General features: G+C 45.8%; 3 protein-coding genes and 1 pseudogene across 12 annotated transcripts; 2 read left to right on the top strand and 2 right to left on the bottom strand.

Moving 5' to 3' along the window:
* Window positions 1–66,918: 66,918 nt before the first annotated feature.
* Window positions 66,919–193,767, bottom strand: WNK2 (WNK lysine deficient protein kinase 2). 7 transcript variants are annotated; one of them, XM_054588023.1, is made up of 30 exons: window positions 193,556–193,767; window positions 192,474–193,141; window positions 159,520–159,692; window positions 159,095–159,315; window positions 157,215–157,372; window positions 154,662–154,750; window positions 152,876–153,095; window positions 147,440–147,722; window positions 143,979–144,181; window positions 141,472–141,603; window positions 140,896–141,084; window positions 138,641–139,192; window positions 136,351–136,644; window positions 135,819–135,868; window positions 134,812–134,992; window positions 134,620–134,736; window positions 134,126–134,296; window positions 133,818–133,863; window positions 133,202–133,321; window positions 112,017–112,834; window positions 111,576–111,645; window positions 110,607–110,689; window positions 109,810–110,501; window positions 106,978–107,192; window positions 105,840–106,028; window positions 105,035–105,133; window positions 98,949–98,993; window positions 97,254–97,513; window positions 70,058–70,169; window positions 66,919–67,117 (listed from the first exon to the last, which is right to left on the bottom strand). In XM_054588023.1, exons 2-30 carry the CDS (start codon window positions 193,137–193,139, stop codon window positions 67,092–67,094), a joined length of 6,474 nt encoding a protein of 2,157 aa, XP_054443998.1. In that variant the 5' UTR covers window positions 193,140–193,141; window positions 193,556–193,767; the 3' UTR covers window positions 66,919–67,091. The 7 variants fall into 7 exon arrangements, with proteins under 7 accessions (XP_054443998.1, XP_054443999.1, XP_054444000.1 ...); XM_054588024.1 differs by having other exon boundaries at window positions 110,607–110,686; XM_054588025.1 differs by having other exon boundaries at window positions 134,824–134,992.
* LOC129082344 (60S ribosomal protein L21-like) lies at window positions 93,837–94,317 on the top strand (annotated as a pseudogene).
* Window positions 193,768–251,504: 57,737 nt separating the features above from the next.
* Window positions 251,505–268,662, top strand: NINJ1 (ninjurin 1). Of its 2 annotated transcripts, none has more exons than XM_054588022.1 (4): window positions 251,505–251,645; window positions 259,036–259,261; window positions 260,024–260,185; window positions 268,475–268,662. In XM_054588022.1, exons 1-3 carry the CDS (start codon window positions 251,571–251,573, stop codon window positions 260,176–260,178), a joined length of 456 nt encoding a protein of 151 aa, XP_054443997.1. In that variant the 5' UTR covers window positions 251,505–251,570; the 3' UTR covers window positions 260,179–260,185; window positions 268,475–268,662. The 2 variants fall into 2 exon arrangements, with proteins under 2 accessions (XP_054443997.1, XP_054443996.1); XM_054588021.1 differs by lacking the exon at window positions 268,475–268,662 and adding an exon at window positions 261,139–261,643.
* Window positions 268,663–273,976: 5,314 nt separating this feature from the next.
* CARD19 (caspase recruitment domain family member 19) lies at window positions 273,977–287,395 on the bottom strand. Of its 3 annotated transcripts, XM_054588019.1 has the most exons (7): window positions 287,303–287,375; window positions 279,870–279,924; window positions 278,938–279,080; window positions 277,035–277,188; window positions 275,838–275,897; window positions 275,520–275,591; window positions 273,978–274,903 (listed from the first exon to the last, which is right to left on the bottom strand). In XM_054588019.1, the coding sequence occupies exons 3-7, from the start codon at window positions 279,034–279,036 to the stop codon at window positions 274,788–274,790; spliced, it is 501 nt and encodes a 166-aa protein (XP_054443994.1). In that variant the 5' UTR covers window positions 279,037–279,080; window positions 279,870–279,924; window positions 287,303–287,375; the 3' UTR covers window positions 273,978–274,787. The 3 variants fall into 3 exon arrangements, with proteins under 3 accessions (XP_054443995.1, XP_054443994.1, XP_054443993.1); XM_054588018.1 differs by lacking the exon at window positions 279,870–279,924 and having other exon boundaries at window positions 273,979–274,903; window positions 287,303–287,395; XM_054588020.1 differs by lacking the exons at window positions 275,838–275,897; window positions 279,870–279,924 and having other exon boundaries at window positions 273,977–274,903; window positions 287,303–287,395.
* Between the last annotated feature and the right edge of the window lie 963 nt (window positions 287,396–288,358).

The following is a 288,358-nucleotide window of genomic DNA, read 5'->3' as shown; positions in this document are numbered from 1 at the left end:
AGACCAGTACTTGGAAAATTATAAGACACTGAAAAAAGAAATTGAAGAAGATACAAATGAATGGAAGCAGATAACATGCTCCTGGATAGTTAGAATTAACATTGTTAAAATGGCCATACTAACCAAAGCAATCTATAGATTCAACACAAGTCCTATCAACATAACAATGGGTATTTCACAGAACAGGAACAAATAATCCAAAAATTTGTATGCACCATAAATGACCCTGAATAGCTACAGCAACCTTGAGAGAGAAGAACAAAGGTGAAGGTATCATGCTACCTGATATCACACTATACTGTTAGGCCATTGTAATCAAAACAGGATGGTACTGATATAAAAACAGACACATAGATCAATGGAACAGAACATGTAGAGAACTCAGACAGAAATTCACATCAGGGGAGACTGAAGATGGCAGCCAAGTAGGTGGCTGCTGAGTTCACTTGTTCCTGCCCCCAACCGAGACTTTCAGGTGATCTTTTGACAATCAACCTAAAAAATCAATTGAACTTCAGTTGATATGAAGTTTTGAAGCAAAAGAGTACAGAAGATGTTTCATACCATCTGGTAAGCAGATTTTATAAGTTGAAGGGAAAATATCCTGTGTGTGGCTTGGGTAACAGCTGGGATACCAGGCAGAAATTGCACCTTTGGAGCTCTTTCTCTTTCCAGAGCAGGGGCCTTTAGTCCCAGCAGAGATCCCTAACCCTAACTGGGGTGAACTGGAGGGTTTTACTGAGTCTGCAAGAACCAGAGTACACATACACACACAGAGAGAACATGCAGTGCTTATATAGCTTATGTACCAATCATCAGAGCACCAGACAGGGACTCAGGCTGTTACAGTGATCAGGTATTATACCTGGTTGGGTCAGAGGCACCTGAGGCTGCAGCCTGCCATGACTTTGGAAGACATTTTGCTCTTTAGGGAAATCTGCATGGGCAGAAATTTAGACAGTGATTTTGCACTGCTGTGCAGGTACCACAGAGAGACTTTTTAAAAGGAACTGAAATGTGACTGGGCAAGGATCCCCTAGTTAGCTGCTCTGCCAACAAAGAGACCAGATTGAAATTGCAGCGATGGGGAGCCCTCCTCTTTGAACTGTGGGACCATAAAAATACAGAAATAGAGAGGGAAGAGGAGACTGGGGGTCTCTGGTGGCAGGATGAAGTGAGATTCCTCCACACCTGTGAAAATTAGAGATATTAATTCAGAGTAAAGTGCTTCTATGAGCTCAAACTAAGAGAAAAAGCTCACTGAGGAGCTTTCCTCAGTGATAAAGGGAATCACTGATCTAGAGGGAGACACAGGGGCAAGAGAAAAACAGAGCTTGCTGAGTGGATTAGGGGAAAAAACAGTCTTTCCACTCACTAGCCTGCAGATGACGCCTTTACCCACAGTGCAAGGTATACTTGCCAGGGCTTTTGCTACAGGAAGAGAAAGAAACTTAGCAGAACAGAATTGTTTTTTGACCCATTCTGAATTTCTCTCACCCACGCCAAGCCATACTGGACAGGTCCTTTCCCACTGAGACTGGTAGGGCAGAAAGTTCAGAAATTCACATAATGTTGGAGTGAGACCAAAACAGAAAACTTGTTGCATGGACAAGGAAGAAAAAAATGGTTTTTCCATTATCAAGTCTGTGAACACTGCTCCACCCCCAGCTTGAGCTGGTGCTGTGGCTGCAGAAAGGAACCTAGCAGAACAGTAAAACTCTGTTCTGACCCATTCTGAACTCTTCCCAGCCACACCAAGCCAGCCTGGATCATTGGGTTCTTTACCACTGAGAACAGCTGCACAGAGATCAGAAATTTGCACAATGAGGGGTTTCCTGGGCCCTGCCCAGCCCAGCTTGCAAACAAACCAGGGGCTTCATGAAACAGAGTTCTGGTCTGTGTCACCTGCAAAGGCTGTAGGTTGGAAGATAAGCCGATGGGAGTTGAGCAGCTAGAAAACTTTACAGGGAAGCAGAACCCCTCACAGTCTATAAACCCTTTGGAAGGGAAGGGAGTGCCCACTCCCCTACTGAAGGGTTACAGGCACCTCCTCCAACAAGGAAACTGTGTTCTGACCCATTCTGAACTGGGTCAGAATGGTCCTGCTAGGTCTGAGATTCCTCTGCTGGGTGTAGTTCCACAGGGGGGAAGAAAGTGTGAGAATTTTGGAGAATCGCACCGGGGAACAGGGCAGAGAACTTAGCCTCCTACTGAGGTGTGGGAAAGAAAGAGATTTTAGTCCCCACCTGTGGTCTCGTCCTACCCCAACACCAATGGGAGGCTCCCTTGATCTATCCCCTGAAGTCCAGAGCTGCTGAGCTCACTCCTGCATTAGGGTAAGTTGAATATACCCATTCTGAACCAGCTGTGAGCCCTCCTGAGGAAGCAGGTTCCCAAATCTCTGGCAAAGACCTAAGGGGTAGCTCAGAGTATGGGCTACTCTGTTCTCACTGAGTACACTGTAGACTGCTAGCTCCATTTCAACAGACCATGTCTTAGCTTTCAGACCCTCATCAAAAAGCTGTAGAGGGAAACCAGGCAATCTCAGGAAAAGACAAAGAGGTTGAAAGGAGGAGGCTGTCCCCAGGGAGTTTTGGCTCTTACACAGAGTGGCCATCAGCTCCAAGCATGAAATAGCTGACCCTCCTACACAGATTAGCACCTCACATGAAATGGGCAGCTAACTGTTCAGAAACTGTTCACTACTGAAAATAATCTGGGATAGATCAAGATATATGGTGCAGGGGTCGGGGAACACACCGAATGTCTTCTCTGAAGTCTGAAGAGCACCTCCCAGGGAGATCCAGGGGTCCCATCCTCCCAATTGCACCAGAAGATCTCTAAGAAACAGTTGAGTCTTTGGCGAAGCTAAGACTAATGGCAGGACTGCATATAGAGGCAGTTGGAGGTGGTACCTGTGGTACCTTTGGACATTAGGTGACCCAACGCTGGGCCTTGGGCTGATAAAATGCCACCAGTACAGAACAGCAAGGTCTATCCCAGACACAGCCAAGCCTGAAGGAAACAGCCACAGACTGTGCATTACTTGTAGCCTAAGCAGGCTGCCAAGAGATAGACATCTGACAAGAGACAGCATCTGACATTACCAGAGACACAGCCAGAAGAAGAGGCTAGCAAGCAAGCACTAAACTCTCCTGAGATGAATTCCACCTTGTTCTCTCTCATTATCTGTATTATTTTTTTTCTTTCATATAGTTTTTTAACATTTTTTTCTTCTTCTTCAATTTTATTCCTATTTTTTCATTATTTTTATATTAAATCTGATATTGTACTCTTCCTTTTTCTTGCTTTGTTTTGCCTTCTTCCTTCACCTTCTTATTTTCATTTCATGAAGAAATATTGTATTTCTTCCCTTTCTTTGCTTTGTTTCTATTCCTTACTCTTATTATGTCTCCTCCCTCTATCCTCTCAAAATCAATTTTATTTCCTTTTCTCATCTTATATTCTTTTTATCTTTCTAATATTCTTTTTCTCTTTCCACCTTTATTAATCTTTGCTCATTTTTGTTGATATCATTGTTGTTTTTTCTTCAATTTTGTTCCTAATTTTTTGTTATTTTTTATTTCAAATCTTGTATTTTATGCTTCCTTTGTCTTACTCCAATTTTCCTTCTTTCTTCCATTTCTTATTTTTGTTTTAAATTTTACTTGTTCTCTTTCTTTGCATCATTTTTATTCCCTACTCTTATTACTTCATCTCCTTACATTTTCTCAAAATCATTTTCCTTTCTTTATCATTTCATATTCTTTTTTATTTCTTATAATATTCTTATTCTCTTTCCACAAATATTAGTCTTTGCTCATTTATTGTTGATATTGTTTTTTTCTTCAAATTTGATCTTATATTTTTACTATTTTTTTAATTTCAGAACTCATGCTTTGTTCTCCCCTTTTTTTACTCCATTTTGACTTCTTCCTTCTCTTTCTCAGTAATGTTTTGGATCTTACTTTTTTGCTTTTCCTTGACTTCATTCTGTTCCTTACTCTGATTGTTTCCCCTCCTTCTTCCCTCAAAATCATTTTCATTTCCCTTAGCCACCTCATACTCTTTTTTTCTTTCTTATAATATTCTTATTCTCTTTCTACCTTTGTTGATCTTTGCTCATTTGTCATTGATATTGCTGTTGCCATTGGGGGGTTAATCTTGCTGGTGTGGGTTTTGGTTTCTGTGTTGTTTTGTTTTGTTCTGTCAGCTCCTGTACCACAGTATACAAGATATGGTAAGGGTCGAGATATTCAGTCAGCCAGCTGGAGGGGAGAACCCACCAAAGAATGAGCCAACAATAATCAAAAGCCAAATAAAACAGGAGAGCCCACATAAACTACATAAAGGGCATCCCTAGAGTATCCAGCTCAGAAGATCAAGGAGAATGCACCACTGAGTCCCACAGGACTCTTACCAGAAAAGACAAAACCATGAAGACAAGGAGTCAAAGCGGATCAACGAGATATGTAGAAACAAACAAAAAGTCACCTAAAATGGAAAACAATGAAACTGGGGAAAGAATGGGAAGGGACAAACAAAGGAACATGAATAGAGGACTCATGGGCATGGACAATCGGGGGACTAACTGTGGGAGTGGGGGAGGATGGGCTAGGGGTGAGCAATAGGGAAAAAGGTGGGACAACTGTAACAGAACAACAATAAATTTTAAAAATGAAATAAATAAAAAACCAATCAAAAAGAAAGGAAAAATCCCCAGCAAAAAGAGATAAATGAAATTGAGGCAAGCAATTTATCAGAGATAGAGTTCAAAGTAATGGTTATAAAGATGCTCAAGAAACTTAGTAAGAACTATAAGGAACTTTATGGGAGCTACAAAAAACTTAGTAGGAACTACATCAGCATTATAAAGGACATAGAAACTATGAATGTGAACCATGTGGAAATGAAGAATACAAGATCTAAAATAAAGAATACACCAAAAGGAATTAAAATCAGGTTAGATGAAGCAGAAAATTGAGTCAGCAAATTGGAAGAAAAGGTAAAAAAAAATACCCAGCCAGAGAAACAAATTGAAAAAAGATTTAAAAAGAACAAGGATAGTCTAAGGGAGCTTTGAGACAACATGCAATGCAGCAATATTTGCATCATAGGGATACAATAAGGGGGGAAAAAAGGATCAAGGGATAGAATATTTGTTTGAAAAAGTAATGGCAGAAAAGTTTCCTAATTTGGTGAAGGAAAAAGTCACAAGTTCAGGAAGCACAGAGAGTCCCAACCAAAATATACCCTCAGACCCCCACTCCAAGACACATCACAATTAAAATGGCTGAAGTTGAATATGAACAGAGAATCTTAAAGGAAGCAATTAAAGAACAGCTAGTGACATACAAGAAACCTCCAAAAAGACTATCACCTGATTTCTCAAAAGAAACACAACAAGCCAGAAGGAGTAGCTCAAAATATTCCAAGTAATGAAAAGAAAGGACCTGCGACCAAGACTACTCTATCCAGCAAGGCTCTCACTTAAAATTAAAGGTGAAATAAAGATCTCCTGAGTTATAAAATAGGCAAGAGGGTACATCTCCAACAAATCAGCATTGCAAAAGATGCTAAAGGGACTGCTTTAAGAAGAAGTAGAAATAGAGAAAGGAACACATGTACAAAGGAAAGATGGCAATAAGTACACTCACAGTTATCAATAATAACTGTAAGTGTAAATGGATTAAATGCTCCAATCAAAAGACATAGTGTTGCTGTATGAATAAGAAAACATGACCCAAATATAAGCTGTCTACAAAAGACCCACCTCAGAACAAAAGATATACACAGGCTGAAAGTAAAAGGACAGAAAAAAAAATATTCCATGCAAATGGGCATGGAAAAAAAAGCTGGGGAAGTAATAGACAAAATAGACCTCAAAACAAAGGCCATAAAGGTCACTACATAATACTTAAAGGAGTAGTCAAACAAGAGGGTATAACCCTGGTAAACATATACACACCCAATATAGGAGCATCTAAATATATAAAGAAAATCTTAAAGGACTTTAAGAAAGACATTGAGAGCAATACAGTTACCGTAAGTGATTTTAACACCCCACTCTCAACAATGGACAGATCTTCTAAACAAAAATCAGCAAGGATATAGAGGCATTAAATGACACTCTAGATCAAATGGATTTAATTGATACTTATATTTCACCCCAAAGAAGCAAAATATACACTCTTTTCAAATGCACATGAATCATTTTCAAAGATAGACCTCATGATAGGAGACAAAAACATGCCTCAACCAATTCAAGAAAATTGAAATTATATCAAGCATCTTCCTGATCACAATGGCTGGAAAGTAGAAAAAATAAAAAACATTCAAATACATGAAGGCTGAATAACATGTATTTAAATAATGAATGGGTTAACAATGAGATCAAGGAAGAAATCAAAAAGTGTCTGGAAACAAATGAAAATGAACACACAACAACCCAAAAGCTATGAGACACAGAGAAAGCAGTCCTGAGAATGACAGTCATAGCATTACAGGTCTACCTCAAAAACACTGAAAGATCTCAAATAAACAATCTAACCCTACATCTACAAGAACTAGAGGAACAACAATAAAGCCCAGAGTGACTAGAAGGAAAGTAATAACCAAGAGCAGAGCAGAATTAAATGACATAGAGACTAAAAATAATAATAATAATTCAAAGGATCAAAGAATCCAAGAGCTGGCTCTTTATAAAGATAAGCAAAGTTGACAAACCTTTAACCAGACTCATCAAGAAAAAGACAGGGCACAAATAAATAAAATCTGAAATAAAAGGGGAGAAGTAACAACTGATACAATAGAAATAAAAAGGACTGTAAAAATTACTATGAACAACTACACACCAAGAAATTGGACAACGTGGGTGAAATTAACAAATTCCTAGAAACATACAATCTTCTAACATTGAATCAGGAAGAAGCTGAGTAGACTGATAACAACTAGTGAAATTGAAGCAGCAATCAAAAGCTCCCCACACACAAAATCCCTGGACCAGATGGCTTCACAGGCAAATTTTACCAAATATTCAAAGAAGAACTAACACCTATACTTCTTAAACTATTTCAAAAAATTGAAGAAGATAGAAAACTCCCAAACTATTTTTATGATGTCAGTATTATCCTATTTCCAAAGTCATGTAGAGTCAACAAAAATAAAAAGAAAATTAGAGGAAAACATCTCTGATGAACATAGGTCCTCAACAAAATATTAGCAAACTGGGTCCAGCAATACATCAAAAAGGTCATACAGCATGATCAAGTGGGATTTATTCCAGGGATGCAAGGATGGTACAATATTCAAAAATCATTAAATGTAAATGAAAGACAAAAATCACATGGTCATATAAATAGATGCAGAAAAAGCACTTAATAAAATACAGCACCCATTTATGATAAAAACTCTCAGCAAAGTGGAAATAGAGAGAGAATACCTCAACATAATAAAGGCCATATAAGAAAAACCTACTGCCAACATCATACTCAATGGGCAAAAATTAAAAGTGTTACTCTTAAGATCAGGAACAAGACAAGGATGTTCACTTTGACCACTATTAGTCAACATAGTACTAGAATTCCTAGCTACAGAAAAGAAGAAATAAAAGGGATCTACATTGGAAAGGAGGAAGTAAAACTGTCATTACTTGCAAACACCATGATAGTGGACATAGAAAACACTATAGGCTCCAAAAAAAATCTGCTTGACCTAATAAGTGAATTTTGGAAAGTAGCTGGATACAAGGTCAATATTCAGAAATTGATGGTATTTTTCGTACACCAACAATGAACTATCAGAAAGAGAAACTGGAAAAATAATCCCATTTACTATAGTAACAAAAAGATAGTAAAGTACCTAAGAATAAATTTAACCAAGGATATAAAAGACCTGTACTGAGAAAACTATGAAACACTGAATAAAAAATTGGGGGAAATACAAATAATGGAAACATATACTGGGCTCATGAGTTGGAAGAATTAATATCATATAAATATACATACTACCCAAAGCACTGTATAGATTTAATGCAATTCCTATTAAAACACCAACGGCATATATCACAGAGCTAGATCAGATAGTACAAAAATTTATGCAAAACCATAAATGACCCCAAATAGCCACAGCAATCTTGAGATTGAAAAACAAAGTTGAAAGGATCACAATACCTGATATCAAACTATATTATGGGGTCACTGTAATCAAAAGAGTGTGATACTGGCATAAGAACAGACATATTGATCAGAGGAACAGAACAGAGAGCCCAGAAATAAACACATGTCTTTATAGTCAGTTAATATTTGGATAAGGGGGAAAGAGCATATAATGTAATAAAGACAGTCTCTTCAATAAATGATGTTGGATGAACTGGACTGGTACATGCAAAAAAAAAAAAAAAGAAACTAGACCACCAATTTACACCATACACCTGAATAAACACAAAATGTATTTTAAAAACTTCAATACAAGTCATGCTACCATAAAAATCCAAGCAGAAAACATACACAGTAAAATTTCATATATCTCATGTGACAATATTTTTCTGATATATCTCTAAGGCAAGGGAAATAAAGGAAAAAATAGATACATGAGACTATAGCAAACAAAAAAAAGCTTCTACATGGCTAAAGAAACCATCATCAAAATGATAAGGAGAGAGAATCAATATGGCAGAGGAGCGAGTGGAAGTCACACTGACCTCCTCCCAGGACCAATATGGAATTACAACTAAATCGTGGAGAAATCACCTGGAACAAACAACAGAACAATAGCAAGAGAGGAGCCTTATAACCTTGGACAGGCAGAAGAATCAGCTTTAGCACAACCTAACTGGTAAGGAGTATGGTATAGACTCAAGAAGGCTGGTGGGGTGCACACAGCCAGCAGCAGCAGATGGATATTGAAATGTCCAGTTGGATCCCCCTGAGAAGAGTGGAGTCTAAACCATAAGTGGGATGTCCAGCCTGCAGAACCAGAGCCCAAAAAGTACAGAGATAACAGCCAGCTGCAAAAAGTGGCAGGGTTGCTCCCTGCCAGAGACAGGTAGTTGAAGACAAAAAGAACCATTTAAAGGGCCAATGCATAAAGTTTTATTTGCAGCCACTTACCCAGAGCTTCAGTGGAGGCAGGGACAGAGTGGGCTGGAGATGCCTGGGGAAAGACTGGAGAGGGAGGTTTTGAGGGGGGGACTGAGAAAGTAGCCAGCATGATCCCGGTGCTGACTCCTCCCCCATACAGCAGCAGCCATCTTGCTCAGGTAGACCATGCCCCTGAGTAGCAACAGCATGAGAGGACCCAATAACTCGGCCCCCAGGAGGGCCTCAGCCGCATTCTGTGATGTCTCTAAGCCAGCCTGCTGAGTGCAGAGTGACTAGATTAACAGCCGAAGGAGACAGCCACAGACAATAGATTCCTGGAAGTCTCCAACGGACTGCGTAAGGTCAGACAGGTCAACATCTGACAACATCAGACGCAGACCCTGAAAGAAAAAATCAGTGATCTCCTACTATAGAAGTTTACACCACAAAGTAACAAAATCAAGACAGATCAATTTAAGAAGAAGAAGCAAAAAAAGAAGAGCCTCACAAATAATAAGAAAACAAAGAAACACCACCCAGTCTAACAGAAAGGAGGAATCCGCAGAAAGAGGAGTAGAGGAAATAGAGGCAAGTAAACTATCAGATATTGAGTTCAAAACAACAGTTCAAAGGAAGCTCAATGAGCTCAGTGAGCTCAGAGAGAATTACCAAAAACTACAGGGAAAGTATGAAGAACTTACCGCAACTATATCAGCATGAAAAAGGACATAGAAACTATCAGTAAGAGGCAAGAGGAAATGAGGAATTACAATACAATGTCTGAATTGAAGAACACAATAGAAGGAATCAAAAGCAGGCTAGATGAAGCAGAGGATCAAATCAGTGAGCTAGAGGATAAGGTAGAAAAAAGCTCACAGAAAGAACAAGAAAATGGAAAAAGACTCAAAAAGAATGAAGAGGCATTTAGGGAAATGCAGGACAACCTGAAACGTAATAATATCCATGTAACAGGGATACCAGAAGGAGAAGAGGATGAGAAAGGGATAGAGAACCTGTTTAAAAAAGTAATGATGGAAAACTTCCCTAACTGGAGGAGAGAAAAAGTCACACAAGTCCAGGAAGCACAGAGGGTTCCATTCAAGAGGAACCCAATGAGGTCCACTCAAAGACACATCATCCTTAAAATGGCAAATATCAAAGAGAAAGAGAGTATCCTAAAGGCAGCAAGGGAGAAACAGGTAGTAACATATAAGGGAGACCCAGTATGGCTAGCAACTGACTTTTCAGAAAAACACTACAAGCCAGAAGGAAATGGCAAGAAATGTTCCAAGTCATGAAAAGCAAAGGCATGCAATCAAACGTACTCTACCCAGCAAGGCTCTCAATTAAAATGGAAGGCAAAATAAGGAGTTTCCTTAACAAAAGACAGCTAAAAGAATACATTCCCACCAAGCCAGCATTGCAAGATATGCTAAAGGGACTGCTTTAAGAAGATGAAATAAAAGAGTCCATGAATATCCAGTTCCTTTCACAGTCACCAATACCTGACATTACCAATATTTTTAATACTTATTAATCTGATTGTGACAATGATGTGTCATTTTAATTGTTACTTTATTATTTGTTGAAACTAAACCTGTTTTTGTATAATAAAAGAAAAGTACTCCTACAACTCAACACCCAATAAAATCCAATTTAAAAATTGGCAGAGTATCTGAATAGACAGTTTTAAAAAGGATGTACAGATGGCCAAGAGACCCATGAAAAAAATGCTCAATACCAATCCATGAACATGGTATATGCTTCCATTTATTGTGTCTCTCTTAGTTTCTTTCTTCAGTGTGGAGTAGTTTTATGAGTAGAGGTTTTTTACCTTCTTGTTTAGGTTTATTCTTAGGTATCTTATTTTTCTTGCTGCTATGGTAAATGGGATTTTTCCCCTAATTTCTGTTTCTGTTATTTCATTGTTTGTGGACAAAAATGCCATCAACTTCTGAATACTGACTTTGTAGCCCACTGTTTTGCCAAATTCGTCTTTTAGGTCAAGCATTTTTTTGGTGGAGTATAGGGTTTTTCATGTATACTATCATGCTGCCTGCAAACAATGATACTTTTGCTTCCTCTTTTCCAATTTGGGCGCCTTTTATATCTTTTTCTTGTCTGATTGCTGTGACTAGAACTTCCAATACTATGTCCCTACTACTCAAAGCAATTTACAGGTTCAATGCAATCCCTATTAAAATACCAATGACATATTTCACAGATATAGAACAAATATTTCAAAATGTATATGGAATCATACATGAGTCCAAATAGCCTCAGCAATTTTGAGAAAGAACAAAGTAGGAGGGATTGCAATACCTGACATCAAACAATACTACAAGTCCACTGTAATCAAAACAGTCTGTTGCTGGCATAAGAACAGACACATAGATCAATAGAACAGAATAGAGAGCCCAGAAATAGAACCAAGTTTCTATGATCAATTAATATTTGATATAGAGTGTTAGGAGCATAAAAAGTATTAAAAATAGACACTTCAATAAATGGTGTTGGGAGAACTGGGCAGATATATGCAAAAAAATGAAACTAGACCAAAAACTTACACAATACAAAATAAAGGCAAAATGATAAGAGGCTTAAATATAAATTGTGACACCATAAAAGTTCTAGAGAAGAACATAGGCAGGAAAATTTCAGATACCCCATGCAGCAATATCTTCACTGATACATCCCCTAGGGCAAGGAATACAAAGGAAAAAAATTAACAAATGGAACTACATCAAATAAAAAGGCTTCTGCACCGCTAAAGAAAACATCAGCAAAATGAAAAGGGAACCAACCTTATGGGAATCGTAAGGTTGCCAATGATACCTCAGACAAAAGTTTCATCACATGACTCCACATCAGGAAGACAAACAATCCAATTAAAAAATGGGCAAAGGACCTGAACAGACTCTTCTCCAAGGAGGACATACACAGGGCCCAGAGACATATGAAAGGGTGCTCAGCATCACTAGCCATCAGAGAGATGCAAATTAAAACCACAATGAGATACCAACCACTTCACACCAGTCAGAATGGCCATCATAAACAAATCAACAAACAAAGGGTCCTGACAAGGTTGTGGAGAAAAGGGAACCCTAGTACACTGTTAATGGGACTATATACTGATGCATCCACTGTGGAAAACAGTTTAGAATTTCCTCAAAAAGCTAAAAATGGAACTTCCTTTTGATCCAGTGATTCCACAGCTGGGATTATACTCTAAGAATCCCAAAACGCCAATTCAAAAGAACCTATGCACTCCAATGTTCATAGAAGCACAATTGACAATAGCCAAGTGCTGGAAGCAACCTAAATGCCCATCAGCAGATGAGTGGATCAGAAAACTATGGTACATTTACACAATGGAATAGTATGCAGCAGAAAGAAAAAAAGAACTACTACACTTCACAACAGCATGGATGGAACTGGAGAGCATTATACTAAGCGAAATAAGCCAGGAGGCGAAAGACAAATACCATATGATCTCACCTATAAGTGGAACCTAACCAACAAAACAAAGATGCAAGGAAAATATGATCAGCAACATTGAAATAAAAAAGAAACCAACAGAGTCAAGCGGGAAGGAGGGAGGGGTGGGTGGGGAAAGGGAAAGGAAGGGAAGGGAAGGGTCAAGTCAATGAACATATATCAAGGACTCATGGACAAAGCCAAAGTGGGGAAGGATTGAGGAAGGGAGGTGGGGATGGGGGGCAGGGGAAAGTGGTGGTGGGAAGGTGGAGACAAGTGTATTTTAATGAATAAATAAATAAATAAATCATAAAACTATGGTACATTTACACAATGGAATACTACACTGCAGAAAGAAGAAAGGAAATCCTACTTTTTGCGACAGCATGGATAGAACTGGAGAGCATTATACTAAGTGAAATAAGCCAGGAGGTGAAAGACAAATACCATATGATCTCACCTATAAGTGGAACCTAATCAGCAAAGCAAGAAATCAAGGAAAATATGACCAGCAACATTGACAGAAAGAAGAAACCAACAGGGACAGAGGGAGGGAGGGAGGGAGGTATTGGGAAATGCCCTGCCTGGTTTCAAGAACTGTAACCCTGACAACAAGTTGGGGGGCCCCAGTGTGGGAAATATTCAGGAGGCCTTGGGAAAGCAGTCTCCTGAGGAGACTTGGCCTGCTCCCCCCAACGCCACCCCCCCACCCTGCCCCTGGCAGGGGCATAGCCGCTGCCCCTCTGCTTTGCCATGGAGGGCCAATAGCCAATGACGGGTAAGTTACCTGGCACTGAGGTAAACAACCTAAGACAGGTATTGGCCAGTATTGGCAGTAGACAAGAAATTGGGGGACACAGAGAAGGGGCAAAAAGGCCCCTGTACCTCTCAGCTTGGCTTGGACATGGCCAGAGTCTTCATTGCAGCTGAGAAGCAGTCTCCTTATCCCTTGGTGGCTGCCTCCCCCCACCTGGCTCAGGCTTGAAACAGTGCAGGGAAAACAGCCCTAAATCAGATCTGGCAGGTCCCGGGGTAATCAGGCCTAAAAGTAAATTCTTTAGAGTGTGTTCTGTTCTTCCCTCAGATCTCTGGTCAGCTCATGCTGCAAAGGACCTTTATTTACACCCCTTACCTTGTTAAGACATTTACTTTATTTACACCTCTTACCCTATATCTTTCAGGCGCCTTCAAGTCTACTTTCCCCTTACCTATAGTCTCTATTGTTGATTCTAGTCTCCTCTTGGACCCATGTAAATAATTGTATTCCTGTCACTTGTCTTCTTAAAAGCATCATATATTCACTGAGAAACTTACCATACTGATGTAATGAGATAATGTATGCATTCCTGGTACATATCCCACTGATAAAATTTTCAATAAAAGCCTTGGAACAAAGTACAATGGGTCTTTCCCACTAGAGGGATGTGCCACGGCCTTCTCCAGTGAAAGGGAAGTGCCCCCGTCTGCTCCCCCAGCAAAAAGAGAAGTGTTTGCGATGTTTTGTGTTTGTCCCCCTCATCCATAACAACCCCAGGACGGGCTCTGTGGGTTTCAGAGCCCTGCTCCCACCTCAGCTGGCCCCAGCCAATTTCCCTCAGGTTCAGGGAGTGCTTCACTCTCTGCAGCACTCCCCAATGGCAGCGTGCCCCCTATAGCCGCTGTGCAGTGCAACAGGGAGGACGGTGGGGGGGAGCTGGGAGGAGAAGGGGAAGAGTCAAATCATGAACCAGTTGTGAAGGAGACATGGACGAAACCAAAGTAGGGAAGGATTGAGGGGGAGAGGAGGGCCTGGGTGGGGCAGGGGAAAGTGGTGGCAGTAAATGTAGACAAGTGTATTTGAAAAATTCAAAATAAATAAATGAATGAATTAATTAAAAAATAAAATTTAAAATAAAAAAAAAATCACAGTGAGATATCACTTTACACCAGTCAGAATGGCCATCACTAACAAATCAAGACAAGAGTTGGCAAGGTTGTGGAGAAAAGTGAACCCTAGTACACTGTTGGTGGGAATGCAGACTTATGAAGCTACTATGGAAAACAGTACGGAATTTCCTCAAAAGACTAAAGATAGAACTGCCTTTTGATCCAGTGATTCCACTGTTGGGATTATATCCTAAGAATCCCGAAACTCCAATTCAAAAGAACCTATGCACCCCTATGTTCATAGCAGCCCAAGTTACAATAGCCAAGTATTGGAAGCAACTTATGTGTCCATCAATAAATGAGTGGATAAAAAACCTGTGGTACATTTACACAATGAAATACTACACAGCAGAAAGAAAAAAAGAACTACTACACTTCACAACAACATGGATGGAACTGGAGAGCATTATGCTAAGTGAAATAAATCAGGCAATGAAAGACAATTAGCATTTGATCTCACCTATAAGTGGAACCTAATTAACAAAACAAACAAATGAGGAAAAAAGAACCAGAGACATGGAAATAAAGATCAAACTGACAGTGACCAGAGGGAAGGCAGGAGGAGAGTAACGGATGAAAGAAGGAGAAGGGTTGAGCCAAAGAACATGTACAAAGGATGCAGGGACAAGGACATCAGGTAGGGATTGTCTTTGGGAGCAGGGGTTGAACAGGGCAGGGGAGAGAAATGGGGGTAAAAATGGGGACAACTGTAACTGAACAATAAAAAAAGGAAAAGGTAAAAATCCTCAATGTAATTAATCATCAGAGAAGTGTGAATTAAACCACAATGAGAGATTACCTCACATCTGTCAGAATGGCTATCATCAATAAATCCACAAACAATGAGTGTTGGCAAGGATATGGAAAAAAAAGAACCCTCATGCACTGTTGGTGGGAATACAGATTGGTGCAGCTATTATGAAAAACAGTATGGATGTTTCTCAGAAAGTTAAAATATGAACTGTCTTATGACCCAGCAATTCTACTTCTAGATATATATCAAACAAACCCAAAACACTAATTTGAAATGATATATATACCACTTTATTCATTGCAGCATTATTTACAATAGCTGAGATACAGAAGCAACTCTGGTGCCCATCAGTAAACAAATTAATTTTGAAGAGGTGGTACATATATACAATGGAATATTACTCAGCCATAAAAAAAGAATGAAATCTTAGGACTTGAGACAACCTGTATGGACCTAGCAGATATTGTGCTAGGTAAAATAAGTCAGTCATAGAAAGACAAATAATTCATAATTTCACCTATGTGTGGAATCTAAAGAACAAAATAAATGAGCAAACAAAATAAAAACAAAGTCATAGATACAGAGAACACACTGATAGTTGCCAGAGGGGAAAGGGTTTGGGGACTGTGTGAAAAACGTGAAGGGATTAAGAAGTACAAATTGGTAGTTATGAAATAGTCACGAGGATGTCAAGTACTGAATACAGTGAATAATATTGTAATACCAATTCATGGTGCCAAGTGGTATTGGAATTATCAGGGTGAACACTTGGTAAAGTTTGTGATCATCTAATTATTATGCTGTATACAAGAAACTAATACAAAATAACATCGAATATAAAGTATAATTTAAAAATATATATTGATGGAGGATTCCAAGATGGCCATGTAAAGATGCTAAACTCACATACTAAATTCAAAGCTACAGATGGATCATTTATTGCCTCTGAAAATAATCTGAAAACTAGACAAACCACTCTCCACAACCAATGAAAAAGGATCACATCAAGAGGAGTAGGGGAGGCAGAGACACAGATCTCACTTGTGAGGTGCTTCCCCTGGAAAATCAAGGGTTTTGAACCCCACATTTGGCACCACAGTCCCTGGCAAATTTCTTGTTAAAGGGCTTGCAAGTGGTCTCACTCACTCCAAGATCCAGAAAAGAAATCAGACATTTTAAAAGTGCCTAGACTGTATGTGAAGAAAATTTATTAGCTAATCTAAAAGCATCAGTTGTAGGGGCAGCAAAGAGATGAAACACTCCCTGAAAATAAAGACACTGGAAAATGTCATATTGCACTCTCTATCTAGCCTGCTAGAGTTAGTTGGAGAGTTCAGACATGGCACCCTCCTACAGACCTGCTAAAACATTTGGGGTTAAGTGTTCACAGCACTACCTTACTGCCTTGCTTAAACTGGTTAGGGTGCATAGTTGCAACACTCTCCTGTTCTTTGGCTGTGGCAGATGAACATGAAAAGTCAAAAAATTCTCCTGCTTCAGAGCTAAAGTCTGTGAGCACAAGTGGTTGCAAACCCCACACTCGGCTGGGCCTGGCAAGTGCAAGAGGGCATGACACTTTTCTGCACCCAGCCTAAAGCTGGTGTGCATGCAGACAATGTACTCTCACTGCACTGTTGGAGCCAGGAAGCATACACATTCAAGGGTATTCTTGCTTCTTTTCTGAAGCCAGCAAGGAAGACTTACCCCCTACATTGAATAGCTGCCTTGCTGAAGTCAGTAGGTATATCCAGTCCACACAGGGACATCCCTTGATTGCCCAATACTGGTGGCCAAGGGAAATGGTGTAAATGAGCTCCATGAGACTGTAACAATCCAAAACACAGTTTTTATCATGCAACTACCCTGAGGGCACTGCACAAACAGCAGAATGAAGTACTACCCCAGCTTTCCTATAAAAAGAACTTACTTATTCTAGAACTTCAGCCTGAGGGACAGGCTTTAAGATCTTTACATACCTCAAGGCTAAGAAAGCACTTCCAGGGAATCAAGGTAGGGAGATACCATCCTTGTGCACCACATTGGCCTTGTTATAGCTTGGCAAAACTTATATAATTGTGCAGAGTGCCAATATAGGAAAACGTCATAAACGTGAAACCTCCAGATCTCTTCATCAGAAGGCGAGCAGGAATAATGCCTGTGGCCACAGAGTGCTGTATAAACTTCCATACTATAAAAGTTGTGCCAAACAGCCTGAAACTAAGTGTTAAATGAGATTGCTACCTTTGGACCACTGACAAGTATTGGCACACCCTCGACCACAGAGGCATATCAAGAAAAGCTCAGGTAGACCAGATACTCACACAGATTCAAGAGACAAGCAAGAGCTAGGGCAATGATGATGAAAGATCATCACCCACACAAGACAACTGCTTCAAAACTTACAAAGGTAACTATTTGGTCTACTACATTGAAACAAACACAGAGTCAGGCAAAATAAAAAGATATATGAATATGTTCCAAAACAAATAACAAAACAAAGCTCCAGAAATAGCTTTAAGAGTACAGAGATAAGTAATCCTGATAAACAATTCAACATAGTAGCCATAAATACGCTCACAAGACTCAGGAGAAGAATGGATGAACGCAGTGAGAACTTCAACCAAGAGATAGAAAATATAAGAAAGTACAAAATAAAAGTTATAACTGCAACGAAAAAGGACTTGTGGCGTAGGTAAACATGACTCACCTCCTTGCACTACCACATCAAAATTACAATTAAATTATAGACTTCCTGTTAAGATGGAGGCATAGATAAACATGCTTCACCTCCTTGCATAACTACAGCAAGAAATACAACTACACTACAAAACAAGTATCACCCAGATTTGTCAGAAAATTGAGCTGTATGAAAGTACAACAAACTAGGATTTAAAGAAGTTACATTCAGCCCTGGCTAGTGTGGCTGAGTGTATTGAGTGCCAGACTGCAAAGCAAAGGGTCATCAGTTCAATTCCTAGTCAGGGCACATGCCTGGGTTGTGGGCCAGATCCACCATAGCGGGCACAAGAGGCAACCACACATTGATGTTTCTCTCCTTCTCTTTCTCCTTCTCTTCTCCTGTCTTTAAATAAATAAAATCTTTTTTTTTTTAAAGCCACTTTCATCCAGATGGGTTGGGGGGTGAAGACACAGAGAGGCGCAGAGTGATGGAGAGCCGCAGAGAGGCATAGAGACATGGAGTGTCTTGGAGAGGCATGTAGAAGTAGGATGGGGAGTCCCACAATCACATGTGGTGGATAAAATTAAGGAGGGATACCGTGGGAGTGAAAGATCCCAGTCCCAGACCAGACCATCCAGCCCAGGGTTTCAGCTCCAGGAAGATAAATTCCCATAATTTCTGGCTGTAAAAACAGTGAGGGTTGGTGCAGTAGAAGAAACTGCAGGATTCTCAAAAGACTCCTCTTAAAGAGCCAGCAACAGACTTATCGCTTCTTGGATTCAGACCCAGCTCTTCTTTGATTCAGCACCAGGGCAACAGCTGGAAGGGCACCAGTGGCATTTGGAGAGAAAGTGAAGTGACTGGGAATAGGACAAGCACCAGGGCAGAGGTTCCTCCTGCGTAAACCTCCAGAGGCCAGCCAGTGGCATTGTAGAATCTCTGAGCCCTACCTGACACAGAATTGTGTCCCATGACACAGGTTGCCCTGCCTTGGTGATTACCTAAGGCTCAACACCACACAACTTACAGGTGTACTTTTCTACAATAGGCCATGCTACTAAGACAGGGAGTCAAAGCAGCTATACCTAGAACACAGAAACAAACACAAGGAGGCTGCCAAATTTAGAAGACAAAAAAAATATGGCCCAAATGAAAGAACAGAACAAAATTTCAGAAAAATAACTAAATGAGATGGGTATAAGTAACCTATCAGATGCAGAGCTCTAAACACTGGTTATCAGGATGCTCAAAGAAATCATTGGGTGTTGCAACAGCATTAAAAAAGGCCCAGGCAGAAATGAAGTTTACATTAGGTGAACTAAAGAAAAATCTACAGGGAACGAGCAGCAGAAGGAATGAAGCTGAGAATCAAATCAATGATTTGGAACATAAGGAAAAAGCATTCCCTCAGAAGAGCAAAAAGACAAAAGAATTTTAAAAAGTGAGGATAGACTAAAGAGCCTCTGGGACATCTCCAAATGTACCAACATCCAAATCATATGGGCGCCAGAAGAAGAGAAAGAGCAAGAAATTGAAAACTTATTTGAAAAAATAATGAAAGAAAACTTCCCTAATTTGGTGAAGGAAACAGACCTACAAGTCCAGGAAGCACAGAGAATCCCAAACAAGTTGTGTCCAAACAAGACCACACCAAGACACATCATAATTAAAATGCCAAAGGTTAAAGATAGAGAGTCTTAAAAGCAGCAAAAGAAAAGCAGATCGTTACCTACAAAGAGGTTCCCATAAGAATATCAGATGATTTCTCCAGAGAAACTTTGCAGGCTAGAAGGGACTGGCAAGAAGTATTCAAAGTGATGAAAACAGGACCTACAACCTAGATTACTCTATACAGAAAAGCTATCCTTTAGACTTAAAGGGCAGATAAAGTGCTTCCCAGACAAGATAAAGATAAAGGAGTTCAACATCACCAAGTCATTATTATATGAAATACTAAAGGGAATTATATAAGGGAAAAAAGATCAAAACTATGAACACTAAAATGGCAACAAATTCACAACTATCAACAACTGAATCTAAAAAACAAGCTAAGCAAACAAGAGAACAAGAATAGAATAACGGATATGGAAATCACTTGGAAGGTTATCTGCTGGGAGGTGAAGAGGGAGAATGGGAGAAAAGGTTCAGGGATTTAAGAAGTACAAATTGTAGGTTAAAAAATGGACAGGGGGATGTGAAGAAGAGTATAGGGAAAGGAATAGCCAAAGAACTTATGTGCACGCCCCATGGACATGAACTGAGTTGGAGGGCTTGCTGGAGGGAATGGGGGTACTGTGTAGAGGGATGCAAAGGTGGAAAACTTGGGACAACTATGATAGCATAATCACTAAAATAAGTTTCTTAAAAATTACAGCTAAATTATAGAGCAACCACCACTCAGAACCAGCAGAAATCAACTTGAATGGAAGTCTGACAACTACATGGAATTAAAGAAACCAAATCCATCCAGACTGGTAGAAGTGTAGATACATGAAACAGGCTGGTCCCACATACACATGTGGTGGATAAAGATTTGGGAAGGATATCTTAGGAGCGTGGAGTCCTAGTCTCACACCAGGACCCCCAGCTTAGGGTATCAGGGCCAGGAAGATAAGTCCCCATAACTTCTGGCTGCATAAACAAACAGGGATTGAGTCCATAGAAGAAATTTCTGGAGGCACAAGCAGTTCCTCCTAAAGAACCAACACAAACTTACCACGACTCATTCCCTCTGAGCTCCAGTACCAGAGTAGCAGCTTGAAAGGCATACTGAGAGGAACTGCCATGGCTGGCATCAAGGTGAGAGCTGAGGGGCAGCTTTCTCCCAGACAGAAAAGCAGGCAGAGCCACAGAGCTGGCGGGTCTGCCTATCTGAGACTCCATCAACCTGCCTAACACTGTTTGTCTTGCACTGGAGATCCCCTGAGGCTCCATCCCATCCAACCTACAGCTGTTAACAAATTTTCCATATGAATGGCTGTCTTGGCTGAAGCTTCACAACTTCCTAAATCCTTTCAAATAAGCAACAACTGGCCTCAATGAGCCCCCAGGCCCTGTACCTCTTGCTAAGTGGCCCTAGGCATGATACTAACAGCAGCCAGCCTAGGTTCACAGCTTGATTCATTTGGGAATCTCCAATAGCAGCACAAGTAGAAGCCTTCTCAGACAGCTCTATATCTAGGCAGGCTGGCCCTGAGAAACCACAAGTGGTGGCTGAACTTGGTCGGCACCAACTGGGAAATCCTAGGGCCTGTGCACCCAGTGGACAGCTACAGACCACATCAGAGTACCACCACCCTGCCCCTGTGCAGCTGATCCTCCAGAGAGGGCAAAGGTTGATGGTCAGTGGTGACAGCCAATCTTGCAACTGATTGGCCTGGGTAAGTCCTTCCATTGACCTGACAACAGCAACTAAATTTCAGCTATAGAAGGAGTATAACAGCCTAGATGAAGGCTTGGGTGATATGGAGAGGCTGTGCCACTGGACCCCACAGGACACCGACTACATTAGATCACAACACCAAGACAGGGAATCATGGCAGCTCTACCTAAATACATAGAAACAAATACAGGGGGGCTGCCAATTGAGGAGACAAAGAAACATGGCCCAAATGAAAGAACAGATCAAAACTCCAGAAAGAGAACTAAACAAAATGGAGATAAGCTGTCTATCAGATTTGGAGTTCAAAACACTGGTTATAGGGATGCTCAAAGACCTTAGTGAGAAAAAAAGATCCAGTCATAAACGAAGGATACACTAATTGAAATAAAGAACAATTTACAGGGAAACAAGAGTGGAGTAAATAAAGCCAAGAATCAGATTAACGATTTGGAACATAAAGAAGCAAAAACCAAACAACAGAACAGCAAGAAGAAAAAAGAATCCAAAAAACAAGGATAGTGTAAGCAGACTCTGGGCAACTTCAAGCATTGCAACATTCACATCATAGTGTCACAGGTGGGCACAGGTAACCAGGTTGTTGGTGATCACGGACAAAGAATTGAACTAAACACACAGAGAGTTTATAGCAGAAAGAGAAAATGCAGATTTACTAAGTGATAATACACTCCACAAAACATGAGAGTGGGCCAACTCTGAGCAGAGATTGACCTCAGGGGCTAGCAGGCTTTTACTCTTATAGGGTGGATATTTCCTGGTTAGTTTTCATGGGGTTTAATTGTGGGTGTAAAAGTAATTATTTTACTTTAAAGCTACTGCACATGTAATCTCCTATGATTATCCTTGTTTGGCCACCAGGGAAGGAGGTCCAACAATGCTAATTTATTATAATGCTATTATAATGAAGCAGGAGTCATGTAGCATCTTCTGTGCAGGTGCCTTCTGTGCAGGATTCAGTGCTTTTCCAAAAAGTAGGAAAAACCCATCTTAGAACAGGGTTTCTGTTGTGTATTGATGTTCTTTATCTTAGCCATGGAACACCTCTGGAATTTCCTCCTTCCAGACTATCACCTACCTCAACTTTCCCCCTAAGACACATGGTTCTCAAAAATCTTTTTGGGGTTGTTGAAGGACGAAGATCATTCTTCTGTAACTTCTTCCAGCTTAGATGGGGAAGTAGTCCCTGCCTATCGAAACTCTCACTCTATTCTGTCTAGAGGTTGAAGAGGAATCCCAAGACCATCACCAACACTGTAAGTTGGTCAGCTTCAACATCACTCTCAGGGATTGGTTGGAAACCCTGGAGCATCATCGGTTTGATGTGGAACTGCTTAAGACTGGAAGATACAAATTTAACAAGCAAATTAAACAAACAAGGTCCTAAAAGTAATAAGAGCAGCAATGTTATTAAAGGACCTAGGAGGGGTAGCAGCCCACTCTGTTCATAAATTTTCCTTATGTTAGTTTCAACCATTCCAGAGTTATGTACATAGGTACAGCAGATTTTATTGATAGCAGTGCACACCCCACCTTCTTCTGCTGAAGATAGTCAAGGATGAGGTGGTTATCCATGACTACATTTGCCAGTGAGTCTACTGATCTTGATAGTCCAGCTAGAGTATAAGTGGTATCTTTGAAGGCTTCTTCTAAAATCTTAGTGAGTTCCCTTAGAGTGTCCTCATGGTAAGCAAAGCCTCCCCAGGGGGCTGCAGTGGCTGTAGTGGCAGCAGGTCCAGCCACTACTAGACCAAAAGCTAATTTTTTACTGCTGAGAGATGGACTTCCCGGATCCTGGGTTATGTTTATAATGGTAAAGTCTTGGGATGCCAAGGTCCCTAAGGTACAGTCACTGCCATATTTAGAGTCACTGAGATGTGTATAAGCAATAGCTTCTTGAAGTTCTAAATGATCTGTTAGCCAGCTATTGGGAGTCTCACATAGCCAGACAAGGCCAAGGGGTGCTGCAGTGACTGTGGCATTGGTAGAGTTATATTTGTTAAGGAGGGCATTTGGCAGCAGAGGAAGGCAATCATTAAGGGGGCCTAAATTGTTTGCCTGATCTCCCCTGTCTGCAGGAGGGGGTAGAAATTTTGCTAATACCCCTTGAAATGGTTGATTCAACTTCCAACTAACACATCTTGAAGTATCATTGGTATCTGCATTATGAGTTTTGTCAAAACAGCAATGGATACTAATAGAAATGCAGTGAGAATCATAATTCAGGTAGCATACTATATGTGACCAATTCAAAGGTTTGAAAATTTCTCCCTCAGAAAGATTCTCTAGAAAGCTAGAACTTGAAAGAGAGACCAGGGCTTCAAATGGGTTAATGGGCCCAATATGAGTATTATTATTACATGGGGTGCGCTCTATAGTACTGTCACATTTAAGAGAGGTACTGGAGTAATTATATGACTTTAATTCTAGTGGGGTCATATGGAAATACAAAGAAATGTTTCACTCCCATCAGTGAACCATTGGTCATCAGGTTTTTCTAAGGGTTAGTCTAGCAAGTCAGTCCTGCTGGAGTGAGTAAAATTAATAATGTCTGAGCACGGATGGGTCAAATCTGGGGATGATTCTGTAGGCATTAAAGAGGCTGGATGTAAGGTATTACAGGTCTTTACAGTTAATTCAGGATTGTCCAGAAGAAGGACCTAATAATTAGTCAAGCTAGTTCCTGTTAGCCAGAGGTGCCCTTTCATTGCTAAAACTCCTTGTACCTGATGTGGGATTAAGACCTGTAATTTCTGCCCAAGATTTAGTTTAGCAGCTTCCTTGGTTAGTATGGCTGTGGATGCAACTGCTCTTAGACACAGAGAACACCAGGTTTCTACAGTGTCCAGTTTTTTAGAGAAATATGTAACCAGTTGAGTTTCATCCCCTAGTCATTGGACTAAGACCCCTATGGTTATTCCTTGCCTTTCTGCTATGTGTAGAGAGAAAGGCTTGTTTAAGTTAAGGATACCTAAGCCTGGGGCATTGACTGGGGCCTGCTTGATTTTATTAAAAGCCTGATCACATTCCTTTTCCCATACAACAGGTTCAGTGTCTGGCCCCTAGGTAGCTTTGTACAAAGGTTTAGCAATTAGCCCAAAGCTGGGGATCCAAATCCTACAGAATCCTACCATTCCTAAAAAGGAGAGAAGCTGCTATTTAGTAGCAGGTGGAGTTAACTCAGTAATGGCTTTAATTCTTTCCTGTGATAATTGCCTAGACCCAGGAGTCAAAATACACCCCAAATAATTTAATTTTTGTTTGGTAATCTGAGCCTTCTTCTTTGGTACCCAATATCCTCTTTCAGCTAAGAAGTTCAAAGTCTAGATGATATTTTGATCCTTGGAGGGGCTGCAAGTTAGTATGTCATCTACATATTGTAAAATGGCTCCTCCTTGTATCTGTAGCTCTCTAAGATCCTTTCCTAATACCCTAGGAAAGATGTGGGGACTGTCCCTGAACCCTGGCGGCAATACAGTACAAGTGTATTACTGGTATAGCATCATCTTTGGATAGGTCCACTCAAAAGCAAATACTGAGACTCAGGATGCAAAGGGATACAGAATAAGGCATCTTTCAAATCTAACACTGAATACCACTGAGCATAATCAGGTACCTGTGAAAGCAAGGTATAAGGGTTAGCTATTATTGGATGTAAAGAAACTACTGCTTCATTGACTAACCTTAAATCCTGGACTAGTCTATACTCTCTGGTGGGTTTTATCACCGGTAAGATGGGAGCTGTTGCAAGGAGATTGACTAGGAACCATGAGCCTATGTTGGAAAAATTTAATTTAGGCTGTAACCCCTTCAAAACCTCTCATTTAATAGGATACTGCTTCCTGTGAGGATAACATGACCTAGGCTTTAACTGGATTTTAACCAGTAATGCAGTCTTTGCTCTTCCCTGAATCCGTGACTCCCAAGCTAGCAGGTTTACTGTGTCCAGAGCTGAACTTGGGATTTCCTCCTGGTTTCAGCTCCTACTGATTATCATGACCTTGCTGAATTCAAGTGACTCTTCAGGAAGCAACAGGATGGTTTCCATTTAGGCTAAACGGTCCCAGCTTAACGGAGAAATAAGGCACTGAGGAACAATCAAAAAAGAGCAATAGAATATTTGAGTCTCAAATAGGCAAGTGATAAGGACTGTATAGAAATAGGCCTTAAGTTTTCCTTCGACTCCCGTTATCTTAGCTCATTTGGAGGAAAGAGGTCCAGAGTAAGAGTTAAGGACAGAGTAAGTGGCCCCAGTGTCAACAAGAAATTTGATTTTCCTACCTGCCACATCCAGAGTTACCCAGGGCTTCTTGGTAGAGATGGGAAAGAGTATTCCCTGGGGCCAACCTATTCCCCTGGCACCCTCAGTCCTCAAGAGTAGCTATGGCCTTGGGTGATAATCCCTTTCCACTCTGGGAACGGGAGCAGTCTCCTTTCCAGTGCCAGGGGTCAGAACTGATATTCTTGCATAGAGGACAGGGTCCCAGAGGTGCTTGAGTGCAGTTCTTTGCCCAGTGTCCAGGATGCTTGCACTTATACTAGGTCTGATCCTTTCACTCCTGATTCTTTTGAGGCTTCCCCAAGGGCCTTGTTTCCACCAATAGCACTACTAAAGGCTAGAGCAAGGAGCTCAGCTCTCTTCTCCCTTTCCTTCTTTCCCCCAAATCTCTATTGTTAAAGGCCAAAAAGGTCACATCCATGAGCTGCTCTAAGGTATCTGTGGGCCCATTTGTAATTTCTGAAGCTTCTTGCAAATATCTGGGTGGACTGACTTATAAAATGCTGTTCTATCAAAATTCAACCCTCCAGGGAGACAGATCCAAGTTCATATATTTCTGGAAGGCTTCTACTAGTCTGTTTCTGAAGAGAGCTGGGTTCTCTTCATTGCCCTGGGTGTTTTCCTTAATCTGTTCATAATTTACAAGTTTCTCGATAGATTGCCCAGTGGCAGTTTCTCGTTTCTGCCAGTAGGCAATGTATCACTGCATCCCTACTCTGGATTCCTGCCTGAGTGTTGTATCCCCAGTCAGGATCCTGGTCTGGGATGGCTTGGGCAGCAGGCTGGTTAATGCCAGGGTACTGGGTATGCAACTGGTCTGCATGTTTATGGGCCTCCTCCCAGATCCACTGTTTCTCATATGGGAAATATCAAGTGGTCAGAATTATGTGCAAAGCCCTCCATGACATACTAAAGGCTAAAGTAAGAGTCTGCAAATTACTAGTGAAATGCATGGGGTCCTCCAAAAAACTCCCTAGCCTAGCTTTACATTGTTGTAAATTGGTTATAGAAAAAGGTACTTGTACCCTTATAGCACCTTCAGCTCCTGCTACCTTCCTCAAGGGTAGGAGAGGTAGGGAAATGAGAAGCACCACTCCTAGTAAGTCCTGCTGGGCTGAGTTTGTCCTCAGCTGGTGGCTTTAGGTTGTCGAAAGCATAAAGTGGTAGAAAGGTTGATCCCTCTAAGATAGGGCCAGAGACTCCTGAACCCTGGGGTTCCCTTAATCTCCCTTGAGAGACAGGTGAAGAACTAAGGAGGGTATCTTCTAATTAATCAACACTTGGGCCCATAGGTTCTTCAGAGTGGGGCTGGACCAAAATGAGAGATCTTGGTACAGAGCCATAAATGCCTGAACATAAGGAATTTCAGACCATTTGCCTTCCCTCCAACAGAATAGATCTAACTGTAATATAATATTATAATTCCTGCTCCCATTTTCAGGCAATAGCTCTCTATCCTCTAATTTACACGGAAGACAAACAGTGTTTAAAAATAAAACTAATCTCTTCCTTTTTAAATTTTGAGGGTCAAATTTATCCCAATTGCTAAGAATGCAACCCAACAGTAATTTGGAAGGGATGAAAGGTGTGGTTACCATCTCAACTGGGGTGGTCCTAAAGAGAAGGAAAAACCCACAAAGATGCTCCACTGCAATCTAGAGGCATCCCTCTTTGTTTGCCTCAGGAGCTTTCCTAGTGGGCCACAGGGCATTCCCCAGGATCCTACTGACCTACCAAAAGTCTCTGGTGAAAAAAATCCTAGGGAGTGTCAGCCAGCAGAAATCTAAAAGACTGGAGAGGATTGCCACAGTCTAGTTTTATTTCTTTTTCTGTGTTTAATTCAGAGGTTTTAAGTTCCCTGCACACTATTTGCATAATTCATGGTCCTACTGAGTGTCCAGGCTGCAAAGAACTGGTGGGAGGGAATCACTTCAGCATCCTTGAGTAATTGCATATAATCCTGATGACCCCAGACACACTGCTCTACCCAGGTAGGCTAAATATATTTCCATTCCTGTATTCTCCATTGATGGATATCCTCGTCTTCCTGTAAGACTTCAGGTCTGGGGCAAAGGAGGTGTCTTACTAGCAAAATAGTTTCTGGCCCCATAAACCACCAAGAGGGGTACCAAGATGACTTTATTATAAAATTACTCTTTTATAAACCACAAAGAAGACACTTGGGTATTCCATCTAATTTTTTCAGAGCTTTAAGAAATTGCACCTGAGTCTGAAATTTCCCCAGAAGGGACCTCAAGACGTGTCTAAAGGTACCCCCTTCATACTGGAGGTGGATCTCATAGTGGGATGACGGACCGAGAGGGGAAATTAAAATACTCCTACAGAGGCAAGTAAACCACCTTAGAATGTCAAATTCAACTAATTGGGTAAGACTTGCACCATGTGGCCACTTCTGGTAACAAATGACCAATATGTACCTGTTAAGTGACTCTGGCCAATGTTATTGCTTACAATTATAGTATATGCACGCCAAAGATGGGAGTAGCTCATTCTTCCAACTATATTTAGCAATGGGGCTATTAGTGACCCTGAAGGAGATATTGTGGGTACAAATACAGCAATAATCCTTCCTACACAAAAGGCAAGTGGGGTACAGGCACAGGTACAAAGGCCAAAAGTCAGCCAGGGAGGACAAGCATAAAAGACTATCTGTGGGTCTGACAAGGAGACTGCAAAAGGAAGTCATAATATAGACAAAATGGTGACTGATATCCCATATGGAAGGTCAAACTATGCCTGTGAGCGAGCAGCCATGGGGTGGGGCAGTGTCTTGTGTTTTTCACAGTGTGCTTGACAGGTGTGTGGATATTTTCTACCTGGCAGGGGCTAATGCTAACCCTATTTTACACCCAGGTTATTCCATCACTAGTGTCTTCAAGCGGCAGGTGCCCTTGTGGCTTTTAACTGCCTGACCTGTACCTGAAATTTAGCGGCTGACCTTCCATCAGGGAACATCAGACTCACCAAAACGGAATAGATGGCAATGGAAAGGGACATCCCTGGGTGCTAGGGCAGCAAAGGGAGCTTACTGCTCCAATGTCTACTTCTGGGTGGCTCACCAAAAACTGTCACCGGTGGGCACAGGTAACCAGGTTCTTAGTGATTGCAGACAAAGTACTGAACCAAACACACAGAGAGTTTATAGCAGAAAGAGAAAATGCAGATATTATTAAGTGATAGTACACTCCACAAAACATGAGAGTGGGCCAACTCTGAGCAGAGATTGACCTCAGGGGCTAGAAGGCTTTTACTCTTATAGGGTGGATATTTCCTGGTTAGTTTTCATGGGGTTTAATTGTGCATGTACAAGTAATTATTTTACTTTAAAGCTACTGCACATGTAGTCTCCCATGATTATCCTTGATTGGCTACAAGGAATGAGGGTCCCACAATGCTAATTTATTATAATGCTATTATAATGAAGCAGGAGTCACATAGCATCTTCTGTGTGGGTGCATTCATGATTCGCCAGGACTCAGTGCTTTTCCAGAAAGTGAGAAATACCAGTCTTAGAACAGGATATCTGTCCTGTATCGATGTCCTTTATCTTAGCCCTGGGGCACCTCTGGAGTTTCTTCATTCCTGACTATCTCCTGCCTCAACAGGTGCACCAGAAGGAGAAGAGAAAGAGCAAGAAATTGGAAATCTATTTGAACAAATAATGAAAGAAAACGTGCCTAATTTGGTGAAGGAATAAACATGCAAATCCAGGAAGCACAAAGAGTCTCAAACATAGATGCAAAGAAGCCCACTCCAAGAAACATCAAAATTAAAATGCCAAAGTTTGAAGATAAAGAGAGGATCTTAAAAGCAGCAAGAAAAAAGCAGTTAGTTACCTACAGGGGAGTTTCCATAAGACTGTCAGCTGATTTCTCAAAAGAAAGTTTGCTGGCTGGAAGGAACTGGCAAGAAATATTCAAAGACATGAAAAGCTGGGACCTATAGCCAAGGTTGTTCCACCAGCAAAGATATCATTTGGAATTGAAGGGCAGATAAAGAGCTTCCGAAGCAAGGCAAAACTAAGGGAGCTCATAATCCCCAAACCGTTATTATATGAAATTGTAAATGGACTTATTTAAGAAAAGAAGATCAAAACTATAAACAATAAAGTGGCAATAAATACATACTTGTCAACAATTGAATCTAAAAAAAAACTATGCAAACAAGAAATACAGAGACTCGATCATGGATACAGAGAGTATTTTGGTGGTTACCAGATGTGAGGGGGCCATAGAGGAATGGGTGAAGGAGTGAGGGGTTTAAGAAGTCCAATAGGTAGTTACAGAATAGCCATGATGATGTAAAGTACAGTATAGGAAATAGAGTATGTAAAGAACTTATACACATGACCTATGGACATGAACAATGGTATGGGGATTGCCTGAGGGAATGGGGGTGCTGGGTGGAAGAGAGAAAAGAGGAGAAAACTGGAACAACTGTAATAGCATAATCAATAAAATATAATAGAAAATAACTGCATTGATGTATACTACATCAGTTCAACAGCAGAATGGAGGGGGGAAAATGAATCAGCAAACAGGAGAAAAAGCAATGAGGTTGACCACAGAAAGCAGGAAAAATTTTTTTTAAAGAATTTAAAAGGTAAAAACACATTAAGTGGCTTATGGGACAGTATCAAGTGGAATAATATTTAAATGACAGTGTCCCAGAAAGAGAAGAGAGAGAAGGTCCATAAAAAATATTTGAAGAAATAATGGCTGAAACTTCCCTAATATAGGAAAGAAAAACAGACATCCAGGTTTAAGAAGACCAGAGAGTTCCAAATAAGATAAACCCACAGATCCTGACTGGTAAACATGATAATTAAAATGGTAAAAGTTAAGGATAAATAGAGCACACGCATCAAGATAAAAGTAACTTGTCATGTACAAAGGAAACTCCACAGGTTATTAGCAGAATTGTTTCTGAAACTTTATTGGACACAATCAAGTGGCATAACATATAGAAGGACTGAAAGAAAAAAAAGGAAAATGGCAGCCAAGTGTGTGGAAGCTGAGCCTACTATCTTGTGCCCCCAGAATAGATTTTCAGCTGATCTTCTGACAAGTGACCTTAACAATCAACAGAATCTTAGCTGATATTAATTTTTGAAGCCAAGGAGTACAGAGGATACTTTGCACCATCTGGTAAGATATTTTATTAGTTGAAGGGAAAATACCAAGTGTGAGGTGTTTGCAGGTGAGGAGAGATCAGTCAGAAAATGCAGCTTAGTGGCTTCCTCCCCTCCCAGAGTGGAGGCCTGGTCCTCTACAGGGAAACTACCAACCCTAATCAAGAGATACTTGGAAGGATATACAATGTCTGGGAGACTAAGGCAACACACACACAATGAGCAACACATCCATATCTGCAGCGCCACCTGGGAGAGTTCCAGAGAGAAACTATCTAAAAACTGTCAGAGGCACTGGCAGGCTGTAGTCAGCCGTGACTGAGAGAAACTTTGTGCTTTTGGGGAGGGAGAACATGCAGAGAACCAGCCCAGGGCTCAGTGTTGCAGTGAGAAGGCCACATAGAGACTCTTTTAAAAGAGGAGCTTTTAAAAAGTAAAACTAAAGACCCAGGAGGGACCCTGTGGTCATGTGTGCATGTGCACAGCAGCTCTGCCAACAAAAAAGCTATGGTAAAAGTGCAGCTTGATCACTGAGTCCTGCTGCAAAGGAAGAGCAGAAAATGTCACACTGAAGGGACTGTGGAACCAGACCTATCAGGGCTAGTGAGCAAAAGACAGTGCAGAGTGGATAGCTCAGGCCTGAGTCTGAACTACAAGTGTTGGGAGGCTGGAGACTGGATGGCCAGGAGCTGAACTCATCAGATTCATTGCAACCAGGAAGGTCCACTCACAGACAGGCATGTTCAACCCCCACCTGCAGGAGTGCAGACTCCGCAGATCAATGAGGCCAGGCTTAGGAACCCCTTGCTCAGTGCATATCCTCAGGGAAAAGAAAGAGAGGCTCTGAAAGGGTCCTTTCTGACCAGCATTTAGACACTATGAGCTATACTGGTTCCTTGGGCTCTGATCCATGGAAACCAGGAGAGCAGAGTGATTAGAGACAAGCAAACAAGGGATGCTCAGCATCCTGCCCAGCCTCGGCTCTTACATAGGACTGCTATCAGCATCAAGCAGGAAAGAGCTGCTTCTTTTACACAAATTGGCCCCTCACAGGAAATGGACAGCTAATCCACCAGAACCATACATTATTGGAAATAATCTGGGACAGATCAAGGCATGTGATGAATGGGCAGGGAAACACTCCCACCATCTTCCCTGAAGACTGAACAGCTCTTCTTGGGGGTGACCCAAGGATTTTAATTGCACCAGAGGCCCCCTCTGGAGGAAGGTGGAGGTGGTACTTGCAGTTTCCTCAGACAACAGATGAACCACTCCTGGGCCTTGTGCTAATGCAAAGCCAGCAGAATGGCCAATCTTGAATGGTCACGACCAGCCAATCTTGAAGGAGACAGCCACGGACTGTGGAATGCTTGTAGTCTTGAACAGACTGCAACAGGCTAGACTAGGACACCATCTTACATTACCAGGCGTGGGTCCGAAAGAGAAAATAGTGGCAAACACTAGACTCTGCTGAAATGAATTCTACCACAATCTTCTTTATTATTTGCATTATTTTTTTCTCCTGCATAGCTCTTTAACATATTTACTTTTTCTTCAAGTTTATTCCTATTATTTCACTATTTTTTATTTTAGTTTATTTCAAACCTCATGTATTACTCTTCTTTTCTTTTACTCCATTTTGCTTTCTTCCTTCCTCTTCTTATTTTGTTTTAAATTCTAATTTTTCTCTAAGTCTTGTTGCTATTCTGCACTCTTACTATTTCTCTTCCCTCCAGCCTCTCAAAACCATTTTTCTTGTCATTAGTTATCTCACATTCTTTTTCCCATTCTTATAATATCTTTATTCTCTCTCCACCTTTATTAATCTTTGCTCATTGGTTGTTGATATGGTGGTTGTTTTTGCATTTATTTGATTTTATTCCTAGATGTTCACCATTTTTTATATCAAATCTCAAATTTTACTGTTTTCCTCTCCTACTCCATTTTGCCTTCCTCCTGCCCTTTTTTTTTAACTTTACTTTTCACCTCTCTTAGCCAGCCTTTCATTCCTTGCTTTTATTACTTCTCCTTTTATCCTCTCAAAATCACTTTTCCTTCCTTTACATATTTCATGAGCTTTTTTCTTTCTTTTTTTCCTTCTTCCACTTGCATTAATCTTTGCTCATTTGTTGTTGATATTGCTGTGGTGGGTGTTTTTCTTCAATTTTGTCTTTATTTTTTAATTTTTTTAAAACCTCATACTATACTCTTCCCTTTTCTTACTCCCTTTTGCTCTTTCCATTCCTTTTTTGTTTACAAAGTGAATTTTCTTTTCTTTCTTTGCCTTGTTTTTATTTCCTACCCTTATTATTTCTCTACCCTCTACCCTCTCAAAATCATTTTTCTTTCCATTAGTCATCTCATATTTGTTTTTCCTTTCTTATAATAGTCTATCTCTTTCTGCCTTTATTAATATTTGCTCATTTATTTTTTGAAAGTGTGCTTGTGGGTGGGGGTTACTTTATGGTGTGGGTTTTGTTTCCTGGGTTGTTTCATTTTTTTTCTTCTTTAAAAAATTTTTAATGTTTAAATCATGTTTATTCTATTACAGCTGTCTCAATTTTTCTCCCTTTGTCCCTCTCTACCCATCCTTCACAACCCCTGCTCCTACAGTCAATTCCCACTCTGTTGTCCATGGCTCATTCATACATGTTCTTTGTCTAGTCCTTTCCCCTTCTATCCACCGTTGTCCTCCTTCACCCATCCCCTCTGGTCACTTTCAGTCTGCTCCATGTTTCCATGCCTGTGGTTTATTCTGTTCATTAGTTTATTTTGTTGAATAGAGTCCACTTATAGATGAGATCATATGATATTTGTCTTTCATCAACTGGCTTATTTCACTTAGCATAATATTCTCCAGTTCCATCTATGTTGTCGCAAAAGGTAGGAGTTTGTTCTTTCTTTCTATCTGTTTTTAAAATGCAGATTGATTTTATTAATTTACTTTTTAAATGTCAAAATCAATGATAAAATATTAAAAATTTTAAATCCATTATAAAATCTCAGCCATCAAAACATGACACCAGCACAGAAATAATCATGTAGATAAATGAAATAAAATGAGCATTCTACAAACAAATGTATATATCTGTGTAACAATGGAATATATGATTCAATTGATATTTCAGATCAATGGAGAAAATAAGGCTTATTCAACAAATAAGGTGCATGGACCACTATTATTTGGAATAAAACCAATATAGAGCCATATTTCACACATTATACAAAAAATATTCAGGTGAGTTAAAAATCAATATGAAAAATCTAAGGGGTTTTCAGAGAAAATACCAAATAATATTTTTCTTACCCTGAAGTAACATATTCAAACACAGTAAATATTCTGCTTCTTAAATTGATCTGTCTTGATTTCCTGACTTTGTGGTGTGAACTTCTATGGTAGGAGACTGCTGTTTTTTCTTTCTGGATCGACTTCTGATGATGTCAGCTGTTGACCCTGTCTGATCTTAAGCAGTCTGTTGGAGACTTTCAGGAATCTCCTGTCTGTGTCTGTCTCCTTCAGCTGTTAATCTAGTCACTCTGCACTCAGCAGTCTGGCTTAGACAGCACAGGACAGGACAGAGTCCCTCTTGGGGGCAAGGTTATTGTGTCCTCTCATGCTGTTGCTGCTCAGGGGAGTGGTTTGCCTGAGCAAGATGGCTGCTGCCATATGGAGGATGGGTCAGTACCAGGATCCTGCCAGCTACTCTCTAAATTATCTCCCCAATACCTCCTCCCCGAGTCTCTCCTCAGGTGTCTTTAGTGCACTCTGCCCCCGCCTTTGCCAGAGACCGAGGTAAGTGGCAGTTAGGTTGTGCTAAAGCTGATTTTTCTGTCTGTTTCAGGTTATAAGGCTCCTCTCTCACTATTGTTCAGTTGTTTTCCAGGTGATTTCTCCACAATATCATTGTAATTCTAAATTGGTCCTGGGGGGATGTCAGTGTGATTTCCACTCACTCCTCCACCACCTTGATTCTCCTTGGGTTGTTTTGTGTTGTTCTGGCAGTGCCTGTACAACAGCATACAAGACATGGTGGGAGGTGTGACTCTCAGTAAGACAGCTGGAGGGGAGAAACCACAAAAGAATGAACCAATAAAAACCAAAACCGATTTACAACAGGGGAGCCCATATAAAAGGCATAAAGAACATCCTAACAACATCCATACTAGGAGATTAATGAGGTTTAACCCTGAGTCACATAGGACTCGTACCACAAAAGGCCATGCCACAAAGAGATGGAGTGAGAGCAGATCAATCTAGGAGAAGGAACAAATAGGGAGAATCACCTAAAATGGGGACACAGGGCAACAAACCCCAATCAAAAAGAAAGAAGGAACCGCCAGGAATAGCGCTAAATGAAACTGAGACAGACAATCTATGAGACAGAGTTCAAAAGAATGATTATAAGGATGCTCAAGGAGCTCAGTGAGAACTATAGGGAACTCTATGGAAGCTACATGGAACTTACTGGAAAGTGCATCAACATGGAAAAAGGCATAGAAAACATGAATAAGAGCCAGGAGGAAATGAACAATCCAATATCTGAAATGAAGAATACACTAGAAGGAATTAAAAGCAGGCTAGATGAAGCAGAGGACTTAATCAGCAAGTTAGAGGACAGGTAGAAAAAACCCCTAAGACAGAGCAACAAAACAAATCAAAAGACTCAAAAAGAATGAAGATACTGTAAGGGAGCTGCAGGACAACATGAAATAGAATAACGTTCATATCATAGGGCTACCAGAAGGAGAAGAAGAGGAACAAAAGATAGAAAACCTGTTTGAAAACATAAAGACAGAAAACTTCCATAACATGGTGAGGGAAAAAGTCACACAACTCCAAGAAGTACAGAGGGTCCCAACCAAGACAAACCCAAAGTGGCCCACTCCAAGATGCATCATAATTAAAATGGCAAAAGTTGAAGACAAAGACAGAATCTTAAAGGCAGCAAGGAAGAAACAGCTAGTAATATGCAAGGGAGCTCTAATAAAGATAGCAGCCAATTTCTCAGCAGAAACACTACCAGCCAGAAGGGAATGGCAAGAAATATTCCAAGCCATGAAAAGCAAAGGCCTGCAACCAAGACCACTCTACCCAGCAAGGCTCTCAGTTAAAATGGAAAGTGAAAGAAAGAGCTTCCCGGACAAAAAAAAAAACCAAAAAACATAAAAACACCTAAAAGAGTACATGTCCACCAACCAGCACTGCAAGAGATACTGAAAGGACTGTTTTAAGAAGATGAAGAAAAAGAGAGGTGAGGAGGGACAGGTAAAAAGGGAAAAATGACAATGAACAAGTACCTATCAATAATAACCTTAAATGTAAGTGGATTAAATCCTCCAGTCAAAAACATAGAGTAGCTGAATGGATAAGAAAACAACCTGCATATACACTGTCTTCAAGGGACCCACCCTAGAATAAAAGATCTACATGGGCTAAAGTAAAAGTATGGAAAATAAATATTCCAAACAAACAGACATTTAAAAAAGCAGGGCTAGAAATACTTACATCAGACAAAATAGGCTTCAAAACAAAGACCATAACAAGAGACAAACAAGGTCACTATATAATACTTATGGGAGTAGCTCAACAAAAGGATACAACCCTTGGAAACCTATATGTACCCAACACAGGAGCCCCCAAATACATAAAGAAAATCTTAGAGGACTTGAAGGAAGATATTGACAGCAGCACAGTCATTGTAGGGAATTTTAACACCCCCCTGTCAACAATGGAGAGATCTTCCCAACAAAGCATCAACAAGATTATTGCAGCACTGAATGGACTTAATTGATATATACACAGAACTTTCACCCCAAATAAGCAAAATACACATCCTTTTCACACACATAGAACATTTTCAAAGATATACCACATGGTAGAACACAAAACAAGCCCTAACAAATTCAAGAAAAATGAAATCACATTAAGCATCTTCTCAGATGACAAATGGCTTGAAACTAGATACAGTCCACAAGAGAAAAAAAAAACTGAAAAACATCCATATACATGGAGACTGAATAACATGCTATTAAATAATGAATTGGTTAACAATGAGATCAAAAAATAAATCAAAACACATCTGGAAACAAATGAAAATGACCATACCACAACCCAAAACCTATGAGACACAACAAAGGCAGTCCTGAGAGGGAAGTTCATAGCAATACGGGCATACTTTAAGAAGATAGAAAAATCTCAGTAAACAATCTAATCCTACATCTACAAGAACTAGAGGAACAACAACAAACAAAGCCCACAGCAAGTGAAAGGAAGGAAATAATCAAGATCAGAGTGAAATTAAATGACATAGAGACTAAAAACACAATTCAAAGGATCAAAGAATCCAGGAGCTGGTACTTGGGAAAGATAAATAAAATTTACAAACTTTCAACCATAGTCATAAAGGAAAAAAAGAGAAGAAACAAATAAATAAAATCAAAAACTAAAGAGAAGAAGTTACAACCAATACCAAAGAAATACAAAGGACTGTAAGAAATTACTATGAATAACTATATGCCAAGAAATTGGACAACCTGGGCAGATAGACAAAATTCCAGAAACATGCAATCTTGCAAAACTGAATCAAGAAGAAGCAGGAAGTCTGAATAGACCAATAACAACTATAAAAATTGAAGCAGTTATTAAAAAATGCCTGGCATGCAAAGCTCTGGACCGGATGGCTTTACAGGTGAATTTTATCAAACATTTAAAGAAGCACTAACTCCTATCCTTCTCAAACTATTCCAAAAATGCAAGAAGAGGGAAGACTCCAAAACTCTTTTTATGAGGCTACTATTACTCTAATTCCAAAACAAGGTAAAGACACAATAAAGAAAGAAAACTATGAGCCAATATCTCTGATGAACAAAGATGCTAAAATCCTTAACAAAATGTTGGCAAGCTGGGTCCAGCAATACATTAAAAAGATCATACACCATGACCAAGTGGGATTTATCCCAGGGATGCAAGGATGGTACAGTATTCGCAAATCAATAAATGCAATACACCACGTAAACAAAATGAAGGACAAAATCACATGATCATATCAATACATGCTGAAAAAGCATTTGATAAATCCAGCACCCATTTATAATAAAAACACTCAGCAAAGTGGGAATAGAGAGAGTATACTTCAACACAATAAAGGCCATATACAAGAAACCTACAGCCAAAATTATACTCAATGGGGAGGGGGCTGGAAATCTTCCCCCTTAAGATTAAGAACAAGACAAAAGTGTCCATTTTCACAACTCTTATTCAATATAGTACTGGAAGTTCTAGTCTCAGAGATCTGACATGAAAAAGAAATAAGAGGCACCTAAATGGAAAAGAGGAAGTTAAGTGTTATTATGTGAAGATGACATAATAGTGGACATAGAAAACTCTATAGTCTCCACCAAAAATCTACTCAGACTACTAAGTAAATCTGGCAAAATAGTGGGATACAAAGACAATATTTTTAAATCTAAGATATTTCTGTACACCAACAATGAAATATCAGAAAGAGAAACTAGTAAAAAAAAAAAAAAACCCAAAAACAAAAACCATTTACTATAGCAACAAGAAAAATAAAGTACCTAGGAATAAATTAACCAAGGAGGTGAAAGACCTGTACTCAGAAAACTATAGAACACTGAAGAAAGAAATTAAGGAAGACACAAATAAATGGAAACATATACCATGTTCATGGATGGGAAGAATAAGGTCATTAAAATGTTCACACTGCCCAAAGCAATTTATAGATTCAACACAATTCCTATTAAAATACCAAAGGATTGTTTCACAGAGTTAGAACAAATACTCCAAAAATTTATATGGAACAAAAAAAAAAGACCCCAAATAGCCTGAGCATTCTTAAGAAAGACCAAAGTTGGAGGGAATCACAGTACCTGATATCAAAATGCACTACAAGGCCACTGTAATCAAAACAGTCTGGTACTGGCATAAGAACAGACACATAGATCAATGGAACTGAATAGAAAGCCCAGAAATAAACCTATGTCTCTATGGTCAATCAATATTTGGCAAAGGGGGCATGAGCATACAATGGAATAAAAATAGCCTCTTCAATAAATGGTGATGGGAGAACTGGACTGGTATGTGCAAACAAATGAAACTGGACCACCAACTTATACAATACACCAGAATAAACTCAAAATGGACAAGAAAACTTAAATATAAGTATGACACCATAAATATTCTCATGGAAAACATAGACAGTAAAATTTAAGATATCCCATGTAGCAATATTTTTTCCATTATATCTCCTAGGGCACAGGAAAGAAAGGAAAAATAAACAAATGGGACTACATCAAATTAAAAGGCTTGTGCATAGCTAAAGAAGCCATCATCAAAATGAAAAGCAAACTGTATGGGAGAACATATTTGCCAATGATACCTCAAACAAGGGTTTGATATTCAAAATATAAAAAGAACTCATTTACCTTGACACCAGGAAGACTATCAATCCAATTAAAAAATGGGAAAGGACCTGAATAGACAGTTCTCCAAGGAGAACACACAGATGGCCCAAAGACATATGAGAAGATGCTCAACATCACTAGCCATCAGAAAGATGCAAATTAAAACCACAATAAGATATCACCTCACACCAGTCAGAATGGCCATCATTAATAAAGCAACAAACTATGAGGGCTGGAGAGGATGTAGAGGAAAGAGAATTCTAGTGCACTGTTGGTGGGAATGCAGACTAGTACAGCCTCTGGGGTAAACACTATGGAATTTCCTCAAAAAGCTAAAAGTGAAACTGCCTTTTGATCCAGTGATTTCACAGCTAGGAATATACCCTAAGAATCCCAAAACACCAATTCAAAAGAACATATGCACCTCTATGTCCATAGCGGCACTATTTAAATAGCCAAGTGCTAGAAACAGCCTAAGTACCCATCAGTGAATAAGAGAACCAAAAAAACTGGTACATTTACACAATGGAATACTACGCAGCAGAAATAAGGGAGGAACTCCTACCTTTCACAACTGTGTGGATAAAACTGGCGACTATTATGCCAAGTGAAATAAGCCAGTTTCTGAAAGACAAATACCATATGAAATCACCCCATAAATGGAATTAAACAAACAAAATGCTAATGAACAAAACAGAACTGCCTATATGAAAACATGGAACAGACTGACAGTGACCAGAGTGGATGGGATAGGGGAACAATGGTGGAAAGAAGGGGAAGGACTAGTCTAAGAACATGTATAAATGACCCATGGACATGGAGAACAGCATGCAGAATGACTTTGTGAGTGGGGCATGGGTGGAGGAGGGCAAAAGGGAAAATGAGACAACAGTAATACAATAACAATTTAAAAATTAAGAAAAATGAAAAATATAAATAAAATACCTTACAACCAAGGCTTCTCTTCCCAGTAAGATATCATTCAAAACAAGAGAGATTAAGAGTTTTCCAAGTAAGCAAAAGTCAAGGAGTTCAGCACCACTAAACCAGTTTTACAAGAAATGTTAAAGGAGCTTCTTTATGGTGAAAAGAAATGACAGTGTTTATTAAGAAAACATAGAATAGTAAAAATCTCACTGAAAAAAGGTAAATATATAGTAAAGGTAGTAGAACAATCACTTATAAAGCAAAAATAATATATTTGATAAGGGATTAATATCCAAAATATATAAGAAATGTATATAATTAACACTAAAAGAAAAAAGTCCAATTTAAAAATGGGGAGACAACCCAAATACAAATTTTTTAGAGAACATACAGATGGCTAACAAACACATGAAAAAATGTTCAACATCACTAATCATCTGGGAAACAAAAATTAAAACCACAGTGAGTTTTCATATCAAACCTCTCAGATTGGTTATTATTAAAATTGAACAAAGTGTTGAAGAGGATGTAGAGAAAAAGGAGCCTTCATGCACTCTTGGTGGAATTTGAAACTAATATGGAGACTATTGAAAACAGTATGGAGATACCTAAAAAATTAAAAATAGAATTACCATATAAGCCAACACTTCCTATCCTGAGTATTTAGCTGGAGAAATTTAAAAAACAATAATTTAGGAGAAAGATGGCGGAGGAGTGAATGGGAGTCACACTGACCTCCTCGTCCCAAGACCAAAATGTAATTGCGACTAAATAATGGAGTAATCACCTGGAAAACAATGGAACTACAGTGGGAGAGGAGCCTTGGAGCCGTGGACAGACAGTAGATTCAACTCTCACACATCCCAACAGGTGAGAAGTGCGGTGGAGGCTCGAGAGGGTGGGCTGGGTGCCCACGGGTACTGGCACCAGAGGGACATTGAAACGGCCAGTTAGCTTCCCCCGAGAAGAATGGGGTCTGAATCATAACCAGGGACCCCTAAACTACAGCAGCCAAAACCAGGAAAATACAGACAAAACACAACCCTGAAAAGCTTAGGGGCGCTCTCAGCCAGAGACAGGTGGCTGGGGATGCAAAGAGACATTTAAAGGGCAAACGCAAAAATTGCAGTGGCAGCCACCCTCCTTGATCTCTGGGTAGAGGCGGCAGCAGGGTGGGCTGGTGCCTGGGAAAAGACTGGTGAGGAAAACTTTGTAAAGAGAACTGACACAGAGGCCGGTGGAGCCCCGGTGATAATGCACCTCCCACTCTGCAGCTACCATCTCACTCAGGCATAAGGGAATCAATTAACCTGTCTTTTGAGCGCTCCACACACAGCTTGTGGGCGCGTGAGCTGGGGGGCTAAGTGCAGACTGGCTGGGAGAGCCCTGAGGAAAGACTGGAGATGGAGGCTTTGGGGAAAGAACGGGAGGAGGAACCGGGGAGTCCCGACTCCCTCCCCGTTCAGTAGTCTCCATTCTGGGCAGGCAAGGTGCGCCCCCAAAGAGGCAGAAGCGGGGCGCGCATGAACCAGAGTGCCCTGATTGAAAGGCAGTCTGCACAGGTAGTGGATCCTTGGCTGAAGGGGTCACAGAACTGCCCAGAGACCCCTGAGGAGATACTGGAAACAGAGGCATTGGGGAAAGAACGGGAGGAGGAACCGGGGAGTCCCGACTCCTTCTCCTTTCCCTAGTCTCCGTTGTGCGGGAAAAGGACTCACCCCCAAAGAGCCAAAAGCTGAAAAGCACACAACAGAGAGCCCAAAATTACCCAGTGCAGGTGCGCACACTTGTGCCGAGTGGCCGGCAAGGGTTGGCGATTGTGTGTGTGGACCCGCACGGGGCTGACAAGGCCTCCCACAGGTTGGCACCGATGGGGCCTGTGAGGGAATGCACAGATTGGTGAGCACAGGTGTAAATCGACCCGCACGGGCCGCAAGTGCAGAGCAGGCCGCAGAAATAGTGGATCCCAGGCTGAAGGGGTCACAGAGCTGCCCAGAGTCCCTGGAGGAGAGACTGGAGACAGGATTAACCAGAGAGTCCTGGAGCACACTTTTCCCATTTCCGTAATCTCCATTTGGCGAGGGCAAGCAATGCATCCAAAGACCCAAAAGCGGGGAAAGCACACAATAGAAGACCCTAAACAGACCAGTGCCGGGGTGCCCGCCAGCCTGGCAGGCCAGACGAGTACACGAGGTCGCGAATAAGCCCCCTGGGCTGGGGCAAGCACTCCCGGGCCGAGGCTGGTGAGGGATCCTGTCAGGCCGGAGAGCGGGATCGAGGAGCCGGCAGGAGAGTGCAGAGTGATCCACAGATATAGTGGGTCCCTGGCAGAAGGGGTCACACAGCTGCCCAAAACAGGAGGCAGACACAGACAGTAGACACCTGGCATGCTCAAACAAACGACCCAAGGTCATATAGGGTCAACAACTGACATCATCAGAGGCAGGACCAGAAAGAAAGGTAAAGGAAAATAAATAAATAAATAAAGAGCCCCGCCTGCTACCACAGAAGTTTAAACCACCAAGTCAGGAAATCTAGACGGCCCAATTGAAGCAGAAGCAAATATAAATAAATAAATAAATAAATAAATAAATAAATAAATAAATAAATAACTTAACAGACTCTCACAAAAATGGGAAGAAAAAGAAGTTCCCCCCAAATGAGTGGAAAAGGGGACTCCCCACAGAGAGAGCTAAATGAGATAGAGGCAAGGGAACTATCAGATATGGAATTCAAAACAATGGTTCTAAGGAAGCTCCATGAGCTCAGCCAGCTCAAAGATAACTAAGAAACTGCAGAGAAACTATCAGGATCTTACAGCAAACTATATCAGCCTGCAAAAGGACATAGAAACTATCAAGAAGACACAAGAGGATATGAAGAATACCATGTCTGAATTGACGAACACAGTAGAAGGAATCCAAAGCAGGCTGGATGAAGCTGAGGATCGAATCCGTGAGATGGAGGATAAGGTAGAAAGAAGCTCCCAGAAAGAACAAGAAATGGAGAAAAGACTCAAAATGAAGAGGCATTTAGGGAAATGCAAGACAACCTGAAACGCAATAATATCCGTATAATAGGAATACCAGAAGGAGAAAAAAAGGAGCAAGGGATAGAGAACCTCCTCGAAAAAGTAATGATGGAAAATTTCCTTAATTTGAGAAGAGAAAGGGTCTCATGGATCCAAGAGACACAGAGGACCCCACTCAAGAGGAACCCAACGAGGTCCACTCCAAGATACATCATCATTAAAATGGCAACTATCAAAGACACAGAGAGAATCCTCAAGGCAGCAAGGGAGAAGGAGAAAGTAACATACAAGGGGACCCCGATATGCCTACAAGCTGACTTCTCAACAGAAACACTACAAGCCAGAAGGCAATGGCAACAAATATTCCAAGTCATGAAAAGCAAGGGCCTACAACCAAGGCTGCTCTACCCAGCAAGGCTCTCAATTAAAATAGAAGGGGAAATACAGAGTTTCCCTGACAAAAGAAGACTAAAAGAATACATCTCTACCAAACCAGCACTCCAAGATATGCTAAAGGGACTGGTTTAAGAAGATGAAGAAGAAGAGTGAGAAAGACAAAAACACAGGTACAAAGAGAATAAATGAATAGGTTTCTATCAGTAATTACTCTCAATGTAAATGGACTAAATGCCCCATGCAAGAGACACAGCATAGCTGAATGGGTAAGAAAACATGACCCACACATAGGCTGCCTACAAGAGACCCACCTCAGAGCAAGAGACCTACACAGATTGAAAGTAAAGGCATGGAACAAAATATTCCAAGCAAATGGACAAGAAAAAGGCTGAGGTTGCCATAGTTGTATCAGACAAAGTAGATTTCAAAACAAAGGCCATAAAAAGAGACCCAGAGGGGCACTTTATAATACGTAAAGGAAGAATCTATCAAGACGACATAAACATTGTGAACTTATATGCTCCCAATATAGGAGCCCCCAAGTATATAAGGAAATTGTTGGAAGACTTCAAAAAAGATATAGACAACAGCACACTGAGAGTAGGGGATTTCAACACCCCACTGTCAAAAATGGACAGATCTTCCAAACAAAACATTAATAAAGATATTGTGCAGCTGAATGACACACTGAATCAAATAGACTTAACTGACATATATAGAACCATACATCCCAAAGTAGAAAAATACACATTCTTTTCAAATGCTCATGACAGTTTTTCAAAGATAGACCACATGACAGGACACAAAGCAAACCTCAGCAAATTCAGGAAAATTGAAATAATACCAACCTTTTTCTCTGACCACAAGGGCTTGAAACTGGAAATCAACCTCAAAGAGAAACTTCAAAAACTTGCAAACTCATGGAGACTGAACAGTAGACTATTAAACAATGAATGGGTCAATAATGAGATGAGAGAAGAAATCAAAAAATTTCCAGAAACAAATGAAAATGAACAGATAACAGTCCAAAACCTATTAGACACAGCAAAGGCAGTCCTGAGAAGGAAGTTCATAGCAATACAAGCTTACCTAAAAAAGATTTCAAACATTATAAATGAAAGACCTAACACTACAACTACAAGAACTGGAGAAACAGCAACAAATAAATCCCAGAGCAAGTAGAAGGAAGGAAATAGGCAAGATTACAGCAGAACTGAATGACATAGAAACGAAAAGAACAATTCAAAAGATTAACCAATCCAGGAGCTGGTTTTTTGAAAAGATAAATAAAATTGACAAGTCTTTCAGCAGATCATCAAGACAAAAAGGGATAGGACCCAAATTAATAATATCAGAAATGAAAGAGGAGAAATAACAACTGATACCACAGAAATACAAATGATCATCAGAAACTACTATCAACAATTATATGCCAAGAAATTTGAAAATCTTGATGAAATGGACAAATTTTTAAAAAAGTATAATCTTCCAACACTGAAGGAAGAAGAAACAGAAAGCTTGAACAGATCGATAAGAGTGGGGAAATTGAAGCAGTAATCAAGAAACTCCCAGCACACAAAAGCCCAAGGCCAGACAGTTTCACAGGAGAATTTTACAAAACATTTAAGGAAGAGCTAACCCCTGTCCTTCTCACACTATTCCAAAAAATCCAAGAGGAGGGAAGACTCCCAGACTCTTTCTATGAGGCCAGCATCACCCTGATCCCAAAACCAGATAAAGACCCTACAAAGAAAGAAAACTACAGGCCAATTTCGCTGATGAACATACATGCTAAAACCCTCAACAAAATAGTGGCAAACCGCATCCAGTTATACATTAAAAAGATTATGCACCAGGATCAAGTGGGATTCCTCCCAGGCATGCAGGGATAGTTCAATATACGTAAATCAGTAAACGTGATACATCACATAAATAAAAGAAAAAACAAAAACCACATGATCATCTCGATAGACGCAGAAAAAGCATTCGATAAGGTACAGCACCCATTTATGATCCAAACACTCAGCTAAATGGGAATAAATGGGGCATTCCTCAACATAATAAAGGCCATATATGAAAAACCTACAGCCAATATCATACTCAACGGGCAAACACTGAAAGCTTTCCCACTAAGATCAGGAACACGACAAGGATGTCCACACTCACCGCTTCTTTTCAACATCGTATTGGAAGTCCTAGCCACAGCGGTCAGACAAGAGAAAAAGATAAAAGGCATCCAAATAGGAAAGGAGGAAGTAAAGCTATCATTGTTTGCAGATGACATGATAGTGTACATAGAGAACCCTGTAGACTACCAAAAAGCTCCTCAACCTAATAAGTGAATTTGGCAAAACAGCAGGATACAAAGTCAACATTCAGAAATCAAAGGCATCTTTGCACACCAGCAATGAAATAGAAGAAGAAATAATCAGGAAAAAAAATACCATTCGATACAGCAAGAAGAAAAATAAAGTACCTTGGAATAAATTTAACCAAAGACACAAAAGACCTGTATGCAGAAAACTATACAACATTGAAGAAAGAAATTAAGGAAGACACAAATAAATGGAAGCATATACCGTGCTCATGGATTGGAAGAATTAATATCATCAAAATGTCCATACTACCCAAAGCCATTTATAGATTCAACGCAATCCCTATTAAGATACCAATGACATATTTCACAGAAATAGAACAGACATTTCAAAAATTTATATGGAACCATAAACGACCCCGAATAGCTGCAACAATTTTGAGAAAGAAACACAAAGTAGGAGGGATCACAATACTGGACATCAAACTCTACTACAAAACCACCATACTCAAAACAATATGGTACTGGCACAAGAACAGACCCGTAGACCAGTGGAACAGAATAGAAAGCCCAGAAATAAGCCCAGGTCTATATGGGCATCTAATACTTGACAAAGGGGGCAGAAGCCTAAAATGGAGCAATAACAGCCTCCTCAACAAATGGTGTTGGGAGAGCTGGACGGCTACATGCAAAAAATTGAAATTGGATCATCAGTTGACACCATGCACAAAAATAAACTCAAGATGGATAAAAGACTTAAATATAAGTCGCAACACCATAAAGGTCCTAGAGGAGAACATTGGCAGGAAACTCTCAGATATCCCACGGAGCAAGTTTTTCACTGATATGTCTCCTGAAGCAAGGGACATAAAGGAAAGAATAAACAAGTGGGACCTCATCAAAATAAGAAGCTTCTGCACAGCTAAAGAAAACATCAGCAAAATGAAAAGGTAGCCAACTCTATGGGAAAATCTATTTGTTAATGATACATCAGATAGAGGTTTGATCTCCAAAATATATATAAAGAACTCACTCGACTCCACTCCAAGAAGACAAATGATCCAATCAAAAAATGGGCAAAAGACCTGGGCAGATACTTTTCCAAGGAGGAGATACAGAGGGCCCAGAGACACTTGAAAGGATGCTCAGCATCACTAGCCATCAGAGAAATGCAGATCAAAACCACCATGAGGTACCTCCCACCTCACACCGATCAGAATGGCCATCATAAACAGGTCAACAAACAACAGGTGCTGGCAAGGCTGTGGAGAAAAGGGAACCCTAGTACACTGTTGGTGGGAATGCAGACTGGTGCAGCCACTGTGGAAAGCAGTGTGGAATTTCCTCAAAAAGCTGATGGAACTGCCTTTTGATCCAGTGATTCCCCTGCTGGGACTATACCCTAAGAATCCCAAAACGCCAATTCAAAAGAACCTATGCACCCCAATGTTCATAGCAGCACAATTTACTATAGCCAAGTGCTGGAAGCAACCTAAATGCCCATCAGTAGATGACTGGATCAAAAAAATTATGGTACATTTACACAATGGAATACTACACAGTAGAAAGAAAAAAAGAACTACTAAATTTCGCGACAGCGTGGATGGAACTGGAGAGCATTATGCTAAGCTAAATAAGCCAGGGGGCGAAAGACAAATACCATATGATCTCACCTACAGCAGAACCTAACCAACAATACAAAGATGTAAGGAAAATAAGAGCAGCAACACTGAAAGGAAAAGAAATCAACAGAGACAAGAGGGAAGGAGAGGGGGTGGGCGGCAGAAAAGGATAGGAAGGGGAAAGTCAAGGAACATATAGCAAGGACTCATGGACAAAACTAAAGGGGAAGAGTTGAGGGAGGGAGGGAGGACGGGGGCAAGGGAAAGTGGTGGGAGGTTGGCAGAGACAAATGTATTTGAAAAAATAAATTAATTAATTTTTAAAAACAAAGAAAAAAATAATTTATAAAGAGATGTACTTTTATGTTCAATGAAGCATTATTTACAATAATCATGTTTTAGAAACTACATAGGTAGTTTTATTTATTTAAATTATATTTTATTGATTATGCTATTACACTTGTCCCAATTTTTCCCTCTTTGCCCCTCTCCATTCAGAACTGTCATTCCCTCAGGCAATCCCCACATTTTGTTCTTGTCCATGGGTCATGAGTATAAGTTCTTTTGCTACTCCATTTCCTATACTGTACTTTACATTCCCATGGCTATTCTGTAACTACCAGTTTGTACTTCTTAATCCCTTCACCTCTTTATCCATTTCCCCAAACCCCCCTCTTTTCTGGAACCATCATAATGCTCCCTGTAGCCCGGATTCTGTCTCTGTTTTTCTTATTTGCTTATTGTGTTGTTTAGATTCAGTTGTTGATAGATGTGTATTTACTGCCATTTTATTGTTCATAGCTGTGATCTTCTTTTTCTTAAATAAGTCCCTTTAGCATTTCATATAATAATGGTTTGGTGATGGTGAACTCCTTTAGTTTTATCTTGTCTGGGAAGCTCCTTATCTGCCCTTCGTTTCTAAATTATAGGTTTTCTGGGTAGAGCAGTCTTGGCTAGGTCCTTGCTTTTCTTGATTTTGAATATTTCTTGGCAATACCTTCTACGCTCCAGTGTTTCTTTGGAGAAATCAGCTGACAGCCTTATGGGAACTCTCCTGTATGTAACTAACTGCATTTCTTTTGCTGCTTTTAAGATTCTCTCTTTTAACCTCTGGCATTTTAATTATGATGTGCTTTGGTGTAGGCCTCTTTGCATCTATCATGTATGGGAGACTCTGTGCTTCCTGGACTTGCATGTCCCTTTCTTCACCAAATTAAAGAAGTTCTTTTCCCTTTTTTTAAAAAATAGATTTCCAATTTCTTGCTCTTTCTCTTCTCCTCCTTGTAACCCTACAATGTGAATGTTGGAATCTTGAAGCTGTTCCAGAGGCTGCTTATACTATCCTCATTTTTCTTTAATTCTTTTATTTTCTTGTTTTTCTGATTGGTTGTTTTCTGCTTCCTTATGTTCCAAATCACCAATTTGATTCTCAGCTTCATCGACTCTACTGTTTATTACTTGTAAATTGTTCTTTATTTCAATTAGTGTATCCTTGACTCTCACTGAATCTTTTTTATATTGTTGAGTTGCTTGAATAGCATTATAACCAGTGTTTTGAACTCTGCATCTGAGAGTTGCTTATCTCCATTTTGTTTAGTTCTTTTTCTAGAGTTTTGATCTGTTCTTTCACTTGGGTCATATTTCTTTGTCTCCTCAATTGGCAGCCCCCCTGTGTTTGTTTCTATGTACTAGGTAGAGCTGCTATGATTCCCTGTCTTGGTAGCATGACCTAAGGTAGTAAGTGTCCTGTGGGGTCCAGTGGCACAGCCTCCCCTATCACCCAAGCTGGGTACTTGAGATGTACCCTCCATGTGGACTGAGTGCTCCCCTCTTCTTATTGATCCTTGATTGTGGTTGGCAGGTCAACAGGAGGGCTTTACCTAGGCCTGTCAGCTGCAAGAACTGGCTGTGACCTCTGACCACCAACCTCTGCTCTCTGTGGAGTATCAGCTGTGCAGGGGTAGGGTAGTGGTGCTCTAGTGTGGTCTGTAGCTGTTCACTTGGTGCACTGGTCCTGGGATTTCCTGGGTGGTGCTGACCAAGCTCAACTACCACCTGCATTCTGTCCTGGGTAACCCAGCATAAACTACAAAGTTATCTGCAGATGGCTGCTGTTTGTACTGTTGCTGGAGACTTCCAGGTGAAGCCAAGCTTTGAAACTTGGCTGGCTGCTGCTAGTGCTGGGTCTGGGGCCAGTTAGCAAGAGGTATGGGGCCTGAGGGCTCACTGAGGCAGGCTATTGCTTGTTTGAGAGGATTTAGGTGATGTGCAGCAAGAGCCAAGGCAAGCCATTCATATGGAAAAACCATTGTTAACAGCTTGGCTGGGCCCATTTGTTGGGTGAGGTGGAGCCTCAGGGAAGGGAGAGGAAGAAGTGAGAGCCAGGTTGATGGAGTCTCAGATATGTCACCTGCCTGCTGGCTCTGTGGCTCTGTGGTGGGAGGGTTCAGAAAATGGACAATGGCCTCCGCCTACTATTCTGTCTGGGAGAAAACTGTGCCCCAGCTCTTGCCTGGATGGCAGACACTTCAGTTCCTCCCCATATGACACTGGTGACTTTAATGCTGCTACCCCAGTGCTGGAGCTCATAGGGAGTGAGTCTGAGTAAGTCCATGTGTGGGTCCTTTGAGAGGAACTGCTTAGGAATCTAACAGTTTCTCCCACCAACTCAATCCTCACTGGTTTTTACAGCCAGAAATATGGGGACTTATCTTCTTGGCACTGGAACCCTGGGCTGGGGGACCTGCTGTGGGGCTGGGACCCCTTTCTCCTGAGATACCTCTCCCAGATATTTATCTACCACAATTGGGTATGGTACCATCCTGTTCCATATCTTCTCATCTCCGCCCCTCCTACCAGTCTGGATGGATGTGGTTTCTTTTTTTCTGTAGTTGTCAGACTTCCATTCAACTTGATTTCAGATGGTTCTAAATAATGGTTGTTCCATAGTTTAGTTGTAATTTTGATGTGGTCGTGTAAGGAAGCAAGCCATGTTTACCTCGTAACGTGGGTGTTCACTGATAGACAAATAGATAAAGCAGATGTGATACATACATACAATGGAACATTACCATGAAAAGAATGAAATCTCGCCATTTGTGGCAACATAGATGGATCTAGAAGGTATTATGCTAAGAAAAAAATAAGTCAGAAAAGCAAATGCTGTAGGACTTCACTTATATGTGGAATCTTAAAAAAGCAAACAAACAAAGTAAAACAAAGACAGACTTAGAGAAACAGAGAACAAGTTCATGATTGCCAGAAGGGAGGGCAGGAAGAAGACTTTGAATAAGATGAAGGGGAAAATAGCCAATATATTCTGATAACTTTACACAGTGACTAATGGTTACTTGACATTGTGGTAATCATATCATAAGGTACAGAAATGTCAAATCATTATGTTGCACACCTGAGGCTAATATAATATTGTATGCCAACAACATTTTAATATAAAAGTTAAAAAAATAGTAAAATCAACTAAAATTAAAATAATGAGTTATGAGATGCATATAACAAACAATAAATTAAAAAGTAAACAGACCTAACTGGGTGGCTAAGTAAGCTGAAGTGTTGTCCCTTACACCAAAAGACTGCAGGTTCGATTTCTAGTCAGGGCACATAGGAGTTACAGGCTTGATCCTTGGTCAGAGCAGGTATGGGAGGCAGCTGATCAATGTTTCTCTCACATCAGTGTTTATCTCTCTCTCTCACCCTTTCTCTCCCTTCCCCCTTCTTCACTCACTCCCTTCCTCTCTCTAAAAGCAATGGAAAAAAATGTCCTCAAGTGAGGATAAAAAAAGGAGACAGAGTTTCTGTATGGCCATGTAGGTTTATTCTTCACTAAAATAATCAGTCTTTAGGGTCAGAATTTATTTTTAAAAAACATTCTCACTCTGTGAAATTTTGGGAAGGAGTTTTTCTGAATCTAGAGAGTATCTGACAACACCCAGTGTCCTCTTTCTCTGTCACAGACATGCATGGCTTCATCATGCCTTTTGACGATTCTTTTATTTTTTTCTATTTTTTTTTTATTTTTCAAATACATTTGTCTCCATTCTACAGCCATCACTTTCCCTTGCCCCACCCACCCCCACCTTCCACCCTCAATCATAACCCACTTTGGCTTTGTCCATGGGTCCTTCATACATATTCCTTGACTTGACCCATCCCCTTCTTTTCCCTGTTACCCGCCTCCTGCCAACCCTCTCATTACTGTTGGTTTGTTTTTTCTTTCAATGTTGCCGGTGCTATGACCCACGCAGAGTGGTGGTCTCTGAGTGGGGGCGATGGGAAGTTGAGAAAGGACAACACAACACAAAAACACAACACAAGACAGTTTAGAGAAAAGCAGGGACCAGGTGGGGCATTGTCCTCTGATGGAGAGACAATGGCAATGACCACAGTCCCCATGTTCAAGTGAAGTATAGGGATTGGTTAGATAAAACTCAAGGGAATTTTGCAGACTTAAGGGAATGCTGTGGGCACAGATTGTTCCCTTCCCAGGCTATCTACACAATAAAACTTTCATCTGCAAAGGTAGCAGTAGTCTTCAGCTGAAGCTTGCGGTTATCTACTCCCTTCTCAACCCCTGCCCCGGGCTCAGGCTGTTGCCAGTTTCCAGCTTGCTCTGCCTTGCAGATACAAGCAGACAAACGTGGCCCTACCAAGCACTTAACCTGGCTTTTGACGTCAGCCTTCACCGCCCCCCTACAACTGGTTATATTTTTCTTGCTTGTTTGTTTTGTTGATTAGGTTCCACTTATAGGTGAAGTCATATGGTATTTGTCTTTCACCACTTGGCTTATTTCACCTAGCCTAATGTTCTCCAGTTATTCCATGCTGTCGCAAAGGGTAGTAGCTCTTTCTTTCTGCTGCATAGTATTCCATTGTGTAAATGTACCATAGTTTTTTGATCCACTCATTTACTGATGGGCACTTAAGTTGCTCCCAGCATTTGGCTATTGTAAATTGTGCTGCTATGAACACTGGGGTACCTAGGTTATTTTGAATTTGTGTTTCAGGATTCTTAGGGTATAATCCAATAGTGGAATTGCTAGGTTAAAAGGCAGTTCCAAGAAAACTTCAAGATGGTGGAGGAGTGACTGGAAGTCGCACTGACATCCTCCCAGGACCAAACTGGAATTGTACTAAATTGTGGAGAAATCACCTGGAAAACAACAGAACAATAGCAGGAGAGGAGCCTTAAAACTTTGAACAGACAGAGGAATTGGCTTCAGCACAACATAACTGGTAGGAGTGTGGTACAGGCTCGAGAAAGCAGGCTGGGTGCCCACAGGTGGCAATTCCAGAGGGATATTAAAATGTCCAGTTGGATCCCCTGACAAGGGTAGGGTCTAAACCATAGGTGGGAATGTCCAGCCTACAACACCAGAGCCCAAAAACCACACAGACAACAGCCATCTGCAAAAAGCAGCAGGGTTGCTCTCTGCCAGAGACAGGTGGCTGGAGATACAAAGAGCTGTTTAAAGGGCCAACCCAAAAATTTGTAATGGCAGCCACTTACTCTGGGCTCTGGTAAAGGAGAGGGCAGAGTGCTATAGAGAGGCTTGAGGAGAGACTAGAGACAGAGGTGTTGGGGAGAGAACTGAGGGAGTATCTGGGGGGGATCCCGGTGCTGACTCCTCCCCCATATGGCAGCAGCTATCTTGCTCAGGCAGACTACTTCCCCAGAGCGGCAGCAGTGTGAAAGGACACAATAACCCCACCCATGGGAGGGACTCTACCTCATCCTGTGGTGCCTAAGCCTGACTGCTGAGGGAAGAGTGACTAGATTAACAACAGGAGGAGACAGACACAGACAGTAGATTCCTGGAAGTCTCCTAAGGACTGCCTAGGTGAGACAGGGTCAACAGTTGACATCATCAGAGGCAGATCCAGAAATAAAAAATTAAAAAGCAGTCTCCTGCCATAGAAGTTCACTCCACAAAGTCAGGAAATCAAGACAGGTCAATTTAAAAAGCAGAAGCAACAAAGAAGAGTCTCGCAAATAATGAGAAAACAAAGAAAAATCCCCCAGTTGAAGGGAAAGAGGGAATCCCCACGAAGAGAAGTAAATGAAACAGAGGCAAGAAAACTATCAGATATTAAGTTCAAAACAATGGTTCTAACAAAGCTCAGTGACCTCAGTGAACTCAAAAAGAATTACAAAAACTACAAGGAAACTATGAGGAACTTACTGCAAATGATATCAGTATGAAAAAGGACATAGAAACTATCAATAAGAGACAAGAGGAAATGAAGAATATAATTTCTGAATTGAAGAACACAGTAGAAGGAATCAAAAGCAGGCTAGATGAAGCAGAGGATCGCATCAGCGAGCTAGAGGATAAGGTAGAAAAAAGCTCCCAGAGAGCACAAGAAAATGAAAAAAAGACTCAAAAAGAATGAAGAGGAGTTGAGGGATATGCAGGACAATCTGAAACTCAGCAATATCCATATAATAGGGATACTAGGAGAAGAAAAGAATCAAGGGATACAGAACCTGCTGGAAAAAGTAATGATGGAAAACTTCCCTAATTGGAGGAGAGAAAAAGTCACACAAGTCCAGAAAGCACAGAGGGTCCCATTCAAGAGGAACCCAATGAGGCCCACTCCAAGACCCATCATCCTTAAAATGGCAAATATCAAAGACAGAGAATCCTAAAGGCAGCAAGGGAGAGACAGGCTGCCTTGTACATTACTACCTGTTTCTCCCTCGCTGCCTTTAGGATTCTTTCTTTGTCTTTGATATTTGCCATTTTAAGGATGATGGGTCTTAGAGTGTCTTCTCAGCAGAAACACTACAAGCCAGAAAGGAATGGCAACAAATGTTCCAAGTCATGAAAAGCAAAGGCCTGCAACCAAGACTGCTCTACCCAGCAAGGCTCTCAATTAAAACGGAAGGCGAAATAAGGAGCTTCCCAGACAAAAGAAGGCTAAAAGAATACACTTCCACCAAACCAACATTGCAAGAAGTGCTGAAGGGACTGCTTTAAGAAGATGAAGAAAAGAGTCTATGAATTCCCAGTTCCTTTCACAGTCACCAATACTTGATATTACCAATATTTTTAATACTTATTCATCTGACTGTAACAATGATGTGTTGTTACTTTATTATTTGTTGAAACTAATCCTGTTTTTGTATATTTCTTGCCCATTTCTATTATTTTTAAAAAGCTTTAAATGACTTTTTGGTATTCTTTATCCATTTTCTGATTAAATGTTTGTAGAACTTTTTCCCTTAAAAAATTATTAACCATTTTTTAGATGCATTGTAAATACTTCCTATTCTATTATTTGTCCTTTAACTTTTTATATGTATTTTACTGTATAGTCTTAAATGTTTAATATAGTCATATTGTCAATATTTTACTTTATAGCTTTTGGCTTGAATATTTTACTTCAGGGTAAGAAAAATATTAGTTTGTATTTTCTCTTAAAACTCCTTATATTTTACATATTGATTTTTAATTCACCTGAATATTTTTTTGTATAATCTGTGAAATAGGGCTCTATATCTGTTTTATTTCAAGTAATAGTGCTTTGTGCATTTTATTTGTTGAATAAGCCTTATTTTCCCCACTGATTTGAAATATCAATTTAATCATATATTACATTGTTAGATATATGCCTTTGCTTCTAGAATGCTTGATTATATTTCATTGATCTACTTGATTATTCTGTGCTGCTGTTGTGTTGTTTTAATTGCTGAGACTTTAAAATGGATTTAAATTTTTTAATATTTTATCATGAATTTTGTCACTTAAAAAAATAAAATCAATCTGCATTTAACAAAAAGAGAAAGAAGGAACTCCTACCTTTTGCGACAATATGGATGGAACTTGAGAATATTATGCTAAGTGAAATGAGTCAGTCGGCTAAAGACAAATACCATATGATCTCACCTATAAGTGGAATCTATTTAAAAAAATGAACTAATGAACAAAACAAACAAAAACAAAAATACATTCAATTTCTGAATATTGACTTGTATCACACTGTTTTGCCAAATTCACTTACTAGGTCGAGTAGTTTTTTTGGTGGAATCTCTAGGGTGTTCTATGTACACTATCATGTCATCTGCAAACAATGACAGTTGTACTTCCTCCTCTCTCCTCTTCTTGCAAGTTGTTATCCTTAAATGCATGGTGACATTTTCCCATGTGTTCAGACTTGCGGTTGGGATTCCCCATCTGACACCTGTCACCCCTTTGGACAGCCTGCTTGGTGATGGGTAGGATCTGCTGCCCTCAGCCTCACTGTTCTCAGAGAGAGTGAGAAAAGTAGGACTATCCCATGGGGCAGCATCTTCCACAGCCTGCTTTCTGGGATAACTGCTCCTTATGCTGCTTATTCATTGACTACTCTCTCCCCATGCCCTTACCCCATTGCCTGCCATGGGGCGGTAGACATCCCTGCATTGTCACTCGGCCTGAAGGAAACAGGAGATGGGAAGGGATCATCCCTCGGGTCACTCCTGTGGTCCCTTTACCCCAGCTAATCTCCAGGCCCCTCCACTTCTAAGAAATGGACAATTTGGTAATGAGCCCACCTCCTTCAGTATCTATTGGGGGACAAAGTTTACTCCCCACCTTTCAGGAGCTCCTCACAACCCACAGTTTTCACACACTTGCTTTGCCTCAGAATGTGACTTTATTATAATTATTACACTTGATGCTTTGCATGAATTTGGAGATAGGTGAGGGACTGCAGCATGTGCTCAGCCTGCTGTCTAGAAACAGTTTTGCACCAAAGTTAACATATGCTGTAGAAAACATTTAGTAAAGATGTTCCCTTTATGGACCTTCTGAAGGATGGAAGCCAAGTAAGTCAGATTTATTCAGGTGCATGCTTCTAGCCCAACAAGACTTCACAGGAGTGCTCAGTTACTACATGCTCCCTGTATGAAACTTAGAAACCTGGTCTATGCTTGCCATCCTCCATGACACTCTTCCTGCTGACTTGAAACATTGTGCCCAGACCTGTTGGTAAGTGGCCAGTCCCTGCTCTGCTCCATGGCTGAGTCTGTACCAAACTCAGAATCCACTCAGGCCTCACCAGCATCTCCCTAATGTGAGTTTACACAAAAACACTTCTCCCTTTGAAAGCTACATTCTAAATGCGGTGTTGTGGGGTCTGGAGGCCTCAGCCTTTGAGCTCAGATAAAAGGAAAAATCTCTGCAGGTGCTCCTGGTGGCTACCATGCCGCCATTCTTACCATCCATCTCCTGGGCCCAATGACAGAAGCAGAACCTGTCTACTGGCCACTCAGTCTTCCAGTCCCTCTCTCTGGGATCCTGGTCATCATTCCAAACTTCAGGTGTCAGCTGTGGCTTAATTAATTAAACAGCACTGTCAGCTTAGCATAGAGGAGAAGACTATAGTGCAGAACACTATGTGAACAAAAATTTAGCCCGTCCAACCAGGACTTATGTGTCAAATGCAGTCATTTGGAGACAAAGAGTTGGCCCCAGAAAACCAGTTGCCCTAGCACCAAAGAGGCCCAGCAGGGTGTTCACCTGCCCACATACAGAGTGGGTTTGCCTATGCACTCATCACTCTACCCCTGCCATGCTGTCCTTCCTGGGTTGGGGCAGCTCACCTGACCCTTTCCACCAGGCCATTGGTCAGCTTCATCTCAGCCCCTCAGCTCTGCTCCTTTCTGTAAGACTTGAACTCACCAAAGACAAACCCCAACTAAGTGAGGGGCATGTTAGGTTGTTGAAGCAGAGCGAGTAGACAGGTTACAGGCAGGTGACTACAGGTGGTTGATTTTCAGGTAGCTGATGTACACATGGCTGACTTACAGGTAATTGATTTACAGGTGGGGTGATTGACAGGTGGAGGGATTAAGAAGTGAAGTGACTGACGGATGGTTTTCACTCTAGGGAAGTCTCAGTTCAAAAAACAGGAAACATTTTTCTCTGCGGTTAGCTGGTTTCAGTGGGCACAGAGCTCTAAGCTCAGCTAACTAACCATGAGAAGAGGAAGGAGACAGGAGTCCATGTCTATCCTTAGAGGAGGAAGAAAAGAGAAGGTCTGTATGTGTCCTGAGAGGAATGTGAAAATGATTAAAAACCTCATTTAAAATTGAGTCAGGAAGCTCTGAAGGGGGAGTTCTCACATACTACCACTCACTGCACCTTGCACACTCCAACAGGAAAAATTACCATTAAATTTCTCAATTGCCTACTTTTCTACTGCAGCTGGAGGAAGATCTTCTCTTTGCTCAGCAAAAGACTCAGCCAGTGAAAATATGCCATAGCTTAAGAGGAAGCCACTACACTTGGAACTCCCAGTTTCCTCCAAAGGACATTTTGTTTACAACAGCCACTCTGAACTCTCCCCTTTTCTCTAAAAAGTAATGTTCCTTTCCTTTGTTCTCCTAGGAAAACAAGGACTTGGGCTATGGTTTGTCATAGCTTGTATGTTCTGAATTGTAAGTCCTCTGCCATTCACAAATAAACTCATTTTTTGCTGGTAAAATAACGATGTTTTATTTTTAAGATTGGCAGGAGGAAGGGGGAGGTCTATGTATGTCCTGAGAAGGAGGGATGATGGGGCGCGGGGGTCCATGTCTTCTCAGCAGGTTCAGACAAACAGGTGTGGCTTTGTCCCAGGTACACAGGTGTTACCAGGAATCTTTTGGCCTGGACATCAAGCCTCACCTTTGGCAAGGGGCAGGGTGGTACATAGTGAGGGACAAGATTTATAACCATTGTCAATTCTGGGAGCCCAGAGCTCACGTAAAGTTAATAGTCAAGGTGGTAGATGTGCCTGGCCTCAGAGGAGGTGCCTGGATTGAATGGAGTGGTCACCTCCCTGCTTCCCTGGGAGCTATTGCAGCCTCCTGGGATTCGTCACTTCCCTTTGCCCAGCTGATTAGAGGCGTAGAAAGAGAACGTTGGCTATAGAGACTTCAAGCCAGCCCTGATTTCATTTTTGCTGGTTCATACCATGTGCCTACCACAGCTATTGAGGCTTCTCCTAATGGCAGTACTGGTCTACTGGGAGTGGTGTTCCCCTGCTGGAGCTTAGGGAGATACCGGGGCACAGACACTTGACACTGCCTTACCATGACCTACCATGACCCTGGGCAGTGGGTGGCCAAAATACTGTAATTTGCTAGGCATATGTGAGATAAATGCTTCGAAAACTTAACTCTGATGCAGACCAAGAAATGAGGCGGCTATGCAGCAGGGGGTCAGGGCTCAAATCTCCATGCCATCCCTTGCAACATGTTACATGCCATGCCATAGTTCCCCCATATAATGGAGACTGAGCAACATATGCTGAGTGCAGTAGCCATCACCAAGCAGATGGCAACCTCTGTGACCCTCACCCCTCTGCCAGGGTGTGGTCTCCTTCCTGACCTCTGAATAGGGCTGGAATAGCCACTACCCAGGGCCACAGAACACTGCGGGGGCCTCTCCCCACTCTAGCAAGCTCATTCTTCTGTCCAGCAACAACCTGAATGGTTCATTCGCCCAATGAACCATAGGAGCCACTGAGCAACCCCAAAGGGCTCAGAACAGGCCCGTTGTGATGAGATTGCAATCTATTGTGGAGAGATAGGAAACAAGGGAAGAAACAAAATGACAGCAGAGTAACTAATGCTCTAGGAAGAACTGACATGGTGACAAAGGAGGAGAGGCCAGTTGGGCTTTGCTCCAGAGTAAGGGTCTGGGCTCCGCTGAAAGGGGCATACAGGCAGGGTGGGGAGCAGCTTATTATACCATACCTATTAAAAGTGTACAGTGTGATAAGTCTTCAGATACAGTTGACCCTTGGACAACATGGGTTTGAATTGCATGGGTCCACTTAAATGCAATTGTTTGCAATAAAAATTTACAGTACTATAAATGTATTTTCTTTGCCTTATGATTTTCATAACATTTTCTATTCTCTATTATAAAAATACAGAATATAATATATATAGCATACAAAATGTGTATTAATCAACTGTTCAAGTTATGGTAAGGCTTCCAGTCAACATTAGGTTATTGGTAGTTAAACTTTGGGGGAGTCAAAAGTTATACACAGAATGTTGACTTTGAGGAGTGAGCGTCTCCTAACCCCCATGTTGTTCAAGAGTTAACTCTGCAGGTACACTGGTGACATTATCACTAGGAGAGCAGACTCATCGCTCACCTCCAGGGGTTCCCTTCTGTTCCTCTGCAGTCTCCCATCCCCTCCCTAGGCAACTTCTAGTTGCCTTCCCAGCACTGTTTACACTATACAGCAGTTCGCAATTTCTATAATCATATACGATCATATCAGGTCTGTCCAGAAGGTATCCAGCCATGTACTATGAAAAATAGACATTTATTGGAGAAGATACAAGAAACACTGCACATAGGACAATGATGCCTCAATTCCCTTCAAAGTAGGCACCCTGGGACCTTACACAGTTCTCCCAATCGCCATCAGCTGCCCTGTCATATTTTCCTGAATCTCATCAACAGTGAAATCTCTTCCCTTTCAAAGGTGATTTTAGCATTGGGAAAAGCCAGAAGTCACAGGACACCAAATCCGGGCTGTAGGGGGCCTGAGTCACTTGGGTGATTTGATGTTTTGCAGGAAAACTCTTCACAAGAAGTGACTCATTATTGAGCGTGTCATCGTGATGAAGCTGCCGATCACCAGTTGCTCATAGCTGCGGCCTTCCAAATCATACCAAGTTCCACGGAGGAATGTTCAAGCTTAACGCAGAACTTGACACAGATTCGTTGCTCCACTTGCTCAGTCATTTTGAATGTGACAGCCACACAGTACGCATCCTCACTCAACAGCATCTACCACCCCTACTGACTAGTACAGTGAAGTCGTCATTATTCACACATATGCATTCCAGTCCAGTCCACTTTCCTCGGCTGCCAAGTTACATCAATGTCACACAAACTGTTCTCTTTATATTAATCAATGGTTGGACATTTTCTGGATAGACCTCACATACACAGTTGGGTACTCCTTTTTGGTTGAGATTTATCCATGTTGTTGGCATACATGGATACATAAATGGTTGATTCGTACATGGTTGATTCTTCCCTGTTGCTGAGTATCAAATGTAAAGACAGAGTATGTGTCTACCTACTCACCTGCAGATGGACAGTGTAGTGTTCCAGTTCATGACTATTCTAAAGCTGGTGTGAACATTCATATGCAAGCCTCTGTGTGGACTTCAACTTTCATTTTTTTAGGTGAACACTCTGGAGTGGAACACGGGGTCATAGTGTAAATACACACTTAACTCTTCAAGAAACTGCCAAATGGTTTCCCAAAGGACTGGAACCGTTTTGCATTCCCACCAGCAGTGTGAGTCCTGGTTCCTCCATATCCTTCCTAGCACTTGGTGTGCCTGGTGTTTTCAATTTCAGTCTTTTCAGAAAGTATGTCACGGTATCTCACTGGTTTAAATCTATGTTTTTGAAATGACTAATGATATTGAGAATGTATCCATGTGTTACTTTGCCATCCATATCTTTTCTTTGGTGAAATATATCTCTTTAATCTTTTGCTCATTTTTGAAAATTGTTTTATGTTCTTGTTATTGCAGTTTTTAGAACTGTTTATGTCTGGATACAAGTTCTTTATGAGTCTGTGGGTTCTCTTCTTATTCTGAGTATCTTTTTAAGAGAAATTTTTAATTTTGATGAACTCTAATTCATGAGCTTTTTAAAATGTATTGCGCTTTTGGTGTATATCTAGATCTTCATCTAGCTCAAGATCACAAAGATGTTTTCTTGATTTTTTCCAAAATTTTTACACTTTCAGGTTTTGTATTTGAGTCTATGGTTCATTTTGACTTGGTTTTTGTAGATGGAGAAGTAGGGATCAAAGTTTTATTTCTTTACACATGGTCCAATTGTTCCAACACCACATGTTGAAAAGATTATTCCTTCTTCACTGAATTGCCTTCGTGCTTTTTTTGAAAACAGGTGTCCATATGTATTTCTGAACTCTTTATTGTACCCATTGATTTACTAATCTATCTTAATGCCATCAGCACACAATCCGGATCACTGAAGTTTCATGATACATTTTAAAATCAGGTAGTGTTAGTCCTCAAAATTTGCTTTTTCAAAGATGCTTTGGCTGTTCTAGGTCTTCTGCATTCTCACATGAATTTTACAATCAGCTTGTGAGTCTTCCAACCTGTGAACGGTCTCTCCCCTTACTAGAATCTTCTTTAATATCTTTCTGCAATGTTACATAGGCCTTCCACATCTTTTGTCAGATTTATCCCTAAGTATTTCATACTTTTTGGTGTTATTATAACCGATAACCTATACTGATTAATTTTTGAAAATTGAGCCATTCATGGATTCCTAAAACAAATCCTAGTCATAATGTATTACCCTTTTCATGTATTTCTGCATTCAATTTGCTAATGTTTTATTTAGAATATTTCCTTTGCTCATGAAAGGTACTGGTCTCTAAGTTTGTGGGGTTTTAAATTTTAATGTTTTTTTTTTTTTTCATAGAATTGGGGCAGCAGAAATACCTGGAAGAGTGCAAAGAATATGCATTATTTCTCCCTCAAATATCTAAAGGAACTCACCAGTGAAGTCACCTGACCCTAGGTTTTCTTTGTGAGAAGAGTTTTAACTACAAAATAAACTTACTTCATAGATAAAGGGCTATCTATTTTTTTTCTTAAATCAGGTTTGGTAATTTGTATTTTTCAACTAATTTGTTCATTTCACCAAAATGGGTCAGTTATTGGCATAAGATTCTCACAAGTCTATTAATAATCCTTTTAATATCTATGGAGCCAATCTTGATGTCAGCTCTCTCATTTGTAATATTGGAAATAAGTGTTTTTTCTTCTTTCCTGATCAGTCTAGCTAGTGGTTTTGCAGTCTTATTGAGTTTCTGAAGTATCAGCATTTGATTATATTGATATTCTCTCATTTTCTCATTTTCTATTCTATTGATTTATATTATTTTCTTAAGCTTACTTTGGATTTAAATTCTCCTTTTGCTGGTTTCTTAAGGTTGACAATGAAGTCATTGGTTTGATCTTTTCTAATACGCTTGGTGTTAACAAGTTTCTCCTAAGTACTTCTTTAGCTGTATCCCACCAATTTTGCTGTGTTTTCATTTTCAGTTAAATTTTTTTGATTTGTCCTTTGATTTATGGATTATTTAGACAAGTAATTTCATTTCCAAAATATATGGGTATTTTCCAGAGATCATTCTTGATTTCTAATTTAATTCCATTGTGGTCAGAGAACATTATTTGTATGACTTGAATCTTTTAGAATTTGTCACTTATATTTATGGTCCAGCAAATGGCCTATCTTGGAGCATGGACCAGGTACACATGAAAAGAAAGTGTGTTCTGCTGTGGGTGTAATGTTTGAGAAATGTCAATCAGATCACGTTGGTTGATAGTGTTATTAAAGTCTCATATGTTCTTAGTGATTACTGCTGTCACTCCACAGAAAGAGTAGCGACCTCAACCCAAAATTTGGTTCTGATATTGAGGTTGATGAGGCCATCACACATACACATCAGGAGAGGATGAAAAGGTTTGTGACTCACATATTGAGGCTTTCAGGTCCAAAATGGGTTGAGGGCGGAGGGAAATGAGACTGGCTTACGGTTTTTATGGTGGTTAGTGGGTAGGGTGAGAATGAGGGCTTCCACTCATGGCATGAATTTCCATGGTGGCCAGTGAGGAAGCATCAGGGCTTCTTATGTTTTCCAGATGTGGAATGGAGGGAAAAGGGAAGATGAGGCTTAAATGCTGTCAAGATTTTTTAAATAATGGAGTCAGACTCTATTATGATGGTTTTCGTTTTTTGCTTTTTGGGCTTTTTTTTTTTTTTTTTGTCTACTTGTTCTGTCAGTTATTGAGAATATTGAACTATCTGACCATAATTGTGGATTTGTCTATTTCCCTTTACAGTTCTTTCCTTTTTCCCCATGTATTTTTAAACTCTGTTATGGGTGGCATAAATGTTTAGAATTATGTTTCCTTGATGAGCTAACCCCTTTTCTTCATGAAAGGATATCTTTGCCCTCAAAATAAGCTGTGCTCTGAAATTTGTATTGTTTGATAGTAATCGTCACTCTGGCTTCCTTTCGATTAATGTTAGGATGGTATATCTTGGTCCACCCTTTTACCTTACCTATTTGTCTTTATAATTAAAATGTGCACTGTATGCAACATACAATTGGGTCCTTTTTTTAAATCCAACCTGAAAGTTTCTTTTAATGAAAGCGATCAAACCATTTACATATCATAACAAATTTGGTTATTGACACAGGATTCAGTCTGTGATCTTGTGATTTGATTTTTATTTATGTCATCTGTTCATTGTTCCTCCTTTTCGCTTTTCTGAAGTTCTGTGCACTTGAGTTCTAAACCAAGAGCTCCGTGGCCCTCAGTGTCAGTGTACTGATCAACCCTGTGTAGCTGGCCTAGTGTGCTCACCACTGGTCATTGTCCTCCAGTCCTTGGTTCTAATACTTTAAGGTTGGAAAAGATGAGCTCATGTGGGGCCCAACGAAGACAGCATGGGTAATTTCTTGCAGTTTTCTGCCACAGTAGCCTTGACTCCCCTCCCTTCTGTGTGTGTCTGTATGTGTGTATATATTTGGTATTCATTTAGTTTGAAAATATGTGTGCAGGTAAAGACAAGTATAGTTTCCATCTTACAAATGGACTGTGTACCAAAATTATTTATTAAGCCACGTCTGATGAACTGAATGTTTGTGTTCCCCCAAATTCATATGTTGAAGCCCTAACCCCCAGTGTGACTCTCTGGAGACAGGGCCTTGTGGACGTAATTAAGATTAAATGAGATCATAAGGGTGGGCCCCTGATCTGAAAGGATTAGCGTCCTCATAAGAAGAGAAACAAAGAGGAGAGCTTATTCAGTCTCCAACCACAGGTGCACAAAGTAGAAGGCATGAAAGCACACAGAGATGATAGCCACCTGCATGCCTCTAACCTATCTGCCTGCACCTTGATCCTGGACTTCCAACCTCCAGAACTGTGAGAAATAAATACCTGTTGTTTAAGCCACCCAGTAGCTGTTATTACTATGGTGGCCCAAGACACCATGTGCTTTTGTTTCCCAAAGCTACAACATAGTAAGTCAAGGCTGGGCTTCCTGTCTAGCGTACTGAAGCCAGAACGTAACACTAAACATGTTTAGGTGTTAGACCTTAAAGTCCAGATATGTAGGTATAGGCTGTAACTATGTTTTCATTGCTTTGGCTGTTACATAGCTTATAATCAAAGATTAAGATATGTTAGTCATTTATAGTCAAAAATCATGAAGTATGTTAGTCATATCCTGAAGGCCTGCCTATAAAGCAAGTTCCAAAAAAAAAGTTTAAAGGTACACTTTGCTTGAGATAATAGAAAATGTAGCTAGTTACACACAAAGCAATGATGGCTTAAACAATAACAATGGTAACAAGATATTTCATTTCTGCCTGTGCTTTCAAGATAACATCAGTGATGCACAGCTATGAGATCTTATGCAGAATCTTGGTTCTTCAACCTGGTTAGATCACCTAACCCCAGTGACAAAGACACCAGACAGGATGATATCAGAAACTAAACTGACTAGACTAAGGGAAACCGCTGAGGCTTGCACAAAAACTAACTAATCAGCTTCGCCCGTGACACTCAAACCCTAACCCTCAATCTCTGCCTTGAGAAATCCTTGATTAAAAACCATCAGGGATTGGGGCTTACCCTGGGGACTTTGGATGCTATGCATGAAGGATCCACCGCGCCCCTGGGGTGGTGGCTTGACCATCACCATCATTAGCCTGTCCCTCCACCTGTGCTGATCACCACTGCAATAGAGAGCTTCCAGAGGACTGTGTCTGTTTGCAGGGGGGACCCAAGCTGATGCTCCCAGAGTGGGGTGAGGCAGACTCTGCTACTCGGAGTCACAGGACGGAAGGAGTGCAGATTGGCTCTGCTCTGAGGGCCTGCTGGGAGTACGCTCTCAGTTGTGGTATGATGTGAAGAGGGGTTCCTCTGCCCACACAATTTTTACCATTAGCTCCTGTACTATTCTTACCATTTACCAGTAATTATCTTACCAGTGTTTGCCATTAGCACCTGTACTATTACTTGCTTAAAAGGAATGATTTAAATATATCTGTTGTCCAAAAAGTTTGACTGTGAGAACCTAGTAACAGGAGCTGCAAACTGGAAGTAACAAACCCAGCAGAGTGAACACATAGGCCAGCATCCCGTCTGGCTGCACACTTGCTCCTCTGATAGATCACAGAGTGGAGCAAGGCCTGAGGCCCAAGGCCCGAGGCCCAGGCACACATGGGACATGTCCACTGGTGAGAGACCGTGTGGGCAGCCACCACACACACCACACTAGGCCTGCATGTCCCCACACTGTACCTGTAAGCCCCCTGGGAAACTGTGGGAGACAGGAAATCCATACCACTCTGCTTTCATCAGCCAGTTGGACAGGAGTGAATCACAGGGGCTGGCTTTTTTGATGGAGGTAAATGACATCTGGGGATACCTGTAACAACTGCAATATCATAGTAGCATTTGTGGGCTCCAGCAGTGATTTGCCCCAGGTGCTGCCATCCCCACCTCACATTCACTAACTAGGAAGCACTCAGTTGCCACTGGAAATCAATGAAAACAAAAATGCAGTTCCTACCCCAATGTGGGGGCCCCTGAGTTCTACCCCAGGCCCTGGCCCCAGCATAAGCAGGTCCCACAGACAAGGCTGTGATTCCACCACTCATGTCTCTCTGTGGGGCCACTCGGAGGTTTCCCACTTTTCACATGGTGCTCCAGAACCCCACCATGGGGGACAGCCTATCTGCCCACAAGGGCCAGCAAGCCAGTCCTGACACCTTCCGTAGCAAGCAGTCTCAGACCCAGGTTAGCCCCTCTTGACAGTGCATGTGTGTTCTGGAGAAAGAGCCATTCCAGGCTAGTGGGATGCCCTGTGCCATGGAGTGTCTTGCAGGGAGGGGTGACACACTTCCAAGTGCCATGGAGCAGGACAGCCAGAGGGTCAGCAGAATGAATGGAGCCGTGTGTGCAAAGGCCCAACTCTGTGCAGGCCAGGGGCCATCACCTGAGGTGAGCATTGCTGCTCAGCCTGCAGGACCCTGCAAAGAATGGGCGTTGTCCCGAGCCCAAAGAGGGAAATACCCAGAAACGGGCCAGACCACCTGCCATCCAGGGCCTAGGCTGCTTCTCCATGAGGTGTAACTCTGTCGCCCATCTGATATGTCCTGGCTGCCATCAGATGCAAGGACCCTGAACTATGAGGGGCACTGTGATACCCTGTAAACATCATCACAACCAGGACTCTTGGCTAAGGGTACCCCAGATCATCCTGCTCTGGGGTCCCCAGCATTGCTTCAGCACCAGCACCTACTCACTGCCATCTCAGGCCAACGACCTGTCTGGTACCACTGAAAAGGAGAGTTTGAAAAACGAAAGGTCTTTTTCCCCCAAAATACTTTTATTGTTGTGTTACATTTGTGTTTCCAATTGTGAATTTAAAAAATGCTTAGAAAGTGGTTACAAAACAGTGTGAACTGACACGAGGCGCAGACTCGCCTTCTCTGCATGACGACACAGGGCCTGGCGTCTGGGTCAGGTCACCCAGCCGGGGCTCAGTTGGGCTTCTCACTCTCAGAATCTAGAAAACAAAACCACCATAACTCATTATAGGCCCGACGTGGTCGCATCAGACCCTGCAAGGTGGAGCAGTGACCCCAAAGCAGACGCATTGCTTAGTGGGCTGGAAGGGCTGACTATCCCTGTGCAGACAGACTCCCGCTGCCTCATCCCGCTGGCCGTCTCCACACTGGGAACTGCCCTGTGCAGATGGACCCGGCTGCCTCAGCCCCCTGGCCACCTCCACACTGATAACTGTCCCAAACCAGGCAGTGTCTCCCAGCACACATCCATGCCCAGGTTGTCAGGGAGCAAGCTACCCCTGGATCCTTGGGCACAGCAACCCCAAGATGTACCACCTCTGCTCCAGGACAGCACTGAGATGAAGCACCAAATGTAGGTGGACGTTTCCTACCTTCTGTGAGCAGAGGCATAAAGCCTGACTGCATCTCAGTGGGAGTGCAGGACTTGTAGACCAGGGCAGCCACCCTTGCTGGGTGAAACAGGAGGCACTGTGACCCCCACCTTGAGTGAATGCAGGGATACTGGTCCCTGAGCATGAAGCCATCAAGGGCAAATGGCCAGGAACACACACAGAGAGCTCCATGTGGCGCAGGAGTGGTAGAGAAGAGGGTCAGGAGGGGAACCCTCCCCAAACCACACCTGTACCATGGCCCTGTGCCTACAGTACAGTCTGTTCCATGACCCAGCCCCAAATCCTCCTCTCACAAGGCCTTGAGTCTGACACCTCTCTCTGCACTTCATCCAGAGTCATGGAAACCCAGCTTTCTTGGAAACAGCCAACATGGGCAGGTGTCAGGGACACTGTTTAGCTGACCATAAGGTTTACTTTGTCCACAGAGCAGAGCCCACCCCACGTCTATATGCAGCTCAGGTTCAAAGTGGTTGATAGCAGGGTGAACAGACCAACCCAGGTCCGGAGCCTGCAGAGGCTGGCCATCGTTGGGGCCCAGGGCACACCTGGTAGGTGCTGTGTGCAGAAGACTGAGTCCCACCTGACACCCCACTCTCATCCCCCGAGCCTGACAGTTCGGACTCCATCATACCTGGCTCCCACCAGGGAGAGGCGCCCACTGCCTGCCCACCCAGCCAACTGCCCTCCCCTGTCCTCCCTAGGAAACTAGCTGGTTTGGCTTTAATGTGGACAGAGAGAAAGACAAAGAGGTTGTTCCACATTATTTTCAAACAAAAATGTTTATTTTTATTTTTCTCCTTCATATATACAATCTCTTGGGGATTCTGCGCCACTGACCATTTGTGTACAAGGCCAGGACGCCAAGACTCACGCTGGTGCACTGCGGGTAGGGTGAGTACTGAAGGGGTGGGCTTCCACTGCCCTCGGGAACCAGGCACACTAAACTCAACAAAGAACCAAGGGGCACATCACAGAGAAAGCAGTCTCTGAGTACAGAATCATGCCCTGGCAATAGATAATCACCCAGAATATTCAATTCTAACGGAATTGATGGAATAATAAATTTAAACCAAAGTAAGTTAGCCAGTTCTGGTGAGGTTCCAAAGTACAGCAGAATTCTACAGTTCACAGCTGGTCAGCCCAGCCAGCTGTCTCCCTGAGGGGGAGTGAACAACATACTGGTCAGTGAGGAGCAGGACCTTCAGTTCCCTCTGGGGGCTATTTGGTGCCAGTCTAGGAAGAGTCTGCTAACATCCTGAGGGGAGGAACACTGCGCCCTTAGCTGGGTAGGAATGGTGTCTGGAGAGCAGTCAGAGGGCCAGAGGTGGCTTGAGCAGCCTGCAAGTGTGCCATGGAGTGAGGCACAGGTGGCCACAGGCCTCAGGGCAGATAACGGAAAAAGAAGGGCCAGCACCAGGGTGTGCGGGATCCCAGAGCCAAAGGGGTGGTGCTGCCTCTGGAGAATAGCGGCCAGCCTGTGCTCCTGAGATATAGACACACACACCCTTAACTTCTCCACCTCACAGCAGCCCTGCCTGGTTTTAGGTCCTAGGGCGTGTCTGCTCACCTAGCACTTTCCAGCAGGCTCCACACAGCCAAACACAGCTGCTGCTGTTCCTTGCTAAGAGACCAAATGCCCCCAGCAATGCAAGGTCCCAGGAACCATGCAGCCCTAAGAGTCCTGCTGACAGTGCCCACAGTGCTATAGTTGAGGGTGTATGTCCATCTATTGGCCACCAGTGACGCAGAAGCCCAGAAAGGACTCCTTTTATGAAGCAGAGCTCCCCTGCCATTTGCAACTCTGCAATACTCAAGGTTACTAGTTCAGTGTTGTTTTTTTTAAGAGTACCACTTACAGCAGAAAACTAGTGATCAGACTGTAGCTTCTGATTTGTAAACCATTTATATCTCTCTGCAACTTCAAATGGGAAATAAAGATATCAACACACAAGCCAATTGTAAATTAAATACACGTTTTCCAAAATATGGATTTTTAAACATTTTTTTGCATCAGGAAACAGACAAGCTGAAATTCAAGGCACTGTTATTCTAGAGGGTTATTACAATGTCCTAAACATTGATTCAAGTACAGGAAGTAGAGGCAAAGACTGAGTGTAGGCCATGGGAACCTAAGAGGAAATGGGATCTTCAGCATTAAAGGAAGCAAGGGCAGCCCTCATGCAGGCCCCTGTGCTGTGCACTCTCAGGCAGGTGGGGCAGGAGTAGGAGGCCAAACCACAACCTGGCTCCTCTGGGCTATTCAATTCAGCACACATTCCATCTGACAAGTGGTTAGACAGAGCTACACAATCCACAGCCTGGGGTCTGGCACGCTGACCACAGATGGCCATAAGAACTCAAGGAGGACAGGCCCACCAGGTGTGTCCAAGTGTGGTCTCCAGGCAGGGCTTCAGCTGCCTGCCTGGGCTGTCCAGGAACCCCAGGAAACTGGAGCTGAAAGCAGGTTTCTGTATTGACCCAGAGGCAGTGCACAAGGTGTGGATGAGAGGCCAAAGAGGGCAGTACCTGGTGTGTGCACAGGCAGGGCCAGGGCAGTTCCAGGAATGACCGTGGTCGGTAGAGGGCCGGACGCCAGAGCCAGACATGGTGTCCCCACTGCTGCTCGAGGTGTGTTCATCTACAAGACAAGAAGGGGAGGGCACATATGGCTGCAATCACCTGGCCTCCCCCAATGGCCCCGAGGGTCTCTGAAGTTTCTCCATCCTCAAGAGTGTCCCAAGATCTGCCATGGGACACCTTCTAACAGCTGACACCAGTGTGGGACCGGAAAGCAGAGGCCCACCTTTCCTCACTCTCCAAATCTGCAGCCCATCCAACTCTGAGGCTCAAGGTCCCAGCTGTCCACAGGCCAGAGATGGCTCTGTCGGGGCCTGACCACTGAGGGCATCATGAGAGACCACACAGTCCAATCCAAAGGCCTCCTGCCTGACTGGTCAGTGCCCTTATAGGAGGACCAGAGCAGCAGAGAGCTGTGACAGGCATGTGCCCAGGGCCTATGAGTCAATGGCAGGGTAGCTCCTCTGTTCTCCACAATCCAGAGAAGCAGCACAAAGGTGGGGTAGTGAAGAGAGATAGCTGGTCAGACCAGCATGCCCATGATGCAGAAACCTGAGTAGGCTACTGCAAGAAAGGAGACCAACAAACTTCAAATCCCCTACATAGAATGTTGACGGATCTAATTCAGCAACTAAAAATGATAAAACATCACAGCCTGGTGGGGTTTGCCCCAGGAATGCAATCCCGCTGTCCCAGTGGAAATCACTGCACTTCCCCCAGCTGTACCCCAAGGGAGAACCCCATGTGATGCTCTCCACAGATGCAGGGAGGGCATCTAAGGAATCCCACATTCCTTCAAGGAGAGCACAGCAGCTGAGTTCCCATGAAGGAACTCTGCAGAACCTGCAGCCCACCCTGTGCTAATGTGAAGTATTAAATGCACTTCCCCCAAAGGCCCTCCTGCTCCCAGTCAAAATGCACGGGAAGTTCAAGTGAAGGCAATAAAAGGAATAGAGGCACAGACTGAGAAAAAAAGTAAAACCATCTTTATTTACAGATGACAAGATTGTATATGGAGAAAACCCAAAGGCGTGAACAAATCAATTTCAAGAACTAAGAAGCAAATTTAGCAAGATTGCAGGAAACAAGGTACAGAACTCAATTGTATTTCTATACACTAACATACAACTGGAGAATAAAATTTTTAAACAGTATAATTTACAACTGCATTCCAAAACATCCACTACCTAGGGATACATTTAATGAAATATGTATAACACCTTTACTCTGAACACTACAAAACTTTGCTGAGAAAAAAAAAACAAAACACATAAACAGAAATAACAAGTTCATAGGAGCATTCAATACTGTTAATACGTCAAATCTCAACCAGTTGATCAAAAACCCCAATACAATCCCAATCAAAATGCCAGCAGGCTATTCTGTAGAAATTAACAAGTTGTTTCTAAAATGCATATGGAAATATTAAGAACATAGAAAAATCCAGAAATCTTGAAGAAGATCAATGTTGGAGGTCTTACACAACCAGATATTAAACTTTCTATAAAGCCACAGTAAATAAGAGGGTATTGTACTATCATAAGGATAAAAGAATGGCTCAGTGGAAGAAAACAGTGACTTCAGAAATGGACCTACACATGTATATAGCCACTTGATGAATGTCTGTGGAAAGGAACGTGCTGGTAACAACCAGAGGGAGAAAAAAAACCCCAAAAGTACCCCTACATCAAACCATTCACAAAAGTTCATTTGAGGTGGCTTACAGGTCTGACCACAATATCCCTGGTCTTGAAAGAGGCAGAGATCCTTAAATAGAACTAAAATATTACTGAACAAACCAAATATGATAAACCAGACCTCAACAAAATAAAAATTTCTGCCATTTCACTTTCACCATTAAGAAAATAAAAAGACATGCCACAGACTGATAAGAAAAATCTACATAGCAGTGGACCTGAGCAACTCAAACCCATGTTGTTAAGGGTCAACTGTGGTTTCAATCTGCAGCTGGGAAGACACAAGTGCAGAGGGCTGACTTGATGTGGATTTTCAAGTGCATAAGGGGTCAGCACCCCTGACCCTGGACTTGTTCAAGGGTCAACTGTATATAGTGAAGAATATATAGAGAGAGTCAATAAATCAATAATAAAAAGATATTTCAACTTTTAAACAGTAAAGATCCCTGACCAGAAACTTTACACAAAATGGCCAAAAAGAGTACATAAAGTGCCCAAAAGCAAACAAAAACAGCAAGAAACCTAGGTTTTAAATTCTCTTTACATTTTCAAATTCCATTTCCCACATACACTTTGTTCAAAAGTTACCAGAAAAAACAAGGTAATACTAGGTGAAACAGAAAATGGAAACTATAAAATACTATGAGATGGAGAAGTAAGATTGAGAATCTGAGCAGAGAGCTGAAAACTATAAAAAAAGGATGTAGCAAATGTGTGTGTGTGTGGGTGAGGGAATAACAAATATGAAATCTTCAACTGAAAAATACAATACCTGAAATTAAAATTTAAAGCATAGAGTTAATAGCAGTTTAGACAAAAAGGAAAAGTTCTGTGAAATAAGATTTAAAGAAAATATCTGGAATAAAGTATCAAGAGGCAAAAGATGAGAAAAATAAGTAAGAGACCAAGGACAAGGTGAAAAACTGAAGTCTCAAGAGGAGGGGAGGGGAGGAGAGTGAAGCAGGAGCAGTATGGGAAGAGATAATGAAAAAGAAAATATCCAAATTTGATTTAAAAAAAAAATCAACCCAGGAGTCATGAAGCTCTATGAAGTATAAGCAAATAAACATTTATTTATATTCTTAGGTACCATGTAATAAATCTTCTTAAAAGTGAAACTATTAGAAGCCAGAAGAAAAAAGGATGTGTTATGTTTAAAGAAGCAACTAACAGATTTGCAGCATACTTCTAGCAAAAACAAGGGTCGCTAAATAACAATGTAATGAAAATGTCACATGCTGAAATAACTGCTAACCTCCAATCCTACACCAATTGAAAATATCCTCCAAGAATGGTGATAAAATAAAGATACTTTTAGACCAAATCTGAAAAAGGAGGTACACAATTAAAGGATATTTTGAATGATTCCAGATGGAAGATTAGCGATAAGAAGGAATGAAATGACATAACTGGTAAATACACAAATGAATGAACATTGACCATATAAAAAATGTGTTGTGGGATTGGAAGTCCATGTATAATTTAAAAAATAAGTGTCATGAGGAAAGTAAATCCAGGTGAAGCATTTTATGGTCTTTGTAGTGTCTCAACAATGGGTAAGAAAAAAATAGTCTTTAATAATTTACATTAAATGTAAGTGAACAAAATCATTTAAAAAACAGAAAAAATGAAACAGGCAAATTATGTGCTGTTTACAGGAGATATATCTAAAACAGAAGGATATAGAAAGGGTGAGAGTAAAGAATGGGAAACCATACACCATGCAAATAATAATCCAATATAACCTACTATAGTTATAGCAACTTTAGACAAAGCGGATTTAAGGAAAAAAATTTATAACAGAGATACCCGGTATTGTTAAAAGTTCAACTCGCAAGTCTGACATGGTTAATCTAAATTTGAATACACTAGTAATATAGATTCAAAATATATAAGGCAAAAATCAACAGAACTACAATAAGAATTACACAAATCCACAACCATAATGTAATGGGGCACAGCCAGGGCCCCCCCCCCAAAGTGTATTTGTAACGGGGTCCAGAGATTGGGGTGTCCAAGAAAAATATTTTCTCCCACCCCAGGGCAGTCCGCCATGGGGGATGAGAGCCTTGAGCAGGGCCACTGAGAGTCATTTTGCATGTCAATAACAGGATAGCTCTTTCCTCATAGGCAAAGAGGGTTATTTTGCATATCACCAAAGCTAATCAGAAAGGTTTCAAAGACATTATACAGTAGGTAACTGGGAGAAAAAGAGGAGAGACAGGGGCCTGCAGGAGAGACAAAGGGACACAGAGTCTGGGGAACAGTGTGAAGACCGCATGGAAAGTAAGGGGAGAAAGGACTCTTGCTAGTGGGTCAGGAGAAGGTGCCACAGGTTGTGAATTAAGAGCTGGAGATCGCGGCGATGTAGCGGATGGTGCTGAGCCCCAGACTTCTGTTCTTTTTCTTCCGAAGGACAGTACCCCTGACTGGCCCAACTGGGCAAAGCGGGGAAGGCAGGACTGTGTGTGTGCTGGTGACTGTTTTGAAGGGATTTTGACGTAAGGGTGACATTTAGCCATTAATCAAACCTGTAAAACTTTTGAATAAATAGTTTCTTCCCTTTCACCAAACTCTGCCATTCAGAGCCATAATACCAAGGGTGGCGGGCAAAAGACCCACAACCGAGGGGTCCTGGGGAAGGAGGGTGTGTTTGTTTCAGTAATAGCATCTGGGCACCCTTCCCCCATGGGTCCTTTTGTTCGGTAACAATAATGGTAAGTTTAAAAATTCCTCTTTATAACTGACAAAATATGCACAAACACAGAAAAACCCATTAAGAAAAGGAAAAAAACAACTACAAACCATCAGAACTGAATTTATCAGAACTCTAGAAAACAGCTAATGCTTTATAGCAATCAAGTAGAAGCCAAAGGCAAATAAAAAGGCAAATTTTAAAAAGCACTGTGGTATTTTTACTGGCCATTGGCCCACCCCTCCCCTGCCTTTACAAATGTCTTGAAGAAAGCAGCCTACATTCCCAGTGTGGTACCCTGGCCCGTGGTTCTTAAGGGAGCAGAGATCTTATTCACAAATTACTCTGTATGTCTATCCTAACCTGTCTGGAAGCCACCTGAAGGACTGACAAGAGTTCACAAATTTGGACCGCCTGACCAAATTTGGAACTCTCTCAGGGCAGAAAAGTGGCTTGCATTGCTCAAACACTTTGTAAGGCAATCAAAAAATCCACACTTGCCCAGGGCCAAAGATTACGGTTGAAACACATATAAACTGCCTAAAGCCAATATAGATAGAAAAGCATGCAAAAACAGTTTTCTTTTTACTATTAGGGCACTCAAAAGTGCTATGTACTGGGGGATTTAACTTAGAAAGCCATGTGCATGCCCAGAGCAGGATACATGTTCAGAAGAGACCTGAGAAGACCCTAAGTATTCACTACTAGTCTCAATGTAAGCAAGAAATATAGGCTTAGGCAAAAGAAGCTCCTGGTATTCAAGAAAATCTCAGTCAAAACAATGGCTGAACACAAGCTAAATCTTCAAAAGACAAAGCCATCAAATACTAAGGAAAAAGAGAATCTGATTTACAAAGTTATTTATAATATTCAACTGTTCAGTTTCCAGAAACAAGTCACGAATCACACAAACAATAAGGAAAGCATGGCCCCACAAAGGAAAACAATAATGAACAGAAACCATCCCTGAGGGAGTCTAGACTTTACTAAATAAAGACTTTAAATCAGCTGTCTTAAAATATACTCAAAGAGCAAAAGGAGACAATGCACAAACAGGAACCCTGGAAAATGATAGATGAACAATATGAGAATATCAATAAAGACACAAGAAATTATAAAAGGAACTAAATGGAAACATTAGAGCTAAAATATAGAAACTGAAATTTAAAACTCCCCTACAAGGGATCAACAGCAGATATGAGCAGGCAGAGTAAATAATCAGCAAACTTGAAATCATACAACTGAAATTACCAAGTCTGGGAAGCAGGAAAAAAAGAATGAAAAATGTGTACAGAGCCTTAGGGATCTATGGGACACTGTTAAGTGGTCCAATTTATGTGTTATGGACATCTAAGAGGGAGAGAAGAGAGATTGGTCAGAAGAAATACCTGAAGTACAGAAGAAAAAGACTGTCAATCAAAACTTCTACATCTAATGATATAATCATTCAAAAATGAAGATCCAAGATGACAGCAGCATAGGTGGAAGCTGGGATTGCAACTAAATTACAGAAAAATCATCCTGAATAACCAAGTGAACACTAGCTACAGCAAAGCCTTATCACCAAGGACTTAACAGAAGAAACCACGGTACCACAATGAGACTAGTAGAAAGTGCAGAGGCATGAGAGAGCCGGCTGGCCTCCCACAGAAAGCAGCTGAAGTTCCAGGGGGACACTTCAGTGGCTCGGGGGATTCCTTCCCTCTGAGAAGGGTGGGGTCTAAACCCCAAGCACGGCTCCTCATCCAGGAACACCAGAACTGGAAAAAGGAAGCCAAATAACATCAGCTGTGAAAAGCAGTGGAGTTTCTGTTCATCAGGGAGAGATGGCTAGTAGTGCAGAAAGCCTCTTAAAGGGCCAACGCACAAATCTTGTTTGCAGCCACTTACCCTGGGTTCCTGCAAAGGGAGGTCTAAGCAGGACAGAGCCACAAGAGGAAAGTCTAGGGATGGCACTGTGGAGAGAGCTGAGGGTCAGCCATCAGGATCCCTGTGCTTATTCATTCTCCATACTGCATAAGCCATCTTTCTCACACAAAGCAATTCCTTCCATGCGGCATCAAGCGGGGAAAGCAATAGCCCCCCACAAAAGAATCCCTCTTGGCCCCACCCTGTGGTGTTTAACTGGCCTGCTGAGGAGCATAGCTGGAAGCTATTTCAGTGACTAAGCCTAACAAAGAGCCTGTAGAGGGAGGCGGATCCCTGGGATCTTTGACACTTTAGCTGACCCTCTTCCAGGCCTGGTGCTGGTAAAAGCCGGCCTTGGTGAGCAACTTGGTTCTTTCTGCACACACCAAAACCCAGGAGAGGGAGCCACAAGCTGTATCTCACTTAATAGCTCCAAACATGTTGCACCCAGGGCCAATCACTGGCAGCATCAACATAGGGCTGCACCAGAGTCTTTCCAGACCTAACTAACACATAGAAACAGACACAAAGAGGCTGCCAACATGGGAAGGCAAAAGAAAGGGAAGGCAAAAAGGAAGGCAAAAGGAAGGGGAGTGGAGGGGAGGGGAGGGGAAAGAAGGGGAGGGGAGGGAAGGGGGAAGGACGGGAGGAGGAAAGGAGGGAGGGGAAGGGGAGAAGAGGGGAGGGAAAGAAGAAAGGAAGGGCCCCAAATGAAAGACCAAGAGAATCCTCCAGGAGAGGAACTAAATGAAACAGAGGCAGATAACTTATCAGCTATAGAGCTTAGAGTAATGATTATAAGGATGTACAACAGCATGAAAAAAAGAGAACCCAGAAGAAAGAACCAGTCAGAAATAAAGAATGCAACAACTGAAATAAATAATACACAGCAAGGAATAAGCAGTAGGTTAGATGAAACACAGGACTGAATCAGAGATTCAGATGACAAGGGAGAAAAAAAGCATCCAAGCAGAGCAGCAAAAAGAAAAAAGAATTTTAAAAAAATGAGGAGAGTTTAAGAACCTTTGGGACAACATGAAGCGTAACAACATGCACATCAAGGAAATACCAGAAGGAGAGGAGAGTGAGGAAGGGATTGAGAACCTATCTGAAGAAATAATGACTGAAAACTTCCCTGACTTGGTGAAGAAAAAAGACATAAAATTCCAGGAAGCTCAGAGAGTCCCAAACAAGTAGGACTCAAAGAGGCCCACACCAAAACACATCATAATAAAAACAGCAAAGCTTCAAGACAAGGAGAGAATCTTAAAAGCTGCAAGAAAAAAGCAATTAGTTACCTACAAGGGAGCTCCCATTAGACTGTCATCTGATTTCTCAACAGAAACATTTCAAGCCAGAAGGGACTTGCATGAAATATTGAAGGTGATAAAACCCAAAAAACTACAACCAATGCTATCATTTAAAATCAAGGAGAAATAAAAAGCTTCCCAGACCAAACACACACACACACACACACACACACACACACACACACACACACGTATATGTATATGTATATGTATATGTATATGTATATGTATATAAAGGAGTCTGTTAACTCCAAACCAGTATTGCAAAAAAGTTTAACATTCTTGCTTTAAGAAGAAGAAAACAAAACAGAGGGAAATAGTTAAAAAATAAAATGTCAATAAATACATACCTATGAATAACCACTTTAAATATAAATGGCTTAAATGCTCCAATTAAAAGTGGCTAGCTCAATGGGTAAGAAAACAAGACCCATATATATGCTGTCTCCAAGAGATCAACCTCAGAAGAAAAAATACACAAAGTCCTAAAGTACAGGGATGGAAAGAGATATTTCATGCCAATGGAAAGAGGAAAAAAAGCTGGTGTAGCAATACTTATATCTGACAAAACAGACTTTAAAACCAAAGCTACAGTAAGTGACAAAGAAAGACACTACATAATGATAAAGGAAACAATCCAACAAGAGGATATTACCCTAATAAACATGTACAAAACCAACACAGGAGTACCTAAACATGTAAAGCAAATCTTGAGGGACATATAAGGAGAGACGGACAGAAATAAAGTCACAGTAGGGAATTTTAACACCCCACTGACTTCAATGGATAGATCTTCCAGACAAAAACATCAACAGGGGACAGTGGCCTTAAATGACACAGTAGATCAAATAAATTTAATTGATATCTACAGAGCATTTCATTCCAAAGCAGCAGAATACACATTCATTTCAAGTGCACATGGAACATTTTCTAGGATGGACCTCATGTTAGGACAAAAGACAAATCTTAATAAATTTTAAACAACTGAAATCATATCCAGCATCCTCTCTGACCATAATGTTATGAAACTAGAAGTGAATCACAACCAGAAAAGTGAAAAATACACAATGACGTGTAAGCTAAATAATATGTTATTAAACACTGAATTGGTTAATGACAATATCAAGGAAGAAATTAAAGATACCTTGCAACAAAGAAAATAAGAACACAACAACCCAAAACCTATGGGACACAGAGAAAGCAGTCTTAAGAGGGCAATTACAGACTACATCAAGAAAGAAGTAAAATCTCAGATAAACAATCTAACATTACACTTAAAAAATCTGGGAAAGAAAAACAAACAACTCAGAAGTGAATAGAAGAAAGGAAATAATAAGATCAGAGCAGAAATAAATGCAATAGAGTCTTAAAAAAACAATACAAAGGAACAATGAAACCAAGATCTGGTTCTTTGAAAAGTGAAACAAGACTCACAAACCTTTAACAAGGCTCATAAAGGAAAAAAAAGAGAGAGGACCCAAATAAATAAAATTTGAAATGAAAGAGGAAGTATAATAGCTGACACCAAAAAGTACCAAGGCTTGTAAGAAGATATTATGAACTACTGTATTACAACAAATTGGACATGCTGGATGAAATGGATAAATTCCTACAAACATACAATCTTCTAAAACTAAATCAGGACAAATCAGAGAATCTGAATAGAGAGATTATACCTAATGAAATTGAAGCAGAAATCAAAGAACTCCCAAGAAACCAAGGCCCTGGATCAGATGGCTTCACAGGTGAATTTTACCAAACATTCTGAAGAGAACTAACACCTATCCTTGTCAAACAAGTCCAAAAAATTCAAAAGGAAGGAAAACACACAAACTCATTTTACAAGGCCAATTATCCTAATTCCAAAACTAGATAATGACAAAAAAAGGAAATCATAGGCCAATATACCTAATGAACATAGATGCTAAAACCCTCAACAAAATATTGGTTAAAAAAATACAGCAATACAGCAAAAAGATCATACACCATGAGCAAGTGGGATTTATTCCAGGGATGCAAGGTTGGTACAAGATTCACAAATCAATAAATGTGATACACCACATAAACAAAATGAAGAAAAAAACAAAGAAACACATGATCATATCAATAGATGCAGAAGGCATTTGATAAAACCCAGCATCCATTACTGATAAAAACTCTCCATAATGTGGGAATAGAGAGAATACACCTAAACATAACAAAGGCTATGTGACAAACCCACAGCCAGTATCATACTCAATAAGCAAACTACAAGTGTTCTCGCTTTTGCTCTCTTATTCAACATAGTACTGGAGGTCCCAGCCACAGCAATCAGACAAGAAGAAAAAAAAGGACTTCCAGCCCAGATGAAGGTATAGATAGAGACACTTTGCCTCCTCACACAACCAAAAGAATGACAACAAATTTAAAAACAAAAAACAACCAGAACTGCCAGAAAACTGAACTGTATGGAAGTCTGACAGCCAAGAAGTTAAAGAAGAAACATTCATCCAGACTGGTAGGAGGGGTAGAGATGGGAAGCCGGGACAGAGAGGATGTGTGGCAAGCTGGTGGCTGGTGTACCAGGCAGTCACACATTTGTGTGCACTGGGAGGAACAACTGGGAAGCGAGTCATACCACACAACCCAGGGGTCCAGCACGGGAAAAGAAAGCATCAAAACCTTCAGCTGTAAAAACCTGTGGGCGTTGCGGAAGCAGGAGAAACTCCCAGTCTCGCAGGAGAGTTCGTTGGAGAGACCCACAGGGTCCTAGAACGTAAACAAAACCACCCACCTTGGAATCAGCACCAGAAGGGCTCAGTTTGCTTGTGTGTAGTGGGAGAAGTGACTGGAAACCAGCAGAGAGCCAAGGAAATGGCATTGTTCCCTCTCTGACCCCTCCCCTAATACTGTGCCACAATGCAGAGATGTGGGTTGCCCTGCCCTGGTGAATACCTAAGGCCGCACCTCTTACAATATAACAGGAGCACTGAAAAACAGAAATATGGCCCAAATGAAAGAACAGATCAAAATTCCAGAACAACTAAGAGATGAAGAGAGAGCCAACCTATCAGATGCAGAGTTCAAAACGCTGGTACTCGGGATACTCACAAAAATGGTTCATTACGGTTGCAAAATAGAGGAAAAAAGTGAAGGCTATGCAAAGTGAAATAAAGCAAAATATACATGGAACCAACAGTGAAGGGAAGGAAACGAACTCTAATCACCAATTTGGAGCAAAAGGAAGAAATAAAATTTCAACCAGAAGAGAATGAAGAAAAAAGAATTCATAAAAATGAGGAGAGAACTCAAAAAAGGCTTAGGAAGCTCCAGGACAACTTTAAATATTCCAACATCCAAATCATAGGGGTACCAGAAGGATAAGAGGAATAGCAAGACACTGAAAACTTAGTTGAAAAAATAATGAAGGAGAACTTCCCTAATCTGGCAAAGGAAATAGACTTCCAGGAAGTCCAGGAAGCTCAGAGAGTCCCAAAGAAGTTGGGCCCAAGGAAGCACACACCAAGGCACATCATAATTACATTACCCAAGATTAAGGATAAGGAGAGAATCTTAAAAGTAGCAAGAGAAAAGGAGAGAGTTACCTACAAAGGAGTTCCCATAAGACTATCAGCTGATTTCTCAAAAGAAACCTTACAGGCAAGAAGGAGCTGGAAAGAAGTATTCAAAGTCATGAAAGGCAAAGACCTACAACATAAATGACTCTATCCAGCAAAGCTATCATTTAGAATGGAAGGGCAGATATAGTACTTCCCAGATAAGGCAAAGTTAAAGGAGTTCATCATCACCAAGCCCTTATTATATGAAATGTTAAAGGGGCTTATCTAAGAAAAAAAAGACCAAAACTATGAACAGTAAAATGAAAACAAATTCACAAATATCAACAACTAAACCTAAAACAAAAACAAAACCAAAAACAAACTAAGCAAACAACTAGAACAGGAACAGAATCACAGAAATGGAGATCACATGAAGGGTTATCAGCAGGGAGGGGGAGGAGGGAGAATGGGGAAAAGGTACAGGGAATAAGAAGCATAAATGTTAGGTACTAAATAGACGGGGGGAGGTTAAAATAGCATAGGAAATGGAGAAGCCAAAGAACTTATATGTACGACCCATGACATGCAGTTAAGGGGTGGGGGAATGCTGGTAGGAAGGATGGCACAGGGTGGAGGGGAATAAAGGGGAGAAAGAAAATGGGACAACTGTAATAGCATAATCAATAAAATATACTTAAAAATAAAAATAAGGAACAAAAAGGCATCTAAATTGGAAAAGAGAAACACAACTGTCTTACTTGAAGATAACATGATACTATACATACAGAACCCCAAATTTTCCATCAAGAAACTACCAGAACTGATAAATGAATTCAGCAACGTAGCAGGATACAAAATTAATACCCAGAAATCAGTTGCATTTTTATATGCCAATAATGAACTATCAGAAGGGGAAATTAAGAAAACTATCCCATTCACAATTGCTCCAAAAAGAATAAAATACCTAGGAATAAATCTAACAAAGGATGTAAAAGATCTGTACTTAGAAAATTATAAGACACTGAAGAAATAAATTGAAGAAGATACAGATAAGTGGAAGCATACACTATGCTCATGGATAGGAAGAATTAACATCATTAAAATGGCCATACTACCCAAAGCAATCTATAGATTCAATGCAATTCCTATCAAGATATTAATGACGTATTTCACAGGACTAGACCAATATTTCAAAAAGTTAGATGGAACCACGAAAGACTCTAACTAGCAACAGGGACTTTGAAAAAGAAGAATGAAGAGGAATCACGATACCTAACATCAAAGTATACTATAAGGCCACAGTAATTAAAAACAGTAATCAAATCTGAGCTTCCTAGACTTCTTTGGCCCTAAAAATCACATCATCGTATCTTACCCTGGCTGGTGTGGCTCAGTGGATTGAGTGCCAGTTGCAAACTAACGGGTCACCGGTTCAATTCCCAGTCAGGGCACATGCCTGGGTTGCAGGCCAGGTCTCTGGTGGGGGGCAAGCGAGAGGCAACCACACATTGATGTTTCTCTCCCTCTCTAAAAATAAATAAAATCTTAAAAAAAAAAAAAACAAAACAAAACCCAGCATGGTAATGGCATGAAACAGACACATATATCAATGGAACAGATCATACAACCCAGAAATAAACCCACACATTTACAGTCAATATTTGACAGAAGCAGCAAGCACATGCAATGGGCTAAAGATAGTTCATTCAAAAAATGGTGTTGGGAAATTGGATAGATTCATGCAGGAAAATGAAACAAGATGCCTTCTTACGCCACACACGAGAATAAGTTAAAAATGGATTCAAAACTTAAATGTTAAACCTGCAACCATTAAAACCCTAGGAGAAAACATAGGTAGTAAAATCTCCAACACTACTTGTAGCACTATTTTTTCTGATATATCTCCTCAGGAAACCACAATGAGATATCATCTCACACCTGTCAGAATGGCTATCATCAATAAATCAACAAAAAACAAGAGCTGGCGAGGATGTGGAGAAAGGAGAACCCTTTTGCAATGTTGGTGGGAATGTAGACTGGTGCAGCCACTGTGGAAAACAGTAGGGAGTTTCCTCCAAAAATTAAAAGTGGAACTGCCTTATGACTGAGTGATTCCACTTCTAGAATTTTTTTGAAGTAACCTGAAACACTAATTTGAAAGAATATAAGCACTCATATGGTCATTGCAGCATTATTTGTAATAGCCAAGATTTGGAAGCAGCCCAAGTGTCCTCAGTAGAGGAGTGGATAAAACAACTATGGTACATTTTTACACAACAGAATACTACTCAGCCATAAAAAAGAAGAAAATGTTACCCCTTTGCAACAGTATGGATGAACCTGGAGAACATTATGCTGAGTGAAATAAGCCAGTCAGAGAAAGATAATTACCATATGATTTCACTCATATGTGGTATCTAATGAATGAACTGAACTAACAGCAAAATAGAGACAGACTCATCAATAGAGAACAGGATGACAGCTCTGGGTGGGACATGGTTAGAAGGTGGAGGGATGACGTAAAAAGGAAAAAGACTCTTGGACATGGACAACAGTGCAGTGATTGCAGGGGGAGGGGCGTGGGTGGAGGTAGAATAGGGTATAAGGGGAATAAATGATAATTGAAAAAATATAATAAAAATAAATTTAGAAAAGAATGAAAGGGAAATTAAGACTCCTGGATAAACAAAAACTAAGAGAGGTTGTTACTAAAAGATATGCCCTCAAGAAATGCTACAGGGAGTCCTTCAGACTAAAATGAAAAGATGATAGGCAGTAACTCAGAGCCAGATGAAGATTTAAAGAAGATAACTACATAGATAAATATATTGTACTTTTGGTTTTAATTCTTTGTTTCCCATATATAATTTAAAAGGCAAATACAATTAACAAAAATTATTAATCTATGTTAATGAGCATATATTCAAAAATTCAATCTGTGATAAAAACAATACAAAGGGGGCAGGATAGTGATGAACAGGAGCAGAGTATTTACATACTATTGAAAACAGGCGTTATTATTCAAACTAGGTAGTTACAAATTTAAGATGTTAATTCAAATCCCCAAGGTAACCCATATATATGTATATATACACAGAATAATCAAGAGAAATGAATCTCTTTCTCAAAATTATATACTATAAAAAAACTATAAAATATTTTTAAAAACATAACGGAGAATTGAGGAATAAAAACCTATAACATATTAAAAAACAAATAGATGGCAGAAGTCCTCTCCTACCTATAATTACTTCAAATGTAAGTGGATTAAATTCTCCAATTAATAAACAGAGATTGGCAGAATGAATAAAAAGTTTGGTCAATCTATATACTTATCTGGAAGAGACTCCTTTTAGATACAAAGACACAAACAAGTTGAAAGTAAAAGGATGGAAAAAGAGAACTGGGTGGATATTTTATTATCAGACAAAAAAAGTTTTGAGTAAAAAAACAGAAGGTCACAAGGGACAAAGAAGAACATTATATATTGATAAAAGGTTTGATCCATTAAGATATATAAATTTATATGCAGCTAACAACAGAGCTCCAACTCATGTGATACAGGGAGAGAACTAAAGAGGAAAATACTCAATTCTACATTAACAGTTGCAGACTTCAATACTTCATTCTCAATTAAGAATAGAACAACCAGACAGATCAATAAGGAAAGACAGGACCTGAACCCCACCATAAGCCAATTAACCTTAACAAACATTTACAGAATATTCCACCCAACAACAGCAGAATTTACCTTCTTTAAAGAGCACATGGAACATTCTCCAGAATAGCGCATATGTTAGGCCATAAAAGAAGTCTTAGTACATTTTAAAGGATTAAAATCATACAAAGTATCTTTTCTAACACAATGAATGAAATTAGAATCTGTAACAAAAAAAAACTAGAAGATTGACATAAACACAGAAATAAAATAACACTCTGAACCACAGGGTCAAAGAAGTAATCTTGTGGAAATTAGAAAATACTTTGGGACAAATGAAAAGGAAAAGACAACACATCTATATTTATAAGATAAAAAAAGGGAGTTCTCAGAGGGAAATTTATACCTGTAACTGCCTATATTTAAAAAGAGGACATATCTTAAATCAATAACGTAACTGTATACCATAACAAAAGTAAACAAAATAAAGGATAGGAAAAAAAAAAATCAATGAAACCAAATTAGTTCTTTGAAAAGAAGAACAAATTGACAATATTTTAGCCACCAAACTGGAAAACTTACATGAAATAGAAAATTTCTTGAAACATACACACTACCAGAACTGACTCAAGAAGAAACCAAATCTGAATAGACTTATAACAATAGTGAGATTGAATCAGTAATCAAAAACCTCTCAACAAAGAAAAACCCAGAACTAAATTACTTCGCTAGTGAATTTTATCACCATTTAAAAAAGAAAGAACACCAATTTTCTCAAACTCTTCCATAGAGTTGAAGAGGTGGAAACACTTCCTAACTCACTCTATATAGCCAGCATTATCCTGATACCAACACATCGTAAGAAAATTATAGGAGGACTTCAAGATGGTGGAGGAGTGAGTGGAAGTCACACTGACCTCCTCCAGGACCAATCTTGAATTACAACTAAATTGTGGAGAAATCACCTGGAAAACAACTGAACAATAGTGAAAAAGGAGCCTTAAAACCTCGGACAGACAGAGGAATCGGCTTTAGCACAACCTAACTGGTAAGGAGTGTAGTAGAAGCTTGAGAAGGTGGGCTAAGGTGCCCACAGCGGGTAGAACCAGAGGGATATTGAAAGGGCTGTTGGATCCTCCTGAGAAGAGCAGGGTCTAAACCGTAAGCGGGGGTCCCAGCCTGCAGCACCAGAGCCCAAAAAGCACATAGACAACAGCCAGCTGTGAAAAGCGGCAGTGTGCTCTCTGCCAGAGACAGATGGCTGGAGAGGCAAAGAGCCATTTAAAGGGCCAAAGCAAAAATTTGTACTGGCAGACACTTACCCTGGGCTCTGGCGGAGATGCGGGCAGAGTAGGCGGGAGCCGCCTCAGAGACTGGAGAAAGACGCTTGGGAAAAGAACTGAAAAAGTGGATGGCGGGGTCCCAGTGGAAACTTACGCACCCCATTCTGCACCTGCAATCTTGCTCAGGCAGACCACTCCCCCAAGCAGCAGCAGCGTGAAAGGACACAAAAGCCATGCCACCAGCAGGCTCAGCCCCAGCCAGGTGGTGCACAGGCCTAGCTGCTGAGTACAGAGCAGCAGTCACAGATAGTAGATCCCTGGCTAAAAAGGACACAGAGTGGTGTAGAGATGCTTGAGGCAAGTCTGGCAACAGAGGCATTGGGGAGAGAACTGAGGGAGTAGCCGGGGGGATCCCGGTGCTGACTCCTCCCCCATATGGCAGCAGCCATCTTGCTCAGGCAGACCACTCCCATGAGGGGCAGCAGTGTGAAAGGACACAATAGCCCCACCCCCAAGGAGGGATTCTGCCCTACCCTAACTGCGGAGGGCATAGTAACTAGATTAACAAATGGAGGAGACAGACACAGACAATAGATTCCTGGAAGTCTATTAAAGACTGCCTAAGGTCAGACGGGGTCAACAGCTAACATCATCAGAGCCAGATCAAGAAAGTGAGAAAAAAAAAAGCATTCTCCTACCACAGAAGTTCACACCACACAAGCCAAGACAGATCAATTTAAGAAGCAGAAGCAAAAAAGAGCCTCACAAATAATGGGAAGAAAAAGAAGCACTCTCAAATTGAAGGGAAAGGAGGTCTCCCCACAAAGAGAACTAAGGAAATAGAGACAAGTAAACTATCAGATATTGAGTTCAAAACAACGGTTCTAAGGAAGCTCAATGAGCTCAGAGCCCAAAGATAATTACCAAAAACTACAGGGGAACTATGAGGAACTTATTGCAAACAATATCACCATGAAAACAGACACGGAAACTATCAATAAGAGGCAAGAGGAAATGAAGAATACAATTTCTGAATTGAAGAACGCATTAGAAGGAATCAAAAGCAGGCTAGATGAAGCAGAGGATCGAATCGGGGAGCTGGAGAACAAGGTAGAAAAAAACTCCCAAGAAAGCAAGAAAATGAAAAAAGGATAAAAAATAATGAAGAGGTGTTGAGGGAAGTGCAGGACAACGTAAAACGTGATAACACCTGTATAATAGGGCAGTAGAAAGAGAAGAGGAACAAGGGATAGAGAGCCTGTTTGAAAAAGCAATGATGGAAAACTTCCCTAATTGGAGGAGAGAAAAAGTCACACAAGTCCAGGAAGCACAGAGGGTCCAATTCAAGAGAAACCTAATGAGACCCACTGCAAGACACATAATTAAAATGGCAACAGGACCTACACAGACTGAAAGTAAAGGGATGGAAAAAATGTTCCAAGCAAGTGGACAGGGAAAAAAAGCAGAGGTAGCAATACTTATATCAGATAAAATAGATTTCAAAACAAAGGCCATAAAAAGAGACCCAGAAGACTCTTCATAATACTCAAAGGAAGAATCCATCAAGAAGACAGAAACATTGTAAACCTATGCACCCAACATAAGAGCACCATAATATATAAGGAAAGTCTTGGAGGACTTCAAGAAAGATATAGACAGTAACACACTGATATAGGGGATTTTAACTCCCCAATGTCAACAATGGATAGACCTTCCAAACAAAACATCAACAAGGATATTGTGGAACTGAATGACGCATTAGATCAACCAGACTTAACTGACATATATAGAACCTTTCATCCCAAAGAAGCAAAATACATATTCTTTTCAAGTGCACATGAAAAAATTTCAAAGACAGACAACATGATAGGACACAAAACAAGCCTCAACAAATTCAGGAAAACTGAAATCATAACAAGCATTTTCTCGGACAACAAGGGCTTGAAACTAGAAACCAACCTCAAGGAAAAAACTCAAAAATATTCAACTCATGGAGACTAAATAGCATGCTATTAAACAATGAATGCATCAATAATGAGAACAAGGAAGAAATGAGAAAGTTTCTGGAAAAAAATGAAAACGAACACACAACAGTCCAAAACCTATGGGACACAGCAAAGGCAGTCCTGAGAGGAAACTTCATAGCAACACAGTCCTACCAAAAAAGGTAGAAACATTTCAGATAAACAACCTAACCCTCCAGCATCAAGAACTGGAGAAAACTACAACAAACAAAGCCCAGAGCGAGTAGAAGAAAGGAAATAAATCAAGATCAGAGCAGAATGGAATGACATAAAGACTAAAAGAACAATTCAAAGGATCAACCAATCGAGGGGCTTCTTCTTAGAAAAAAAAACAAAACAAAAAAAACCCAAAATCCACAAGCCTTTAAGCAGATTCATCAAGAAAAAGAGAGAGAGGACCCAAATAAATAATATCAGAAATGAAAGATATAACAATTGATACCACAGGAATACAAAGGATTGTAAGGAATTACTGTGAACAATTATATGCCAAAAAATTTGAAAACCTCGATGAAATGAACAAATTTCTAGAAAAATATCACCTTCCAACACTGAATTAAGAACAAGCAAAAAGCCTGAACAGATCAATAATAGCTGGTGAAACTGGAGCAGTAATAAAAAAAAAAACTCCCTGCATGCAAAAACCCTGGACCAGATGGTTCACAGCAGAATTCTAAAAAAGATTTAAGGAAGAGCTAACCTCTGTCCTTCTCAGGCTATTCCAAAAAATCCAAGAAGAGTAAAGACTCCCAAAATCTTTTTATGAGGCCAGCATTATCCTAACCCCAAAACAAAGCATCAAGGAAAGAAAACTACAGGCCAATATTGCTGATGAACATAGACTCTAAAATCCTCAACAAAATACTGGCAAACCACATCCAGCAATACATTAAAAAGATCATCCACCATGATCAAGTGGGATTCATCCCAGGGATGCAAGGATGGTTCAATATTCACAAATCAATAAAAGTAATACATCACATAAACAAAAAGGAAGACAAAAACCACAGGATCATATCAATAGATGCAGAAAAAGCATTTGATAAGGTACAGCACCTATTTATGATAAAAACACTCAGCAAAATGGGGATAAAGGGGGAATACTTCAACATAATAAAGGCCATATATGTAAAATCTACAGCCAACCTCTTTCTCAATGGACAAAAGCTATAAGCCTTCCCACTAAGATCGAGAACAAGACAAGAATGTCCGCTTTCCCCACTTCTATTCAACATAGTATTGGAAGTCCTAGCTACAACTATCAGACAAGAAAAAAATAAATAAAAGGCATCCAAATTGGAAAGGAGGGAGTAAAACTACCATTGCTTGTAGATGACATGATAGTGTACACGGAAAACCCCTTAGACTCCACCAAAAAACTACTGGACCTAGTAAGTAAATTTGGCAAAGCAGCAGTTTACGAAGTCAACATTCAGAAATCGAAGGCATTTTTGTATACCACAAATGAAATATCAGAATCAGAAATAAGGGGAAGAATCCCCTTTGCTCTAGCAACAAGAAAAATAAAGTACCTAGGAATAAACTTAAACCAAAGAGGTAAAAGACCTGTATGCAGAACACCACACAACACTTAAGAAAGAAATTAAGGAGGACATAAATAAATGGAAGCATATACCATGTTCATGGATTGGAAGAATTAACATCATCAAAATGTCCATACTACCCAAAACAATTTATACATTCAATGCAATCCCTATTAAAATACCAATGATGTGTTTCACAGACATAGAGGAAACATTTAAAAAAAATTATATGGAACTATAAACGATCCCAAATAACCGCAGCAATTTTGAGAAAGAAGAACAAAGCAGGAGGGATCACAACACCTGACATCAAACTGTATTACAAGGCCAGTGTAATAAAAACAGTCTGGTACTGGCATAAGAACAGAACCATACATCAATGGAACAGAATTGAGAACCCAAAAATAAACCCATGTCTCTATGGTGCAGAAACATAAAATGGAGAAAAAATCGCCTCTTCAACAAATGTGTTGGGAGAGCTGGACAACTACATGCAAAAAATTGAAATTCGACCATCAAGTGGCAGCATACACAAAAATAAACTCAAGATGGATAAAAGACTTCAATGTAAGTCGTGATACGACAAAAGTGCTAGAGGAGAACACAGGCTGGAGACTTTCAGATATCCCATGCAGCAATATTTTCACTGATATGTCCCCTAGAGCAAGAGACGTAAAGGAAAGAAGAAACAATTGGGACTACATCAAAATAAGAAGCTTCTCGAAGGCTAAAGAAAACATCAGCAAAATGAAAAGCCAACTGTATGGGAAAATATATTTGCCAATGATACCTTGGAGAGGGGTTTGATCTCCAAAATATATATATAAGAACTCACATGTCTCCACTCCAGGAAGACAAACAATCCAATAAAAAAAATGGGCAAAGGACTTGAACAGACATTTTTCCAAGAAGGACATAAACAGGGCTCAGAGACATATGAAAGGATGCTCAGTATCACTAGCCATCAGAGAAATGCAAATTGAAACCACAGTGAGATACCACTTCACACCGGTCAGAATGGCCATTATAAACAGATCAACAAACAACGGGTGCTGGCGAGGTTGTGGAGAAAAGGGAACCCTAGTCCACTGTTGTTGGAAATGTGGACTGGTGCAGCCCCTGTGGAAAAGTTTGGAATTTCCTCAAAAAGCTAAAAATGGAACTGCCTTTTGACCCAGCGATTCCACTGCTGGGATTATACCCTAAGAATCACAAAACACCAATTCAAAAGAACCTATGCACCCCAATGTTCATAGCGGCACAATTTACAATAGCCAAGGGCTGGAAGCAACCTAAGTGCACATCAGTAAATGAGTGGATCAAAAAGCTATTACTACACAGCAGAAAGAAAGAAAGAGCTAATACCCTTTGCCACAGCATGGATGGAACCAGAGAGCATCATACTAAGTGAAAAAACCCAGGTGGTGAAAGACAAATACCATATGATCTCACCTCTAAGTGGAGCCTAATCAGCAAAGAAAGCAGGAAAGGAAAATATGACCAGCAACATTGAAAGAAAGAAGAAACCGACAGGGATGGGAGGGAGGGAGAAGGGTAGTGGGGCAGGGTAGGGGAAAGGTCAGTTCAAAGAACAAGTGTCAAGGACACGTGGACAAATTAAGGTGCAGAAGGACTGAGGGGGAGAGACGGGGTTGGTGTGGCAGGGGAAATTGGTGGTAGGTAAATGGAGACAAGTGTATTTTGAAAAATTAAAAAATAAATTAAAAAACATGCACAAAAAATAAAGAAAATCTTGAAAAATTTAAAAAAATTACAGACTAATAACTTTGATGAATACTGATGCAAAAATCCTCAATAAAATATTAGCAGAACTAATTCAATAATGTATTAGAAGGCATATACACCATAACTAGGTGGAATTTATCCAAGGAATGCAAGAATGGTTTAACATATGATAATCAATGTGATATACGGTTAATAACTAATGCAAAAAAAGTATTTGTGAAAATCCAACATTTTTTCATGATGAAAGCACTCAACAAACTAAAAATGGAATGGAACTTCCTCAATACTATAAAGGCCCAATTGGTGTTAAGTAAGGGTTCAACTTCCTTCTTTTGTGTGTATATCCTGTTTCCCTAGCAGTATTTGTTGAAAAGACTGTACCCCCATTGATGGACTGGACACCCGAATTGAAAATCATTTGAACGTATGTGCAATGGTTTATTTCTGTAGTCTCTATTCTATTCCACTGCTCTATATGTCTGTCCTTTTGCCTTTTGCCAAATTGGCCTTTGTAATATTGAGGAAGTTCCATTCCATTTTTAGTTTGTTGAATGCTTTTATCATGAAAGATTGTAGGATTTTGTCAAATGCTTTTTCTGCATTAATATATCCAAAATAAAGAACTCCTACATATATATATACATGCACACACACACACACACACACACATTTATATTCATATACATAGAAAAACCCATAATGAACATCATACTCAATAGTAAAAGACTGATAACTTTTCCTCTAAAATCAGGAACAAGATAATAAGAATCCATGCTTTTGTCACTTCTATTCAATATAGTATTGGAAGTTCTAGCTAGAGAAATTAGGCAAGAAAAAAATAATAAAAGGCAATCATATTGGAGAGGAAAAAGTAAAATTATCTCTGTTCAGAGATGACACAATCTCATATGTAGGTAACCTTAAAAAAAACTACCAACAAACAAATAAAAACCTGTTAAGAGTTAATTCATAAATTCAGCCAAGTTGCAGGGTACAAAATAAGTTGCATTTCCTTACATTAATGATGAATGATCTAAAAAGGAAATTAACAATTGCATTTACAATAATATGCAAAAGAATAAAATACTTAGGAATAAACTTTAAAAGTTGAAAGACTAATACAACAAAAACTACAAAACATTGCTAGAAGAAATTAAGGAAGAGATAAATAAATGCAAAGGCATTCCATGTTCATGAATTGAAAGACTCAATATTGTTAACATGCTAATACTACCCAAAGTGATAGAGCTTCAATGCAATCACTATTAAAGTCTCAATGGCATTTTTTTTCAAGAAATAAAATACCCATCCAAAAAAACCCCACAAAACTATCATTAGAAGTCTCAAGGGATGGCCAAAAATCAAAGCTATCTTGAAAAAGAAAAACAAAGTTGGGGAACTTACACTTCCTGGTTTCAAAACTTACCACAAAGCTACAGAAATTAAAATAATATGATACTAGTAGGAGAACAGACATATGGAGCAGTGGAATAGAATAGAGAATACAGAACTAAACCTTTGCACATATGGTGAAATGATTTTCAATTTAGGTGCCAAATCCATTCAATGCGGAAAAGACAAGACAGGCTTTTCAACAAATACTGCTAGGGAAACTGGATATTCACACAAACGAAGGAAGCTGAAGCCTTACTTAACACCATATAGAAAAATTAATTCAAAATGGATTAAGGAATGAACGTAAGAGCTAAAGTTACTAAACTCTTAGAAGAAATCATAGAGGAAACTTCATGACTTTGGATTTGGCAATGATTTCTTCGATACAACACCAGGGACAGGCGACAGAAGGAAAAAAAATAGATAAATTGGTCTTCATGAAAATTAAAAACTTTTGTGCCTCAAAAGGCACTTTCTACAGAGTAAAAGGCAACCTACAGAATAACCCAAAATATTTGCAAAGCATGTATCTGATAAGGCATTAATATATCAAGAATAAAGAACTCTTAAAACTCAATAACAAAAAACAATGCTATTTAGCCCTGGCTTGGTGGCTCAGTTGGCTGGGGCATTATCCTGTGCACAAAAAGGTTGCAGGTTCAGTCTCTGGTCAGGGCAAATACCTAGGCTGCAGGTCCAATCCCCAGCTGGGGTGCATGCAGAAGGCAACCACTGTTTCTCTCTCATATCAACGTTCCTCTTTCTCTCTCTTTCTCTCCTTGCCACCCTTCCTAACTCTCTAAAATCAATAAACATATCCTCAAGTGAGGATTAAAAAAACCGTTGTAAAAAAACCCCACAACACTATTTAAAAATGGGTAAAGGGTTTCTTTTCAGCCAGGACTACCATCTTCCAGTAGTTGGCCAAAATGACTAACACAAAGGGAAAGAGGAGAGGCGCCCACTATGAGTTCTCTAGGCTTTTAGAAAACAGGGAAGTGTTCCTTTGGCCACCTATATGCTAATCTACAAGAAAGGTGATATTGTGGACATCCAGGGAAGGGCACTGTTCAAAAAGGAATGCCCCACAAATGTTCCCATGGCAAAACTGGAGGAGTCTACATCACCCAGCACGCAGTGGGCATTGTTGTGAACAAACAAGTTAAGGGCAAGATTCCTGCTAAGAGAATTAAAGTATGTTTTGAGCACATTAAGCACTCTAAGAACTGAGACAGCTTCCTGAAACATGTGAAGGAAAATGATCAGAAAAACAAGGAAGCCAAAAAGAAAGGTATCTGGGTTCAACTAAAGCATCAGCCTGCTCCACCCAGAGAAGCACACTTTGTGAGAACCAAGTGAAAGGACCCTGAGCTGCTAGAACCTGTTCTCTATGAATTCATGGCACAGTAAGTGTAAAAAACATAAAAGACCTCTGTATTAATAAAATAAATTAATAAATAAATATAAAAATGGGTAAAGGACTTAAATTGTTATTTTTCCAAAGAAGATATACAAATAGCCAATAAACACATGAAATATGTCAGCATCACTAATCATTATGGAAATGCAAATTGAAGCTACAATGAAATATCACACCTCATACCCGTTAGGATGGCTCCTCTTAAAAAAATCACAAAATAGAAATTTTGGCAAAAATGAGGAGAAACTGGAAACTCTGTGTATTGTTGGTAGGAATGTAAAAATGCTCAAGTGCCATGGAAAACAGTTTGGCAATTTCTCAAAAAATTAAAAATAGAATTAACATATGATACAGTGATTTCACTGCTGGGTATGTACCCCAAAAAAGTGAAAGCATGACCCCCAAAAGATATCTGTACATCCATGTTTGTAGTAGCATTATTCACAGTAGCTAAAAGGTAGAAGCAACCCAAGTGTCCATGGATGAATGAATAAACTAAATGAGGCATATACACATGGAATACTATTCAGCCTTGAAAAGAAAGGATGTTGTAACACATGATACAACATAGATGAACCTTAATGACACTATGCTAGATATAACAAGCCAGTTGTAAAAAGACAATTACTGCATGATTCCATATATATGAGGAACTAGAGTAGTCAGATTCATAAAGACAGAAGGTAAAATGATGGTTGCCGGGGGCAGTGGGGTACTGGCCTAGGGCGGGGGGAGGTGTGTAAATGGGGAGTTGTTTTCAGTGAGTACAGGGTTTCAGTTTCGCAACATAAAAAATTCTGGAAATGGATGGTGGTGATGGTTGAATAACAATATTAACATACTTAATGCACCAAACTGGTACTTAAAAATGATTAAGGTAGCAAATTTTATGTTATGTGTATTGTATCACAATAAAAAAAGAAGAAAACCTGGGGAAAAAAAGAATGAAGTTCTAAAACATGCTACAACATGAATGTACCCTGAAAACATTAAGTGAAGATAGCCAAACAGGAAAGGACAAATACTGTATGATTCCACTTAAAAGAAGTAACTACGAGTTGAAAGATTCATAGAAACAGAAAGTAGAATAAAAGTTAATAGGGACTGGGTAACCAGAGGTGCCAAGAGGAGGACACCAAAGAGTTATTTCTTTGGAGTAGTTTCTCTTTTGGATGATGAAAATGTTCTAGACATGGATAGCAGTGATGGCTGTATAACATTGTGAATATACTTAATGTTATTGAATTATACACTTAAAAATGATTAAAATGGTAAATTTTATGTTCTTTAGATTTACTACAAAAATAGTAAAGAAATAAAAACAAACAAATGAAAAATCTTAGTAAGGATCCCGACCGTCTGAACAACAGGATTAGCAGGACTGACAGAGAGGGGAGGGCACAGGCTCCGAAAGCCAGTGTTGGGGGTCCAGATGGCAGTGTTGACACAAGCTTGCCCAGGGCTCAGGGTAAGACCCTGCAGGGCTTTGGGGCCATGTTAAGGGTTCTCGACTTTGCAGAATACTGGAAAATAAACTTGAGGAGTCAGATTGGTGGAGATGTGGCTGTCAGGAGGGTGCTGCCATCATTCAGAAGGGAAATAAATAAGGGAGGTTCTGACTAGGAATGCGGATGTGAGAGGAAATGAAAGAGGCTGGCCTCACTCATCCTTAGAGCAGCGAAGATTGGCATCTTGGGTCAAAAAGCCAGTCCCAACAAATTTTAACAAACTGAAAACACAATTAGTCTAAAAAACGGTAAATAAAAAGATCACAAGGAGATTAATAACTACAGCATTTAAAATCATAGTGAAAATTGCAAAACATTTGGAACTGAAGGTCAAAGAAAATGCTATATAATAAAACCTTTGGGCTGCAGCTAAACCCATTCAGAGGGAATTTTGTAGCCTGAAGTCTGTATTACAAAAGAATGGCTGGAAATTAGTAACTGCTCATCTCAACAAACTTTCTAGAACAAAAAATGTAAGATGGAATAAAATAATAAAGACATTAATGAAACACACAATAAAGAATACCATCAAAGCAAAAAAGAATTCTTCGAAAAGTCTAATAAAATTTATAAACCCCTCAAGAAACAGAAAGTGTGCACATATTCAGAAATCACCAATATCAGGAATGAAAAATACATCAGTGCAAATCTTGCTAATGGTGAAGATACTATGAATTTTAATGCCAATTAATTTGAAAACAAATAAATTTAGAAGTGTACTAATTGCTAGAAAAGTAGAGCTTAACAGAAAGGAAGAGAAGCTCTACATGGTACTTAAACTATAAAAGAAATTGAATCCATAACAGAAACCTTACCCTCAAGGGATGGTAAAAACAGTAAAATGTCACTCACAGCATGCAGATAGGAGGTACACAAGAGTTCCCTGTGGATTTTTCAACTCTTCTGTGTGTTTGAAATTTTTCAAAATAAAAGGCCACAGAGGATCCTTCCCACACTCAAAAAAGAACCATCAGCCGAGACAGTCCCATCAGTGAATTTTGCTAAACACTTCACAAAGAAATAACACAATCTTGCACAAACTCCCCCAGAATACTGAAAAAGAGGGAATACTCCTTCAAGTAGGTTTGAAGTCAGCAAAGTCCTCACACAGGAACACATCACATGACAAAATCTAAGACAGCTGGTCCTGGCTTCTGCCCACCTGGTCCAGGCACATCTAAGCCCAACAAGGGGTGGCCCTGGGTGCAGTGTGCAGAGCCCACCTACATCTTCAGCCCAAAGGTCACAGCGAGGACGGGTGGAGCTGGGCCTGTGACAATGAGGCTGCACCCACCAGATCTGGGACAGCCCCACCTAGATGCCACCTGAAGCCCAGCTGAGAGCTGCTGCTCTGCTGTTACTTGGGGTCACAGCCCCACTCCCACCCTGTCCCCTTGACCCAGCCACACCCCACTTACAGCCTGCACCTCGCCAGAGGTCAGGGGCCAGCCAGCCACCGCCTCCATGTCATGCAGCTTCTGTGTCTGCTTCAGCTGGTTGAGCGATGGCTTCAGCTGCGAAGCCCCCACTGTCTTGTTGGTCCATTCGTCCACCAGCTTGTGCAGGTCATCCGTGAAAGTGCCCTTCTTGTTGTTGCTGTTGTTCACCTGAGCCTGGACATGCAGGGCAGGTGGAGGGCCTGGCTCGGGGCCTGGGACCAGGCTGCTGGTGGAGGACCCTGGGGAGGCACACACAGGCCAGGGTTGGTGACACCATCCGCCAGTAACAGGGGCCGGCTGCAGTCATTCATACAATGGTCCCGCATAGGCTAGGCAACATCTTGCTTCAGGAGATGGTCTGCATTTGGGAACCATGTGCCAGTTTTAGACATGGTGAAGCATTTCCACAGGCCACAGGGGGACTGGGATATGTCACCCATCTCATCAGCCAGGCCAGGGAATAGGACCCCAGCTGCTGACAGCCTTACTCCACATTCACTCTGTGCATAAGTGCCTTGATCCTGCCAGACCCCAAAGTGAGAGAGCTCTGGAGACTCCTGGCAAACTGGGGGCAAACCATTCAGGCCTCTGAACTCTTAGCTCTAACCTTAGGACTCAGAGAGGATGCTTTTGGCACATAGCAGCTGCTGTTGTACTTCTAGCAAAGGGAAAATACCTGGGATAGGCTAGGTCATTGGCATTCCTGTGAATTTACATGGCCTGGTGGTTTCAAATTTAAGACACAGAAATTGTACCTCTCCTCAACAGAGCACTGGGGCAGGTACTAATAAAGGGCACAAACCTAGAGCCTTCCATCCATAATGGGCCTGCAATCTGGGCACCAGCAGAGGGGTGGTTGGAGGAGGGGAGGCCAGGGCTGCCGGGGAGGCCTGGGCCATGTGCTCCAGGAGAGGGAGGCAAAGTCACTTGCCACTTCACTCAAAGATTTGTTTTAAATGACCAAATCAGGACTTTACTTTTTTAAAAAAATTGTGTCCCTTCCCTTCCTCCTACACATAATTTCTGGTTGGCAATTCTGAATAAGACGCTTTTTAAAAGTTCTGCATTTAAAATTAAAAAAATAACCTAATGACCATCTCTTCAAACAAGCCATTGCAAAATGTAGTCTACTTTAGTGGCTAGCAACAAAAAGCACAGACACAAACAGTTAGACATTAGTAAAGAGATTCTACACACACAGAGCTACATCTACATGAACATTTCAGCCAGGAAAGAAGAAAGGAAAAAAAAAGGCACGAGATGAGAGCAGTGGGTGGCCCAGGTAGCCTGATACCCATTTTGTCCCAGGAACTCTCCTTTCACTCATCTTTAGCACTTCAAAGAAATACTCATTCCTACAATTTTGGAAAAGGAGCCAATTAACAAACGAGAATGTGTGCATGTTCCAGTGCAGAACAGCCTATTAGATGTGAACTGGCGAGAATACACAAAGTCTAAGAGCCATGGAGATGCAATGGGGCACCACAGATGGCTGTCCCGCCAGGTGGAGGTAGAGCAGTGTCCATGGAGGGTGGGCACAGAGCAGGTCCACGCCTGCTTGTCCTCCAGCTCCATGGTTCCAGGCCCAGCCATGGAAACCCTGATGCGAACTAGCCACAATAAAGCTCATGCAATGGAGAGCGGACAAGGGATGAAAAAAACCCCGATAATTACGACTGCTGTGCTCTTTGCCTAGACAGAGACGCTTCAAGGCAGACCCTGCAAGGGAGAAAGAAACGACACAAGACCACAGAATTAGGCAGGACAGTACACACGGGGTCAAGCCACCACACTTTAAGCAAAAGTAATCAGTGCAAGGAGTAGCAAAGGCCAGCAGTTCAGAGAAAAAAGACCAGCTTCCTGGGCTCACTGGGTGTCCCTGAATCAGTGTGCAGTTCACACGCGCTTCGCCGAAGGGCGGAGGTGCAGGGCCAAGCCCCAAGCTTCAGATAGAAGAGTGTGTATCTCTGGAAACATATTCAAAAAAAAAAAAAAAAAGAAGAAGAAGAAGAAAACAAAACAAACCAAAAAAAGGCAAGGCACACCACTTGGCTTTTTAACTTAGGGCTTTCAGGCCCTTTTTCCACTGATTAAGGCAGGAATCCCCGCTAATGTCAGCCAGGAGAGCACTTGCTCACTAGAGCCTGGCCACAAGGCCCATGGGAGGTTTTCCAAGTGCAAAAAAGGTACATTGTTTTGCAGGTTTGAGGCCAATCCTGGGTCTCACATAGCTGCCCTGACCAGGCCAGCAGTGGGCATTAAAGAAATACAGGGAGTCGTACAGAAAGGTGGGAGGCAGAGCTGACCCTGATTCTCTGCTACACTTGGCAGCCTTACCTGGTGTTCCCTATTCACCAGAGCAGGGCAAGGCCTCCTTGCCATGGGACCACCACTAAGGGCTGCTGGACCCTGTGATCCACAGAGCCTGTCTGTGCTGACAGACATGCTGACGTTAGTGTCTGGCATGCCTCAACAGTTGGCCCAGCTGGAAAGCAGATGAGCTGGCCAGGAAGGACTGCTGCATCCAGCTTATCCGGCCTTCCAGAGAGTCAGGCAGGCAGAGATGGGACAGGCAAGGATGGCTCAGGCATCCCCAAGGTCACTCAGCAAGGCTGCACTAATGTAGAGGGTCTTTCTGTGTTCCCGCCTATGCCCCTCACCAGGAGCAGGACGTCCTGTACACAACCATGCTGCTCCCTGGAGGGCGTTGACAGCAGCAGCACCAGTCCCAACACTCTAGCCATGGAAGACAAACCGCTGCCTCCTGTGTTTGAGGACAGAGGGCAGAGGTCAACCAGGCAATGTAGCACACAGCTGTGTACACTGGACTCAAATTCAGTTGTTTTTATTTTAGTTCATCCTATGTATTCTGAGGCTGACTTGAGGAAAGGCCGGTGATGTCCTGCTGGGATCTTTAATGTGCAAATAGAAAGGAAAGAGACAGGCAGAAGCAGTCCAGCCCAACTGAATCTTGGTCGGAGTGTTGAAAGGCCTTTGTTGGTCTGTGTTCCAGATGGAGCCCTATTGGGAACATAGGGTCCTTTGGGAACTGCATGGGGCAGGTAGGAGGGTCCCAGCTTGGTGACTGTGGGGCACCAGGGAATGCACATTTCCCTGTTGGGTTTGGGTGGTGGTAGCCTTAGCTTCTGGACCACAGCAGGCTCCTACTGATGACCGAGGACATGGGACTAAATACCCAGATGGGCCCCACAGCCTAATAGCAGCAGGTTCTTTCAAAAGGCTGCTCTTGGTCTGCCATGCTAGACCTCTAAGTTCAGGGCTGATTCCCATCAGCCTGTGGGAGGACCATCCATATCCAGATGCCTGCTCAAAACCACCAGAGGGAGCCAGGGCCTCAGACAGACCTCACTGGGAACAGAGGGTCGGTGCCATGGCCACCAGAACACTGTGCTTGGAGCTGGAAAGCCACACCAGTCCATGGAGGCCTCCATGCCCATGCCCAAGGTGACCAGAGCACTAACAGCTTCTGGCCCTCCCAGCTGAACTGTAAACACAAGTCAAACAGATTCAGAGCCCTAAACACTGAAATCATGCTGTTTGGCTGCATGCAGAACTACAGCAGAGTAGCCACCATGGGGTTGGTGACCAGCCTCGCTCCAGCAGAGCCCTGCCCGCTTCAGCCTTTCCACAGTATCTGTGTCCTGGCCTGGAGCCTGCACTTTATGCTCTCCAAACATACGGCATTGGACAGACAAGCCACACCCTGCCATGTTTTCCTTATACCACACTGGGGTATAGAACCCCTGGTTCCTGCCCATAAAACTATCAGGCAGTAAAGCAAAGGTGCCAGGACCCACAGAGAACTCACAGGAGGTCCACATGGGGTCCACACAGGGCATGATGGTTTAAACCAGCCCCACCCCTGGTTTCCCATGAAAAGTGGAGGTCTCCCCTGAAGGACTTTGTGGTTGGCCAAGGCCCTGGGAAAAGAAGAGCCAGCTTCCATGCCTCAGAGCTACTCAGGGAAGTGTCCACGTGGGGCAAGAAGACTCTTCCTCTTAGACTGCAAAAGGGAAGCACTCAGGGATGACCTGGCGCCCTGCCCTTGTGCAGCACATGTCTGTAGGAGTGTTCTTGAAAGCAACCAGCCTTCTGCCCTCACAGCCAGACTGGGGGTCTCAGGCAGCACTCAAGACCGCAGTGAGGCAAGGCCCCATGCCACTTGCCCCCACATTCACTCTGGCACAGGAACAAAGGCTGTTCCTAGCATGGACAACCCCCACCCTCGGAACGCTGGCTGGCTGCCAGCAGAATGCCTCACATTTGAGGGTGTCTGATGGGGACAGATTGCTTTAAAAATGGCCCAGACCCTATAGCCATCCCCACATTTGCCATTTATCTTGGTGTTCAAATACTGACAAGGCACATGGAAGTGCAGGGCCATAGTCTCACTGCAGACCAGCCAGGGTCCCCAACCCCTGTGACAAGAGGCACATCTCTGACAGGTCGGGCTTATCCCAACAGTGGCAGTAGGCACTTGGTTCTGGCACAGAGAAGAAAATGGATGGAGAGCACCAGAGTGTTGCTCAGTGTCTATGTACTGGGCCACCAACTTCTAAAGCTATGAAAAGTGCCAAAACTTGTCCCTGAAGCAGGAACTGGGAAGTGGGTGCCTATCAGCTCTGCCCTAGGGTGACTTCACCCTGAGTGTCACTGCCTGGGTTGCACAGGCCTCGAAGCATAGGGCCCAGCCCCTTAGACTGCTCTCAAACTTGGCCTGGGTGGCCTAAGCTGTGGCAGAGGATGCATGTGAGATTTTCCTCCCTGGGTACCCTCCCCTGCCCCTGGGTCCTCTCCCAAACCCACTCCAGTGGGTCCCCACAGGGACAGAAGGAAGGAGAGAACACACACCCCAGTCAAGGGTGGGGCCTGGGGGAGCTACACAGTGGCAGCAGGGGTCCCAGAGACAAACATGCTGCAGCATGAACACCAGGCATGTTGTCAAAGACACAGGAGGAAAACACAAGGGCTCCGTGTGTAGAGAGGTCCTGGAGGATATGGGCCCTGCCTCGGTCAGGAGGAGCCAGAGGCAGGGGAAGGATGAGTCTGACAACAACTTCAGACCAACAGGACACCAGGATACAATCACTTCTGCAACCTAAGCCAAGCTGGAGGGGTCCTGTAGGATAGGCAGCAGCCTCTGAGACTGTATCCAGGGTCTGCCCTGCTTCGGGGTCCAGCCTTCCCCTGGGGCCTGCCCGCCAAACAGCAGGCCTGATCCAATGCCCACCCCAAAGAGGTGCTGAGGCTATGACCTCCCATGTTCTAAGTCTCAGGCCTGGCTTCCTCTCCCACATGGGGTTACCTCCTGGCCCTCCTGAGGCTGTAGGAGCTCATTTCTGATCTCTCTCATATTCTGAGTTTCAGAGAAGCTGGGACTTCCTGTACTTCCAAACTTTATGCAGATTTCACTTTGCCAGAGCCTCATCTCCTGTTCCTTTCAGGATAGGGAACAGAAAACCTTTCTCAATTTTATCTTCAGCTTGGGCTGGGCCAGCTACCCTGTACCTCAAGCTCCAGCTTTCTTCTCCCCTTGTGGCCAATCGTTCAGCCCTCCCAGACCAGCTCTGAACTTCCCTCCAGTCTCTCACCCAGGAAGCAATACACAGTGGCTCTAGGAGGAGCCCAGAGGGCTGGCGAGGTGGATACCAGGACCAAAGGGGTGGTGGTGTCCTGGCTTCTCTGGCCCCATTAGTAGAGGAGCAGGGAAGCTCAAGTCTTCACAACCCCCAGGCCTCATTGCCATGGGCAAGAGGGCCCAGAGCAGGCCAAGCACTTTCCTCTCCAGCAACCTCAAGCATGTGGGAGCCACATCATGGCCTGAAAAGACTGGGAACTCAACCAAGACATGCCTAAATATAGCTGGGCTATGCAAACAGCAATATCCTCATATTCACAACATCAGAGGAAACAAGGACTACCAGGCCAGTACGAGCCACTACCTAAAATCAACTTGCCTGGGCCAGGCCCCACCTTTTGCCACCAAGCTGTGCTTTACACATTCCTTTCCTCTGGGCCAGGACAGAAGCAAAACCTAACCTCTTTGTCCCTGCAATGGCATAAATTTTACTCTTATGTTGGAACAATAAGTAATAGTGAAGAAAAAGAAAACCCTTAAAAACAAGCAGGACCAAGTACATATAAAGGGAAAGTGGTGATGACCTGAAAGGCACACATGGTACTGCTTACTCACAGGTATTTTACTCCAAGTGCCCTGGGAAAACCACCACCTGTTCTAATGTGCTTCCCACATATGGCCAATGACCCTCCCAGCAGGGACACTGTTGCCCATCTGAGCATGAGAGACACACGTGGATCCAGATGTTCTCACACCATAGCCTCCAGGGCAACAGCCATGTACATATGGGCAGAAGGGGAACACCAAGTGAACAGGGAGCTGGCATGCACTCAGGGCTCCCCTCTTCCCATGCCCCCCAATCCAACTCAGCACCTAACTGGCAGCCCAGTGACCCACAAGCTGAACCAGGCTTCTGTCAGTGGGTGAGGGTCACGGGGCAGTCCCTGGGCATGTTCTACCTGATCTCGGGCTTCCAACCTGGCCTGCCCACCCAGGGAGGATGCCGTGGGCCCCCTGAAGGGGCTAGATGTTTACTGTGGAAGTGGCCTCAGGTTCCAACAAGCACAATGTATCTTTATTGTACAAGCCAAAAACCACATGCCCCAAATCAGCATGTCCAATCCAACTGGTAAAAAGCTTAATTTTTCTGTTAAAAAAAAAAACAAAAACCTGAAAAGCCCACAGCTTTTTATTCATTTGCCAATCCATCTGAGGGATAAAAACAATTTTGGATGGCCCCGAGCAGGTAGGCCGTTCCTGGACATGAGTCCTGGGTACTAGGAGGGCATTCCAGGGACGCTGAGGACAACTGGGACTGAGGTTTGGTTTCACAGGGTTTTGTGGACCTGCATAATTGACTTCATCTCTAAGGTCCTTGAGATGAGAGGGAAACACACCAAGTGCAGGAGCTAGAGAGAAAACGAGGAGGGGCCGGGCCCAGATGCGGAGCATGGTGGTAGGCTGGGAGTCACCTCTCCCAGAGCTGGAAGATTCTGAGATGAGCAGAGTGGAGAGAAGGGCTGGGGAGTCCTAGCTGGAGCATGTTCTCAGCATTCCCACATGCAGGGAGGGGACGGTAGGTGGATAATACTGGATGTTGTGATACAGCCCTTGTACAGAAGTTACACCCTCCAGTGACCTTCTAGCACTGTCTCAGCTCACTACATGCATGTCTTCAAAATCCAGACACATGTGAAACACATCATGCATGTAGAGAAGGCCCAGGTTGTCTTTTTGTTGTTGCTGGAACAGGGGACAGTAGATGTGTACATTTGCCTTAATTAGAACTGAAATAAACGTATGCTCAACATTTAAAAAACAAAAACAAAACAAGTGATGAAAGAGAGTACAGCGCCTTGGGGGTCTGGAGGTGGAGCTAAGGCTGGGAGTGGGGGTGTGGGCAGGGCACTGAGTCTCTGAATGGGTAGGCTGCTACACATGCTTTTGGTGCCCAGGCAGGAGCAGAGAGCATGCACTGGTGTGCTTTCTGGGGCCAGACAGGTGGGTGTGGACGGGGCTCCGTTTTCCATATTAAATGAGTTCAGTGGGGGGGGGGGGGGGAGGCATCCTACAAAAAGTGTGGAAGGTAATGAAGACAGAAAGAGGGTGGGGAGAAACCAAGGGCCAGGTGGTGATAAAATACAGAAGAACAAATACAGACAGATGGACACAGACACGGGTCCACTGAGGAATCGAGCGCGAGGTTTGCTACTAGACTTATGGGTCACTCTCTCAGACGTTGGGTGGCAAACCGTCCAGCCTGCAAATGAATATAGAGGGAAGAGAACAGAGAGACAGGCATCAAGTACAGTCTCTGGGCTTCCTCCTACACCACCAGCCACATCAGCCTCAGTCACTTAGCATCCACGGCTGCACCTAGCCCAGCCCAGAGGACCACAGCCACGGACCACATAATGGAAAGGAGGAAGCATTGGAGCGGAAGAGAAGCGGACCCCAGGAAGGCGTGCGGGGCGGGGGGGTGGAGTGGAGGGGGAATCAGACGTGGCAGCCATCACCACATCTCTGGACAGAGATGGCGCGGGTGAAGCACCTCATCGCACAGCTGCTGTGTCCACGGCAATTCCTCCTCAAGGCCAAACTCCCAGATCAAGAGTTGTGCCCTGGTTCCCCCAGCAGCCCTTCTGGACCCGTGTTTAGTGGGGAATGGAGCAGGGCAGAGTGGGCAGTGCCTGGGACCTGGCACTGACCACACAGCAGATGCCACGTCTGACCTCTCAGTGGTCCTGGTGCCTTTCCCAGGTCACTCTAACCAAGCACACCTCCCTCTGAGCCACTTACTACAAGACTCTGATGGCTGGGCCATCCATCTTTCCATTCAAAGGCTACCTCCATATGTCTTTAAGAAGCTGTTGGCAGCCTTGGCCACAGCTCATGTCCCCTCTATACCACACAACTAAGCCCTACTTGACTAGCACATGCTCAGAGATGGGCAAGCTGAGAATCACCTGGGCCATGTGCTCCGCCTCCGTCACTGGCTAAGCCGGAGCAGATGTCTGCAGACAAGGAGGCCCGAACAGAGCAAGGCTGCTGGGTCTGAACTGCCTTTCCACACGGGTCTGAAGCTGCTGCGGGCCCCGCCCCGGCTTTGGTGGGGTCCTTAGCAGGAGGGGCTCTGTTGCAGTCTGACAAATGACCTGGGTGAGGAGAAGGGGGTACAGGCACTATAAGGTGCCGCAGGACAGACCAGCCAGTGCAGGGTGCATCTGTCCTCCCTGCTCTTTGCTGGGTGACCTTGGAGAAGCTGAGTCCCTGTAGGAAATGGGCATGTGGCCAGGTTACCCATGTGGGAGTGGTGGGAAGATTAAAGAAAGTGACCACGGTCTCCACCAGTTAATACTGTGTTGGGCTTGACTTGTACAAATGCAGTGAAAGGACTGTGGTACACCAGGAGATGCATCTGAGCTCAAAGGGGACCTGCAAACTTCCTCCTCACTCTAATTTGTCTCCCGCTAGCATTAGGAATTGGCAGAGAATTTGTGTACTTCCTGCAATTCATGGACCTATGCCCTGCAGGTTATATACAACACTGAGGGTTTGTGGTCAGCTCACCACCAACTTCCCGCCTGGCGCACCTGAGGCTTCGACTCACTGGGTCTCCGCCCCAGACTGTGGTCACCGGGGCCCATGTGCACCCTCGGTGCCCAGGGTTTGTGGTTAAGGGCTGGGGTCCTCACCACGTTTCTCCTCCCCAAAGGCAGCTAACTGTTCAACCCCCACTGTCAGCAGGTGACATAAGTCTGAGAGACTGCGCCAGAGGGAACAGCACCGTCCCAGGCAGCAACCTGCAGCAGGGAGTAGGTGGGAAAGGGCAGCCCCCAGCTCTGGAGACCCTGGGCCTCCTCCTCCCTCACATACTACAGCTCACAGGTGGCTGAGTGCTCTGAGCAGACCTGCCCACTCACAGTCCTTTCCTCTTGCCACAGCATGGGGGCAGAAGCCCTAGCCCACCACAGCCCATGGTAGCTTCCCCACTCCCATGAAAGAGTCATGAAGCACTCTTCCAGGTCTGGGTGCCTATCTTCCATCCGCCCAGCTACCAGCCCAGCCTCCTCCGAAGGGGAACCAGGAGCACACAGGGCTGACCTGTACTGGAGGCCACAACCTTGAGTTGCTGTACCAGCGGGTTCAGCAACCTCCCAGCCTTCAGCTTGCTCCTGCTGGTCTTTCTCCGGCGGCCGGCAGGGGGCGCTGTATGAAAAAGCCCCAGGTTGGGGGGCAGGGTCTTGCCCAGGCGGCGGTACAGGGCTTCGATCTCTTGCTTCTGCTGGCTCTGCAGCTCTGAAATCTCCTTCAGGTGTCTGCAGGAGGGGAAAGATGGGAAGAGTTAGGTAAGCCTCCTGAGAGCCCAAGACAAACATGAAGGTGGGACGAGCAGCCCACAGACCAGCCTTAGGCAGATGAGGTCGCTCAGAGGGGTCTCAGGGGCATTTATTTAAACATCTTTCGGTCTACATCTAAACCAAGTGGGCATCACTGGGTGCCCTGGAATCAGCACCCAGTATCAAAGAACTGCAGACGGCCAGCCTAGGGAGGCTTGTTTCCCATCCAGGCTCATAATACTGCTGTGTTCTAGGAGCTTTTTGGGGGAGAGGTGGTGGTAAGAACAATTTCACACATTTATGCTCGCAATACAAACCCTGCACATAAACACAGGTGAAAAGAAAAATAATCAGTGCTCAGAATTTGGAGGCTTGTTGGATTCATCAGGTCTTAGTTCCTCCACACAACAGAAGAGAGCACCAGAGGAGTCTCAGATGAGGGAATGCCAGAAGGTGAGGCGAGACACATGTGGTCAGTCGGAGGCCCAAGGCTCCAGCTCCTCCCTGCCACGGGGCTCCCAGCTCAGGCAATACCACCCATGGGGCACAGAGCTTAACTGACAGGCCATGCAGGTGGGAAGCCTCCATTAAGACCCAGGTAGAAGCACTGCCTGCAGGCAAGAGCAGTTTCTAGGACAAGCCAGAGAAGAGTCCCTGCTAACCTTCCTCAGGAGTCAGTGGCCGAGCCCCTGGCTACTTTCCTTGTCCACCTTCCTGCCCTCCTGCAACTCGGGCGGTACTGGCCCAGACACCATCCCCTCAGCCGTACCTCATGGGTCCCAGCCACCCTAGCCAGGGGGCTCAGCCCCTCAGCCTCACTCCAGGCCCATCTCCTTTGTGTGCGGCTGTGAAATAGATATTTTTCATGGTTGGACAGGAGAAGCCAAGTTCCAATTTTTCCTCTTATGCCTTTAACACCTGCCAGGTTTGTTTTAGAAAAACAATTCCCTAAACAGCAAACTGCTGTTACATCAGATTAGCTTCTCACAGTGTGTGATGTTTCTGGTGAAAGCTCCCTGGAGTGGAGGGAGGGATGCCTGGTCAGATGGGGAGCATTTGACTTAGGACTTGGGGGAGACCCTCACTCTGAAACTCCTGCCCAAAGCCCACCCTTTCCTCCCTTCCACACAACCATAGGGGCTGCAGCAGGCCTCTCAAATTATGGGGAGCCTGGGGGCTCTAAAAACTGCAAATGCTGGGAGGGCAGGCACCTGTGCCCCCACACAGTGCCAGGGGCTCTGACACAAGGCTATCTTCTATCTGGCAGCCACTGATCCCTTCAATTCAGATCCAAACCCCACCCCCTCCTAAATGGCTCCCCATTTCTATAGGGGTACATTGCTGTCCCATCAAGCCAGAGAGCCAGGACTTAATAGCCTCTATTTCCCCATTTCTCAGGCTTCTGGAATCCTTTTCTTTGCGGAGTTTCTTCCTCTCTCCCTTCTCATTCCTGTAGCCCACCCCTTCACCTCCAGGCCCCACCCTCTCCCCAGGCTGCAGGACCCCTCACCTCTAGGCCCTGCCCCCTCAGAATGCACAGCAGCTTCTGCCTGATTTTCTTTTTTATAATTTTTTAAAGATTTTATTTATTTAGAGAGAGGGGAAGGAAGGGAGAAAGAGAGGGAGAGAAATACCGATGTGAGGGAGAAACATCAATCAGTTACCTCTCATATGTGCCCAGATCAGGGACCAAACCCACAACATGGGCACGTACCCTGGCCAGTATCGAACTGGCACCAACCAACTGAACCACACCAGCCAGGACTCTTCTCCCTGATTTTCTTGCACTGAGACCCATCCCCAATTTTCTACAGCTCCCCTTACAGCGTGAGGGTGGCTCCCTCTGGGCTCTCCTTTTCCCGTTTTGTTTCTGCTGACCAAGGGCTTCCAGGGTGACACCCTCAAGAGACCACAGATAAGCCCCCTTCCCCATGCCTCCTTGGACACCACATCCCTAGATGGAACCTGGCGCCTCAATGGCTGCTCCATGTCCAGCCTTCAGCTGTCACAGCACACCACAGGAGGGAGCTACAGGTATCAGGTGCCCCAGAGCTGGTCCTGACCACCCACAGCTGGAATAAAGGGGCGGGGGCAAGGGGACCTGTGGGCAGTGCCTGGCAAGTTCTCCCACCCCCTCCCAGCAGGCACAGCCCCACCCCACCCATCCACAGGGAGGAATAGGAGAGAGGAGGCTACTCCTGCTCAGAGTGGGCAGTGTCAAGGTCCACTCTAAGAGCTCTCTGCCCACAGTCATTCCTTCTCCAGGACACCAGCCTCTCCCCACCTCAATAACTACACTGTGGCCTCTCCCGCCCAGGAGACTGCAGGGTGCAGCTGCATCTCAGGGACCTTGACCACTTGCAGAGTGTGAGGAGGGCCTGGGTCTGAGCAGCACCAGGGTTATCCTGTTACGGGCCACAGGAGGAGGGCACAGCCACAGGAAGTGGAGAGGCACAGCACCAAGACTAGGGACCAGGCTAACAAGCAGCAGTAACAACCACCATTGCCCTGTCACCTGGATTTCAGCTGCCCACTGCACCCTAACACCGTGGCCTGGAGCCCCACACCATGAGGCCACACATCCCACAGGACCTACTTCTCTCGCAGACTCTGCAGCTCCTTCCTGATGTCGGCATCCTCAATCTCTGAGTCATTATCACTGCTTATGTAGGATGACTGGGAGTGGAAGGAGGTCACACTGATGGTGGGGACCTTCACACCCATCCTGCTGGGTGTCTCGGGGCCTGGAGAGCCAGCCCTTGAGGACCTGTGCAGAAAGGCCGTGGCCTTCTTCACAAAGTCACTAGCCACACTGCCACCGCTGCCAGGCAGGGAGCCATGCTTCAGCACAGGGCGTCTCCTGCGTGGGCACTCATCCCCAGAGTCACTGGACACAGGCTCACCAGGACCGACCTCAATGGAGGAAGCCGTTTGCACACGTCGCAGGGCCAGCTTCACGTCAGGGCTGTGGGGCCCCTCCTCCAGGTACACGTCAGGCGGGGCTGAGTACCGCAGGCTGTGGGGGGAGGCCAAGGTCCACTCATCCTGAGTGCTGACTACGGAGAACCGGCCCACAGTTTTGGCTGGTGAACTGCCATCCTGATGCCCTGGCTGTTTCCGAGGGGACCCTGAGGCCAGAGTGCTGTGAGTCTGGGGGTGGCTGGCCTGGCTGCCCTCGGTCAACATCCTGGGGCAACGCTGCATGGGCTTGGCCACGGTTTCCCTGGGGACCCCGCCGCTCTGGTCTGTGAGCTCCAGATGTGCAGGGATGGCAGAAGCAGGGGCATCCTTGGGAAACAGAGGAAAGGAAAAGATTCCACGCAAACACCAGCAGAGAGCAAACTCCACCAACCAGCTGAGCATCTCAGCGTCTCATTGCAGAAAACTACCTACCTGAGGGACACTGGGTGCTGCAGATGAACCTGAGACTAACCGTCCTTCATCGGACCCCAGTATGTTGCTCAAAGATGTTGCTGCTGTAGGAACATTAAAATCATTACCTGGGATGGTGCAGAGGACAAAGGCAGGAATGGCTCAAGGCCAGCTAAATCATGGTGGGAGGGCAGCAAATGGGCGGGAAAGGGAGCCACAGTGAGAAACTGACCTAACCTCCAGCCTCCTAAGCTCACAAGAGATGCCCTAGCATCTGGGGAAGGAAGAAGGCATCAGCCCACTACCACTCAGGTACCTGCAGGTACATGCTCCAGACCCTCGGGCATAGCCAGGCTCTCTATACACCTGATAGTGTTACCCTATCTTAACTTCCATCTCTATCACCTGATGGCATCACTCTCTCTCGCTGACATGTTCTGATGATAAATGAGTTTCATAAGGTCCTAGAAGGAGATCAATAGGGCTAATTCCTACCCCTGCCGCTTTTGTCTAAGGAAAGTCCATGTCATCCAAGTCTGTCTCAGTTTCCCTGTCTACAGAATGGAAACAACAGAGCATGTTTCTCACCTGCTTTCTCAGACCTGTGAAAAGTGAACGATAGAGCAGGAGCTGATGTGCGGGAGACTAGCCTGAGCTGAGACCCACACATGACAGAAGAAAGACATGGCAGGTCAGAGCTGTGTGGCAGCCCAAGCAGGACAGACATGCTAGAGTGGGGTGATGACAGGAGCTGACAGAGCCTTCAGCCAGGCTAAGGGGAAGGGGCTGTCATCCATTTCCACAGACAGTGGACTTTCTCTTCTTGGCAAGTGAACACACACTGAAGCATCATGACAGGCTCTGCCATGTTTGGTTCCCACCCAAGATGCCGAGGGATAAAGGCTGGGGATGTAAAGTGCTCTGAAGCAAGGAAGGCTGGGGCACCTCGTGAACATTGGGAACAGGGCCGGTGGACCTGGGGCTCATCACCTGTCACTGGTGAGGATGCAGCCTGCTCCAACGCCACCTCTAGCCCAAGGACCAGTTCTGACTTGTCCAACTGGAGGAAGAAACAGAAAAGAGCAAGCCAGCAGCCTCACTTACTGACATCTCTGCAGCTGAATGCAAATCTTCTCCTCCCATCCCAAGCCTGGGCTCTCCCCAGCCCACGGCTGGAGCAGAGCCCCACCCCAGGCGCTCCACACACACCACTCGGCCCCAGCCAAGTCCTGACCCTCCACCCACACACCCCACGTCCCCAAACAGGCCACTTGTTGCAAAACACACTGACAGGTCAGGCTCAGAGGTGAATCTCGAAGAGCAGGATGGCCAGGCTGGGATGCGGCAGCTCCGCATTACCAGACTCGAGTTGGCCCCTATCTCTGTCCAGACCCCTGACCCAGGACAGCACTGGGCAAGGCCAGTACTCACCACAAGCTGGGAAGGCAGGGCCAGGTCCCCCCTGGAAGCCTCTGTATAGGGCCGATCACCTCTTGGGGGCTCCAGGATGAAGTCTCGGTCACTCATCTCCACCGGCGTCCCGGCTGAGGCCGAGGAGGTGGGCACATGCTCCTGATAGAGCAGATTTCGGAGCTTCTCATCAAGGCTCTTGATGGTGCTGTCCACAAAGCCCACTCTGGGAGGCGGCCCTTCCCCATCCGACTCCAATGGTTGGGGGAGGGTGGTGGGCCCTAGCGGGGGGCTTGGGAGCTGGGGGGTAGCCAGGCTCACGGCCCCCACTGCATTAGAGAGTGGAGGTAGGGACTGGCCCAGGGCAGACTGAGGGGTCCCACTAGAGGCACTGGACACAGGGATTTGAGCTGGCAGGGACTCCACCTGGATGCTGGCCTCTCTGGCTGAGGCAGGCTCCGCGAGACCTGTGGGGTAATGAGGGACCTCTGGAGGAGAGGTACAAAGCCCTCGGGGCATGTCCAGGAGCCTTGCAGCAAGTTGGACATCATCATGAGTCTCTGCCAGTGGCTGGGGGGTCTCACACTCACTGGCCATCCCCTGAGAGGTCACTGGGCCCCCTGCCTGCATGGCTGCCCCCCTTGCTGGTTCTGGCTTGGGGCTGGCAGCTGGTGCAGCCATATCCTGGGGCACAGCATTCACAGGAAGGGAAGATGGCACTAAAGGGGCCAGTGTGCCCCCAGGGGTGTCCTCGGAGCCTGCTTGGTTCAGAAGATGCAGACCAGCTGGGACGCCAGGTTTTTCCTTCAAGGACAACTGGTCTTTACATGGTGCTGCATCTGAAAGAAATGGAAAAATGCCTCTGTACTGGCCTTCTCTCGTACTACTGACCTGGTCTTTCACTGGCCAAAAACATGCCCTCCATGGGGTGGCAGCGTCCCCCATGCTGGTCTCTTCTTTTCTCTGATGTACCACCTTCAAAATAGGGAAAGTTTTAACAAACATAGTCCTTGGAAAGAATTATAATTTGGCCTAATACAATAAATTTTATAGCAAAGACTTCTTAGAATAAGATCATCTTATTCTGTCCAAATTTTTAATAAAAACTAGTAATGTTAAAAGGAATATCGCCTTTTATATAGCACCAATATAGAATTACACTGAGAAATCAGAATAATCATTCAGCTCCAAGCACCTTACTACATGGCATGAATTATGTACTTATTTCCATTTAAAGAGTGCTTAATGTTGGAACAAATAATAGAAGATGCATACATTAAGTTGGTACTTACTCAAACAAGTAAAAATTTGCTTTGGATAACCTTGTTTTGAAATGAATGGCATTTTCTTCAAATGAAAAAATAAAGCTTTTATGCGACCACCATGACACCTACTTAAATATCTACAAAAACACTCTCTTAAACTTGGCTGTAAAATGGAATCACCTGGAAGGCACAGGAGGATGATGGTGGGTCCTCCCATCCAAAAATTCAGATTTCACCATGTGAGGAAGGACCCAGGCTTCTTCAATCCTGTTTCTTTTCTTTCTTTTTATTATTTTTTTCTCCCTTTCCCCTCTCCCTCCCTTCTTGCTTCTCTCCTCCCCCCTCCTCATTTACATCTTACCCCCACATTGCACTATCTGGGGACCTCCAGAAAGATATTGAAAATAAGTGGGGATGACGTGTATCCTTATAAAGGTCTCCACTTCAAAGAGAAAGCATTCAACATCACCAATTAAGAATATTTGCTATTGTTTTTTAAATAAAAATCCTTTGTCATATTAAGCAAACTCACTTTTATACCTATGTTCCTATTATTTAGTCATTAATGGACGCACACAGGGAAGACAATGTGAAGACACACAGGGAGAACCCCATGTGACCACACAGGCAGAGACTGGGGTGATGCATGTACAAGCCAAAGAACGCCTAGGATTGCCAACACCAGAAACTAAGAGAAAGGCACAGAACAGGTCCTCCCCTAGGACCTTCACGGGGAGCATGGCATTGTTAACACCTTGATTCAGTCTTCCTGCTTCTGTAACTATGAGAAAATACATTTCTGTTGTTTTAAGTCACCCAGTTTGAGCTACCTTGTTATGGCAACCCTGGGAAGATAATATACAGACTCCATAATTATGAGAATATTGGCTCAGAAAAAAAAATCAACTCAAGTAAAAATTAAATGCAGTGTACATTTCTATGATGCTAGATCTGTATATTGTACTGTGTGCCCACCACCCAAAGTTAAATCATCTCCCATCACCATGTTACGCAACCCCCACCCCTTACCCTCTTCTCTCTGGCAACCACCACATCGCTGTCTCTGTCCATGAGTTTCAGTTTTATATACCACATGAGTGGAATAATATGATTTTTAGCTTTTTCTAACTTACTTCACTTAGCCTAATATTGTCAAGGTCCATTCATGTCGTCAAAAATGGTAGTACTTCATCTTTTCTTATGGCTGTGTATATGTACCGCATCTTCTTTAACCAATTACTTATCAAAGGACCCTTTGGTTGTTTCCATGTCTCGGCCACCATGAATAATGAACACAGGGGTGCATATACCTTTCCGAATACATGTTTTTTTGAGTTTTGGGGGTAGATACCCAGGAGAGGATTTTCTGGGTCATATCGTAATTCTATTCTTAATTTTTTGATGAAATGCCAGACTGTTTTCCACAGTAGCTATACCAGACTACATTCCCACCAGCAGTGAATGAAGGTTCCCTTTTCTCCACAACCTCTCCAACGCTTGTTATCACTTGTCTTCTTAATGGCCATTTTAACTGGTATGAAGTGTTATCTCACGGCAGTTTTGATTGGCATCTCTCTAACAGCTAGTGAACTTGGACATGTTTTCATATATCTGTTGACTCTTTTCTATGTCTTCTTGGGAGAGGTGTCTCTTCAGGTCCTCTGCCCATTTTTCAAATTGGATTATTTGTTTGGTGTTAAGTTTTATGAGTTCTTTATATATTTTGGAAATTAAACCTTTTTCAGACCTGTTGTTTGTAAATATCATCTTCCATTTTGTCAACTGTCTGTTTTGTTGTTGGTTTCTTTTGCTGTGGTTTTTTTTTTTTAGTTCAATATAGTCCAATCTGCCTATTTTTCAAATAATCAAATAGATTATTTGTTGATTTTTGCAATGGAGTTGTGTGAGGTCCTTGCATACTTTAGATATTAACCTCTTATTGGATATATGATTTGCAAATATATTCTTCCATCCCTTAGCATACCTTTTCATTCAGTTGGTGGTTTCTTCTGCTGTGCAGAAGCTTTTAATTTGATGTAGTCCCTCTTAAAATTCTTTTGTTGCTTGCGCTTTTAGTATCAGATGCAAAAAAAAAAAAAAAATCATTGCTGCAACTAATATCAAAGAGCTTTTCCCATTTTCTTCTGAGAATTTTATGGTATCAGGTTTTATGTTTAAGTTTTCTATCCATTTGGGGTTGCTTTTTCTTAATGGTGTGCGATAGGGATCCACTTTAATTTTTCTACATGTGGCTATCCAGTTTTCCCAGAACCATTTATTGAAGTGGCTATCTTTCCCCAATTGTGTACGCTGACACCCTTGTCACAGATTAATTGATAATATGTGTATGGGCTCTTTCTTATGTTCTATTAGTCTAAGTGTCCCCTTTTATGTCAGTACCATGCTGTTTTGATTACTATGGCTTTGCAATATAGTTCCAAATTAAGAAATGAGATGCCTCCAGCTTTGTTCTTTCTCAAGGCTGCTTTGACTATTTGGGTTTTTTTGTGATTCCATATGAATTTTATGAGTGTTTTCCCTATTTCTGTGAAAAATGCCATTGGAATTGCACTGAATCTGTAGATGGTTTTGCTTAGTATAGACGTTTTAACAATATTAATTCTTCCAACCCAAGAACACAGTACATCTTTCCATTTATTTTAGTCTTTTTCACCAATGTCTCACATTTTTCAGTGTACAGGCCTCATCTCCATAATGAAATCTATCCCTAAGTAGGTTATTGTTTTTGATGCTACTGTAATAAATGGGGTAGCTTTTTTCATTTATCTGATAGTCATTGTTAGTGTACAAAATCAATTTTTCCATGTTAATTTTGTATCATGTAACTTCACAGAGTTCATATATTAGTTCTAACAGTTTTTAGTAAAGTCTTTAAAGTTCTGTATATGGTTGTATAATCTGCAAAAAGACATTTTCATTTTTCCTTTCTGATTTTAATGCCTTCTATTTCTTTTTCTTGCCTAAGTGCTCTAACTAAGACTTCCAGTACAGTATTGAACAGAAGTGGTAATAGTGGGCATCCTTGTCTTGTTCTTTTTTTTTTTAATGTAAATCTATAATAATTTTTTTCCTTTTCATTGAATTTATTGGGATGACACTGGTTAACAAAATTATATAGGTTTCAGGTGCACAATTCTACAACACATCGTTTGTACACTGTGTTGTGTATTCACTACCCCACGTAAGTCTCCATCCAACACCACTTATCTCCCCTCCACTGACCCCATCCCCATTAATCACCACACTGTTGTCCATGTCAACGAGTTTTCTTCTTTTTGCTTAATCCCTCCACCCAGCCCACACCCCTGTGAGCTGTCAGTCTGTTCTCTATCTATGAGTCTGTCACTATTTTGCTTGTTAGTTCATTTTGTTCATGAGATTCCACATATGAGTGAAATCATATGGTACTTGTCTTTCTCAAACTGGCGTATTTCACTTAGCATAATGCTCTCCAGGCCCATCAATGCTGTTACAAAGGGTAAGAGATCCTTCTTTCTTATGGCCAAGTAGTATTCCATTGTGTGAATGTTCTTAATCTAAGAGGGAAAAGCTTTGAGCTTTTCACCACTGAGTATGATGTTAGCTGTGGGTCCGTCATATATGGGCTTCGTTATGTCCAGGTTCATTTCTTTTATACCTTATTTGTTGAGAGTTTTTAACATGAAAGGATGTTGAATTTTTTTAAGTGCTTTTCCTGTATCTACTGAGTGATTATGATATTAACCTCCATTCTGTTAATGTGGTATATCATATTTGTTGATTTGGTTATATTCAACCATCCTTGCATCTCAAGAATAAATCCCATGGTCACAGGGTATGACTGTTTTAATATAATGTTGAATTCATATTGCTAGTATTTTGTTGAGAATTTCTGCATCTATATTCATCAAGGATAGAGGCCTATAATTTTTTTCTTTTTTGTTTTTAATTTTCCTTTTATTGATTCTAGAAAAAGGACAAGGGAGAGAGGAAGAGAAGGAGAAAAACATCAATATGAGAGAGAAACATCAACTGGCTGCTTCTCATGCACACCCAAACTGGGAACCAAACCCACAACCCAGGCATGTACCCTGACCAGGAATTGAACTTGCAGCCTTTTGGTCTGCAAAACAATGCCCAACCAAGCCACACCAGCCAGGGCATTTCTTTTTTCTTGTGGTGTCCTTGTCTGGCTTTGTTATCAGGGTAATGGTGGACTTGTAAAATGAGTTTGGAAGTGTTCCCTCGTTTCAAATTTTTTGCAAGAGTTGAGAAGAATTAGTATTAATTCTCCTTTAAATGTTTAGTAGAATTCACCAGTGAAGTCACATAGCCCTGACTTTCCATTGTTAGGAAATTACTGATTACTGATTTAATCTCCTTACTATTTATAGCTCCATTCAGATTTTCTATCTGTTCATAATTCAGTCTTGAAAGGTTGTATGCTTTCAGGAATTTATACATTTCTTCCTAGGTTATCCAAAATGTAGGAATATAATTATTCACAGTAATTTCTTACAATTCTTTGTATTACTGTGGTATCAGGTGTAATGTCTCCTCTTTCAAGTCTCATCTCATTTATGAGGCCTTTCTCCCAATCTAATTAGGAGATTTGTCAATTTTGTTTAACTTTTCAGTAAACTAGCTCTTAGTTTCATTGATCTTATCCATTGTTTTATAATCTCTATTTCATTTATTTTTTGGTCCAATCTTTTTTTCTTTCTTCTGCTAACACTGAGCTCAGTTCTTCTTTTACTTCTTGAGGTGTGAAGTTAGGTTGTTTATTTGAGATCTTTCTTGTTTCTTAATGTAGTATAAACCTTCCTCTCAAAACTGCTTTTGCTGCATCCCATCGGTTTCAGTGTGTTCTATTTCCATTTTCACTTGTCTCAAGATATATCTTTACTTTCCTTTTGATTTCTTTTTTGACCCATTGGCTATTCCTAAGTGTGTTGTTTAATTTCCACATATTAGGTCCATTGTTCTATACATTATTCAGGTCCAATATTTCCTTGTTTATTTTCTGTCTGAATGATCTATCCATTGTTGAAAGTAAGGTATTTAAATCCCTGACTATTAGTGGATTCCTGTTTATTTCTGCCTGCAAATCTGTTATCATTTGCTTAATATATTTCAGTGCTCTGATGTTGGGTGCATATATATTTACAATTGCCATATCCTCTTGGTGAATTGATTCATCATTATATAATGACCTTCTTTGTCTCCTGATATAGATTTTGACTTAAAGTCTATTTTTGTATGATATAAGTATAGCTACTCCAGGTCTTTTGGTTTACATCAGCTGGGAATATATTTTTCCATACTTCATTTTCATATGTGTGTCATTAAAGTTGAAGTGAATCCCTTGTAGAGAGTATATAATTTTGTCTTATGTTTTTAATTCACTCAACCACTATATTTTTTTTTCCATTGGATAACTTAATCCATTTACATTTAATGTAATTACTGAACAGTAAGAACTTACTACTGCCATTTTGTTATTTTCTGGCTGAACTGCTGCTCCTTTACTCCTTTCTTTCTCTCTTGCTTAGCTGCCCTTTGTGATCTGTTTTTTACATAGTCCTATGCATTCTTTTCCTCTTTATATTTTGTGAACCTATTACAGATATTTGCTCTGTGATTACCATGAGGCTTATATTAAAAATATAGTTATGAGTCTATTTTAAGTTGTTAACTTTGATCACATTCAATTTACATCTTTTTATTGTGTATCCATTAAAAAGTACTGTATTATTCTTTTTCATCTTTTTATTGTTTAATTACAGTCATCCCCATTTTCCCCTATTACTCTCCCCTGCCCTACCCACCCTCATCTCCTACATTCAATCTTCCTCCAACTCCTGCTGTCTTTGTCCATGGGTCCTGTAATACATGTTCCTTGAGTTGACTGTTCTCCTTCTTTCCCCCATTATCATTATCCCCCCTCCCCTCTGGTAACTCAGTTTGTTCTTTATTTCCATGTCTCTGTATTATTATTTTTAGTGATATTTAAATCTTTTCACCAGATTTAAGTAATTTACACACAACCATTATAATATTATTCTGAATGGCTATATATTTACTTTTACCAGTGATTTTTATACTTTCATGTGTTTTCATGTTACCAATTGGTGTCTTTTCACTTCAGCTTAAAGAACTCCCTTCAGCATTTATTGTAAGGCAAGTATATAGTGGTTAGGAACTGCTTCAGCTTTTGTTGGTCTGGGAAAGTTTTACTCCTCCATTTCTGTAGAACAGCTTTGTCAGTTAAAATATCCTTGGATGTCAGTTTTACTCTTTCAGCACTTTGATTATATTATTTCCACTCTCTGCTGGCCTGCAAGATTTCTGCTGAAAAATCTGCTAAAAGCCTTTTGAGCATTCCCTAGTAAAAAAAAAAAAAAAAATAAGTGAGTTTTTCTTTCTTCTCCTGTTTTCAAAATTCTCTTTGTCTTTGATTTTTGATAGTTTTATTATAATGTGTCTTGATAAAGTACCTTTGGGTTGAACATATATAGGGAACAATGAGATTCATATACCTAGATAAACATATCTCCTCCTAGATTTGGAAACTTCTTAAATAAGCTTTCTACCCTTTCTCTCTGTCTTCTCCTTCTAGTGCTCCCATGATATAAATATTACTTGCGTAGTGGTGCCCCATAATTCACACAGGCATCCTTCACATTTTTTTTTCATTCTTTTCTCTTTTTTCTCCTATGACAGAATAATTTGAAGTGACCAGTCCTCAAGCTCACAGGTTCTTTCTTCTGCTTGATCAAGTCTGATGTAGATGTTCTCTATTCCCCTTCCCCTTTTTTTCCCCCTTTCATTCAGTGTATCTTCAGGTCCAGAATTCATTTGTTCCTTATTATTTGTATTGGGTTGGCCAAAAAATCCATACAAAAAAGGACAGTTTTCATTTTCACCAATCACTTTATTGATTTGGATATACTGAATATGTCGACTATCTCCCAGGTGGTATAATGTTGATTGTTCCCAGTTAATGTCTGGATTTGACAACTATCAGCTTCAACTGGTCTACCTGACCTTGGAAGCATCATCCAGAGAGAAATCTCCAGCATAAAACTTCACAGACCACTTTTGACATGTTCAATCAGTCACAGCACCGTCTTCATACACTGTACAAATCTTTTCTTGTATTTCAGTTGCATTTTTACCTTTCTTGAAATAATAAATCACAATATGCCAAAAATGTGGCTAATTTTCTTCTATCTTCAATATTAAAATGGCTATGCAAAAATTCACCAATTTTTATTTATTTTTATACTATAGCTTATTTTTTCTTTATATCACTTATTTTTTAATTTATAAATCATATTTATTCTATTACAGTTGTCTCAATTTTTACCCCTTTTCCCCCCCTCCACCCATCCCACCCCAACCCCCGACTCCCACAGTCAATTCCCACTGTGTTGTCCATGTCCATGGGTCATTCATACATGTTCTTTGTCTAGCCCCTTCCTCTTTTTTCCACCATTGTCCTCTTTCCCCATCCCCTCTGGTCACTTTCAGTCTGCTCCATGTTTCTGTGCCTCTGGTTTATTTTGTTCGTTAGTTTATTTTGTTGAATAAAGTCCACTTAGAGGTGAGATCATATGGTATTTGTTTTTCATCAACTGGCTTATTTCACTTAGCTTAATATTCTCCAGTTCCATCCATGTTGTCGCACAAGGTAGGAGTTCCGTCTCTCTCTCTTTCTTTCTTAAGTGCAGATTGATTTTATTTATTTTTTCAAATGTCAAAGTTAATTATAAGATATGTAAAAAATGTTAAACCATTATAAAGTCTCAGCAATTATACCAACATGACACCAGCACAGAAATAATCAAGTAGATCAATGAAATATAATGAGCATTCTAGAGAAAAATGTATGTGTCTGTCTAACAATATAATATATGATTAAGTTGATATTTCAAATCAATGGGTAAAATAAGGCTTATTCAACAAATAAGGTGCATGGACCACTATTACTTGAAATAAAACAAATATAGAGCCCTATTTCACACAGTATACAAGAAAGATTCAGATGAGTTAGAAATCAAAAAAAATTCACCAATTTTGATAAGTTTTTTTTTAAATGCACACTGATATAACCACTGTCACAATACAATTGAACAAAATTGCTTAGAATGAAGTTAAAGACAACAAAGCACTACTAGAGCCATCGTACAGAAAAAAAAAAATGAAATTTTAGGCCAACCTAATATATCTTTTTGGAACTTCTCATTTTCTTCATATACTATTTTTCCTAATTTTGTTGAATTGTCTACAAGTACTCTCTTGAAGCCACCAAACTTCCTTAAAGCAATTATTTTGAATTCTTTGGCAATCCATGAGTCTTCAATTCTTTGGGCATCACTTACTGAAAAATTATTGCTTTTTGGTCGCATCATGTTTCCTTGCTTTTTAATGTTTCTTGTAGCCTTGTGTTGATATCTGTGCATTTGATGGCGCAGTCATCCCTTCTAGTCATTCAAGAGTGGTTTTTTTAGGAAAAAAATCTTCACTTGCAAGTGGATACAGAAGCACCAGCTGAATGTGGTGTGGTGTTCCCAGCGACAGGGAGGCCCAGCAGTGTAGTCTCTGTGCAGTTCCATCAGCTGGGATCAGGACTGGCAAAGACTGCAGGTGTCCTCAACCACAAGTGGCTAAAGCAGCTGTGGGGGATGGTGGGATCTTCAATGTTGAAGACTGCTTGTCAACTCCCAATCTCTCTTTTCTCCAATGGGGATGCTGTGGCTGAGGGGAAACCTCTTGGCACTGGGTTCAGCTGTGGGCACTCTAGTGGTAGTGGTAGCACTGGTGTCCGGTGTGCAGGCACCCATGGTGCAGATATAGAGCAGAGATCTAAACTTTATACTATAGTATAAAGTGCAGGTGCTCACAGAGTGATAGTGACTCCAAATTCTGGGGCTGTGGCTAGCCTCCAGCAGCAGTGGCTCCAGTGCCTGAGGCACAGGAGTGTAGAGCTGCCATGGAGCTGGGTAGAGTATGGAGCATGGGTACACCCAAAGCAGCCAGAGTTCTGGGGAATAGATGGTATGCACAGGGTTGGGGAAGGCAGCTGACAGTCCTAGTCCCAGCATGGCACAACAGCATCTCCTTTGGGGATAAGGTGCAATAGCATCTCCAATCTGGAGGGTTGATGGTAGCAATGGCTGTCACTCACCTTGATGGCAAAAGCTGTCTATGTCTTCTGCAAAGTAGGCCACTGGGCTCTGTGCCAATTAACACTGCAGGGTCTCCTGCTGTGAATGCTGTGAGGAGCCCATGGCTATTATGGGGATTGTACAGGGCCTGAGCAGCAGACGATGATGGGTCCTCTAAGAGCACACCAGTAGGAACCATGATGACACCTGCCATGCAACTAATTACAGATACCTGCCATTCTTTGTTCCTGTCTCTTAATATCTCAGCTAAGGCCATCTCCCCAGCAATCCTTTCTGTGAAGTTATTCTCTGATACTGCTCTATTGTGTTCCCACAGGTTCTTAAGTGGATTCTTTGATCCCTTACAGAGATGTTTCCATTTATGGACAGATGTCTAATTGTTGTTTTTATGGGGGAATGAAGGTTGGTATCTCCTACTCAGCAATCTCGCTAATTCACTCCCCCTCATTATCTTCTCAGGGGTTCCTTTCCCTGTCTTTTCAATCTGGGCAGAGTTCTCCACTCCACAGATCAACTCCAGTTGTTCTGAACATTAGCATCCAGGTATGGGTTTCTTTAGGTTTATCCCATTAAAATTCACTCAATTTCTTGAATCTGTAGATTTATGTCTTTCACCAAACTTAGGAAGTTTTCAGCACTGCACTTTTTCTCCTCTTCTACTGGGACTTTAATGACACATATGTTAGACCTTTGTTCTTGTTCCACAGGTTTCGTTCTTTTTTTTTTTTTTTGGTATCTTTTTTTTCTGAGTTCTGATTGGATAGTTTCAGGATTTTATTTTCCAGTTCTAAAATTTCCATTTGTGTCTTCTTTTATCTTTTATTTCTTTGTTAATACTTCCTATTTTACCTTTGTTTCAAGAATTTTTTGAGGGTGGGAGGTAAGGGTGGGTGGGGAGGGGGGAGTAGTTAGGGGAAATGGAGACAATGTACTTGAAGGACAACAAAAAAAGAAAGAGAGAATTTTTGTGATTGCTTGTTCAAGCATTTTTATAATAGTTACTTTAAAGTTGTTGTCAGATCATTCCAGCATCTATGCTATCTTGTCATCATGTGCTGGGTATCTTTTTCCATGCAAGTTGACATTTTTATGGTTCCTCATTTGACAAGTCATTTTGGATTGCACTGGTTGGACTGGATTAGGCCCAAATTTGCATAATTTTATGAGATTCTAAGTCTGTTTAAATCCTATGAGGAATGTTGTTATTTTTGCTTTAGCAGGCAATTGACCTGGTTAGGTTCAAGCTGCAAGTTGCAACCAGCCTTCTATGAGCTGTGGCTACAATGTCAGTTCAATTATCTGCATCTTTGACATACATGTGCAGTACCAGGGACCAGTTTGGAACCTAGGTGGGAGTCCATGTACCAACTCAGTTCTCAAAGTTTTATATATAATATTAATTAGGATCAGATCCATGCATGCCCAGGTAAAAACAACTTTATCAGGATGATTTTCTAAGCTCCTCTCTTCCTGTGACTTCCCTGGTACTTCCTGGTTCCCTGTGACTTCCCTTACTGACCTCTGGAGAGAAACCATGTACTTGTACAATTATGAGAAGCATGGCTAAATGGCAGGAGAACAGAAAGAGAGAAAAAGTAATGGGTTTTGGTTATGAACTCTTTGAGCTCCAGCTCCACACAATGGAAAAAAAAGGCTCTCCCTGCTCACATTTTTGTCTCCTGTTACCTGTTGATGCCCCTCAGAACTTTCTGTGGGCTGGGAGACAAGAGGAGAAAATGAAAAACAGGAAGGATCCCCCCCTTCTCTCTGAGCTTGAAAAGTTCCCTTTCCTGCTTTGTAAGCTGAAACCAGAGGGCGTCTTGTGGAGCTTCTCCGTCTGCACTGAGAGCTCACTCACAGTCATCACATTACCCTGAAGATCAAGAGCTACCAGAGGAAAAATACTAAGCTCATCAATAGCTCAATGGTACTTGGAATTCTGGTGTGCTTCCCCATTCTCTTGCTACTACTTATTTCCTGAGTACTCAAAGTCCTATGCCCTGCATTGATCAACTCAGGTGTATAGTTAGGTTCTAGGGAGAAAGGGGGTGAGAGTATATGTATACACCATCTAACCCAGAATGAGGACTCTCTGCCCAGTTATTTTTTATTATGTGCCAAATATTTGTTCACAAAATTGATTGTACAAGTAGTGCGGGGTCCAGCCTGGTGTCACCTTTATGTAAAGAGAACCTCTGTACCTCTGACCCAGTACGCAGCACTCTGAAATTGCCTTCACGAGGGTATCATGCTCTGAAATAGATCCTCTCCCTGTATGGCCTAGTTCCAGTGGTCTTTCCTTCTCCAACGCAGTACTCCAGCAAGGCCAGCCTCTGAGCCCCCTTTTCCATAGCCTGGCAAAATGCTCAAACATCAATGCTCAGCCTCTTGACCATCCTGCAGAAATGGAAAATTCCCCCAGAAAAACAGACCAATACTGGGCTCACATCCTGGATTTCCACCCTCTTCTGGATCCCCACCTGATAATTCTCCACAGTCTTCAGATTTCCCAGTATCTTCAAGCAGATGATCTTTATAATTCCTCCACCTGTTTAGTCATCCTCAGTGAACAATTAAACCGAAATAAAATGTGCCATCCTTGGAAGTGGCCACCTCCTTTTTCTTTTTTTATAAAGAAATTCGCTCTGAAAGGTTTCTTGAGGTCTGTGCATAGATGAAGGGCTACAGTGTAACTCCAGGTATGTCCTTTTAAGCACTAAACCATAATGAAAATTAGCTTTATTTTGTAAGGGTTTTTCCTACCCCAGTTAATTGGTTGGATCAAAAACATGAGCACATTCTTATTTTAAAACTTAGCCACTATAGAAATTAAAAGTTATTTAAGGGGGATGCAAGATGGAGATGGAGTAGGAGGATTTTTCTTGCACCTCCTCCCAGAACCAAAGTGGAAATAAAACTAAAGAGGGGAACAGACACCCAAAATAACCAACAAAAGACTACCTGAAGATGAGACTTTTAACCTTGAGACCATCAGGAAGGACAGGGAAGCAAATGGGGCTAGCTGTGTTCCAACAGGTGGCAGGCCAAGGTTACTGCATGGATGTGGGAGCTTCCCCCTGAGAGGAATGGCCTGGATCCCACACTGGGCTCCCAAGCACGGAGCGGCTCCAGAGCCAAGATTTACTATTCACATAGCATCCAGTGGTGAAGCGCCGCAGGGTATCTATATCTGCTGGGGAGTGACGTAACCCACTGAAGAGAAAGCCGCTATTTTTTTAAGGGGCCAAAGCACAGGTTTTCGTTCACAGCCACTCACCTTGGGCTCCAGCAAAGGGAAGGCAGTGTAAGTTGGAGTTGCCTGAACAGAGTCTGGAGTGGGAGGCATTGGGGAGAGATGTGAGAGAGTAGCTGCTGGGATCCCTATGCCAAAATATCCCCCAATACCACAGCTGCCATTTTTACTGAGAAGAGCAAGCTCCTCCTGGGGTAAAAAACAATTTCCCTACAATGTAGGATACCACCCTCTGAAATCCTGCTCACGCCATCCCTTGGCATCCTTCTTGCCTTACCCTGAACCTTTTTTTCCTTTCTTTTTTTCCCTACCCTGTATCATAACCCCTACTGAGGAGACAGCAACATAGGCAGACTCAGGGGGTGCCAGACACTGGCTTGAGGGTACAGGTATTCCATACACTTTCCCAGGAACCAGACTGGCACTTCCCCATCACAGGAGAACCAGAGAACCACCCTTCTGGTTTTCAGTAGACCCAAACTCTGAGCTCTCTGCCCTGCCAAGTTCAGAGAAACAATCTGGGACAGACTCAGACATGTAGCTCAGGGACACAGGAACACACCCGCCATCTTCCCTGAACTCTAAACAGCACCTTGCCCCCATGGGAGATCCAGAGGTCCTATCCTCCTGATTCTGCCAGAAGACCCCTCTGAAACAGTCACATCAGTGACTACAACTGACAGCAGATCAGCAAGCAGAGACAGGCAGAAGTGGATCCTGCGGTGCCTTCGGACATTTGCTGAGCCCACCCATGGGCCATGTGCTAATAAAAGCCTGCCTTGCAGCACAGCCTGGCCTATCTCTTGTTCAGCCAAGTCCAGAGAAGACAGTGACAAACAGTGAATCTCTTGTTGCTTCACACAGGCTGCCGAGGGCTAGACGTGGATAGAAACTGAGGCTTACATTGGCCTCAGAAAACATCTGAGCCATATCCAAAGGGAGAACCCAGAAGGCACGCACTAAACTCTCCTGAGACAAAACCATTTCTTTCTTGTTATTTTTCTTTTTCATAGCTATTATTTTTTTCTTCTATTTTTTCTTTTTTCTCTATTTTTTTATTTTACATCTATTTCACTCTTTCCCTTTCTTACTCTATAGTTTTCCCTCTTTTCTTTCCTTATTTTTTTATTCTTTCTCATTCTTTGTTTTTTTTAATGCTGTTTTCCTCTTTATATTCCTTTCTCTTATTGTTTCTCTTTCATCTCTCCAATCATAATCATTTTTCTTTCCTTTGGGTTTCTCATAGTCTTTTTCTTTCACTGTTTTCTTTCTTTTTCCTCTCACCTTTACTCTTTTGGTGTTGATTTTGCTGTTGTTGGGTTTTGTTTTAGAGGGGTTTTTTGCTTGTTTTTGTCATGTTTTTGTATTATTTCGTTTTGTCCTTTTGTTCTGTGAGCACCTGTACAACAGTATACAAGATGTGGTTGAGGTTGAACTTCTCATTCAGTCAACCAGAGCAGAAATACCACAACAAATGGGCCAATAACAATCAAGACCCAAATATAACAGGTGGCTTCACATAACCCACAAAATAGACATTCCTAGAGCATCCAGATCAGGAGATCCAAAAGATTGCACCACTGTATCCCACAGGACTCCTACCACGTAAGGGCACCCCACAAATCAGGGAGTCAAAGCAGATCTAATACATAGAAACAAAAAGAATCAGCTAAAATGGGGAGACAAAGAAACAACTCCCCAATGAAAAAGAAGAGGAATCCCCAGAAGAAGAGCTAAGTGAAATTGAGGCAAGCAATTTATCAGACATAAGAGTTCAAAGTAATGGTTATAAGGATGCTCAAGGAACTTAGTGAGAACTAAAAAACTTAGTGGGAACTATATCCAGTATGAAAAAGGATACAGAAACTACAAAAGAACTAGTTAGAAATGAATGCAGTATCTGAAATGAAAAACTAGAAGGAATTAAAAGCAGGCTAGATGAAGCAGAGGACAGAATCAGTGATTTGAAAGACAAAGTGGAAAAAAATACCCATTCAGAGCAACAAGAAGATGAAAGCTTAAACAGAACAAGGATAGTTTGAGGGAACTTTGGGATAACATGAAATTTAACAATAATATCTGCATCATAGGGATACCAGAAGGAGAAAGCGAGCAAGGGACAGAAAACCTTTTTGAGGAAATAATGACAGAAAATGTCCAGAACCTGGTGAGAAGGAAAAAGTCACACAACTTCAGGAAGCACAGAGTCCCAATCAAGATGAACTCTAAGAGACCCACACCAAGATACATAATAATTAAAATGGCAAAGTTCCAAGAAAAAGTGAGAATCTTAAAAGCACCAAGATGGAAACAGTTAGTTACATACAAAGGAGTTAACATAACCTTGTGAGCTGATTTCTCAACAGAAACACTACAGGCCAGAAGGGATTGCCATGAAGATTCAAAGGAATGAAAAGCAAGGCCCTGCAACCAAAACTACTCTATCCATTTAAATTTAAAACTGAAAGCAAATTAAGAGCTTCACACACATATGCACAAGGGCTACAGGAGTCCATTACAACCAACCAACACTGTAATAGATGTTAAAGAAAATGCTTTACGATGGAGAAGAAAGATAAAGAGATGAACATGGGTATAAAGGGGGAAAAATGACCAAGACTAAGTATCAATAATGACCTTAAATGTAAATGAATTAAACAATCCATGGATTAAATGCTGAATGGATAAGAAAACATGACCCATATATATTATGCGGTCTACAAGAGAACCATCTCAGAACAGAAGATTTACACAGGCTGAAAGTACAGGAATGGAACATTCCATGCAAATGCAGACAAAAGAAAAGCTGGAGTAGCAATACTTATAACTGACAAAGTAGACTTCAAAACAAAGGCTATAACAATATACTTGTTATATTGTTATATATGTTATATAACAATATATTGAAGGTCTCTACAATATACCAAAGAGATCAATCCAACAAGTAGATATAACCGTGGTAAACATATGTGCACCCAATATAGGAGCACCTAAATATATAAAGAAAATCTTGGTGCACATTAAGGAAGAGATCAACAACAATACAGTCACAGTAGAGGATTTTAAAACCCCACTATCACAAATGATCTTCGGACAAAAAAAAACAACAAAAAAAGCAATGTTAAAAAAAAAAAAACCACACATCAAATGGATTTAATAGATATTTACAGACCATTTCAACAAAAAGCAGAAGAATACACATTTTTCTCAAGTGCACATAGATCATTCTCAAAGACAGACCACATGTTAGGGCAAGAATTAAGTTTTAACAAATTCAAGAAAATTTGTATCATATCAAGTATTTACTCAGATTACATTGGCATGAAACCAGGTATCAACCACAAAAAAAAAAACCCTTAAAAATATTCAAACACCTGGAGGCTAAAGGGCATGTTATTAAACAATAAGTGGGGAACAGGTGAAATAAAGGAAGAAATCAAAAGGTAACTGGAAATTAATGAAAATGAACACAAAACAGTCCAAAACCTATGGGACATAACAAAAGCAGTCCTAAGAGGGAAGTTCACAGCATTACAGGTCTACCTCAAGAAGACAGAAAAATTTCAAATAAACAATGTAACAGTACACCTAAAAGAACTGGGAAAACAACAACAAACATTACCCAGAGTGAGTAGTAGGAAGGAAATTATCGAGATCAGAGGAGAAAAAAAATGACACAGAGACTGAAAAAAAACAAGTCAAAAGATCAATGAATCCAGGAGCTTGTTATTTGAAAAGATAAACTGATAAACCTTTAACCAGACTCATCAAGAAGAAAACAAAGAGGACCAAAATAAATTAAATCAGAAATGAAGTGGGAAATTAACAACTGACATCACAGAAATAACAAGGATTATAAGAAAATACTATGAACAACTACATGCCAAGAAAATGGACTGCCTGGGTGACATGGATAAATTTCTAGAAACATACACTCTTCCAAAAATGAATCAAGAAGAAACAGAAAACCTGAACAGACTGATAATAGCTAATGAAATTGAAGAAGTAATCAAAAATCTCAAAGCAAACAAAAGTCCTGTACCAGATAGCTTTACAGGCAAATTTTACCAATGATTCAAAGAAGAACTAACACCTGCCCTTCTCAAATTCTCAAGGTCACCATATCCCTGATGACCATGATGCTTAAATCCTCAACAAAATATCAGCAAACTAGATCCAGCAATACGTTGAAAAGATCATACTCTATGATCAAGTGGGATTTATCCTAGGGATTCAAGGTTGATAACAATATTTACAAATCAATAAATGTGGTAGAGCATATAAACAAAATGAAAGCTAAAAATCACAGGGCGTAATCAATAGATGCAGAAAAAGCATGTGGTAAAATCAAACACCCATTTAGGATAAAAACTCTCAGCAAAGTGGGAATAGAGGAATCATGCCTCAACACAATAAAGGCCATATATGAAAAACATACGGCCAGCATCACATTCAATGGGCCTAAATTACAAGCATTCCCCTTAAGATCAGGAACAAGAAAAGGATGTCCGCTTTTTCCACTCTTATTCAAAATAGTGCTGGAAGTCCTAGCCATAGCAATCACACAGGAAGAAATAAAAGGCATCCAAATTGGAAAAGAAGTAAAAATGTCATTATTTGCAGATGACATGATATCATACATAGACAACCCTAGAGATGTAACCAAGAAACTACTAGAACTGATAAGTGAATTCAGTTAAGTAGCAGGATACATATTTAATATCCAGAAATCAGATGCATTTTTACATGCCAAAAGGAACTATCTGAAAGGAAAATTAAGAAGACAACCCCATTCGCAATTGCTACAAAAAGAATAAAATACCTAGGAATAAACCTAACCAAGAATGTAAAAGCCCTGTACTTGGAAAATTATAAGACACTAAAGAAAGAAATTGAAGAAGATACAAGTAAGTGAAAGTGCATGCCATGTTCATGTATAGGAAGAATTATCATCATTAAAATGTCCATACTACCCAAAGCAATCTATAGATTCAGCTCAATTCCTATTAGGATACCAATGATGTATTTTACAGAACTGGAAAAAATGTTTCAAAAATTTATATGGAACCAAAAAAGTGATCTTGAGAAAGAACAAAGTTGGAGGAATCTTGCTACCTAGTATGACACTATACTATAAGACCACAGTAATCAAAACAGCGTGGTACTGGCATAAAAACAGACACATAGAACGATGGAATGGAATAGACAGCCCAGCAATCAACCCACATATTTATAGTCAATTAATATTTGACAGAGGAAGCAAGCACATACAGTGGGCTAGTTTATTCAATAAATGGTGTGGGGAAATTGGACATACTCATTCAGAAAAATGAAACTAGACCACCTTCCTATGCCACACAGAAGAATAAATTCAAAATGGATTAAAGACTTAAACATTAAACCCTAAAGCATAAAAACCCTAGGAGAAAACATAAGCAGTAAAATCTCAGACACTGCTCATATCAATAATTTTTCTGATATATCTCCTCAGGCAAGGGAACAAAAAATAAATAAACAAATGGGACTACATCAAACTAAAAAGTTTTTGCACAGCAAAGGAACCATCAACAAAATAAAAGGACAATTCACTGAATGAGAGAACATACTCACCAATACATCTGATTAGGGGTTAATATCCAAAATTTATAAAGAACTTAGTAAACTCAACACCAAAAAAACAAACAATCCAATTAAAAAATGGGCCAAGGACCTGAATAGACACTTCTCCAAAGAGGACATACATATGGCCAATGGCCTATGAAAAGATGTTCAACTTCACTAAGCATCAGAGAAATGCTAATTAAAACCTCACACCTGTCAAAATAGCTATCATCCATAAATAACAAACAACAAATGCTGGCAAGGATGTGGAGAAAGGGGAACCCTTTTGCACTGTTGGTAGGGATGCAGACTGGTACAGCCACTGTGGAAAACAATATGGAGTTTCCTCAAAAAAATTAAAAATGGAACCCGAAACACTCATTTGAAAAAATATATGCACCCCTATGTTCATTGCAGCATTATTTACAATAGTCAAAATTTGGAAGCAGCCCAAGTGTCCATCAGTAGATGAGTGGATAAAACAACTGTGGTACATTTACACAATATGATACTACTCAGCCATAAGAAAGAAGAAAATTTTACCCTTTGTGACAGCATGGATTGACCTGGAGAAAATCATGTTTAGTGAAATGAGCCATTCAGAGAAAGACAAATACCACATGATTTCACTCATATGTGGAACCTAATGAACAAAGTGACCTAACAAGCAGAATAGAGACAGACTCATAGATAAAGAGTAGGATGAGAGCTCTGGGGGTGGGGCAGTTTAGGCGGTGAAGGAAATGAGCTAAAAAGAAAAAGGACTCATGGACATGGACAACAGTGAGGTGACAGAGCGGGGCAGGGGTAAATGGAGGTGGGAGAGGGTATAAGGGGAAGAATGGTAACGGAAAAAAAGGCAATAAAAATGCATTTTAAACAAACATCAGACACTAACAGTATGGTGATTACCAGAAATGAAGGGGAAGGGGGAGGTAAAAGAAGGTAAAGGGCGGGTAGATGGTGACAGAAGGAGACTTGACTTGGGCTGGTGAACACACAGTATGATATACAGATGATGTATTATCGAACTGTACACTTGAAACCAATATAATTTCATTAACCAATGTCACCCCAATAAAGTCAATAAAATTTTTAAAAATACACATAAATAAATAACTTATAGACTGTTTATTTCTTGGATTTTTCCATCTAGTATATTTGGACCACAGTTGACTGCAAGTAACTCAAAACACAGAAAGTGAAAACAGGATAAGGAGGACTACTGTACCATAAAGTAAGGTCAAGTTATATAATCAGCAACGTTTCCCTGCCAGCATATAAGGAATCAAAGCTTAAATCTGTTTAAGTGATTATTTTCGACCCCTCAGGGGCCACAAAAATGAGGACTTAACTGACAGCCCCAAGGGCAAGCTTGCTGGCATCAGTCCACCCACATAAAAATCAATATCCCCGTCATTTTCCTTGGTGACAATTTCAAGTCAGAGTCTTAGCACTACAAGAGACTTTCCCATCTCATCCCAAAACAAGAAAAACAAGAAGGGCACCCCTGAAGGTGAGCCAAATCGAGGGGAGATGCAGGGAGTTAAGAGTTGCAAGATGACACTGGTAAGAAGTAGTAAGGTCAGAGGCCTTTCAGCACACACCTGTGCAGCCCATGTGCATCCCCTCCACAGCAAAGGCGACCAGCAGCCCCAAGCCTGGGTACTGCCTTGACTTGGCTCATTTGGTAGAAGACCTGGAGAGGAATACAGACCTGCAGGCTGCTCTGAGCTTTGGAATGACAGTGTAGGACCAGTCCGTTGCACTTAGCTAGGCACACAGCACAGACCAGTGAGCTGTGAGCATAAGTAAAGCCAGATGATGCAGGGAGATACAGGCGAGAGGTTTGCTGAGTTACCAGACAGGAGGGCTAGGGGTTCTTGTTGCTCCTACCTGGGCTGGCTTCTGGCTGCAGGGAGCCCAGAGGAAGTGGGGGCGAAGATTCGGGAGCCTCTGCAGCTGGATGTTCAGCCACTGGACAGATGATAAACCACCTCTTTCCAGTGTGCAGGACTAAAGGGCAGGACAAAAACAGCTGGTGAGAGCTAGAACATTTCTCCCAGCATCACCCACACCACTGGCACCAGACTTGCCATATGACACTTTGGGGGACTTGTCTCACACCAGTGAGGGCGTATGCAGCACACTCATGAGTTCCCTGCTGGCAGCCAGAGGTCCTAACAAGCACCCCCAACACAGGCTTAATTCCCAAGACACCCAAGGTACCATCATTAAAGGGTTAATGCCAGGTGGGGACGAGCAGGCAATGGCAAGTTTACGCCATGCTCAGTCAACACCTGGGACAGACAGGGCAGACATTTAGAGGCAGGGGGAAGATGAGGGTATTATATAGAAACTCCATCAGCCCTTCAGTGTGATGGCCTAACCCCTAACAACATGCTCAATGGGTCTCTTTATCAAATGCCTGCTGGAAGACAGAAGGGACAATGACAGAAAAGCCTCCCGTAAGGTAAGCCTGGTGGGGGTATGGCCCTGGAGGCAGACGTACCATTCTGCTGATACACCAGGGCGTTTGCTTGGGACTGGCGACTCTCCTGAGGGAGGTAAAGGGTCAGATATCAGCAGACTGCGTGGACCGAGAAATGGGAGCAAAGCATGGCCTCGGAACTTCCGAGGGCCTCGGAGCTCCGGTATTTCCAACTGAGCTGAGGGCACCCTGTGCCCAGCTACCTCACCCAATGCTGCATACCCTGCAGGCTCCTCCAGCCACCAGGCAACGTCCCAACATTGTGTCAGAGCCTGGAGCTGGGGCGTAGGCAGGCCCTGGCCCTCCCAAAACCCAGCATCCCAACTCACCTCTCCAGCACCCATGCTGCAGGTACTGAGAGGTGGTGGGCTTGCCCCAGGGTCAGAGCCACGGTCCACATCTGTGTCTTCACTGAGCATGTCCTCTGCTTTGTCCATGACATCCTTCATCTGCTCGATGAATGTCTCCCGTTCAGCCTGCAGGATGAAGTCATGCTCCACCTGCAATGCACACACAGCCCTGCTGGTGGGGACACACCACCGGTCTGCCAGGTCTTCACTGACTGATTTGCTTTATTTCTGCTCTGCACTAGACCCCAGTGGGGAGACATGGCCGGGGGCTGGGCCCTGCGCCCAGGGCTGCACGGCTCAGCAAGAGAAGTCATGCCTTGAGCAGAAGGCAGCCACCTGCAGAAGCCAGAGGACAGGGAAGGCTGATAATAAGCAGGGCAGGCAGCCGAGTGCCCCAAGGACATGGAGGAGACAGCCTTACCAACCCACGAGACATAGGGCTGTTGAGTCAGCCTGGAAGGACACCCACTTACCATGTAGGTGGCAATCTCGTCAGGTGCATCCCCATCCAGGTCAAACTTGAATGTCACCATCTTGTGGTTGTGCGTCTCCAGCTGGCACTCCACCATCTTGTCGCCTGTGTTGCATACCTAAGGGACACTAGGGCAGTGAGACCAGGTAGGAGACCGCACCCAGCCAACCCAACACCCGCCAGCCAACCACACCTGTCTCCTCACATTCAGGATGGTCAGCCGGGGCCGGCTGGCCTTCTCCTGGCGGGACCGCATGCGTGTGGATCTGCGGTGATGTTTCCGGGCAGGCTTGCCTTCCAGCTTCCCCCCACCAAATGTGCCTTCACAGCTGTCACTCAGTTCTCTTCCAGAAGTGACATCAGATCCTCCATAGCTGTGGGAAAAGAATGTTATGGGGTCCACAAAAACAACCTGCAATCTGGCCTCACTTGGGAAGCTTAGCTTTTCAGGAAAACAGCCAGAATATTTAGTATCTGGATGTGCTCAGCTGGAAAACCCAGAGGGCCTGAAGCCAGCCGTGACTAGGAAAGAAACCCCCAAACCTGTAGCACCTCCACCCCCTGTCCTGGGCAGTGTCTAGGTTGTGGGGGACGCATGGGTTTTCTGACCCAGGACCTTAGTCCTCTCAGCCTCCTGACCGGCTCATGGCAAACATCAAAATCAAGAAACAATCCTCTCCCATGTCTCAGTTTCCCCATCTGTGCAACAGCAACTGGAACATGCCCTCTCCAAGGGGTTGTTGCAAGATTTAAGGAGAGCTTGCAAAGCAGTAAGCTTGGTGTTAACATACACGAAGGGTGGGACACAGGGTCACTTCCTGTAACCAATTCCCTCCCAAACTCAACATGCCCCATGACTGGGCAACTACAGGTGCCCAGCAGGGAGGAACTGGGAGACCAGGGGCGTGGGTTGTACTCTGCCCTGGTCCCCAACCTTTAATCTGGAACACCCCTGGCATACAGACCGGTGCTAAGACCCAAAACACACCCTGGAGCATTGGACAACCAATTTCAGCAAGTGCTGACAAAGATCCCAGAGGAACTCCCTGAGACTCCACCAGGTCAGGCTGGGTACTGCTGATGTCATTAGAAGCCCTGACGCAAGAGGAGAAAGCAAGGCAGGATCCCTGTGACACAACGGCAGGTAGGCTAAGCTGGCCCATTGGGCAACGCTATCCCCATCCCAGCCGGGCCGTTTACCTCTCACAGCTCTGCAGGAGGCCAGACTGCTTGTCTTGTGAGGCCTGCTCCTGAAATACAACCATGGAAAGGAGGATGGGTCACGTTCGCTCCCCCACAGCACAGCCCAGCCCAGCCCACTGCCTGATCCTTCTGACTTTAGCAAGCAGACCACACAGGGCAGCTAGTGTGAGGGTTTTCATCTTGTGGAAGCCAAGCAGATTCCTAAAAGTTTGGGCCCTCCCTTTTCCAAACGTGCTAACCCACTTTGATCATCTCTACGAAGGCAGCATGCAGGCTCAGGATAGCTTGTCAAAGGTTTTCCCATTACCAAGGGAAAGCACCCTAAATCTAAGTATAAAAGATCACACCTTCCACCTGCATTTAAAGAAAATGTGATACCTACGGACAGTAGAGGAAGACAAGAAAGGCACCCAAGGCTGTCCCAAGGCCCACACTTCCACCTTCCCCACGTCTAGGGCTGAGACAAAGCCCAGGGGCCAGGTATCAAGGTACCATGCTGGAGGCCTAGCCCCAAGGGTAGGGCACACACCTCTGGAGCCAACTCCACAGCCAACTGGACAGCTGGGCAGAAGTTGGAGATCCCAGGCCCACTGGTCAGTGGCAGTTTACCAGATGGCAGCAGCGCAGAGGTCTGGACAGGCAAGCCCTGGGAAGCAGCCACCACTGTGGGAGCTAGGGAGCTGGGGAGCTGAGGCAGGAGCTCAGGGGTGGCAGGCGCCAGCACTTCTGGGAGAGGTGGGGAGAGGACGGCAGCAGGAGCAGGAACTGTGGGTACATGGGCAGTGGCATCCACTGCATATGAAGGTGGGTGGCCAAGCAGGATCTGTAAGCACAGAAGACAGGGATGCAAGTCGGAGTGCCATCACCATTCCTGAGGGGCCCTGGGCATCCTGGGGCACAGCAGGTGATTCCCTGTCCAGGCAGGTGGACACACCTGGGGTGTGGGTGTTGAAAGGTCCCTCTCTAATGCACCCACACCTGACACAAGCAAGCTCTAGCCTCAGAGAATGTTTTACACAGTCTTAGAAAAAAGAACAACAAAAAAGTATTCTTGAGTTGGCACTTACATAAAATCTAACCTAAAACCACACTTCACTTATGCACATCTAGCTGAGTCTGGCTGAGAAGCCCTAAGTGGACCAAACACTGCCCCAACCCCTGCTTCCTGAGGGAGGGGCCCTGGATCTCAGCCTTCCTTGGGGTAACCTAGGAGCTGGGCCCAACTCCCCACTGTTCCCTCTTTGAAAGCTCTTAGTGGAAATGCTAATAGGTGAAAGGGTGGAAGACTCCATCCTGCCCCAGTTTGGGAATGTGGTCAGAAACAGAATGACCCCTGCTGGGCCTGCTGGCACAAGACTGATCGGCCACGGGGAAGCCTGTAGGGTGGCTGGCCCAGCCCATCAACAAACCCTAGACCCACTTTCACCCAGGCAGTGGGAGGCCACTGGCCTCGAGGGTGACCCCTGAATGCACTATGCTAATGACCCAGTGCCAATAGTGCGCTAGGCCAGCTAGGTGCCTGTCCAGACCCTGACACCGCAGACCCCAAACCTCCAAATGGGCCTGTATTTCCTCAAATGGCCCTAACCCATGAGTGGACGTTACTCAGACGAGCTGTCCAGCTGCTTGCTCAGTCAGGGCACTGGACTGCTTTGCCGCCTCACACTCATGTCTACACAAATGTCATCCTATTAGTCAATAAAAACCATCCCTTCCTTCTCCAAGTACAAATCCCTCCCAGGACTCAAACAGCAAGAAGCATGTCCAGGATCATCTGCATTCACTCAGGACATAGAGTCTTAGTCCAGACTAGAGTAAGTGGCTATGAGCTGGGTTATCTGGCATCCTCCCAGGCTTTGGGATGAATCTTCCCGACAGAATCACAAGGGAATATCAGCCCCATCTTATAGGGAAAAGTCTAAGCATTAAAAGGAAAGAATGGTGCCCACAGGCAGAAAGCTATTCAGGTTTAGGGCCAGGTGGGAGGGCACCCAGGGGAGAACTTGCCCAGGTGAGAGGGTTCCCAAATAAGAGGATCACCCCAGGTAAGAGGGTGCTCAGGTGAGAAGGTGTCCAGGTGAGAGGTGTCCCACACCACTCCTCTCTTCAACACAAGGCCAGATAACAGCCCTGACACACTAAAACATGCTGGGGCTGCACCAGCATGTGGAACCACTGGGAGACTCGCCCACCAGCATGGTGGATCTTCCTGTGTCCCTTCGCTGTCACCTTGGTGAACTGCCTAAGGTCCCTTCCTGACTCTGGGACATCATCCTTGCCTACCACGACCATCTTGGAAACAGCAGCCATGTGCCCCAAGCCCTGCCCGGACCACAATTGACAGACAACCCCTCCCAGAACCCTGATTGCCCCGTTTCCCTGCTGACATGGGGGTTATCCACCTACCTCCTTTTGACAGGTGACAAGACGGGCAGTATGAGCCTCCCCAGCTCCCACAGATGGGCTGACACCGCTGCATGGAGGCTGCCAGGCCCCACCTAGGCGAGGGCAGGTGCCGCAACATCCGGCAAGGCTGGGAACCCCACCATGAGCTGATGCTACTAACCCTTGGGAAGGGCCCATGGTGGAACCTTTGGCTCCTGACACATGCTGGGAGTAGGAGGAGGCAGCAGACACCCCCACAGTGATGAGAAGCCAAGCCTGTGGGACAGCACTACCTGCACACCTGACCCTCCTCTGCCTATGCCCTCGAGCCAAGGTGCTGAGGAGGAGCACAAGCCCATGGACCATTCACATCTCTTGGTACTAAGGGGTCTCCCAGTGCCTGGAGAACAGGCCTTGCCCGGCAGGTGGATTACCTGGCTCCCCACCCTGGGGGCCGAAGCAGTCTGCTCAGGAAGGTGGGCGATGGTTGGCTGGTGGGGCTGCGACAGCATGGGGGGCGCTGGCTGCAGAGGGGTGGCCCTCACAGTCTGTGCCGTGTGGAGGGGAGAAGGGGGGATGTCACTGGGCACCATCTGTGGAAAGGCTGCCTGGTACACGGGCTGGGCCGGGAGCTGGGCCACGGCAGGATGGATGGACAGGGTAGCCGCTCCCTGTGGGGCCACAGCCAGCAGAGGGACGGCAGTGGTGGCAGCTGCCACATTTGGCACAAGGGTCTGGCACGGCATAGCCAGTGGGGCCCCGGCGGTATGGGGCAGCTTCACTGCCTGCAGAGGCAGGGCTGGCGACATGGGCAGGGGAGCAGCGGCACTGAGCGGGAGACTTGGCAAGATCACAGTAGGTGAGAAATATTGAGATGGGGGAGGCACGGCAGGCCCGCTCGCAGCCGGCAGGTCGGAGAGGGCTCCAGGGAGGCTGTCGATTGTGGTCAGAGGAGCAACCGGTGGGATGACAGGAAGTGGAGACATCTGAAAGAGACATACGCATGTCAACTCCCTGGAGCTCAGCCCCACTGGAGGCATGACTGCCTCGGACAAGAAGAGCAATAACCCCTGCAGCTTCTGCCTCAGACACTTCTATGGAGCTGCTGCCAAGGGAACCCAAAGGTAAACCCAATTTAAATGAAACCAAGTGTATGACACATTCAACCAGAGGAGGAAAGGCAGAAGGGTGCGGGAACAAACTGGGGAGTCCCCTTAGGCACCACCACGGAAGTTCCCAGGATGGGAGGAGCAGCTCAGATCTGAGGGGTCACAGTAGTGACCACCAGCTTCAGTTTCCTTCCAAAAAGACTAGGACGATCAGAGCCACCACACAGGCCCCAAACATCTGAAATTACTTTGCCCAATTTTCCCCAATCTGCATAAATTCACAAAGACCAAATTATTTATCGGGTTCTCTTGGGGAAAGCACACCTCTGAGTCCCCACAGTGGTTGTGCCACAAGGACTGGGGGAGAATGGCATCTCTACACAGTGGAAGGTCCCAAACCTTCCACATCTAGTCAAAGACATCTGATATCTAATCTCACAGAGTCTGCGTTTTAAAAACTTCAGCAGATTCTTCTGTGTCAGTTCTCTCTCGAAAACAGTGATTTGCAATGGGTGTGCTGCAAGAATTTTTAAAACAAGCAATACCCAATTATTTAGTCAGGGACACTGACCTCTTTTCCTTTACATTGTCAAATTAAAAAAAAAAAAAAGCCAATACAATAGCCACCTGGTATAAATGAATTAAAATTATACTACATTTTTGTCAAATCGGCAAAAAAAAATATCTTTCAGTGTGCTACAGAATTTTAGTAATTAGTTTATATATGCCACGAGATAAAAAGGGTTGAAAACTGTTGTTCTGAAATAAAGCCTTTTACCCTGGCTGGTGTGGCTCAGTTTTGGGGGGTATCATCCCATGTACCAAAAGGTTGCAGGTTCAATTCCCAGTTAGGGAGCCTATGAGAGGCAACCAGTCAATGTCTTTCTCTCTCTCTCTCAAACTCCCTCCACCCCTACCCTCTCTCTTTCTAAAAGCAATGAAAAAAAATGTCCTCAGGAGAGGATTTTTAAAAAATTAAAGCCTTTTTAGTGGCAGGCACAAAAGCATCACATAATCAATGACTTTGTGTAATTTCAAGGCAGTGAAAATGTGCAGATCAATTTTTGTGTATTTGAAAAGCACCTAAATGCCATGACCACAACAAGCAAGGTGGTGGTTTAACCACACAGTGAAAGCAATTCTAACATGACATGATAAGGATGAGGTCAGGTGACAGGTGACAGCAGACAGGTAAGAACCTTCTGGGTAGTGGGGTAAACCTCACAGACACTCATACCTTCCACATAAAGTGGCACTTATCATCACAGGCCTGTGACACACCATGAGGTGATAGCTGTCTCCATGACCATCAATGACATTAGCCTGGGGGATGGTATCCAAGCACCAACCACGTGCTATCAAGTGTCACTGGTCATGTGATACTCCCCCACCCCTGTTTCTAAGAGCCATGTCAGTATGGCCCCGAATGGCTCAAAGGATAGGCTGTGACCATAGCTGTGTACTCACAGCTCTTTCCTGGCTTCTCCCCATCCTAGATGCACCTGATACAGATACAGAGGGTAGGCAGGCACCAAAGACCCACTGAGGGAGGAAGGTGGAGCACCAGAAGGGTGAGGTACCTGTGGAGGGACTTGAGTGAGTGGCTGCAGGGGCACTGGTGGCATCTGGAGGGGCTTCAGCTGAGCCGGGCCCACCTGGGAGGTCGGAGCCAGGTACGGAGGCAGATGAGGGGGCACCGACTGGAGAGGACCCACAGGCTTTGGGCCCAGGACCTGTGGCAGAGGTGCTGGCTGGGCCAGCGTAGGTGGCTGGAGGGAGAAGGAGCTTCTCTTAGACCAGCATCCTGCTGAGAGGTGCCCCAGGTGCTTAGACATGACAGAGAAAATCAGCAAACGTGTGTGCACACACAGGCATATACATGCACATATGCACACATACCCACCCCCCCACACACGTACACACAATCACATGCATGTGCACACATGCACACCCAGCAGGGAGCCCAGGACATGCATATCTGTAAGAACTGCTATGTGTGAATAAGGCCCCTCCAAGTGATGTGGGTCATGAATTCTGCAGACACAAGAGACCCACCCACACTCCCTTCTGTACCCAGGACCCAGGTCAGCCAAGACTGACTGTCAGGGGAGGCCGAGGTGCCAGCGGTGGTCATAAGGAGGAGGGCCCGCACTCACCTGGTGGCCTGAGGGCATGGGCTGGCCTGAGCCAGTTGGCACAGGGGCAAAGCTCATGGCTGGCTCCGGGAAATGCTGCGGTGGGAGCGGAGCAAGAGTGGGGAGCGGGACAGAGCCCACTGACAGGCCGGTCTGCGGAGAGCGTCAGGTGCCACACTCAGTGGCTGCCCTGAGGACCCCCAACCCAGCCACGAGCTTGACAGCCACAGGGACCCATCTCTTGCTCCCTGTGCCCATCGTCCTTCCAGAAACGGGTTTCCTAGGAACATGACTTGCAGAAGCAAGGTGTGGTGGCCCCTACACCAAGAATGGCCACAGCCCTAACCAAGTAACATTCTGGAACATTTGCACCACAGAATATTATGCAACCATAAGAAAAGACCATTTTAAGGGCTTTGCAAAATCGTGGAGAAACGCTTGTTATGACACCAGCAGGGCGAAGATACAAATGCATATTCTTCTTGTCTACAGAACTGTATAACATGTATACATATATGTATCTGTTCACAAAAATACAGAAACGTGGAAAGAAACAGCAGGACTGCACCAGACAGAGGGGCATTCTGCAGTGCTAGGGTCTCCAGTGACTTGGTCAGAGAAATGGGGCTACAGTGCAGATAAAGTATGGCACAGAGTCAGAATCTGAGCACTAGGTGTTTGATCCTATTCAGAACTGCTGCTAATTTATTCTTTTTTTTAGGTGTAGTAATGGTATAGGGTTTTGTTTTCAAAACCCAGAGATACAAACTGCAATATTTATGGGCAAAATGTCTGTCTAGGATTTACTTCAAAATAATGGGGAAGTGAGGAGCAGGTTGGGAGATGGGGGAAACAGGCTTCAACACAGAGATGACTGAGGTAAGGGCCTGGCTCTCCACAATGACAGGGAAAGTTCTCTCACTGGACGTTTTCCGGATGAATCAGGTGACAATAGTTCATCACCTGAAAACTGCTATTGGCCGTTTCCATCTTTCACAGTAAAAACATTATGAAAAGCAACACAGGTGGCACAAAACCTGTCTGTGCTTTTACCAGAAGCAAGGTGAGGTATGAATGGCCAAGTACACTGCTTCTCCAGCCACAGCCCTGGCCCAGCAAGACTCAGGCACAGGAGGCCCCAGAAGAGTGGCTCTGCTCCCAATCCCCCCACCCTGTTCTTCTCCTTCACTGGGTTCTGGGGGTCCATCACAACAACAACCCTCCCCAGGAGACCCGGGTGCACCCTGGGGACTCCCTGCAGTCCCCACCCTTGTGTCCAAGCTATTTTTGCACAAACAGGCAAGAAATGGGAGAAAGCGCTCTGTCCACATCTTGGGGTACGTCTTAACTGGCCAGCCTTTGACCTCCCTGTGCTTGGCCTTCCCAGTCAGCAAGTAGAAGTTGGGTCAGGCAGAGGGCTGCCAGAGAGGTGGCCCAAGAGCCCACTGTGGGTCAGGGGTTCCCTGACCCTGCGTCTGGAAAGGCTGAAGACCTGCTCAGCTCCAGCATGAGCAAACCCAAAGCCAAGAAACAGAGCTCTGAGCAAGAAGGAGCCTTTTCCTAAAGGAGCTGCTCCTTGCCACTTACAACTACTTCACTTCATTTTATGAAACGAGAAAAACTGCAAATGCTAACTGCCAATGAGTCCTGGACTCTGATCAGCAAAGGCAAACGCTTCCACTGCTTTTCCAAAAGGACTCTCTGAACCAGAGAAGACAATGGGAGGGAAGACAGATGGGTAGCCAAAAAGGCTGCAGTACCCAGAAAGTGGCCACAGGCAAGGAGTATGTGGGCAAAAGCTTGAATGAGGGCCCGAGGAACCAGAGCATCAGGCAGGAGCAGCTCCCATAGAAAAGGGCATCTGGCCCTGACCCACTCCTAGGCCTAGGAGGTCTAAATCTCTCTCTCTGGACCCCACTCCACCACCTGCCTCAAGGGCAACCTCTCTGATGGCTAAGGACTGCAAAGCAAGCATTTGCTTTTTTGGCATTACGAATAAATCAAAATTGAAAATTAAATGCCAAATGTGACCTCCCACCTAGCAATTTCCATTTCATCTATCAGGCTTACAAATCAATCCATAGGCATAAGCATGAGGCCCTTTCAATCCTGCTTCTTAAACATCACTGAAAACGTTTCTCATGACTCAGCCCCTTCCACACCTCTTAACTTTTAACGGCTGCATAATACCCAGTAGAGAGGTGCTACCCCATCAGTGAAGGTGGAGAGAAAAAATCAAAGTTTTCATTACTATAAATGATGCCTTTCTGTCACTTTTGCACCAGTCTGAGGATGGGACCCTGTCAGCTTATCACAACTTTGCAAGCACTAGGTGTCTCTGGGCTCTGTTTTTTGTATTTTCTCACCAGGCAGGTCTCTCAGGGTAGGTCACAGGCTGCTCCAGCTAACGACAAGGATGGACCTCCAGTGGACCTGCTTTTGCATGGCTGGGAACTGACCACAAGCCAGCACAACCTAGATGGCCCCTCACAGATTCCAGGCCGTGTGGATGGGGGTCTCTGACTCACCGTGGCCAGCTGCTGGTAGGCCCCCAGCGAGGGCAGGCTGTGCGGCAGGACAGGCCCTTCGCTCATGCTTACGGGGGGACTGCACACACTCTGGGCGGTGAGTGGTGCTGCATCTGCCAGTGAGCCCAACACCACACTCTGCTGGCTGCTCTGCGAGTCCGAGTACACGGTGGAACCCTGGCCGCTGTCGAACGTGCTGTCCGCTGGGGAGGACAAAGGCACGGCTCAGAGTGGGGACCCCAAACATCACCCCCATGGCATTCCACACAAGGCTCAGGGAACGCAAATGTGGGCTCACACATGAACGCTCAGCTCATCAATATGTTGTCTTCTGTAAAACAAAGACTTGGTTGTATTTCCAGATCATGTAAGTAATAAATGTGCATCATTTTACACAATCGCCTACAGAGTGGTACTGGGGCTAACAGCACCATCCAGAGATGACCCTGGCAGCCCATCACACTGCCTGACACATGTGGAGGGTGCTGTGGTCCACCACAGATCTCAAGGGGTCACCTCACACAGTCCTCATAGGCATAACAGCTGTGTCCACCATGGCTTAGACAGGGACCTCACACAGCACGAAACTGAGACTCGTTCATCTTTTCAAAGGTACAAGGGGTCTTGGGAGTCTGTAATGTTCAAGTTAGGAAAAGTTCCAATCAATTATCACTTGCGTGTTATGATGGGGGGAGGGGGTCTCAAGACCCTGACCACCTTTGCTTACAGTGGCAAAGGGTCTGAAGCAGGAGATCTGGGTCCAAAAAACATCCCCTCAAGTCATGGGTCAGGTCTAACTCGGCTGGAAAATGGGGCTAACAAGGCTCCCACTCCACAGAGAAGCCATGAGAGGAGACCTGGACGCTCCACAGCCTCACCTGCAGTCAGCCCAGCACTGCCAGTGAAACTGCCAGTGGATGGAGCCACCCACACCTAGGTGGGAAGGGGGTCTGAGGAGGGAGCAGAGAGGACCCACATGGCCCACAGGCTCTTCTGACTAAATGCACCAAGGAGAACAGGTCACCTGTGTGGTTGTGTCAGCAAAAAGTGCAAAACAAAAACCTATTTAAAATGGCACTTCTGGTTTATTGCTTCCAGGTTCCAAAAGCTACACAAACAATACAATTTGCCACCTTTGAACACCAAGCTATTTCTACAGGGGGCCATCTTTCAGATTGTCAACACTGTGTCCACTTAAACAAATAAAGTAAAAAGGAAACCTTGTCAGCTTTGTATAAAAATAATTTTTCCCCAGGGCTGATGAGAACTTACTTTAACCTAAGAGACATAAAAATGCTGAGGTTTGATTATGCAAAACCAATCAAACAAGTAGCTCTGATTTTTAATGAGGTGTCTGGTAGTCATTTCTACTTACACAGAAAAAGGAGAAGGAGAAGCAGAGTCTGTTACCAGAAAGAGACAGAGACAAAGAAAGACACAGAGACAGAGAAAGACTGAGTGCACGAGAGACAGAGAAGAAAAAGAGAGAGACAGAGACAGAGAGTTGCACAACAGAATGTGAGGAGTCCTGATAAATTTCACATAAAACAACTCAAGCCATATTGTGTAACTTTTAAATTTTTTTAAAGTGGACGTATTTACTATTTGTATAATTAAAAATTAAATTTTAAAAATAGTTCTTAAACCTCTCAACAAATTGCATTCTCACAGTCACTGGGTGCTGGGCCAAACCCTCTCATTGAGCTTGGTCTGGACTGTGGTGGGCAACTAACAGAACACGTAACAAAGACGCATAAAATATGTTTGCTGTACCCTACCAGTGTGCTTACCCATTGTGTTACCTATGATCAGGTCCTTTCTCTGGTGACATGTGTGCTGCCTGGTGTCCCTATCACTTCACCTTTATGAAGCACAGCATGCTCCAGCCATCCACAGGCACTGTCGCCAGACGGACGACTGTGCAGAGGCTTTCTATTCTGACCTAGAGCAAAGTGCTGAGAGTGTGCAGGGTGCTGTGGGTTAAGAAACAGAGGGAGACGCAGGAGTGTGTGAGAGGGGGTGTATATATGCATGCATGTGAATAATTACATGTGTAGGTTATCTCTGAAAGTTAATTAAGGCACAGGTAACACCAGTGGTCTCCCAGGAAGGAAATTAACTGGCTTTTGCTTTGGATTTTTTGAATTGTATATGAATATATTGCCTACTTTAAAGAAATTACAATAAATGGGTAAAAACGTTTTATCTCTCAACATTTACTTCTCATGGCAGAGAAGCATGGCTGGTGCATAAAGCACACAGAATCCTCTGAATTGGACAGGAAAGAGTCTGTTTGCACACAGAATGACCACCCTGAAGTGAACTCATCGTTGAACCCATTGTGTCTATACAGTGGGTCAAACCTGGCATCTTACCACAGTGGAGTGGATTTTAGGTCCCAAACTGTGTCTTTTCAAAGTGCAATGAAAGGGAATTTCTTCATTCCTATCCTACAAATTGTTCAACCAATTTGTAAAACAAATTGTAAAACAATTACAGTTTTAAAGTGTATAATGCTTTTTCCTACAAAAAGTTTATGCTCTTCAATAAATTTTTTTGGTTTATCATAAACTGGAACATGATGATATAGCAGTTTTGTTCTCCGAAACAAGCATGAGTAGGTTGGAAAGAAGTAAACAGTAAGCAAACTGTCTCAAAGAGATGGCCAGTCACTGGTTTTAGTTTAAATAGCCTACTTTGAAAAATATTTAGCTCTTTTAATGGTAGGATGTGCCTATTAAATAAATCAAACAGACTATTTTAGTCTTTCCACTTGAACAACCTGAAACAGTCCCCTGGGCAGGCTGAATGGCTCTGAAACTCTCTGTGCCTTTTCAGAGACAGAAAAGGCTACAGCCTCCACACACAGCTCACAGCTGCATTTTCAGGACACCGAGGGCGAACGCAGGACACATTTCTGTCTAGACTCTTCCACTGGTCTGAGATGAAGCCAGGTATAGTGATGTCACTACCCACCAGTAACCTCCCTGAGAAAAAAACAAAGGGTCTAGGTTTGACACTAGGAGAGATAATCTTGGGGATGGAAACTCCTGAAGACAAAGGTCACAGCAGCATGACTACTCAAACTTGAGTCACTGGCAGCCCCCAAGGGCGACAGTGTTCTGACACAGATGCCCCCACCAGGCACTGAGTCCAGGGGGAGAAAGAGCCCCCAGGTGCCCCATGTTGCTGGGACTGGTATCCTCCACATGGGGTAAGTAGCCAATTGAGCTGCTCTAGTTCTTCTTGGCTTTGGGCACTGGAGGTCTGGGTCTGCCTGCACATTTGTCCCCACCTGTCCTGAGAAGCTGGCCTTCAGCAAGCCTTAGACCTCTCTGGTCACAAATTTCTGTGCAACATCAGGGATGCTCCCAATGCCCTCCCTGGAAGAACACTCGCCTGCACCCATCCTCCACACCCACAGAGTGAACTGGCGGACATGTGGGGAGAGCAGCACTCACAGGCCAGAGAGGTGGCGCTAGCCGGCAGCGCAGTGGGGAGGAGGTGCTGGTCGGCCTCGGGCTCCTCGGGCTCCAGCGGCCCAGTCTGGGTGTGGTAGGTCACCTGGACCTGCAGGGGCACATGCAGGCCCCTGGCCTTGTCGGGGCTTCCTGGGTCCTGGTGTTCCTGGGGCTGCAGCACTGGCCAGATCCTCTCCCGACGCCACTGGATCAATGCCACGCGGTCACGGATGGACTTGGCCACAATCTTCATATCGCTCTCATGGAAGAAACCTGACTCAATCTACAAAGGAAGTCACCCGTCATTATTGGGACCATCCCTGCCCAGACATCCCACTGCTGGGCCTGTCCTGCTACCTGCCCTGCCACCCCCCAGTTATGGAGTCTTTGCCCAAAGTTCCCTCCTCAGGGCCCCTTCCCCCCTTCTTTCAAGGATGCTTCTGTCATCCCATAAGGACATAAACTCTAGCCATCATCAACTGTAAATCCATGGGGAGAGTGACCATCTGAACCACTAACATGGCCTGGATGAATGAAGGGAACGGGGGGACCCTGATCTGCCTCCCACTCTGGAACAGCCCACCATCTGAGCCCTGAGGCTTCCTCGAGCCCAACACCTGGGCTGCCCAAGGGCGGGAACATGGTCCTGGCTGAATATACGTGCTTGGGGATGGGTACAAGGATCTGAGACCAGTGCAGTTCTCTGCATTCTCTGAGAAGTCAAGGAGGCCGGGGACAGAGGCACATTCCATAGCTTAAGGCCAGGAAAGTGTGCACCATGCCTAGCAACATTATGAACCCGATTTACCCAACAGAGTTGGAAAGCATTTGTAAAGAAGCCGCCCCTCCCCAGGAAACATCACGCCTCTCTCCAAGGAGATTCATGACCAAACCACGAAAGAGGGGAAGCCAGGCTCTTCGGCATCAGTATGGGATTCCCATGTGGAAGGGAGAAAACCAGAGAACCAAGCTTGTAATGCTGGTCAGGGACTGTGTGAACTCACAGTTTTCAACGTACAACAGAAAACACACAAATGTCAACAGGAACATGTGTGTACATGACCAACAGGACATGAATGGCAGAACTCAGCCAGAGATTTCAGTAGGGAGAGGACAGGGGGCATTGACAAAGAGCGGAGGACATGCAGGAACACACAGAAGCCAGCACCCAGGGCTACCCACCAGCCGAATCTGGCACATTCTGAGCATCAAAATACACAGTGACACCATGATGGTTCGAAGGACACATCCACAAATGCACCCCAGAGGAACACAAATGATCTGTGGTGGCAGGAGTGGCAGTCATCACTGTCAATATGAGGTTCCACAAAGGGAGTCCATGAATGTGCATTCTGTTTGTCCCTCTATCTCTCCATCTCTGTCTCAGCCTCTTTCTTTCTCTTTGTGCCTCTGTCTCTCTCATTCTGTGTCAGTCTGTCTCTACCTCTCTCTCTTGCTGTCTCTCAGCCTGTCTCTCAGTCTCTATGTCTCTGTCTCTTTCCCTCCTGTGGTTCACTGGCTCACATGAAGCCACATCATGAATGACCCTGAGGAACAACTTACCTGGCTAGAAACTGAGCCTCCTACCAGCAGCCAGGAGAATGAGCTGAGATGCCGACTCTCAGCCCTGGTCAGCCCCATCGGCCTAGGTCAGCCCTGGGGAACACCCCAGTCATACCTCATGAGGGACTCTGATCCCAATCCACCTTGCTAAGCCACTCCAGGACTCCTGACCTTGGAGCTAGGGGAGACTGTGTGAGCACAGTTCAAAGTTGGGTCATTTGTTTCACAGTGAGAGGTAACTCACCAAAGGAGCATGTAATCTACTGAGTAAAACCAAACTGTGAGTCCACAAAGATAGAAATAAATGGAAAATTTGATGAAAATGGGACATTAGCATAGTTCCAAAGTACCTTCCCACAAAACAGTTATTAATGATGACTGCATTTGCAGAGCCCCGGCACACTCCTCAACCACATGATCACAGAAAGAATCCTTACTGGGCTGGTCTGCGCCCAGTGTTCCTGAAGATGAGCTGATAGATTGAGAGGGAGCTTAGTGATGTGGCAGGCTGGCCACACCCTTCAGGACTGGACTCCTGAAGGCAGACACAACCCTGACCACCACCAGCCGTGAAGGTGTCACTGAACCACTGAGGACCCAGGACTGGAGGACCCTCCGGTTCTAACAGCCCAAGCAGCTATGAGGGAAAGAATCTCATCTGTGGGAAGCCAACATGGCGAAATCCAGGTCACAGGGCATCAGGCTACAATATAATCTCAAACAGTTCTTGGTCCATGTTTGCAAATTTTCTGTAAGTTTGCGATTGCTTCAAAAACATTTCAGAAAATGACTCTGACAGAATGAACCATGCAGACACCATGCTGACGATAGGGCGACAGTAAGGGGCTGAGCCTGGGGTCAGCCCCATCCATCACCCAGAGGGCCCACGCAGCAACTGAAAAGAAGGTGCCCCACAGATGCTCCTGCCTGACACTTCTATTTTCTGCCTGTGACCCATTTTCCCTTCCATCTCTATCTTTACAGATGCCCCTTCTCCCCCCACTTCCACCCTGAGAGGTTTCTTCTATTTTTTTCCCAGTCAGGGAAGAATGTAGCCACATTGCATGTTACTCTGAATGCCCCATTATCTGGAGGCTGTGAAAGCAGAAGGAAGGGCTGGTACCCTGACCTCAAGAACCCCCTGGGCTAGACGCCAACCCCTTTCCCTCTCCTGGGAGTTCATACTGAGGGGACACCTCCAGATCAGAGCCAGCCCAGGCCCCAGAGACCTGCCTTTCTCTCAGCCCCTCTGGCATCATCATTCTGATCCACTCCCCCATCCCAGTCACTACCTGGGACCTGCTGGGTAGTGACTTTAGATGTGAATTTAGAGAAAGGGGAGAAAGCAGTCTCACCTGCCTCCCCCCCACCCGAGGTGGCCTCATCAGAAAGAGCATCAGGTTCAGGAACATCTTCCACCCTCAGCACTCACTGATGTTGGCTGTTAAGACCAAGGCAACCCAAACACCATTCCGGATCCCTAGATCCATGGTGCAATGACAGACACCTCTATGCTCTCACTGAGTTTCCTTGTGAAGTTACCCTCCTGTTATGACAACTGGCATGATGCTTCACTCTCTGTTACTGTGAGTTTTGAAGAAGAATGCATGTTGAGTTAAAGCTCTGGGTAAGTGACTGTCGTCAAACAGAACAGCCAAGGGCAGTGAGCCTCCTCAGGGTCCTGGCACTGGCCCAGGGACAGCTCCAGAGGGCTCCAGGTCCTAGTGTCAACTCTAGTGTTTACATATGGGCTGGCACGTGCATGCAGGACAAGACCTGGAAGAATGCAATTGCTTTTGGCTCAGCACAGGCAGCTCCCCCTAAAGCACTGGGCTCCTCTCTCTCCTAAGGCGAGTGAAGTAGACGGAAGAAGGGGGAGAGGAGCAGAAGGGAGGAAGAAGAAACACTGGGCCCAGGAGCCTCCACTGTGAACAGGCCTAGATACCACATGCCCACCAGGTCAGTCAAGTGCCAAGGACTGGTGAGGATAGGCCTGGGGGCGGGCAGCTGTGCAGGAGGGGGCAGCATTCCAGGTTGGCAAGAGTCCTCTAGAGGGGGTGGGCTGGTTCCAGGAAGAACAGCTGGATCAGAGAACCCTGAGCAGGAACCATTGACTGGTAGGGTGAGGCACAGGCAGCACTGGGAAGCACCGCCACGTGGAATCCCTCTGTGCCAACACCCCTGTTGTCCTCCTGTCATTGTACAATTGACCCAGCTTGGCTCCCACTGAATTTCAAATCTCTCCTGGAGCGGAAAGTCTCCTCTGGTGCCCACTCAGACGCAGAATAGGCACAGTGCTCTCAGGGAACGGGAGGGCTGCTTACCACCTATGTCTCCTGAGCTGCTGGCACTGGCCCCAACCTCAGAAGCCCAGAGGGACATACCCACTCAAGGCCATCCCAAGAACCCACCTCAGCTCCACAGGGGGCCCACCCCCTCCTCCTGTCACCTGCTCAGTGTACACTACTGGCCAGGCCCCCCAGCCCGAGGTCCCTCCAGGACACTGCACATGACCCATACTCCTAAACCTTGGCTCACAGGCTACTGGCCTACAGAGCACCTCACTCAACACTTTTGTTTGTGCTTTAAAGCTCAGCATAAAGTGGGAAGGGATCATGGTGCAACAAAAGGAGTAAGAGTAGTGTTACATTCACAGGACGGCTGTGCTGATCATTACCTTAATGCAACTCTCAGTAAATACACAGCAACTCAACAGCACACCAAACAAAGTCACAGGAAATCCTCCCAGAAGCATAGAGCCAAAAAGCCCATTAAATCTGCTTATAGTATGTGTCTATTTCTGGGCCCGAGGATAGGACCAACAGGTGGGTAGGTGCAGGGTGGTCCTGACCTGGGCTCTAGGACATCAGCAGGATGTCACAAACACTGCAAACGCCAGATGGAGTAAGGGCACAGGCCACTGTCTGGTGGGAGCTGGGGCCCTCACTGGCCGTGCAGCACCCGCTCCATCCCATGCTCACTTACTGTACTACCAAGCCCCATGGATCCTCCCTCTACCACATGCCTGGCCCCCAGTGAGCCCATCAACCCACCCTTGGTCTGTGGCTCCCACAGCTTACATGGCATGGCAAGCCTCTGTTTCTTCATCTGATCAGGGACTGATGAAACAGCGGGAAGACCTGCTGCCCAGGTCCCCTCGCCCTACCTCTTCCAGGCCACCCTCCAGCACCTGGCCTACTTCCTACTCTTAAAACCCATCCTGGGCCAGGGAGTCCAGTTGTGAAGAATCTATTGGCCGCACCCTTGTGACTTGTATACGTTTTTGGTAGACGTGCTGTATTCAGTAAAACATTTATTTACAAAAAGAAGAAAACAGACACTTCCTATGGCTATGGTGGCGCAGCCAAGCACTCGTTCTTGGCAGTAACCATGCTGGTTTTTACTTCTGCTCAGTTTTTCCAGTAGAAATCAGTCTTGCTGATTTCTCATGGGCACATTTCCTCTCTCAGCAACACTGAACATCCCCTATACTCCTGCTCCTTCTGAGCCTTCTAGGCCACGATTGCACTTGAAAACAAAATAAAACTCAAAGGCCCACATTTATGCAGTCAGCAAGAATCTGGTCAAAACAGGGGCTTTGTGATATACCAAAGTCCCTGGGGCCCTCCCTGCACTGCTTCTGAGCAGATCTGTGCTCATATGGGTCCTGCATCTTTGCAGCAGAGGATTCCAAACTATAATGTCCTTTGCAGATGCACTCAACAAACAGTCCTTGTTCCAGACTGTCCTCTCACTGGAGACCACATACCCTTTCTGACTTTGTTCTAACCTTTGGAAACCACAAGTGTTTGAGGCATATACCACGATTTGCACAGCCCACCCACCATGCACCGCCAGCAAGTATCACATTACCATCTCCTGTGCCACATCGTCCGGCGTCTCCCTCTCCAGATCGAAGGTAAACTCTATGGCCCCATTGTCCTTGGGCTTGCCCTTCAGTTTCTTGGGGTCCTCGACCCAGAGCCGCAGGGCAATGGTGGACTTCCTGCCATGGTCCTCCTCAGCCAGCTCCACCCTCACGCCCGTGTCCTCCGCGAAGAAGGCGTGGCTGAGCAGGTCCTTGATCTGGTACCTGAGGAGGGAGCAGCTGAAGGGCATACCTGCTAGGGGGCCCTGGACACAGACGGGTGATGAGGTTGAGACCCACCCAGCTCTTTTCTACAAAGTTGACTGCACTACCTGCAAGGCACGCTCTGCCCTCCAGGGGGCACACAACAGTTTACATGTGGATTCCCTAACTCCTGGGGAAAGAGAAAAAGTTACTCTGAACACATCTCGTTGTGTAGTATTTAAGACTTTCTTCTCTGATTATAAAAAGAAAACATGCCCATGATGACCAACTCAGGGACTCTAGAAGAGGATTATAAACCAGGCTCTGTTGCAGAGACACAGGCCTGCTGAAGGGCTGGTTAACTCAGTCACCACAAAGATATCTGGCTCCAATAAGACTAAACTGGACCCAGGAAAGTCCAGAAGCCCATATTCGGGGGATTCTTCTGGAAGCTCTTCAGGATAGGTAGGGCAGTTGTGCTGCTGGGTGTTGCCACAGTAACCACTTTGCCCCTAAATCAGCATTCCAAACACCAATTCGTGTCTCTGGCACAGATGAACCCATGCATTGTCCCAGGCATGGCTTCCTCCAGTATCAAATCTGTGGTCATCAAGAGCTGCAGACTCCAGTGGCCCATTCCTGGGGATGGCTACCACACATGAAAGGGGGACATCAGGTGAGGACACCTTCAGTGAGGTCGACAAATGCTGTGGGGTCCCTGGGAAGGGCCCAAGGTCATGGCCCAGGCTCTATCGGTCCTGGTCTAGGAGGTGGTCCCACAGGGACTGCTGTGAGGATTCTTTGGCTCTACATGGTTGCTCCTATACTTTTCTGATATGGGTTATATTTTGCAATTTTTTAGTATTTTTCCTTAAAAAATAAAACATGATAACATGCAGGGGGTAGGACAGGGCCTCTACCTGAGAGATGATGGCCATGGAAAAGGACAGTGATCAACGCTGGGGACAGGGAGCAGGGTGGCCACATGCTGGGTATGCAGGGGCCAGGAGGGTGCATGAGGGAGTGCGGAAAAGGTGGTAGAAGATGAGGAGGAATGGGAAGGCAGAGGATGGATGAGCAGGAGAGAAGCAGGAAGGAAGGAGAAGGAGGGAGGGGGGAGAGGAGAGAAGGGAGGAAAGCTCAAAATACACGCCTAGTTTCCTGGTGACCACCAGAGGAGGTGGGGGCTGGTTTTGGTGGCATCTGATGTGAACATGGTAACCTGCAGGAGGGTTTGAGGTGGATAAGACATAGGTGCGTGGAATGCGCAGCCTGGAGTTAAGAAGAGAGGGTCCACCAGGAACAACACAGACAAAAGCAAGAATGGGTAGAGCCAGTCCCCATGAACCCCTCGCTCCAGGCTGGGTGGACAAGAAGCAACCGGCAAAGGAGAGAAGGGGGCTCCAGGGCAGTCCCCAAAGTAAAGGAGGTTTTGATTTTGCTTATTCCAGGGGCTTCCCACTTACTGCTCAACTGGCTGGCAGGTACCTGGGCCTGAAGCAGCCTGTCTCCGAAAGCCCTCTGCAGGCCACCTGGAAAGATTTCAGTGGGAGAAACACTCCTGACTCAGCGACGCTTGGAACTCACCTCTCCTCCTTGTTTTTGCAGATACACTCCCCAATAATCTCCTTGATTTCTGGATCATGTACTTTTTCAAAGCTGGCCGGCTTGATGCCCTGAAGAGGAGATGAGCAGGGTCACCTGACACAGAACTGGCCTCTACAAGGGGTTTCCTACTCACCTCCCACTAACACCCAAAGAAGAAAGGGCAGGAAGGCGGAGGCTTGGAGGGTGGGGCAACTGTAGTAATGAAGTCTTGGGAAGAAAAACTGGGGACACTCGCTCACTTTGATGCATGGAGGAAATGCGGTGAGGAAGGGTGGATGTGCCCGAGGCTAGGGCCTCTGGTGCCACCCAGAGGGTCTTGGAGGCTGGAGGAGAAAATGGTCAGCCTTTTCACCACATCCTTGCTCAATGGTGCTGAGCAAGGGTTAGCTTTCTCACCACATTCTTGCTCAATGGTGCTGAGGACGTGATCTGTTGTCACTGCTTGCTGACAAAGGGCTACTAAAGACCCTGGCCCCACTGTGGCCACAGCAGGATTGACAGTCAAGGCCTGGTAGCTCAAGACTTTTGCAAATGACTGTGCTATGCAGTTCCACCATTTAGGTCCTTGGTCAGCGACTAGGCCAGATGACTTCATGGCAGGGGGTGCCAGGGTGTGGCAAAGCATCCACACGGACCAGAGGTGGTATGGGGAAAGAACTAGCGAACAGAAGGGATTCCAGAAGCAGGGGCCAGACCACAGGGTTTTTTGTCATCTGCTAGGAAAGGGGGTTTGCCTAAGGGGCACCTGGTTTTCAAACATCTTAAACACACGGAGGGCTCAACCATCATGTTCTTCCTCCTTCAGCAACACTCTGCCTTTAAAGGCCTCTCCTGAATTTCTTTTTTAATGTACAGAATCATACGTTTCTGTGGGAAGCATATGTTTTCCCACAATGAGGGAGGAGAGCCCTGGGATCCAGAAAGTGTAGGATCCCCAGCAATTCCCAGGACCCAGGAGCAGCTCCACTGTACCTACCAAATCCCTGATCCCCAGGACCCATGCCTGTAACCAATGGGGATTGTGTTTGTATCCAACATTGGAGGGAGTCTGCAGCAGACACGGAAACCTTGAAGGTGAGACCCCTGTGCTTTTCCACTGAAGCCAACAGAAAAATAGGCTTAAATATGCCAGGAAGAAGGGCCAGGGTCCGTACAGGGGCAGGTGGTCTGAGGAACTATAAGTACAGGCAAGTGTGTACACACACTGTCATTTAAATCTCTGAAAAACCAAAGCCTCCAAAGCTGGTGAAGAACATGCCAAGGTACTGTTCTGAAGGGGCTCACGTGTCTTGGCTCAGATACACAGTATCAGGGTAGCTGAAAGTTAAGGGCACAATGACCCCGCCAGACCTTGGTTACGGGCACATGCTGGAGGCTGAACCAGCTGTGGGTACATAGTCAGTGAGCTGCTAGCAGGAGCACAAGGTCTGAACAGAGGACAGACAACTGGGGATCAGGAAACATGCTCCCTGTCTGATTTCCTCAAGGAGGCAGGGTTTTCGCTCTGCCTTGCTTTGCCCAAACTGACATGGGCAACACAGGAGCTTCAAGCCCCTGGCCATGCCTTGCTTCTGGGGGCCTAAACAGGGGCAGTAGAGCGGCTAGGAGAACCAGGGTGGCTGAGGATCACGCAGTCAGGAGCTCAGTCCCTGTCTCCCCAAGGCCAGCAGATGGGCCAGGAGGGTCTTCAGACTGTTCTCACACTCCAGCACTGACACCTCCAAGTCCTGCCAGTGAAGCCCTGACATCCCTCAGGTTGCCCACCCCCATGGAGGACACTGCCCAAAGCCTTCTCCTGCCAGCACCACTGGGAGCTGCATGCCTATTTGTGGGTCTCTGACCCAAACCCACAGTGCCTCCAACCACTGACCCTGCCTTCCTGACTCAAAACCTCAGCAACACACAGGAGGTGCTCACAGCAAACAAATGACCACTAACTCAGAATTAAGAACCAAAGAAGAAAGACAAGTTGTGACCTTCAGGGAGGGCTCAGGGGGAGTATGGGAGGGGGGATGGTACAGAAGCAGTGAGGATACACGGAGGTTTGGGCTCAAACAGCCAAGAGCTGGGGACCATGGAACCTAGTGCTACAGGCACAAAAAGACTGTGACAGCCTAGGGCCCAGAAAAGCCACAGTCCAACTCTCCTGACTAGGACACTCCCTCTGTGCTCCCCACCAAGCAGAACGAGTGCATAGGGAGGACAGGATGATAGGCCCAATTAAATTCTGGGGACATACCAGAAGATCGAAAAGCCAGCAGCCCCCAGAACAGCTCAGAGGGGTTCCAGGGACAGGTAACCTGGGCACCTGGTGGGGGCCCCAACTTTGCAGTACTGTGAGGCCCCAATTATAGCCTCCAGGCATTGCACCCAGCACCCACATTACTATTACTGCTGTGTGGCTTCTACCTTTAGCTCAGAGACCTAAGCGACCATGAGTTTCACCACCTGTTAAATAGCCTTGTCCCCTTCCTCACACAGCTGCTGTGATTTTACAAAGGCACAGAGCCAGTTCAGTGGCTGGGAACTCACACAGGTGACCTTCCGGTAAATCTGTGCAGCATTCTGGCACTCTGAGTAGGGGTACTCTGAGGTGGCCATCTCCAACATGCACATCCCGAAGGCGTAGACATCCACAGACTCATCATAGTGCTCCTCGTACATCTCAGGTGCCATGAACTCAGGGGTGCCTGTGCCCAGGAGCAACAGATGCAGGGTCAGTGGCTGTCAACTCAGAAGCCTTCTTTGCTCCTCACAGCCCAAAGCCGCCTCCTCCTCCACCCATATGCCATGCCATCAGTCCTGGAATCCTGCTTTAAACAGGAGTGTTTTTCAGATATAAGTTCCCAAAAATGCCCCCTAGACCCTCCTGATTCTGGTTGGATCAGCCCACAGAGCTGGGAGAATATTACTTCCCAGGAACAGGGTCTATGTCTGAAATGCTGAGGTGCCTCTCATCAAGGAGGCAGAACACAGCCAGCATACCCTCCCCTCCACAGGCCAGATAACCCAGAGCAAACAAAAACTCATGGTCACCACAGAGCTGTTTAACTTGCAAAATCCCAGAAAGGCCCTGAATATCCCCTAACAGGCACACCACACAGCAGAGTATCAGGCAGCACAGATGATGATCTGGGGGCACCTGGACAGGTGCTACTCATCTGGCAGGCACCAGGGAGATGGTAAGGTGGAAACTGCTTGTGCTTTCTAAGCACAAAAGGTTTTAAAATAATGTTCACTCTGAAGTTTTAAGGACATGAAGATTTATGATAGGCTGAGTAAAATAAACAAAATACACAATGTGTGTGCACACTAACCTCACCTGTATAAAACCGCAAGCAGAGACCAAAATGACTCATCTGGCAGGTGAGATTACAGCTGATTTTCCTTTAGTTACACTGGTCTAGGTTTTTAAATTTTTCTGTAACAAACTTTTGCTTTAACACAATTCTTCTATGAAAATAGGTCCAACTGATCATCTGTCCAGTTGAAAGCAAAGAGTAGAATCCACTTCAATGACACTGCTTTTAACTTCTCTGTTGACTTTGGAAGACTTTCAGAATGATTCCCGGTCAGGGCACACGCCTGGGTTGCAGGTTCAGTCCCCAGTTGGGGCATGCATGAGAGAACTGACTAATGTTTCTCTCTCACATCGATGTTTCTCTCCCTCTCTTTCTCACTCCCTTCCCCTCTCTCTAAAAATAAAATAAATAAAACCTTTAAAAAAATCAAAATGTTTACACAGCTGTCTCTGGGATATCTTTCAGTGCCACACTAGGAGCCTTCAAGGCCTGCAGCACATTGGCATTTTTCAGATGTCCTGAACTCCATAAACAGCTGCCCCAAAGCCACTCCAAGTGTTTTCCTGGAAAAGCCAGGAGGGCCCACCACCTGGGGCTTGACTACCATAGACAAAGAGCACCCACTCTGTGCCCACTGGGGCCAGCATACACGATACCAGATGTACCCTTCTCCACTCCTAACTGCAGCCAAGGGCCGAGGGCCCCACCCAGAAAGGCTGCAGAGTAGTTTTACAGAGAAAGAAAAGAAACACAGAGGATAAAACAGCCAGTTAACCGGCATCCACACAGGAGCCCCTAGGCCCTGACCACCCAAATACTTGGTCACTCCAGGCCCCAAACACCTGGAGGGCTCCTTCTGCCAGCCTCACATCCTGGGGGACACCTCCCCACTGGCTGAGGCCAGCTCCAGCATCACTAGCCAGAGTCCCAGAACTCCTCTGACATTCAGGCCTCCTTCCTACTCCTGAGTGCCCACAGCCCCTCAGGTGTCAGCCAACCTTACTACCTGACTCACAGCCAGGGACCCACGCAGGCCATGCAGGGCCACAGCCTGGCTGAGGGGAATGAGGGGGCTCAAGGGCTGGCAGGCCCATGGGGAGGTGAGCTTACCTATCACACTCTTGGCAAAGGACGCTCTCTTGAGGGTCGCCAGGCCCAGGTCACCGATCTTTACAGAGCCGGTGGGCCCAGTGATGAAGATGTTATCACACTTGAGATCCCGGTGGATGATGGGGGGCGTCCTGGTGTGCAGGAACAGCAGCCCCTTCAGTATCTGCCGGCACCAGCTACGCAGCACCTTGGGCTTCATCACCTTGAACCGCTTCAGGTACCTGGGGGTGGGGGCGTGGCTCATCGGTTACTCCTGTAAGGAAGGGCTTCCCACTGCTGTGGGCCGTGTACTCATCACCCAAACAGGGACACCCAAATGGAGTGCTGACCGAACGCCAGGCAGGACCACTCAGCTACTGTGGGCTGCATACCCTGGGCGAAGCCCACCCTGAGGTTCTGGCTGCCCAGGCAGACAATGCACTCACGTTTTCAGTGTCCCCGAGGTCATCAGTTCAGTCACCAGCACAATGCACCTCTTCCCCTTGGCACTGGACTCCCAGAAGTCATAGAAGCGCACGATGTTGGGGTGCTGCAGGCCCTTTAGCATCTCAGCCTCCTCCTTGAAGCGCTGCCGCTCTAGCTTGGTCAGCTTCCGGTCCTAGAGAGACACATACAGCTGAGAGGGACACCTGCAGGGCTTTTCATGGTGTCTAGTGATCCTGGGGAGGGGGGGACTCAAGGGAGGGGCCAACCCTGAGGGGCCCCACCCTGCACAGATAGTTCATCAAAAAGATCTCCAGAAGCCAAAGCAACTTTGAAACCCACTGCAGCACCAATGTACTTCCTCCCTAAAAACACCTGAGACCTCACTCATGACACATCTGCTGATGGAATCAAGTTAAAGAAAGAATTTACATGTGACTTTAAGGACATGGTCATGACCACACGACCACAATGGATAATAATCCAAAAACCAGGAAAGATATCAGAGCCAAGAGCAAAGAAGAAAGACTAGAGTCCCAGCCAAGCCCATGCTGGTGCTAAGGACATGACACACATTCTCTGGGCCTGGAGCCATCTGCGCCCAACACCTTTAGCACAACTTGAACACACTCGAGCACCCTGACCCACATCTGCCACCACCCAAGCCCCACCCATCTATCCAAGCAGCCTGCTGCTTCCAACCTCATCTCACAGATGAACCTCACCTCTTAATGCCTTTACACAACCTTTTCCCCCTGCCTGAGTACATCGCCCCATTGTCACATCCATCCTGGCCCAAGAGGCCCACAGAGCCCACATAGCACACAGCTGGCCGTCCCACCAGAAGGACACCCACCAGAGAAAACAGAAACACAACTGAACGTAGAATGAGGAGTTTGGGGGAGCTGCAGGAAGATAGAAGAGGTACATTTGGACATATGAAGGCAGAAATAAGAGCTGAAAAGAAACACAGGCCAAGACCGCTGGGCTCCTTCCAGAAGACCCCAAAGGACGTCAAGCCAGATCCCAACCAATCCAGAGAGGAGAGGAGGACCCTGGAATATGACAAGGTGATCTGGTTAAGGAATTCTATCCCAAGTGCACTGTAACCATTTAGGCACTCTCCCTCTCCCACCAGCCCCACCCACCGCAAACCCTCATCAGCCTGTCCACGCAGTGGGACCAGATGGCATGATCACCAACAGGCAAAGGAATACCAGGAGAAAACCTTGGCATAGCTGATCGCTCCCCCCCAAAATAATTCAGACAAAGAGAACTTCAAAAACATCTAGTTCAAGTCCTCACCAGGATCTAAGAGGCTGAAACACACAAGATCAGAATTCTACTTAAAAAGGAACAATCAAGAGCTCTTGCAAATTAAACCTCAACGTTTTAAAAATAAGATATTCTGTAATCCAATAAAACATTTAAGTACAAAAAGTCAATGTTTAATCTAGATAATAACATGGGAACACATTCAACTCATCAAATATTTACTTAAGAAAATAAGAGTCAAGCCACCAACTGGGAGAAACTATTCCCAATATATGTATTTGACATGGGACTTGGATCCAGAATAAAGATGAATTCCTAGAACTCAATAATAACAAAAGAGGAATTGAATATGTGTCACAAAAGATGCAGAAATGGCCAATAAGCATGTAAAAAGGTGCTCAGCATCCTAAGTCACCAGGAGAATGCCAACTACAATCACAAGATCCCACTTCACTCCCACCAGCTGGATAAAATAAAAAGGGTCATTCCAACCATTGGGTAGTGGGCCAGCTGTGCCCTCTTGGCATGAGGCTGTTGGAAGTGCAGAAGATACAAGCCTCAAAAAAGCCTTCGCAGGCTCACACCCAGCTCTAGGCCCAGCCGTTCCCCACTGGTTACCCACCCAAGACAAAGAAACAGGAAGCCACAGAAGACAGGTACACGGGGTTCAGAGCAGCTCCACTCACAACAGCCCCAAACTCCAGAAAAGGCAGACCTAATGGTGGGGTTGAAACCAGAACAGTGCTTGCCTCTGGGATGGGGGAGGCTCAGATAACAAAGGATGCAGTCACACCCACATGTACATCTACTTGTTCACTTAAGATGTGTTTTACTGTATATCAATTAATGTTCAATTTTTCAGATGTAAATAATAATAATAATAAAATGAAGATATCCAAAAACCAAATGTGAGAAATAGAAGAGAAACATCAAAGACATGGCAAACCAGCTGAAAGTCCTGACAATACGTAATAGGAGTTCATAGGAATGGAGAGAGATCAGGAAGGAGAAGGAAAGAGTAGTATTTCCCTCAACTGAGAGCAGAACTATTTAAAATAAAGTGTGTGCCCCTGCCATGTAAGCGTAAATGAAAAATAATCCACCACCAGACCAGTTCCAGCCAAATTCAGATTCCTGAGAGCTAAGAACAAGCCCTGCTCACCTAGGAAGGGAGGAGGTTGGCGGGGAGGCGGGGTGGGGAGGGGCCTCATCGACAATCATGGGCACAGTCAATGAGGCAGCCTCCTCAAAGTGCCAACTCTGACCTAGAACTCTATACCCAGCCAACGAGATGTCAAACTCACAGCCCCAGGACCAATTCTCAGACACTGGAGAACTCAAAGCTGGCTCTCTGGCACCCCACGTGAAACAGTCACTGGAAGGAGTGTCTCCGCACAACACAGCAGAGGGAATGCGGCAAGGGGTGCCTGTAGCTGAATTTGACTGAAACCAGTGAAGGAAGCCAGGACATGGGGTGTTCCCTGCACCACTCCCAGCAGGGCAACTGGCTTTGGATGATGACATTTCAGTTCCAATTCCCTTCCAAAGGTCTGGTCACTGATTCTAGAGGAAACTCAGAGAATCATTTATAACATAAATTGTTTTTGCCAGTATTTCAGCACCAACCAAGAGCAAAGTAAAAGATTTCATTGCAGTTTCAGAGCAAAGTATATGTGTTATATAAATAACATAACTAGCAACAACTAGGAAGGGAGTGAAGTGCCCTGTATATGCTATAATCTCGTTTTCTGTGACAGACACAGGCTAATAGTGATAAAGATGTGGGTATAATACAAAGTCAGATCTTTAGACAGTGGCTCTCAGAGCTCAGCACGTTGGGGGTGGGGGTGGAGATGGGAGGAAACAGACCTCATTTTATGTTCTAAGCCACCAGGCTATTTTTAACTACGTGACACACTGTTGATAATTTAAAAGGTCAGTTGGTGTGTCTTCAGAGCGCTCCCCTCACAGGACTGGCCCAAGTCCTTCCCACTGTCTGTTGATCGCTGGTTGGCCCCATGAGATCAGTAACTCCATAGAGGCAGAACCACCTTGGCAACTAGCCGTAGTCAATGTTTGTGGGGTAAGCTGATTACTTGATGTGCTGGGATGGCTGGAGGTCACCAATCAGGGCAGGAGGAAAGCTCCTGACCCCAGAGTCAGGTTGTTCTAGAGGTGCAGTAGCAAGAAGGGGGGCTCTGGCTGCTCACAGGGCCTTGCTGTGGGATGATTCAGGCACCCAGACAGGGTGGGCAGGTCACTTAGACCAGCCTCCCTGCCAACAAGCCCTGGTGCTGCCTGAATTAGTGGCTCCTATTCCCCCAAAGATAGCGAGAGCCAATCAGATTACAAAAGAGAAGGCATTCTGGACAACGCAGGCTCTTGTCTCCCACAGGAAAAAGTCCGGCCCATAGTACACATCACCCAGTGCCAAAAGGCACCCTCAGGTAGCTAAAATGGTCAAAGGAAGACAGCCATGGACTTGAAGGGCTTCTCCCAAGTGGCCCAGGCATCACCAGCTCTAATGGCCCCACCAGTGAGGGCTAAAGTCCTCCTCCTGCTCTTGGTGGAGTTCTGCAGCCATCTGCTTTTAAGCAGGGCAAAGCCCAACCAACCATCTCAGGACAGAACTGCCCAGGAACCCCAAGTCCAGCCAGGGGAAGGTGGGATCCACACACGCAGGGCAAAGGGATAATAAGCAGACAGAAGGAAAGTGTCCAGAATTAGCATAGAATCTGGGGTGACAAGCTGGCCTGGGGATCTCTCTCCAACCTCATTAGGTCATAAATCAAAACAAAAAAAGCTTAAATAGACCTGTTACTTATACAGGGAAATCAGCCCAGGACAAGACTCCAGGTACTAAGTCAGCTCAGAACAAGCAGCTCCAGGGACAGAGCTGGTCCAGGACAGGGGCTCTGTAGATGGGGATCAGACCAGGAATGGAGGTCTAGGGATGGGGTTGGCCTGGTGGAGAAGGCACAGCTCCCTCCCTCCCGACCCATGCGCCTAGAAGGCATCCACAGGCCCAATTCAGCTACCAGATGTTCTCTGATGCTCTGGGCTGCAGGCATGGGGAGCAGGCATGGGGAACAGGCATGGGGAACAGCCAGCCCAAAAAGCAGATAAACAAGCAACTGAGGAAGAAGTGGGCGGTGCCAGCTGGTAACACCCCTGAGCCAGAGGAAAAGTTCCCGTGGCTTGGGAGAAGGGCAGGGCAGGTATGCTGGGAGGAAGTATCCTGCATGCAGCTGTGAGATCAGGGAAGAGCAGGCCAAGTGCGGTTTATGTCCACTCGAGGGCCAGCATCACAGGGACAGCAGACAGGCTGGCAGCCCAAAGGGGCTGTCCTAACCCCTCTTGGGACTGAGCTCCCACCAAAGGGCATCAACAGAGAGACCTCGACAGTGTGTGATGTCTCGCACTTTTGGGCTGTGACCTGCTCCAATATTTACTGCACTTCTCACTTCTTTTAAACCCAAGTACTTTCTTTATCCTCATCTGAACAATAAAATATGTGACATCACAGGTGAGTGATATGTGCTTTTTCTAGTTCACATTTAATATAAAGACATCATTATTAGAACAAGTAGTCCTCTAGCCACTGCTACCACATAAGACATGCTCCTCCACCCCCCAACCTGGTCAGAGGTGGTACATCTGAGAAAGATCCCACTGAGCAGGGGCTGAGGGTAAATCTCAGGGACAGGCAGCTCAGGGAGGGTAAGGCACCCCAACACTCACATCTTCCCTATCACAGGAGCCAACAAGGTTGTAATTCCCTGAAGAAGGCAGTTGAACATTGCTATCTGACCCCTTACAGCTTTTGACAAATACTACCTTTAAAGACGGGAGGTGCACAAATCACTCAAAACTAGTGTCTTTAAAGGGACTTTGCTCTTTTTTTAAAGGCCATACCGGGACGCCTGCTCTTCCCTCCAAAGGCAAAGCCACCAGCAGCCAGCAGGCAGGCCAACCTTGACTGCCACACACAGCAACTGGAGAACTAGGTGCCCTCTCCAGGGGCAGGCTGGGATCTATACTATTTTGTCATACGTTCACATAGTTATAAAGGACATCATCTCCAGCATTTTGTTAATATTGACATTATTTTAACATTCTGAAACAGTTCCCATGAAGTTTTATAGTCTCTCTGGCCGTTTTACAAATACATGAATAAGACTGCATCCCAGATTCGCATTTCCTCTTCCACAGACCTAATGTAACAGTTTTCCTGAAAGTCTGTTATTGACCTCCTGAGCACACTTCTCTGCCATACGACAGTGTTTATTGAAATTCCATTTTACTTCCTATGGTCACACAGCTCTGAGGGTCAGCTTTTGATGGAACAAGTTACCTTGACAAATCAGGAGTTTGCAGTTGACCAGTTAAACAAATGCACCTTCACACACATCTCTCCCAACTGCTTTACAGGCCATACATGGTGAACCTTAATTATCGCCAGAATGAGGCCAGCCAGCATTGCTTCTCCTCACCTTGGGCTCTTCAGCTGGCAGCTGTGGGGAGGGAGCCAGCTATGCCACATTGCAGAGCTCTCTAGACTCAATTGAGAGTAGCCCCAGCCCAGCACCAACAGGGCCTCCTCGGGTTCTATGAACACAGTGTGTTCTGTCACCCAGTCCATGGTGAGCCCCATCCCTGGACTTTCACTGGGGTCTGGGTGGAGTTGACAGTGAAGTGAAATTTAGGGTGGGGAGGTGTGCCTGCTGCCTGCCTTTCAGGGAGATCCCATCCCTGACATGAGTGCAGCGGATCAGTGTTGGGATAGGCCTTCTGCTCTGGACACCCTTGGGATGAATGCCTCTGCCTCACTCCCTAATCTAGCCATGGGCTAACAGCAGGGCCTACCACCCTCATCACAGGGTGCAGACAGGGCCATTGTTGGAAGCCAATGGAAGCTGTTACCACACAGCAGAGTGGACCAAGGAGGAGCCCAAGAAAAGGAAGAGGATCTAGGTAGGGCAGGGAGGGCACCACCTCCAAGGGAGCAGGCAGTTTGGGGGGCTGAGGGAGCACTTGCTCAGAGACACGGCCACAGGCCACAGGCATCCCCAGGGGCAGGAGCAAACTGGGCAGGCCTGTCTTTCCACGTTACTTGCTCCCAGGCCCTCCACCCCACAAAACTTCCCCCCAAGACCTCAGGTCCCATATAGGCCATGGACAGACCTGAACCAGCTTCAAAGGCAGTCCAGGGCAGGGACAGACAGTCATGGCAGAGATAGGTTTCCTCCTGACCCAGACCCTCTCAGGTGGCACAAGAGAAAACTGCCAAGACCAGGACAACAGACACCATACAGCATGGTGGCATCAACGAGGGTCTGTCTTTTCTCAAGGACACATCTGCTGTAACCTCAAGTGGTCCAGAGCAGCATGTCATCAAGGTGTGAAATGGAACGAAGAGCCAACAAGAGTATGCCCACCAGCCACTCCCTCTGCGGACTTCCAAGAGGACACCCAGGACGACCTCCCCAAGCAAGAACATCAGCATTCACCTAAGGTGGCTCCAAAGCCCAGCATAGAGAGGCTGGTCAGCAGCCACCCCTGTGATGACCACAACACATGTCTGGTTTCTAGAAAGGGCCAGCTCCACCCCAGGCCACTGCCCCACAGGGACACCTGAAGATTGATGTGCACGCACCATGGACAAGGTCAGCCAGGACAAACCCTGCAACCAAGAATCATCCATGTCTATGGGGAGAGGTAGAACAGGAGAGCCAAAACCCCACACCCCCAGGGCCGGACTGCTCCCTTGGGAGTGGGGCCAGTCAAAAGGCCCCCCTTTGCCAAGCATCTGCCCTGCCCCTGCAGGGGTCCAAAGACTGGAGCGTCCCAGGTGAGCAAAGTCCTTATGACAATCTGTTAAATTCTGTGGACCCCCTCCAAAAAGCAAACTCCCTTCACCCACACATTTCCTACCCCAGTGAAAGCCCAGACCCACAACTCTGGATGCTCAGGAACAGAGAGGAGAGGGACTCCTATGCCTCTTGTTCCAAAAGGCCCTATCTGGCCAAGTCCTCCAAGCCCCACACACAGACAAAAGTCGCCTGAACCTCACTCTTCTGTTCAGAGGCCCTGGGAGGCCTGAACAATCCTACCAACAGATGCAAGATGACCTCACAGGCCAGGAAATGGGGGCTTTGGCCACTGATAGCCTCAGGCCAGTAGGTGTCTGCCTGCGTGGAGATGCTGCCAGGACTAAACATCCATGATGTCCCTCTGGGACAGGTAGTGCACTAGCGTACAGGCCAGGGGAGTGTCTCTCTGGGCCAGGCACTGGGCGAGGGTGCATGGCAGAGGGCGAGGGCCATCAACAGATAAACTAGCGCATGTGATAAGGGCCACAAAGGACCAAAGAGGCCCACGGCAGCCAGAGGCAAGGTAACTCCCCTGCAGCTCATGTCTGCCCCAAACCTGTGAATTAACTTCTTGGTTCTTCCCCCAGTTGGCAGCAAGAGCCTTGGGGCCACAATCCAGACTAGACAACAAGCACACAGTGCACATGCACATGATTAGCCACCAGCTCCATGTCTGAGTGCCCTGGAGAGAAGGAAGCCCCACATTCAGCACACTCTCCCCTAGTTATGTAGTCCAAGACAATAGCTATGAGCATTTGATATGCGGCTAGTCCAAACTGAGTGGGAAATACACATTAGATTTCTAAGATGTAGTAATTTCAACAGGAATTTTCTTAAGTTCATTAATAATCTTAATTACATATTAAAAAGTTATATTCTGGATATACTGAGTTAAAGAAAATGTATTACTAAAGTTAATTCCACCAGTTCTTTTATACTTTTAATGTGGCTATTAAACTGAGTATTACACATGTGGCTCATTACATTTCTACAGGACAGTGCTGTCTTATATTGTCAGCACTATGCATTAGACTAGAAGCTGAGATGCTAGACAGAGCTTCCAGGTCTGACAGGGCCTGCTGAGGAAGGGCCTGCTGAGGAAGCCTTAGGTAATGCCCAGACTTCTACTCTAGACCAGGAGACAAAAGCAACCAGTAGAAAATCAAAAGGAAAAAACAAAACAAAACAGAAAACAGTAACACATCTCCCAGAGAATACAAATATGACAGTTATCACACACAGACTTTAAATTACTCTGATTAGTGTTGTCAAGTAAATAGACAGTAAGATGGATAATTTCACCAGAACCAAAATTTATGAAATAAAAATAAAATGAAAGCTAGAACTAAGAAATGAAATTGGGAATTCAATATATGGGTTTAACAGTAGATTAGACAAAGCTGAAGACAGGATCAGGAAACTGGAAGGCAAATCAGTAGAAAATATATAGAGTGAGAGATGGAGACACTACTGGATAAAAAAAAATATAGGAAAAGAAGATAAGAAACTTATAGAAACTTCTGGTCAAGATGAAGGTGGAGGTAGACATACTTCACCTCTTCACATAACCAGAAGAAGGATCACAACTAACCTCAAAACAAAAAACACCCAGAACTGCCAGAAAAATCAAACTGTATGGAAGTCCAACAACCAAGTATTTAAAGAAGACATATTCATCCAGACAGGTAGGAGGGACTGGGACGAGAAGCCAGGGCAGAAAGGACACAGCATGGCCAGAATGGGCTGTCCCACATTCACATGTAGTGGGTAAAAATCGGGACGGATACCTCGGGAGCAGGTGATCCCAGCCTCAGGCCAGACCTCGCAGCCCAGGGTTCCAGTGCCAGGAAAATGAAGCCTCATAATTTCTGGCTGTAAAAACCAGTGTGGGTTGGGGAAGCAAGAGAAACTGCTCATCTCTCAGGAAACTCCATTTAAAGAGGCCTCACAGTCCTAGAACAAATGTAAACCCACCCACCCTGGGTACCACCACTGGGGCAGCAGCTAGAGGGGCTCCAGTTGCATATGGAAAGGAAATGAAGTGACTGGAAATGGAGTAAGTGCTGAGCAAACCTCAGCGACACTGTCCCCTCTATGTGCTGTGCTTCCTGGACTTGCATGTCTAGTTCCTTCATCAAATTAGGGAAGTTTTCTTTCATTGTTTTTTCAGATAAGTTTTCAATGCCCCCCCCCCCCACATACAGAGCCACAAAGCAGTGAAGTGGGTTGCCCTGCCCTGGCAAATACCTAGGGCTCCATCCCATACAACTTAACAGGTGTGCTAAGACAAAGAGTCAAAGCAGCTCTACCTAATACACAGAAACAAACACAGGGAGGCTGCCAAATCAAGGAGACAAAGAAATATGGCCCAAATGAAGGGAGAGAAGAAAACCCCAGAAAAAGAACTAAGCAAAATGGAGATAGCCAATCTATTAGATGAAGAGTTCAAAACACTGGTGATATGGATGCTCAGATATATCACTGAACATGGCAAAAACTTAAGGGAAGAAATGAAGGCTACACTATGTGAAATAAAAATCCACAGGGAACCAATAGTGAAGGGAAGGAAGCTGGGGTTCAAATCAACAATTTGGAACATAAGGAAGAGCTAAGCAATCAACCAGAACAGAATGAAGAAACAAGAATTAAAAAAAAAAAAACAAGGAGAGAATAAGTTGACTCTGGGGCATCTCCTAATGTGCCAACATCCAAATCATAGGGATGCCAGAAGGAGAAGAGGAAGAGCAAGAAATTGAAAACTTATCTGAAAAAACAATGAAAGAAAACTTCCCTAATTTGATGAAGGAACTAGACATGCAAGTCCAGGAAGCACAGCACAGAGTCCCAAACAAGTTGGACCCAAAGAGAACCACACAAAGACATATCATAATTAAAATGCCAAAGGTTAAAGATAAAGAGAGAATCTTAAAAGCAGCAAGAGAAAAGCAGAGAGGCACCTACAAAGGAGTTCCCATAAAACTGTCAGCTTATTTCTCAAAAGAAACTTTGCAGGCAAGAAGGGACTGGCAAGAAGTATACAAAGTGACGAAACGAAAGGACCTACAACCAAGATTACTCTATGCAGCAACACTATCACTTAGAATGGAAGGGCAGATAAAGTGCTTCCCAGATAAGGTCAAGATAAAGGAGTTCATCATCACCAAGCCCTTATTACATGAAATGTTAAAGGGACTTATTTAAGGAAAAGAAGATCAAGACTATGAACATTAAAATGACCACAAACTCACAACTATCAACAACTGATTCTAAAAAACAAGTTAAGCAAACAACTAGAACAGGAACACAATCATAGATGTGAAGATCATTTGGAAGGTTTTCAGTAGGGAAAAGGAAGGGGGGAGAATGGGAGAAAAGGTACAGGGAATAAGAAGCATAATTGGTAGGTACAAAATAGACAGGGAGATGTTAAGAAAAGTATAGGAAATGGAGAAACCAAAGAACTTATATGCACAATCCATAGACATGAGTGGGATTGCTGGAAGGAAGGGGAGTACCAGGCAGAGGGCGGCAAAGGAGGAAAATGTGGGACAATTCAGTATAATCAATAAAATATATTTAAAAAAACATATAGAACACAGAGAAAGGGTTCAACTTATGTGCAAATGGAGTTTTGGAAGAAGAGGGCATAAAGAATGGAAGAAATGCAGTATTTAAAAATAATGCCCCCAAGTTTTACAAAGAAGCAAGAATTTCAGGCACAGATTTAGGAAGTGCTATAAACTCCAAACAAGTTAAAACAAACAAAACCACACCAAGGTACATTACAGTAAAAAACAAACAAAAGAAAACCTCCTGAGAATTGAACATGCAAAAATCTTAGAAGCAATATCAGAGCAGGGAGGCAGAGGGAATGGGGGTAGATGAAGGTCAACATTCTAAGACCTACAAGCTTATATCAGACTTTAATAATCAAGGGTACATGCTGTAATCTCTAGTGGACCACTGGGAAAAAAAACTATAAGAATGCGTAACAGGCTTTCTAAGTGCAAACTTTCAAATGCACAAAGTTTAGAGCTCCAAGAATGGTTTGTCCAATTACACATTTCAGACACATCTGAGACCACACCTCAGTTGTTAACGTTACCACTGCATGGATATGCAAGTATGTGATGAAATAATGACCGAAAATCACCAATACACAGTGAAATAAGCATGCCAGCCCAGCGACCCTGCTCTCTATCACCCTCTGTGCTGCCCTCCTCTGGCTGTCTAGCTTTACAGCGCAGGTCTCCTCAGTTGTGCCGATGTGGAAGCCCAACCATCCTTCTTGCCCTGATCACCTACGAGAAGATGGTATGTTCGTCCTTCCCTAAGACTGGAACAAAATCCCAAATTGAACACAGAGCCAGGGCTCAGTGGGGCTCCCTCCCTGCAGGAGCATTCACTCCCCAGGTAATGGTAAAGCTACTTCCCCATCTCACGACTGAGACCTGGAGAAGCCATGTCCAGCATCCCACAAGGACTTCTCCACCTGTTCCTGTGATGTGTCACCTCCAACAGATGGGAATAACCAGAGGCCCAAGAGCTACTCTGAGGTCTGACACCATGTGTACTCAAGGTCAGGAGAGCTGCAGTGGGTCCCTCCTCGTCACTCACACCCTGGCAGGTGAGAAATGGCCCCCTGCACACCCACATCTATCTCTTCCTCAGGCAAACATTTACTGATGGCCATGATCTACTGGACAGCCAGTGGCCCACAAAAATGACCCTGAGACAAGACATCTGCCCCTGGTACTTACCCTTATGAGCCACACAAATGCAATGCTTCCCATTTACAGAGAGGAAGCTAAGGCTCAGAGAGGCTCAACACCTTCACAAGCGGCAGGTCAGGCATGACCCCCAGTCAGCCTGGCCTTACTGCCTCCAAGCATGTGGAGATCCGAGCACCCCAAAACCTAGGGTACAACAGGGAGGAAGCAGTGTGGAGGCCTGACTGAAACAAGCCAACCTCCATCAGACAGAGTGACGGAGAGGGGCCAGCTCCATCAGGATACTGCCCTGCTGACACACATGCTGTGACCACACCTCGCAGATAAGCTACACCAAGCACAGCAATGGGATCAGTTCTAGCACCTAAAGCCAACACCTGCTTATCCCACCTTCCAGCCTCTGACTTTAGTGACACCCAGAAGCCCCAGAAGAAAGGGCAGGAAATCCTGCAAGGATTGTAGGTCCCTGCAGGGTATGAGGATGCCCAGCAACCAATGGATGAGAACAATTAGTGAATGAAGGAATGAATGAATGAGCAATGAACAAAAAGTGAGTGAATAAATGAAGGGGCAAGTGACTGAAAGAATGAAGAGTGAGATAAATAACTGAATGATGAGTGAGGGACTGAAGGCAGACCTAAACCTGTACAACTGCCAGGGAGAAACCACCCACATCATGAAGGCCTTACCTAAAAAAGCCTACCACATCACATAGTAACAGTACAGTACACCATGTCATGTGCCACATGCTCCATATTACATCACACATCACATGTCACACCACACATCATACATCATGGCACACATGTCACATATCACATCACACATGACATGACCTCCTCAACTACGGTTGTGCTTCTACCTTTTTTCTGTGAGATCGGGGTGATTTTTATTTTATTTTTGCCTATCCACGTCTTCTAAATATCATATCCTAAAGAGGTACAGAAGTATCTAACACAACCAAAGAAGACCTCCAAGTGGCAAAGTGAGGCACTGGTCTCGTATCCACACGACAGGTGAGGATGCCCAGGCTAGGGCGAAGTACCATCTGAGGGGCAGGCACCTGTTCAGTGCTGTGTGGGGCAAAGAGGACCCCACTACCCTGGAAGACGTCCTCCCGGGATCTGTCCCCCAGGGAGCTTCTGGGGACCCAGTAGGCCCCATCAGCCCTCATTGCACCTTTCATGCATCCATGTATCCCCCTAAACCCATCACCACATAAGGGCAGGGCATGTCTGTCCTATCCCCTTACAGTCCAAACAGAAAAGGGACACAATGGTGTACTGGGCTCCCAGGCATAGGCCCTGCCCCCCCACTGGGCCCTGCCCCCCACTTGGCATCCCCAAGATGAGGGGATTCTAACAGGCACGAGGCATTCAGCATCCCCAACACATGCGGATCCCTCCAGGTATAGGGTCTGACCCTGATTTAGCATCCCTGAAGCATAAGGATCTTCCCAAGCAGAGGGCACTGCCTCCCACTCAGCTGCCCAGGGACATGGACCTGTGACCTGGCCTGCAGACTCCCAGGAGCATGGCTGGCACAGGTGAAGCAGCACTAGAGATGGTAAGCAGGTCTCAGAGTGGAGTACACACAGCACTCTGGGACCCCTGCACATGAAGAAAGTACCTATCCTCCAGCTCACCCTCAGCAGAGCTGCTCAGAGACAGCAGTCATGCCCTCACAGGCACACAGACAGGAGTCTGAGGAAAGCGCCCTGCACAGTCACTGCATAACACAGGCTTTGTTCCTTCTGCCAGGAAAAACTGTGTCCTTGGGAACTGCTCCTCCTGAGCCATACCCCACAAGCCCTGTAGACCCCAGGCCTTTGGGCAGCCATAGGTTTGGCAACTGCACATGTGTGAACAGGCACACAAAGGACACACAGAGGAGCATGTGCTGATGGCCTGCTGACAGAAAGGGACACTTCTGCCTTGTAAAAATGTATTCCCTCTAGGATTTCAAAGTATTTCTCAGGAGAGCCCTGGCCAGTGTGGCTCAGTGGTGCAAGTGTCATCTTGTAGACCAAAAGATCATAGGTTCGATTCCCAGTCAGGTACATACGCAGGCTGCGCGTTTGATCCCTCGTCACAGTACATATCCCAGTCCGGGTATGTACAAGAATGCAGCCAATCAAGGTTTCTCTCTGACATCAAAGTCCCCTCCCCCCTCTCCCTCTCTCCCATCCTCCCCCATCTCTAAAAGCAATAAAATGTCCTCAGGTGAGGATAAAAAATAAAATAAAAATATTTCTCAGGCGAATACAAAGTAAGAGGGTGGCAGGTTAACACAGAACTCTATTCTCAGTCACCACATGCCATCCAGCACCCTTGGGCTCCCACAGGGAGTCTTCCAAAACCTTGCTGCCTGTATGTGTCTGGAATTGCTCACCGGACAGTTATTTATAGTTGCAAGAAAGCCAACATCCCGAGACAGCCTGGATGTGGTGACGAAGGCTGTGCAGATCTCAGGGGAGTCAGGGGCTAAGTGAGGGTGACAGTAATCAGGCTGGGATTTAATAAAAGTCACCCAAGTCACCCTCACCAGAGCAACAACAGCAAGAATGGGGCTGTGGTCAGGGCAGAGTTGGGAGTATGTGAGGACCTTCTCCTCCTTCCCGGTGTCCTCAGTTCTCTGTTATCTGCTTATCATGAAATTAAAAGCAGAAACCACCTGGCCATGTCTCCAGGCCCTGCTCTGGGCAGCAACCATGTTACACAAGGTTCTCCTCCCGAGTGGGTGACAGTGGCACTGATTCCCTCAAGTGCCCCTTTTGGTGTCTATTATAGAATACACCAAACACACTCAGTGGACACAGAATCCCAATTCTGTAAAACCTACAAACCACATCCCCTTGTTGGGCTCCATCTCCTCAAGGGGCAAAGAGGATGGGTGGACTGATACCTGGGCTGCGCTGAGCGGGGAGACACCCCTCATAGGTTGTCGGTGGGCCAGCAGCCCAGGGCCCAAGATCTGGGCAGGCAATCCCCAGGTGTGTATGTGGGGATTCATCCAGGTCCGAGGGTTTGAGAGGAAGATAAACACAGGAGCCTCTGATGGTAACTGGAGGTACAACATGGTCTATTAGTCATTATCTCTACTTCCTGGCCTGTTTGGAATGGCCATGATTACAAGTCAGAAATAGCAACGCTGGGATGTTCTGGCCCTCAGTAAGCTTCCAATGCTGTTGGTCTTGTCCCTGATTTGGACGCACCAAGCATGGCCCTATTGGGATGGCCAGGCCAGGCACAGGCACTGTGGGCAGCCCTATAGACTCCTACAAGCGGCCATCACTCCCCGCTCAGAAGGTCACTCCACCTCACAGGCAAAGGAGCAGGGGGTGGCTCTCTGTGGCCCCTAGGGACTGCACACCCAGTTGCTTTCATAGCATTTCCCAAGAAAACTCAACACACGGGTATGATGAGCCAGAGCTGATGGCGGCAGGTGCATCATGGACCACCTTTAGCACCCAGTCCTTGAGGGCAGGCAGGGTACACATCAGCCCTAATGCTGGCCCATAGGACAACCCACCCCTTACCAAGCAGCCGCCACTCTCCCTGGTATCCCAACTTAATGACACCTAGAAATTCACCTCTTCCCAGCCACAATGCCCAAGTGTGCTGAATCAAACAGGGTCTCCTGGGCATCCCGGTGGCACCCCTGGCAAGGGGTGAAGCCGAGCCTTACTAGTTGCCAAACACTGGGATAACATGTGCTCACAGCTGCCAAGACAAGAATGATGGGTAAAGCAGCCCTGACACCCAAAGAAATAGGGGGCCCACATGGTAGGGAAAGAAGCCCAGACACCATGCCATTCATGTGGCCTTGAGAAAGCTAGATGCTAAGAAGGAAACACCAAGCTGAGACTCCCAGGACCACCCTGGCAGTGTCAGTATCCTTATTTACATAACAGGCTGGGTCCTGACTGCCTAACACATTTTGCGAAGCCCCCTGGGGGCGGGGGCTGGGGAGCCTGGGAGCCTGGGCTGAGTTTGGTGCCAAAAGGCACTGGGGGGTGGGTGGGGGTGGGGGATACAGGTGAACTGTCATTCTGACCACAGCTGGGGCTCAGCAATGTTAGGCTACCCCACGTCCAGGCTCACCTGCCCTGGAGTCCTCCTGTCATCCAGAGTCACTGACCAAAAGCCCCAATACAACCTCTGACCCCCATTATCTGCCACCCCACATGCTGCACAAAGTAGTCAGTATCTCTGTCCTGTCCACAGGACCCCACAAGGAAGGGCCGTGTCTTCTGGACCCATCATGGAAGGGCCACATCTAATGACCTCACAGACAAAGGTAACATCTACCGGACCCCGTGGGAAGGTCTGCTTCTACAAGGCCCCATGGGAAAGGATCCATGTCTACACGACCCCACAGGGAGGCCCTCAGGCAAGGCACCCCCAGAACAAAGGCCCCCCTGCATACTACCCTCAGCTCCTTCTGTGTAGTGCTCAAAGAGTAAAAGTCAACACCAAAGATAAAATAAAATAAAATCTGTGCAGTGCCAAAAATACCACCCCACGGGATGAGGGAGCAGGTGCCAGCTTCCACAGCAGCAATGGTTGCTATGGATATGGGGCTCCAGCCAGCAGAGGGGTGGGGATGGAGATGGGAGACAGGTGAGGGAGAGGGGACAGAGACGGGGGAGTAAAGATGGAGATGTATAGACCAGAGATGGAGGGAGAGAGGTAGAGACAGGGGAGAAGCAACAGAAAAAGAGTGATGGGGGACAGAGATTGAGGCAGAATTGGGGGACAGGGATAGGGGGTCAGATATGAGGAGAGGGGAACAGAGATGGGGAGGATGGCTAAGATGTGGGCAGAGATATGTATATAGATGATGGGGGAGGGTATACAGATGGGGAGGGACACAGATAGGGGAGGGGACAAACCAGTGATGGGGAAGGGGGACAGAGATGGGGGCGAGACAGAGAAGTGCTAGCTAGGGGCAAGACTGACTGACTGTGAGTGGGAAAGAGAAAAGGTGCCATCAAAGCACCCAGCCAGCCCTGGTCCTCACACCCCAGCTCACTGGTAAAGCTGACCCACAAATAAAGACTAGGGAGAGGGAGGTGCTGAACAATAACACTTGTACCAGAAGGAAACAGAATCTCTCACAAATGTTGAACACATTTCTGATTTGAGCACCCTGGGTCGAACATATTCTAGTATTTCCTGACTCCTCTCACCTAAAACTGTCACCACCTGCAGGCTGGGTTTATGCTCAGCCTGTGGGGAGCAGCGGGACAGCACTCCAGCCCTGCCCACCCCCGGGACACCCCCACGAAGGGCAACAGTGCCTGAGGGAAGAGCCATGAGGATGTAGGCTCCATCTTCTCCCTCCCTGCCATGGAGACTCCAGTCCTGGCAGGTGAGGCCCAGTCAGATCCCAGCCTTAGCACATATGATAGGTGGACAGGACACATGTGCCCTTTCTCCCCCCACCCCCAGAGGCCAGGCCCCAGGCAGGAGCTTTTAGGACAGAACCCTGGGTCCTTCTGCACCACAGTCCTGGTCTAGCCACCCCTGCCCAGAAGTTCTGCCCAGGGTGCTCAGGCTTCTTTAAGGCTCTCCCGAGGCTTCCCTCCCCATCAGAAGCCACCCCACCCCCGAAGCCATGGAGTATTGGTCACATGCAGCCTTCAGGGGCCCCCCTTCCTTCCCCCATCCCTCATAGACACAAGGCCAGAAGCCAGGAGGCCACCTGCATGGATGGGTCCCTGGACACAGACCATGACCACCCTCTGGGTTGCTGCTCTTGGCACTTCCCACACAGCCATCAGGTCCCTGAATGCTGTTTTCATATCTTCCAAGGGCCTTCAATAGCCCCTGTACCCAATGACCAGACAAGGGGGTTAATACACCCCCAGTGTGGCCTCAGGTGAGCCCCTCCTCTCCAGCACTTACTCCAGACAGCTGTCCCTGAAACCTGACCTGGAGGGGTGCCAACCCAGGATGCCACCAATGGCTCCAGCCCTGCTCACAGCAAGCCTTGCCCACGAGTCCCCAACATTTCCCCCGCAGGCAGACACTCTTAGCCCTGGCCTTCGCTCTGGGAGACAGGATGGCTCCCTGTCTCTCCTGTAACAAGTCCCCACTGCAGCCCAAACAGCAGAAGAAGGTGGTGTCTCACGAGCACCGATGCCTTCTCCTAGGGCTTTGTGGGAAATTGGCCCCAGATCCAGTTTCTAGAGACCACCAAGTTCCTTGGTACCTTCCATCACTACAACACCCCACGACCCTCCTGCCCCTTCTCATAAAGACCCAAGTGATGACACAAGGCCCACTGTATAACCAGGATCATTTCTCATGCCAAGGTCCCCAAGTCAAAGGCATCTGCAAAGTCCCTCCAGCATGTAAGCTGGCTCATTCCCAGGCTGCAGCATACGGCTGTGGACACCCCCACCACCCAGCCTCTCACACTCTGACCACCCACCTGACCCTGGGCCTGGACACAACAGCTGCCCCTGCAGGCTCCCTGCCAACCTTCCCTGTGGCCAGACCTCTCCAGGCTTCACACCATATGTCAAGGCAGCACTGCCATATCTTTTATTTTGCTTTTTCCTTCTGTAAGTAAAGAAAGAAGGTCCTAGCGTCCCATATATCATCTGCATGCCCAGCTACTGCAGCCCTCTGCTGTTGCCCACCCAGGGCCCTTGTCAAATGGGCCATGAGTGCACCCGCTTCTGGCTGCCACACCTTCTCCTATGCCACACCCCGACCACCAGCTGGTGTCCCAGCACCGGCTTCACACACCAGCTGCCAAGTTCACAAAGCACACTCCAGGCTCTAGACAGCACCTCCCCAAAGCCAGCCCACCAGCATGTGTATCACCACCATGACTCTGAGCTTCAAGGGACCAGCAAAGGCAGCTCAGGGTAACACAGGCTGACACCACCAAGTGTAGCCTTCATGGACCTCAGGTCCCCACAGCCCAGGGCTGCAGCAGAGAGAACACCAGCACATGCCAGCAAAGGCCTCAATGAGCTTTCGGGAAATTATGTGGCTGTCATTACAACCCTTAGTAATTATACTCAGAGTCAAACGGCTTTCGACACCAGCCTGATTCAACCTCCACCAACCTGTACTTACCCTGCCCCGCCCGGAGTATTTTCCTTCCCCCAAAGAGAAAACACAAAAGAAACCTTTTGTTGAAAGGACATCAGCCACAGAACATCCGCCCCAGTTCCTGCCCTGTCCAAAAAGAAAGCCTTTGCTGCCTGGCAGGGCTCTGGCCCCACTGCCAGGACCCTGCACCTCAAAGGGCTCATCATACCAATGACAGAACCCATGGGGCAGGCAGGCCTATTCCCTAGCAAGCAAACCCAAGACAGAACACATGCCCACACAGGCCAGAGAGGCATCCAGGGCATCTTCAATGCACACTCGGCTTGTATGTGCAGCAGCCAGGGGTAGGGAAGCCGGGGTCAGGTACCACTGCTGCCACACACAGGCCACAGGAGCAAGCCCATGCAATGGGTCTGTGGCGGCCAACAAGTGCACCAGGGCCCAACAGCCCAACCTGGGCACTGACCCCTCTATTGTACGGTTAGGTGCCCTTGTCCAACCCTAGATCCCCTGGCTCCTCTGAGCCCCTCCCAGGGCCAAGAGTTTGTCCCAATCCAAGTATGAAGGCTGAGACCCTCCTGTGAACTCTGGCCCAGCCCAGTAACAGGCAGAAAGTTGGCAAGCTGACTCAGTTCCGCCTTGCCAGATCTCAAAGGGCCACTGCTCCGCTGGCAGACACAAAGGGCCTGCCTCAAAAATGCATACACAAACTGCTCCAGGAAGCGGCCGGCAGGGCCGCGACGCTCCAGAGTCACCATCTCACTCCTTCTGGGAACAGAGCTGACTTTTGTGTTTTATCATCACTGTCATCATACATTTACAGAGGCTGACACATGACTTCAGACCAACCAGCTCTGAGCCCAAAGCCAGCCAAGCACCATGCTGCCTGGGACCATAGAGGGGCAGGTGGGCAGGCGGAGCAGTGAGGGATGATGATAGTGTGACTCCTTGTCATCTGACACTGAGCCCCATGCAGGCTGCCGCCATGCCAAACCACTGCAAGAGGGGAGCAGGGGCAGATAAATGTCTCTGGGAAGCCAAGGATACGGGTCTCTTGCTACAAAGGACCAGGAAAAGAGCAGTCCCAGACACCCCCCACCCCCATCACCTCAGCCACCCCTCCCCCTCAACCAGGGACATCAGAGTGGAAACTGCCCAAGAATCCAACAGCAGGTGGATAGACAACAGACTCTGGAGGCCCACATGGTGGACAAGGGACCGACTGCTAATAGGTACAGCCGGGGCTGAGTCCCAAAGAACATCGTGATGTGTATAGGCAGCAGGAAAGGCTGACTCCCTCCCTGAGACCCACATGCAAGAAACTCTAGGTGATCCACAGGACAGAAAGAAGCAGTGGTGCCAGAGGCCAGAGGCTGGGGGCAGCTCGACCTCCCGTGGCATGGGCTCACAGCAACTGATCCACCAGCTAGGCTCCCGCAGTTTCAATAAGGCAACACACCTCTGTCCTTCAGTGTCTTATTTTTATAAAATACCACCTATCCATTTCTTTTTAAAAATACTTTTACTATTTCTTTTCATCCACTTTTGCTTCAATTTGTCTCCAGCTGACTGTTCTTAATGTGGTTTGCCACTTTCCCTCAGTTCATCCTATTCTGTTTCTCTGAAGTATGCCCAGCTGTGTTTATTCACTTTCTGGCCTCCTTTTTAACCTTCCTTTCATAAACAGCAAGGATGATCATCTGTGCAGACCTCTCCTCATGCAGCAGGCGAAATGCACCCTGGCCCTGCAGGTACCAAGGAACGCCATCCAGCAGACATTAATCCCACACTTGCAAAGGCAGCCTGCTGACAAAATGGGATGAGCAGACAAGCCCCTAAACCCATAACATGCTGTCAGTGGGGTCAGTGTGTCCACTGGCAACTAGGCACAGAGAATCCCGCCCACAGTCAGCCAGAAGACTGCAGGAGCAGGGCCCGGGATGCCCAGACTCATGTCCTCTCGAGGAGGGCTCTGCCCGATTCTACGTGATTCCAGATCATTCATGTCAGTACCCACGCATAAACAGAGAAACCATGAGGTTCTCCATCACCCTGTGATCAACCCAGAACCCTCAGCTGCCCCGTCCACCCACCAAAGATATCATAAGCCAGCTACCCTCCCCACATAGCACAGCCCTTGCCCCTCCCCAGAAGACAAACCCCTCCCAACATGAACAGTCCCTCCCCCAAGTGGGGCTCCAGGTTTGGGTCTGCTCAGGTGCCCACGTGAGACCCACAGTCCAGCCCTCATGCCTTTGTCCAGAGTCCTCACCTGAAGCCCTCGAATGACAACTCAGGCAGCTGTCATACGGAAGAGCGACCCTGCTCAGAAATGTTTGGAAGCCTGACAAAGGACAGACAGCCACCGTCAAGGACAGCCTTTGTCCCCCATGCATCCCAATGGCCCATGTGACAAGCCAAACCCCTACATCATGTCAGGAGTCAAACCAAATGCTAGCATAGCTTGCAAGTAGGTCATGGGTCTAGGGCGCAGCCAGGTAAGGTCAGGTTGGGTGCTGCATGTCCCCAGGAGCCAAGGACACATAGCCATCTAGAGCATTCCACAGGGTCTCCTAGAACTGGCCCGCTCTGGTGCCTGCTCCCTGACCAGGAGCACAGAATGGCCCTTGATGCCCTAGGGAGATAAAGAAAAGGGGCCCTCTTCCGGGGGACTTTCAACAGTAGCAGGGGAACCTTGTGCTGGTAACTGATGACCCTGCAGTCCCGTCAGGTCAACCACTGGTATTGTGTAAAAAGGCTTCAGGATGACAGTTTTCCTCAAAATTCAAGCATACAGGAACCCCAACATACCCAGGAAGACATCCCATCATTGCACCCCTCCCCTGCTCCCCATCCTCTCTCCTCTGTCCTTCACGTTCACAATGATTCTTCCAAAAAAGATGAATTTGCTCTCCTGCGTGAACCTCTTAACAGAAAAAATTCCTCAAACCTGTCTGGTCAGGTGACAATGGTTTGCTGCTGGCCAATTCAGCAAGATGCCTTCCTAGCTTGAAGAAACAGCGGGGCAACCATCTTTCCTCCAAGAGGCCCCGGGAGCCCTGGAAGCAGCCAGGCTGAGAAGATACATCCCATGTCTCTGGCTCATGTGTGAGGTCCCAGGCCAGAGGTAAGAGGAACATGCTGGAACCTGGGCCCAGTTGCAGGGGCAGGGCTACTGCTGAGCCTACTCTGAATTCACATCCGAGAGGACAAGAAGAGGCTGGTGGGCCCATCATCCCAAAGTGGGCTCACAACAAAGATGGGGCAGGTGGGGCCACAGTATACTTTGCAAGAATACCCAAGAACATAAAAGGCAGACAAGAGGGACTGGTGCCAAAGTGAAAACTGTTGTGTCTCAGGAAAGAAATCTGGGGCCATTTTTTCTTTTTCAGGTTTCGGCATCTGTCATATCCATCACATTCCTAGGAAATTATGTAGCTGGAAACATAAGTTCCCCCATGAAGTGGCCTCCTGATCCATCACCCACTACCTCCTCCATCCTCATCAACCCTGCTCACTGGAGGGGATCTAGTGCTGGCACATGGGAACTAGCCCTCTCCTCCCGCACCACCCCCGCTTCCAAGATAAACAGTGGCACCCAGTGGACACAAACTCCTTTACAGGCAGCAAGGCCTGAGGGTGGACCCTTAGAGGTCAGGGTCCTCCTAACAGCAAGTCTCTCTGTGGGACCTCCTTCTCCCACAGAAAACCATGCAGCCAGGCACCAGGGGCTCAGGAGTACAGCGTCAGTGTTTCAACTTAAAATAGGCAGGACTATTCTGTGCAAGTGCTCCGGCTCAGGAAGGCAGGAAGCTGAGCAGCTGTGAGTCCCAGGAGAATCACATCTGCAGTCCAGTCTCCTAGCAGCATGCCCAAGCAGCCCAGATCAGGTCCCAGCTCTGCCACTGACTGCCCATTGGGAAGGGGACCAATGGGATCAGATCTGTGTTTCCATAAAGTCCGGATGATTCCAAAAGGATCATCTCCAGATGCTGAGGCTCATGTTAAAGGTTGTGGGCGCTTCATCCTTCTCATCAGCTGAGGCAGATTCGCCTTGGCCAAGAGACCCCAGCCAGCAATGCCTGTAGGGTGCTGGCCTGATTGGCATCTGTGACCCTAACCAATACCACCCACAGCACCCTTGCAGAACGTGGCCTGAGTGCATGCAGGCAGAAATGCCAGACAGTCCAGAATGTGCTCTCTGTAAAAGAAAAAAGCAAGGCCACAAAAGTTTCAAAAATAATGATAAAAAAAAAGACGGGACTGATCTATATTAAAACTGACATGACGAGATGCACCACTCTTGACTGGGTTCTGCTTCTGAAGGGAAGCTGTGCTTAGCACCACTGGGGGCACAGTCCACGTCAGACACATGGCGGAGAGCGTTCAGTTAGCTTTAACTGTGATACAGCTGTGGTTTCTGTGGGAAAATGTCCGCATTCCTATAGGAGGTGCTGCAGGAATGTTCCAGGTGAGGTGTAAATGGACCAGAATAAAGCATGTGCAGAGAAAGAGATAAAGCAAATGTGGCAAAATGTTAAAAATGGGTAATACCAACTTTCGTAAGTTTTTCAAAACAAAAAGTTTATTGAGAAATGAAAACTGGATTGCTGACAGAGGAGAGAGCTCCAATGAGGAAAGGGGAGGGGGTGGGAAGACTGGGTCACAGGATAAGAAGGGGATCCCCTCCACAGCCTAGAAAAGGGAAGGACAGGACGGGGGTCAGGGGAGCTGTGGCCCCTGGAGGTAACAGAAGCCTAGGCAGAGAAGGGCCTCATGGAACAATGGCACCAGGAAGACCTTGGGGGAATGAAGTAACCAAGACAGACATAGGCAGGCCACCCCACCCATAGCTACCACCCTTCCCTACCTACAAAATCCACTATGCCCATCTCCATGGAACAGACCATAATCTACCTGTGCCATCACTCCTTTTCCAGAGCCCATTGTAATCCCATTCTTACCAGGGACAACAAAGAGAATTAACAGTAAACATTTTCCTTTATAGATTAAAATGTGGACACCTAAACCTAACCTCTACCTGACCTCTCACTCACTTCCGCTTTCAAATGTGGTTGTGAATCCTGGAGCTGTGACAGCCTGTCTGCTGCTGTGAGGCAATAAGACTGCGGACAAATCAAACATGGCTGAAAAGTAGAGATATCTGTCCCAGCCAACACTGTGGCACTCAACTGGACATCTCAAAATTTCAGATTCTGGGGATGATCACAGTTCTGCATCACTTACTCACATTTGGCTTGAAGCTGAGCGTTTCCCAGCACATTGGCTCCTGAGCAACTATACAGCCAGAAAAGCCAGGGTCTCAGAGAAGAGTAGACATCACAGGAAGGATGGATCCTTCCAGGGCAGCATCCAGCCTGAGAAAAGCTGGGAGTCTCGAGGGCAAGACCGGCTTTCCATGTTGAGACCTCAAACACTGCCAACTCCAACATTCTTTGCAACAAAGCCAAGACATGCCCTGGGAACATCCCTATCTCTATCGAAAGTCGGCCCAACACATCATTCCCCAGAGATAATTCTGGTCCCATGAGACACTGGGAAAATGAAAGAAAAAGTGGAGGGGGTGCCTTCCACACCCATCCCTTCAAGAACTTCACAACACAGTGGGCATTTTATAGTCTCTGAGAAGTCCCACAACAGCCATATCTGTCTGATCCAGCACTCCCCAAGTTTTTCTGCAGCAATTCTTTGAACACACCTAAAAGATGGCAATCCAGGGAATAGACATGGGGCATGCTACCAGTGGCTGTTTTCCTCTATGAGCTTAAATATGACCCACCTCATCTGAGCCTCTTTCTCATCTGTGAAGAGTCCCAAAAACTCTAAAGGTGGTTCTAAGGACCTGATGAGCTCAGAGCTCCATTCCTGCCCTCCCCACGTATGTCCTGCTCACAAGCCAGCTGACGGCCAGGCTTGGACCTCCCTGACAAGGAGGTGCCCCTGTAGCCCAGACAAAATAGTCCTTTGTAAACCATCAGGACTTGGGGGCACCAAGCCCCTCACCCAAGCACCCCCCACCATCCCAATGGCTCCTCTGCCCATGTGTCTTGGCAGAGCTCATGGCACGTCTTTCATTTTTGGAGCTGCTGTGGAGGCCTCACTCCTGAACATTTGGGGACATACTCCCAGCTTAAGGTAAGGTGGGTTTGAGCAGGAGCACCCTACCTGGGCCCACCCAGCACCAAGACCCCTGGAAGCAGACATTCCTAGAACCAAAAAGAAGAATTTAAAAGCTATGGCACCCTGTGATTGCTGCTGTACTTATTAAAAAGGTATGTGTCTGAACAAACTTCAAGGTAATATGCAAAAATAGTTAAGTTGTATTCACTTGGATTATGCATTTTTTTCATTTCTGCAAACTTCTTTAATGTAGCTGTTACACTTTTTAATTACTATTTTTCAAAGAAGTTTTAGGTTTATAGAAAGATTGAGCAGAAAATACAGTTTCCACGAATTCCCTCACACACACAAAAAGCCTCCCCTATTTTTAGCATCTTGCATTAATGTGGCACATTCATTATTAACTGATGTGCCAATATTGATATATTATTATTAACTTAAATCCATAGCTTATATTATGGTTCACTCCTGGTGCTGTTTATTCTATGGGTTTTGACTGTATAAAGACATGTATCCACCATTATTTTATCATACAGAGTATTTTCAGTGCCCACCCCCCGCCCCACCACCAACCTCTAACAACCACTGATCTCTTTGTCTCCATAGTTTTGCCTTTTCCAAAATGTCACAGTACGTAATCTTTTCAGATTGGCTTCTTTTGATTAGCAACATGTATTTAAGATTCATCCATGTCTTTTTGTGGTTTGAGAGCTTTTTTTAAATCACAGAATAGTATTTTATTGTCTGTACCAGTATGTTTATCTATTCACCTACTGAAGGTCATCTTGGTTGCTTCCAAGTTTTGGCAATTGTGAATAAAGTTGCTATAAACATCTGTGTGCAGGTTTTTGTGTGGATGTAAATTTCCAAGTCTTTCACGCTGTTGCAGCTCAGGGGAGTGGTCTGCCTGAGCAAGACAGCTGCCACCATATGGGGGACAAGTCACCAAGATCCCACTGGCCATTCTCCCAATTCTCTCCCCAAAGCCTCCCTCCCCAGTCTCTCCTCAGGCATCTCTGGCCCAGTCTGCTTCCGCCTCTGCTGGAGCCCAGGACAAGTGGCTACAAACAAAAATCCATGCGCTAGCCCTTTAAACAGCTCTTTGCATCTCCAGTCACCTGTCTCTGGCAGAGAGCAACCCTGCTGCTTTTCACTTTTTGCAGTTGGCTGTTATCTATGTACTTTTTGGGCTCTGGTGCTGTAGGCTGGAGATCCCCACTTAAGGTTTAGACCCCACTCTTCTGGCAGCAGGGGTGGGGGGGTATCCAAATGGCAATTTCAATATCCTTCTGGTGATGCTGCCTGCGGGCGCCCCGCCCACCTTCTCAAGTCTCTACCACACTCCTTACCAGTTAGACTACGCTAAAGCTGATCCTTCTGTCTCTGAGGTTATAAGGCTCCTCTCTCACTCTTGTTCAGTTGTTTGTTCCAGGTGACTTCTCCACAATTTACTTCTAATTCCAGGTTGGTCCTGGGAGGAGGTCAGCGTGACTTTCACTCACTCCTCCATCATCTTGATTCTCTTATTGTTGAGGGTTTTTTTTAAATTCTTAGTATACTCTGGATAACAGTCCATTATAACATATGTGTTTGGCAAAGATTTTCTTCCAGTCTACATTTTGTCTTTGCATTGTCCTTTAGCGCCTTATAGAGCAGAAGTTTTTCATTTTAATAAAGTTCAACTGAACAGTTTTCTTAATTTGGTGTTGTATCTAAAAAGTCATCTCCACACCCAAGATCACCTAGGTTTTCTCCTATGTTATTATCTAAGAATTTTATACTTTTGCATTTTACAGTTAGGTATGTGATCCATTATGAGTTAACTTTTGTGAAGGAAGTAGGTTCTGCATCCAGGTTCATTGTCTACATGCGTATGTCCAGCTGTTCCAGCACCATTTGTTAAAATGACCATCTTTCTCAACTGCACTGCCTTTACTCCTTTGTCAAAGGACTGTTGACTACATTATGTGGGTCTGTCTCTGACTCTCTAGTGTGTTCCAGTGATCTATTTGTCTGTTCTCTCACCAATGCACACTGTCTTAATCTCTTTCCTTTTATTCTTTTCCCCCAAAACTTAACATATTATTAAAAAGCTGACATAAATTAGATGTAATAATCAAGTCTTCCAGGTAATCTTAGAATTCAACCCTCCCAAGAAAAGATTTAGATCTGAAAAATCGCTGAAGCGTGAAAGCCTGCAGTGGACCCTCATGTTGCCAGCCTCAGATGGGCTGTGCTTCTGTTCTGAGCTGATCTCACTGGAGGCCTCTCTACCCAACACACAGGACCTAGATTGTCTATGACCAGAGGCAGATCCTAACTGGCTTCTTAGAGATTTCAGCTGCTGCATTCACACAACCTTGTTCTATCTGCAGCTACAAGGATTGGGCTAGGTGCTCAGCCTGCCTGCAGAGAAGTCCCCCACCACCCAGGGTGCTTTTTCTTGCCTGTAGGTAGGTCTCCCTACTTCTCTAGGTTCACTTGCTCCCCACTTCAATCTCTGCTTCCTAAAACTGTTTACTTGAGATGGAGCAAGCATGGCATGAGAAAAGCTTCACTGTGAGTGCATGCTCTGTGTTCAATGCCAGACACACTTCTCAACAGTCTCCATGGCCCCCTAAAGGCTGGCTAATACCATCTTCAATGCACAGAAGAGTAAATAAAGGCTCACAAAGGCAGGTATCTTCGCAGGGACTCCCTGCCAGGAAGCTGTGGGGCTGGGGTCTGAATATAGCATGTCTCCTACTTCTGGGATGTTTGTGTGCCTGGCTGCAAGGCTCCTGAATGCCCCTTACAACCACCACAGGCAGATGCCGGCACTCACCTCACCTCTCAGCAAGGGTGGACCATAAAGGAGACCTAAAGTGGCCCAAACCTCTGCTGGACCAGGTCAAGTTTTCTTCCACCAAAGCAGTGACCTGGAGCTCTGCGTCATCACCTTGGGCATTATCCAGCTCTGGCCTAAAGCCGGTCCAAGCCACAGGCCCCAAGAGATGCCCACAGTCACACAGACAGCTGCTAGTCCGAGGTGTTACGCAAAGTAAGTGCAAGCCCACCAGCACATAACTGTAGGTGGGCTCCCAACACTCTTCCCCCTGCTCCCTCTCCTGCAGGCTTCTCACAAACATCTCTGCATGAGGTGGTCCTGCTCACTGTGACACCTTCGATGGAACCAGAGAGCACGCCCAACAAATGCTGGCTGAGTCAAGGAACTATAGCAGCCTGCTCTGTTGAGCTCCAGGCATGGGACCTGGCATCCAGAACCTTCTGAACACCCACTCCCTCTCCTCTCTTGGCAATTATTTTTCTCACCACTGTCATGTTCTGGCCCAAAACCTACCAACAAAGTTCACCCACCTCAGAGTAAGCCCCCACCCACCACCAAGAAATGGCACAGAAGTGGAGAGATGTCCACTAGCCCTCCCAGGGAGTAAGGCTGTCTGGGCCCAAGCCACTCAAGTGATTTGGCCCTGATTCAGGCTCAGCTGATGCCCTATACATCAGGGCCTCCAAGGGTGCCCAGAAAGACACACACTCAGCTTTAGGAGTGTCTGCTTCCAACAGGGAAGGAGCCAAGAATGCCTGATATGCCCATGATGGAAACCCACGGCTCAGGCTGCTTGACCATTGTCATTGACCACCACATCCATCTCACCAACACCACTCAGGCAGGGGTGGGGCCTCTGGATGCTGGGCACCCACATTTCTGCACTAGCAGGGGGACAGGAAAGCATCTTTACAGGCCTCTAGGTAGCTAGCGCCAACCTTTCTCACCAACAAAACCAGAATCATGATTGGCGTTACACGTGATGTCACCTGGGAAAGCAAGCTCAGTGTTGGCATCCAACTAATTTCAAAATACAGCTCTCCCAACAAAACTAAGTTCTTCAGGCATTAATAAAAATAACAAAGCAGGGTAATCACTGGCAAATTGACTCAAGCCCTTTCTAAGTGTCCTGCTACAATGTGCAATTACTATCTCGTGGGCACGTCAGCTGCTCAGGGCTCCTCTGAAAGCAGATGAGGCCTCTGAGGGTCCCTCTCAACCCTGGCCAGGAGCTGCTTGGTTCCTGGCCTGTCCACGAAAGGTAACTGTACACCTACAAGGGCATATGTGTGAGCTCGGTACCAGTGCAGGTGGGGTACCCACAGTCACAGGAAAGGCAACTGGGACACGCAAACAACAGACAGACCTGGCCAATCTCTGAGGATAGCGAGTGGACCAGTGCAGTCAGCATGGCCACACGCTGCAAGCCCCCAGGTGTGCCATCCACATCCAAGGCACAGATGGTGAATAGGACACAGACATCAGGCTGGGGAAGGCAGGTGGGGAACACCGTGCCTCTGTGGCCACGCCAAACGGATACTAGCAGGTCACGCATTATCAGGTCCCGTGGTCCCCACATCCAGAAGCCACTCCCCAGCCTAAAGCCCAGGCCATCACCATCCCCACAGGAGCCCAGCCACCTCCAGGCAGCACGGAACAGCAGGATGGCTTCATGACAGCACTTGGGAGATCCAGGGCCTACGTAGTGGGGCTTAGCCCCAAGGGTACCCTGAGAGGGCCCTACAGTGCTTGGGTGGATGGTCAAGGACTAACACTCCCATGAGGCAGAAGGACCCCCTCATGCTGGACACCACCATGGGAAACAAAGGTTCCAGATGTGACCCCCTAGGAAGCAGTGCCCAGCCCTGCAACGGCAACTCAGAGCAGCCTTCTGTGGGGAGGAGGCAGCACAGAGGGCTAAGGCCCTGAAGATGGGGGCCAATGACAGGAGGGGCAGCATCAGCAGATGGCCTGAAAACACGGTTCTCTCCAAGGTGGGCCAGGCCACCTCCAACTAGGATTCCAGAGCTGGCCAGATGTGGGCTGGCTTTGTTTTCTCTACTCAGGTCTCACGCAGGTGCAGAAGTGGGCGAGTGACCTGAGCTGCCTGGAACAGTGTCAGTGGTCCAGACTTGTTCCTTCCAGGAATCCCAAAGCCAAGAAAAAACCCTATGGACCTAAGCACTGTCCGACAGGATACAGTCTGTGCGGGACCAGCACTGACCAAAGGAGGAAGGACCTGGGTGTTTGGGAAACGAGCCAGAGCGAGGACAGTGATTCTGGGTGCATCTGCATGCACCTCCTCCATTGCTGTCGCGACATGGTCTGACGCCAGGAATCAAAGTTCATTAGAAAGAAAAGAGACAGGGAGGTAATGCTTTAAAGTGGTTCCCCAAAAATCAGGGTCACCCCTGGACAGGTGGAAAATTCAGGAGGTGATATACCTTGCTGCCCTTCATTATAAGATGAATACGAATTGTTCTCTTTCCAACACTAACGTGGAAGGAAATTTTAAGTCACGGGGACCTGATGGCCTTCAAGATAAGACTTACTAGATCCAGAAATGTGATCTTAGCTTCCCTTGGCAGGAAACCCCAGAAAAAGTAGGCAGGCGATACTGCCTCAGTTCTGAGGAAACCAGCAGGTCCTAATGCTTCCCTGCATCCAGAGGGTAAGAGAATTAAACAGACTTTGGAAGGTGAGTTTTGGGGACATTCCAAAGCTCCTGGTCAAGGTACTTCTGAAGATAGGGAAGAGAGTTCAAGGGAGGGAGGATTCCTTCCATATAAAGGCCCCTGTGCTGAGGGCACACTCCAAGTGACCTGCCCTCCACTGGGACGGAGCCCTGACACTCAGGAATCCCAGGGGGCCCCAGGAGTGGAAGAACATCTCCACCCTGTAAACCCCTCCCCAGTCACAAAGCCAGCACACCATTCATCGCACTCTCCCAGTGCACAGTGTTCTGAGAGGCTTAACCTGGTGCCCTACCCTCCACACTCATCTTCAGTCCTAAGTGGACTGCCACACCAGTCTGGGGCCTCCTCCTATGATACTAAAATCTCGCTCTGCCATATATGTCCTCACTGGTGGCCTTGGGTAGGGGTACTCAACAATGAAGTGGGAGAAACAGCAGTCTCCTGGTCAGTGAGGAGGAGGCTGAACACACAGCAGATTCTTGGCTGTCCTAAGCTGGTATCTCTCAGCCCTGCCAAGCAAAAGGCAGCTGACCCAAAATGCTGCACATCGGCCAAAAGCAAACGTTAACAGTAACCTCTTATTGGGGGGAGATATAGGGATGGTTTCCCTACTGGCTTAGGGCTCCCAGTAACTCCTGGTCAATGAATGTCACCAGATGGGAAGGCATCTCCAGTCTTTCCACCACCACCCAAAGTCCAGGATTAACGGCCCTTGGACAGCAGCAGGCTCCAACTCTGAGCTGTGCTCAGAAACCTAGAGGCCAAATCACTTGCCTTCCCTTAAAGGAAATGGGAGTTAACAACCTCCTCCTCCAAAGGTCACAGCACCTGCAATGCCTCAGCCAGATCACCAGGGTTCTGCTGCTGAAGTCTAACCCAGAAATCTGCCTGTTACAGCAACCCCACTCCCGTCCTCCCCTGCACAGGCATTCCACAGGGTAGCAACAGTGGGTACTCAGACTGCCATGCTGGGTCACTTGGCAAGAGCAAGAAGGTAGGGAGACATGGTTACTCTCTAGAAGCAAAAATCCTCTTTTCCCCCAGATATTTCACTTTCAGATCTTCTCCACCCTCTACATTTTCAAGGAGCACTGATGCCCACTCATTCCTATGCCATCCCCAGCACACCCCACGGACCCCAGGGCACCTCTCAGAAGGGCCATGAAGGAGAGGAGGTGTCAGTTGCTTGGGAAAGACTCCCTGGGACACCTACATTTCCATGGCAGAAAAGGGTCTCCGGGGAGGGGTGACCCCTAGACTTCCTTGTCTCAGGAGAAAGGGTTAGGACAGGTTGGCACCACCAAATTAGTCCAATTCTCTATTACTCTCACATGTACATACACACACACAAACACACACATGCACACCCCCAGCCAGAACCTGGAGAACAGATCAACCAAATCCTTTTTTTGAGCCAAAAAGGGAGGCGGCCTGCAGTGTGGCCAGAGGCCCTGCGTCAAGCCTGGAAGGCCCAGCTAACTTTACAGGGTGCTGGCGTAGGCTTACACTCCTGAGGCCAGCCCCATGCTGGACAGTTGCCCCCACAAAAGACAGAGAGCCAGTAAACACCCACTGTTACAAGCATGGCCCGGGGACAGCTCAGGTTACGGTTTATATAATCTTCCAAGGCTGGGGCTGACACAGCCAACATGAGGGCAAGGTTATGAAAAATGCATGCCCAGAGCCTTTGCATTTAAAAAAAGAGAAAAAAAGCCACCCACTTGCATTTTGCATGATTTGGTTTTAAGACATCATGCACCCACTTTGTGAACAAATGGGCTTTGGGAGCTTCAAGAGGCTACTCACAGCTCTTTCAGGCATTGTCCTACAGGCCCCATCTTAAACAGACCCTACGTCAGAAGAAGCCCCTTAGAAACCCCAGGCCAGGACACCTACACCATGCACAACTTGGGAAGGTGCTCATTTAAGAGCAGTTCAGAGTTCCCAAGCCGGTGACACAGGGTCCTGCAGCCCTCACATTGCTTCTGCAAAGACACCAAGGTCCATACAACTTGGGTCGGTACAGCCCTGGAATTGGAAGTCAAGAAGGAGTAACACTGATAAACACACCCTCCAAAGTGCCCACTCTGCCCACTCTCCAGTGTGGGCCACATTGTGACACACTTGGATGCCACCACACACCAGGAGATCCCTCCTCCATCACCCAATCTGCATCACACACAGCCACCCCTCCTCACCCACCCCCACACGTCCGGCCACCCACACATAAGGTGACACACTGCTGCCCAAATGCTACCTAAGGCCAGGTAGGACACTACAGGAACAAGGACATGCGGGAAGACACACTCGCCCACCCCGCAACTGCGGCCAGAGCACTCCTCACCTGCAGCTCACACCAGGCCACCTCCACCCAGGTCTCTGTGTCCAGCCCTTTGTACACCGTCTTGAAGGAGCCACGGCCCAGCTCGATATCGAACTTAAGGAAGCGGCCGTCCAGGGATGTGGCCACGGCCTTGAGGTCATCCTCATCGTCCTCCTCCTCCTCTGGCTCGTCCCGGCGTGCGCGCCCAGGCTCCGGCCTTTCCCCGGGCACCCTCGCGTCGTCCTTCCTGACTGACGCCGCCTCCTCTCCAGGCCCGCCGTCCGGGGCGGGCGCCGGAACCGGGTCCAGGCCCGGCTCCTGCACACCCGTGGGCTCTGAGCCAGGGTCACTGGAGGCACCCAGCGGCGCAGCGGTCGCGGTGGGCGCTGGGGCGGCGGGGCGGTTACGGGCGCGCTCGGCGATGAGGCGGCGGGTCTTGCAGAGCAGCAGCACCCGGCGCTGCAGGGGCTGCGGGGGCTGCACGCCCGGAGCCTCGGCAGACTCCAGGCCCGGTGGTTCCTCCTGGTCCGACTCCACCACGCTGCGCCGTAGGAAGCGCTGTGGCCCGGGCCGCACCGCCCGCGCCCGCGGCACCGCCGCCGGTTCCGCCATGCCCGCGGGCCCCGCGCCGCGCCCGACCTCCATCTGAGCTCCAGGGGAATCTAGGCGGCCGCCATCGCCGTCCATCTCTGCGGGCAAGGACACACAGGCCCGCGTGAGCGCGGGCCCCGCCGCACCTGTCCGGGTTGTGGGATGAGACAGAGCCGCCGCAGCACCCGCGCCCTGCCCTCCCGTCCCGCCTTGGCCACGAAGGGGCCTTACGGGCTCTCCCTGGGGAAGGGGCTGCTTACGTGACCGGGAGATCTGAACTGGGGGGAGGAGGCCGTGCCCTACTCAGCCCAGCCCTGCTCAGCTGGGCTGTCCCTAGGGGGCCGGGGCAGGCTGCAGAAGGGACGGACGGGGAGATTGGGGGAGAGGGAGGAACCTGCCAGGCAATGGCTCCACAAAGGACCTGGCCGGGGGTGCAGGAGGGGCGCGTGAGGAGGGGGCTGCGGCGGCGCGGCGCGCACACAAAGGAGGCGGGCGGGGTGCTCAGCACTCACATAGCAAACGGGCGCCGTCCATGCCCGGGGCCTGGCGGCCGGGACGGGCGAGGGCGCGCTTGGGGCCAGGAAACGCGCTCCGGGCGGGGGTCGCTCTCCGGGTCGGGTCAGGTCGTGAAGTGCTCCCTAGAGCCGCCAGCTGCGGAGCCGCGCTCCCGCGTGCGTATTGCTCGGGCTCGCCGCGGCCGCGTTCGGCACCGCACCGGCTCCGACCCGGCGCGCTAGGAGGGCGGGGCCTGTGCTGGTGGCTCTCGGCCGGCGCGGCGGGGCGGGGCCTGGCACGCCCACCTGGCCTACTGCGCGCTCGGCCACCTGCGGACAAGCTTCCCAGGGTCCCCTCAAGATCTCTGCCCAAGCTCCACAGCAGCGCGTGCCCTCAGTGTCTCTCAGCTCCCAGTCAAGGCTGTACTCCTGGCCCCCCGAGTCTCTTTGGACTGCTTTGCAGGGCTGCTGACTGCGGAGGGCCCCATGTGTCCCGGAGAAGAGGCACAGGTTCTCTGCCTCACCTAGCATAGCCGGTGTGCCAGACCTTTGAGCTCTGTGCCAGGGCAGAATGGGCAGTCTACAGGGCAAAGGACCAGGGCCAGTGATTCCCCACTCAAAGGAAGACCTCAGGAAGAAGACTAAGTCCCACCCCTGCCCCAACAGGGGCTAAGCCTGGCTGAGCAGGGGGAGTGCCCTTCTCTCACTTCATCAGGATCCATCAGTACCTCACGACATCGTCAGGAGGGCAAGAGCTGTAATCATTATTCTTATTTTTCAGTTAAGCAAACCGAGACCCCAAAGGCAAAAATTATCTGCCCTAAATCCCAGAACTCCTAAGACAGGCCAAACTAGCATGTGGATGCATAGGGGCAGGAGAGCCTTGCAGAGGCCCCTTGGCCCACAACGTTCTGCCTGACCCACCTCTGTTAAATGACACTGCCCCTATTACCAGATCTCCTCCTCTCCTTTCCTCCTCTGGGCTCCCATGGGCATGCTCTTCTCTTGGGCATCTTGAAGCTTATTGTGGGGAAATGGCATATAGCAAAGACTACACTACTAGTTTCCCAGCCCTATTGCATGCAAGGCTCTCACCCTGTCCTCTCTAAGCTTGTGATATGTAGTCATTGGCCCACTTCCAGAGGAGGAATTGGAGGCAAGGGGAGGCAGTAGGTCCAAGGGAGCTAACAAGCTGTTGCCATGTTGGTCTCACCCCCTAGCATGACATACTGTCAAGCACACAGAAACTTTCAGACACATGGTGTGCCTGTGGGCTGCTGGACCTGGAGCCCTTGGCACAAAGGAACTCAAGTGACATCATACCCTCACAATTAGAATGGGGTAGGGGGTATCAAGCTGACTTACCAAAGCAGCAGGACTTTCTGAGTTTCTGCAGGGTGCTGGGGGGTACTGTTGGGTGCTGAAGCCAGCAGAGACCGACTTGTGAGGGCCAGTGTCTCTTTCTAACTCTGTTCAGTGACACCTGGCAAAGCTGGGAGAATTTATACCATGGAAATGGGCAGATGCCACAGATAAGGACTTCCCTCCTTCCATCAGCAGAGAGCCATGGTTCCACAAAGTGGTGGTACTGGGCTGGGCATTTGTCACATACCTGTGAAATGCAGGCTGCAGTCCTCACGTCCACTTGTGGGACAGGCATCAAACTCAGAGTCCACATGAAGACGGGACAACAGCAGACAAGAGCTCTGCCAGCCTGAGGACATCCTTTGATGTGGGGATCTGAGTCCTCCCACCCAGAGTGGGCCTTCCAGGCAGAGGTGGGGTGGGTGAAGACCTTACTGTCTTTCCTGGGGAGACTAGAGACCCCAACCTTTCCCTGCCATTTGCATAGCCTTGAGCCAGTCCCACCCTCACCAAGCCTCAATATAGCCCCTGAAGAACTGGCCTGACCATGCCGGTTTTTCCCCCTTTAAAGACCACCAATTTCTCCAAGACCCAGCAAGCCTTTGAGGGTGCCACGAGTCCCAAGCCTGTAACAGGCATGCCCAGGCCCGTCCAGGGAAAAACTGAGCAGGGATGGAGCTATGCATGTTCCAGACAGATGCATTCCAGTCTGGCCTCTTCTCAGTTCTCAAAAGGCCACATGGTGGTGTGTGGACATTGTGCCTGCCTCGTGATGGAGAAGATGGCTGGTCATTCACATTACTGCCTGTGGGCCACTGCTGGCTGATGTGTCAAGTATTGCAGCAGGATTCCCACACATCACAGGAGCAGCTCAGGACCTGGGGGAGCAGGGAGAACCTGCCCTGACTGAGTGCTACATTTACTCTCATCCGTTAGGCATGGTTTGAGGCACACCGCTAACATGCCTCCTGTGACAGGGAGCTTAATTTCTCTGCTGACCCATGACCATTAGAGTCCACAGCTATGCAGCTAGTGGAGAGGTCACAGCCCTCTTTGCAAGGAACCTTAGGCTGGGCTCTGGTTCAGGTTCTGGGATCCGAGAAGGGGAAGCCTGAGGCATCCTTGGACAGACCTTGAGACCAGAACTTTGCCAGGATCACTGTGAGTCCTTAGCCATGTCACTTGACATCTTCAAGCCTCCATCCATCTCCCTGGCTCTGATGGGGAGAATAAGCACTGCCTGTCTGCTTTACTGGTTGTCTTAAGGATGGCATGAGCCAAGCCAGCAGGAGACACTCTGCAAAACCGCCTGCCCCAGGCTGGCAATGGAAGCACCCCTTTCCGCTGCCAGGAACAGCCAGCCATCTCAGTGGCTATCAGGCAAAATGGGTTGATTATCTCCATGTTACAGAAGAGTGCATTGACGCCAAGTCTGGAGAATTTTCAACTTTAAGTAGCTTGCTCAAGGCCACAGAGCTAGCCATAGCGCCCCTCCCACTCTCCATAGCTGTCACCCCAGCTACCCGAGACTCCAGTGCCAGGGAGCCCCAATCCAGTTTGTCCAGATGCCCAGCCTGGTCAGTGAGATGGACACCTGCAGGTACATACCTGTCCATGCAGACGCACTCCTGGGTCCAGAACCCAGCAGGCAACAAAACTAGGTCATCAGCTTGTTCATCTATGAGGTGGATATAATGGTCATGATCAACAGTGTTGAGGTGCAGTCAGTGTCCCACAAAAGCTCTCTCATGGAAGTAGAGAACCCACCCTCTGCCTCTGCTCACAGAAGGCCCCAGAAGGCTCACCAGTAGGAAAGATGAGGTTTGGTCCTGGCCAAGGGAGCCCAGCTGCCAGGTGCTGCCCTTGTGTGAGCTCAGGCAGCCCAGGACAGTCTAGCAGTCAGATTCAGTGCAGCTGGGCCCCCTCCCTGAGTCCTCCCACAGGCCACAGCACAAGAAGGCAGCCCCTCACCTGTGATAAGGGGCAACTAGCTCACTGGACCACTATATGGAGACTGCCCACTGGCAGGCCAGATAGCAGAGGGTGATGAGATGGTACCAGGAGAGCAGAGTGGGAGATAGCATGAGTGTCCTAGGAGGACAGAGATGCATCAGAGTAGACACCTCAGGGGCCCACACCCAAAGGAAGGGTGTTGGTGGGGGGATGGAGGGACAGGCACATTGGGTGGGCCTCTCAAGAGGGTCCTGTGTGGCTGGGAGGGTGAATGCTAAGCCCGTCTACTCTAACCCCACCCAATGGGGCTCCCCACCCAACTGGTGCCACAGTGTTCTATAACACAGTCTTTATTTTATTCTTCTTTGTAATTAATTACTAAGTTGATACAACATTTCCTTTATACCCAAATTCAAAAATGTATTCACTTTTTAAATAGTATCTTTATTGAGCCATAATTACCATACCACAGAATTCACTCTTTCAAAGGGTTCAATTCAGTGGTTTTTAGTATCTTCACAGAGTTGTAGGACCATCACCACTCTCTAATTCCAGCACATTTTCACCAGTCCAAAAAGAATCCTGAGCCCTGGCTGGTGTGGCTCAGTTGGTAGGAACATCGTCCTGTAAACCAAAAGGTCACCTGTTCTATTCGCAGTCAGGGCACATGCCTAGGTTGTGGGTTTCGTCCTTGGTCAGGACGAACCCCACATAAGAGGCATATAAGAGGCAACTGGTAGATGTTTCTCTCACACATTGATGTTTCTCTCCCTCTCTCCCTGCCTTCCCCTCACTCTAAAGTCAATAACCATGTCCCTGGGTGAGAATTTTTTTTTAAAAAAAGAAGGAAACTGTCCCCATTAGCAGTCACTTTCCCCTCCCCTCTCCCAGGCCCAGGCAACCAGTAATCTACCTGCTGCCTATGGGGGACTCTGGCCCAGGAAGCACCCCCCTCCCCAATGGGACGCAGATGAAAGAAAGAGTCGTCCCAAACACTGTTTGCCTGTCAACGAAAGGGGAAGGCAATTCTCTCTCAAAGAGAATACCCGGTGCCCCTGTGCTCAGTGGTTTTTATTGAGAGGGTTGCAAGCAGGGGGACAGGTAGCAGGAATGTATAGGTAATCTAATTACATCAGTAACTTAAGCTTACAGAGAATGGGTGATGTTTAAAGAAGACAGTGGCAGGAACACACCAAACTGCTTGGGTCTGAGATGAGCAAACATTATGGCACCAGATGGGACTTGGGTCAGGGTCCAGGAATTTTGTAAATTTCCTTCCCAGCCGTGAGCTGGTTATCTGGTGTAAGATTAACAGGGCTTGAGGGAGAAACAAAGCATGCTTCCAGGAGTGTCATTTACTTCCAGGCCTGATTTTGCCCTGGAGCCCTCGGAGCTATTATTGGGTCCTGCCCATCAACTGCATTACCAGTGTTCTGGCCAAGTCTTATGAGGCCTCTCCCAGGCCCCAGCTTGTGAGGGACTACAATCCCCAATACCACTCAAAGCGGTCCCCTACAGCTGCCTCTATGGATTCACCTGTTCTGGACTTTTTATAAATGGACTCTAACAGTATGTGGTCTTTTGTGACTGGCTTCTGCTACTCAACATGATTGAAAGGTCCATCCATGTTGCAGCAGGTATCAGTACTTCATTCCTTTTTATGGCCGAATAATAATTTTATGGATATACATATCGATTTTTAAAAAGCACATCCTCATTATAGAAAATTTATAAGACAGAAAAAATGGAAATAAAAATTTTTAAGTGGTGTTGGTGTTGGTACCCAGGTGTGACTACCAGGGCACCCCCTGCAGCCGGCATGTGTCTATTTGCATCAGGCTCACATCAAAGAAGCAAATCACAATTCAAATCTTTTTCTCTTACCTATGGTTATTTAATTTTACTCTGTTAGGTTCACACCACATGCAAAGCCATACATCCCATTTTGTTTAGTCCAGAGAACACAGCCTTAGCCCTCAGCTGTCTTGGGGTACACAGATGTTCAATATCCTCTTCCACCATTCTGGCTGAAGCAGCCAGGTCCAGGTGGAGGCCATCAGACCCCAGCCTCCCTGAAGCTCAGCTCTAAGTCCTAGGAATTTTTTTTAATGGACACAACTCTTAGAAACTGTTTACTTTTGTTTTCTGTTTAAGGGTTTTAGGAAGAACAAAGACCACTCAGTGTTCATTCCAACGGGTCAGTGGCCTGAGTAGTGGGGGCTGTGGACCAGTCTCCATGGGGAACTGCTAGGTGGGCACCAAGGTCACCTGCATGCCTTCACACCAGACCTTGGAGACCTTGGAGAAGTCACAGTCAGTTTGGGAGCTGGAGCAGTTCATTCACCCTGGCTTCTCAATCTCTTCTGCACTTAGTAAATGCAATCAGGCATGACCTCTCAGGTACTCATAGGATAAGATGCTGGCAACCACCACCTGAGACCCCCTGGGCAAGCACAATGTCAGCATCCCAAAGCCAGATTCAAGTTGGTCTGCAAACAAAAGGGCCATGTGGCCCAAGCAGCCTGCATAGATTATAAAACGTGGAGAAGAGCAAAAGAAAACACAGGTCACCTTTCACATTTTCATTTCTCCTCATGAAACTGAAAAATGCTGCCTGTCACTGTCAGAACCAATAAGTAGAAACAAGGATTGAATCTTAATGAGTGCTTTATTCAGATGGCTGGCAATCTGAGAAGACAGTGGATTATGTACCTTATAGACCATTTTACATTTCATCTCAAGCTGACCTTTTTTATAAGGAGAAGAAAAGTATAGGTAAGGGGTTTGGAATTCAGTGAAAACGCTAATCAGATAAAAGCTGCAGTGCAGCAATTTTCCTAGCATCTTTTCATGTCTTGACCAGTGATTCTTTATCTGTGTCCTGAGCCAAGGATGTCTCTCCATGGAACACAATGTCTCAGATACTACCTTGATTGCTTGCAGCCCTCCTGGGGCACAAAAGTTGAATTGCTTATTAGTCTCCTGGAGTCAAGGTGGACCTGGTTATACAACCCAGTTGCTGGAACAATAGCTTTTTACAGGCATTAATTACTAAGCTTATTAACTATAATTCAAAACTAAAAAATCTTCAACTCTAGAATTCCCTCGTCATTTAAAGCCCCAGATATTTGGCCCAGGGATCTTAAGAGACTTCTAAAATGAGGTCAGTCACTGAACCCAGTGGGTGATGGATCCCCAATAAGTCGAGCTGCTGAAATAAAAAATAATGATGATGATAGTGATGACTACTGGGTGTGCGGTGTGTGCCCAGAAATGAGTGACATCTGTGTGGGAATTCTCTTGCTCAACCCACACTGTCGTAGAGGTAGCCCTGTTATCAGATGGGAAGTAGTAGAGTTCCCCCAGACCTGCCTGAGCTTGACACCCACAGACACTGGGCATGGAGGTGATTTGGCTGGCTCACCCACAGCCCACTGTGAGCTACCAGTTGGCCTGCAGCTGCTGCTGTCCAAACTTCTTCAGGCTTCTGTGGCCAGCCCCTGCCCCTTGGTCCTTGTTAACTCCAGCGGCTGGTCCTAGGTTAGGACATAGTCCCCAGGACTGGCTCTGTCAATGTCTCCATCCATGCAGCCAGAGGTGACAGTGCAGGTGCTGGAAGGAGATTGACTAGGAAGAGGATGTCTTTTCCCATTTTTGATTACCATCAACATCCCCTGGAAGTGGCGGAACAGAGCATCCAGCATTCTTTGGGCCCACAGCTGGTCACAACCTCCACCCACTAGGCCGTGGCCACCACTTTCAGCTCCAGGCTTCCTTCTGTCCCCAGCCCAAGTGCAAGCTTCTGTCTGGGCCCTACAGAGCCCCTGTTGTTCTCATTCAGCAGGCCAGCATCTGGCAGCTGTCTCTGGTGTGGAAGCCCTTTGACTTTCTTTGATTCTAAATTCCTTCCTCTCTGGGGCACCTTATTAATGGACAGGCCATTGGTCAGGATCTTCCCTTAATTCTAGTTTGACGTCAGGCCCAGCATGTCCATCCATTGTTCTACAAGGAGGCCACCACGTGCAACACCCTGAATTCTGGCCTATGCTCCCACCCCAGTCTTGTCCTGTTGCCTTCAAACAGTTCTCTAGGCAGACTGGCATGGGCTTCCTGGAAAGCAATTCAACGTTAGAGCAAGAGTCTAAAAATGTTCTTGCCCTTGAAGTCAGCAATCCCCTTTTGGAGAATTTACACAATGAAGTGACCTGCTCTGCAGCCAGTGGTGTATACAGATGTTCACCAAAGAGTTGTTTATAATAAGCATCAAGAATGACATAAATGTTCAGCAGCTGGAACAGTTCAGTAAACTATGTCATTCCTATATAATCAGATATGATGAAGCCCTTCAAATGTTATTCATGGAGTTTTATAATGACACAGGGAACAATTGGAAACACTGGGAAGTGACAGTGCACAGGAGGAAAAAAACAGAAGGAAATACACCAAAATGTTAAGAGCAGATGTTTCCATTTTTGTGCATTTTTCTGTACTTTGGTCCAAAAGCAGAGGCACCTACCCTCTGGTCCATGTCTTTGGGAAAGGGGGTGCCCTGACAGACACTGGCAATGAGCTATAAGAGGAATCAGCAGAGAGCGATGTGTTTAGAGGCACAGGTCTGGTTCAAGCCCTGGTGCTGCCCACTGGTCACAGTCTTTGACCTTTCAGTTACTTTTTCTGATCTTCGGTTTCTGATTAGTCGTTGGGCATCTGTGTGGCCCACCCCCCCAAGGGCTATAAGAGAATCTCTGAAGGATCCCCAGGGTTCCAGCAGCCCAGCAGGACTGAAGGATGGTGGCTGTCCTGGACTTTGTCCTACTCTAGTGCCTGCCTCCTTCTTGGTGGAAGCCACCAGGAGAGAGTAATGGTCCGATTCAGTAAAGCTGTCCAATCCCCATTTTCACAGGGGACACAGAGCTCTGGGGTCTTAGTGATGTGTTTAGGACCATAGAGCTGGTGGGAAAGGGCATGGACCTGTGGGCTCTTGTGGATAGAGCAGACAGAAGGAGCATGGAGAGCTGGGCAGCCTCAAATCTTGACATCCAACCAATGGGCTTGGCTGGGAGGCCCTGGACTAGAGCCCATACCGTAATACAGGATAAGTTCTGACAAGCGGCCAAGATGTTTTTCTCCCAGCTGGGGGTCTGGAGTTCTCAGGGGCCTCTACTCACCACAGTTTCCACTTTGAACTCAATGGGCTATGTGCAGCCTGGTGTTGGGAGCAAGCAGAGCACCTCCTCCCTGATGACCCCATAAGAGCCACAGGGGTTCCATACCACTCTCTGAGTCATAGTCATTAGAAGAGACTTTTTCCACTGACCTAAACTCTCCTGCCCAACTTTAAGGCTTTCTAGCAGGCTCGGTCCAAATTGCAGTGCCTGCTCATGGGAGCACCTACTTGTTCAGGTTGAAGAGATGCCCTCATGATATAACATATCATCAAACACCTGCCAGGCCTACTGTGGGTTGGCCCAGAGAACACTGGAAAATAACCACATCACACAGGGAGGTACTGCCCACCCAGGGCAGTAGGAAGGCTTCAGGGAACGGGAGACATGGGAGGAGGAGACAAAAGGGTATTAGTTCTAAAGGGAGAGACACAGACCAGAAGCTAGGTCTACTGTGTGTGTGTGTGTGTGTGTGTATGTACACACACACACACACACACACACACATATATATATATATATATATATATATATATATATATATATATATATAGTCAATTCTCATTACTAACCATAGTGCTGTCTGTAAAGTGACTGCAAATGCTGGGTTTGTGAACACTGAACCACTGCACCTGGTTAAATGCAGGATTTCGTGCCTATTAGCCTTTGGTCACAACATTTTTTCTCAACCAGCTGGTCAACATAACCTGTTTATGTACGTCTCTATTTAAGAACACCTTAGTTAATATATAGTGTTAATTCATTAACATTGAACTCGGCTCCTGCCTCAGTGAGCTTCATCTGTAGTTTCTCTATGAAGCCCACCATGGTTTTCTGGGGCTGAGGAACACAAGACAGTACAAATTTCAGGTCTGCAGCTGAGACCATTTCAAACTGCAAAACCACAAACAAAAGGCAAAAAGATGCAAAAACTGTGATGCAAAGAGATTGTGGAAGGGACACTTGTTTATGTATGGTCTGAGAGCTGGAACCAGAAGGCAGTGAGTGCCACCTCACACACCCCAGCTGAGAATGCACATGGGGCAACTCAGATTGTTCCTTATTCGGTACATGTCCACCAATGACTTTGAAAGTGCAGCAACTACGGATTATGGAGTCACAAATAAATTTTAGTGAGTATGTAAATTCACAAATACAGAATCTACAAATAAATGAGCATCAATTGTATACACACCTATATAAGAGATGGATGAAATGTCTCAAAGAAGAAAGAAAAGTTAAAAGTTCTTATGGTAAAAAGTATATTCTCCAGAATTATCAGTCCTCCATTTGTAGCCCTAGGATCCACCCAGAACAATTATCAATCAGATGGCAGACAGAATAGTACCAGGTGGTCCAGAAGGTGGGCACCAGGCAGTCTGGTCACTCCTGGTGGTCTGGATAATGGATGTCATGTGGAGGTTCATATGAGTGCTTCAGGGGATAATTAGAGGATTACCTGGTGGTCCAGAGGTATATTCAGGCATTAACCAGGACTGGAAATTCAAAGAAGTTTAAGTTCCCAGGCTAGTGAGAACAAGAATGAAGTCTTTCCGCATGTCTCAACCTTCATCATGTAAGTAATTCTAACAGCTTCATTAAAATGATTTCATTTTACGTATTTCCTCCCTTCATTCTTTCCTAACCTTGAACACGGGAACCTACCCCCAGGAGTTTACCTGAGCCTTTCACACTAATGTGCAAGGACAGAGCAATTTGTTATAAGTGACTTTATTTTTTGCTGCATTGCAATAGAGTTCATGTGGACCCCTTTAGTTATGCATGTAAAGATTGCATTATCTCCACATCTTACTTCCTCCAACGTTTGAGAGTGAGGCCCCTCCTGTGTCAGATTGTAGCCTGTCACAGATCAACATGCCAGCCTCAGGCATCCCCCTGAGGGCGGTGGCCAGGGGTGGGGGTTGGGGTCTTGGCCTATGGGCCAAGGTGCTGTGGTGGGACCAGGCCCAGATTTAAGGTTTCTCAGTTTATTCCCATTGATGCCATCACCCGCTGCCCCACCCCCAGGAGGGCAAAGACTCCTCCTACACAGGACCAGCAGCTTGGGGACATCTGGGGACACCCCGTGCTGTGTAGACACAGGGGGCCGCCTGACACAATACTGATAGCCTGCCATGCCATCACAGGGTATGTCCCCCAACAACCTGCAAGCACTGACTGTCTCTCCCTGGGCTGGGTGGGTTCAAGCCCAACACATACATTATGATTTTTAGGTCCCAAGACCACTTCATGAAGTAGGAATTGTACAAATTCTGTATTTATAAATGGGGGAAGCCAAGTTCTGGGACACTGCCAATCGCCTGCCCAAGATCACAGGCACATGGCAGGTCCCTAAAGGGGCAGATACAAACTGAGACAGAGGCCCAGCTATGCCACCAGGTGCCTCATGGGCTCCAGGGCAGACACAACAGCAACCCCTGCCACTGGTGCCCAATATAGCATGTCCCTCACAAACCCATCATGGCTAACATGGGGCTGGCACAGGCTTGTTTTGGTTTTTCTCAACTATATTTTGAAAAATTTGAAACTTGCAAGAAAAGTTGTGAGACTTTGCCACCACTGCTTTTCATTCTTTCTACACACACTCATCACTGCTATGTCCCTTTCAGGTGCTTCTGCTTCTGCTCCCTCTGTCCCCTGCCTGTCTTCTAGACTAGTTGTCTGATGGGACCAGACAAGCTGTGGCTCCTCTTTCTTGCTCATAGACTCTGGGCTTAGAAGTGGGAAGGCTTCTGTTTCTCTCTGTGTCTAACAGTGCACATTACTCAGGATAATTTTTTGCAAGTGACAAAACTGTAGCTCAAAGTGGTTTAAACCAAAAGGAGAATATATTGAGTCATTTAGTGGAAGATCTGGTGAGCAGCTACAGTTTCAAATGTGGCTGAACCCAGGCACTCCAGTGATGTGTCCAGGACCCTCCCTTTCCCATCTCTCAGCTCCACTTTCTTCTGTGGTTTCTTCATGTGCAGGCTGACCTTTCCTAAAGACAGAACACACAGGCTCCAGCAGCTCCAATCTTACATTCTCTACTTCTCCCTTGGTGGCCCTAGGAAAAGCCCTGGAACAGAATCTCATTTACTAACAGATCACGTGCCCATCCCTGAACCATCCCTGTGAACAAGGCTGGAATACTCCAATGGGGCAGACATCTAGCATCTGCCTCCCATGGATTGAAGGACTGGGTATGGGAGAAGGGCTTCTCCAGATCAATTGGAAATTGGTCCCTGACTTTGACCTTGAGGATGGAGGCTGGCTCCTCTTGCAGGTGTGCACCAACTCCCAGGGACCCAGGGATGCTTTATCCCCCAGGCCTCAGATGATGAATCTATCAATTGGCTTGCCTTATCATGCTGCGCAAGGCAGGATGGGAATGCCCCTGACAACCTGACACACAGGGACTATTCCTTAAATCTAATGCCACCCTCCCAGTCTCAGCACTCCACACATACCTGCCAAGGGAAGCAGGTGGCACCCTCTTGAAGCCGTCAGGCTGCAACTTCTGTTTGTCAAGGTTTTATGTGAACTGTACATCCAGGAATAAAGTCACAGATCAGTAAACCACAGCAGTGACCATTCGATGAGCAGACCAGAATTGCCATTTTGCAAGATAATTGGGCACCAATAACGAGAAGTGTCCTCTGCTCTAAGTAAAGACCTAAAATATGACTGGCCCCCATACGGCGCCATCCAGACACTTCAGGCAGCCTTGGGCTGGGGGCATTGCCCAATTAGCATTGTAGTGGCAGCTGGACCAGAGCCAAGCCCTGGCATCCACAAGATAAGGACAGGGAGTGGTGGGGAACATTGAGAAGGAGGGCATGTCTGCTGAATGGGGTGAGAGGTGGCTCTGGTCTGGATCTCTGAGGATGTGGGGATGGGGTGAGGTGGCGGGGGGGCCTTGGGCCTGAAGCTGCAGGGTGGAAGCTTATGCGACAAGAGCAAAACAGGTGTTTAAACCAATGGAGAAACCAAGTCCTAGAATGGGAGAAAATGCCACCTGAGGGCACATAGTGTGCAGGCTGCAGAACAAGGGTTCCAGGTCCTAGGAGGCCTGGTCCCAGCCCAGAGGGAGCTTTCTGTGAACACTCATAGACGTGTGTGTATGTCAGCTTCTGAACAAGACCTACGGGGGGGCTGCGGGGTCAAGGAGGGGGCCACTGGGCTTTAAAAAGGAAAGATAAAACTGACTAAATTAAAAATATTCAGAAACCATATTGAAAAGCAGGCATTTACTTGAGAAAAAAGATTTGAAGCAGATGTGAGGGAGGCTCTTCATTAATATGCAAAAAGCTCATGGGAGTAAATGGGAGCTCATTCGGTGTAGATGGAAAAACCCAAATTCCCAAAATAAAAGAGAGCAAAGGCCATGCTCAGACAAAAGGTAACTGGATGCACAGAACCAGGTTCAGTCGCACCAGGAACTATCAGAGAACCTCTTCATGTGGAGATTGGCAGTCCTTGTTCCACCAATAAGGTCTAAAACTAGTGGAGGGGTGTGGTGGCAGGCAATGGGAGAGCCCACCAGTCTTTCAGGAGAGTCACTTGGCAAACTCTCACACGTACTCCTGCTCTTGGACTGCTTATTCAAACTTACCCCGAGGAAAGCAACGATTTAGATGTAGAGTTGTTTACCTCAGAGTTACTAAAAGTGCAAAAATTGGAAACAATTAAGTTCCAGCAGGAGGACCTGGATAACCCCTCATTCATCCTAAGTCATGATGCTTTGTGGTTGGATCTCACCACAACAAAGGTGGGCTCATACAATCAGCACTGGGTTCCAGGCGCAAGAGACTTGGCATATCGTGGAAGCGCAACAAAAAAATTGTTAAAACAGTAAATAAAAGAGTGATCTCAGAAAAAAGTACTGCAAAAAAAGACACTGGTTATCAGCAGTGCTTATATCTGTTTGGGTGAATTCCATTTTTCCTTTGTGTTTTTCTAATATTTTCAAATGGTAGCCAGATCTGTCCCACAGCTGAACCATATATTGCCTGCACGTGGCCAGCCCTGAACCAGTGCTGGAGCAGAAGTTTATGTGGTTGTAATTGTGAAAGATTTTGCCAAATTGTCCTCAGGAGAAGCAGTACCAATTTACCCCCAACCAGCCATGCAGCCTTGCCCACAGAGCACATTCATGGACTCTGTATTAGTATAACAATGGTACCCAAGCCAGGGTTTAATTTCCATGTCTCTTCTTAGGCATGAGCTCAGCCTCTCAACCCTCCCTGCCCATCTGTGCGTCCTTGGTCTGGGACTCAGTGCAGGACCTCCAGCTCCCAGCCTCTGATAATGTGACCAAGCACCACTCTCACGCTCACACAAGACACAGTGTGGGTGACACCTCCCCACAGAGCAGAGGGGCCGGCCATGTCCATGATGGGGTTCAAACCCAGGGTCTGCCATCTCATTTGTAAATCAGGAACAAAATATGTGTCCATTCTCGGGACTTCAAGAAGATTCAAGTCAGACAGCCTGGCCGCAAATGGTTCTGTGTTATTCTCAGAATCACCCTTGCTTACCATGGCTCAAGGTGAGGCTTGAGGTGCCAGTGGCTTGTCCAGGCCCTCAACCAGTCCGTTCCCCAGGCCACAGCTGCCTATCACCTGAAATCACCATCATCATCATTGTCATCATCATTGCTGCATCTGCCTCTCCCCTGTTCAATAATAAGGTCTCAGCTAGGGGACCCTGCCACTCTAGTTCCAGCACCTCCCCCTCTCCAGCAGGGCCTGAGCTGGTCTGAGCTGAATGGGGTGGGCAATGAACCCACCTTCTCTTTTCAGGGACCTCACCAAGAGAAGTCTTAGAAGTCTTAGCCTCAAGACCATGGCCAGTCGAAGTGTTTACTTGTTACTTAGTTGAATAAATTACTCTACTCCAAAGGCAACTTTGGAGTTGGTTAGAGTTAGCCTTGCCCCAGGGCCTGAGGGCTGACTTTTGGGAGCACAAAGCCTTCAAAACGCCCTGACTGGTCCTGCTGCAGACCCAACCCGCCTCCTGTGTCACTGCCTTGGGACCACACAGTAGGGTCCAAGGGATAGTGAGTACTGCCAACTTCATCCTGCACAGCCCAGTGCCCCAGCTGCGCCGCCTCCTGCCAGACACTCTCCTGTCTGCCACATTGCAATTTTCTACTATGTCCATCCCCTGCCCTGCCCAGAGAAAGAATCACAGGGAGAAATGAACAAGAACATGAATTCAACAGAATGCTGAAAGTGTCTGAACATAGGGCAGAAATGTTTAACAATGTTGTGGCAGTGGGAAGGTCAGGGAAGAGGATGCCACTGGGCCAACATTTCAAGAACATTAGCACCAGGTTTTCACACTGACCGACAGTCATTTTTAAAAATTGAGACATAATTCATATACCATAAAATTCCTGTTCTAAAGCATAAAGTCCAATGGTTGTGAGCAGTCACAGACTTCTGCAACCACTTCCACTAAGCACAGCACATTCTCACCACTTCAAAAGAAGACCTGGCTTTCCTGGCTGAAGCCCAGAGACCATGTTCCCATGGAGATGATGGCCTTCGACTACCATGACCTGCTGCTTCAACTTCAAAGATGAAACAGAATTTAGAAACTTTATGGTTCACCTTGAAGACCAGAAAACCAGACACTGCTAGATGGAAGACAGAGGTAATTTAAAAAATATCCACAGCAGTGACCAGCCCAAGTTCCTTGAGAAGTATCTGTGAGATCTTAGCTGTGTTTTGAAAATTCAAGAAGTTTTAGCTGTTGAACTGTGATATGGACATGATGCTGAAAATACAAGGGTTTGTACCTGACAATACAAAACGTACTGACAATGCAATTACGAAGACAGGGACCTGAACAGTTTGGATGTAAATGATCCTATTTGAGGCTGATGGTATTGCTCTTGCTCCCCTCCATCCTGAGCACAGTTCTCACTGTGACTCAGGAGCCCTGATGCAAGATGTAGGTGCTAACGAAACTCAACACAAGAGGCCTTGCCTGCTGCTTTAGACCAGCATGTTCTTGGCTTTGACACAGGACATGCAGCTCCTATGGAATTGCTCCAATTCTGCAATCACTATCTATAGGAGGGCTCAGAGAGCTACAGACAAAAGTGAATGAAACCACAGTAGACACAAAAACAGACCACAGACTAGGGAAAGACAGAAGAAGGACAATTTAGGGTTTAGGCCTCTAATCTCTTTTGTACACTCTGACACCTGTCTGGGAATCAAATGCCATGTTTTTGAGGGCAGAATCTCCCAAACTGACAATCTTCTAAAGATTTATCATCATTGCTTCTTGATTTAATAAAGTTTGGGGAAGTGGGGCAGTAGAAGACCTTGTCAAGCAGTCACCCCCATTTCCCACCACATCCTCCAGACCCTGAGAACCACTAGTCCTTCTTCTGTCCCTGTATTTGCCTATTCAGGACATTTCATATAAATAGAATCATACACTCTGTGGCTTTTGTGTCTGGCTTCTTTCACTCACATAATGTTTTCCAGTCATCCACTTTGTAGTCTGTGTCAGAGCTTCATACCTTTTATGGATGAATACCATTCTACTGTATGGATAGCCCACAATTTCTTTATTCATCACCTGTGGATGGACTTTTGAGTTGTTTCCACATTTTGGCTGCTATGAACACTCATGTGCACATTTTTGTATATATGTGGATTTGGTGGGCCACAAGGTCTCTGTTACTCATTTAAGGAACATCCAAACTGTCTTCCACAGCAGCTGCAGCATTTTATACACCAACAGAAGTGCAGGAGGGGTCCAGTTTCTTCCCATGTTTGCCAACATTTATTTTCTATGTTTGCAATTCTAACCATCTTAATGAGTGTGAGGTGGTTTTGATTTGCATTATTTTTATGTGTTTATTAGCCTTTTGCCTATCTTCTTGAGTGAAATATTTACTCAAGTCCTTTGCCCATTTTTGAATCCAGTTGTTTGTCCATTTGCTCTTGAGTTTCAGAGGTTCTCTATGTATTCTAGATAATAGACCCTCGTCAGAACTATGATTTGCAAATATTTTCTCCCATTCAGTGGGTAGTCTTTGCACTCCCTTAGTAATGCCCGTTGGTGCACAAAAGTGTTTAATTTTGATGAAGTCTCTTTTTTTCTAGGCTACCTGTGCCCAAGAAAATCTTTAGCTAAATTTTTCATGCTCCACTGGCCCAGGCCTGGGCCTCGTCCTGATTCCCTGCCGTGGAGAGCAGGGCCTTTTCCAGCCCCGGTGTGCTGCGCCCCCTGCTGGCACCAAGCACAGCATGGGCGCATAACCAGCTGTGAGGCTTAATCTGGTTCTGAGAGCTTGGAATGCTAAAGTGTGCTCAAGGCTACTTTTCCTCTTCTGAGAAGAGAGGAGAGGAAAACATTTCTGCTTTCCTACTGCCATGGCTGCCTCTCGGTGTGTCCTGTTCAATGTGAGGTAAAGATTGCTCTCCACATCCTACGGAAGAGGAAACTGAAGCTCCAGAAAGTGCAGTAAGTGCCTGAGGTCCAGAGTTACTGGTATGGCTGCAGGGAGAAACATTTGTGAGGACATATCACACACAGACCTGGGATAAGCCCTAGGTAGCTCACAGTCTCACAGTGGGACAGACTTAACAGATCAGTGCCACAGCAGAGTGCAGGTCAGGGCCCCCAGGAGCCCAGCCTGGCCCCAGAATTTGGGGAACAGAAGCGTGGGAGAGGGCATGTCATTATCCCCCACCTAGCTGGCAGCCCAGAGCTGACCACTGACCAAAGAAACTCTGGGAGGGGGATGGCCAAAGCCTCAATGGTACTGCTTCTGCTGTGAGTGAGCCTGTGACCCACAGAACCTCTAAGACCCCTAGGGGCTGGCCAGGTAGACCCCATCACCAAAAAAAATAGGTGAGGAAAATGTGCAAAGTGCAAGACTGTGAGCATGCAGCCTGCCCTCATCCATGTGTGTGGATAAAGAGCACATCTGTGCCCACCTCACTGTTTACCAACAAGAGATTACAGAAGGAAACACAGTAGTGGCCTGGGTGTGAAGACCACTGATTGGCTGGGGGCAGGCATGGAGGACAGGCCTTCATGAAATGTTTGAGGCACTTAAATATGACTATTCAAAAATTAAATTAAAATTATAAAGAATGATCAAAGTGTCTCAGAACTGATTATAGGGACGATGCACAAGTGTGAGCATACTTAAGTGGTGTCGATTTTACAAGGTGAGATACGAGGGTGTGATTATGTCCCAATCAACCTGTTAAGGAGGGGCATTGTCTGTGGTCCTGAGTGTCACTCCGTCAAGCAGCAGCAAGAAAAGGTGAGCTGTCAGTGGTGCTTCCATTGACACAGGGGGCCTGGCACCTCCAGACTTTAGCTGACTCAGAAATCCTAAGGGATGGCTGAAACACTATTCCTGGCCTCGCCCCCACACAGAGGCAGGGGTCTAGAAATCTGCATTTTTGAAAATCCCCTATGATGCTAGGCTGGTCCAACGACACACTGAGAATTGCTGACCCGGAGATCTTTGCTCCCCCACAGGGACAGGAGAAGGGGTGGCAGGTTTCACCACATGCCACTTTGGAGTTTATACTGTGTGATAAGGGTACTTAACAAAAATCTGTAAATAAGATTTAAATTTTAGAATTTATTAGAATTAATTAGATTAATTATGTTTAACAGTGCCCTCCACTGTCTATTCTCTTCTTCCTCCATCACAAAAACCCTGAACTTTAGTTGGGAACATGGGTGCTTGGACTAGAAAGTCCACCTCCCTACTTTCCTCGCATCTAGATATGGCCATTTGGATAAGTTCTCGCCATAGATGTGAGAGAACACATTCAGAAACTTCTGAGAAGTATCTTAGAGTGTAGGGTGCACCCTTCTTTTTCTCTTCCTCCTTCCCACTGTGGGATGCAAGCATGATGGCTGGAATTAATGCAGCTAACCTAGACCACTATGTGGAGGCTATGTGTTGAGTATGACAGAGCAGGAAGATAGGAGGAATCCAGGCTTCTGATTGCATGGAACTGCCACAACAGCCCTGTCCTGCTTGGCTCAGCCATCCTCTATATGGTAAGAAAGAAACATCTTTGTTGCTTAAGCAACTGGTACCTTGAAGTTTCTGTCACTTGTAGTCATACTTGCCATATGCGCTGTGACATAAAGTACTTGGCTCATGGATTGGAAGGATTAATAGTGTTAAAATAGTCATACTACCCAAAGCAATTTACAAATTCAAAGCAACTCCTATCACAATACAAATGACCTTCTTAGAATTAAAACAAATAATTCTAAAATCTATATGGAACCACAAAGATTACAAATAGACAAAGCAAAGCAATATTAAGAAAGAAAAAAGTGAGAGGCATCATGCTCCCTGATCTCAAACTATACTGCAAAACTATAATAATCAAAAGAGCATGGTACTGGCACAAAAGCAGACACATAGATCAATGAAACAAAACAGAAAGCCCAGAAATAAGCCTTTGCTTATATGGTCAACTAATCTATAAAAATGGAGGCAAAAATATACAATGGGAAAAAAAACTGTGTATTCAACAGTGGTGTAGGGAGAACTAGACAGATACATGCAAAAATGAAATTGAACCACTTGCTTACATCATATATAAAAATAAACTCAAAATGAATTAAAGATTTAAATTTAAGACCTAAAACCCTAAAACCCCTAGAAGAAAACATAGGTAGAAAACTATTTTATATCAGTCTGAGTAATATTTTTTTGGATGTATCCTCTCAAGCAAGGGAAACTAAAGCAAAAATAAACAAATGAGACTTCAGTTAAAAAACTTCTGCGCAGTGAACGAAACTACCAACAAAACAAAAAGACAGCATATTGAGTAGAAGAAGATATTCACAAATAATACATCCAATAAGGAGTTAATATTTAAAATATATAAGGAACTCACACAACTTAATAACAAAATAAAATAAAATAAACAATCCAATCAAAAAATGGACAGAAGACATGAAAAGACATTTCTTCAAAAAGAGAGGACATGCAGATGGCCAAAAGCATATGAAAAGATGTTCAACATCACTAATAATCAGAGAGATGCAAATTAAAACCACCATGAGGTACCAGTCATACCACTCAGAATGGCTATTATTAAAAAGTCAACAAGTAACAAGTTTTGGCAAGGATGTAAAGAAAAGGAAATTCTTGTGCACTGCTGTAGGAATACAGATTGGTGCAGCCACTATGGAAAATAGTATGGAGGTTCCTCAAAAAATTTAAAAAGTAACTGCCTTGTCACTGAGTAATTCCACTCTTGAGTATATATCTAAAGGAACTCAAAACACTAATTCAAAAAGATATATGCGTCCCTATGTTCACTGCAGGATTACTGTATATTGTCATGTATAATACATAACTTTTTGCCCAAATTTTTGAGGGAAAATAAGTATGCACATTTTACATGGGTATCATGATTACATAACATAGGTTACACAACAGCATACACAAAACATGGGTGCACATTATTCATGGCAGAATATGGTATTTACAATAACCAAGATATGGAAACAACCTAGGTGTGCATTAATAGACAAATGGATATATGTGGTACATGCATCCATGGAGTATTAGTCAGAAATAAAAAAAATGAAATCTTGCCATATGTGACAACATGGATGAATCTAGAAGGTATTATGCGAAGTGAAATAAGTCAGAGAAAGACAAATACCATATGATTTCACTTATATATCGAATCTAAAAACAAAATAATAACAGACTCATATAAACAGAGACCAAAGGGATGCTTACCAGAGCGGTGGGTGAAAAGGTGAAGAAGAATATTGTGATAAATTTGCATGGTGACAAATGATCACTAAAATTGGTGGGGTGATCAAATTGGAAGGTATACAAATGTCAAATCACTATATTATACACTTGAAACTAATGTAAGATTATGTACCAGCAATACTTAAATTTAAAAATAAAATTAATTTTAAAATAAATAAAAAGAGCCTTGGCTGGGTGGCTCAGTTGGTTGGAGCATTGTCCTCATATACCAAAGGGTTATGGGTTTGATCCTGGATCAGGGCACAGGGCCCATACCTAAGTTGTGGGTTCAATCTACAGTCAAAGTACTTCCAGGAGGCAATGATCAATGTTTCTCTCTCACATCAATGTTTCTCCCTCTCCCTCTCTCTCTCCCCCCTCTCCCCGACCTTCCATTCTTTCTAAAATCAATAAAAACCCTCTGGTGAGGATTTTAAGTTGATAGATAGATGATAGATAGATAGATAGATGATCGATAGGTAGGTAGATAGATAGATAGATAGATAGATAGATAGATAGATAGATAGATAGATAGAAATAGGAAGTACCTGGCATAGCACCTAGCCCATCATAGATATCCCAGCTGAGAATCTGACTCAGTAACACAGCTCTGACTGAGATGGAGTAGAAATGAAACTAGCATAGGAGCTCATACAGAGGAGACCACAAAATCCCACTGCCCCGCCTCAGCCTAAGTCCAGCTATTTGGCATTTGTTTCCTATCTCTAAATGCCAATACCACCCAGTAAGATATGTGTCAAGCAACACATGTTTTTCTGACCACTCATTTTGTCAATTGAATTAGAATTTCCTCAGGTTGATGTTAAAATGAGTCTTCATTTCCTGACTATATGCTATTTACGTGGCAGGAAAGTCCTCTGGGTGCCAGAGGAGAAGCAGCCCAGAGTTGAAAACATCTCATGGACATCCCAGGAGCAGAGGGATTGATGGTGCTGTTCCCAGGGAGGCCCTGATGGTCATTCCACATGCCGAGAAGTCAAGGGCTGCCAGCAGTGGTCTGAACCTTAGTCCAGAGTCCTTTCCACTCTGGACACTTGTAAAAGTAGATGAAAGTCAGCTCAGAGTGGAGGGGTATATGTGAAAGAGGGTGTGTGAGAGCATGTGTATGTGTGTATGAAGAGAGTGCGTGCAAGCATGTACATGTGTGAGAGTATGTGAGACTGTGTCAGCATATACATATGTGTATGGGAGACAACAAGAGTATAGGGGGAGGGGGCAAACAGTGTTCACATCCCCTTGGATCCAGCAGTATAGCACAAATGCAGCTCAGGTCATTTGTCTTCTAAATCCCAGGGGCTGGGTGCAGCTTTTGGGGTTCCACCCAAGCCTTCCCACATGGCTTTTCTGACCCTCACCTCCCTCATCTTAACACAGAGAAGATACCCAGTAAGCAATCACTGCAGTCATCAACATATTGCGTCTCATACTTGCACACCCAAGTTTACAATAACACTATTCACAATAGTCAAGAGGTAGAAGCAACCCAGATGCCCATCAGCAATGGATGGATAAAGAAATGTGGTATATACATACATACAATGGAATATTATTTGGCTTTGGAAAAAAATGAAATTCCAACACAAACTACAGCATGGATGAACATTGAGGACATTATGTGCTCAGTGAAATAGCCACTCTCAAAAGGATAAATTCATAAAGACAGAAAGTAAGATGTGGATGCCAGGGGTTGGGAGACAGGGATAGGAAGTTAGTGTTTAATGAGGACAAAGTTTCAATCGGGATGATGAAAAAGTTCTAGAGATCTGTTGCACAACAATGTGAATACACTTAACACTACTACTTAAAAGTGGTTAAGATAGCAAAATATATATGCATATATCTCATTTCTAGTTTGTCACAGACCTTCGCAGAGAGTCTATGGAGGAGAGGCTCTGTGGATGTATTAGTCTGTGTACAGTCAAGGGGTAGAGACCACACAGTGACCTGAACAGGGCATTTAATACAGTGAGGCATAAGAAAACTCCAGGGAACCCCAGGACTGAGAGATGACTAACCTGGAAGCGCCTAGGTCTCCACAGAGAAGGTGCGCCTAAATCCACTAGATAGCATGGAGGTCTGCTGGTTCACATGGGCAAAGCTGGTTTCCAGCCACCACTGTGCAGGCTCTATGCCTGGAGGTCAGGCACATAGTGAGTGAGCTCAGGGCATCAGAATGTAGGCAAAGGCCTACAGCTGAAAACCGGTATCAAGAAGCCATGGGAAAGTAATCAGTAGGCCAGGGTTGGGCTGCAAGATGGCAAGGGAACACCATTCAGAGCATGTGGCTGGGCACCAGATGTCTTCACCCCACACCATGGACCCTCACGTAGCATCTGCCTTCCAGTGCCCTATACTGGAAAAGCCTGATACTGCCCTCACCAGGAAGAATGAATGTCACCATGGACAAGGAATTTAAAGGTGTTTGAAACTCAGAGGCAATGAGCTGGTATGGTGATCTCGGGAGAACAACAGGACTCCTGGACAGAATACCAGAGGAAATAACCATAAAGTCTGAGAAACTGAACTTCATAAAATTTAAAACAGCTGTTTATCAAAAGATACCATTAAGAAAACAGTAGACAAGACAGATTTGGGAAAATATTTATAACTCCCATATCCAAAAAAAGGACATGTATGCATATTATACAGAAACTGGCAGAAGTAATGCTTGCTTGAGTGTGGTTGGTAAGTAATAATATGGGTATAATAATTTATAGTTTTAATTTGAACATTTTACCTAAAACATCATATGGTGTGCTTGAGTGTGATATTGTTGTTACAGAATTACATGCTTATGATTTTGTAACAAAAAAGGGGCATTATTTGTGTCAGACCCTGTATAAAGAACTCCTCAGAGAAAGATACTGTATGATCTCTTATATATGGAATCGTAAAACAACAACAACAACAATACAAAAAGCTTATAGATACAGAGAACAGATTTGGTGGACGTCAGAGGTAGGGGATGGGAGAAATAAAATTTTTAAAAATTAAAAAAGAACTTAAAGAAAAGTCTAAGTTCATGAAAAACCCAAATTTATTTTTTAAAAATTGTATTTATTTTTTATAGAGAGAGGAAGCGAGAGAGAAAAAGAGGGAGAGAAACATCAATATGTGAGAGAAACATCTATTGGTTGCCTCTTGCCCACCCCCAGCTAGCCCACAATCCAGGTATGTGCCCTAGCGACATTTGGTTTGCAGGCTGGTGCTCAATCCACTGAGCCACACCAAGCAGGGCTAACCCAAATTTCTAAGTGATTGGATAAGATTTGGATAAACATTGAACCAATGAAAACATACAAATGGCTGAGCACATGGAAGTGTTCTCAATGCCATTAGTCATCAAGGAAGTGCTCATCAAGAGGGCGTTACTGATTGCAACTTCAAGATTGTGGAGGAGTGAGTGGAAGTCACACTGACCTCCTCCCAGAGCCCACCTGGAGTTACAACTAAAATATGGTGAATCACCTGGAAAACAAATGAAAAATAGCGAGAGAAGAGACTTAAAACCTTGGGTGACAGAAGAATCAGCTTTAGCACAACCTACCTGGTAAGGAGTGCTATAGAGACTTAAGAAGGTGGGCTGAGTGACCACGGGCAGCAGCGCCAGAGGGATAGTTGAACTGCCAATTGGATCCCCTTGAGAAGAATGGGGTCTGAACAATAGGCATGCATCTCCAACGTACAGCACCAGAGCCCATAAAGTATTCAGATAACAACCAGCTGCAAGCAACAGGGTTGCTCTTTGCCAGAGACAGGCAGCTCAAGACGGAAAGAGCCGTTTAAAGAGCCAATGCATAAATCTGTATTGGCAGCCACTTACCATGGTCTCTGGCAAAGACGGAGGCAGAGTGGGCTGGAGTCCCTTGATGAGAGACAGGGGAGGGAGGCTTTGGGAAAAGAACTGAGAGAGTAGCCAGAGGGGTCCTGGTGCTGACTTATCCCCCATTTGGCAGCTGCCATCTTGGTCAGACAGGCCACACCCCTGAGCAGCAGGAACATGAGAGGACACAATAGCCCCACCCCGAGGAGACTCCGTCCCAGCAGTGGTTCACAAGCCAGACTGCTGACTACAGAGTGGCAGTCACAGATAGTAGATCCCTGGCCAAAGGGGGCGCCAAGTGGTCTGGAGATGCTGGCTGGAGTACAGCATAAAGATGAAGGCTTTGGGAAGAGAACTGAGAGAGTAGCCAGCCAGAACATGGTGCTGACTCCTCCACCATACAACAGCAGCCATCTTGCTCAGACAGACCAGTCCCCTGAGTGGCAGCAGCCGGAGAGGACACAATAACCCCGCCCCCAGGAGGGACTCTGCCTTAAGCCTTACTGCTGAGAGCAGAGTGACTAGATCAACAACTGAAGGAGAGAACCACAGACAGTACACTGCTGTAAGTCTTGAAAAGACTACCTAAGGTCGGTCGGGGTCAACACCTGACCTCATCACACGCAGATCCAAGAAAAAGAAAAAAAAAACAAACCAGCAGTCTCCCATCATAATAGTTCACACCACAAACTCAGGAAGTCAAGACTGATTAATTTAAGAAGCAGAAGCAAAAAGAGTCTCACAAATAATGAGAACAAAGAAACACTCCCCAATCAAAGGGAAAGGAAGAATCTCCCCAAAAAGAACTAAATGAAATAGAAGCAAGTAAACTTTCAGATACTGCATTCAAAACAATGGTTCTAAAAGAGGTCAGTGAGCTCAGTGAGCTCAAAGAGAATTACAAAAAAACTACAGGGAAACTATGAGGAACTTACTTCAAAGTATATCAGCATGAAAAAGGACATAGAAACTATCAATAAGAGATGAGAAGAAATTGAGGAATACAATTTCTGAATTGAAGAACACAGTAGAAGAAATCAAAAGCAGGCTAGAGGAAGGAGAGGATCGAATCAGGGAACTGGAGGACAAAGTAGAAAAAAGCTTCCAGAAAGAGCAAGAAAATGAAAAAAGAATGAAGAGGAGTTGAGGGATATGCAGGACAACCTGAAATGTAATAATATCTGTATAATAGGGATACCAGAAGCAGACGAGGAGCAAGGGATAGAGAATCTGTTTGAAAAAGTGACGATGGAAAACTTCCGTAATTGAAGGAGTGAAAAAGTCACACAAGTCCAGGAAGCACAGAAGGTCCCATTCAAGAGGAACCCAATGAGGCCCACTCCAAGACACATCATCATTAAAGTGGCAAATATCAAAGACAAGCAGGGAATTCTAAGGGCAGCAAAGGAGAAACAGGTAGTAACATACAAGGGAGCCCTGGTACAGCTAGCAGCTGACTTCTCAACAGAAACACTACAAGCCAGAAGGGAGTGGCAAGAAATATTCCAAGTCAAGAAAATCAGGGGCCTGCAGCCAAGACTACTTTACCCAGCAAGGCTCTCAATTAAAATGGAAGGCAAAGTAAGGAGTTTCCCAGAGAAAAGAAGGTTAAAAGAATACACCTCCACCAAACCAGCACTGCAAGATATGCTAAAGGGACTGCTTTAAGAAGATGAAGAAAAAGAGTGAGAAAGAGAAGATGACAGGTACAAAGGGAAAAAATAAATATGTACTTATCAATAATAACTTTAAATGTAAATGGATTAAATGCCCCAATTCAAAGACATAGGATAGCTGAATGGATTAGAAAACATGAGCCACACATTTGCTGCCTACAAGAGACCCATCTCAGAACAAAGGACCTATACAGACTGAAAATAAAGGAGTAGAAAAAAATATTCCAAGCAAAAGAACTAGGAAAAAAGGGAGGGGTGGCAATACTAATATCACACAAAATAGATTTCAAAACTAAGGACATAAAAAGGGACCTAGAAGGACACATTAAAATCCTCAAAGGAAGAATCCATCAATAAGACATAAACATTGTAAACCTATATGCACCCACCATAGGAGCACCCAAATATATAAGGAAATCTTAGAGGACTTCAAGACAGACACAGACAGCAACACACTGACAGTAGGGGATTTTAACACCCCACTATCAACAATGGATAGATCTTCCAAACAGAACATCAACAAGGGAATTGTGGAACTGAAAGATGCATTAGATCGAATGGACTTAACTGACATACATAGAACCATTCATCCCAAAGAAGCAAATGACACATTCTTTTCAAATGCACATTTTCAAAGACAGACCACATGGTAGGACACAAAACAAGCCTCAAGAAATTCAGGAAAATTGAAATCATAACAAGCATTTTCTGAACCACAAGGGCTTGAAACTAGAAACCGATCTCAGGAAAAAACCTCAAAAACATTCAAACTCATGCACACTGAATAGCATACTTTTAAACAATGACTGGGTCAATCATGAGATAAGAGAAGAAATCAAAAAGTTTCTGGAAACAAATGAAAATGAACACACAACAGTCCAAAACCTATGGGATACAGCGAAGGCAGTCCTGAGAGGGAAGTTCATAGCAATACAGACCTACCTAAAAAAGGTAGAAACATTTCAAATAAACAACCTAACCCTCCATCTTCAAGAACTGAAGAAACAACAACAAACAAAGCCCAGAGCAAGTAGAAGAAAGGAAATAATCAAGATTGGAACAGAGTTGAATGACATAGAAACTAAAAGAACAATTCAAAGGATCAACCAATCCAAGAGCTGGTTCTCTGAAAACATAATCAAATAGGACAAGCCTTTAAGCAGACTCATCAAGAAAAAAAGGGAGAGGACCCAAATAAATAATATCAGAAATGGAAGAGGAAAAATAACAACTAATACCACAGGACTACAAAGGATTGTAAGAAATTACTATGAGCAATTATATGCCAAGAAATTTGAAAACCTCAATGAAATGGACAAATTTCTAGAAAAATATAACTGTCCGTCACTGAACGAAGAAGAAGCAGAAAGCCTGAACAGACCGATAGTTTCTGGTGAAATTGAAGCAGTAATCAGAAAACTCCCAGCACACAAAAGCTCTGGACCAGACAGTTTCACAGGAGAATTTTACAAAATATTTAAGGAAGAGCTAAATCCTGTCTTTTCTCACGTTATTCCAAAAAATCCAAGAAGAGAGAAGACTCCCAAACTCTTTTTATGAGGCCAGCATCATCCTAATACCCAAATCAGATAAAGACACAACCAAGAAAGAAAACTACAGGCCAATATTGCTGATCAACATAGATGCTAAAATCCTCAACAAAATATTGACAAACTGCATCCAGCAATGCATTAAAAAGATTATCCACCATGATCAAGTGGGATTCATCTCAGGGTTCAATATTCACAAATCAATAAGTGTAATACATCACATAAACAACAGGAAAGACAAAAAACCACATGATCATATCAATAGATGCAGAAAAAGCATTTGATAAGGTACAGCGCCCATTTATGATAAACACTCAGCAAAGTGAGAATAAAGGGGGCATACCTCAGCATAATAAAGGCCATATATGAAAAACCTACAGCCAACATCATACTCAATGAACAAAAACTAAAAGCTTTCCCCATAAGATTGGGAAGAAGACAAGGATGTCCATTTTCACCACTTCTGTTCAACATAGTATTGGAAGTCCTAGCCACAGCAATCAGACAAGTAAAAGAAACAAAAGGCATCCAAATTGGAAAGGAGGAAGTAAAACTATCATTGTTTGCAGATGACATGATACTGTACATAGAAAACCCCATAGACTCCACCAAAAAACTACTCCATCTAATAAGTGAATTTGGCAAAACAGCAAGATACAAAGTCAATATTCAGAAATCAAAGGCATTTTTGTACACCAGCAATGAAATAGAAGGAGAAGAAATCAGGAAATAAATCCCATTTGCTATAAAAAGAAGAAAAATGAAGTACCTAGGAATAAACTTAACCAAGGAAGTAAAAGACCTGTATGCAGAAAACCATACAACATTGAAGAAAGAAATTAAGGAAGACAAATAAATAGAAGCATATACCATGTTCATGGATTAGAAGAATTAAAATCATCAAAATGTCCATACTACCCAAAGCAATTTATAGATTCAACGCAATCCTTATTAAAATACCAATGACATATTATAAAATACCAATGACAGACATAGAACAAACATTTAAAAAAATGTATGTGGAACCATTAACAACCCCGAATAGCCACAGCGATTTTGAGAAAGAAGAACAAAGTAGGACGGATCACAATACCTGACATCAAACTATATTACAAGGTCACTGTAATCAAAACAGTCTGGTACTGGCATGAGAACAGACACATAGATCAATGGGACTGGATAGAAAACCCAGAAATAAACCCATGTCTCTGTGGTCAATTAATATTTGACAAAGGGTGCAGAAGCATAAAATGGAGTAAAAATCACCTCTTCAACAAATGGTATTGGGAGAGCTCGACAGCTACATGCAAAAAAAAAAAAAATTGAAATTCTACCACCAACCAACACCATACACAAAAATAAAGTCAAGATGGATAAAAAAGACTTATTTATAAGTTGCAACACCATAAAAGTTCTAGAGGAGAACATAGGCAGGGAACTCTCAGATATTCCAAGCAGTAATATATTCACAGATATGTCCCCTAGAGCAAGGGAAATAAAGGAAAGGAGAAACAAATGGGACCTCATCAAAATAAGAAGCTTCTGCACAGCTAAAGAAAACATCAGCAAAATGAAAAAGGACTCAACCGTATGGGAAAATATACTTGCCAACAATACCGTGGACAAGGGTTTGATCTCCAAAATATATAAAGAACTCACACAACTCCACTCCAGGAAGACAAATAATCCAATTAAAACATTGACAGAGGACATGAACAGACACTTCTCCAAGGAGGACATACATAAGGCCCAGAGACATATGAAAGGGTGCTCAGCATCACTAGCCATCAGAGAAATGCAAATTAAAACCACAATGAGATACCACTTCACACCAGTCAGAATGGCCATCATAAATAAATGAACAAACAACGGGTTCTGGCGAGGTTGTGGGGAAAAGGGAACCCTAGTACACTGTTGGTGGGAATGCAGACTGCTGTAGCCACCATGGAAAACAGTGTGGAATTTCCTCAAAAAGCTAAAAATGGAACTGCCTTTTGACCCAGCGATTCCACTGCTGGGATTATACCCTAAGAATCCCAAAACACCAATTCAAAAGAATCTATGCGCCCCAATGTTCATAGCAGCACAATTGACAATAGCCAAGTGTTTGAAGCAACTTAAGTGCCCATCAGTAAATGAGTGGGTCAAAAACTATGGTATATTTACAGAATGGAAAGAGAGAAAAGGAAGGAAGGAAGGAAGGAAGGAAGGAAGGAAGGAAGGAAGGAAGGAAGGAAGGAAGGAAGGAAGGAAGGAAGGAAGGAAGGAAGGAAGGAAGGAAAGAGAGAGAAAGAAAGAAAGAAAGAAAGAAAGAAAGAAAGAAAGAAAGAAAGAAAGAAAGAAAGAAAGAAAAGAAAGAGAGAGAGAGAGAGAGAGGGCATAATGTAAGCATAGCCTTTTGACATTGATCGATGAGCTTTGCACCCATGCTGCATATCCCTGTGCATATTGTTCTCAATAAGAGCCACTTCAAGAGAAAGGCTTGGGGCATCCTTCTCTAGAGGGAATCGCCACCCTCTCCGGGCAGACCAAGAAGTGTCTGGAACAACTTATTTTATTTTCCTCCATCCGCGGCGACCCAGGGGGACTCTGCGGGAGACACAGTACACCCCTCATCTCGTGCCCAACATGAGGCCCCCCATCATCTAGCACCCAAACAGGTACAGTTCTGACTGGTGACTTCTTGTGATCCCTGAACATTAACACTTTGGACTGGCAGTTGGACTTTCTAAAGGATTTAACCCCATGGCTTGGACAATGGGAAGCTGAGGGTTGAATGACCATAAGTGTGACTTGTAGAGTCAGGATGTGTGGGGGACATTAGTTTGCCTGCAAGAGTCTGATGCAGTTCTCACTATTTTCCACATCTTGGATCATGAGGCACTAACACCTTTGGCCCCCAGGAAGCTGATTCCTTAGGTTGGATTTGACCCCTTCAGTCGAATGAGCGGACTGGGTGAATAGAAAGAAACCACCACAGTGCCCAGGTAGTATGGCACATTGTCAAGAATGCTGATTGTCCTTGACATACAGTGACTTGCTCATACATCATATCCTATGCACTTTAAACAAGGCCTCAGGCAACTGCCAAAGGAGTCCAGAGGTACTCATTGGAGTCCCCAACTGGTGAGGAATGGCACTTTAATTGTATTGGCCCCTCCCTCTGAGTGAGGGCTCTAATCATGCCCTGGTTTGTGTGACACAGTGTGTGGTCCAACCCAAGCTTTCCCCTGTCCTCTTTCAAACCAGGCTGCCACCATGAGGGGATTAGAGAAGCTGAGTGCCATGTATGGATACTCTCATCAAATAGACAGTGATCAGGAGTCACATTTCAGAGGCCATGATGTGCAATACTGAGAAAAAGATGATGACACAGTGGAGGAGGTTCCATCTCTCCTATAACCTACAAGCAGCAGGGTTGGCAAAAGGAAGAATGTAGTATTAAAACAGCAGATTACTAACAAGTAAAACCACTTTAGCCAAGTGGACTAAAGTATTTGGCTTTATACATTTGAATGATCACCCAGTGGGGCCTGTTGTCCCATATGCCAAATTGAGGACCCCTGATGAGACACCCAATATGGAAAGATACGGAAGTCATAGGAGACCAGTTGCCATTGCCCCAGCATTGAACATGGATCAACAAGCTATGCTGCTGAGAACATGAAACCCCATCATGCCTAGGAAAGGTGTCATCTACTGGAATTTGCAAAGGAATATCCCACTGGTTGGGTGAGTTACCTTCCACCCCTGGGTGAGGGAGAAATTACTCAGTCTCCACTGAGGTCTCATTGCCCTGATGCAAAGTGAGACTTATTGGAGCACACTATTCCTGTGATGGAACACATACCATTAAAAGAGGGGAGAAGGGGGGTCCTGGTCTGCCATTTCCTGTCATCAGCCCGTCTCTTCATGCCTAAAGTTTTCAACCTCCCTCCACTTAAGGCCAGGTGGACACATTCTGTTTCCCACCAGTAGGATCATTTACCACCATCTTCATCCCATCCATTGGCCTGGGGAATGTTATAGCACACATTGAAGTCCTGATTAAATTCACCCAATAGGCCCTAAATGATACCAAATAATGCCTGTCCTTAATGAATTCTGAAATGTCTCTAATGAGAAAAGCTGTCCTCCAAAATGACCTTGGACCTCTGCTATTATCCAAAGAGTGTTGTGTATTCAGACCTAATGAGTCTGCCAGTGTTTCATCTTTATTAAATCACATGAGGACACAAGTGAATGCCCTGAGTGATCCAACCCACAGCCTAGGGGACTTAATGAATCAGTGGTTCAAATCATCAGGCTTTTGGTAGAAGAAATAGATTGGGAAATCATCTTAATCTTACGCATGCCTATACTGTTTTATGTCATCTGCTTCCCGTGCAGCCAGATAGCTTAAAAATGAGCCACCTCCACACTAGTGAAACCTCTTGCTGACCACTTGGGTACATTGCAGAAGAAGGTGTCACAGGATTGTAAGGGCTGGTCATGCGGTATGAAATGTTGGAGGAGGTGATCAAGAAAACCCATGAGCCAGACCTTCCACCTACCAATCTGGAGTGGTCTGCCTCTTTCTTTCATCTCTCTTTGCTCTCCATGTATGGGGGCCAGTTTACCAACCAGTACCATGATAATGACTAAAATTTAAAACAGAAAACATCCAGTGTTAGGGAGGAGATGGAGCAGCTGGGACTCATACTTTGGTGTTATAAAATGGTACAACACCTATGAAAACAGCCTGGTAGTTTCCTATACAACTAAATACAGTGGTACCAGAAATTCCACTCTGTTTGCCCAGGAGATGTGAGAACGTATGCTTAAATAGTCCTTACATACAAGTGCTAAGAATAACTTCATTTACCACAGCCCCAAACAGGAGCCACCTCTGTCCACTGGCCGGTGAATACATAAGTATGCCGGGTGTTTCCAAAATGGGATATAGCTCATGGGTAAAGAGGATGCTGCTGACACAGGTAACAAGAGCAATGAGTCTCAAAAACATTTTGTGAGTCAAAGAGCCAGACATAGTAAATGATTCTATTTATTTGTGATTCCAGAACAAGCAAAAGAATCTATGGTGGAAAAAACCAGAACAGTGGTAGCCTCTGTAGTGGGGGGAGATGCTTGACCACAAAGGGAACTTTCTGGGTGATATCAATATTTTAAGTCTTGATATCCATGAGGGTACACATATACAATTGTCAAGATGCATTGATTTGGAACTCCAAAATGGGTGCTTTCTTGGTGTGTGTGAGCTAAAATTCAACACTAACAGTTAAATCACTTCTCACCCTGTCCAGCCCCACCTGACCCACAGGACCAGTTTTGAGAGATCCCTGGGCTCATTAGAGGGAGACTCAAGGAGAGATCTACAATGGAGAGGGACTCAAGCCATACAAAGGGAAAAGCTGAAGAGGGCAAGAATGTTTTATTTGGAGAAGAGAACAGTACCATTTGACAACAGAAATAGTATTTCACTCAGCTGATGAGCATAAAGTTGGGCAGTGGTCTTCCTGCATCCGCATCTCCCTAACGACTACTGCTCCCTCCTTTCTGAAGGACAAAACTCTGATATGTCAAGGTGGTGGGTTGGAGTGTGTCCAAAAAAAAAAAAAGCCACTTTAAAATGGAGCCAAGCTGTCATTCCAAAGGAACTACCTTGCATGTCTTACTCCTCAAACCTTTAGAATGTTAAAATAGGGAAAAATAACCTTTGGACAGGTTGTATGTGTGTATATGCGTGTGTGTGCACACACGTGTGCAAAGATAACAAGAGAGGGGTTATTATGACTGCTAGGCTAAAAATTAAAGACATCACTATCTTATGTTATCTGCACCAATAGAAATGCTTTCCTTCTATTGATGTAATTGCTCCCCCTCCCTTTCTCATAAATACCCCTAACCTTTGTCCTTAACCTATTTGGGCTTCTGCCTGAATTAATGATTCCCAAATAGCAATTCTTATTAATCTGAAACATTTGTTTGCCTCTCACTTTGAAAGTCCTCTTTACTTTTAAGTTAAGAAATAACAGTTTCAAGGTCCCCAAATAACAGAATTTAAACAGAAAAGTTGTTTAACTAGTGGACACTGGCCTCCACCAGAGCTTCTGAGTCCACATTCCTGCCTCTTGTAGCTCTGCTTCCTTCACATGCAGTTTCCACCTTGTCATCATATGGAATCTCATGCCCTTTGACCCACTAGCTATGCACAGCACTTCATTTACATCTCACTGGACAGAATCCAGTCATGTGGGCACACCTGGCTATAGAGGGAACAGAGCGATATAGTCTTTGGGGGAGATGGTAATGCAGATAAAACTTGGTGGTCCAGTTATTAAAAATCAGTAAGGAAAGAATGGATATTGGGTGGCAATCTCTGGCCTAGGGGACAACATAGACCAAGCCACAGGTCAAAACTGGCCCAATTCTGTCTCCCGAAAACATATAAGGCAGGCTGCTGAGAAAATTCTGCATTGCAACTTCATTCATTTCATTTTATTTTTAATTATATTTTAATGATTATGTTAAAAGAATTGTCCCAATTTTTCCCCATTCAGCCCCTTCCCCCCAGCTCCCTTCATTCCCCCTGGCAATCCCCACACCATAGTTCATGTCCATGGGTCATGCATACAAGTTCTTCGGTTACTCCTTTTCCTACACTGTACTTTACATCCCCATAGCTATTCTGTGACTACCAATTTGTACTTCTTAATCCCCTCACCTCTTCACCCATTTCTCCACAGCCCCTCCCATCTGGCAATCATCAAAATATTCTCCATATCCATGATTCTGTCTCTGTTCTTCTTGTTTGCTTAGTTCATTTTTAAGACTCAATTGTTGATAGATATGTATTTATTGCCATTTTATTGTTCATAGTTTTGATCTTTTTTTAAAATAAGCCCCTTTAACATTTCACATAAAAATAGTTTGGTGATGATGAACTCATTTAAGGTTTTTGTTTCTGTAGTTGTTGTTTTGTTTGTTTGTTTGTTTGTTTGTTTTGCCTGCAAAGCTCTTTATCTGCCCTTTGATTTTAAACGATAGCTTTGCTGGATAGAACAATCTTGGCTGTAGGTCCCTGCTTTCATGACTTTGAATATTTCCTGCCAATTCCTTCTAGCCTGCAAAGTTTCTTTTGAGAAATCAGCTAATAGTCTTATGGGAACTCCCCCGTAGATAACTAACTGCTTTTCTCTTGCTGCTTTTAAGATTCTCTCTTTATCTTTAACCATCAGCATTTTAATTATGATGTGTCTTGAAGTGGACCTCTTTGCATCCATCTTGTTTGGGACTTTCTATGCTTCCTAGACTTGCATGTCTATTTCCTTCACCAACTTAAGGAAGTTTTCTTTCATTATTTTCTCAAATATATTTCCAATTTCTCATTCTTTCCCTGCAAATGTTGGAATGCTTGAAGTTGTCCCAGAGGCTGCCAACACTATCCTCATTTTTTGGATTCTTTCTTCTTCTTGCTGTTCTGATTGGTTGTTTTTGCTTCCTCGTGTTCCAAATCATTGATTTGATTCTTGGTTTCATCCACACTACTGTTTCCATGTAAATTGTTCTTTATTTTAATTAGTGTATCCTTCATTTCTGACTGGATCTTTTCTATGCTTTTGAGGTCCTCACTAAGATCCTTGAGCATCCTTATAACCAGTGTTTTGAACTTTGCATCTGATAGATTGCTTATCTCCATTTTGTTTAGTTCTTTTTCTAGATTTTTGGTCTGTTCTTTCATTTGGGCCGTGTGTCTTTGTCTCCTCATTTTGGCAGCCTCCCTGTGTGTGTTTCTATGAAGTAGGTAGAGCTAGCATGACTCCCTGTCTTGGTATCATGGTCTAATGTAGTAGGAGTCCTGTAGGGTCCAGTGGCCAAGCCTCCCCTATCACCCAAGCTGGGTACTAGAGGTACACCAATTTTGTGGGCTGTGTACACCCTCCTCTTGTAGTTTGGCCTTGATTAGTGTTGGTGAGTCAATGCAGGGATTTACTCAGACCAGTCAGGTGCAAGGACTGGCTGTGACCACTGACCACCAATGTCCACCTTCCATGGAGGATCAGCTGTGCACGGGTAGGGCGGTGGCACTCCAACGTTATCTGTAGCTTTCCACTGGTTGCTCAGGCTCTGGGGTTTCTCAGGTAGTGCAGGCCAAGGTCAGCCCACACCCGTGTCCTGCCCAGGGCCACCTTGCATGGTTTATAAAGCAATCTGACATGGCTGCTACTTGTGCTGGGCTTGGAAATTCACAGGCAAAACCAAGCTGTGAATCTACACTGGCTGCTGCTAGTGTCAGGTTTTGGGCTACTTAACAAGAGGTACTAGGGCTAGGGGCTCACTGAGGTCAGCTGTTGCTTGTTTGATAGGACTTAGGAAGTTGTGATGCATGAGCCAAGACCAGCCATTCATATGGAAAAAATCTCTGTTAAAAGCTTGGATAGGTCCATAAGTTGGGTGGATTGGAGTGTCAGGGGATCTCCAGGACAGGGCAAATAGTGTGAGCCAGGTTGATGGACTCTCAGATATGATATCTACCTGCTGGCTCTTTGGTTCTAAGGGCAGAGGGTTCAGAAAAGGGTCAATGGTTTTTGCCCACCTTCCTGTCTGGGAGAAAACTGTCCCCTATCTACCACCTTGATGCCAGACACTTCAGTTCCCCCTGTATGTGACAGGTGCCTTTCAAGCTGCTACCCTGGTGCTGGAGCTCAGAGAGAGGGAATCTGATAAAGTTCATGTGTGGGTTCTTTAAGAAGAACTGCATGGAACTCCAGCAGTTTCTTCCACCAGCTCAGTTCCCATTGGTTTTTGCAACCAGAAGTTATGGAGGCTCATACTCCTGGCACTGGAACCCTGGGATGGTGTGTCTGGTGTGGGGCTGGGACTCCTCGCTCCCCAGATATCCATCCCAAATTTTTACCCACAAGTGGCTGTGGGACCAGCGTGTTCTGCATCTCTGCACCTCCTACCACTCTGGATGGATGTGGTTTTTGTTTGTTTGTTTTTAAATATATTTTATTGATTATGCTATTAGAGTTGTCCCATTCCCCCACCTTTATTTCCATCTACCCTGTACCCTCTTCCCACCAGCATTCTCCCCTCCCCTAAGTTCATATCCATCGGTTGTACATACAAGTTCTTTGGCTTATCCATTTCCTACACTATTTTTTTTTTTTTTTTTTTTTTAGCTGTGGAGAATGAGTTTGGCTTTTTTTTTAAATTTTATTTTAATTTATTTTTCAAATACATTTGTCTCTGCCTACACCCCACCACTTTCCCTTGCCCCCTCCCTCCTTCCCTCCCTCAGCTCTTCCCCTTTGGTTTTGTCCATGAGTCCTTGCTATATGTTCCTTGACTTTCCTCTTCCCTTCCTTTTCCCCGCCCCCCCCCTTCCCTCTTGTCTCTGTTGATTTCTTTTCCTTTCAGTGTTGCTGGTCTTATTTTCCTTGCATCTTTGTATTGTTGGTTACGTTCCACTTATAGGTGAGATCACATGGTATTTGTCTTTCGCCCCCTGGCTTATTTCGCTTAGCATAATGCTCTCCAGTTCCATCCATGCTGTCGTGAAGTTTAGTAGTTCTTTTTTTCTTTCTGCTGCTTAGTATTCCATTGTGTAAATGTACCATCATTTTTTGATCCAATCATCTACTGATGGGCATTTAGGTAGTTTCCAACACTTGGCTATTGTCAATTGTGCTGCTATGAACATTGGGGTGCATAGGTTCTTTTGTATTGGCGTTTTGGGATTCTTAGGGTATAGTCCCAGCAGGGGAATCACTGGATTAAAAGGCAGTTCCATTTTCAGCTTTTTGAGGAAATTCCACACTGCTTTCCACAGTGGCTGCACCAGTCTGCATTCCCACCAACAGTGGACTAGGGTTCCCTTTTCTCCACAGCCTCACCAGCACCTGTTCTTTGTGGATCTGTTTATGATGGCCGTTCTGACTGGTGTGAGGTGGTACCTCATGGTGGTTTTGATCTGCATTTCTCTGATGGCTAGTGATGCTGAGCATCCTTTCAAATGCCTCTGGGCCCTCTGTATCTCCTCCTTGGAAAAGCATCTGCCCAGATCCTTTGCCCATTTTTTGATTGGATCATTTGTCTTCTTGGAGTGGAGTCGAGTGTGTTCTTTATATATCTTGGAGATCAAACCTCTATCTGATGTATCATTAGCAAATATATTTTCCCATACGGTTGGCTCCCTTTTCATTGTGCTGATGTTTTCTTTAGCCGTGCAGAAGCTTCTTATTTTGATGAGGTCCCACTTGTTTATTCTTTCCTTTATGTCCCTTGCTTTAGGAGACATATCAGTCTCCTAAAGAAAAACTTGCTGCGTGGGATATCTGAGAGTTTCCTGCCAATGTTCTCCTCGAGGACTTTGATGGTGTTGCAACTTATATTTAAGTCTTTTATCTATCTCGAGTTTATTTTTGTGTATGGTGTCAGCTGACGATCCAATTTCAATTGTTTGCATGTAGCCGTCCAGCTCTCCCAACACCATTTGTTGAAGAGGCTATTACTGCTCCATTTTAGGCTTCTGCCCCCTTTGTCAAATATTAGATGCCCATAGAGACCTGGGCTTATTTCTGGGCTTTCTATTCTGTCCCACTGGTCTATGGGTCTGCTCTTGTGCCAGTAGCAGATTGTTCTGAGTATAGTAGTTTTGTAGTAGAGTTTGATGTCCGGTATTGTGATCCCTCCTACTTTGTGTTTCTTTCTCAAAATTGCTGCAGCTATTCGGGGTCGTTTATGGTTTCGTATAAATTTTTGAAATGTCTGTTCTATTTCTGTGAAATATGTCATTGGTATCTTAATAGGGATTGCGTTGAATCTATAAATGGCTTTGGGTAGTATGGACATTTTGATGATATTAATTCTTCCAATCCATGAGCACGGTATATGCTTCCATTTATTTGTGTCTTCCTTAATTTCTTTCTTCAATGTTGTATAGTTTCCTGCTTACAGGTATTTTACGTCTTTGGTTAAATTTATTCCTAGGTCCTTTATTTTTCTTCTTGCTATATTGAATGGTATTTTTTTTCTGATTTCTTCTTCTTCTATTGCATTGCTGGTGTACAAAAATGCCTTTGATTTCTGAATATTGACTTTGTATCTTGCTGTTTTGCAAAATTCACTTATTAGGTTGAGGAGTTTTTTGGTAGAGTCTACAGGGTTCTCTGTGTACACTATCATGTCATCTGCAAACAATGATAGCTTTACTTCCTGCTTTCCTATTTGGATGCCTTTTATCTCTTTCTCTTGTCTGACCGCTGTGGCTAGGACTTCCAATATGATGTTGAAAAGAAGCGGTGAGAGCGGACATCCTTGTTGTGTTCCCGGTCTTAGTGGGAAAGCTTTCAGTGTTTGCCCATTGAGTATGATATTGGCTGTAGGTTTTTCATATATGGCCTTTATTACGTTGAGGAATGCCCCATTTATTCCCATGTTGCTGAGTGTTTTGATCATAAATGGGTGCTGTACCTTATCGAATGCTTTTTCTGTGTCTATCGAGATGATCGTGTGGTTTTTGTCTTTTCTTTTATTTATGTGATGTATCACGTTTACTGATTTGCGTATATTGAACCATCCCTGCATGCCTGGGATGAATCCCACTTGATCGTGGTGGATAATCTTTTGAATGTATTGCTGGATGCGGTTTGCCACTATTTTGTTGAGGATTTTAGCATCTATGTTCATCAGCGAAATTGGCCTGTATTTTTCTTTCTTTGTAGGGTCTTTATCTGGTTTTGGGATCAGGGTGATGCTGGCATCATAGAAAGAGTCTGGGAGTCTTCCCTCTTCTTGGATTTTTTGGAATAGTCTGAGAAGGACAGGGGTTAACTCTTCCTTAAATGTTTTGTAAAATTCTCCTGTGAAACCGTCCGGCCCTGGGTTTTTGTGTGCCGGGAGTTTCTTGATTACTGCTTCAATTTCCCCAGCTGTTATTGGTCTGTTCAAGCTTTCTGTTTCTTCCTCCTCCAGTGTTGGAAGACTATACTTTTCTAAAAATTTGTCCATTTCATCAAGATTTTCAAATTTCTTGGCATATAATTGTTGATAGTAGTTTCTGACGATCCTTTGTACTTCTGTGGTATCAGTTGTTATTTCTCCTCTTTCATTTCTGATATTATTAATTTGGGTCCTCTCCCTTTTTTTCTTGATGAGGCTGCTTAAAGGCTTGCCAATTTTATTTATCTTTCAAAGAACCAGCTCCTGGATTGGTTGATCCTCTGAATTGTTCTTTTCATCTCTATGTCATTCAGTTCTGCTCTAATCTTGACTATTTCCTTCCTTCTACTTGCTCTGGGATTTATTTGTTGTTGTTTCTCCAGTTCTTGAAGTTGTAGTGTTAGGTCTTTTATTTGAAATGTTTCTATCTTTTTTAGGTAAGCCTGTATTGCTATGAACTTCCCTCTCAGGACCGCCTTTGCTGTGTCCCATGGGTTTTGGACTGTTGTCTGTTCATTTCATTTGTTTCCAGAAATTTTTTGATTTCTTCTCTTATCTCATTATTGACCGATTCATTGTTTAATAGTGTACTGTTCAGTCTCCATGAGTTTGGAAGTTTTTGAAGTTTGTCTTTGAGGTTCATTTCCAGTTTCAAGCCCTTGTGGTCCGAGAAAAAGTTTGGTATTATTTCAGTTTTCCTGAATTTGCTGAGGTTTGCTTTGTGTCCTGTCATGTGGTCTATCCTTGAAAAACTGCCATGAGCATTTGAAAAGAATGTGTATTTTTCTTCTTTGGGATGTAAGGTTCTATATATGTCAGTTAAGTCTCTTTGATTCAGTGCATTTCCTGCACTATTCTTAACCTCCCCCTGTCTGTTTTGTTCCTACTATTTATGTTTCTTATTCCCTATACCATTTCCCCTATTCTTGCTCCTCCCCATCCCCTCTGATAACCCTCCATGTGATTGCCATTGTGTTCTGGTTGTTTGCTTACTTAGTTGTTTTTTTCTTTTTTAGGTTCAGTTGTTGATAATTGTGAGTTTGTTGTCATTTTACTGTTCATAGTTTTTGACCTTCTTCTCTTTTTTAGATAGGTCTCTTTAACATTCCATATACTAAGGGCTCGATGATGATGAACTCCTTTAACTTGACCTTATCTAGGAAGCACTTTATCTGCCCTTCCATTCTAAATGATAGCTTTGATGGATAGAGTAATCTTGGATGTAGGTCCTTGACTTTCACAACTTTGAATACTTCTTACCAGCCCCTTCTTGCCTGCAAGGTTTCTTTTGAGAAATCAGCTGATAGTCTTATGAGAACTCCTTTGTAGGTAACTCTCCTTTTCTCTTGCTGCTTTTAAGATTCTCTCCTTATCTTTAATCTTGGGTAGTGTAATTATGATGTGCCTTAGTGTGTTTCTCCTTGAGTCTAACTTCTTTGGGACCCAAGACCCTCTGAGCTTCTGAGCTCTGAATCTCCTGAAAGTCTGTTTCCTTCTCCAGATTGGGGAAGTTCTCCTACAGTCTTTTTTCAAGTAAGTTTTCAATTTCTTGCTCTTCCTCGTCTCCTTCTGGCACCCCTATAATTCGAATGTTGGAACATTTGAAGTTGTCCCAGAGGTTCCTAAACCTCTTCTCTCTCTCTCTCTCTCTCTCTCTCTCTCTCTCTCTCTCTCTCTCTCTCTCTCTTTAATTCTTGTGTCTTCATTCTGTTCCAGTTGAATGTTTACCTCTTGCTCCAAATCACTCATTTGAGTCCCGGTTTCTTTCACTTTATTTTTGGTTCCCTGTGTATTTTTCTTTATTTTACATTGCATAACCTTCACTTTTTTCTCCATTTTGTGACCATTCTCAACCCTTTCTGTGAGCATCCTAATTACCAGTGTTTTGAACTCTGCATCTGATAGGTTGGCTATCTCTTCATTGCTTAGTTCTATTTTTGGAGCTTTGATCTGTTCTTTCATTTGGGCCATATTTCTTTGTCTCAGCACACCTGTTACTTTGGAAGGGACAGAGCATTAGGTATTCGCCAGGGTGGGGCAACCCAGGTTGGTGCGTTCTGATGATATCTGTGGGGAAGAGGTCAGAGAGGGAACAATGCCGCTTGCTCAACTCTCTGCTGGCGGACTTTCAGTCACTTCCTCTGCTACCCACAAGAAAATGGGGCCCTTCTAGTGCTGATTCCAGAGTGAGTGGGTTTGTGTACATTCTAGGACCTTGTGGGTCTCTCCAACAAACACTCCTGTGAGGCTGGGAGTTTCTCCTGCTGCCACATCCCCCGCAGGTTTTTACAGCCAGAGGTTTTGAGGAATTCTTTTCCTGCACTGGGGCCCTGGATTGCATGGTCTGCTTCAGTCCCTAGCTGTTCTTCCCAGTTCATCGGCATGGAAATGTGGGACCGCCTTGTCTGCCAGCCACCACCTCACCCACCTGGTCCTCCAGCCTCAGTCTTGCCTTGCATCCTCTCCACCCCAGCTGCCAGTCTCTGCCCCCCTACCAGTCCAGATGAATGTTTCTTCTTTAATTCGTTGATTGTCGGACTTCCATACAATTTGATATTTTGGCAGTTCTGGTTTTTTCATTTGTTTTTAAATTTGTTGTTGTCCTTCTTTTGGTTATGCAAGGAGGCAAAGTGTATCTACCTATGCCTTCATCTTGGCCAGAAGTCTCTGGATGTGGTTTTTAATCCCATAGGTGTCAGGCAGTTCTTAGTGATGGTTGTTCTATATTTTTGTTATAATTTTGATGTGGTTGTCGAGGGAAGCTGTGTTTACCTATGTCTCCATCTTGACGGGAACTGCAGAGAAAATTCTAGACTTTGCTTCCAAGACAAAAAGGAGCTGATATGGCTGCTCCTCCCTATTTCTCCTGGCCTGCACAGACATGATGCCTAGAGCTGTGGCAGCTGTATCTTGATGAAGAGATAGCAACCCTGAAGAGATAGCATCCCTGAGCTATGACTCAGATAACATCAAGCCTCTAAGCACCTCAGCAGCCGCTCAGGCCTAATCTAGTGATGGGAGGGGGGAAAAAACTATTTCTGTTATGTGAAGCCCCATCCATTCTTAACAAATGGATGCATTTGAATTATAAACCAGCTCCAACAGCTGTCCCCAAGGATGACTTCTGAGGATTTGGTGAGTGCTGCCATTGATCTGGTTACTATTTCCCTGGTCAGGCTGCCAGACCACAGAGAAAGACACACATTTGGTGCCACACTTGTCATGTTGCCTTAAAAACCCACTCCTGCTGCCTTAATTGTTTTTCCTGATGCCCTGACATCAGAGGGAAGGTAAGCATCTCATTTGCCTTATGTTTCCATGGCCACAGGTTTGCATTGCTCCTGGAAGCCATCTCCAGTTGGGTGACTTGCCTCCCCCAGCTCTGGCTGGACTGGGCCTGAACCTAGGGTAGAGGGAAGAAGGAAAAAAGTCATCTAATGGGCATATTTTTAAAGCAATTTCTGGAAAACATAAGAAGAAATAAGGCAGAAAAATATATGCTGGCATTTTCAAATAAGGCTGAAATTATTAAAAGAGAAAAAAGCTTCTGAGTCCTCAGTCCTAATGTCTTTTGGATGCCTGGGGCCAAGGGTGACAACACAGGCATACCAAGAGTCTGTAACTGCTTCCTGTCCCTCACCACAGCCAGGGCAGCAGGGAGCCCAAGGGAGTGAGGGCAGCTGTTAGGATCCATGCCTAACCTTGTGAGGTGGGGCCAGGGGTTGAGGGTGGAGCCCAGGTCAAGAAAACCCATCTAGTTACAGGACTACCTGCAGGAGTCCCTCATGTCACTTGGGGTCAGAATCACATTGTACATGCACCCCCAAGCAGTCGTTGTAAGGCTATGCTCTCTGGAGGAGCTCAGGGCCTCCATGCACCTCCGAAAAGTTAGAAGGTGGTGGGCAGCAGCTTCAAGGAACAATTAGACCATGCACATGAGTCTCGTGAAGGGGGGAGACGGGGGAGTCTCATCTTCTCACTCCCTGAGTTTTTTCTCCTTCTCTTTCTCTCTCTCCTCTATTGCTCTCCTCTCTCTCTCTCTCTCTTTCTTCCTTTTGCTCTCTCTTCCCTTCCCTCCTCCCTCTCTTGCTTTTTCTCTCTTCCATAAGCAGGGTGACAGTGATAGACTGAGAGCTGTGTTCTGTATTACAAGGACCTCTTTCCTGGCTGTGTGACCTTGAGGGAAGCCTGCCCTCAGCCTTAGGTCACATCTGTGCAGTAGAACCAGATGGAAAATCATGTGGTGCCTGCAGGGCTGGGTTCCTTGACTCTTAGTAGTCACGCTATATCATGAGTCATCTGTCTCCCTTAGTCTTGCAGACCCTGGTTTCCCCAGGCCCCAAGCGAAGGCCCAGTATTTCAGGGGATGTTGAGTACACCATGGCCATCACCCTCCTCTCCCCCTACTCAGGCCTCCACAACTCCCACTGCTAATGCCATGGCCCTCGCTCTTCTTTCTGACAAATCAGCCACCACCTCAGCCACCACCACCACTTCCTCCTCCTTCCAGGGAAGCAATAGTCACAGCCCCAAGCCTGGCACAGTGCCTCTGGCTGTCATGGCCTACACCAAGCTCTCTGCTCTCTGAGCGCTGATGATGGCATCGATTGCGGTCAAGGCTGAGCCCAGTCTTGTGTCCCTGTCCTCATGAGCCTGGCTTGTCCAGCGTGGAGCTGGCTACCACCCACCACAGCAGGAACCACCCTCTCACAGCCATTATGTGAAAACATTGGGAGAGGGACTTTGGGCTCCCAAGCCTTGCCCTCAAACATAAGCTCAACCACCCTCTAGGCCTCAGTTTCCTCATCTATGATTAGGATGATAGCACCTATTGGTTGGCTTGTTGTAAGGGGCACATGGAGGCTAGTACCCTCCCCACTCAAGAACACTGATCACAGGACTACAGGTGTGCCCTCCTCAGCACCCAGGCCTGGGGAGGTGGCTCCAACACAGGCTCTTCCCATGGAGTTCAGAAAGTGAGACCATGTCTGAGGCCATGCAGCCACAGGGTGGAGACCAGCACTGGTGTGAGTGGGTCCCGGCACCCTCTGCCCCGTTCCAACCCCACTCTGGATCCAGGGGGCTCCTGATGACTGAAAAATATTTTAACCTGGTGTTCCATCAAGAAAAAGGATTTTCTTGGGGAAAAAAGAAAAGTTTGAAACCCAGCCCATGCAGACATGGCAAGCAACTTGCACACACTGGCCCACATGCCAACATAGAGGGGTATATATAAAAGGGAAAAGGAAGTTAACGGAAAGGGAAGTTAGAACCATAGAGTTTTATTAAACAAAGAGGTTTTCCATTGGGTTCCCTCAGTTAAGGCGGGTGGGAAAACTCCACCTATAAGCCATAGTTCCTCGCATGGACTCTCCAACTGATTATGTTCATTTTAAAGATCTAGTCAGTTTTATCATTCCCTAGGCCTCAATACTTGGGGCTTCCCCGCTTGGGAAGACTTCCCCGAGGGTGTGTGACAGAGTAGGGCATGCAGCAGGAGGTGAGAGCAGGGGAAACCATTGGGAGCATTCTCAATATCATCACAATGCCAACAGCATGTGGGAGCTATGGCCATTATGGTGGATACGGATATTATGGAGGAGTTTGTCATGATGAAAGATATGTGCACCATGGGATGTGGCCATCATGAGGGATGTGAGCATCATAAGGGACATGGTCATTATGAGGAATGTGGGCACCATGGGGGATCTGGGAATCAAGAAGAATGTGAGCATCATAAGAAAGGGGAGCATCATGGGGGATGTGGAGATCATGAGAGATATGGGCACCATGTGGAATGTGGGCATCATGGGAGACATGCAGATCATGGGGGGTGTGGGCATCAAGGGGGATGTGGTTATCCAAAGGGTCATTGGTATCATGTGGGATGAGTTAGGAGGCATCAGGGGTCAATAAGGTGGGAGATGACCCCAGCCTTAGGCCTGGCTGTCACTCAGACCTGACTGACAATATCCAGGATCCCTTCGTCTTTACTCAATTCCTGTCAATACAGGACCAGTACCCTGGTGCTCTCCAAAGCATCCTCTTTCCTTACCAGCCTGCACTGCCACCTGCCTCCACACCTGAGGAAGCTTCCACTAGTACTGGGGACCTGTCAACTTAGAAAGGACAGTGAAGTCAGTATATCTGCTTCTGATTAGAGATCAAAAACACCAGCATCTTTTTTAGGTCTCTTCTTTTTCCTTGTGTGCCTTGGTTTAAAATAACCTATGAAGTTATATTATGAATATACATTACAAATGTATGAATATACACACGAAACTGTACTCAACTGAAACTAGTCTTCTAAAGAAAGCATTTTATTTTATTATCTAAAAAATATATGGATGGAGAAAGAGGCCAGCAGGCTTACAAAGGTGCCTTGTGCCCACTGGAGAAAGCTTGTTAAGTCAGCAAGGTATAAAGGAGGACAACTTCATTGCATCACCCATAGGAGACCATAGTTAGGATTTCAGTGCTTCTTTTCTATGTGAGTAGTTTGCATATTGCATTCATTTGATTTTGCAGCCTTTTCCCCATAATACTGTAGCATCAGCTGTGAGGAGCTCCACTGCAAGCAAAGCTTGTATTGGTCACATGATATTCTGTCATGGAGGTGCCATAGTCTATATTTAAGTTGCCTATAATATTTCATGACTTCATATAACACTATGGTGAAATACACATAAAGATGTATCATATTAAAGAATGCATCTTTAGATTCTCAGAAGCAAATTTATTTGGGTCAGGAAAAATAGATAATTTAGGCTCTTATACGTGTTATCAAATTTTTGTGAAGAAGAATTTCTTTGTTTGCAAGTGTCTGTCTTGTAGCAACTATGGAAGTCTGGATACTCACAGGTTTAAAATAAAAGGTTTTTGCTTATTCCATAAGAAGTGAAAATTGTGAATCATACTTCAAAATGAATATCTTTAGATCTGAAGTATTTTTTAAATAAATACTAGCCATTTATAGTTCTTTTGATTTCTGTGGCAGGAACAATACTCAAAGTTTACCCAGTTACTTTCTTGGCTCCATATGTCTGGGTATGATTACATGACCAATTCTTACCCCCTGAGTGTGACCTTCTACTAGATTGAAATACTCTGGGTCCCTGGATACCACTTGGGTAACAAGGAGGGAGCCCCCTACCCACATCAGACATACATGGGTGAGAAATAAACCTTAGTGTGACAGCCACCAAAATGCTGGGATTTCTCTGATAACACAGCAGTTTGGCCCCTTGACCAAAATTTTCACTGTTTCAGTTATCTATTACTGTGAAGCAACTTACCCTAAAACTTAGTGGCTTTAAAAGAAAATTATTTTATGTCTCTAACAGCCTCTGTGGGCCAAGAATTTAGTAGTGACTCTGCAGGGTGGCTCTCGGTGAGGGTCTCTTATAAAGATAAGGTCAGACATCATCCAGGGCTGTAGTCTCATCTGAAGACTTGACTGGGGCTGGGGATCAGCTGGTGCCAGCTACTGGCTGGGGACCTCAGCTCTTCCCCACACAGGGCTCTCCTCATGACATGGTGGCTGGCTCCCTAGAGCAAGTGATTCAGGAGAGAAAGGCAGAAGCTGCAATGTGGTACATGACCCAGCCTCAGAAATCCCACACTATCATCTTGCCGTAATTTACTGGGCACAAAGACAGGCCCTGATTTACTGTGAGGGAGATTAGACAAGAGTATGATTTTGAAATTGAAGACCTCTATTACTAGCAACTGAACTACTTCTTAACCTTTCTAAAACATTAGTAACATTGGTCTTAGAACATTAAAAATTTAATTATCTATAGCTGTCAAGTAGGACTTAATTGTTGCTTAACTGTGCATTTTGGAGGGTCATTATAGGCAGAAGGAATAACACAGGCAAAGCTATACAAGCTGGGAAAGACAGGCATTTTCAGGGACACAGAAGTCACTTCCTGAAGTGTGAAGTCATCTGCTCTCATCTTACTGAGAGGGTATCAGGTGAGACATAAATTCACATATTCAAGTCATGGGGAATCATTGAGTCAGAGCATCCCAACAGAGACTTAATTTGTGTTTCCATGTTTCTATCCTCTCTTTCTTTGTTCTCTCTGTGTCTTTGTCTCTCTCCCCCTCTTCCTCCATCTCTCCCTGCCCACAATCCATTCCCCGTCTTTGTCCCTCCATCCCCTCCCACTCTCCCTCCATCTCACTCTATCCTCCCATCTACCTTTCTCCTTCTCTAATAGTTTCTACAGGAGAGGGATCAGGGAGTCCCCTGCCAGGACAGAGCGAGTAACTCACCATGAGTACAGACAGGGTACATAGCTTGGAGAAGGAGCCGGAAAACTGACACCCTTCAGAGAAAAAGAGCCAAGCCCTGCTGGTGCTGTGTGAAAGACTATTGCTGTCCTTCCCGCACTCACAGGGAGGCCTGCCATCCAGCTGACAAATGCCCCTTTGTGCTGGATGTATTTTCATCAGCTGGTGAGATGCCTTTAATGAGTCCTGGCTGTATGCCGCCCTGGGCTCTTTGAGCTATTGGAGCTAGCAATAGGGGATGTAGCATTTGGGGGAGGCACCCCTGAGCCTGCAGCTTCTGCAATATCCATGAGCTGTACAGGCAGCTGATCCCATGGAGAGACCAGAGTGTCACACACAGGTCCTTGCTCTTGGACCTGCCTTGAGTAATGGCCAGAGGCCTAGTGGCTCAGCCCGTGAGCCTCTGGGGTCGGCCTGCACCCACTCCCTTAGACTGGAGTTAGCAGCTGTGGAAACAGATGGAATATCTCAGTTACCAAATTCTTTCCATTGACCTAAGCTAAAAGCAAAGAAGGAAAACAGAGGCCAATCCATCGTGCAGAATTCAAGGGAACCTGGAAGAAGAGGCTGTTGAAACCAGTGTTTTTAGAGTAAAAAGCAGAAACCAGGCAATATAGCCTGTGGCAGCAGCCAGAGGGCATAGGGCCAGTGAGAGTACAACTGCCCTGCTCTCGCCTACCTGCCTGCCCTGCAGTGTTCTTAGCAAATAAGGTCATCTAGGGCCCTGGTTTTCTACAACACAGATATTACTGGATGAGGACAGTGCTTGCCCATCTGCTGGACTGAATTTTTTCATCAGCCATGGGATGTTTCAGATGATGGGACATCACCAGATCATCAGGAACTCAACCATCATGAAAACCATGTCAGCTGACCCTAGACAGGATCTCATTTCAGAAGTCTTCTCCTCACTGATTTATGCCAGTAAAACAGCTGAGCATAATGCCTTTGTGGTACAGTCACGTCTAATGTGCCACACGGACAGGTCAGGACTTCTTGCTGCAGAAGATATGTGCTCCAGGATGGATCTGCTCAGAAATGGGGTCAAATCCATGACTTGACCCAAATTCCCACCTTCGGGCTTATAGTACAGTCCCTAGACCAGCCTCACCAGCCTCCCTGGGACCTGGGCAGAAATGCAAGGGGTGGGCTTGCAAGCCATGTCTCTCAGTGTTTCTGATGCTGGCCCAACAAAAAAGGAGACAAGGACACCCCTCTGGATAGGGCCCTATGGTGTCCTGCAGGCCTGAGTGCCTACCGCTGTCCCCTTCCTGCCTCAGGATCCACACCTGTGCCTGAAGCCCCTGCCCACCACAGGTCCCTGGAGCACTGGTTTCCTGGGGTCTGAGGTGTGCCACACTCCTCCAGGGGAAAAAGGAAAGTCCTCAGGTATCCAAGAGCTCTTACGGGCCTCACCATGACCTCAAGGTGGCTCTCAGCACTCATCTTGGGAGAGTGAGTGGCCCAGGAGAGCTGTGTTCAATCTCAGCTCTGGGATCTTCAGTTTCTCCACCTATAGAATGGGCACAATACCCAATAGCGAGATAGAATGCATCAAGGCCCCAGCCTCAGCCACTTGGTCATAACCCATGGGATCATGGTCATAACTCATGGCCTGTCAGACAAACCCTGACCACAAAGGTGGAAAGCATCCTAGAAGATGTGGGTACCAAAGTAGATAGCCCCCTGAGCCTCATCGAGCCTCAGTGGGGGATGAGTCCTAGGTGGGGGCAGGAAAAGACCATGGGATACAGAGAGAAAGCCAAAGCTCTCAGGGGCATCTAGGGCTTCCTGGAGAAGGCAGCCCCCAGACATGGAGAATAAAGAGGGTTTATCCCTGGACAGGGGAGACAGACAGGCAGAGATTAGGGATGGGTGTGCAGAGGTCCTACCTGTCACTTAACAACTGTTCACTGAGCACCTGGGGCAGGTGTGAAGCTTTCACACCCGATTTACTAAGGAGAAGCTATGGCCTGCCCACACAGTTTCCACAGAGCTTGGGGTTGGGCCGTTGGCCCAGATGGCTCCCTGGACAGGCACGGCTAGCAGGCAACCTTTGGAAGATGAAGGAGGTGACAAGACTAGACTGCCAGCAACTGCTCTTCACCAAACTACCCACTTGTCCACTGGGGCTCCGGATGTCCATCATTTCCACACAGACAAGAACTGTGCTTTCAGATGCTGACCCGGGGCACATGGTGAGGGCACCAGGGGCCACTGCAACAGGTGGTCTGCAATCAGGTGACAAGAAGAAGCTTGCCACAAGAAGGCTTAGGGGCCAGTGGGCAAAATGCAAAAGCCCTGAGGTAAACAGGAGGCCAAGGAACAAAGAAAAGGGCAATGGGGAGGGTGAGGGGAAAGGAGGAAGTAGCATCAGGAGTGAGGATTTTCTTCTTATTTGATTTTTATTTTTATTATTTTTAAATGCAGATTGATTTTTTTAATGTCAAAACCCATTATAAAATATTTAAAAATTTAAATCAATTTTAAAGTCTCAGCAATTAAAACAACATGACACCAGCACAGAAATAATCAAGTGGTCAATGAAATAAAATGAGCATTCTAGAAACAAATGTATATATCTGTCTCTAGAAACAAATGTATATATCTGTCTAACAATGGAATATATGATTAAATTGATATTTCAAATTAATGGGGAAAATAAAGTTTATTCAACAAATAAAGTGCATGAACCACTATTACTTGACATAAAACAAATATAGAGCCCTATTTCACACATTATACAAAAAATATTCAGGTGAGTTAAAAAACAATATGTAAAATCTAAGGAGTTTTAGGAGAAAATACAAACTAATATTTTTCTTACCCTGAAGTAAAATATTCAAACCTGGAAGCTATAAAGAAAATATTAACAACATGATGATATTAAACATTTAAGACAATACAGTAATGTACATATAAAAAAGTTAAAGGACAAGTAATAGAATAGGAAAGTATTTGCAACACATCTAAAAAAGGGTTAATGGTTGTCAGGGTTTTTTAGGGAAAAAATTCTACAAACATTTAGTCAAAAAATGAATAAAGAATACCAAAAAGCAATTTAAAGCTTTTAAAAAATAATAGAAATAGGCAAGAAATATACAAAAACAGATTTAGTTTCAACAAATAATAATGTAACACTTAAAATAACACATCATTGTCACAATCAGATTAATATTATTAAAAATAGTTTTTTTTACAAAATATCAAGTATTGTCATCAAGTATTGGTTACTGTGAAAGGAACTGAGTATTTACAGATTCTTTTCTTCATATTCTTAAAGCAGTCCCTTTAGCATATCTTGCAGTGCTGGTTTGGTGGAGGTGTATTCTTTTAGCCTTCTTTTGTCTGGGAAATTTACTTCCCCTTCCATTTTAATTGAGAGCCTTGCAGGTAGAGCAGTCTTGGTTGCAGGCCTTTGCTTTTCATGAGTTGGAATATTTCTTGTCATTCCCTTCTGGCTTGTAGTGTTTCTGTTGAGAAGTCCCCTGCTAGTCATATCAGGGCTCCCTTGTATGTTACTACCTGTTTCTCCCTTGTTGCCCTTAGGATTCCCTGTTTTTCTTTGATATTTGGCATTTTAATGATGATGTGTCTTGGAGTGGGCCTCATTAGGTTCCTCTTGAATGGGATCTTCAGTGCTTCCTGGACTTGTGTAACTTCTTCTCTCCTCAAATGAGGGAAGTTTCCCATCATTACTTTTTCAAACAGGTTCTCTATCCCCTGCTCCTCTTCTTCTCCTTCTGGTATCCCTATTATACAGATATTATTACATTTCAGGTTGTCCTGCATTTCCCTCAATGCCTCTTCATTCTTTCTGAGTCTTTTTTCATTTTCTTGCTCTTTCTGGGAGCTTTTTTCTACCTTATCCTCCAGCTCACTGATTCATTCCTCTGCTTCATCTAGCTTGTTTTTGATTCCTTCTACTTGTTCTTCAATTCAGAAATTGTATTCTTCAATTTCCTCTTGTCTTTTGATAGTTTCTATGTCCTTTTTCATGCTGATACAGTCTCAAGTAAGTTCCTCGTGGTTCCCCGATAGTTTTTTGTAATTTTCTCTGAGCTCACTGAGCTCATTGAGCTTCCTTAGAACCACTGTTTTGAACTCAATATCTGATAGTTTACTTGCCTCTATTTCATTTAATTTTCTTTCTGGGGATCCCTCCTTTCCCTTCAATTGGGGGAGGGGTGTTTCTTTGCCTTCTCTTTATTTGTGAGACTCTTCTTTTTTGCTTCTGCTTCTTAAATTGATCTGTCTTGATTTCCTGACTTTGTGGTGTGAACATCTATGGTAGGAGACCGCGGTTTTTCCTTTCTGGGTCTGCCTGATGATGTCAGTTGTTGACCCTGTCTGACCTTAGGCAGTCTGTTCAAGACTTCCAGGAATCTCCTGTCTGTGGCTGTCTCCTTCAGCTGTTAATCTAGTCACTCTGCACTCAGCAGGCTGGCTTAGACACCACAGGGCAGGGCAGAGTCCCTCCTGGGGGTAGGGTTATTGTGTCCTCAGGCTGCTGCCACTCAGGAGAGTGGTCTGCCTGAGCCAAATGGCTGCTGCCATATGGGGGAGGAGACAGCACCGGGACCCCACCAGCCACTCTCGCTACTCTCTCCCCAAAGCCTCTGTCTGCAGTCTCTCCTCAAGTGTCTCTAGACCATTCTGTGCCCTCTTTGGCCAGGGATCTACTATCTGCCGCTGTTCAGTCTGTACTCAGCAGTCAGGCCTTAGCACCACCAGGCCAGGGCATAGTCCCTCCTGGGAACAAGGCTATTGTGTCCTCTCACACTGTTGCCATGCAAGGGAGTGGTCTGCCTGAACAAGATGGCTGCTCCCGTATGAGTCAGCACTGGGATCCAGCTGGCCATTCCCTCAGTTCTCTCTCCAAAGTCTCCTTCCCCAGTCTCTCCTCAAGTGTTTCTAGCTCACTATGCCCCCACCTTTGCTGGAGACCAGGGTAAGTGGCTGCCAATAAAAATTTATGTGTTGGTCCTTGAAATGTCTCTTTACATCTCCAGCCGCCTGTCTCTGGCAGAGAGCAACCCTGCCACTCTTCGCAGCTGGCTGTTATCTGTGTACTTTTTGGCCTCCGGTGCTGTAGGCTGGAGGTCCCCACTTATGGGGCCCTGCTCTTCTCAGGGGGATTCCACTGTCTGTTTAAATATCCCTCTGGCGCTGCCACCCGTGGGTGCTCCACCTGCCTTTTTGAGTCTTTTCTGTACTCCTTACCAGTTAGGTTGTGCTAAAGCTGATTCTTCTGTCTGTCCAAGTTATAAGGCTCCTCTCTTGCTATTGTTCAGTTGTTTGTTCCAGGTGATTTCTCCACAATTTAGTTGTAATTCCAGATTGGTCCTGGGAGGAGGTCAGTGTGACTTCCACTCACTCCTCCACCATCTTGATTTCTCTCTGGAGTAAGGATTTTCAAAAGAAGACTTCAGATGAATTTAAACTGGCCAGTGACATATCTGATTTACATTTTCAAAATAGGATTGTGGCGGGGGGAATTTTTCAATCTGTTGCATTTCTGAGTTTGAAGAAGAAAACCTATATATTAATGAGAATTATACCACATATGAGGGAGAAAGCGAAGGAGAGAAAAACATAAATGTGACAGAGAAACACCCATCAGTTGCCTCTCGCACAGCCCCCCAACTGGGGAAGCAGCCTGTAACTCAAGCATGTGCACTGACCCAGAATTGAATCAGCAACATTTGGGATTTCAGGCTGGCACCCAATCCACTGACCCACACCGGCCATCGCAAATCTTTTTTTCTTACACTAAGAAATTTTCAGGAGGGCAAGTCAGGGAGGCCCTGGGCTCAGTGCTCCAAGCATTGGAGAATCGGTCTTTGACTCTGCTATGTAAGACTCCCATGCCCATGTTCTGCTCCTGGTCCAACATAGTTGCTGGAGCTCTGGTGATTACATCCATATTCCAGGCATCAGGAAGGAGGAAGTAAAGTAATGAAGAATGGCACACCCCCTTCCATCATCAGGATGTAGCCACACAGGCACACCCAGCTGGGAAATGTAGCTCCTTTTCGGGGACACCATTTGCTAAGCTAAAATCAGGACCCTGTGACTGAGGGAGAAGGGGATAACCAATAGTGGAGCTGAACACAGTCCCTGCCTGTGTGAACTGTTGGGGACAGGGGCTTTGTTGGGCATAGATGCCAGTAGATGACAAGGGGAGTCAGCCCCATCCCACCCCAGGGAGAGATGGATGCAGAAATGAGCAGGACACCAGTGAATCAGGACTCCTCATTTTTCTTTCCCCATGGTAAAAGGTGTGTTCCTCCAAGCCCACTGGCTGCCTCACTCCTTCTGCTGATGATTGTGAGACATTTCACAATGCTATGGGCATAACTCAGTGACTCTCTCATGGGGGCACCCACTTTGTTTCTGGGATTCAGGGCCTTCAAGGGCCAGCTGCTCCTTGCCACATGGCCTTAAGTATGTCAAGTCTTGCTGGAGGACTGCGTAAGGTGGAGCACATACCTGAACAGGTACCCACCTCACAGTACCTGGCCAGTTACCATGCTTGCTCTGGGTGATCCTGTGTGACACTAGCAGCACTTCATCTCCTGTCTTTAAAGTAGGGGTGATGGCACAGCACCTTCTTATAGGACAGGCTTCCTTCCTGCAGGGTGATAACCCTCTCCCAACTCCCACTATGTGCACCCACCTGTGGTTCCTGAAAGTATCTGAGAGAAGTAAAGAGCCCTGGGCTCACCCCACTGCCGTGTAACGGTTCTCTCATAGGAGTGCCCATTGGGCAGCCACCAGCTCCCAGAGAGCGCCCGTTGCCCTAGGCAGCCTGAGCTCCCTGGCAGTAGGCATGTTTGGGCTGTTCTGAGCCCGGGAGCGGCAGCGCTGCAGCTGCAGAGCCATCCTCCTGGGCCAGGACCTTGCACAGGCCTGCCTCCCTCAGCCCAGGATGCCAGGAGCAGCCCTCAACGCCTTCCAGCCTTGCTCTCATACCTGCTCCACTCTCACCTCTCAGAGATGGAGAGGGGCAGGAGCCAGGCCACTTTCAAAGGCCCCTGTTCACAAACGTGGGCTGTCTAAATGCATATCCTCCCAGGCCCAAGATGCCACATCCATGCTTTCCTCCATAGTAATGCTTACCCCCAGCTGCTGGGGCCATGGGTAGGGGAGGTAACAGGCAGTGAGGCTGTGTCCCTCCTGACCAGGAGTGATGCTGCACCTCTGGAACCTATTCCAGACATGCCACAGGATGAAGCTGCCTGCTCAAAGTCACTGTGTGAGGAGGGGGCTGGGTTGAAGCCTCTGTCACCCTTACATAGCCTGGGTGACTTCATCTTCATGGCACCCCAATTTCACAGACAGGAAGCACATCCCTAGTCCCACAGCTCAGAAGGGGCAAGTGAACTTGACACAACACTGTGTGAGCATGCTCATTTTTGTGTATCTGCATGTGTGCACTAGTTGTACATGTGTCCTCCACCAGTCCCTGTGTTCTGCTGGAACACAGCTGTCTGGCCCACACCCAGCCTGGAACATTCCCCAATGGTTACTTTCCCATGGACCCTCACTTACTTCAGTATCTGGGAACTGGGAACCTTGGAGGCTCATGCCTCTCTCCCGGACAGTTGGAAACACAGGGACACATGGTGGGCACTGGCCCTTTCAGGCTATTCTGGAAACAGTCTGAAAAGTAGGCACTTCATAGGCAAATAAGGATGACAAAGGGAGGGGCAGTCCCTCCCTGAGGACACATGTCAGGGCTGGCAGGCCTGGAGGATGAGACCCTGCCACGGGCTGACCGCACCCTGACCCTGGGAAGGTGGAGTGCCCACCACGCCCCCACAGTCCAGAGCAGGGTAACAAAACCAGATCTAAACGCTTAGTTATTCCACCAAGACCTTTGCTGGCCTTCTCCTTCTGAACACAGGGAATAATGAATCTCCAATTGGAACTTTCATGAGACTCACAGGACAGATGTCCTCAGAATAGCAGACCAGGTGCCCCAGAACTGTCCTGCCAAAACCCACCAAGACTCTCAGTGCAGGACAGGCAAGGACACAAAGGCTCCTCAGCCCCTCTTCTCACTCACCAAACCCCCACTCCCTCACCTGGGACCTCCCACTCACCCTCAGGGCCCTCTCCCTGGCCCTTCTAGGAGCAAGTCCTTTTTGTGTGAATGATGCCAACATCTAAAAATCTGGATTTCCCGCTGCTTGTGGTCAGGTGTGGGTTATGTGAGTATAACGGTAACCAGCTGCTGTAAGAGGTTGCCATGCCTGAGCCTGCCCAGGCCCCAGGTACACCCATGTTCCTGTTCACAGTGGCTGCTGAGGCAGGACCAAGGAAGTGACTACCTCTCTGAGCCTCAGTTTCCTGAGCTGTGAAATAGGGTGACACCAGCTCCTCCTTTATGGGACAGCCATGCATGGGCAGAACTAACACCCCCCTGCGAAGTACTGCCATGGAAGGGGGTACTCTGCCCACACCTGGAAACAGTCTGAAAAGCAGGCATCTCATAGGCAAATGAGGATGACAAAGGAGGCCTGGCAATCTGAGATGTGGGCTGCAGGCCTTTGGGGCTGCAGTCAGATTGAGCCCCCAGGGCGGCCCCTACATGCCTTGGACCTCAGGGCCCCCTAGATGGGCAGAGTGCTGAGGGATCAGATCCAAATGCCCCGGTGAGCAGATGGGGGAAACCAGTCATGTCATGCAGCACCAGGGGCCAGCTGGGGTTTGGCCCCACTGCAGGTGGCGTGGACTTTCCTGTGGGTCAGGGGGAGGCCTGATTCAGCTTTAGTGGATGATCTATTTACTGGTAAATCCCCAGTGTGACTTGCATATCCCATGCTTTCTTTTTCACTTACAAGATACCACCTCCCCAGAAGGGATGAGGAACTGGGCAGAGGGAGACAAGAAATCACAGCCTGGAGTGTGGAGGGCAATCATGCATGGGCAAGGCTAGCACTGGGTTCCAGCACCCACAGGTGCCTGCCTGCGGGCCAGGCAGACCACAGGGGGAAGTGTCCACTACTTCCACACAACCTCCCGAGGAGCTCTGAGCTCGGCCTCCTGGGCCTATCCCCAGCTGTGCCTTGGTTTCCTCCCCTGTCAAGTGAGGGGAGATCACCTGCTTCCCAGGGAAAGAGAATCGATGCACCTGGGTCCAGCAGTGCTACCCCACATCGCCTCTCCTCTGCCCCACAAGCACAGCTCCAGCTGCCTTGTTGTATCACTAGCCTAAACAGGGCCTGGCATACAGGAGGTACTCCATGATTACATGGTGAATGAATGTGCCCCCAGCATTCATTCTGGGCTGGAGCTCAGGGGACCTAACTTGCTGCTTAACGTTTCAGATCTTCAGTTTATGGACTTATTCCAAGAGTACCACATTCCCCTCTCACAGATGGGGAAGCTGATTCCACAGAAAGGTCCAGCTAACAGCCTGAGGCCACACAGCTACTGGTTCAGGGTCAGACTCCCCCACCCTGGCCCCATCAGACCTGGAGCAGGACCATGGCACCTCCCCAGGGCGGATGGGAGGATCAAGAGGGTCGGTGGCTCTACTCAGGGCACACTACAGGAAGGGGTTGGGGGCTTCTGGGCAGACAATAGTAGACACGGTGGGAGAAGGCAGAAGTCAGGGCCTCCACTCTGGAAGAGGTCAAAAGCAGCTGTGCCTGGGAGTCCAGTCAGTGTCAAGACAGGACACAGTGGCCCCCACTTTGGAGTACCAGCCCTGGGAGAGAATGCCCGGCCCCTCCCACCCCGCAGCCTTTGAGGCCCAAGTTCTAGAAAACAAGAGTCAACTGACCTAGGGCTGGAGGAGCCAAGGGCTCTGGCTGCCCCCACCCGCTGAACAGGGACAGAGCACCACCCCAGGAGAAAGGGGTCCCGCCTCCCGCCTGGGGACACCAAGGCTGTTCCGTGGAGCAGGGGACAGTGCGCGGAGGCCTTCGTGCTGCCTTTCCCGAGGAGGGGAAGGTCAAGGCTCAGAGGCTGGAGACCCAGAGTCAGGGAACACGGATGAGCTCGTTGACGCACTGCGTGCTGAGCAGGCCCCCAGAGTTTGCCCGGGCAGTGGCGCCTTCCTTCCTTCACGGGGCTCTCGGTGTTTTGCTAAGTGGCCAGGATCTTGGCCTCATTTTATGGATTAAAAGTGTCCATGACAGGGGCGCGGAGGGGGACCTGCCTACCCCAAGACCACCTGAGGCCGAAGCTTGAGGAGCCAGGACGCAGCGTGGAATCCTCACCAAAAGAGGGTGGAGTCGATAGCGTCCCCAGAGCTGGGCCTCCTGGGCCCAGGCCCTACGGGATGGGGGCGGAGCCCAGGACTACTGCGCTGGGTCTGGCGGGCTGGGGCGGGCTGGGGCGGTCCCGGGGAGGGCCTGGGCGGGCACGCACCCGGGTAGCCGCGGCAGAGGAAGGGATAGCGTTCTGGCTCGGAGCGAGGCGGCCCCGGAGGCCGCACCATGGACTCGCTCCCCGAGGAGTACGAGCTCAATGGCGACCTGCGCCCAGAATCGCCCCGCTCCCCGGACTCCTCGGTAAGCCCCCGCCCCTGCGCCTCTGTGCGATCGTGGTGGGTGCCCGCCCTTTACCGCTATGGGCTTCGCGCCCGAGGTTCCCGGGCACGTTTGGGCGCCGGCCAGCTGCGCGCCAGGTCCGCACTGTGGCATGGCGGGGATCGCCTCGCCCAGCGCGCCCTGCGTCTTACCCGCGCCCTCAGGAGCCTGAATGGTGGCCTCGGGACTCCAACCACTCCGGCAAGTGAGCGGGGAAGCGGGGCTGGCGGGATGCCAGCTGGGCTGGGCCAGGTGGTGCTCACACCTCCCCCACCTGGCCTCCCCGACACCACCCTCTCATTTCCAGTCGCCGCATATCCTCCCACTACGCGCACGGGGTAGGCAGGGAGTAACCCAGCCTCCGGGCCCTAGGCCAGCAGCGGGCAGACAGTTACGTCACCCAGGGCGTCCACAGCGACCGCAGTCTGGTGCGTGCCTTGATGGGGAACTTGGGGCCACTATGGACCCGCTCCTCTCTCCTCCCGTAGCCCCCTGCTACCTGTGTATCGTCTGCCCTGCCGATCAAGGAGTGCGGTGGGCACCAGGCAAGCACTGGCAGTGGTCCTGCCCCCACATTAGAGCCGGTGCCTTCCCGTCCCTGGGTCCCCTCCTGCTTCTGGGCAGGGCCTGAGAGGTGGTCTGCCACTTCAGGGGCCTAGTAGCAGCACTTCCCCAGCGCCTGTTTGTGAAACCGTCCTGGGCTCAGCCCTCTGGTTGGTTGACTTTGGACATTCTTTCAGTTTCTGACCTCCTGGGGATGGGGGCAGGGCCAGTGGTGTCTCAGCAGTGTGAACCTGACTGGGGCAGAGATGACAATGCCCAGGTGTGGGTGACCAGACAGGCTATGTTGGGGCTGGAGAAAAGGAGAGGATCATGTGGGGCAAGTGAGGTCCCAGATGGCCTGGATGACCCTCCCGTGAGCCCACACAATAATTGTCTTCATCCTTCTCCACAGTAAGTCATTCCATGGCCCAGCCACCTTGCTGGCCCTTCAGTAAAGACTGACAGCCCTGCGGTGGCCCAGGATGTTTGTTCTGGGTTAAAGATGAGGCAACTGAGGACGAGAGGAGTCCACATGTGGCTCTGCACTGGTGTGTGAACACTTTGGAGCAGAGGGCTGGGTGTGCTTGGGGAGGCTGCTTCCCCTCACTGGGCCTCCTGTCCATGGTCTGAAAAGGAAGAACAAATGACCACTGCCTGCCTTCAGGGAGCAGGGGAAGCAGGTCAGATAACAAACAGGACAGATTGGTTGGAAGTAGGTTTGAACAGGAGGGATCCTACTAACCTCTCAGCCTTGGCTGCTCCTTTCACTCTAAACCTGCTCTGCTCACCTCATCTGGGGAGCAGTGCATTGGCTTTGGGATGGAGTCAGGGGGACACTGCACCCCACAAGAAGAGCAGATAGAGAAGCCCCTGCCAAAGTGCTGAACTCCCAGGGGCTGGACGTGATACCTGCGGGAGTGTAACATTGGCACTGGGCCTTGGACAACTGGAGTAGGGTGCAGGTGTGGCCTTCCACCATGTAGGGAAGGGCATCTCAGGCAGAGGGAACAGGGAGAGAAAGGCCCAGACGCTGGACCACCCAGCACATTGGGACTGGAGAGGAGGTATGATAGGAGGTCAGCCCCTGCTGGGAGCCTGTATGAGAGTAAACACATTTGTCCGGTGGTCTTCAGTCACAGGCAGGGAGGCACCTGGGGGGTGGCCAGCCTCAAGGCCACTCGGCTTATCCAGGCTTCTCCCAGCACTGTGCCCCAGCCTCTTCTTTTCCCTTCCCACCCTCAGGACCTGCCTTATTGTGCTCAAGGCACATGACTCTATGCCTCAGTTTCTCCATCTGTGAAATGGGGTAGTAGCAGTACATCCCTCAGAGGTCGTTAAGAGAACTAAAGGAGCTAATGTGTGAAGTGCCACACCTCGCCGTGCCCACTGTGTCATCCTTGCCTGCCACATGGACCCTCTCCTGGTGATGATGCCTGGCAGCACCTTCACCAGGCAGGATCCCTGGACGTGCATCGCCCTACTCTACATCTCTCCTGGCTCTTCTTAGGCCTTCTTTCCAGGTGGCCCTGCCAGAATCTGAGCCTCAGTCACCTGCCTGGGCGGGGCAGGGGGGCGGGGAGTGGGGCGCAGAGAAAGGCTTGCTGAGAGGAGGGATCACCCAGGGTGTCTTCAGGGAATTCGGGATGGTGGGAGGGTGGTCTGTGTCCCCAGTGTGCCCCTGACCATGACTGGAAGGCCTAGACTTACCATGCAGCCCATGGGAAAGTGAAGGCCCGATCCAGCCTCAGTTTTCTCTTCTGTGCAGTGGGGCGGTCTGGCTCACCTCCCCAGGTGGCCGGGTGTACAGAGGAGTCACACGTGTAACCAATGGTGAGACAAGCCCTGCTGGGCTTAGGCAGTGGGGAGATCCGCAGATGTTCCCAAGCTCCCATGGCCCTCACGTAGGCCCATCTGTCCCGGGTCCCCCTGGGAGTAAGATGGTGTCTTTGTTAAGTCAGCTCACTTGTGCTGCTGGAAGCATGAATGGTGTCAATTTTATTGTGAAAGTGGCTCACAGCTGTGTCATGCCCTGGGTGGCTTGGTTTGGAAGTAGCTGTGTTAGACCCTGCAGCAGATGCTGGGATTGTAGCCAGCTGAGGACACAGCGGGGAGGTGGTGGGACAATGTAGGAACAAGGCTCCAGAGGCCACATCTGGGCCATGCACAGCCTGAGCTGCTGGGGGAACTTTGCTCTTCTCATTTCTGCTTTCCCAGCAGATCCTCACACTGACAGGGTCCTGGCCAAGTTCTAAAAGGTGACTCTTATGTGGCTGCAGGGTCACTGACGGCCAGTGCTGAGCCCACAGGAAGTGGGTGTGCCCAGCCCATAGCCCAGCTGCCTGCAGAAATGCCCCCCCCAATCCCCCGCCAAACTTCCTGCATGGAGCAGGAGACCTCTTAGCTGGCCAAGTGGGGCCAGTTTGGGGGTGGTGTGGGCCTGTGTGGCCCCAGGCGGGTGCCCCCACACAGCCTGTGCAGTGGGCACAATGGCAGCTTGAGCACTTGTGGGTCAGACAAAAGACACTCAGTCCCTGCCAGAGCCAGTTTGGTTTCCGGTTCCCACCCCAGAGGGAAGGACACCAGAGCCTCCACGTACACTGGTGCTGACCAAGCCCAAGGTGGGGTATCCTGGTGCACAAGGATCTTCAGTGGGCCAGCAGCTGGAGCTGGACACCTAGGACCCCCCAGTGACATTTGACTCACAGAAGCTTGTTCTTTTTCTTCCTTGTTAATTTTGTTTTATGGAGTTATTTAATTAACCAGTACAGTTCATTTGGGAGGCAGTCTTTCAAAGCTGTGAGGGCTGGGTGGCAAGGAGGACTGTTTAGCCGTGCCCCAGCCAGCTGTGCTCTGACCAGCTACCAAGTCTCTGAGCCCCTCATTCAGTTCACTGTCAGTTCAGTTTACAGATGTGAGGAAACTGGGGCACAGGGCAGTCACCCTTGGGTCTATGGTATGGTGGGATACAGGGGTGACAGAGGGGAGGTACCAGTAGCAGCCCCACTTAACTCTTTGCAAGCCAGCTGATGTACCTCATAGATTTGTTGGGGCCTTTGATCTCTCACTCAGCAAACATGAAAATGGATTCTGGGAGGACAGATGGGAATTCCCATGCGGTCTTCCTGTTCCATACTGTACTCAGGATTCGGGGTCCATGGCAGAGTGGAGGTCAGACAGGATTGGAAAGAGTCAGTAACCAAACCCCTCAGACCTGCAGGATCTTAGCGGGCCTCAGCCCTGGCCTGGCCTGGCCTCCCAGGAGAGCAGAGGGTATGAGAGCAGGAGGCTCAGGTCAGGCCAGACAGCCTAGGGCCAGCTGGTGCCCCAGGCAGCCCTTTATCTCTTCCCATCCAAGCCTGGTTTGGACCAGAGCATACTTTATACTGTGACCAGAACTGGGCACCAAGGGTGCCTCAGCCATGGTTCAAATCCAGTCCTAATTCCCCTCCCCCAAACTGGAGGATGCCCAGGAGTATGTTTAGGGCCAAGTGGCCTAGGTCCCTGCAAGCTGCCTGGGAAGAGCAGCCACAAAACCCTCTGTCCACAGAAGGTGGACATGACCGTCAGCTCTTTCTCTCCAAGGCTCCTTCGTGGCTTTTACGGGGGAAAAAATCCAGTAGCCCAGCTCCAGGGACCGCAGTTGACATTTTGGGAAGTTTTCTTGGCCCAAGGAACACATTAACCAGGGCATTTGTTCCCTGTACTGCCCTGGCCAGGGCAGAGATCTCAGTAGGAGGTTACCAGCCGCCCCTGGCAGCTGGATAGCCAGGCCCGCAGGCTCCAGACCTGCAGGATGTGGTTTGAAAAACAGCAGCCTCCTTGGGACTCACCTGTGTAGTGGTCGCCTCCAGGGCCTAGAGCTCTCCCTACAGCCCAGAGCCCCTCCTCAGGGTGAATGTGAGGTTGTAGGACCCTGAGCCTCAGTCTCCCACTTTGTGGAAGGGAAGAATTACACTTCTTTTCAAGGTTAGTGAAGAACTTGGTGGGTGGCGGAGCCTCCCAGAGTGAAGCCCAGAGAGTACAGATGCAGAGACCAAGACCGGCAATGGGGCGGGGCACATTGTCAAGGCCATACAACAAGACTGTCGAGAGCAGAGGGCTTGACTGGGCCCCCGACCGTGGACTGTGCTGCCCTTATCACTGTACAGGTTGAACAGGAAGCAGATGAGCAGGAAGTGCCCTGCACCAAGAGGATTGTGTAGGCCAGGGCTCTGAGGCAGCAGCCAGTATGCCAGAGCCCGTGGGGCACCTGCTCCATGACCCCCTTGCAAACACGGGCAACTGAGGCCTAGAGGGGGCTGGGTGTCCTACATGAGGTCATGTAGCTGGTGCCTGGGCAAGGGGATCTTAGAGTGCTCAGCCCACACAGGGTGACCCCCAACCCTAGCCCCCTCCACGGGACCTGAGGAGACCATGGTGTCAGCCACCAGGGTTTCTGAGCCCCAGGGACTGGGTTCAAATCCTAGTGCATCCCTCACTTGCTATTGGCTTTGGACAAGGGGCTTCAGTTTACCCCCAGTAAGTGGACATGAGGTCAGGGAGTCTCCCTGGAGAGGTTCACCCAGCTGAAGGGCGCCCAGGATAGAGGGCAGCATGGGAACAGGCTCTTCATGCTGGAGACACTGCCACTGGCAGTGTCATTCTGTATTTGAATGTGTACGTAGCCCCATGGTTATAAAATATTTAAATGGTTCAGTAGAGCTCAAAAATGAGGAGGAATTCTTCTTCTTGTCCAGAGGCCACCAAAGTTAGCCTGGGCATGTACACGCACACGTGTGTGTGTTTATGCATGTGTACGTGTGTCTATGTTGTGTATATATGTGAATATTTATATATGTATGCTAATACTTGTGTCCACATGTGTACATCTGTTGCATGTATAGGCTCATGTGTGGTTTTGTGTGTGCATGCTTATATATTTATGTGTGCATGTTGCTTGTACACATGTGGCCATGTGTGTTTACATGCATGCACGTGTGGGTGTGTGTATATACTCATGTATGTGTGTATATGGCCCACAGAACAGAAGGTGGGAGCCCTTTGTAAAGTCTGCACCTGGCTTTTTCTCTGGGGTTAGATACTGAGGTGAGCACTGGGGTAGCTTCGAGTGACGGTACTTAGGCATTTTTGGCTTATGATACATAGGAGCACACACCTACTTCAGGCCAGCACCTTCCAGCCACCCACTGTCAGAGGAGCACACATGTGACTGGGTATGGAGCTAGAGGACAGTCTCATGCTATCAGGGGCACAGGCCCTTGGGCATTGGGCAGCCTATGCTCAGACCCAGGCAGGGGGAGTGACCCTGGTGGTGCAGGGGCCTGGGGAACAGCCACTTGGCTGTGTGTCGAACATCTGAGAGAACTGAGTTGGGGCCTGGGTCTACAGAGGAGGCCTTCCCAATGGGCCTTTGGGTCTAGAATTTTAAACCAAGTGGATTTGCTACTTCAGAGCCGCTCACAAGGGAAAATGGGGCAGGTAGCTGAGCCACCTGTATTCTCTGTGCCCGTCCTCCCTCCCTCCTGGGCCTGTTATTGTAGATTAAATTTAAATTTAAAGACATTGTAAAAGTGAGGCCCACCCTTCTGTAGGTCTATATTTTCCAGGATGCAATTGCCAGCCACACCAAGTGAAGGTGGACTGAGCACCATGCAGCCCCTCCTAGCACCCACCTCCCAGTCCCCATCTTTCATGAGTCTAGAAACAGGACCGCCTGGGTGGCCCCAGGAGGCCACTGCTGACCAGTACCCCAGGAGGCCGCTGTTCCAGCCTGGCAGCTCGGGGGCTCCTGTGGACAAAAAGCCAGGCCCAGGGGCATGAATTTGTCCTGGGGGGTGAGGAGAGGCCCAGTCAGGGGCAGTTTGAAGTCACCTTTGAGGTAGGCTGACCAGGAGGGCACCCAGGAGTGGCAGGAAACCTGCGCTGGGGCAGGGGTGTTCCCAGGGAGACGTGGGGGGGTGGGGTCAGGACTCATTGTTTTATGACCTTGAACATGAGGGCAGAACCCGTGCGGGAGCTCCTCTTGCGGCATGTGTCTGTCACCAGTGCTGCACTGTAAGGGTGGTCTCAGTGAAGTGTTCTTATCACAAATCTGAGTAAATAAAGGGGACAGGAGCAGATGTATAGAGGGCCTGGATGGGTGTCACACATCTACGCTTACCTCCAAATTCTTCAAGTTGTCCACATTAAATATGTACAGCATTTTTATGTCGATCATACCTCAATAAAGCGGTTTAAAATTTTTTAAATAAAAATTAAGGAAGATCTAAGCTCAACTGCAGCATAAAATGCCGAGGAATCTATTATGCTTCTGCTGTGTGCCCTGCTCACCTAGGTGGTGGTTTGGGCAGGGAAGGCTTGCTTCACAGTGGAGCAGGTGTGCAGGGATCCAGGATCCAGTTCCCACCCCGAAAGTCACTTCTGCCTTGGCATCAACCACCCACCCAGACCTGGAGGAAAGGGTAGGCAGGGGTACCAAGGGCAGGGATGTCCAGAAAAAGCTGTCAGACCCCACCGTGACAGGCAGTTACTAGTGGCACTTTCTAGTTTGAAATCAGAGTGTCCTGAGGTTATATTTGTGTTTCCTTTCTCTTCCAGGACTCAATTTCTAGGGACGGTCTTGCAGGAGCTGCACACCCTTTCTGGGTCTCTTGTTCTTTTAATAAGCACTTCTCTCTCAAGCCTCATCTGGGCCCACACCAGCAGGCTATCAGACCCCTATTCCCTGCCCATTTCAGGAGGAGGCCTGGGTGGGACCCTGGGATGGGCTCAAGTGTGCAGCTTCTGCCTCCTCCCTGTGGCCAATCAGCTAACTGCCCCCTCCCCACAGCCATCCCGCTGGGGCAGGAACCAGCCCATCAACGTGAACCATTATGCTAACAAGAAGAGTGTGGCAGAGAGCATGCTGGACATTGCGCTGTTGATGGCCAATGCCTCTCAGCTGAAGGCCGTCATCGACCAGGGCCCCAGCTTCGCCTTCTTTGTCCCACTGGTGGTACTCATCTCCATCTCCCTTGTGCTGCAAATCTGCGTGGGCGTGCTGCTCATCTTCCTGGGTATGTGCTTAGACAGGTGCTCATGCAGAGAGGGCCCTGCAGCCCTGCCTGGCTGGTTCTGCTTGCATACCTCCTGGGACAGGGTGCTTACCACCTGACATTCTCTGAGCATGTCACACTTCACAGAGCTGCATAAGGTGGGGTGGGGACTCCTCACTTGGCCTTGAAGTCCAGGATGTGGCCCCCAGAGAGCCCCGCCATGGCTCTGTCCTTCCAACCCCCCAAGCTGAAACACATCATAAATATACTGAGAGTTGACACGTATTGGGTGCCTACCATGTATGCTCTAGTTCTTACAATGGTCTATAGGGACCAAATGGTGGTCCCAGGACCCCTGTCCCCACAGGTGAAGGTCAGGGCTAGGAGCAGCAAGGGCTCCATGGTTGCCTTGACCTCCTGCTGGTTGTGTGACCTCAGGTAGGCCACTTGACCTCCTGGCCTTGGTTTCCTTGGGTACGTGTGAGGATCACTAGATCACCACACACAGGACACTCAGAAAGATGCTGGCCTGTGTGTGCTCAGCGCATTGTGCCTTGAAATCCAAACCTGGGCCTTGGGTTGGTGCCTCCCACTCTGACCACAGGTGCCAAGCCCCTCTGAGCTCCCATCCAGACAACTTCCCAGGCCAGGCCCATTGTCAGTAGTGCATTAAAGCAGACACGTCTCTCTGATGGACGGAAGTCGGCCCTGCAGCATCGTTTGGCCCCAGTGCTGGACCCATTGCAGGCAGCCTGGGCAGTGTGCACACCTTCTCTCCCACAGTCAGATATGACCTCAACAACCCAGCCAAGCACGCCAAACTGGACTTCCTCAACAACCTGGCCACTGGCCTGGTCTTCATCATCGTCGTGGTCAATATCTTTATTACTGCCTTTGGTGTCCAGAAGCCTGGATTGGACATGGCACCCCAGCAGTAGGGCTCAGGTGAGTTGTGAGGGCCAGCCGGGGCACCCCACCCCACTACAAGCCTGCCCCCAAACCCTGCTGGTCGCTGACGCATGAGCAGGCCTGGGGACTTGGGACCTTTCATACAGAGATCCCTTGACCTTGCGTCTGCTCCTGCTTGGGCTTCGTGGAGTGGGCATCCTGGCTGCACATTCCCACACCACAGTCAGCCCTCATTCTCGCTCACAAAGGCTGAGTACCTGCCAAAGTCACCTCGCTGGGGAGCAGGAGCCACAGGAGGCCAGGTGACTCTCATAACATGCTCAATGAAGCAGCCCCTACCGTGTGGAGCTAGGGCACTCGGACACAGGCACCCTGAATGTCACAAGGGCAGATACAGAAGGCCAGCAAAATTCAACATTCTGCTGAGCTTGACGCCATCAACCAGGCCTTGGGGCACCAGTGTCTCACGTTTGGGATCCTGACGAGGGTTGCACATCACAGATCCATGTGACCTACGGCCCAGTGGTCATGCCTCAGGCCTGCCCCCGAGGAAGGGTGGGTACCACTAACAGACAACTGCCTATCCACCAGGGATATCCCATGGTAAAATGGGAACCCCACGGAACCATTTGGATGCCAGCTTTCCCCCTCATTCATGTCATGACATACAGACCATTAATCGCCCAACGTATGCCCCAAATACACCCTGAGTCTCCCCAAGCATCAGTCCCAAAGCACAATTTCCCTGCCAGCCCCGGCTCTCTGGGATCACCCATCAGAGTGTGCTGGGGTCAGGCCACTAAGTCCTCACAGTGACACAGGAGGGGAAACTGAAGCTTGCCTAGATCAGAATTGGGCCCTTCTGGAGTCAGAGTGGTCCTGACACTTTGTGGACTGGTCACAGGATGCGTCACTAAGGCAGGGTTACCAGGATGGCACCAGGGCCCCACTGGCCTGGGCTGCCCTCACACCTCTCCTCTCCTCTGCAGATGGCCTGGATTGTGTCTGGCCGCAGCCACAGAGACCCCAGAAGCTGCCTCACCGTTGGGGCTCACCTGCCTGCATGTGGCGGTCCCTGAAAACACCAAAGCCAGGACTGGACTAGAGGACACTTGGGCCATTGTGAGGCCCGCTCTGTGCTTGGCTGCTCCTCCTCCTGGAGCAGGGACAGCGAGGTCCAGGGAGGCCCAGAGGGCAGAATTGGAGATCCCCAAGAAGGGTCACAGCCAGCACAGACACGCAGCAGGCCTGAGGACAGGCAGCGAGCAGCCAGGGCTAGCCTCAGTCTCAAGATGTTTCCAGAGGGATGAGGAGATGCCTTCCTCAGCCAATGCACCCCTTGGGAGACCCATGGCCTCTGCCCTTCCTGACCCAGGCCCCACACGTGGCTGTGGGCCCTGTACATACCTTCCACCCGTAGTGACTGGGTAGGATCTGGGGCCTGGGCCCCACTTTTCTAAGCACAATTGACCAATAAAATGGATGATTCTTCTGTGCGGCTTCCAGCACCACTGCCCCTGCCCTAGGCCTGGGCCTAGGTGCACTGCACCCGAGCCCCAGCCTGGGCTGGCCTTCCTCCGCACACGGAATAGCCATGGGGACATTCTAACATCTCCGGGCCTTCTCCAGAACTATGAGCTTGGGCAGCTCCTTGGCGCCTCACATTTCAGGTCAGATATTCAGGCCAAGACCAGGGTTTTGGGTCTCCAGTGCCCAGTGTCATTCATTCATTCATTCATTCATTCATTCATTACTTTGAATGGTTATGAGCACAGGAGAATGGTTTAAAGAGCTCCCAGTAGCCCAGCCCAGAGGCTGCCTGGGAGGGAGTCCCACTGTGGTCATCATTTACTGTATGGGGAACCTGCCCGGAGGTGATACCTCCTATCCACTGGGGCTCCAGAGAGTGACACGTGCTGTGCTGTCAAAAACTTCAGTTGCACCCTCCCAGAAATGGGTTCACTGCCCCTACCATACATGATGACCAGGTCAGAAGACCAGCCTGGACACAACACTGCTGTCTACACAGCAGACTCATCCACATGTCGCCAGGCTTTCCACTAGCTCATTTGTAGCAGAAGAGAACAAAACCCCAAGGTCCCACCCTCTGCTCTGGTTCAGGGGTTCCCGGGTACCTCCTTGGATCTGATTCAGGTGGGGCAGTTTTAAGGCGACTGACTCTGGGTTCCTGTATCAGGGCTGGGGGTGGGCATGGCTGGTCCCCATGTCAACTTTGGGGTCAGAAGCCAGGACTGGACCCTCTGCAGGGGTTAAGGGAAAAGTGGCAGGCAGGATGAGCTTTCAGGGAAGCTGCCCCCATTGGCATCTCCAGACATCACCCCTGCTGTCCTCGGGGCACTTAGCCTGTGACCCCTGACCAGCCCCCCACGAAAAGTTTCAGCACTCTCACCATTTCCTGCAGCCTGCATGCCACCCATCTTCCCTCCATACCCACAGCCGTGACCCACCGCAATGTGGTGCCCAGTACTGCCCTTCAGCCATGCCTAGTGGGCCAAGGAGAGCAGGGCTGGCGCCAGGTAGGCTGAGACCCTGCAGAGACTCCCAACAAGGGCTAGGTGCTTTCTCTGGGGGTTGGCTCATCTTGAGGGTCCTCACCTCACCTGGCTGGAATCCCCAGCTCCCTCCACTTACCCCAGAGGGCTCCAGGACCTGAACCCTCACTCTGCCCCTTATCTCCTCCAATGACTCCTGCTGCCCCACCCCCTCAACTCCTTAAGGTGGCAGCCATGGCCTCAACTGGTACTCTCCAAGAGCCTGGGGTACCTGAGAACACCTGTGGCCTTTGCCCATCCTCCTCCTCTCCCCATCACTTCTTTTCCCCACACCCACCTAAGCCTGGGGTAGCTCTGACACCCTGTTCCCTTAAGATGGTCAGGTCATCCTGCCATCTGGTCTTTGGAGCTGAAAGATCAGCTTGGCACAAAATGATGGATCAACAGAAGTGCTTGTGGGTCAGACATCCGGTCCTGGGCTTTGCTTTAAAATACTCCAGGAATAAGCATAGGAAATGATGAAAGACTGTTGAAAAAGTACTGATGACTACAGAGCTGGCACCACAGGGTCGCTCTGCTCTGGTGAGCGTCTGAATAAAGAGGTTTTTTAAAGGTGAGCCCATGTGGGATGAGGTCCAGGAAGAAGCAAGTGGGCAGTGGGTGGACACATATTTATGGCTGGAGGGGCGGGTGTAAAGCTGTGCAGGGGACCAGGTTCTGGAGTGGTGAGGAGGTTCTCAGACTCATGCCACCTGTCTTGCTGTCACTGTGAGCCCGCCTTACCTTCCCCTCTTGCTTTTGACAGGAAGCAGCAGGTGGTCAGGCTCCCCGCTGTGACTGCCCCCACCCCTGGCCCTTGGCCCAACCTGTCTGGTGTGCCCTGTTGCATCCCCTTTGCCTCTGATTCTAGACCCAGTGTGTCCAGGACAGTGTCTGGGCCCACTCCCCCAGACCCAGCTCTACCTGGGGCCTGGCACAGATGGACTCCACTTGCACCTTGTTCCTGGGGTGGCCTCAAGTGGCCTATGGTGTGACTGGCCAGCAGCTACACCGGAGGAATGCCAGTCTGTGTGCTGGTCTTATGAGTTAGCACCTCAGACACGGCCATAAGATGGCTTGGCTCCTCCTTGAGCCATGACCGGAAGGCTGCCCATAGATAGCCAGAAAGAGACAGCCCCAGATTAGTGGGCCACCAAACCAGACTGGCTTCCATGGGTGCTAGGGACATTGGGGACAGGTGGGGGTGTGCTTCCCGGCCCCAACAGCCCCATCCCAAGGTGCCTCCACCAGGCACACATGATGGCACCTCATCTCCCCACCCACTAGCTCCCAGGTTCGAACTTCAACTGCCACTCTGGCCCACTACACATATATCCTCATGTTGGGCCTTGGAATATGCTGCCACTCTCTGGGGACAAAGCTCAGCCCTTAGGTCCTTCCCATAGGCCCTCCAACTCCCCTCCCCTACTGGTCACTGCCACATGGAGCCACTGGGGTTTACTTGGCTTTTACTACTGAGGGCTGGCCTCACTGACCACCGTGTTCCCCTGGCCATTGTCTGAGGCCCACTCACCCTTGCCATGCTGGCCCAAGACCAGGGCTGCGCCCCAAGAAAGAAGGTTCTGCCCACCAGCCTCCTTAAGAGAAGAGGGGTTCTGCCTGAAATGGAGAAGGAGGGCCCTCATCCATGCCTGAACTTCTACTTAGGGGACCTTGGTCTGGACTAGGTCTCCTGCTGGATGCTACCACCCATGGCCTGTGTCCTTAACACTGTGTCCAGCGTACAGTAGGTGCTCAGTGTCTACAGCATTTGCTCACTCATCCATGTGTGCTGAAGCCTAGTTTGTGTCGGAACAGGGCCAGCCCTCCTGGTATGACGACTCTCAGGAGCTCTTCCTGGGCCCTAACACTTCATTCTGCCCAACTCCCCCAACCCCTGGCCTCCGTGATTCACACTGAAACTCATCTCTGTCCTCCTGGGGGACATCAGAGACCCTGAGAGTGAGCAAGGGGCTTGAGGAGCAGGGAGATGCAAATATGGAGGTGGGGTGATGTTATGGAGGGACACACAGAGAAGGGCATTTGGCGGGGGGGGGGGGGGGGAAGGTTGTCTCAAGAGTGATGCTTGATGCCTGATGACAAGAGGGAGTCTTGGAGAGGGATAAGCCCTGAAAGCTTGTGACCTGGTCCTGGTACTGGTCCTGAGCCTGGGCTGTTCAGGTCGGGGAAGGAGCCACCATGTGTAACTGGAGTGGAGTGCTGAGTGAGACATGGCGGGGCGGGGTGGGGGAGGTGGGATCGTATGCTTAACCTTCTTAATGCTAAAGATAGATGATGATAGATGAATCGACCAAGAAATGATCGATTACTCAATTGATAGGTAATTGATTGATAGATGATAGATGATAAAAGGATAGATATAGGGAGATAAATGAATACTTGGTCAACAGAGAGTAGATAAATAAATAAGAGATGATAGGTGATTGATTGACAGATAGATGATAGATAGATCATGGGCAGATAGGAGTATGGGTGAGGAAGTAGCTATGTACCAGTGAAGACCCAGGCAGGGCCCCTCCATCCCTGGGGAACTGGTGTCCCCTCATGGCTCAGGTCCCCTACATGCATCCCAAGACACCACAGTTTACTCATGCCTAGTTCAAACCCTGGGTGTGTCCCCTAGGTGTGGCTCACTCTATAGGCTTCCCTCTCCTGGCTCTTCATCCTCACCATCCACATTGGAGACTCTGGCCCACTTAACAGGAGCTGAGGACGGATGAGGAAGGACAGGACAGGTCAGGCACTCCTCCTCACCCCCAGGAGGCAACAGCCGGACAGGGTGGAGCCAATGGACTGGGAAGGCGACCATTTGCTTCCACATCTGCCACACTATCCTGCCTGTTTTCCTCCTCCCTCCTTCTGGTGCCTTCCACCTGCCTTTAATTGACTTTTAATTCCTTTTTCCTCATGACATTACTTTTAAAAATCAGGCAGCTAAATATTTTAATGTTTTTCTTCTCTTTCTCAAGGATTTCAGGAGTAAACTAAGTAAGCTGCTGAGTCTGAGTGGCACAAGGCGCTGCCCTAGGGCAGCAGGGCTCCTCCCCAGCCCCCTGCTCTTGGTGTCCTCTCATCTGGGAGGTGAGCTGTCTGCCTCCAGGTGGGATAAAAATCAGGGTCCCAGCTGCCACCTGGCCAGTGCTGAGGGAGGGCCCCCAGTCCCCAAAACGGGTCCCCTTCTTGCCCCTACTACACAGGTGAGCTGACCTAGGCTCCAGTAGGCAGGCCTGGGAGCAGGACAGGCCCACCCAGATTTTCGTCTCCTGAGCCCCCTACAAGTCCGACCCCTCACAGATACTCATTTGTGAAACTGTGGGTCCCAGGGACCATCTGGCAGGGGCTTGTGCAGAAGTTTGGGGGGATACAGAGGAGCATGCTGGGCAGGGTTTCCTCTGAGCCCTGTCTTAAGAGTGCTGACTTGGTGAAAACCCTAAATACCAACCTCAATTCCAGCAGAGTCAGCACCCCCTGCCTGGACCCCATGCCTGCAGAGTCAACACCACCCTCTTGCCAAGGGGAACCCTTTGTTGTGCAAGATGCAGCTGCATTCCAGGCTCTGAAAACAAGAGCTTGTGTCACACACAGCTTGTGACTGTATCTCTCCTGGGCAAGAGTAACTGGGACCCAAACTCCCCCCACTCACAAGCACAGTCATTAATCACATACATGCCCTCCTTTACAGTACCCTGCTTCCAATACCCACACCAACTCCATGCCTAACCAACTCCTCACACTGATGGTCCATGGTCATTGACATCAATTCAACACAAATAGGAATCCCCAATTTGGGGTGCAGTGCAGAAGAAAACTTTAGAGTGCAAACAGCTAAATTATCAAGCATGGCTATGAGGCCCTGGGGTGAGGCAGCCCTAGGGAGGACAGCTCTACTCTGGTTTCCTCTTCCTGTTCTTCTCCACTCTGGTCTGGTGAGATATCTTTGGTGTTCTAACACCAGCCAGGGAAAAGCAGTCTTCAGTTGAAAGGGAAAGTGTAACCAACCCAGAGGCAAGCTGACTTATATAGACATTAAGTCCCCACTTCTGGTCCTTGATTGGTCTGGGTTCATTCAAATGAGGACTCCAAATCCTTGCAGTCTGATTGGTTCAAAAGGCACTGTACTGTTTGGTCAGAATGGAGCCTCTGTGATTAGTCAGTGAGGAAGCTGATGGGAATATTGCTGCACAGCTCTGACTGGATGGAGAAAGCCCCGGTCCAACTGGTTGAAATAGGATTCCAGGAACTCCTTTACAAGGGCTTGCTCTCATATGGCAGAAACAGTGCAGACAGGCAGCTCAGTGTAGAGGCTTCTCCACAAAGTGCAGTTTGTGTGAGAGGCCCCATGTGGAAATGGCTGCTAGGCTCCGTTTTTCAAATTTGAGCCTAGTTAGCCACCAGGAGTCCCTCTTATCAGTTATCTTCTTTCTCAAGTCCACATCCTACTCACACTCTCTCTCACATACCTTCCCTCACAACTTTCACCACCCTTTGCTTCACACACCCTCCTCCACTCTCTCCCTCACACACACCCCCTTACACACCCTCCCTAACTCTTGCCTTCACAACTTCCTTCATACACTCCTTCCCTCATGCCCCTTACCTTACAGCCTCTCTAACATCCCTCACATACCTCCTCTCCACACACCTTTGGTAATGGAAGCTCTCCCCCCACCCCAGGCAACCTCTCTAAGCCTTTGCTCAGCTTTGGAGATGGGAAAGGCATCCCAACACTGTGGTAGCCATGATGAGGAACTACAGTCATGGGTCCCTTAAGGACAGGGATACATTCTAGGAAATACCTCATTAGGTGATTTCATCATTGTGTGAACATCACACAGTACATTTACACAAATTTGGACAGTACGGCCTGCTACACACCTAGGCTATATGGTATAGCCTATTGCTCCTGGGCTACATACCTGAACAGCATGTCATTATACTGAATACTGTAGGCAACTATAATACAATCGTAAGTACTTGTGTATGTGAATATAGAAAAGGTACAGTAAAAATATGGTACACCTGTGCAGGGCACTTGCCATGAATGGCGTTGTCATGGGTGAGCAACTCCATTCATGGCATGGTAAGTGAATGTGTGTCCATTACTGTATACTTTATAAACATTGTACACCTAGACTATACTAAGTTTATAAAACTATTTTTCTTCAACAATAAATTAACTTTAGCTTACCATAACTTTACTTGAAAAAAAATTTTTTAAATCCTCACAAGAGTATACCTTTTTCATTACTTTTAGACAGAGGGAGAGAAGGAAACATGGTGAGAGAGAAGCATCAATTGGTTGCCTCCTGTATGCACCTGGGCCAGGGATTGAATCTGTAACCTAGCTGTGTGCCCTAACAAGGAATCAAACCCACAACCCTTTGTTACAGTATGACGTTCCAACCAAGTGACACTGACCAGGGCTACTTTATAAACTTAAAAAATTTTTGACTCTTTTTAGCTTAAAACACAAACACATCGATCTGGCTGGTGTGGCCCAGTGGACTGAGTGCCGGCCTGCAAAACAAAGGATCTCTGGTTGGATTCCCAGTCTCAGCACATGTCTGAATTGCAGGCCAGGTCTCCAGTAGGGGGAGCATGGGAGGCAACCATGCATTGATGTTTCTCTCCCTCTTTCCTCTCTAAAAATAAATAAATGAAATCTTTTAAAACCACACACACACAAACACATTGCACAGCTATACAAACTGTTTCTTTTTTTTTTAATTTTAACCTAATTTTTTTATTTTAGAGAGAGGGAAGATGAAGGAAAAGAGGGAAACACTGATGTGAGAGAAAAACGTCAATTGGCTGCCTTCAGTGCCCGCCCCAACTGGGGACCAAACCTGTATCCTGACCTCAAAAAGCGACCTTTCAAGTTTGTGGGATGATGCCCTACAAGCAGTCACACCGGCTGGGGCCATTTTCTTTCTTTATATCCTTATTCTATCAGCTTTTGTCTATTAAAAAATTTTTAAGTTTTACTTTTTAAACTTTTTTTTTGCTAAAAACTAAGACATAAACACATGCACTAGCCTAGGCCTACCCAGGGTCAGGATCATCAATGTTACAGTCTTTCCCCTCCTTGTCCCACTGGAGGGTCTTCAGGGGCAATAGCACACACAGGGCTGTAATATTCTATGATAGCGATCCTCCTTCTGGAACACTTCCTGAAGGACCTGCCTGAGGCTCTTCTAGAGGAGGTTTCACTCTTCAGAAATATGTTGGTGGTGGTTTGCTTGGTTTCTTTTTTTCATCAAATATTTGCTTATAAGCAGGTAATATATTATGTACATTCCTCTCTATTAATGAAAAACCTTTCATTTTTGGGGTCTATATTTTCAAACTCTTTAAGGAACATGTTGAGTTCTGAGAAAGCTTCTAAACTCTATTTTATTATTTTATCTTATTTATTTTACTTTAATGCTCACTGGAAGACATGCTTATTGATTTTAGAGAGATGGAAAGGGAGGGAGGGGAAGGAGAGAAACATCAATGTGAGAGTGAAACTTTGTTGCCTCTTATACTCTCCCTGACCAGAGACCAAACCTACAACCTAGGCATGTGCCCTGACCAGGGATCAAACCTGCAACCATTCAGTTTACAGGACAACACTCCAACCAACTGAACCACACTGGCCAGAGCTCTTCTTAACTCTTCATTGTGAATTTTCTTTTTTTTCTTTTCTTTTCCTGCAGTTTCCTTTTCTCTGGTCTCTTCTTCAGCTATGTGTTCCTATTTCAATTCCAACAACTCTTTATTAGTCAATTCCTCAGGAACCACTGCTTGGAGTTCCTCGATGTCACTCTCATCAACACCGAGGTTAATGTTGATTTTTGCAACTTTCTTATCCTTGGCAAACCGTTTGAAGCCATGAATGAACCTCTTGAATGCCTTCGTCTAGATGACACTCTTACACTCCTTGGTGACATCACCCCAAGTAAAGTTCTTGATGTTGTCAGAGATGCTGTAATCTTCCCAGAATTGCATCAGTGTCTTCCTCAGTTGCAGCAATAGACAGGGCTAGCAGTATGCTTTAAAAGCTGCTACAACTCTATGATCCATTGGTTGAATTGAAGAGGTGGTATCTGGAGGGATAAACACCACTTTGATATTGGTATGAAGATCACCAACAAAAAGGATGTTCAGGAGCATTATCAACAACAAACAAAATCTTGCAAACTATGTTGTTCTCCAAACAGTACTTCTCCATTTTACTGGCATAGCAGTTCAGGAGGACACCTTGAAAGATGAGCTGGGTCTTCGTGACTTCTTATTGCTCCTATAGTAACACACTAGCAGTGTGTGCTTATTGACGTGCTTGAAGGCCCTGGGGTTCTCACTGTGCCAGATTACAAAGGGCTTTATATAGCACGAAAAATGCAACATTGCCAAGCAAGACTGTTATCCTGTCTTTAAAAGCCTTAAAACCTGGTATTGACTTGGCCTCCTTATAAATGAAAGTCCTTTTAGGCATTCATTTACAAAATATGGATGTTTCATTTATATTGAATATTTTCTCTGGCAAGTAATTTTCCTCCACAATCATCTTATACAGTTTCAGCTGCCTTCACATCAGCACCCACAGACTACCACTCATTGTCACATTATGTAATGAATAATGATTCTTGAATTGTTTAAACCTCCCAGAGCTAGTAGTAAACTCAACAACATAGTTGGTCCAGCCTTATCTTTCAATATCGTGAACTTTTTCCTCTGGCTGTGATCATCACAGTGTGGAAAGGGATGGGCTTCTGTGTCTAGCCTTCAATTGAGGTCATTAGAAGTTTCTCCATGTGTGACGTAGCCTCTTCTTAAACTTCTGTTAGTCTTTGTTTCCTTCAATGAAACAGATACTGTAACAGCTTCTGTCACTTTTTTCTTTTTCATAAAGATCATAGCTGCAGTGGAATGGGACATGCCTGACTGGTGAGCAATAACCATCATTGACTTTCCATGTTCCTGTTTGTTATCACTTTTAATTTTATTTTCAGGTCAGTCACTCAATATGGTATCTCACTGACAGCATTAGCAATGGATTGTGTGTGCTTAGTAGCCACGATGAACAAAACAACACAAGATTAAATCATGCACAAGAGAAAATGAAGCAATCAAGAGCCTCGGTGAACATGAGACGTATGAGGCTGTTGCCAGTTTAACTTGGCAAATTGTTTTATAGCAAACTTTTTCTTGTATAAGCAGAAAGAGTATCCTCTAAAATAATGATAAGAAGTATAATAAATATATAAATCATAACAGTCATTTGTTATCATTATCAAATGCTATGTACTGTATATAATTGTATGTGCTGTAGTTTTATATGACTGACAGCACAGGTTTGTTTACACCAGCATCACCATGAACATGTGAGTAATGTGTGGCACTATGATGTTACAACAGCTCTGACATCACCAGAGGACAGGAATTTTGCAGCTCAATTATAATCTTATGAGACCACTGTTGTATATGTGGTTTATTGTTAACTGAAATGTCATTATGTGGCACAACTCCATTCTTACTAGAATGTTAAGAAGGGCTTCCTGAAGAAGGAGGCATTTTCTCCAAAGCCTGAAGTGTGAGCAGACAGGGGGTTAGTAAGGAGTGTTACAGCCAAAAGGGAACAGCATGTTCAAAGGCGCAGAGGCATGGACCATGAGCAGTTACCATTATTGGAGTGTGAAGGTGGGAAGTTGGGGACGAGGGCCTTGACAGAAAGGGGTCGAGGACAGGCTGTGGTCACTCATGCCCTGATGGACTTAATTCATTCCAGGTCACAAGCACTGACTGATCAGGTGGTTGGCAGGGTAGGGGCCTCATGGGAGGAAGTACTGAACCTAGACACAGCCGCCACATTTTTTTTCCCTCCCTAAGTCCCAGCCTACAAGGAAAGGTCTTGCAAGAGAGGCTTGGCTGGTGGTCTGGGCCATTGTAGATCTCAGCTTCAGGCACAGAGTCAAGGCACCATCAAGGCTGAGAGCTGGGGAAGGGTCCAAAGAACAGCCTAGGCCTCAGTCAGTCATGGTTGAAAAAAGTCAGCAGTCCAGCCCAATCCAGGAGATAAGTACCCTTGGACCATCACAGCGCACAAGACAGGTCCTGAGGCCCTGGGACAGGGCCTCACTCAGCCTCACTCAAGGGTATAAGCTGCCACAGGGCCCTAAAGACTTGAGACCTGTAGGTCTCAGGTGACAGATAGCTGGGCCCACTTGTCTGACGGACATTTCCTCAAAGGCACTGCCTTAGCCCCTCCAAGCTGCTATAACAGAGTCCACAGTCTGGGCAGCTTAAACAAAGGACATCTATTTCTCAGTCTGGAGCCTCCAAGTATGATAGAGGAGCCTACAGATCTGGTAGGTCTGGTATCTGTCACCTTCACCTGAGCATCTCCAACACCCTCACCCTGGCATCTGTTGTCACCTTTATTCAGGAATCTCTGTCACCTCTACCCAGGAGTTTGTCACCTTCACACAGGCATCTCATCTCTATCACATTTACCCAGACGTGTCTGTCACCTTTTCACAGCTGTCTCTCAGAGTAGGACTAGCATGGAGAACACCCCAGGGCACCTCCCCACAAGATATTTACCCAGGAATCAGGACCTTGCCTGGTCATGGTGGCTGGAGGGGCTGCAGACAGAATAAGACATGCCAGGCTGAGCCACAGAAGCCTGCTGACCTTGAAAACCTCTGTTGCACCCCCACCCCCAGCTCAGAGCCTAGAGGCAGCCTCCAGCCTCACCTCTGTGGCAATGGGAGATGGTTTACACAGGGCCTGCATGGCTGCAAGAGGTCTGGAGCGCCATGCATCTTCCCAGCCCTGGACGGGCCCCAGGGAAGGGCTGGAGGGGAGTGGGCAGGTTAACATCCCTCACCCAGGACCCTGCAAGAGGTCCAGAGGGCTTCCATGTGTGAAAGGCCTACCCACACGGGAAGGTGTGGGTGCGTGGAACAGCTGGCAGGGCTTCGCTCAGCCTGCCCAGTTCAGCTCAGTAACTGCTCTCACTGCACCAGGAGCCTGCATGAGTGACACGCTCCAGCAAGGTGGTCAATTAGTGGAGCAATTCCCAAACTAAGCTCAAGGAGCAGTTCTCAGATTAGGTGCTCACTGCATGGATGGCCAGGGCCCGGGGGTGGCAAGGTGGTCAGCCACTGTCCTCACCACCTGGCAGGCCGAAGGGTTCCTGAGTACAGGTCTCCCATTCAGGCACCCTCATTTCTCTCAGGGGAACACAAATGAGTGACATCACCTGAGTGAATAATTCCTGAACATGGAGCCACACACCGTATCATGGAGCCGAATCCTCTGCTCCCGTTTTGTTTCCCACTGCCTGTGCCCAGGGCCCCATGGCATTATTCCTGGAGTCAGCCTGCCTGAGGCCTCCAGAAACCTCCATGGAAAATGCAAACTCATGATTCTCAGGTAGACAAATATGCTTATTCCCCCATAGAGGCTGTGGGAGCGGGGAGCTGACAAAGGGAGGCAATGAAAAGACAGGCCCATTGGGGGCCAAACTGAAGCCCAAGCAACATGTTCTGCATACATATGCGCTCAAGTGTACAGGAGAGCTATGTATGTGTATATGTGTTTGCATGTGTGCCTGTGAGTATGGCACCTGTGCTTGTGCCCGTCAATGTGTGGGGAGGGCCAGTGGAACTTTCGGCTGCTGTGTGGTCCAGGGCTCTGAGCCTCAGATCCCTCACCTGTAAGGAGGGTGGTGACAGGGCACTGAAAAGGCAAAAATGCTACTCAGTTAGGTCTTCAGGAGAACAGATTTCCACAGGCATGTGTGGGTACCTTGGTCAGCTCAAAGGACCTCCAGGGGCCTAACAGTGAAAAATCAAGGGCAGCACCAGGCCCTCTGGAACATGTATCCTCATGCTCTTCTGTCCATGAGCAACATTTCCACAGCACAAGGCCAGCAGGAGACAGAGGGTCATGAACACCCTGGTCAAGTCGGGGCCCAGCAATAAGGAGGTCGGAGTGCGGTGCTAACACACTGGTCAAGGGGGGTCATGCACTGAGGAGGAAGTGGAAAGGCTGTTGCCAAACCCCAGGCAACTGAAGGAGGGATTGAAGAGCCAGAGCTCAGGACCAGGAAGGCACAATGATGTTTTTCATCTCCAAAATTTCTAGAATGTTCCTTGGGCTATTTTCAGTCTGGATTCCCTTCCCCTGGGATCCCAGGCAACTTTTTGTTCAGTTCCAGGCTCTGAACTACTAAGGAACCTGCCATCAACTCCCATGTGGGTAAGGGAAAGAAGGAGCTCTGTCACAAGGGTGGTCTGTGGGGTCAGGAAGGGGCCCAGGAAGGGACAAGGGGCTGAGGAACAATCTCCTGGGGACAGGTCAAGGAACGGGAGAAGAATGTGATTGAACTCACACCCCCTCAAGTGCAGAGTTCCCCTTTCTTGGCTCAATGACCTTCCACCTTGGCCTGTTTCCTCATGAGGAAAGCAGGAACAGCAGCCTCTACCTGCTGGGGAGGCCAAGAGGAATCAGATAAATACAGATGGGCACTGGGGCAGTGCAGGAGCCCCACAAGGTCCAGGAGGCAGAGGTGAAGGGCAGGGATGGGTGTGGGGAGGTGTGAGCTCTGGAGACCAGTAGGAGAAGGCCATGAAGGGAGGGAACGGGGACATATGGCATGGTTGGGGGGATTTCTGGGGAACAGTGGTATGGGAAGATATCTGGGGGCAGGGACTAAAGCAGATAGCCCAGGTGGAGGGGTGGGGCCCAGGCCCACTGTGATGGGAAGTGTGGCCTAAACATGACCTGGGCCCTAGCCTGGATAAGGAACACCAAGAGCCCCCAGGGTCAGCCTCTGCTAGAGGCATCTGGAATCTCAAGTCGGAATTATCCAGAAAACACTCCTTACAGAAGGGAGGAGACTCCCACGTTTAATATCATTGACCACCTTCATAAGGAGTAGGTGAAGTGCTTCTTACAGTAATAGTAAAGTGAGAACGGTAATTGTAAAATGAAATACAAGCATAGAAAAGCAGGACCCTGGGTGGGCAGAGAGGTGGGGGCTCTTTGGTGTGTGATAGGCAGCAGGGGCTGGTCCATCAGAGGCCCCCCAGGTTATCTGTCAGGAAGGCTAGCAGAAAGCGGCTGACGTGCCGGTCCACAATGATGGGGGAGAAGCCCAGGACACGCCGGGCCCTTGGCAGCACCTTGGAGTCTGAAATACAAGGAAGGGGGATGTCTCAGAACCCACCAAAGATGTCTTCTCTCAGCCTCAAGATATTGCCAGCCCCAAACCTGACTGGCATGGGGTCAGCACCCCCAAGGAGAGAGCCAGGCACTGACCCCACAGAACCTCAGCAATTTCAGCACTGTCAGAAAGGGACACCAGGGTTGGCAGGGATGCCATGCTGGGCCCGGAAGGGGCCTGAGCCACAGGCCTCCAGTCCACCCCTCAGGGCCATGACACCGGAGTGGACCTGAGACTGTGGGGGATGCTCTGTTCCAGGTCAGGCTTTCTAACCCCTGAGCTCGGCTACACTCCTCCTCCCACAAGGGGCCACCATTCTCTGACCCCTGAGGGTGGTGGGTCACAAGGGCCACATGTAGGAGATGAGACCCACTACCATTGGGTCTGGTGGGTTTGAGCCCCACACTTCCTGTTTCCCCTGAGCCTGGCCTCTGTCGCACTCCTGGTGAGCAAACTGAGACATGATGAAGCCAGAGACTCATGCCTTTCTGCAGAGCTGAGTGGGTAGTGTGCCCAACAAGCGCGGGAGCCCCCTCTGCCCTGGGGTCTCTCATGAACTGGGCTGAGGCTAGACAGTACTCACCTGGAGGACAACAGTAGATGAGGAGTGCCAGCCCCGCAGCCAGGCCAAGACAGGCCAGAAAGGCCATGGGTCCTGCAGGAGAAATAACGGTCAGCAGCTACTTGTACCTGAGGGCGGGGAGTGGTCCTCAGGCCACAAGGGACAGGCTAGAACCCCACACTGGAGTCAGCTGGGTGAGGATACCCCCAATAAGCACTCTGGAGGAGGGAAATCTATCCATGGGAAGCCAGGAACAGAGCCCAATTTGGAGTGGAGAAGCCCCCAGGTGGAGATGGGGCCCTGGGTAGGGGGACAAAGTGGGAAGCAGGAGGCCATTACCCCTGTCACTGAGCTCATGGCTTGCGATGCCCGAGTCTAGCTCTGTGCAATCTGAGTTCTCTGGAAACAAAATCACAGGGTATAGTTAGTTTTGAGTAGGCCAGAGAGGAAAGTGGTCGCCTGTCCTCAGGAAACCAATGGAGCTGATGAGGTCCCTCACTCCTGGTACCACTCAGCCCCTGGCTGAGCTGGACCAGGCTGTGCTGTCACTGAGCCTTCTGGCCCTGCTTGGTGGACTAAGCACTGGGGAGGGGACCCTGAAGTTTTGGGTCCTCCCCTTTGGTACACCTCCTGGGACCTTGAGGGCCATGAAGTAGGGGAGAGGCATTGTTCCCTAGTGGCCAAGAGGCACATAATGCAGTACGAACACCTGCGTGTCAAAGTTCTGACAATGTCCATGTGTCAGCAGGGTGCTTTACCTTCCCAGGCCTCCCCAATTAGCCACAGGCCAGACAGCCCTTGAGGGCACCTGTGAGCTGGGACGGTGTTTGATTCCCAGCACGGCTGGGCGACTCTGAGGGCTAGCATAACAGGACCATCCGGTGCCAGAGCTCAGAGCTAGTCCTGCAGGCCTGTCTTTGGGGGTCAAAGACACCAGCCCCAGGTCACAGCTGAGTGACCTGGGCGAGCCACCCCATCCTGGAGCCTCTGACCTCTTCTAAGAATCGGGAAAGAGCAGCCACTCCTCCTGGGGACCAGGGCACAGAAGCCTAGGACTGAGCTGCTGCACCTCCCCAGCCTGTTCCCAGGAAATCAGAAACCTTCACACACCTCCCAGGACCAAAGACAGGACCCTGTAAAATGAAACACACATGCCCTGAACTGATCATCGAGGCATGAGACTGTTCTACAGAAAAATCCACACCAGGGATCCACCTGGATGAAGGGTAAAGACAACCTCAGTATCCACCAGAGGGGCCAGTTCATTCTGGCTGATGCAACCATGAGCCACTGCAATCATAAAGGGAAGGGTTTACACAGTGCACTGGGTTACGGATGGAAGAGGCAGATCCTACCTTTTGTGTAAAAGCTGGCACAAAACAGAGAGACACACACACACAGAGAGAAATATGTGTTGCCAGACATACTCTCTCTACTCTCTAGAGGCCATATAAGATGAGACATGGACAAAAGCAGTCTCTGGTGAGGAGCTGGGCAGGTTGACGCTGAGCCCTGAGGACTGGGACAGGCACTTACGCAAGGTGTGCCGGCTGGGCAGGCAGCTGTGAAGGGGCTGTGCGTGCATGTATAGAGCTCGGTAGAACTCCTGGCAATCCCGCTCGTTGCTCCGCTGCAGATGGCCCAGGAGGTCACATAGCCGCACACGCAGGGATGCCTTGGGGTTCCGGAACTGGGGACATATGGGACACAAAGGAAGGTCAGCCATAGGGGACTGAGCCAAAGGCGGCTGTGGGATGGGGATAAGTGGGCTCCAGGATCAGCTCCTTCATCCTCTCTGGCTCCAGGTTCCTCAGGGGGACTGGGGATGGTGATTCCACCCAGGTGCTCCCAACACCAACACCCCTGGGGAGATAGCAGCTGGGAACCATGGCCTCATGGTGTCTGAGAATGCGCTGGGGTCACAGCACGGGTGCTAATCCTTGCACTCCCAGTGAGGGTGGAAACAAAGTCACCAAGGATGGCAGCAGTGACATCATCCCAAGTGTGGAAATTTAGTAGCTTGCTGTGTGGCTTCAGTAAATCTCTTCACCCTCAAAGACTCGGTCTGTTCACTTGTAAAAAGGGAATAATAAGCCCATACTGTACGGCTGTTGCAGGGAATCTATGAGATGATGGTGTGATAACTTCTAGTAGTTTACAAGTCTACAGGAATGTGATTCAAGTATTTAAAAAATAAACCAAGGGTTAAGAAGAAAAGAATTGGCTCTTTCGATATGTCTGATGGAGAAATGGGTGTCCTAAAGGTCAGTGGACAAGGTACTTGACATTGACCACCAGGGCCTGGAGGATGTGGCCTGGTGCTGCCACCTAGTGGCAGCATACTGTTCTACATGGAACCAGAATTCAGTACCCAGGAGGACAGGGACTGTGCTGGCGTTGAGCGCAAGTGCTGAGGAGTTTCCTTTTTCTTGTACAAACCTTGAAAATGTTTCCCCTTTTTTTTTTTTTTTTTTACACTGAATGTGTTTTAGACTTTTAATTACAATAGTCAGATACAAATTTGAGCTCCTACTTTTTAACTTCCTGTACTACTTTTATAAACAGTACCAGGTCTACATGCATTCCTTTTCTATCAGGGATCAATTTTACCTGTCCCCCAAAAAGGCCCTCAACCCTCCAGACAGCCCCACATGCGATGCCATTTACCTGCGCCACAGTAGGAAATTGCAGCTCCAAAAGGGCCCATGCAGTCACCCATCTGGGAGGCAGGCCCTGCACCCCAAAGTCCTACCTGGTCTCTGGCACCCATCCTCACTCCCACACAAAAGCCAGAGAAATAGTGTAGTAGGCCATGGTCACCCACTCTTACCCAGTGTCCAAAAACAGGATGGGCCAGATTACATCTAAAATATTTGCCCGCCCTGGCTGGTGTGGCTCAGTGGATTGAGCATCAGCCTGTGAACTGAACGGTTGCTGGTTCAATTCCTAGTCAGTGCACATGCCTGGCAACTCCAGGTCCCCAGTCGGGGGGGCTGTGAGAGGCAACCCATTAATGTATCTCTGGCACATCGATGTTTCTCTCCCTCTCCTTCTCCCTCCCTTCCCCTCTCTCTAAAAATAAATAAATAAAACCTTTAAAAAATAAAAATAAAAAGTTTGCCCATTTTGAACTTTCAGAAGAAGCAAAGTAACGAACTGTGGGGCCTGCCCAGTGCCTCTACTCCCATCCCCTTGCCTTCTTCCCAGGTTTGTCATGTTGTGGGTTGCTGTAACATGTCTCCTGTGACACTCCCATCATTTCTGGAAGGGGCCAACAAGCACAATTACATATAAAAAGATTGAGACTGAGAGAGGTGATGTTCTGGGCCCAAGGTCACTACAAAGAGACAGGTTTTCACCTCTGAGCTCTCTTTCCTCCCACTTTCTTCCACCATAGAAAGGAAAGCAATAGAAACATGTCAGGTCTGCCCCTTAGCACCTTTTCTGCATCCTTGTTGCTGAGGATCTGGGGGTAGTAGCGGTTCAGCTGGAGGATGATCTTGTCCACCTGCTGCTCACTCAGGCGCCCATGGCCCATCAGGAAAGGTGTGTCCTGCACCAGCCGGTCACAGTAGGTCTGCTCTGAAATAGGCAGAGAGCATGGAGGGCATGAGCCAGAATGGCCAGAGCGGGGCGGCAGGTCTACCACAAAGACATGGCCTTGGTGAGAACCTCTCACAGCAAGGCCCCCATGCCCACAAGCAGCACACCAGCTGTAAGGACCTGGACAACTATTGATACCCTGGCCCGCATCGATCTCAATGCACAGCCCAGAGCCCTCCATGTCTTCAGAAGATGTGGTAGGTGGGTGTGGTGAGAACTGTCCAGAGTGCTCAAAAACAGAACAGGGCCTCTGCTCCCTTCCTTCAATGAACATAAACTCTTCAGGGGCTAAGAGTTTGCTGTTCACAGGCCCCCATAGGGTCCCTCTGGAAGTATCCAGGCCTGGGGAAGGACACAGGCAGCCTGGAAAAGGCCTGACACAGCTTCCACACATGCCACTGTCATGGGGACAGAAGCACAGGCTCAGGGTAGGCTGAGATGGCATGGCTGCATGACCACGTAAACAGCAGGTGGACAGGATCACCCTTCACCCTGTCTGCACGGCCTTAAGAAGTACCAACAGCAGGCCAGTGAGTGTGCCTGCCCAGAGTACGGGGAAAGGGTTTTTCTGTCTTTTCTTTAAGAATCACCATTAAAAAATCATTGTTGCACCTTCTTTCCATTAAGAACATTCTTTAGAATGACAAGCCTTTAAAGATCATGGGTGGGATACAGGTTGGCAGGTAGGGGACACAGGGTATCCAAGAAAGGATCCTGAGTCCCTGTGGCACCAGCTGCCTGAATAGGTGCACCACCTTACTTACCTACCTGTGGCAGCTTGTCCCGCTTTCCGATGGACACAGGGGCTGTGGGGCGGGCAGAGCTGTATAGGAGAAGAGTTTTTGTACGTGATTGGAGTTAAGTTGGTATCAATTCAAATTAGACTGTTACAACTTTAGGAGGTTATGTATAATCTCATGGTAACCACAAAGAAATATCCACACAATATACTCAAAATTTGTTACTACGAAAAATCAAGTAAACACAAAAGAAGGCAGTAATGGATGAAGGACAAAAAAAGCTACAAGACATACAGAAAAGAAATAGCAAAAGGTAGAAACAAGTTTTTCCTGCCAATAAATGTAAATGAATTAAATTCTCCAATCAAAAGGCAGAAGTTGGCAGAATTGATCTGTGATGTTGTGATTTATAAGAAATATTTATTTGGTCTTCGGCCCACTTCCTGGCATACCAGCTCCTAAAACCCTGGAATTTAATTGGTGAACAATAAGTCTTTTGTTACTCATAACAAGCCCCTTTCAACCTCACCTGAGTTTGTGTTGAGGTGTATTTTGGAAAGCTCCTGAAAAACCAGAAGTTGGTTGCCAGTTGCCAGAAGAGTCAAACAAGGGATTGGAGGGATGCAACTTTCAGTCCCACACCCAAACATCCCAGGAGAGGAGGGAGCTAGAGGTAGAATCATTCACTATTGACCAATAATGTCATTAATCATGCCTATGTAATGAAGCCTCTATAAAAATCCGAAGGACAGGGTTTGGAGAGCTCCTGAGGGACTGGGAGGGTGGCCCATGCTAACTGGGGCATGGGAGCTCTACACCCCTTCCCACATGTGTTGCCCTACTTTTCCCTTCCATCTGACTTTTGATTAGTATCCTTTGAAATATCCTTTTTAATAAATTGGCAGTAGTAAGTAAAATGCTTCCCAAGTTCTCTGAGCCAATCTAGTAAATGATCGAACCCAAGGAGGAGATTGTGGGAAATCTAATGTATAGCCAGTTGGTTCCTATCTGGATCTACAAAGGATCCTATCTGATAACATGGAATAAAGCTAGAAACCAGTAACAGAAGGAACACTGAAGAATTCACAAGTATGTGAAAATTAAACAACAAATGGATCAAAGAAGAAATCACAAGGGAAACTAGAAAATACCTCGACATAAATGAAAATAACACAGCATATCAAAACTTAAGAGATACAGTCCTGGCTGGTGTGGCTCAGTGGACTGAGCTCTGGCCTGTGGACCTAAGAGTTACTGCTTCGATTCCAGGTCAGGGTAAATGCCTGGGCTGCAGGCTTGGTCATCAGTTGGGGGTGTGTGAGAGGCAACCAATTGATGTTTGATGTTTCTCCTGCACACTCATGTTTCTCTCCCTCTCTTCCTGCCTCCTTTCCCCTCTCTCTAAAAATAAATCAATAAAATACTTTTTAAATGTTTTTAAAAACTTAAGGGATGCGGTGAAAGCAGTGTTGAAAGGGGAATTTATAGCTGTAAGTGTACATAATAAAACAGAAGATCTTAAATCAAAAACCTAATGTTGCACTTCAAGAAACTAGAAAAAGAGCAGGCAAAACCCAAATTGGAAAGAGTAAAGAAGGACATAATAGAGATTGAAGTGTAGGTAAATGAAATAAGAAGTAAAATTATCTGTTTGTAGACGACATGGTCTTATATACAGAAAACCCCAAAGTTAAAAAAAAGAATTGTTAGAACTAGTATGTTCACAGCAAAGCTGCAAGATACAAAATCAACAACAGAAAAATCAGTTGCATTTCTATACAATGACAATGAACAATCAAAAAAAGAGAAACAATCCCATTTAGAGTAGCATCAAATTAGGAATAAGTTTAACCAATGAGGCAAAAGACTTGTACACTGAAAACTACAAAAAAGAATTATTGCAGAAAGAAATAAGTCACAAATAAATGGAAAGCTATCCCATGTTCATGGATTGGAAGATAATATTGGGAGAATGACATATTACCCAAAGTGATCTGCAAATTCAGTATTATCCCTATCCAAACCCTAATGATGATTTTTGCAGAAACAGAGAAAGCCATTCTGAAATTCATATTTCAAGGAAACTTCACAGACAGCAAAAACAATCCTGAAAAAGAACAAAGTTGGAGCACTCACATTTCCTTATTTCAAAACTTACTACAAAACTACAGAAGTCAAAACAGTGTGGTAGTAACATACAGACAGACATGTAGACCAAAAGACCAGGATAAGGAGTGCAGAATACATAGTATTTTGAGTGGAAAAAAAAGAGAGTGAAAAGACAACCCACAGAATAGGAGAATATATCTGATAAGGGAATAATATTCAGAATATATAAGGAACTGCTAAAACTCAACAACAGAAAACCTACAAACAATTCAATTAAAAAATGGGCAAAGTAATTGACTAGGCATTTCTCCAAAGATACATAAATGGCTACTAAACACATGAAAAGATGCTCAATATCATTAGTCACTAAGGAAATGCAAATCAAACCACAATTAGATATAACTTCATACTCATTAGGGTGATTGTGAGTGTGTGTGTGTGTGTGTGTGTGTGTGTGTGTGTATATTACTAATAATGTGCTTATTATATTGATGGATTTTCATATGTTGAAACATCCTTGCAATCCAGAAATAAATCCTTTTAATGTGCTGCTGAATTCAGTTTGCTAGTAACATACAGGGTCCGGCAGAAGTAAGGCCTGAGTGAATAGGGTAAAAATATAGGTATAATAATTTATAGCTTTTAATTTGAACATTTCACCTAAAATGTCATATGGTGTGCTTGAGTGTGATATTGTTATGTTACAGAATTACATGCTTATGATTTTATAATAAAAGATTCTATAATAAAAAGGGGCATTATTTGTGCCGGACCACACACACAATCCATACATATATACACACATATTGGAAATAAATATATATATGGAGAATGAGGATATAAAAATTGGAACTCTCATGCACTACTGGTGGGCATGTAAAATGGTACAGCCACTATGGAAAAACTATATAGCAGTTCCTCAAAAAGCTAAACATAGAGTTGTTATATGATTGTACAATTCCACTTCTAGGTATATATCAAAAAGAATTGAAAGCAGGAACTAAAAGAGATACTTGCACATCAATGTTCAGAGTAGCATTATTCACAATAGCCAAAAGGTGGAAACAACTGATGGGTGAGTAAACCAAACATGGTATATACATTCAAGGGAATGTTACTCAGCCTTAAAAAGAAATTCTGACAGATGCTATAAACACAGGTGGACACTAAAAACAATATGCTAAGTTTAAGTAAGTCAGACACAAAAGGACAAATATTGTATGATTCCACCTATATGATATATCTAGAATAGACAAATTCTAGAAACAGAAAACAGAATGGTGATTATCAGGAGCTGGGGGAATGAAAGAAAGGAGAGTCATTGTTTAATGGGGAGAGGGTTTCTGTTTGAGATAATAAAAAAGTTCTGGAAATAGATAGTGGTGATAATTTCACAACATTGTGAATGTATTTAATGCCACTGAAATAGTTAAAATGGTACCACGCACACACACACAAGGTGAATGGAAAATTAAACTGTAGTTCATGTATATGATAACATATAATTCAGTGATAAAAAGACCTATGAAGCCACAAAGACATGGAGGAAACATAAATGCATATTTAGTTTTTTAGTGTATTGACATTAGACAGAGAGAGACACATCAGTTTTTTGCTCCACTTATTTATGCATTCACTGGTTGATTTTCGTATGTGCTCTGACCAGACCCACAAATTTGGTGTACTGGGACAACACTCTAACCAACTGAGCTCCCTGGCCAGGGCTTAAATGCATATTTCTAAAAGTGAAAGATGCTAATCTGAAAAGGCTACATATTGTATGATTCTAACAGAAAATGCAAAACTGTGGAGGCAGTAAACAGATCAATGGTTGTCAGGGGTTCGGGAAGAGGGAGGGTTGAATAGATGGAGCAAAGGATTTTTAGGGCAGTGAAACTACTCTGTATGGCACCGTCATGGTGAATACAGGACATTACGCATTTTTCAAAAGTCAAAGATATACAACACAAGGAGTGAACCATAATGTAAACTAGAGTTAGTACTAATCTATCAAATTGGTTTATCAAGTGCAACAAATGTACCACAGTAATGCAAAGTGTCAATAACACTGAAAACTGAAGCTGGGGTGTGGGGGAGAATGGATCCTCTGTACTATCTGCTCAATTTTCTATAAACTAATATTGCTCTAAAATAAAACCTAATAATTAAAAAGAAATCCTATTTGGGAATTCCAGCGTTGAATTTTACAGAAAAAGCAGGGTTCACAGAAAGCAGATGAATCCCTGAGTTGGGTGGTGGTACCTGGGAAGGAGCACAAAGAAATTTTTGGAGTGATGGAAATGTTCTGACTTGATTGGACCAGGGCTGGCAGTTCCAGGGTGTATACATTTGTCCAAGCTTATCTAATTATTCACTAAAAATCAGTGCATTTGCTTGTAAGTAAATTATACTTGAGTAGATTTTTTTTAATGGAGTCATTGTGTTGGAACAAGTGGGTCTCCTCCTCAATTTTCTCTGTGAGGCCGACTAAACAGAGCATTTTCTTCCTCATCTCTCTCTCCCACTGCCAGCATATCCTGGTTGATCTTTTTACCCTAGAATACAAATTTCTAACTTCTAAATTCTCCCAGTCCCTGAAAATCTACCTGGGAGACAGAGTTACCAGCGGCCCCATTATGGTGAGAAAGCCTCACATAGGATGTCACGGGGACCTGCCACAGTCACATGAGCAGGACCCTCCTGCCATCTGGTTTCAGCACTCTCTGATTACAGAGTTAAGGACTCTAGCCAGAGTGTGCGCCACAGCCAGCCATTCTGTGGGCTCTATGGAACAGATAATCTTCACCCTTCCATCAATGCAAGCACAACCACCACCCCTTTTCAGACAGAGAAACTGAGAAACAGCAAGTACTCCTCAGCCAGCTAGGGAGTGATGGATAAAGGTCAGAATCCAGCCACAGTGCTGGGGCTACCTCTTGACATTCAGACTTTTCACCCCACTAATTAACTGTGCACTTAGATACATCAAGTCTGCTCCTGGCCAAACCCACAAGGGCAGGCCCAAGGCTGTCCTGTCCCGTACATGCAGCTGTGCACAGGGCCAGCACACAGTAGGTGCTCACTATGAATGGACATAGGTCTGAGACCCAAGAGCTGTTGGTGGACCTTGGCCAGCACCCTGAAGTAGCTCCTCCTGCCCCGCAAGCCAATAGCCAGGCAGGGGCCCTGCTGCTCCCAGCTGTGAGTTACCTGGCACAGTGGCACAGCCCATAAGAAAAGGCTCCAGGGTATGCTGCACCCTGTGCCTCCTGTGGTCGCTATAAACCATGCATGTAAACCACACCAGGAGGCCACTGGGAAGCACAAAAAGGCACAGGGAAAAAAATAAAAAATAAACAAACAGTCCTAGATGGTTTTGACAGGATAAAGGAAGAAAAACACTCTGGTACAAAATCCACCAGAACTTTGCCAGCTCCATTTGCCAAGCCCCACCTCCCCCACCTTTGTGCTCAGCTGGCACCAGACAACAGACTCCCAACCTATTACCCCTGCCCACACTAGTAGCCTCCTGGGAACTGGCCCCACCTGGCCAATCAGGCTCCTAAGCCTTCCCATATGGCAGCCTCTAACTGCACCACATTGCCCAGGACACCCCACCCCAGGCAAAGACCGCTGTCCCCGTGGTTTCCATCTGGCTAACTCATGTTCAGCTCACTGTCCTCCCCACACAGGCTTTCCTGAGTTCCCTTGGCTGGTGCCCCACTGCAGTTCAGATGCTTGGGCCTCAACCTCTCCTCTTGAATGGAATCTCCCAGAATTCCTTCCTGTCTCAGAGAAGGACCTGGCCTCAGGCATGGAGGAGCTGGGGCTACTCACTCTCCAGCACACCACAAGGCAGGGACTAGTTCCACAGCAACAGTAACAACTGCAGTAACATTTGGCCAGTCCCTGCCCTGTGCAGACACAGCGGGTCCCACACACTCACTCCACAGCTCATCACATAACCAGCCCCAGAACCATCATGAGGCAGGCTCCTGTCAGTGACAAGGGCAATGAGCTCCAGATGACACGCCTGCAGCCTTGTAGAGTTCCCCATTAAATGCTCCCAGGCCTGTGCTCTCTGGGCCTCAGTTCCCTATCCCAAAATGAAGGGCTGTGCAGGGAGGGGAGTCTAAAAGTCCAGCATATAAAGATGGCAGGGAGGGAGGAGATTAGGGGGCCTGGGACAGACACAGGTCTAGTCCCAGCTCTGCCACTGGCCACCTCAGGGGCTTGGCACTTGGTACTTGCCCAATCTGAGCTTTTGTTTCCTTATCCATACATAGATGTCACATTCTGTATGTCCCCACATGGTGCTGTTGGATGGGAAGTACCTACTGCAGGGCCAAGAGCATGTTAGGTGCTCAGAAGTGGCAGCCACAAATACAAAGGATGCAGAGGAATGACAGCGGAGCAGGTGGCAGCTGGGGTCTCTTCTGACCTAGTTTGGGTCACTGGTGTCCTGGAAGTCACCAGGTTAGAGTCTGTGAAATCCTGTGTGCGCGATCCATTCTTAGACTCCAGTGAGTTCTTGGGGGAAAAGGACAGGGACTTCTGGGGCCTCCCTGATCCCCTGGTGCACTCCTAAGTGGCCCCTGTCCCATGAGGCAGAAGACCGGGACACTTGGGGATTAGGTGTAGCTTCTGGGAGCCTTCGCATTCCCTGACCTTTCTGCCATGGGTCCATCACCGGCCCATCACTCTTGGGACTTCTCCAGCGGGGAAAGGTCCACAGAGCAGTATGACCCTATTTGGCTGGGGTCAGGAGGGAGGTTAAAGCCCCAGTTCAGAGCGGCGCTGGGGGGGAGGGATTCCTGGGCTGGAAAAGAGTTGGAGGGACTGGGGCAGCCCAGCGTAGAGCACAAAGCCTTGGGGAGCTCGGTCTGTGTCCCAAATTTCCCTGAGCTAAGAGTGCAACTCAGAGAGTCTCCGGGGTTCCACACACAGCCCAAGAACGCAGCGCCTGTCTGGCCTCCTTGTCAGGTGGCTGTGAGGATGGAGTGTCTATCTCCTACTGAAAGCACAGTAGGTCCACAGTATTTCTGGCACCGTTTTTACTTTCACCCAACAACTCTTTCAGACGTTATACTCCCCCGAGAACCTCCCCACCCACAGATGCGCAACGGCCTTTGGCCCCCAGAGCCTTCCAGGGCCTGACCACGCCCCCAGCCCGTCTTAGTCCTGCCGACCGAGGAGGCGGTCACGGGCACGCGGTTATGGACAAGGTCACTGGGTCAACGCAACGAGGAGCAGCCCCCGGGGAGACATCGAGGCAGCTGGGCCCTGGGCACCGCCAGGGTGGCCTGCCCTCCCCGGGACTGCAGGCACAACCGCAGCCAGGCCCACGCTCACCTGTCATGGTGACAGCACGGTGTGAACCCGGCGGATAGCAGCTTGTCCCCCCGCCGCCGACCGCCAGTCCCTCGTCTGTCTACCCGCCGCCGCCCAACCCCAGGTAACCTCCGCCCACCAGCCAACGCGACCTGCCCCTCCCCGGAAGGCCCCGCCCCCAGCGACGCGACGTCGCTTCCACGACCCTAACTGGCCCTCACTGACGCCTGTCCTTCCAGTTCGGCGCCTCTAAACCCCGCCCCTTACCGCGCTTTGCCTCCTCGAGCGTCTGCTACGGGGTCTCCAGTAGCCCTTAGCTCCGCCCCCAACTAAACAAAGTCCCACGGTCTTCGGCCGGGAGCCCAGTCCTTCCCTATAGGCCCCGCCCCTGACGTCGGTGACGTTTCTACCAGAGCCCTGAAACCTGCTCTCATCCAGCCCCACCCTCACTGACGTCCGCTACGTCCTTGCCACTGTCCGGAACCGTACTTTTCACTGAACTCCCGCCCTCGCCAGCTACGAAGCGTGCAAGAACCCGGAGCCTGGATCCTAACCGCCGTAGGACACTAGGACACTACTGTCCTCAGAAGCCCTTAGCCCTACCCTTCACTCGAGCCCCGCCCTCAGCCCCGAGGCAACCTTTGCAGGAGCGGTCGCCCGCCTTCCTGGCCCCGCTATGCCCTCGTATTGATTTGATTCTCATGTTGGTCCCTCCCCCAGCCCCACCCGGCCTGGCTGCCTGGGTGGGGTCTGCGGGGCTAAACGCTGACCTGCACCATCAGCCTCCCCCGGCGGCACCAAGCCCTCACCCTGGAATGAGAAAACTGAGCCTCTGGGAAAGGAAATGATTTGCGTAAGGTCATGCAGGTCAGGTCGTGTGGGGTACAGGGCCAGGCCTGGAGCAAAAGGTCGGTGACCGTCCACTACCCTAAAGGGATCCGCCGAAGAGGGGAGGAGTCGGACTACACGGTGTGACTTGGGTAGACAAACTCCTCTGTGGCCCCCATCTGCAAAAGAGGGACACCAACCTGTCAGTGTTACCCTGCCTAGGAGATCGTTTAAGTTGTTTGCACCTCA

The sequence above is a fragment of the Pteronotus mesoamericanus genome, unplaced genomic scaffold (assembly GCF_021234165.1).
Source record: "Pteronotus mesoamericanus isolate MK-2021 breed Mesoamerican mustached bat unplaced genomic scaffold, CSHL_Meso_final scaffold_125, whole genome shotgun sequence".
Taxonomy (NCBI): domain Eukaryota; kingdom Metazoa; phylum Chordata; class Mammalia; order Chiroptera; family Mormoopidae; genus Pteronotus; species Pteronotus mesoamericanus.
Note: the sequence above shows the minus strand (reverse complement) of the source record. Positions and strands in the feature narration are given on the sequence as shown.

Coding starts and splice junctions, on each gene's coding strand:
- NINJ1 (XM_054588022.1), top strand. CDS start 251,571: ATGGACTCGCTCCCCGAGGAGTACGAGCTCAATGGCGACCTGCGCCCA. Junction 251,646..259,035: donor CCCGCTCCCCGGACTCCTCG/GTAAGCCCCCGC, acceptor CCCTCCCCACAG/CCATCCCGCTGGGGCAGGAA. Junction 259,262..260,023: donor CGTGCTGCTCATCTTCCTGG/GTATGTGCTTAG, acceptor TCTCTCCCACAG/TCAGATATGACCTCAACAAC.
- WNK2 (XM_054588023.1), bottom strand. CDS start 193,139: ATGGACGGCGATGGCGGCCGCCTAGATTCCCCTGGAGCTCAGATGGAG. Junction 147,723..152,875: donor ACGATGTGGCACAGGAGATG/GTAATGTGATAC, acceptor CTTCCTTTGTAG/ATTGAGTCAGGTTTCTTCCA. Junction 112,835..133,201: donor GCAGCCAGAAGCCAGCCCAG/GTAGGAGCAACA, acceptor CATTTCTTTCAG/ATGCAGCACCATGTAAAGAC.
- CARD19 (XM_054588018.1), bottom strand. Junction 275,898..277,034: donor GCCCAGCCGGCACACCTTGC/GTAAGTGCCTGT, acceptor TTTTGTTTCCAG/AGAACTCAGATTGCACAGAG. Junction 274,904..275,519: donor CATCTACTGTTGTCCTCCAG/GTGAGTACTGTC, acceptor CTTGTATTTCAG/ACTCCAAGGTGCTGCCAAGG.